General features: G+C 49.0%; 2 pseudogenes and 1 gene segment (V, D, J or C); all 3 read right to left on the bottom strand.

Moving 5' to 3' along the window:
- Positions 1-41,019: 41,019 nt before the first annotated feature.
- Positions 41,020-169,253, bottom strand: LOC147118717 (uncharacterized; annotated as a pseudogene).
- A 10,737-nt stretch (positions 169,254-179,990) lies between these two features.
- LOC147118716 (T cell receptor alpha variable 38-1 pseudogene) lies at positions 179,991-180,722 on the bottom strand (annotated as a pseudogene).
- Positions 180,723-225,258: 44,536 nt separating this feature from the next.
- Positions 225,259-225,725, bottom strand: LOC147118715 (T cell receptor alpha variable 18-like). The segment is given in 2 exon segments: positions 225,259-225,563; positions 225,680-225,725. Coding segments are annotated over 2 exon segments (351 nt in total).
- Between the last annotated feature and the right edge of the window lie 58,858 nt (positions 225,726-284,583).

Raw genomic sequence — 284,583 nt, 5'->3', positions numbered from 1 at the left:
AATTTAGTCGGGGTCTGGAGCTCAGCAGAGAAACGGGTTTTAGCAAATTCTGCTTTATCTTCAGCACCGCCCGAGTGTTTCCACAGTATATACACGGGCTGTGTGTCTGGGTGTTGCCGGTACCAGTATAAATAATAGCTGCTCTGTGTAGTATCATAGGTACAGTTTAAAGTCACCGCTTCTCCTTCTGACTTAACTCCTGAGGACAGCGGCTGAGTGACAGAATCTCCAAGACTCAGGTCTGAAAAACATGTTCAAACAGGAAAAGATCAGACCGACGGGTGTTTAAAATTCAGATTCAAAACATGTTAGAAATGAGAGAAAAGCTGAAATGTGTTTGGTCCACAATTACCTGTCAGAAATGCCCCCCACACAACCCAGATGCTGAGTAGCCGCATTGTCGCTGTCCGCTCTGTAAAAGAGAGTGTTGGATATTTGAAGACACCCGTTCGAGTCCCCGCCCTCAATAATCTGCTGTCGTGTCTCAGGATGCTCTCACCTCACTTCCTAGTGGCCCCAGTGGTGCTGTGAGACCGGTAGGTGGTGAGCTGGCTGTCAGTGAATGGAAACACCCCGAGCTACATAGCTACATGGTTCTGCTTTTAGAGACCGGTGGGATTGAACCCTTGTCTGTTTATTGTAACCGGGAAGCAGAGGGTTGCTAACGGGATTATTTTATTCCGGGGTCAATTCGTTCTCTAGAATTTGGTTCGCCTTACCTTCAGGATACTGGTAATCACGACTCCAGGGGGCTTTCCCTAACGATTCAGTGAAATAACGATTCCGTAATTTATTGGAGTGATTTATAGATGCGTGATATTAGAACGATGATATCTGCTGTTACTTAACAAACAATTGAACAGACTTAAAGAATAAACTCTCCCTGTAATTTAAACAGCGTTTCGAACACTGACCCCTTTTGTTGTTTGTATCTAAAATGTCTTTAAGTTCTATCTGTTGATTTCAGACCTTATTTCTGCCAGTAATTAATTCTTTAAAGATTCATAATCGTCAGATTTTGGATTTGCAATGAAGGAGAATGGAGGGAGCGGCGCATCGGCGCTTTTCAGCAAATTACCGCTCATTCGCTTAAAGTCCCCGGGAGCAGAGCGGGGGAGCGGGTTCAAAGCCTCCAGGGTGAGATGTAGGGCGGATCCTCGATAACAAGAGCTCAACACCAGCAGAGCGTGAAAAACTGTCCTTACAATTTTCACTCATAGTAGAAAAGGACGTGGCGCTGAAAAACAAACACAGCACGCCCCGTAAACATCGATCTCCACCATCGGTGCAGTTAATGGCTTCAGAAATCAGGCCTCATTCACATTTTAATATTCCTTTCCCCATCTTCTACACCCTTCCACTCTCTGGTCCTGCCTACTGTTTAGTGTCAGAATTCAATTCTTCAATATCATGAATGTCTTTTCGTGATGATTATTGCCCGACATACCAACACAGCTGTGGTAAACCACTGTTATTGTTTTCATTGTTGTTCACTGTGGTTCACTACTGTTATCGTTATTGGCACATTGTTACCTCTTGCTACTCACTGTGTACCAATGCATGCCTCAGCTGGCTCCGCTTACGTGACCTGGTATAAAGGTGGCTGCTCGGCAGCCCACTTCCTTCTTGGGACCAGTCGCCCACGAGAGGCATGCTCTGCTCTTTAGTTAATAAAAACCTTTTCATTACTATCCTAATTCATCGCCTTTTATGGAATAATTGATAAGCGTATCAATTTTATTAACTAAAATTAAAATGTCGGGACCTGAGCAGCAACAACAGCAACAGCAGCAGGCGTTGCTGTGAGCCCTCAGAGCAGCATGCCTGGACCTCGACCCTCAAGCGGCGGGTTCAGCTACCAATTTCGAACACTGGCTGAGCTGCTTTGAATCCTTCCTAGAAGCCTCTGCCGTGACATCGGAGGAGAACAAATTAAAAGTTCTGACCGCCCAGGTGAGCCCTCAAGTATATACACTCATCCGGGACGCTACTACGTACACGGCAGCTCTCGACCTGCTAAAAGGCAATACAAGTGCCCAGTGAATACGATTTACGCCAGACACCTCCTGGGATCCCGCAGGCAGCAACCGGGGGAATCGGTAGAGACATTTTTACGGGCGTTACAGACACTCTGCAGGGACTGCGACTGTAAGGCGGTAACGGCTGTTGCGCACGCAGAGGGACTTATCTGTGATGCCTTCGTTAAGGGCCTCCAGTCCGCCTACTCCCGGCAGAGACTGCTCGAAAGCAAGGAGCTCGACCTGAAGACGGCCGTAGCCCTCGCGCTCTCACTAGATGCGGCCCACCAAAACTTCAAAGCATACTCACGTAACGGTGCTGCGCCATGGCCATCGCGACCTTGGGACATGGGACTGCCGCCCCCGGTACCAACTACTGCAGCAATGTCCCGAAATCAACTGGGACCGCCGCCCCCGGTACCAACTACTGCAACGATGTCCCATAACCAGGCCCAAAAATGCTACTTCCGTGGCCTGTTAAAACACCCTAGAGCACGCTGCCTGGCGAAGACCGCTACCTGCTGTGGCTGTGGGAAGAAAGGCCATTACGCCAACGCCTGCAGAGGGAAACCCGTGAACGCCAGCAGCGCCGCGTGTGAACCGTGGGGGCAGCCATCTTCTCCACCATTTTGTGCACCTCCGGCCATGTGGGGATCGGAATCATGGCCGCCGCCATTTTGCCCACCGCACTCAACTGCCATTTTGTCTCCAGACTCGACCACCGTCTCGTCTGACGACCATATCGGCTCACTCAGCCATACACTGGCCTCCGTTACGCTGGATCAAGCTCTCCCTCATCATCTGTCCAGGTCCATGATGGACATTACGGTAAGTGGCCGCGCCACTACTTGCCTGTTTGACAGCGGGAGCACGGAGAGTTTTATTCACCCCGACACGGTGCGTAGCCACTCCCTCACCATCCTGCCAACGCGCCATCAGATTTCTATGGCGTCCAAGTCTCATTCAACGGACGTCGGCGGCTATGGTGTGGTGACCCTTTCGGTTAGGGGCACCGAATATAAAAATTTTAAACTTCTTGTCCTGCTCCGTCTTTGCGCTGCCGTTCTGCAAGGGTTGGATTTTCAGTGCCACCTCAAAAGTGTCACATTGGCATACGGTGGACCCCTCCCCCCACTCACAGTCTGCAACCAACAGTTTTTAAATCACCCGCCGCGCACCACTTGCAGTCTTTCCACACTCAAAGTCCCCCCCCTCCCCTGTTCGCTAACCTCACCCACGACTGTAAACCCATCGCTACCAAGAGCAGGCGGCACAGTGCCGGGGACAGAGCTTTTATTAGCGCTGAGGTGGAGCGGCTCCTGAAGGAGGGCATTATCGAAGGGAGCACCAGCCCCTGGCGAGCCCAGGTTGTAGTCGTTAAGACCGCCGATAAACGCCACCTGGTCATTGACTACAGCCAAACCATAAACCGGTACACCCAGCTGGACGCATACCCCCTTCCCCGCATATCTGATATGGTCAATCAGATTGCGCAATACAGGGTATTCTCCACCATTGACCTTAAGTCAGCATACCACCAACTCCCTATCCACCATGAGGACAGCCAGTATACTTCCTTCGAGGCAAACGGCCGCCTCTACCACTTCCTTAGGGTTCCTTTCGGCGTCACCAACGGGGTTTCGGTCTTCCAAAGGGAGATGGACCGGATGGTCGACCAGAACGCGCTGCAGGCCACCTTTCCCTATCTGGATAACGTCACCATCTGCGGCCACGACCAGCAGGACCATGACGTTAATCTAGCGAAATTCCTCCGTACGGCCCAGTGGCTGAATCTAACATACAATAAGGAGAAATGTATGTTTCACACGAAGCGCCTTGCCATCCTCGGCTGCGTAGTGGAGAATGGAGTCATTGGGCCCGACCCCGACAGAATGCGCCCCCTTATGGAGCTCCCCCTCCCCCACTGCCAAAAAGCACTGAAGAGATGCCTGGGGTTTTTCTCTTACTACGCTCAGTGGGTGCCCAACTATGCAGACAAAGCCAGACCCCTCATAAAGTCCACCTCCTTCCCCCTGACATCAGAGGTGGGTGCAGCCTTCACTCTTATCAAGAGTGATATTGCGAAGGCCACAATGCACGCAGTGGATGAGTCCATCCCTTTCCAAGTGGAGAGCGATGCGTCCGACTTCGCCCTAGCTGCAACCCTTAACCAGGCGGGGAGACCCATGGCCTTTTTCTCAAGGACCCTCCAGGGCCCCGAGATTCGACACTCCTCTGTCGAAAAGGAGGCCCAGGCTATTGTGGAAGCGGTGCGGTACTGGAGGCATTACCTGGCCGGAAAACGATTTACCCTTCTCACTGACCAGCGTTCTGTTGCTTTTATGTTCAATAATAAGCAGAGGGGCAAAATCAAGAACGACAAGATCTTGAGGTGGAGAATTGAACTCTCCACCTACAATTACGATAGCTTGTACCGGCCCGGGAAACTCAATGAGCCCCCAGATGCTCTATCACGAGGTACATGCGCCAATGTGCAGGTTGATAGACTGCGGACCCTCCACAATGACCTCTGCCACCCCGGGGCCACCAGATTCTGCCACTTCATTAAGGCCCGCAACCTGTCCTACTCCATCGAGGAGGTCAGGACTATGACCAGGAACTGCCAAACCTGTGCCGAATGCAAACCGCATTTTTATAGGCCAGACAGAGCACACCTGATCAAGGCTACCTGCCCCTTCGAGCGCTTGAGCATCGACTTTAAGGGGCCTCTCCCTTCCTCTGACCGCAACGTGTACTTCCTCAACATAGTTGATGAGTACTCCTGTTTTCCCTTTGCCATCCCTTGCCCAGACATGACCAGTACCACGGTCATCAAATGCCTGAATGACCTCTTCGCCTTGTTCGGGATCCCTAGCTATATACATAGCAACCGGGGCTCCTCTTTCATGAGCGACGAACTTCAGCAGTATCTGCTCACGAGAGGTATTGCTACGAGCAGGACCACCAGCTACAACCCCCGGGGGAACGGCCGGGTGGAAAGAGAGAAATCTAAGGGCCTTCCGACCTCTCGCTGGCAGGAGGTCCTCCCTGCGGCGCTCCACTCCATCTGGTCACTGCTTTGTACTGCCACTAATGCCACCCCTCATGAGCAAATGTTCGTTTTCCCCAGGAAGTCCACATCGGGAACCTCGCTACCGACATGGCTGACTTCTCCTGGGCCCGTCCTACTGCAGAGGCACGTGAGGACCCATAAAACGGACCCCCTGGTCGAGAGGGTGAACCTCCTACACGCCAACCCCCAGTATGCCTACGTGGCATACCCAGACGGGCGGGAGGACACGGTCTCCATACGAGACCTCGCACCCTCGGGCGCCCCTGAATCACCACCGTTATTCCCCACCACTTCTACCAACCCAACCCCTGTAGACGGCATGCCGGAGCCCCAGGACCCTTCGTTGACCACTCAGACACCAGATTCGACGTTGGATACTGCACCACCGCCGCCGCTGCTACGACGATCAGGATGGCATACAAGGCCTCCTGATAGACTTACCTACATGAACTTTTAGCACACTTCACCCCGCCGGACTCAATTTTAAACAAGGGGTGAATGTGGTAAACCACTGTTATTGTTTTCATTGTTGTTCACTGTGGTTCACTACTGTTATCGTTATTGGCACATTGTTACCTCTTGCTACTCACTGTGTACCAATGCATGCCTCAGCTGGCTCCGCCTACGTGACCTGGTATAAAGTTGGCTGCTCGGCAGCCCACTTCCTTCTTGGGACCAGTCGCCCACGAGAGGCATGCTCTGTTCTTTAGTTAATAAAAACCTTTTCATTACTATCCTAATTCATCACCTTTTATGGAATAATTGATAAGCGTATCAACAACGCATTGTGGATTTCAAATATTAATCTTCAATTCATTCCAAAATAGACACAACTTTTGGAGAAACAGCTTTTAACTCACTGCCCGGGGCCTGGGTCAAAAGAATAAATATTGTGACCTTCCGCCCTCTGGTGGATATTCTGAGAACTGTACAGATGTCTGTGAACAGGGTGAGAAATCCCGTGTTTACTCACTGACCTGTCTGCAGTTTCTGTTTATGGGAAATTGTGTTGGAGCGGTTCTGAATAAATGTACACAGAAGCAGCAAAGGTTTTACATCGTTAAACTAAAAACTGGTTGAAGGAAGTTCAGAGGATTACGGGTGAGGAGCAGAGACAAGGCATGAGAAGGGATAGGCAGGGAAAGGGCATCGAAAGACATGAGGGGAGGTAAGGCGCCACCGATGGATTTGTGAAGTTTTTTAAAATTATAAATGGGAGTTGAAATCACCAATATAATTACGCCAGTGGAGTTTACCTGGTGTTGTTGAGTATTGTGTTTTTTGCCCTTTTAAGAATGTCCCTGTGACTGTCACTGTGGAGGCTGAATTGTCGCTGCTGTTTATGGGTGTGAGAGCGCCCCCTGGTGAGCACTAACTGGAACTTTCAGTGTGGTTTTTTGTACGGGATCCGCAATATCTCTGCAGCAGTGTGGGGCTCATGGCACAGACATACACGGCGATGTTGAAGATCAGGGCTTTGCCGATCGTTTGCTCGGTAATCTTGGTAGTTCGATGGTACGTAGAAGAGAATCGGTCAGTGAAGTCGGGGTTCCAGTTTACTATCCCTTTCATAAGATGAATCACGTACTGTGGAGGCTGCCCGGGCTGCTGACTGTACCAGAACAGATAAGGGCTTCTGTCGCCTGTTTTCAAGGTGCAGGTGAGTGTGACATTACTTTCCTCTTCAACCGTCATTTCAGGGATCGGCTGTTCCACTGTGTCTTGGTGGCTCCATTCTAACATGCAATAATAGTAACAGTCATCATCATCAACTTCACCATTATCATCACCATCATCATCCTCAGGATCATCTAACCAATTATCACAGCTGGGTTACAGCAGTCAGGAGGAGAATGGATTTTCACTGGGGAGGAAATCCTTACTGAGAAGTGATGTAATGATGAGGAGCGGTGCGAGACGCTTCCGCATGATGCTCCCTGAGTCTGTAACGCTACAGTCCGGGAAATCCTCTGTCGGAGCAGAAATACAGATCACCGTCCCACTGCACAGCTGATCCAACCAATGACAAACAGGGAACAGAGGCAGCAATCTCTCCAATAACACAGGGCAGGCAAGGCGGGTCAGAGCGAGAGCAGCAAACCGAAGCTGTGGGCGGGGCTTCCGCGGGCGGTGTTGTCACACGTGAGATTCACCTGTGAGGAACTGAATTGAACAATAATGGCCCCTTCGCATATGATATAACTCTGCCTCTCTATAAGGGTTGCACCATTTGCACATTCGTTACAAATACGGGGCACGCAGGCTCGCGACATGAATTGCTGAATTATTATATTATTCAATAATTACCGAAATCTTCAACAGTGATGTGGGTTAAAACCAGGGGTTGAGACTAGCGCTGGGAAATAGAACACACTGCAAACGATCCCAAGGTTCTGCAGGCACACTGATCATTAACACTAAACTAACTTGTGAAATTAATAAACTGTAAGGGATTGCATGACATTAATGAGCATTAATATGATGTAAAAAAACAATTTCACGTTAATTTATGTTGAGAAAGTGTCAGTACGTATTGGTTGGTGTAAGGTGACCGGCGGTGGGAATCCGCGCTCTGTCAGCGCCATCTGGTGTCTGGGTTTAAAGTATCTCCTTTGAGCTGATCTCACAGAACGCGGTTTCTGTACGAGGTGTCCCGAGGCCCTTCTCACTGCGGGCCTCAGTGCACAGTAGCACACGGCGCTGTCAGCGAGCTGCAGCTCAGTCAGGGTGAAAACAGCGAAAGATTTCGACTTTTTCAGAATGACAGAGAAACGGCCGTTAACTTCCTCCTTTACAATGGCATGTATTCGAATTTTGACAGTGGGAGCCTTTTTCTGATTCTGACGATAAAGCTCCAGGTAATAGCTCGTTACAGAGGTTGAATAGTTACAATTAATGCTCATCGAGGTTCCTTCAAGATATTGGGATTCAGTTGGCCACTGATCGACGGAGTCTCCAGAACTCAGTCCTGCAGAAAACATTCCTGGTTACCCAAGGAAACAGAGTGAAGAACAGATTACGTGTTTCTCTTTCTTTAACAGTATATCTGTCTTTCCCGCTGTGTGCATACAGGGAGACAAAGATACAGAACGAGAAATCATCAAATTAATGGATAGATCTTAATCGGCGGATGGATAATCAGAGAGACCCACAGAGAGACATGGAGGCAGGCAGATTGACAGACAGACAGCGGGACAAGCAGAAAAGCAGGCAGATAGACAGACAGATAGTTTGACAGACAGGTGGAAAGAAAATTTGACCGACAGGTGGATAGAGCTAGGGATCGACGAATAGAAGACAGTTTTATCAATAATGGAATGGACAGACAGATACAGATAAACCAATCAAATAACAACGTTGTAAGGCTCCAAATAACGAAAAGTCCAAACTCCATAATGGCCGCAGTCTTCCCACACTGGAATTCCGCACTTCACCCGGTGCCTCCTCTCAGTTGCAGCTTTCACACTGAAGAGGAGAATTTGAAGTCTTTCTGTCAGCACAGAGTCCACCGTCATTTCCTGAATCAAACCAAGAGCCTGGTTTCAACGAGCTGCCGGTGATCATTGTCGCTGTCTGTGTTCATCATCACTGCCCGCGGCCCCGGCACACAGGCTCCGTGTGCTGTTCTGCTTTGTCCCGGACATCTGAGCACCCGATCCCGGGAATGGGTGAGGATTCTGTCTGACCATTACCGGCCTCACCCATAATATCATGGGTACATCCCTGAAATGCTCGGAAGGAGGGGGAAATAACCTTCAATTCAAGTTTATTTTTCAGAACGATTCCCATTTTAACCGTGTTTTGAAACCGATGTTCACGATTAATGAGGAATCGATTTGAAGATTTTCTTGTGCAAGAGAAAAGTTCAATTTGACAGAAATGAAAATCTGACACGATGTTGTCGCAATGTCACTAACTCAGAATTTCCCATTAACCACAGTTTACCCTTAAACGGTTTTGTCTGTGTGTCTCTCTGTATTTATTTGTCTGTATCTGAGTGTGAATGTATGTGTTGATGTGTGTGTTTATCTGTCTGCTGTGTTTGTCTGTCTGTGCTTGTCTGTGTGTGCTTATTTTTCTGTCTTTGAGAATGAACTTGTGTGCCTGTGTGTGTTTATCTGTCTATGTTTGTGAATGTGAATACGTGTGTCTGTGTGTGTTCATCCTTATGTCTGTGTTTATCTGTAAATGTTTGTCCGTATGTGTTTATCTGTGTGATGTTTGTGAATGTGTATGTTTGTGTGTATCTGTCTGTCTGTCTGTGTTTATGTGTACGTGTTTGTCTGTGTGTGTTTATCTGTCTCTGTTTCTGGGTGTGTCTGCGTGTGCTTTACTGTACCTCTGTCGGTGTTTAAGTGTACGTGTTTGTCTGTGTCTGTTTACCTGTCTCTCTCTGTTTGTCTGTGTGTGTTTATTCTGTGTGTGTTTATTTGTCTGAGTTTGTGTCGCTATGTGTGTGTCTCTGTGTTTGTGTTTCCAATCCTCTCGGTGAGGCTTGTAGGAACACAGCAGAGCGCTGTCTGTTCACTTCTTAAACATATTTCATCTTAAACAACTCAGCAGCAGTTAAATATATCTCCTCCACAACACATGAACCAGTTTTGTTTATCGGTTTATATTGCCTGCGTCTGTGCATGTGCCATTCTGTGTGTCTGTGTAAAGGTGTCTGTGTGCCTGTGTATGCGTGTGTTTGTGTCTGTGTGTGTTTATGGGTGTCTGTGTATCTGCGGGTATATGGGTGTCTGTGAAAGTGTGTCTGTGTATCTGTGTCTGTATGTATGTCAGTATCTATTTGTGTGTATGTGTGTCTGTCTGCATGTGTTTGTCTGTGTTTCCAATGCATTATGTCATGATTGTACTGTCCATAAGAGGGCGCGCTCTGATCACTTGCTAAAGATCATGGCCTAGAAATTCAGTTGGTTGCGCCAGCCGTTAGCGCCTTAGGAGGAGGAGATGTCGGGCGCTAGGCGGGTAGCGCCCGGGCACAGCGAGAACTGCGCCTCACCCCAACTTCACTAGAGATTTAGCGGCGGCGCAAAGTCTTTGTGTGCGCTCAGCTGCGCGCGCAGATCATGACGTCATTTCCTCATGCAACGCCCTTTGTGCGCCCCCAACCGGAACTTCAGTGGCAACGCCCCATTGTGCGCCTGGCGGCCCTAGCGACTGTTAAGTGGAACGGTGCTCAGCCGATGCGGGGCACGGGGGGTGCAAATTAAAGGGCACTCCTCCTGCAATATAAAAGGCTGCCATTTCGCAGCACTCCCTCTTGCGAAACGGATCTTTGGAGAGAGACCAAGGTAGATAGCTTTCTGCTTTGGCCCGACACTCGGACAGGTACTTCTGGCTTCAGGCCACAGATTTCCACTAGTCTTTGCCTTCATTGACATCTCATTGTTTGCCAGCATATTATGGGGGCTGCAATGGGTGTCAACGCAGGCTTTCTCAATTACATCCAAAGGGCTCACAGATGCCGTGAGAGAGTGGCAGCCCTGGCTAGACGGAGAGGGGGCAACAGGCGTCGGCAAAGGAGGCCTTACCCACCCAGGGTATACCGCCAGCAGTTCTCCTATCTCAACATGTCTGAGGAGCAGTGTGTTCGGAGGCTGCGATTCAGAAGGGACGTGGTCACAGAGATCTGCCAGCTGCTTGGCGGTGATCTGCAGCCACAGCTGAGGAGCAGGACGTCTCTGTCGGTGGCAGTGAAGGTGACGGTGGCTCTCAACTTCTATGCCACCGGCTCCTTCCAATCCGCTACTGGGGACATTGCCAACATCTCCCAGTTCGCCGTGCATTGCTGCATCCACCAGGTCACCAATGCCCTTTTCAAAAGGAGACGTCAGTTCATCTCCTACTCCATGGCCCTTGCCAAGCAACAACAGTGTGCAATGGGCTTTGCAGCATTCGCGGGCTTCCTCATGGTGCAGGGCGCCATTGACTGCACGCATGTGGCTTTGCGGGCACCTCTGGAGAATGCCGAGGATTACCGCAACCGGAAGGGCTACCGTTCGCTGAACGTCCAGCTGGTGTGTGACCACAGGCAGCTCATCCTAGCTGTCAATGCCCGCTTTCCAGGCAGCAGCCACGATGCCTTCATCCTGCGACAGACTTCGGTGGCAGACATGTTCCAGGCCCAGCCTCACCCACGCGGATGGCTTATCAGGGACAAAGGCTATCCTTTGTGCACCTGGCTGATGACCCCGCTCCGTGCGCCCAGCACCCCTGCTGAAGAGAGATACAACGAGAGCCATCAAGCAACCAGGAACATCATCGAACAAACAATCGGCGTCCTGAAGCAACGGTTCTGCTGTCTGGATCATTCCGATGGAGCCCTACAGTATTCGCCGGAGCGAGTCTCCCATTTCGTGGTCGTTTGCTGCATGCTGCACAACCTGGCTATCTGCAGGACTCAGCCACTGCCACCACAGATTGGAGGACCACCTGAGGAGGAGGAGGAGGAGGAGGACCAGCACAGGAGGGAGGCACAAAGTGCAAGGGCCGCCCGTCACCGGCTTATTGAATGTCGGTTCTAGGCCCCCTCTCAGGGACTGGCTTGTGCCAATGTCAGCAGATGAATGTAGCCGCTCCACAAGCCCTCAGCCGAGCAGGGCAACCAGAACTTAACCAAAAAACCATGCACACTGCAATTTAACCACAATAATTTATTGAAAACCTCTGCCCTTCCCACATTACATGCTCATGTGGAGAAGCCCCCTCCAAAAACACAAAACTACCAGTCTTGGCCTTACAAAAAGAAAGAAAGACACCAGTCTCGGCCTTACATAAAGAAAGAAAGACACCAGTCTCGGCCTTACATAAAGAAAGAAAGACACCAGTGTCGGCCTTACACAAAAACAACTGCACCACTGTCAGCCTTACAACAAGCACCAGGCATTTGTGCATGCCTCTACTTTTTGTCCTGCGAGGGCGATGCCTTGCACATCCTTGCCTGGCCCCTGCCCGGCCTGCTGCTCCTCCTCAATGGGAGCCCAGTGGCTGCAGCAAGGCTGGGGGAAGGCTGCTGAGGGGCAGATGGCGAGATGGCAGATGCCCTTGGGGGTCGGCCTGCACCAGCTCTGGCCTTGGAGTGGCCGGCTGCTGACTGCTCCAACTCTGGCTGGGCGGCAGCAGTCTGTCCAGCAGCTCGTGGTAGCTGCAATGGTGGAGTGGCAGTGTCGGCTGCAGGAATGGTGGCAACCTGGCAGATCGCAGGTGCTTGCTGGTCGCCTGACACATTGGCACTCGCACGGGCCAGCACTGCAGCATGCGCAGCAAACAGCTGAAGGACAGACTGCTGGGCTGCTGCTGCGCGACGAGTGCCCTGGCGATGCCTGGCTGATCCAGCGAGGGTGGCAGCAGTTAGTGCCCATGTGGCCCTGGTCTGTGTCCACATGGCACCAGCCAGTGAATGGATGGCACGACTGAGCACTTGGCTAGAAGCCGACTGTGCTGCCGCGAAGTCCTGCAGACTCCTGGCCTGTGCTGCCGCGATGTCCTGCAGACTCCTGGCCTGTGCTGCACTGAAGGGTTCCAGATTCCTGGCCTGTGCTGCACTGAATTGTTGCAGACTCCTGGCCTGTGCTGCCCCGAATTCCTGCACACTGCTTGCCAGTGACTCTATGGAGTCAGGCATCCTTGCCACTGCAGCCATGAACTCAGTGTGCCTGCGCTCAGCCTGGACGGCCATTTCCTCTAGGAGGCGCACCTCCTCTGCGCTCACCGTTGCAGGACTGGAGGCCGCACTCACCCTCTGGGGAGAAGTCCGCCGAGCTTCCCCACCCCTCCCACGTTGCTGCAGGCCGCTGGGCCCCGGAGCTTCACTCTCCTCTGACCCTTCCCACTGGATCCGCTCCAGGGAAGATGTGTCCCCTAAATCGCCATGGGCTGGCGCGGCTGAGGGTGGCACTGATGGGCTGGCTTCCTCTTCCTCCTCCTCGTCTTCCGAAGGGCTGACAGTGGCAGCTTGAGGGCCCGCCTCCTCACCTGGCGATTCACCATCTGAAAGCAGGAAGGCACAAGAGTAGCTTTAGAGTGAGGACAGGGCGGCAGCGAGGGAGGCATGAGTGGTGGCATTCACCGCATTGGTCGGACAGTGGCAAAGCATGCTGATTTGATGCACAAGTGGAACGAGAGAGGTCCAAAAGGTGATGCCCTTACCATTGGTGCCCAGAACAGGGTCGGCATCTCCACTGGCGACGGGGCCAATCAGCCGGCCTCCCATAATGCGCTCCACACGCTGGTCGAGGTCGGAGAGCTCTTTGAGGTCAGGACGGCTTCTGCCGGTGTCAGTTCGGTTGCGCCGGTTGTGCGCAACCTTGGCCTGCAAGAGAAAGGACGGCCTCTAAGTACAGTGTGTAGCCCTGATCTTGTCTGCACTGCCTCCTATGATCGAATAGCTTGGACAGTGTGTAGCCCTGATCTTGTCTGCACTGCCTCCCATAGTCGAATAGCTTGGACAGTGTGTAGCCCTGATCTTGTCTGCAATGCCTCCCATGGTCGAATAGCTTGGGCAGTGTGTAGCCCTGATCTTGTCTGCACTGCCTCCCATGGTCGAATAGCTTGGACAGTGTGTAGCCCTGATCTTGTCAGCAATGCCTCCCATGGTCGAATAGCTTGGACAGTGTGTAGCCCTGATCTTGTCTGCAATGCCTCCCATGGTCGAATAGCTTGAGCAGTGTGTAGCCCTGATCTTGTCTGCACTGCCTCCCATGGTCGAATAGCTTGGACAGTGTGTAGCCCTGATCTTGTCTGCACTGCCTCCCATAGTCGAATAGCTTGGACAGTGTGTAGCCCTGATCTTGTCTGCAATGCCTCCCATGGTCGAATAGCTTGGGCAGTGTGTAGCCCTGATCTTGTCTGCACTGCCTCCCATGGTCGAATAGCTTGGACAGTGTGTAGCCCTGATCTTGTCAGCAATGCCTCCCATGGTCGAATTGCTTGGACAGTGTGTAGCCCTGATCTTGTCTGCAATGCCTCCCATGGTCGACTAGCTTTGACAGTGTGTAGCCCTGATCTTGTCTGCAATGCCTCCCATGGTCGAATAGCTTGGACAGTGTGTAAAGTGCTGAATGTGCAATTGATTTTCATGCCAGTCCCATAGCTGCTGGATGAGGGCTGGCCATTAGGGCTTTCAGGTCCCTTTGCCCATAATGTGAGGTGCACATGCAAGGATGAGGAGGGCACTGGAAAGGGTACTCACCCTGACAACCCGAGTGAGGTCGTTCAACTTCTTCCGGCATTGCACAGGAGTCCTGGCAACCACGCTGTTGGAAAACACCCTGTTGGACACTTCCCTCCAGGCTTTCTGGTAGGCGCTGGGCAGCGGCCTCTTGCCACATTCTGGGAACAAAACATGGCGCCTGCGCTCCACTCCACCAACCAGCACCCTCAGGTCTCCGTCGCTGAAGCGCTGCGCTCTCTCCCTGGCCTTCTCCATAGTCCTGGGCGTTGTACAGGTGAAGCTGAAGTGGTCAGGCCTAGGTTGAGGGCTGCAGAGTGCAGGGCGTGGCAGGCAAACAAATCCACCCTCCCCCTTTAAGAGATGACCGGCGCCAGAGTGTCTGCCGTCAATCAAGAACTCACCGCACCTGCGCTGCGCCCGGCCTCGGGGGTATCGCTCAGCATTGCCGGCTTAGTGCCTAAAGATAGTCGTGCATCGCCTGCTTTAGCGCAGCAGCAACCTCTTGGGGCGATGCGACTGAATATCGGCGAAGGGGGCGCGACTTTGCGCCGGGCGCAAACTTTAGCGGCCGCCCGACTTTACCACCCCAAAAGTGGCTATACTGAATTTCTAGGCCCATGATCCCCATCTACAGGAAGAGGCTGTTTCGAGCGATACAAATGGCCGGGGAGAAGAAATCCAAACCGATCTGATGACATCTCTGTGCTGTTTTAGTTGCTCCCATTCCAGGCCCAGTATAGGCAGTCACCACAGTCTCTTGTTTCTGGAGTTAAGACTGCAACCATGAAGGTGAAACTCTGCCTGACTCTGGTTATTGTCCTGATCACAGGTCAGTGATATTGGAACATTCCTACAATATTCTCCAATCCCCAACTCCATCTCCGGGTGATTGTTCTCTTTCTGTTACTCCATCTAACCCGCTGTATGCCCGCTGTTTATTTTCAGAGATGAGTAACGGAGACTCGGTGTCCCAGTCAGAATGACGAATTGGGTCAAAACATGGTGCAGATTCAATAATACCCTGCAGTTACTGTGGTAAACCACTGTTATCGTTCACAACCGTTCACTATTGTTACACTGTTGTTATCACTGTTTACACTGTTGTTATCACTACACAAGGTTACCTCTTGCCACGCACGCTGTTATACCTAGGCATACCTCAGCTGACTCCGCCCATGGCTCCGCCTGCTTGCCCAGGTATAAAGGTGACTGCTTGGCTAGCATTCTTCCTTGTTGGAACCGATCACCCACGAGGGTGGGCTCTGTTATTTAGCCAATAAAAACCTATAGTTACTAACTTAACTCATCGCTTTTCATGGAATGAATTGATAGGTATATCAGTTACTCTGTATCGTGGTCAGCTACAAACTATGGCATCTTCCAGTCTCGCCAGTATGCCCACCAAGCCCCTCAGCATCTGGTCAGAGGCGATAGTTATGGAAATAACGAGACAGCTCAAGGTTTTGAACACTTCAGCGGAAAAATCAACCGGACACAAGGCAATTTTCACTGATGTCATAGAGTCATAGAGTCATAACGGCACAGAGGAGGCCATTCGACCCATCGAGCCCGTGCCTGCTCTCTGTAGAACAATCCAGTCAGTTCCATTGCTCCGCTCTATCCCCGTAGCCCTGCAAGTTTATTTCCCTCAAGCGACTATCCAGTCTCCCCGTGAAAACATTGAGTATCTCCACTTCTACCACTTCCGTTGGCAGCAAATTCCAGGTCATCACCACTCACTGCGTAAAAAAGTTTTTCCTCACATCCCCCCTACATCTCTTGCACAAAAACATAAATCTGTGTTCCCTAGCCCTTGTACCATCAACTAGTGGGAAGAGCTTTTACCCGTCTTGCTTATTCAAACCCGACATAATCCATGTAGACACCACATTCACTTTTTCAATCCTCTCTGTTACTTCATCAAAAAATTCAATTAGATTAGTCAAACATGATCTTCCTTTTACAAACCAGTGCTGGCTCTCCTTAATTAGGTTAAACCTCTCCATATGCCCGTTATTCTTTTCCTTGTTTATTGTTTCTTAAAATTTACCCACCACTGATGTTAAATTTACCGGCCTGCAGTTACTAGGATTGTCTATACACCCTTTCTTGAACAATTGTGTCATATTTGCCACTTTCCAATCCTCAGGCACCTCCCCCGCACCTAGGGAAAATTGGAAAATTATGGCAAGCACTTCCTCCCATAATTCCCTTAGCAACCTGGGATGCAATCCATCCGGACCAGGCGACTTGTCCACTCTAAGCATACCCAGCCTTTCTAGTACATCCTGTCTATCAATTTTCACCCCTTCCATTGATTCTACCTTTTCCACTTCTATCGATATTTTGTCAGCATCCACCTACTTAGTAAACACCGATACAAAGTACTCATTGTGTATTCTAGCCTTGCCCTGCACCTCTAAGTGTATATCACCTTCTTTGTCTTTAATAGTCCCCACCCCGCCTCTTACTACGTGCTTACTGTTTACATCCCTTTTATGTTAACTGCAATTCTACTCTCATATTCTCTCTTTGAAAATCTTATTTTCATCTTCACATCCCCTCACAAATATTGTATTTGTTCTGGTTCTCCCTTGAAGAATTCACCTGAGATGCATCATATATCCTCTTTTTTGTTTCATCATCTTCTCTATCTCCCACGTCTTCCAAGGAGCCCTTGCTGTGATTCCTTTACCCTTCCCTATTTTTGGAATGTACCTAGCCTATACTTGGAACATCTCCTTCTTAAAGATCACTCGGTTTTCCGTTACAGTTTTTCCTGTCAGCCTTTGGATCCATTTTACCTTGGCTAGATCCATTAGCATCCCATTGAAGTAAGCCCTATTCCAGTTTAGAAGTTCCACTCTAGATTTGTTCTTGCTTCTCTCCAGTGCTAATCTAAATCTTATGATCCGATGATCACTCGAACCCAAGTGTTCTCCCACAGACACATGGTCGACCTGGCCAACCTCATTCCCCAGCACCAGATCCAGCAATGCTTTCTTCCTATTGGGCCAAGAACGTACTGGTCAAGGAAATTCTTCTGAACACATTTCAGAAATTCCTCCCCATCCTTTCCCTATCCCCCATAGAAACAAGGAAACATAGAAGATAGGAGCAGGAGTAGGTCATTCGGCCCCTCGAGCCTGCTCCGCCATTCAATGAGATCATGGCTGATCATCCAAATTCATTACCCTGTCCCTGCTTTCTCCCCATATCCCTTGATCCCTTTAGCCTTAAGAAATATATCTAGCTCTTTCTTAAATATATTTAATGAATTGGCCTCAACTGCCTTTTGTGGTAGAGAATTCCACAGGTTCACCACTCTCTGGGTGAAGAAATTCCTCCTCATCTCTGTCCTAAATGACTTACTCCTTATCCTTAGACTGTGACCCCTGGTTCTGGACACCCCAGCCATCGGGAACATCCTTTCTGCATCTAGTCTGTCTAGTCCTGTTAGAATTTTATAAGTTTCAATGATATCCCTTCTCATTCTTCTACCTCCAGCGAATATAAGCCCAATCGACCCAATCTCTCCTCATACGTCATTCCTGCCATCCCAGGTATCAGGCTGGTGAATCTTCGCTGCACTCCCTCCATGGCAAGAACATCCTTCCTCAGATAATGCAACCAAAACTGCGCACAATATTCAAAGTTTGGTCTCACCAAGGCCCTGTACAAATGCAGCAAGACATCCTTGCTGCTGTACTCGAATCCTCTCGCTATGAGGGCCAACATACCATTTGCCTTCTGAACCGCAAGTTGCACCTGCATGCTTACCTTCAGCGACTGGTGCACAAGGACACCCAGATCTCGTTACGCTTCCCCTTCGCCCAATCTATTGCCGTTCAGATAATAATCTGCCTTCCTGTTTTTGCCACCAAAGTGGATAACCTCGCATTTATCCACATTATACTGCATCTGCCCAATCACCCAACCTGTCCAAATCATACTGGAATTTCTCGGCATCCTCCTCACAGCACACACGCCCACCCAACTTTTTGTCATCTGCAAACTTGGAGATAGTACATCTAGTTCCCTCATCTAGTTCATTAATATATATTGTGAATAGCTGGGGTCCTAGTACCGATCCCTGCGGTACCCCACTAGTCACTGCCTGCCGCTCGGGACTGCTCCTTTTAACTGCTCCGCTCTCGCTGTGCTCCGGCCAGCTCCGCTCCTTCCAGTCTCAGGCTCCTGCTGCTTGGGACTGCTCTGCTCTCGCTCTGCTCCCTCCAGGTCCGCTCCTTCCGGTCTCAGGCTCCTGCCACTCGGGACTGCTCCTTTTCACTGCTCCGCTCTCGCTGTGCTCCATCCAGGTCCGCTCCTTCCAGTCTCAGGCTCCTGCTGCTCGGGACTGCTCCTTTTCACTGCTCCGCTCTCGCTGTGCTCCATCCAGGTCCGCTCCTTCCAGTCTCAGGCTCCTGCCGCTCGGGACTGCTCCTTTTCACTGCTCCGGTCTCGCTGTGCTCCGTCCATGTCCGCTCCACTCTGTCTCCGTGAAAGGCTTGGAGATCACAGACAGCGCCGTGTATTATTGTGCCCTGAGACCCACAGTGAATAAGTGTCCCTCGGTCCTCATACAAAAACAAGGCACAGATCGACATCAAGTGTGAGCTCCAGGAAAATACCAGGGATTAAATCCCAAAGCGTTTCTTTAAAATGTAAATAGGAAACTAAAGCCTGATTCGAGAGGTTTTTTCTTGTTCTGGTCAGTGCAGTCCGCGTTGAGCGATGTGACTATGCTCAACCATTTTAATCCAGGGTCCAATTCAGCCCCCAGTGTTAGTACAAACTAGCAGATCTCTGGGATGAATAACAGTATCGATCTCTATAAGTAAAAGTCCTGGGTGTTGTGAAGATCCCTCAGGTAACATTTTAAAAGCCATCTCACTGGTGCAGAGGGCCGTCCACTTGTCATGTCGCTCGTGGTCTGAAGGCTATGACTTGCAATGGAGTTCATTGACTGTGGGGGAAGCTCAGTGATACCGGGAATTGGGACTGATTTATTTTATTTTTCGCCTTAACCTCACTGAGGCAGAGTGAAAGAGAGAGTGAGACAGACACCGAGTAAAGCACAGTCAGTGACAACGGGACAGAGGGAAATAGAGAGAGAGAGAGACAAAGAGAGGGGCAGACAGAGAGACAGAGGGAGCAAGAGACTCACGCACAGAGCTAGGCAAGGAAAGGGTTTGTCAGGAGACATCAGGAATTGTCCACAACTAACACTGATTGGTGCACAACTGTCGTAAGTTCTGAGAGACCAGCCAATCCTATCCCTGGGAAACGCCACTCAGTTACATGGCCACATTGTTACAGGGGCGCAGTCAGTCTGTTCATAAACCAGCAAAGGACTATGACCCCATCTCAATGGCTCAGATCTAGGACCTGGATTCTGATCTGATAATAGAACGGTAACCAAACTATTAATGTCAGTTTGCTCGAATGGCCTGTACTGATACTAAAATTATCCCGATGTAACCCCAGCGATGATCATGTGGAGATGTTCCAGAAACAGTCGGGGTAAAGCAAAAAATATTGGGAATCGCTTCACTTCTGAATGAAACAAATTATAAAAATTGTCTATTTTAACCATCACTGATCTCTAACTGAGTGACACGGCGATGTACATCTGTAGATTCGCCCCATCGCTCCGACACAAAGATATGGCCTAGTTCTCCACTCGTGCAAAACCTGCCTGCGGTCTGTTTTGGCGGAGGATGAGTTTCAGTGCGGTCAGATAGAGCTGCAGCACAGAGTGCAATTCCTGTAGGCTGAATCATTGAATCATACAGTACAGAAGGAGGCCTTTCAGCCATAGTGCCTGTGCCGGCTCTTTGAAAGAGCTATCCAATTATTGCTATTCCCCGTTTTTCTTCCCCATAGCCCTGCAAATTTTTCCTTTTCACGTATATATCCAATTCCATTCTGAAAGTTCCTATTGAATCTGCTCCCACCACCCTTTCAGGCAGTGCATTCCAGATCACAGCAATTCACTACATAAACACATTTATCCTCCTCTCCCCTTTTTTGCCAATTATCTTAAATCTGTGTCCTTCGGTAGACGACCCTCATGTCAGTGGAAACAATTTCTCTCTATCTACTCTATCAAAACTCCTCATAATTTTGAACACTTCTATGAAGTCTCTTCTCAACTTTCTCTGCTCTAATGAGAATAAACCCAGTTTCTGTAGTCTCTCCACGTAACTGAAGTCTGTCATCACTGACACCATAGAGATAAATGGGTTTGCTCTAATAGCCATTACAGAGACAAGGTCGCAAGGTGGCCAAGGTTGGGAACTAAATGTTCCAGGGTACTTGACGTTTTGAAAAAAAAGCAGAATGGAAAAGGAGGGGGAGCAGCCCTGATAATAAAGGATGACAAAAGGACAGTAGCGAGAAAGGATCTCGGTTTGAAAGATCAGGAAGTAGAATCTGTATGGGTGGAGATAAGGAATAACAAGGGGCAAAAACCACTCATAGGAGTAGTATGCAGGCCCCCTGACAGTAGCTATACCGTTGCACAGAATATTAATCAAGAAATAGTAGGAGCTTGCAACAAGGAAATGCAATACTCTTGGGGGACTTTAATCTTCATATAGACTGGACAAATCACATTGGCAAAGGTAGTTTGGAGGACGAGTTCATGGAATGCATTCGGGACAGTTTCCTAGAACAATATATCATGGTACCAATCAGGGAACAGTCTATTTTAGATCTTGTATTGAGACAGGGTTAATTAGCAATCCCATAGTAAAGGATCCTCTGGGGCAGAGTGATCATAATATGATAGAAATTTACATTAATTTTGAGAGTGACTTGCCTAAGTCCGAAACTAGAGTCTTAAACTTAAATAAAGCCAATAGTTATGAGGGGTGAGTTGGCTAAGGTAGATTGGAAATATAGATTAAAAGATATGGTGATAGATAAGCAGTGGCTAGCATTTAAAGAAATAGTTTAAAATTCTGAACAAAAATAAATTCCATTGCGAAACAAAAACTCCACGGGAAAAGTAATACAACCGTGGCTAAGTAAAGCATTTAAGTATAGCATTAGATTGAAAGACAAAGCTTATAATGTTGCAAAGAATAATAGTAAGCCTGAGATTTGGGAGAATTTCAGAAACCAGCAAAGGTTGACCAAAAAATTGTAAAAAGGAAAAACATAGAATATGAGTGAAAACTAGCACGAAATATAAAAGCAGACTGTAAGACCTTCTACAAGTGTGTAAAATGGAAAAGAGTAGCAAAAGTAAACGTTGGTCCCTTAGAGGCTGAGACAGGAGAAATTATTATGGGGAATAAGGAAATAGCAGAAACGTTAAACAAATATTTTGTATCTGTCTTCACAGTAGAAGACACAAAAGGCATACAAAAAATGATGGGGAACCAAGGGTCTAATGGGGCGAGGAACTTAACCTAATTAATATAAGTAGAGAAAAAGTACTAGGGAAACTAAAGGGATTAAAGCCAACAAATTCCCTGGACCCGATGGCCTACATCCTAGGGCTCTAAAAGAGGTGGCTGAAGGGATAGTGGACGCATTGATGCTGATCTTCCAAAATTCCCTAGATTCTGGAGAGGACTTAGTGGATTGGAAGGTCGCAAATGTAACACCGCTATTCAAGAAATGAGGGAGAGAAAAAACAGAAAACTACAGGCCAGTTAGCCTGACATCACTCGTCGGGAAAATGCTGGAGTCCATTGTTAAGGAAGTGGTATCAAGGCAATTAGAAAATCATAACATGGTTAGGCAGAGTCAACATGGTATTATGAAAGGGAAATAATGTTAAAAAAAATTTGCAATTTTTTGAGGATGTAGCTAGCAGGTTAAATAAAGGGGAACCAGTGGATGTAGTATATTTGGATTTCCAAAAGGCATTCGATAAGGTGCCACATAAAAGATTATTACACAAGATTAGGGCTCATGGGTTTGGGGTAATATAATAGCAAGATATAGAGGATTGGTTAAAGGACATAAAACAGAGTAGGGATAAACTGATATTTTTCAGGCTGGCAGTCTGTAACTAGTGGGGTGCCGCAAGGATCAGTGTTGGGGCCTCAGCTATTTACAATCTATATTAATGACCTAGATGAAGAGACCGAGTGTAATGTATTCAAGTTTGCTGATGATACAAAGCTAAGTGGGACAGTAAGCTGTGAGGAGAAGACAAAGATTCGGCAAAGGGATATAGATAGACTAAGTGAGTGGGCAGTAAAGTGGCATATGGAGAATAATGTAGGGAAATGTGAGGATATTCACCTTGGTAGGAAGAATAGAAAAGCAGAATATTTTTTAAATGGTGAGAAACTTTCAAATGCTGGTCTTCAGAGCGATCTGGGTGTCCTCGTGAAAGAAACACAGAAAGCTGGCATGCAGGTACAGCAAGCAATAAGGAAGGCAAATGGTATGTTGGCCTTTATTGCAAGTGGATTGGAGTCTAAGAGTAAGGAAGTCTTGCTACAATTGCACAGGGCCTTGTTGAGACCACACCTGGAGTACTGTGCACAGTTCCAGTCTCCTTATCTAAGGAAGGATATACTTGCCTTGGAGGCGTTTCAGCGAAGGCTCACTAGATTGATTCCTGGGATGAGAGGGCCTTCCTATGATGAGAGATTGTGCAGAATGGGCCTATACTCTCTGGAGTTTAGAAGAATGAGAGGTGATCTCATTGAAACATGCAAAATTCTGAAGGGGATTGGCTGGGTAGATGCTGAGAGTTTGCTTCCCCTGGCTGGAGAGTCTAGAACCAGGGGTCACAGTCTCAGGATAAGGGGTCGGCCATTTAAGACCGAGATGAGGAGGATTTTCTTCACTCAGAGGGTTGTGAATCTTTGGAATTCACTGCCCCAGACGGCTGTGAATGCTGAGTCCTCGAGTATATTCAAGGCTGAGATAGAGAGATTTTTGGACTCTTGGGGAATCAAAGGATATGGAGATTGGGCCTGAAAGTGGAGATGAGGTGGATGATCAGCCATGATCTTTTTGAATGGCGGAGTAGGCTCGATGGGCCACATGGCCTACTCCTGCTCTTATTTCCTGTGCTCTTATTCTAGTAAATCTCCGCTGCACCCTCTCTAATGCCTTGCCATCCTTCCTAAACTGTGGTACATAGAATTGGGCACAATACTCCAGCTGAGGCCTAAGCAATGATTTATAAAAGTTTACTGTAATTTCGTTACTTTTGCGCGCTATGCCTCTATTTATAAAGCCCAGAATGCCACATGCTTGTTTTTAGCAGCCTCTTCATCTTCAAAGACTTGTGGATGAAATAGCAAGAGGAGACCGCTAGATGGCGGGCGAACAGCTGAGTGCAAATTCTTCCCATGGGGCATCTCACCAAGTGGAGCTGGAGATTCTGGAGCAAAGACATCTGAAATGAGCAGCTCCGGGGAAGTTGCCTGACAATTACGACTTAAGAGAGAGGGACTTGATTTCTGCTCCAAAATATAGCGAGCTACCTTCAACTTTCCACTCTATCGACATGGAAGTACAGATAACACGGCGGTAAACCAGTGTCAAAAGATACCAAGGCTCCAGGAAACTGTATTCTGTCTTGTTGCATTCAATAGAACATAAACTTAAATTAATCTTTCGACTCCAACTTTCCGCCCCCCCCCATCAAAAATACAGAAGCGAAGTGAACCATTGATAATGTTTTGTTTTCTTTTCCCACCAGGCTTGTTGAAGAGCTCCACATTCTTTGCACACAAAAAGTCGCGGAAATCTGTAATTTTCAACCCAAAAGGCTGTGGATGCTGGGGGACCATTGGCGCCTCCAAGGCTGAGATAGATAGAGTTTTATTGGGCAAGTGTATCGAAGGATTTGGAGCAAATGCGAGTAAATGGGATTGAGATACAGATCAGCCTTGATTCAACTGAATGGCAGAACAAACTCCATGGGCGGAATTGCCAACTCATGATCCTATGGAAGGGTATCTAGGAATCTGAAGCAAAGCGAGTAGATGGAGTTGAAGTGGAGAATAACAGTAACGTTTTCCCTTAAAGGATGGGACTGGGGAATTAATAATGGGAATACAAGGCAATGGCAGACTTTGAACAAATATTTTGTATTTGTTTTCATGGTAGAAGACACTAAAAGCATCCCAATAATAGTGAAAAATCAAGGGGCAAAAGGGAGAGAGGACCTTAAAACAATCACTTTCACTAGAGAAAATGTACTAGGCAAACAACAACAACAACAACAGCCACATCTTGTATTTATATAGCGCATTTAACGTAGCAAAATGTCCCAATGCGCTGCACAGGACTATTTAAGACAAAAAAATTGACACCCACCCACAGCACATTCTCCCCGTGTTTGCGTGGGTTTCCTCCGGGTGCTCCGGTTTCCTCCCACAGTCCAAAAATGTGCGAGTTAGGTTGATTGGCTATGATAAATTGACCCTTAGTGTTAGGGGGATTAAATACGTGGGGTTACGGGGATAGGGTGGGATATGTGTTGGTGTAGGGATTACGGGGATCGGGTGGGATATGTGTCGGTGCAGGCTCGATGGGCCGAAATGGCCTCTATCTGCACTGTGGGGTTTCTGTGATTCTGTGATTCTGTGATAAGGCTAAATTAGGGCTGCTGAACAAAAACTTCGTCAAAGAGGGAGGTTTAAAGGACCGTCATAAAGGAGGAAAGAGAGGTAGCGAGGCGGACAGGTTTAGGCAGGGAATTTCAGAGCTTAGGGCCTTGTCAACAAAGTTGAGCGATTATAATATCAGGGATCCTCAAGACGGCAGAATTAGAGGAGCGCAGTCTACTCCGGGGACGGGGAGCTGGGGGCTGAAGGAGATTACAGAGATAGGAAGGGGCGAGGCCATGGAGGGGTTTGAAAATAAGGATGAGAATTTAGAAATTGAGGCATTGCTTAACCAGGAACCAATGTAGGTCAGCGAGCACCAGGGTGATGTGCGAACGGGACTTAGTGCGGGTTTGGACACGGGCAGCTGAGTTTTGGATGACCTCAAGTTTACGTAGGGTGGAATGTGGGAAGCCAGCCAGGAGTGCGTTGGTATAGTCAAGTCTAGAGGTAACAAAGGCATGGATGAGCGTTTCAGCAGCGGATGAGCTGAGGCAAGGACGGAGACAGGCGATGTTGTGGAGGTGGAAGTAGGCGGTCTTTTTATGCTGCTGCTATGTGGTCGGAAGCTAATTTCAGGGTCAAATATGACACCAAGGTTGCGGACAGTTTGGTTTAGCCTCGGACAGATGTCAGGGAGAGGGATGGAGTCAGTGGCTAGGGAACAGAGCTTGTGGGGGGGGACCAAAGGCAATGGCTTCGGTTTTCCCAATATTTAATTGGAAAAACTTTTTGCTCACCCAGAACTGTATGTCGGACAAGCAGTCTGGCAATTTAGACACCGTGGAGGGGTCGAGTGAAGAAGTAGTGAGGTAGAGCTGGGTGTCATCAGCGTACATATGGAAACTGACGCTGTGTTTTCAGATGATGTCGCCAAGGAGCAACATGTAGATGAGAACTAGGAGGGGACCAGGGATAGATCCTTGGGGGACACCAGAGGTAACGATGTGGGAGCGGGAAGAGAAGCTGCTGCAGGTGATTCTCTGGTTGTGATTAGATAGATAAAAATGGAACCATGCGAGTGCAGTCCCACCCAGCTGGACGACGGTGGAAAGGCGTTGGAGAAGGCTTATCCTTTCAGTTCCTGTGTGTCCCAAGACCGTCTCCTGATTACAAACTGGGGCTCCTTCTCTGGTTGGTGCCGGTACCAATATAAATAATAGCTGGCGGCTGTGGTACTGTAGGTACATCTTATAGTTAGCGCTTCACCTTCTCTGCTGCTGACTGAAGTCTGCGACTGGCGTAACAGAATCTCCATGACTCTGATCTGTAACCTGTGTTCAAGAGCAAGACAATACCGAGTATTAACAGGTGTCAGTGAAATAACATTAACACTTTAATTTGAACACGACATGATTGGATTCATCCTTACTAACAATAAACACCACAAACACAGGCGCTGAATAGCCGCATGGCCGCTGTCGTGCCCGAGCCTGTCCGTCCCGTTCAAATCCCAATACCGGACCGGAATACACCCCGTCAGTGGCTCCTGTCGCTTCAACGTCACTTCCTGGTCTCATTATTCCGCTCCAATGAAAGAAACTCCAATCCACCCACCATATATTGAAATAAGCTTCAAATTAGACTCTTGGCTCAGTTGAAGCCCTTTGAGCCACAGTATAAAGTATCTGAGGGTGCAGTCAGACACTCAGTAAGTTCTGTCTATGGTGTGAAGAAAGTTGCTGCTTTGTTGAGGTTTGGGGATTTAATTACTGGGCCCGAATCGGTCACACTGAGTGATTGTTGATTCTCTGTCGGTGTGTGACGGCTCACCGAGAGCATTAACTTCCTTCTCCTGTAACATTTTTGTTTACACTGAACTATCCGCTCTGTGCAGTAGATTTACTCTTGTCGCTATTTCTAACGACATAGTGAACACATTCTAAAATATTAAGCTTGCGATTTCGTTCAAGCAGCTTGTGGATGAGATTTCCAGAGAGAGACCAGAGGAAATCTTCCCACTATGGGTCCCCAGCAGGTTAATCAACCCCGACTGCCCGCCAACCACCTCAGTGGCAGTGATTGAAATAAACAACAGCTTCATCTACTTTCAAACTTTTATACATTTATTATTAATAAAGGTAATGTACTATAATGAACAGAACAAGGTCTAATCTACAAGTACGAGGGCGTCAGCCTTGACTCAGTTGGTAGCACTGCGAGATAATATCTTACCGCCATCACCCGAATGTGTTGGCAATAGCTCAGAGGGGAATATGAGTCCCTTCCCCAAATATCTGCTGAACCGTTAGATGAACGTCTGACTGAAACTAACAGGAGGCGCCATTCCACTGTGCTCAAATTAATCACATGGGAACGGAAATGGTGCTTATTGAAACGGGAAAAACTCCTCACCCGGGTTACAGTTCCGTCTCTCTGAGTGTGTCCTTCATTCCAGATTTTAATATGTAAGGTTTTTTTCAAACTGCAGCTGCCAAATATATCACTCGCAATCGCTTTAAGATATGCAGTATAAGGAAATCATTCATAAGCGTGGTACAGATTGTGACGATGAATAGCTGACAAAGTAAAAGAGGGGGGGGGGAACTTTGCTGAAATTCAGGAACACAAACGCAGTTACAAGTAGGCTTTGAAATTATGATGCGTTTGCACAAATCAGGAAGAACAATAGTTCGAGTCCCGAGGGAGCAGCGAGGACCATGGGACCACGGCGCCCTCTGGCGGATACGATGAGACCTTTTACATTGTTCGGATATTGGGTTAAAACAGACAATAAGTGTGTGTATGGGACAGTTCCCTGTGTCCACTTTTGGGGAGGTGTGTTGCGGTGATGCTGATGGCGAATGTCGAGCCTTATACATCAACACTTACAGGGACAATAACATTAATAAGATGAAGTGGAGCTTGGAAATTCACAGTTTCCGCTGGGAGATTTGACCCTTTCTGATCCGCACAATAAACAACAACAACCCGCAATCCGCATTCACAACAACTGACCCTCATTTCCTTTCAGTTCAACTGGCGCCGGGTGCCCGCGATCTTTGTGTGTGCACAGGCTCCAGTCAGTATGATTTCCCTCCCGCTTTTCCCGGTGTCCAGTGATTCCTTTCTCTATGTCTGCACTGGGGAAACCCTGATAAAAACTGCCCCCCGCCCCTGCTTGGGGAGAACAAGTAAGCGAGGCCCAGAGAGGCCGCTGTCCATCTGTCTGTCAGTCGTCAGCCAGGTTACCTCAATAAAGGCATTTCACTCAACCAGCTGCATTTGTATATAGACATTATACATCTAATATTAATAAAGCTACATATGCATTATAATGATCATGACAAGGTCTAATCTACAAGTACTAGGGGGTCAGCCTTGGCTCAGTTGGTAGCAGTCTCGCCTCTGAGTCAGAGCATTTTGGGTTCAATTCACACTCCAGAGACCTGAGCACAAAATCTAGGCGCACCCTCCCGATGTCTGTACTGAGGGAGTGCTGCACTGTCGGAGGTGTCGTCTTTCGGATGAGATGTTAAATCGCGGCCCTGTCTGACCATTCAGGAGGACGTAATGAATCCCAATATTTCGAAAAAGACCAAAGGATTTATATTGGTCAATATTTATCCCTCAAGCAACATTAGTAAAACAGATTATCTGGTCATTATCGTGTTGCTGCTTGTGGGAGCTTGCTGTGCGCAGATTGGCTGCCGCGTTTCCTACATTTAAACAGTGACAACGTTTAAAAAGTACTTCATTGGCTGTAAAGCGCTTTGGGACGTCCGGTGGTCGTGAACGGCGCTCTATAAATGCAAATCTTTCTTTCTTACAAAGGGCGGTGAGAATGTGGAATGTTCTGGAGAATTTGTTGCTGACTCAGATTCCTGTGGAAGATCAAAGGGATTTGGGAGTCCAGGGACTTTCCATATATATTCAGTCTGTGGTCAATAACGACAAAATCATCCTCCCACACAAAGCTCTGTCTGACTGTCTGTCTGTTTATGACACGTTGAAAACATATTGTGGGTGGAAGAATATTTGTCCTTCTCCGGCGGACTGCACAGTGACATTGGACCATGAAATACATGAACCAGAGAGTTCACTGTCACAGTCTGCCGCGCCGGAGCACCTGTAGTTTATTGTCGGCTCTTGCCCTAAATACAACACCGTGTGCGGTGTTATGACACAGAAGTATTTCCTGTAATCCGCAGCTCTCAGCTGTGAAACACTTAAACTGACGGCTCTGTAAGTTTTGGCCAAAGATGAGGTGAAGCGCCGTCTTGCAAAGTTCGACTCGTCACTGAACCGGTCGGTGCAGCGGATGAGGATATTCTCCGGGCCCACGGACCGACCCTCCCGGTACCAGGACAGGCAAACTCTCGTCACCTCTGTATAGGAGCAGGTTTTTGTCGCGATCTCTCCCTCCCGAGCGGCCACCTCTTCCATTGGCCAATGAGCAGTCCATCCAAGGACGCTGCCTAAAGGACAGAGAGGGAAACGTTTAGATAAAGTTCCAATAACTGTGAGTAATAAACCCCAATAGGCGGTGCGATTGTCGCTCACACAACAGCGGGATAGTATTTCAGAACAGGAGTTCTCAGAGTGACTGTATCCAAACAGAAATATATGAAGAGTTTTGATGAAGTAAATAAGGAGAAACTGTTTCCACTGGCAGGAGGGTTGGACCCAGAGGACAAACACATTGAAGCAAATTCAATGGTAACTTCCAAAGGGGAATTGGATAAATACTTAAAAAGAAACAAATTGCAGGAATAAAGACAGATGTATATTAGAATTAACAGCACAATGTCTAATCACAAACGCAGGGACCAGCTGACGCGCTGATCTGTTGAGTGACGCTCTGACAGTTTTTGTACAGGTCCAGCCCAGCTCCGTGTCTCTGTGGGGCTCAGTGCGCAGTAATACACCGCGGAGTCTGTCAGTTGTGTTTCAGACACTTTCAGCGGGACGGTTCGGCTCGAATCATTGAGCTTCGCTGAAAAGCGCTCCCCTGAAGCTGTCTCTTGGTGCTCGCCATATTTGCTTCTCTTCAGCAGATACTCTATGGATCCGCTGGGATACTGACGATACCAGAATAGGTAAAGATTGCCCGCGCTTGTAGCTGTATAATTGCAATTCAACTGGACATCGTCTCCTTCACTTACTGTGGTTGCAGCCGGAGTCTGTGAAACGGAATCTCCTCGACAATGTCCTGCAAGAGCCCAGAGCGATATTAAATTAAACAATGCCACTTCACTGTGTCTATCTGTCTGCCGTTCGCCTGTAATATAATCTCAACTCTTCCTCTTTCATTCATTGGGGGAGTTTGTCGAGTTTCCCTAAACAGTGTTCAGTGTTGAGTTAAGGTGGTTCCGGATGGTTTTCTTCACTTTGGATCAATCTATTGATATTCTTGTTAAGGGAACTGACCGATTAAATATAATGTATGATACAGATGTGAAACACAGTGTTGTGTAACTTGTGAACTTACCAGTGAAGAGAGCTGCAGCTGTGACGATTAAATAAAACGTAACTCCTAACATGTTCTCAGAGAGTTGATGGCGGATTTGTACAGAACGGTTTGAACCTGATTTTTTTTTAATCAAGTGTTGGGAATAATGTGAGTAATATCCCGCCTCTCTGCCGATTGGTTCATTCGTGAGAGAGTCCTTTGTTCTCCAAGTCAACCAATCATCTCACTGTTCCTTTGTTCACCAAGTCAACCAATCATCTCACAGTTCCTTTGTTCCCAATTCAACCAATCAGCTCCAAGTCATGGCGTCAGAGCGGAGAGCAACGAACGGGATGAAACTTTTTTTCTCACAGTGAGGGGATTAAACCCAAGGTTGGCTCTTTAACAGGGTCAAACTGTAAAGTGAGAGCAGTGAAGGGAAATAGTTAATGTTGTTCTGGCTGCAGTGCTGGAGCCTCCCATTAAAGAAGCTGCTCACTGACCATTAGAGCTAACAACAGCCGATATAAAGGGGGCAAGCGGGCCATGAAGGATTTGAACACAACGATGCAGTAAAGTAGACGAATGCCTCCTTTAACATGAATAAAATGGTGAGCGACTGGCAGGTTGGAGCAGAATGGGATGGTGCGAACACCAAGAGGTAAATCATAATGTGTCTGAAGAATTTCCTGATTTCAGTCCTAAGCTGACTACTTAGTAGTTTGAACCTGCATCCTCTGGTTCTACTTCCACAATTATATTCAGAGTTAACTTTTTTATACACTTCGCGATCTTAACAACCTCTCTGGTGTAATTGCAGTCCGGAACTCGGGTGATGGTTGGAGCAGCGCTAGTGTCCAACTATCTCATCATTCAGCTCCTAAACTAATAATAACAAACCCGTGCCTGAGCAGTGAAACACTCCCAGACGCTGCAGCCGGAATTCACAGGGGCTGAGTTTTGTCGCCATGGGATGGATATTTTCAAACAAAGGAGGAAGGGATCATTGGGAGAGGAAGTTAAGAGAGGGAGGCTGTGTATTCATATCTCTGCCGATCTATCTACTTAGTTATCTATTCACATGTTTTTTTATCCATTGTTTAATTATCATAGTTTGGTTCTGTTGTATTATCATAAACTAAATCGCAGATCTGATTCAGTGAGAGGAGGTGATAGTCCTTTGCTGGTTTTTGTACGGACTGACTGCGCCCCAGTAACAGTGTGGGGTTCAGCGCACAGAAATACACGGCAGAGTCAGAGACAAGAGCCCCGGAGATAATTAAAGGAACCGTTTTCTTGTCTTGGTCCAAATCAGCAGAGAACCGATCCGGGTAATCTGGAGACCTATCCCTTTGACCCTTGCCATATCTCTTCAGTAAATAACTCGGAGCTTCCCCGGGATACTGGATGTACCAGAAGAGGTAAGGAAGGGTATCGGATGTGGAGTAACTGCAATTCAGTATTATTATCTGTCCTTCTTTAACCTTTATCTCCGACGGATCCTGGGACACTGAGTCTTTGCCACTCGTTCCTGTAACAAAATAAAGACTGTGACAAAAGTCTGGGAGTAAATATAACCCATGGAACACACACTGACCCTGTAAACATAGACTCACCGGGCAGCATAACCATTATTATCAGTAAGGAACATGGGGAGCACATGGTATTTGGTTAGAGTTCGACAGGAAACAGCAGGATGTTTTGAACTGTTGTAGTCTGATACTAATCAGTAAACTCAACTCAGCGGCAGGCTTCACTTATTTGGAAACCGAGGGGCGTTTCTCAGGGCCCGGATTGGCTGGCCACACAGAACTGACATTAGCTGTGGACCAATCAGTGTTAGTTACGTACCAATTACTCCTGGTACTCTGCAAACTCTACCCTTTCCTGTCAGTGTCTGTGTGTCTTTCTCCCTGTCTCACTCTCTTGCCCTGTGTCTCTTTGTCAGTCTTTCTGTCTCTTTCTCGCTTTGTCCCTCTTTCTGTGGAACTCAATGTCTCTATCTATAGATCGATGGATCTCTAATTCAGGTGAAAAGTAAAATAATTCCAAATTATTCTCAAACCCTGCTATTAAATAATACCCTCCAATCCATCAACATCTTTAACAGTTACAGTCCTAAAGCCACGCGGGCATGATAAGTAGTCACACGGGATGTGATACCACTCAGGCTCAACTTGTAGCAGTAAAGTGCTGATTTCAGTCAGTCACTGTGTTTTACCATTGGAATCCCAGAAGTTTTGAAGTGTGACGCCCCCGAGGCCGACTCTGAGATAGTATCGTTTTTGAAAGATGTCACTTGGTATATGCACCATATACAGGACTCTTATTTGTACAGATTGATCCAGTTATTCATCCCAGAGATCTGCATGTCTGAACTAACAGGGGGCTGGAAATGTCTGAATTAGACGCTGCATTAAAATGATAGCGAAACGTCATTCATCCCAACACTGACAGCAATGAATTTAACGAGAGAAAACCGCTCGGATCAGGCAGTATATTTTCACATGTATTTCCTCGACCAACTCTCTGGGATTCAATCCCTGGTATTTTCCCGGAGCCCACCCTTGTTGCCGACCTGTGCCATGTTTTTATATGAGGGCTCAGGGAACGTTATTCACTGTGGCTCTCAGGCACAGTAATACACGGCACTGTCTGCGATCTTCAAGCCTTTCATGGATAAGTGAAAAGTGCCTTGTGTCCGGTTGACATTCCCACTGGAGTGTTCAAAGCCCGGAGTCGTCTCTTTATTCCCATAACTATCGGCTCTGACCAGATACTGAGGGGCTTGGTGGGGAAACTGGCGATACCAGAAGAGGTCATAGTTTGTAGCTGAACCCGATAGAGAATAACTGCAGGTTATTGTTGAATCTGCACCCTCTTCTGATCTGACACCTTGTTCTGACTGGGGCACCGAGTCTCCGTTACTCATCTCTGAAAATAAACAACGGACACACACCGGGTTATACAGAGTAACAGAAAGAGAATAATCACCCTGAGATGTAGATGGGGATTGGCGAATGTTCTAGGATGGTTCCAATATCACCGACCTGTGATCAGTACAATAACCAGAGTCACGCAGAGTTTCACCTCCATGGTTCCAGTCTGAACTCCAGAACCAAGAGACTGTGATCATTGCCTATACCGGGTCTGGAATGGGATGAACTGAAACAGCGCAGTGATCTCATCAGATCAGTATGGATTTCTTCTCCCGCCTCTTTTGTACAGCTCTAAACAGCCACTTCCTTTATGTTGGGATCATCATCTTTATAAAGTGATCACAGAGCGCCCTCCTGTGGGTAGTACAAGCATGGTATAGCGCATTCGCAACAAAGATAAATAGATATACATATACACATACACAAATGCACAGACAGCCACACACATATACACACAGACACCCATACACGTACAGACACGGGCACACACATGAAGACACACAATTCCTTCATATACACACTCACACACGCACAGACAGCATATAGATAGAGACACAGACACATATACACACGGCATAAACCGAGATGCAGACAACTAGTTGATATGTTGTGTCGGGTACTTATGTATATTCTGCTGTGTTGTTTAAGATGAAAGATCTTTAACAAATGATCAGAATGCGCCATCCTGTCTCCTGTACAAGCCTCACATAGAGCATTGTAAACATAAACACAGAGAATCATACATACCGACACACAGGCAAACATGCACAGATAAACAGAGACAGACAGATAAACACACAGGCACATACAGACACATCCAAAAATACAGGCGGAGAAACACAGACAAAAGGTTCGAGTTTAAACTCCGAGGTTGTGACATTGCCACAACATCGTGCCAGATTTTCATTTCTATCAAATGGAACATGTTACATCAACAAGAAAACCTTAAAATGGAATGAGCGTCGGTTTCAAAACAGCGTTAAAATGAGAATCATTTTGAAGAATAAGCTTCAGTCCGAAGGTTTTCCCCCTTTCCGAGCAGTTCCTGGATGTGTCCAGAATATTGTGGGTGAGGCCGGTAACAGTCAGACAGAATCTTTACCCACTCCCGGGATTGGATGATCAGATGTCCGGGAGCCTGTGTGCCGGGGCCGCGGGCAGTGTTGATGAACACAGACAGCGACAATGATCAGCGGCAGCTTATTGAAACCAGGCGCTTGGTTTGATTCAGGAAATGACGGGGCCTCCGTTTGCTGACAGAAACACTTCAAATTCTGCCCTTCAGTCGGAAATCTGCAACTGAGAGGAGGCACCGGGTGAAGTGTGGGCTTTTCGTTGTTTGGGGCTTAACAACGTTGTTGTTAGGTTGGTTTATTATTTACACAGCTGCGTCTGTTTGTGCATTCCACTATTGACACAACTGTCTGCTAGTCAGCGACCTCTAGGTCTGCCTCGTTTTCTCTCTCTCTGTCTCTCAGTCCCTCTGTCTCTCTCTCTCTGTTTGTCTCTTTCTCTCTCTGTGTCTCCCTTCCGCTCTTCTAATCATCAATCTCTATGTCTATCCATCTGTCTGTCTAATTGTTTGTCTGTCTGCCAAGTCATTAATGTAGATTGTAAATATTTGAGGCCCCAGCACCGATCCCTGTGGCACCCCACTAGTTACCGTTTGCCAACCGGAAAATGACCCATTTATCCCGACTCTCTGCTTTCTGTTAGTTAGCCAATTCTCTATCCATGCTAATATATTACCCCCAATTCCGTGAGCTCTTATCTTATGCAGTAACCTTTTATGTGGTTCCTTATCGAATGTCTTCTGGAAATCCAAATGCACCACATCTACTGATTCCCCTTTATCCACCCTGCTCGTTACCTCCTCAAAGAACTCCAGCAAGTTTGTTAAACATGATTTCCCTTTCATAAAACCATGCTGACTCTGCTTGACTATATTATGATTTTCCAAATGCCCTGCTACTGTTTCCTTAATGAAGGACTCCAGCAATTTCCCAACGACAGATGTTATGCTAACAGGTCTATAGATTCCTGCTTTCTGTCTCCCTCCTTTCTTAAGTGTTACATTTGCGGTTTTCTAATCCGCTGGGGCCTCTCCAGAGTCCAGGGAATTTTGGTATATTGCAACCAATGCAGCCACTTCTAAGACCCTGGGATGCAGGCCATCTGGTCCAGGGGATTTGTCATCTTTTAGTCCCATTATTTTACCAAGTACTATTTCTTTAGTGATAGTGATTGTCTTTAGTTCCCCCCTCCCTGTGGCCCCTGGATTATACATTATTGGGATGTTGTTAGTGTCTTCTACCGTGAAGACAGATACAAAATATTTGTTCAGAGTCTCTGCCATTTCCCCGTTCCCCATTATTAATTCCCAGTCTCATCCTCTAAGGGACCAACGTTTACCTTAGCTACCCGCTTCCTTTTATATGCCTGTAGAAGCTCTTACTATCTGTTTTAATATTTCTTGCCAGTTTACTCTCATAATTCATCTTCTCGCCGTTATTTTTTTAATCATCCTTTGCTGGTTTTTTAAAAATTCCCAATCCGCTGGTCTCCCACCAATCTTGGCAACATTGTATGCCTTCGTTTTCAATTTGATACCATCCTTTACTTCCTTAATTAGCCATGGATGGTGCTCCCTTCTCTTAAAACTACAGGATTGACCAATTTGAAGTAAAAAGAGGCATCTGCGTTTACAGGAAGATGGTGTAGCAATTGGGGGTAGGTATGTCAAGTTCAGCAACAGCAATGGGGGTTGCTGGGCTTTGGCAGCATGGAGTGGTGGTACTAGATATGGCAGTACCGTTGGGAAAGCTGAGCTTACAGCATTGTGGTGCAAGAGAGTGGAACATAGAACTTGTTTTACTGAGTGATTCTGGGGTCCGGCAGTATTGAAACCAAGTCCCATGTTTTGGTAGCTCTGGTTGAGAGTGGTGTGTCCCAGGGTTTGTGAACACTGCGGCAAATGGTCTTAGGTCCTGGCAGCTCTAGGGAGAGTTCTGTGGTCTGGGTGCACTGGAAAGAGGTTTTTGGGTGTGGTAGCAATGGTTAGGGAGGGGGGCAGGGAGGAGGGAAATATCAATGTCGGGGTGTTTTGTAGGGAAATATCAGTGCCTAGGATGTGGCAGCATTGGAGAATGAGGTGAAACAAGTGACAGTGCTGATAGCATTGGGTAGGAGTCATCGAAGTTAGGGGGCATTGAGGTGGTCACAGAGGTCTGGTAACATTGAGGGAAGAGGGCGCGGCCTTGTAACACTGAGGCAGGGTGTGCCCAGGCGAATGTGGCCTGGCCCACACCTAACCATTAGGCATCCCCCTTTCCTTGGGTTCACAACCATTAAGCCCTGGGTTTTAAATGCAAAATCCACTGTTTCACCCTGACTGAGCTGCAGCTCGCTGATAGCGCCGTGTACTACTGTGAGAAGGGTCTCTGGACATCTCGTACAGTAACCGTGTTCTGTGAGATCAGCTCAAAGGAGATACTTCAAACTCAACCACCAGGTGGCGGTGACAGAGCGCGGATTCCCACCGACGCGCACCTTACATTAATCAATACTAACATTTCTCAATATAAATTGAAGTGAAATTGCTTTTGAGCTCACATTTATGCTCATAATGTTTTACATTAATTTACAGTTTCATAATTTCAGAAGTTAGTTAAGTGGAAACGAGATGTGCATCTCCAGGACATTTGGATCAGTTGCCATTTTGTTCTACTTCTCTCCGCTAGTTTCAGCCCCTGGTTTTAACCCACATCACTGCCGAATATTTTGTTAACTATTGATTAATATAATAATACTGCAAATCCTATCGCGAGCCTGATTGCCCGAATTTGTAACGAATGCGAAAGTAAAGCAGCCCTTATGGAGAGGTACAGTTCTATAATTTCCGAAGGGGACATTATTATTGAGTTCAGATCCTTACAGGTGGATCCCAGCTGTGATAACACCGCCCACGGCAGCCCCGCCCACAGCTTCCTTTTGCTGCTCTCCCTCTGACCCGCCTTGCCTGCCCTGTCTTATTGGAGAGATTGCAGCAGTGTTCCTTGTTTGGCATTGGTTGGATCAGCAGTGCAGTGGGGCGGAGATCAGTATTTCTGCTCCGACAGTGAATTTCCCGGACTGCAGAGTTACAGACTCAGGGAGCATGATGTGTAACCGGCTCGCACCGCTCCTCATCATTATATCACTTCTCAGTAATTATTTCCTCCCCAGTAAAAATCCATTCTCCCCCTGACTGCTGTAATCCAGGTGTTATTATTGGTGAAATGATGATGGTGATGATGATAACTATGTTGATTGAGATGAGGATGATGATGATGAAGGTGATGGTGACTATGACTAGTATTTTATGTTAGAATGGAGCCACCAAGAAATAGTGGAACCGCTGGTCCCTGAAATGACGATTGAAGAGGAAAGTAATGTCACACTAACCTGTACCGTGAAAGCAAGCTACACTAACTCATGTGTTCTGGTACAGTCAGCACCCTGGGCAGCCTCCACAGTACGTGGTTTATATTATTGCAGGGAGTATTTACTGACCAATTCTCTTCTACGTTTAATAAAACTACCAAGATTACCGAGCTAACGATCAGCAACGCCCTGATCTCCGACACCGCCGTCTATTTCTGCGCCATGAGCCCCACACTGATGTAGAGAGAGTCTCTCGCACCAAAACCCACACTGAGAGTTCCAGTTTGTGCTCACCAGAGGGCGCTCTCACCCCGATAAGCAGAAGCAATGGCCCGTCGTTTCCCATGCCTACGGGTGTGGACGAGCTGTGTACATACCCGTAGGGACATCGGAAATGCCGGTTTCTGGCATACGAAGCGCATGCGCTTAAAACCGGCATTTTCGATCTGTCAAAAATGCCTTTGACAGATCGGATGCCTGCACTGGAAAAGGGCCTCAGCGGATGGAGCGTTCCGCTTTCTGCAGAACCTCCGCCCGCTGAAAACACTGGCATAAGAGTTGAAAAAGTAAAAAACAAATTCACTCATTTATAATTTTAAAATACTATATAAGGTAAGTTTATCTTTAGCCCCGTAAAAAACTTTGATTATTTTTTTCAAAAAATATATTTTTGTTTAAAATATTTAATGTAATGTAATTTTAACTGATTTTTAAAACGTGATGGGTTTTGTTTATTTATTTAATGTTTTCATGTGTTGTTTCATTGATCCCCATTCATACTTTTGACGGGTCTATCTGTCAACAGTATGAAGAGGGATTCCGGTCTTTCATTGGCTCACCTGGCCCACGTGATCCCAGGGACGCTTGCGAACTGCATGCGCCCCTGGGATACGTGCAACCTGCGCATTTCAACTGTCCCGGGCCCCAAACACTCCTTCCAGGTGAAACAGCGATTTACTTGTACTTCTTGAAATTTAGTCCACTGTATCCGCTGCTCACCATGCGGTCTCCTCTACATTGGGGAGATCAAACGCAGATTCGGTGACCGTTTTGCGCAACACCTCCGATTAGTCCGTAAGGATGACCCCGAGCTTCCCGTCGCCTGTCAGTTTAACTCTCCACCACACTCTCACTCTGACCTCTCCGTCCTCGGCCTCTTGCACTGTTCTAAAGAAGCTGAACATAAACTCGAGGATCAGCACCTCATCTTTCGATTAGGCACTTTACAGCCTTCTGGAGTCAACATCGGGTTCAACAATTTCAGGCCATAACCTCGGTCCCTGTTTCTTTTTTTTTTAATTCTCTCACATGATTGATGATTGTGTCATTGCCATTTACACCTCATCTAGTGTCATCTGAACTTGACCAATTACCATCTCATTTTGCCGTTCACATAATCCCTTTTGACTTTTAATCTCTCCTGCCTTCCATCCAATCATAGAGCTTCCTTTTTGTTCTTTCCTTCCCCCCCTTTCCCGCCCCAGCCCCTGGCTAAAATCTGTTAGATCGCTAATTGTTTCCAGTTCTGATGACGGGTCAGCGACCTGAAATGCTAACGCTGTTTCTCTCTGTACGGATGCGGCCTGACCTGCTGAGCTTTTCCAGCATTTTCTGTTTTTATACAATTTCTCACCCTTTGCACTGACATCTGAGTAGTTCTCATCATATCCAGCAGAGGGCGTCAGGCCACAATATTCATTTTCTAGCTGCGACCCCGGGCAGTGAGTTCATGACGTTTTTCCAACAGTTGTGTCAATTTTGGAATGAATTGAAGATTAATATTTGAAATGCGCTGGGACGGTACAACTGGCAGTAATCATCACAAAAGAAATCCATCACATCAACGGATTGACTTCTGATACTAACCAGTGGGCAGGAGAGGTGGAAGTGTGTGGTAGATGGGGAAAGGAACATTAAAACGGGAGTGAAAGACACAGCCTGAGACCTGATTTCTGAAGCCGTTAACTGTACCGATGGTGGAGATCGATGTTAAAGGGGCGAAAGACAAACCGAAACCGTCTGTATTTTGTGTCTTTTTCTGCGCCACATCCTTTTTTAATATGAGTGAAAGTTGTAAGGACAGTTTTTCATGTCCTGCTGGTGTTGAGCTCTTGTTAACTAGAATCCGCCCTGCACCTCACCCTGGGGGCTCTCAACAATCTCCCCCACCCCCGACTCCTCGGTTACGGTGCACTTTAAGCAGATGAGCTGTAAATTGCATAAAAACGTCAGTGCGCCGCCCCTCCATTCTTTCATTGCAAGTGCAAAATCTGAAGATAATGGATCAGTAAATAAATCATTACAGATGCAAATAAATCATCAGATAGAAATTAAACAGCATTTAAATGCAAGTCACATAAGGTGTGGGTGTCCCAAACGCTGTTTCAATTACATGGAGAGTTTATTCATTAAGTCTGTTCAATTGTTTGTTCAGTAATAGCAGACGTCATCGTTCCAATATCACATCTTCAGTGTGCCACTGCAGCCTTCGGTCGCCTGAGGAAGAGAGTGCTTGACGACCAGGGCCTCAAACCCGGCACTAAGCTCATGGTCTACAGAGCAGCAGTGACACCCGTCCTGCTGTATGCCTCAGAGACATGGACCATGTAGAGCCGGCATCTCAAAGCACTGGAGAGGTACCACCAACGCTGCCTCTGCAAGATCCTGCAAATCCACTGGCAGGATAGGCGCACCAACGTCAGTGTCCTTCCTCAGGCCAACATCCCCAACATCAAAGCTTTGTCCACGCTCAATCAGCTCCGATGGACGGGTCACAATGTCCGCATGACCAATACGAGACTCCCAAAACAAGCGCTCTACTTGAACCTCCGGCACAGCAAGAGAGCCCTAGGTGGACAGAGGAAACGCTTCAAGGACACCCTCAAAACCTTCTTGAAAAAGTGTAACACCCCCAAGACACCTAGGAATCCCTGGTCCAAGACCACACAAAGCGGGGGAGAAGCATCCAGGAAGGCGCCGAACACCTCGAGTTTCTTCGCCGGGAGCAAGCGGAAGCCAAGCGCAGGCAGCATAAAGAGTGCACGTCAACCCAAGCACCCCACCCACCCGCCCCTTCAACCATCGTCTGCCCCACCTGTGACAGAGACTGTCGGTCCTGCATTGGACTCATCAGTCACCTGCGAACTCATTGTTAGTGGAAGCGTCATCCTCGGTCCCCAGGGACTGCCTGAGAAGAAGTATATCACGGATCTATAAATCACTCCGACAACAGGCGGGATCATTGTTAGTTCGTTAGTTCACTGACCCGTGAGGGAAAACTCACTGGAGTCCGTAAAACTATCGTAGTTCTAGAGAAAGAATTGCCCCGGGAATAAAACAAACCCATTAGCAATCATGTGCTTTCCGGTCACAATAACCAGACATGGGTTTGATTCCCACCCCCGATCTCTAAAAGTGGATCCATTTCCGTATAAGGACACTGACTGTAGCCCAGCTCGGGGTGTTTGCATTCACTGGCAGCCAGATCACCACCTTCCGGTCTCACAGAACCACTGGGGTGAGAGCATCCTGAGACACGACAGCAGATTATTGAGGGCACGAATTAGAACGGGACTCTTCAAATATCCAACCCCCCTTTCAAATAGCGGACAGCGACAATGCGGCTACTCAGCATCTGGGCTGTGTGGGGGGCATGTCTCACAGGTAATTGTGGAGCAAACGCATTTCATCTTTTCTCTAATTTCTAACGTGGTTTGATTCTGAGTTTTAAACACCCGCCTGTCTGATCTTTTCCTGTTTGAACATGTTTTTCAGATCTGAGTCTTGGAGATTCTGTCACTCAGCCGCTGTCCTCAGGAGTTAAGGTGTGGAGATGCCGGAGTTGGACTGGGGTGGACAAATGTAAGAAGTCACACGACACCAGGTTATAGTCCAACAGCTTTATTTGAAATCACAAGCTTTCAGAGCGCTGCTCCTTCGTCAGGTGAAGTGGAGAAATGCATAAAGACACCGCTTATATAGTCAGAGAATCATGTCAGATGTTTACAGGTAACCTTTCCAACTGCCATTTATCACACCTCGGCAGAGAGATAATCACAGCAGTCAAAGGTGTGAATGGTGTCCAAACAGGTCAGTCAGGGAAACATTACATCAAAGAACAATGAGGTGGGGTCACAAGGGGTCAAATATTGCAGATGCTGGGGTCTGTATGAAAAACAAAGAAACAGACAAAAAACATTTTTTTTGGCTGGAAATCACAGCAGGTCCGGCCGCATCTGTGTAGAGAGAACAAGCCAATGTCGACTCGAGTCTGGATGACCCTGCGTCAGGTGGGGTTACATGTAGCGTGACATGAACACAAGATCTCGGTTGAGGCCGTCCTCATGGGTGCGGAACTTGGCTATCAGTTTCTGCTCGACGATTTTGCGTTGTCGTGTGTCTCGAAGGCCGCCTTGGAGAATGCTTACCCGAAGATCGGAGGCTGAATGTCCTTGACTGCTGAAGTGTTCCCCGACTGGGAGGGAACACTCCTGCCTGGTGATTGTTACGCGGTGTCCGTTCATCCGTTGTTGCAGTGTCTGCATGGTCTCGCCGATGTACCATGCTCCGGGGCATCCTTTCCTGCAACGTATGAGGTAGACAACGTTGGCCGAGTCACATGAGTATGTACCATGTACCTGGTGGGTGGTGTCCTCACGTGTGATGATGGTATCTGTGTTGCTGATCTGGCATGTCTTGCAGAGGTTGCTGTGGCAGGGTTTTGTGGTGTTGTGGTCGCTGTTCTCCTGAAAGCTGGGTAATTTGCTGCGAACGATAGTCTGTTTGAGGTTAGGCGGCTGTTTGAAAGCGAGTAGTGGAGGCGTGGGGATGGCCTTAGCGAGGTGTTCGTCATCATCGATGACATGTTGAAGGCTGCGAAGAACATGGCGTAGTTTCTCCGCTCTGGGGAAGTACTGGACGAGGAAGGGTACTCTGTTGGTTGTGTCCCGTGTTTGTCTTCTGAGGAGGTCTATGCGATTTTTCGCTTTGGCCCGTCGGAACTGTCGATCGATGAGTCGAACGTCATATCCCGTTCTTACAAGGGCGTCCTTCAGTGTCTGTAGGTGTCCATCGCGTTCCTCCTCGTCTGAGCAGATCCTGTGTATTCGCAGGGCTTCTCCATAGGAGATGGCTTCTTTAACGTGGTTAGGGTGGAAGCTGGAGAAGTGAAGCATCATGAGGTTGTCCGTGGGCTTGCGGTGGAGTGAAGTGCTGAGGTGTCTATCTTTGATGGAGATTCGTGTGTCCAGGAATGACACCGATTCTGAGGAGTAGTCCATGGTGAGTTTGATGGTGGGATGGAACTTGTTGATGTTATCGTGTAGTCTTTTCAGTGATTCTTCGCCGTGGGTCCATAGGAAGAAAATGTCGTCGATGTATCTGGTGTATAGCGTTGGTTGGCGATCCTGTGCAGCGAAGAAGTCTTGCTCGAACTTGTGCATGAAGATGTTTGCGTATTGGGGTGCGAATTTGGTCCCCATGGCTGTTCCGTGTGTTTGGGTAAAGAACTGGTTGTCGAAGGTGAAGACATTGTGGTCAAGGATGAAGTAGATGAGTTGTAGGATGGCGTCTGGAGATTGGCTGTTGTTGGTGTTGAGTACTGAGGCTGTCGCAGCGATGCCGTCATCGTGGGGGATACTGGTGTAGAGTGCCGAGACGTCCATCGTGGCGAGGAGTGTTCCTGGTTCAACTGGTCCTTGGGTGCTGAGTTTCTGTAAGAAGTCTGTAGTGTCGCGACAGAAGCTGGGGGTTCCCTGTACGATGGGTTTCAGGATGCCCTCGACATATCCAGAGAGGTTCTCACACAGGGTTCCGTTGCCTGATGCGATAGGACGTCCAGGTGTGTTGGCTTTTTGTATCTTTGGGAGGCAGTAGAAGTCTCCCACGCGGGGAGTACGTGGGATGAGAGCATGTAGGATGCTTTGAAGGTCTGGATCGAAGGTTTTGATCAGTCTGTTGAGTTGGCGGGTGTGTTCTTTGGTCGGATCTGCGGGTAACTGTCTGTAGTGTTCCTGGTTGTTCAGTTGTCGGTATACTTCTTTGCAATAGTCCGTTCTGTTCTGTATGACGATGGCACCTCCTTTGTCTGCTGGTTTGATGACGATGTTGCGGTTGGTCTTGAGAGCGTGGATGGTGTTGCGTTGTGCTCGGGTGACATTCTGGACTGTCTTGTGACTGCGGCTGATGAATCTGGCGTTGATGCATCTCCTGACAGCTTGAGCATACATGTCAAGCTTAGGGCAGCGACCCTCCGGTGGGGTCCAATTTGACTCTTTCTTCTTCGGTTGCTGCACTGCAGATCCCTCTGTCTGCTGTTCTGGATCATTGATTGTCTCATTGGGTTCGCTGCTGACATCTTGGGATTTGTGGAAGAATTCCCGGAGCCTCATTCTCCTGATGAATTCCTCTGTGTCTGCCGCGAGACCGATGGGGTCCACTTTGGTGGTGGGGCAGAAATTGAGCCCTCGGCTGAGAACTTAAATTTCGTCTGGTTGAAGGGTGTGGTCGGACAGGTTGACGATGGATTTCCCTGTGGTTTCAACCATGCTACCGGGGGAGGCTTGGTTGCTGCTGCTGGTGATGCCAAGTTTCTCAAGCTTCCTGTTCTTGGTGTGCATGTAGGTATCGTAGTTCCGTTGCCTTGTTTGTTTGGCGGCGTCTCGTAGCTGGTCTGCTGCGTCCTGAGCACAGGCTGAGAACATGGACTCCATCTCGGTTTCGAGGTTGCGGCGTCTGCTGTAGAGCTGGTGTACGAGATGGTTGAGGAGTGTGCGAGACGTACGACGGCAGAGTCTCTCAGCGTAGTCTGTGTTGTAGGTCGACTTGAGTGGGTTAGTGATCTGTAGTCCTTTCGGGATCTTGTCTGCTTTCTTGCATCTCTGTAGAAACTTGATGTCTGTGTCAATATGCGCGATCTTCTTGGAGATCCTCTCCACTTTGAGCCGGCAGTTTGTGGTGTCGATAGTAGCCATGGTGTGGAGATGCTGGAGTTGGACAGGGGTGGACAAATGTAAGAAATCACACAACACCAAGTTATAGTCCAACAGCTTTATTTGAAATCACAAGCTTTCGGAGCGCTGCTCCTTCTTCAGGTGAAGTGGAGAAATGCATAAAGACACAGCTTATACAGTCAGAGAATCATGTCAGATGTTTACAGGCAACCTTTCCAACTGCCATTTATCACACCTCGGCAGAGAGATAATCACAGCAGTCAAAGGTGTGAATGGTGTCCAAACAGGTCAGTCAGGGAAACATTACATCAAAGAACAATGAGGTGGGGTCACAAGGGGTCAAATATTGCAGATGCTGGGGTCTGTATGAAAAACAAAGAAACAGACAAAAAACATTTTTTTTGGCTGGAAATCACAGCAGGTCCGGCCGCATCTGTGTAGAGAGAACAAGCCAATGTCGACTCGAGTCTGGATGACCCTGCGTCAGGTGGGGTTACATGTAGCGTGACATGAACCCAAGATCTCGGTTGAGGCCGTTTTCATGGGTGCAGAACTTGGCTATCAGTTTCTGCTCGACGATTTTGCGTTGTCGTGTGTCTCGAAGGCCGCCTTGGAGAATGTTTACCTGAAGATCGGAGGCTGAATGTCCTTGACTGCTGAAGTGTTCCCCGACTGGGAGGGAACACTCCTGCCTGGTGATTGTTGCGCGGTGTCCGTTCATCCATTGTCGCAGTGTCTGCATGGTCTCGCCGATGTACCATGCTCCGGGGCATCCTTTCCTGCAACGTATGAGGTAGACAACGTTGGCCGAGTCACATGAGTATGTACCATGTACCTGGTGGGTGGTGTCCTCACGTGTGATGATGGTATCTGTGTTGATGATCTGGCATGTCTTGCAGAGGTTGCTGTGGCAGTGTTGTGTGGTGTCGTGGTCGCTGTTCTCCTGAAAGCTGGGTAATTTGCTGCGAACGATGGTCTGTTTGAGGTTAGGCGGCTGTTTGAAAGCGAGTAGTGGAGGCGTGGGGATGGCCTTAGCGAGGTGTTCGTCGTCATCGATGACATGTTGAAGGCTGCGAAGAACATGGCGTAGTTTCTCCGCTCCGGGGAAGTACTGGACGACGAAGGGTACTCTGTTGGTTGTGTCCCGTGTTTGTCTTCTGAGGAGGTCTATGCGATTTTTCGCTGTGGCCCGTCGGAACTGTCGATCGACGAGTCGAGCGTCATATCCCGTTCTTACAAGGGCGTCTTTCAGTGTCTGTAGGTGTCCATCGCGTTCCTCCTCGTCTGAGCAGATCCTGTGTATTCGCAGAGCTTGTCCATAGGGGATGGCTTCTTTAACGTGGTTAGGGTGGAAGCTGGAGAAGTGAAGCATCATGAGGTTGTCCGTGGGCTTGCGGTAGAGTGAAGTGCTGAGGTGTCCATCTTTGATGGAGATTCGTGTGTCCAGGAATGAGACCGATTCTGAGGAGTAGTCCATGGTGAGTTTGATGGTGGGATGGAACTTGTTGATGTTATCGTGTAGTCTTTTCAGTGATTCTTCGCCGTGGGTCCATAGGAAGAAAATGTCGTCGATGTATCTGGTGTATAGCGTTGGTTGGCGATCCTGTGCAGCGAAGAAGTCTTGCTCGAACTTGTGCATGAAGATGTTTGCGTATTGGGGTGCGAATTTGGTCCCCATGGCTGTTCCGTGTGTTTGGGTAAAGAACTGGTTGTCGAAGGTGAAGACATTGTGGTCAAGGATGAAGTAGATGAGTTGTAGGATGGCGTCTGGAGATTGGCTGTTGTTGGTGTTGAGTACTGAGGCTGTCGCAGCGATGCCGTCATCGTGGGGGATACTGGCGTAGAGTGCCGAGACGTCCATCGTGGCGAGGAGTGTTCCTGGTTCAACTGGTCCTTGGGTGCTGAGTTTCTGTAAGAAGTCTGTAGTGTCGCGACAGAAGCTGGGGGTTCCCTGTACGATGGGTTTCAGGATGCCCTCGACATATCCAGAGAGGTTCTCACACAGGGTTCCGTTGCCTGATGCGATAGGACGTCCAGGTGTGTTGGCTTTTTGTATCTTTGGGAGGCAGTAGAAGTCTCCCACGCGGGGAGTACGTGGGATGAGAGCATGTAGGATGCTTTGAAGGTCTGGATCGAAGGTTTTGATCAGTCTGTTGAGTTGGCGGGTGTGTTCTTTGGTCGGATCTGCGGGTAACTGTCTGTAGTGTTCCTGGTTGTCCAGTTGTCGATATACTTCTTTGCAATAGTCCGTTCTGTTCTGTATGACGATGGCACCTCCTTTGTCTACTGGTTTGATGACGATGTTGTGGTTGGTCTTGAGAGCGTGGATGGTGTTGCGTTGTGCTCGGGTGACATTCTGGACTGTCTTGTGAGTGCGGCCGATGAATCTGGCTTTGATGCATCTCCTGACAGCTTGAGCATACATGTCAAGCTTAGGGCAGCCACCTTCCGGAGGGGTCCAATTTGACTCTTTCTTCTTCGATTGCTGCACTGCGGATCCCTCTGTCTGCTGTTCCGGATCATTGATTGTCTCATTGGGTTCGCTGCTGACATCTTGGGATTTGTGGAAGAATTCCCGGAGCCTCATTCTCCTGATGAATTCCTCTGTGTCTGCCGCGAGACCGATGGGGTCCATTTTGGTGGTGGGGCAGAAATTGAGCCCTCGGCTGAGAACTTCAATTTCGTCTGGTTGAAGGGTGTGGTCGGACAGGTTGACGATGGATTTCCCTGTGGTTTCAACCGTGCTACCGGGGGAGGCTTGGTTGCTGCTGCTGGTGATGCCAAGTTTCTCAAGCTTCCTGTTCTTGGTGTGCATGTAGGTATCGTAGTTCCGTTGCCTTGTTTGTTTGGCGGCGTCTCGTAGCTGGTCTGCTGCGTCCTGAGCACAGGCTGAGAACATGGACTCCATCTCGGTTTCGAGGTTGCGGCGTCTGCTGTAGAGCTGGTGTACGAGATGGTTGAGGAGTGTGCGAGAGGTACGATGGCAGGGTCTCTCAGCGTAGTCTGTGTTGTAGGTCGACTTGAGTGGGTTAGTGATCTGTAGTCCTTTCGGGATCTTGTCTGCTTTCTTGCATCTCTGTAGAAACTTGATGTCTGTGTCAATATGCGCGATCTTCTTGGAGATCCTCTCCACTTTGAGCCGGCAGTTTGTGGTGTCGATAGTAGCCATGGTGTGGAGATGCTGGAGTTGGACTGGGGTGGACAAACGTAAGAAGTCACACAACGCCAAGTTATAGTCCAACAGCTTTATTTGAATTCACAAGCTTTCGGAGCGCTGCTCCTTCTTCAGGTGAAGTGGAGAAATGCATAAAGACAAAGCTTATATAGTCAGAGAATCATGTCAGATGTTTACAGATAACCTTTCCAACTGCCATTTATCACACCTCGGCAGAGAGATAATCACAGCAGTCAAAGGTGTGAATGGTGTCCAAACAGGTCAGTCAGGGAAACATTACATCAAAGAACAATGAGGTGGGGTCACAAGGGGTCAAATATTGCAGGTGCTGGGGTCTGTATGAAAAACAAAGAAACAGACAAAAAACATTTTTTTTGGCTGGAAATCACAGCAGGTCCGGCCGCATCTGTGTAGAGAGAACAAGCCAATGTCGACTCGAGTCTGGATGACCCTGCGTCAGGTGGGGTTACATGTAGCGTGACATGAACCCAAGATCTCGGTTGAGGCCGTTTTCATGGGTGCGGAACTTGGCTATCAGTTTCTGCTCGACGATTTTGCGTTGTCGTGTGTCTCGAAGGCCGCCTTGGAGAATGCTTACCTGAAGATCGGAGGCTGAATGTCCTTGACTGCTGAAGTGTTCCCCGACTGGGAGGGAACACTCCTGCCTGGTGATTGTTGCGTGGTGTCCGTTCATCCATTGTCGCAGTGTCTGCATGGTCTCGCCGATGTACCATGCTCCGGGGCATCCTTTCCTGCAACGTATGAGGTAGACAACGTTGGCCGAGTCACATGAGTATGTACCATGTACCTGGTGGGTGGTGTCCTCATGTGTGATGATGGTATCTGTGTTGATGATCTGGCATGTCTTGCAGAGGTTGCTGTGGCAGGGTTGTGTGGTGTCGTGGTCGCTGTTCTACTGAAAGCTGGGTAATTTGCTGCGAACGATGGTCTGTTTGAGGTTAGGCGGCTGTTTGAAAGCGAGTAGTGGAGGCGTGGGGATGGCCTTAGCGAGGTGTTCGTCATCATCGATGACATGTTGAAGGCTGCGAAGAACATGGCGTAGATTCTCCGCTCCGGGGAAGTACTGGACGACGAAGGGTACTCTGTTGGTTGTGTCCCGTGTTTGTCTTCTGAGGAGGTCTATGCGATTTTTCGCTGTGGCCAGTCGGAACTGTCGATCGACGAGTCGAGCGTCATATCTCGTTCTTACAAGGGCGTCTTTCAGTGTCTGTAGGTGTCCATCGCATTCCTCCTCGTCTGAGCAGATCCTGTGTATTCGCAGGGCTTGTCCATAGGGGATGGCTTCTTTAACGTGGTTAGGGTGGAAGCTGGAGAAGTGAAGCATCATGAGGTTGTCCGTGGGCTTGCGGTAGAGTGAAGTGCTGAGGTGTCCGTCTTTGATGGAGATTCGTGTGTCCAGGAATGAGACCGATTCTGAGGAGTAGTCCATGGTGAGTTTGATGGTGGGATGGAACTTGTTGATGTTATCGTGTAGTCTTTTCAGTGATTCTTCGCCGTGGGTCCATAGGAAGAAAATGTCGTCGATGTATCTGGTGTATAGCATTGGTTGGAGATCCTGTGCAGCGAAGAAGTCTTGCTCGAACTTGTGCATGAAGATGTTTGCGTATTGGGGTGCGAATTTGGTCCCCATGGCTGTTCCGTCACACAAACAAAGCCGATCATACGTCACACTGACATGCCAGCCACTGCATTGCCTGGCACTGGATGATGCCACAATCCTTTCAAAACGTCACAGCATTGTGATTGGTTGGTTTTCATATTAATTCAGGGTATCAGACCGTCTGCCCTTGGTGTCTTAAAGGGGCCCTGCACCACCCGAGAGTCCCCGAGTTCTGGGGATAGGACAGAGAGATGGCAGACACAGCGATGGTGGCTAGAAGTGTTTGTCGCTTAGAAGGAGAGAGATTGGGGCAGACGTATAGCTTTTTTACTACACCAACGCTATCCATTCCCAAACTACCTTTTAATTTTCCGTTCCTTAACCGAATCTGATATCCAACCACAGGAGACCTCGCGCCTGAACGCCAGGAGTTCAGAGGAAAAGCAGCGTCGCATCAGAAGGAAATTCCAGAAGATATTCGATTTGACCAGAAACCTATTGAGATGTTTCTGTGGCCGTGAGGCACCGAAAGAGTCCGAGGAACATGTGAAGGATGCGGAGCGACAGTTTAGTGAAACAGAGAGCAGAGAGCTGAAGTTCACTGCCGGATCCCTGGGGTGATGTTCACGGAGTTCACTTAGATGGTATCACAGGCAATGGAGCATAGCAGGATAAAAAGTAGCCAGGGATACAGGACACAGAATGTAAGGGTTAATGGGTGTTGCTGAGATTGGAAAAGGGTTGGAAGTGGTTGCCCCAGTGCCGGGCCGACCCTTTTATTGGTCTGTGTGAACCATTTGGACTCGGGACACCGGTGGCCGCAGCGAGAGCGGCCCAGACACACCGGCGGCAGCAGCGAGAGCGGCCCAGACACACCGGCGGCAGCAGCGAGAGCAGCCCAGACACACCGGCGGCAGCAGCTAGAGCGGCGCAGACACACCGGTGGCAGCAGCGAGAGTGGCCCAGACACACCGGCCACAGCAGCGAGAGCAGCCCAGAGACATCGGCCGCAGCAGCGAGAGCGGCCCAGACACACCGGTCGCAGCAGCGAGAGCGGCCCATACACACCGGCCGCAGCAGCGAGAGTGGCCCAGACACATCGGCCGCAGCAGCGAGAGCGGCCCAGACACATCGGCCGCAGCAGCGAGAGCGGCCCAGACACATTGGCCGCAGCAGTGAGAGTGGCCCAGGCACACAGGCCACAGCAGCAAGAGCGGCCCAGACACACCGGTCGCAGCAGCGACAGCGGCCCAGACACACTGGCCACAGCAGCGACAGCGGCCCAGACACACCAGCCGCAGCAGCGAGAGCGGCCCAGACACACCGGCCGCAGCAGCGAGAGCGGCCCAGACAGACCGGCCGCAGCAGCGACAGCGGCCCAGACACACTGGCCACAGCAGCGACAGCGGCCCAGACACACCGGCCGCAGCAGCGAGAGCGGCCCAGACAGAGCAGCCGCAGCAGCGAGAGCGGCCCAGACAGACCGGCCGCAGCAGCGAGAGTGGCCCAGACACACCGGTGGCAGCAGCGAGTGTGGCCCAGACACACCAGCGGAAGCAGCCCAGACACACCGGCGGCAGCAGCGAGAGCAGCCCAGACATATCAGCGAGAGCGGCCCAGACACACCGGCGGAAGCAGGGAGAGCGGCCCAGGCACACCGGCGGCAGCAGCGGGAGCGGCCCAGACACACTGGCGGCAGCAGCGGGAGCGGCCCAGACACACCGGTGGCAGCAGCGGGAGCGGCCCAGACACACCGGCGGCAGCAGCGAGAGCGGCCCAGACACACTGGCGGCAGCAGCAAGAGCGGCCCAGACTCACCGGTGGAAGCAGGGAGGGCGGCCCAGACATACCGGCGGCAGCACCGAGAGCGGCCCAGACATACCAGCGGGAGCGGCCCAGACACACCGGCGGAAGCAGGGAGAGCGGCCCAGACACACCGGCAGCAGCGGCCAGAGCGGCCCAGACACACCGGCGGCAGCAGCGAGAGTGGCCCAGACACACCGGCGGCAGCAGCGAGAGCGGCCCAGACACACCAGCGAGAGCGGCCCAGACACACCGGTGGCAGCAGTGAGAGCGGCCCAGACACACCCGTGGCAGCAGCGAGAGCCGCCCAGACACACCGGTGGCAGCAGCGGGAGCGGCCCAGGCACACCTATGGCAGCAGCGAGAGCGGCCCAGACACACCGGTGGCAGCAGCCAGAAGTAAAAAGTAATCGAAGTGTGACGTCACCAGAAAGCAGGTAAGTGATTGGTTGGTGAGTATTTCTCTCTTTCCAGCTTTTTTCCGAACTTAATTTTTGTGGTTTAAATTTTCTAGGGTCTCAGTTGTGTACACTAGATCCTGTCTCAGTTATTACTGCACTGGACCCTGTCGCTTTGTGCATTACACTAGACCCTGTCTTTGTTTATATTACACTAGACCCTGTCTCTGTTTATATTACACTAGACCCTGTCTCTTTTTATATTACACTAGGCCCTGTCTCTCTTTATATTACACTAGACCCTATCTCTGATTATATTAGAATTGGCTCAATCTCTGTTTATATTACATTGGACCCGTTCAATCTTTATATTATTCTAGGTCTTGTCTCTGTTTATATTACACTAGACCTTGCCGCAGTTATTTCTGCACTAGACCCTGTCACAATTGATATTAACCTAGACCCTGTCTCTGTTTATAGTACACTAGACCGTGTCTCGTTTTATATTAAACTAGAAACTGTCACTGTTTATATTACACTAGACCCTATCTCCGTTATTACTGCACGCGGCCCTGTCTCTGTTTATATAACACTAGACACTCTCTCTGTTTAAATTTCTCTGCACCCTGTGTCTGTTTATTTTACACCAGGCCCTGTCTCTGTTTATATTATTCTAGCCTCTGCCTCTGCTTATATTACACTACACCCTGTCTCTGTTTATTTCACAATAGACCCTTTCTCTGTTTATATTACACTAGACCCTGTCTCTGTTTAAATTACAGTAGACCCGGTCTCTGTTTATATTACACGACACCCTGTCTCATTTATATTACACTAGACCCTGTCTCGGTTTATATTACACTAGACTCTGTCTCTTTTGTATTACACTAGACTCTGTTTCTCCTTATATTACACTAGACTCTGTCTCTGTTTATATTACACTAGACCCTGTCTCTGTTTACATTACACTAGACCCTGTCTCGCTTTATATTACATTAGACCCTGTCTCTGTTTATATTACACTGGACCCTGTCTTTGTTTATATTACACTAGACCCTGTCTCTGTTTATATTACACTAGACCCTGTCTCAGTTTATAATACACTAGGCCCTGTCTCTGTTTATATTACACTAGACCCTGTCTCTGTTTATATTACATTAGACCCTGTCTCTGTTTGTATTACACTAGACCCTGTCTCTGTTTATATTACACTAGACCCTGTCTCTGTTTATATTACACTAGACACTGCCTCTGTTTAAATTACACTAGACCCTGTCCCTGTTTATATTACACTAGACCCTGTCACTTTATATTACTCTAGACCCTGTCTCTGTTTATATTACACTAGACACTGTCTCTGTTTTAATTACACTAAACCCTGTCTCTGTTTATATTACACTAGACACTGTCTCTGTTTAAATTACACTAGACCCTGTCTCTGTTTATATTACACTAGACCCTGTCCGTGTTTATATTACACTAGACCCTGTCTCTGTTTATATTACACTAGACCCTGTCTCTGTTTATATTACACTAGACCCTGTCTCTGTTTATATTATGCTTGACTCTGTTTCTCTTTATATTACACTAGACTCTGTTTCTCTTTATATTACACTAGACTCTCTCTCTCTGTATATTACACTGGACCCTGTCTCTGTTTATATTACACTAGACCCTGTCTCTGTTTATATTACACTAGACCCTGTCTCTGTTTATATTACACTCGGCCCTGTCTCGGTTTATATTACACTAGACCATGTCTCTGTTTATATTACACTAGACCCTGTCTCTGTTTATATTACACTAGACTCTGTTTCTCTTTATATTACACTAGTCTCTGTCTCTGTTTATTTTACACTAGACTCCGTCTCTGTTTATATTACACTAGACTCTGTCTCTCTGTATATTACACTGGACCCTGTCTCTTTTTATATTACACTAGACCCTGTCTCTGTTTATACTACACTAGACCCTGTCTCTGTTTATATTACACTGGACTCTGTCTCTCTTTATATTACACTAGACCCTGTCTCTGTTTATATTACACTAGGCCCTGTCTCTGTTTATATTACACTAGACCCTGTCTCTGTTTATATTACACTAGGCTCTGTCTCTCTTTATATTACACTAGACACTGTCTCTGTTTATATTACACTAGACCCTGTCTCGGTTTATATTACACTAGACCATGTCTCTGTTTATATTACGCTTGACTCCGTTTCTCTTTATATTACACTAGACTCTGTTTCTCTTTGTATTACACTAGACTCTGTCTCTCTGTATATTACACTGGACCCTGTCTCGGTTTATATTACACTAGACCCTGTCTCTCTTTATATTACACTAGACCCTGTCTCTGTTTATATTTCACTAGACCCTGTCTCGGTTTATATTACACTAGACCCTGTCTCTGTTTATATTACACTAGACTCTGTCTCTGTTTATTTTACACTAGACTCCGTCTCTGTTTATATTACACTAGACTCTGTCTCTGTTTATATTACACTAGGCCCTGTCTCTGTTTATATTACACTACACCCTGACTCTGTTTATATTACACTAGACCCTGTCTCTCTTTATATTATACTCGGCCCTTTCTCAGCTATCATTGTTCCAAACCATATCTGTGCTGGAGGAAAGATAGGTATTAATGTAAATAAACATATATGTGTGTGTGGGCGGGAGTTTGCAAACATTTATGGTTGGAAGCATTCCTTTACTGTTGTTAATAAGTAACAAGCCCTACTTAGTAGCAAAGTCCGTTGTGTTAAAGTTTTCGAATTCACACTTGTGTTGGAATGTGCCAATTGCTCACAAGTTTTTTAATGTTAAAGATTTTTTTCCTGCGTTATTTTCTATTTAGCTTTCACGTCACCCACTGATTGTGTGACAGTACCTGTAACCATAACCTTACAGCACGTCTGCATGGGCGGCTGCAGGGTCCTAATGTCCATCCAGGTTTTACATTCTGGTTAAGAGGAACAGCTGAAAAGGGCTCTAACAAAGTGTTTGCTATATGCGTGAGTTTGAGTGTGAGTGTACAAAATACATCATTTTTGATGTTTGCAAGTGCATTCTGCAATGATAAATGATTATCTTCACAATTATTTTTGAACATTTTATTTTATTCAAACTGTAATTGCAAATTGCTTAATATCTTCAACATTTATTAATAACTGATTCTCTGTCCGCAGTATTCAGTTGCAAAGGGAATTAAATCACACCGAGAATAAACAGCTGACACCCACCAGTCTCTGCGCTTTATTGTCCAGTGATCACCTCAGCATCACACAGAATCTCCTGATATACTCCTCGAGTGTGTGATGTTTGGAGCAAGTGATGGTAAAAATGAAACTGTACCTGTACCTGACATGAGGTTAATAAATTTGTAATTATCTGACTATTATTACACTAGACCCTGTCTCTATTTATATTACATTAGTCCCTGTCTCAGTTATTACTGCACTATCGCTGTCTCTGTTCATATTACACTAGACCCTGTCTCTGTTTATATTACATTAGACCCTGTCTCGGTTTATATTACACTAGACCCTGTCTCTGTTTATATTACACTCGGCCCTATCTCTGTTTATATTACACTGGACCCTGTCTCTGTTTATATTACACTAGGCCCTGTCTCTGTTTATATTACACTGGACCCTGTCTCTGTTTATATTACACTAGACCCTGTCTCTGTATATATTACACTAGACCCTGTCTCTGTTTATATTACACTAGGCCCTGTCTCTGTTTATATTACACTAGACCCTGTCTCTGTTTATATTACACTAGACCCTGTCTCTGTTTATATTACACTAGGCCCTGTCTCTGTTTATATTACACTAGGCCCTGTCTCTGTTTATATTACACTAGACCCTGTCTCTGTTTATATTACACTAGACCCTGTCTCTGTTTATATTACACTAGACCCTGTCTCTGTTTATATTACACTAGACCCTGTCTCTGTTTATATTACATTAGACCCTGTCTCTGTTTATATTACACTAGACCCTGTCTCTGTTTATATTACACTAGACCCTGTCTCTGTTTATATTACACTAGACCCTGTCTCTGTTTATATTGCACTAGGCCCTGTCTCAGGTATTACTGCACTAGACCCCGTCTTTGTTTATATTACAACAGACCCTGTCTCTGTTTATATTACACTAGACCCTGCCTCAATTTATATTACACTAGTCGCTGCAACAGTAATTATTGCACTAGGCCCTGCCTTATTTGTTACAGCTCATGCCGTTGTTTATATTATAATAGACCTTATCTCAGGTAACATAAGAACGTAACAAATAGTAGCAGGAGTACGCCATTCGGCCCCTCAAGCCAGCTCCGCATTCAATAAGACCATTACTGATCCGCCACCTCAACTCCACTTTCCTGCAATATCCGCATATACCTTGATTCCTTTAACATCCAAAAATCTATTGACCTCTACCTTAATGACTGAGCCTCCACAGGCCTCTGGGGTAGAAAATTCCAAAGATTCACCACCCTCTGTGTGAAGAACTTTCTCCTCATCCCTGTCCTAAATTGCCGACCCCTTATTCTGAGACTGTGACCCCTGGTTCTCGACTCCTCAGCCAGGGCAATCATCCTCCCTGCATCAACTCTGTCAAGCCGTGTTAGAATGTTGTATGTTTCAATGAGGTCACCTCTCATTCTTCTAAAATCTAGAGAATATAGGCCGAGTCTACTCATTCTCTCCTCATAGGACAATCCTCCCATCCCGTAAATCAGTCTTGTTAACTATCGTTGGACTCTCTCTATGGCAAGTATATCCTTCCTTAGGTAAGTAGATGAAAACTGTAGGATGCAGGGTGTCCTTGAAGCCTTTCCTCTATCCACCTGGGACTGCCTTGCCATGTAGGGATGAAAGACTTCAGTTACGTGGAGAGAGTAGAGAAACTGGTTTTGTTCTCAATGGACCAGAGAAAGTTCAGAGGATATTTAATAGAAGTGTTCAAAATTATGAGGAGTTTTGCTAGTGTTGATAGGGGGGAATTGTTTCCACTGACACAATGGTCGGTAACTAGAGGACACAGGTTTAAGAAAATTTGCAAAAACAACAGAAGGAGAGAAGGAGAGGAGGAGAAATTTGTTTAGGCACTCAGTCATTATGATCTGTGACGCACTGCCTGGAAGGATGGTGGAAGCAGATTCAATAATATGTTTCAAAAGAGAATTGGATATGTATTTGAAAAGCAAAGATGTGCAGGGCTATGGGTATAAAACCAGGGACTCGACTAACTGGATAGATCTTTCAAAGAGTCCACACAGGCACCAAGGTCGATTGGCCTCCTTCCGTGCTGTATGAGTCAATGATTCAGCCCACAGGAATTGCACTCGGTGCTGCAGCTCTATCTGACCGCACTGAAACTCATCCTCCGCCAAAACAGACCGCAGGCAGCTTTTGTACGAGAGGAGAATTAGGTCATATCTCGGTGTCGGAACGATGGGGCAAATCCACAGATGTACAGCGCCGTGTCACTCAGCTGGCGATCAGTGACGGTTAAAATAGACACTTCTGAGCATGTCTTTAATTCAGAAGTGAAGCGATTCGCAATATGTTTTGCTTTTCCCCAACTGGTGCTGGAACTTCTCCACACGATATTTCCAGAGGTGTATCGGGATACTTTCGATACTAGTACTGGTCGTACCAGCTTGCTGTTGTTGCGGAATAGTTACATTGCGTCCTGAAAGTCTGTCTCAATCTCAGGACTACAGCCGAACAATCCTGAGACACAGGAGCTCCCTGACCCAAATCTGTTGACAAGATTGAAAGTATTGATTGGAGGTTAATTGTGGGATTAATATGAAACTTTGTTTAACGTAGCTTTGTATTATAACATCCTTTAAAGACTTACTAAATGCTAAGCAGGTGAGTGTAGTCAAAAGGGTGAATTTGAAATGCTTGATCTCCGACAATCCCAGCCAGTGTGGGCCTCTCCGGGTCGAGCTGATTTCCAATACTCTCTCCGTTGCTGGGAAGCTGATCCGGTCTTTGCACTGAGCAGCTCGCGGCAATATTCTTCAATGACAAATCACTTGCTCAAGGTTTAACCAATCGGGACCGTTCGTCCACGATCCTTGCGATGACTGGACATATGAGAGAGGGAGGCCCAGTCTGATTGGATAAACAGAAGTGGAATGTTAATTCATTCTCGGGCTGGAGGTGTCGCTGGCGAGGCCGCCTTTATTCCCGTTTCCCCGTTGTCCTGAATTGGTGACTCCAGTCCAGTCCCAATGCAGTTGACTCTTAGTTGCCTTTTAAAGTGGCCCAGCAAGACCGTCAGTTGTAACAATGCAAGTAGAATATGGAAAGTACATGCCGGTCTTGCCACGAGGTCAACAAAAATTTAGAAAATGAATTATAATTGTTCCTGAACCAATTGAACAGGTGACCGACATCCCCTCACACTGATCATTGTATCCGCTCCCCTTCCTTCACCGTCAGTGGTCGTTCATTAAAGGGATATAGAATTCTCGGTGTCACCATCTTGCTTTTTAAACAAATATTGTGCCAAACTGGGGACTTTACGGGTCCTCTGTGTTTCAGATCTTCACATCAGGCGTTGGTTTCGATCGCACCCCTTCCCATTGCAATAATTTCCGGCAGCCAACTGGTTCCTCATATCCAGTTGACAAACTCCATCTGAAACTAAGGCGGGGACTTCACTGAGCGGAAAGGTGGAGTCCCGCCGCCCCCTAGTGGGGGGCCCAGACATTGCACGCGGTGCTCCGGGACAGACTCTTAAAAAAATGCCACACGACACGAAGAAAGGTGAATTTCCCCGTGTTCTGGCAATTAGAACATAAAGAAATAAACTGCCCTTGATAGAAAAGGTGATGCTAGTAACACGAATAAAACAAGTTTCAAAATGTAGATTAATGAAAATAATGATGATAGATGGTTTATTCAGAAACAAGTCAGTCTAGTTGTGTAACTCAGTGATTATTTGACCAGACACCAGAAGCGCTTTGGGTAATCTGAACACACTGGATAAGGTTTCATGTAAATACACAATTTCTGATCCTACTTCATGCGCACAATCAGCGCGTTCCCTCGATGTTATTGACCTGCCGCTGGGATTGCCTGGTTTGTACAGCTCGCTGAACGGCTGGAACACAACGTCAAATTGTTTGGGCAGTGTTTCTGCCGCAATATCTTTAATTTATGAACTGGTATAAATTCTCTAATCACATCTTTTCATTATGATCAGGAAGTGTTCAACCCAGAAGCACCAGGGGAAAGTTTCCCCAAAGCCTATCAGTTGCTCCCTGCTTGCTGTTTATTTGGGTATATTTTAAATCAGCACCTGCTAGTCACAAGTTTAGAAAATTCCCGTTTCTTCCCACACTGCCCACTATCCCGCTGAGCTTGTCATGTTCCAGCAGTGTGTTTGTACGAGGCTCCCTCTGGTTCCTGTCACTGTGTCTCTCAGCCCGCAGCCCGCAGTGATGCACCGCGCTGTCGGACAGCCGCAGGCCGCTGATGGTGAAATTACCCTCATTTTTCGAAGTGTCGAGATATGCTGAAAATCGAGTCCCCACAGCCTCTGCTTTGGAAACATCCCCACCAGAAGGGATGCAGATCAAGAATGTGGGGCCTTTGTCCCGGTCCTGACGGTACAGTTGTAAGGAATAGTAAGCAGCAGTGATCGAATAATTGTAATTAATAGTCACCGAGTCTCCTTCAAACTGCTTCACTGTAACCGGCCCTTGTGAGACCGAGTCCGCACCACTAACACCTGCAGGAATTTAGAAATACAGAACTGTAAGCTCTTACTGTCATTTCATTATAACTAACATAATCAAGGTGACGGAATACATTGCAAGTATAGAGAAACACAGTTCAAAGATTCTCTATGCTAGTGACACCTGCAAGAGGAAGTTTGTGTAACTTGTGGCTAAAGTAAATGTTGGTCCCTTAGAGGATGAGACCGGGAAATTAATGGTGGGAAAAATGGAGATGGCAAAAACGCTGAACAATTATTTTGTATCAGTCTTTACGGTAGAGGACACTAAGAATATCCCAACACTGGACAAACAGGGGGCTCTGACGGGGGGGGGAGCTAAATACGATTAAAATCACTAAGGAAGTGGTACTTGGTAAAATAATGGGACTCAAGGCGAATAAATCCCCTGGACCTGATGGCTTACATCCTAGGGTTTTGAGGGAAGTGGCGGTAGGGATTGTGGATGCATTGGTAATAATTTTCCAAAACTCCCTGGACTCAGCAAAGGTCCCGGCAGATTGGAAAACTGCAAATGTAACGCGCTTATTTAAAAACGGTAGTAGACAGAAGGCTGGAAACTATAGACCAGTTAGCCTAACATCTGTGGTTGGTAAAATGTTAGAGTCCATTATTAAGGAGATAGTAACGGGACATTTGGATAAACATAATTTAATAAGACAAAGTCAGCATGGTTTTATGAAGGGGAAGTCATGTTTGACAAATTTGCTTGAGTTCTTTGAGGAAGTACATACAGGGTGGATAAAGGGGAACCAGTGGACGGAGTGTATTTTGAATTCCAAAAGGCATTTGACAAGGTGCCACACAAAAGATTATTGCTCAAGATAAAAAATCATGGGATTGGGGGTAATATTCTGGCATGGGTGGAGGATTGGCTATCTAACAGAAAGCAGAGAGTTGGGATAAATGGTTCGTTCTCAGACTGGCAATCAGTAACTAGTGGTGTCCCGCAGGGGTCAGTGCTGGGTCCCCAACTCTTTACAATCTATATTAACGATTTGGAGGAGGGGACCGAGTGTAACATATCAAAGTTTGCAGATGATACAAAGATGGGAAGGAAAGTAGTGAGTGAGGAGGACATAAAAAACCTGCAAGGGGACATCGACAGGCTAAGTAAGTGGGCAGAGATTTGGCAGATGGAATACAATACTGGAAAGTGTGAGGTTATGCACTTTGGCAGGAAAAATCATAGAGCAAGTTATTATCTTAATCGCAAGAAACTGGAAAGTACTGTAGTGCAAAAGGCTCTGGGGGTCCTGGTGCACGAAACTCAAAAAGTTAGTATGCAGGTGCAGCAAGTGATCAAGAAGGCCAATGGAATGTTGGCTTTTATTGCTAGGGGGATAGAATATAAAAACAGGGAGGTATTGTTGCAGTTGTACAAGGTATTGGTGAGACCGCACCTGGAATACTGCATACAGTTTTGGTGTCCATACTGAAGAAAATACATACTTGCTCTCGAGTCAGTACAAAGAAGGTTCACTCGGTTAATCCCGGGGTTGAGGGGGTTTACGTATGAGGAGAGGTTGAGTAGATTGGGACTCTACTCATTGGAGTTCAGAAGAATGAGAGGCGATCTTATTGAAACATATAAGATTGTGAAGGGGCTTGATCGGGTGGATGTGGTGAGGATGTTCCCAATGATGGGTGAAACTAGAACTAGGGGGCATAATCTTAAAATAAGGGGCTGCTCTTTCAAAACTGAGATGAGGAGAAACTTCTTCACTCAGAGGTAGTAGGTCTGTGGAATTTGCTGCCCCAGAAAGCTGTGGAAGCTACATCATTAAATAAATTTAAAACAGAAATAGACAGTTTCTTAGAAGTAAAGGGAAGTAGGGGTTACGGGGAGCGGGCAGGAAATTGGACATGAGTCTATGTTCGGAACAGTCATGGCCCTGTGGGTAACGGAGCGGGCCCAGGGGCCGTGTAGCCTGGTTCTGCTCCTACTTCTTGTGTTCTAATTATGTGTTAGATTTCAGGAGATGGTTCTATTCCTGTTCCTGGCTGGGGTGGAGATCACCTTTTACAGAAGGTAAGTACTGTAGAAAATATAGGGACAGTGATCTCCTGGACGAGGTTCGATCGCCTGGATGGGTCGGAGAGGAATTTCCCAGATTTGTTTCTCCCAAATTGGCCATTGGGTTTTTTATCTGGTTTTTCGCCTCTCCCAGGAGATCACATGGGTTCGGGAGGGATGTAGAGTGATAGTAGATTTGGGGTTAGGATCAGATCAGCCATGATCTTATTGAATGGTGGAGCAGGCTCGAGGGGCCGATTGGCCTACTCCTGCTCCTATTTCTTATGTTCTTATGTTATGTTCTTGTGAGCGTACCAGTTAATAGAGCTGCAGCTGTGACGACTGAATAAAAAGTCATACCCCACATGTTTGCAGAGAGTTGATGGCGGATTTGAACAGAAGGGGTTGAACCTGTAATTGTTTTAGTCAAGAGTTGGGAAGATATGGAGTAATATCCGGTCTCTCTGCAATTGGTTCATTCCTGGCAGAGTCAGCAGGTGACATCCAATCAACTCAGGGGTCCTTTGTTCTCCAATTCATCCAATCAGCTCACAGCTCTTTTATTTTCCCAATCAACCAATCATATCGCAGCTCCTTTGTTCTCCATCTCCTGACGTCAGGGCGGGGAGCGGGGAACGGAGTGAAATTGTTCTCCTCACAACAGAGAACTGGAATGGGATTAAACCCAAGGTTCGCCCTTTAACAGGGTCAGTATGTGCGTTGGGGGCAGTGAATGGAAATGGTTATATTGTTTAGTATAAGTGTCGGAGGGTCCCGCTAAAAGAGCTGCTCACTGACCATGGGAACTACCCACAGCCGATATAAATGGGGATATTACATAGAATTACAGAGTGTACAGCACAGAAACAGGCCATTCGGCCAAACTCTTCGTTATAATTTGGTTTCCGTTCTATTATCTGAACATAATCCAGGTCACATGATTCAGTGAGAGGAGGTGAGAGCCCTTTGCTGGTTTATGTACTGACTGAATGCGCCCCAGTAACAGTGTGGGCGTTCGGCACACAGAGATACACGGCAGGTCAAAGGTTCATGATGTCAATGTGTCCCGTTAATAGTTGAAATCTTAAGAATATGATTTACATGACAGACACACCAACATTAACAAAAATACACAGAATGTTTGGTATCTTTGGAGGTGAATGACGTATATTCAGTTGTACTTTGCTTGAGATGCAAACTCTTTCACAAGTGATCTAACAGCGCACTCCTGTGTCAGATACAAGCCTCACACAGAGCATTGAAAACAAGCACATGACCACAGACACACACCCACACACCCACACACACACACTCAAACACACACACAGGCACACATACCAGAATAAACACAGACGGGCACACAATGATTGATATTTTGTGAACGTTATTGATGTATATTCAGTTGTAAATTTTTTGAGACGAATGAGAAACAGACTTGGTGCACACTATTCTAGAATTGGATTCATTCCCTCTCTGAGCAATGTACCAAAACGTTTCCCAACCAATTAGACAATTCCTGAATATCATGTGACAAGCTGCACCCGCTCATCCCTGAGTAAAGGGTTGTACATTTGTCCTTTCTGGTTTCTCTTCCTGAACACGAACAGCACAGCCGCGTCCCCGCGGTGCGATCTACCTGCTGCTGCCTTTAACTGATGAGTGCAGGTCCCTGAACGGATAAAGACATAAATGTCGCATTGTTTGCGCAGCAACACGTTCATATTCTGTTTTCAGTTGCAGTGGGATCTAAATTCACTAATCAGGTGCAATCTGTGCGGTGGGGATTGTAAAGGGAAATAGTTAATGTTGTTCTGGTATCAGTGCCGGAGGCTCCGATTAAAGAGCGGCTCACTGACCATTAGATCTACTCACTGCCTATATAAAGGGGAATATAGAGGGCCAGCGTGACCTAAGGGACATAAACACAATGATACGGTAAATTGTACAAACGCCACCTGTTATATGAATGAAATGGGGAATGACTTACATGTTTGAGCAGATTGGGAGGATGCGAGTAGCGGATAGGCTCAGTGATGCGATGGTGAGTTGGTCATTAAAGTATTTACAACAGGCCATTAACAATACATTAATAAATCACAATAACATTAAAATAAAACAATGCTTCCATTTGAAATTAATGCCTTTATTTCTGAATCCCTTTATTAAATAAAGGAACTGAATGGTGTTCTCCTTCTGTACCTCGCCCTCACACTGAAACCAAGTGAACACATCCGCCCACTGCCCTCTGGTGGCGACTACCTGTAACTACAAGTTACAAATCCCGCCGTGTTGCAATTCATTGAGAATGAGGGAGGCCATTCGGCTTGTCTTGTCTCATCCATCCAGAGAGATCCTAACTCCCGCCCTTCAGTGCAGCCTCAAACTTTTCCTTAAACGATTCCAGGGTATTTCCCTCCGCCACTCTATCCAGAAGTATATTCCACAAATTAATCACTCTGTGTGTGTGAAGAATTTCCTCGTACCAGCACTAAAATGAGCTTTTATACATGAACCCGTGTCCCGAGCTTTTACTTCCACAGTTCAGTTTACTTTAATATTGCGGGTTCGGTTTTAATGCTGATACTCCTCTTGGGTTCATTGTAGCCGGGCACTGGGATACGCTGCTTCTTAAATCATCTCCTGTGCCCACCCCCTTCATCATTCCGCTTCAGAAAAATGTTCATTGCGAGATAAAGTGAGAATCAGGCGAGTATTTCCTTCTTCTCACTCCCTCTTCCTCAGCCCCGCCCACAACTTCTGTTTGCTGCTCTCGGTCTGACCCGGCTTGCCTGCCCTGTGTTATTGAAGAGATCGCTGCTGCTCTTCCTGTTTGGCATTGCTTGTATCAGCAGTGCAGTGGGACGATGATCTGTATTTCTGCTCCGACAGAGGATTTCCTGGACTGCAGAGTTACAGACTCAGGGAGCGTCATGTGGAACCGTCTCGCACCGCTCCTCGTCATTATATCACTTCTCACTAAGTATTTCCTCCACAGTAAACATTCAGGATGACTGCTGTAAAACGGGTGTTATTGTTGGTGAAATGGTGATGATGATGGTGGATCAGCATACATTTAACCTTGTCTCTAATTTCCAACAAGATATGATTCTGATTTTTAAACACTCGCTGGTCTGTTCTTTTCCTGTTTGAACATGTTTTTTTCAGATCTGAATCATGGTAGTTCTGTCACTCATACGCTGTCTTCAACAGTTAAGAAAAAAGGAGAAGCGGTGACTTGTGGGGTGTTCTGTTTTCTCGCCCTTTTAAGAATATCCCTGTGACTCTCACTGGAGGCTGAATTGTCGCTTCTGTTTATCGGTGTGAGAGCGCCCTCTGGTGAGCACTAACGGGAACTCTTAGTGTGGGTTTTTGTACGGATCCGCAATATCTCTGCAGCAGTGTGGGGTCCATGGCACAGAAATACACGGCGGTGTCGGAGATCAGGGCTTTGCCGATCGTTAGCTCGGTAATCTTGGTAGTTTTATTAAACGTAGAATTGAACCGGTCAGTAACATCGGAGTTTCGGTTCACATTACCTCCGATAAGATGAAGCACGTACTGTGGAGGATTCCCGGGGCGCTGACTGTACCAGTACACAGAAGGGTCAGTATCGCTTGTTTTCAAGGAGCAGGTTAGTGTGACATTGCTTTCTTCTTCAACTGTCATTTCAGGGACCGGCTGTTCCACTGTGTCTTGGTGGCTCCAATCTAAAACAAAATAATAGTAATAGTCGTCATCATCATCATCATTACCACCACCATCACCATTAATGTCATCTCTAGCAACATAATCGTCATCATTTTAGCAAATGTAACACCAGGATTACAACAGTCACGGGGAGAATGAATGTTTACTGGGAAGGAAATCCTTACTGAGAAGTGATATAATGATGAGGAGCGGTACGAGACGTGTCCGCATGATGCTGCCTGAGGCTGTAACTCTGCAGTCCGGGAATTCTTCTGTCGAAGCAGAAATACAGATCCCCGCCACACTGCACTGCTGAAACAACCAATGTCAAACAGGGAACTGCGGCAGGCAGGAAAAGCGGGTCATAGCGAGAGCAGCAAACCGAAGCTGTGGGCGGGGCTTCCGCGGGCAGTGACACCGCGAAATGTGTCTCTATAATTTCCAGTTGATAACGGCGAGAAACATGTGACCACGGCGCCCTCTGCCGGTGAGCCTGAGAATGTTAAACTGTCAGGATAATGGACAGAGTAAAGTGTGAGTTTATCAATGGGGCAGTTTCCAGAGGCCTGTTATTGGGAGACAATGTGTATTGTTTCAGACAATTCAGCTTTGTAAATAGGGCGAGGGGAAATGTGAGCGAATTTAAACGAAAGGACATTTTACTTTATTTTTGAATCTCTTTATGTTTTTTTCTTACCTTTTAGCTTTGTGTTTCTCACTCGTCATTTCTCATTTTCTTTCATTTCTCTTTCCCTCTTTTCCTAATGTGCTGCCCTCTACACTCTCATCATTACACCGCTTCTTCTCTTTCTCTCTCTCATTCTCTTTGGTGCTTTCTCTTTCTTTTCCTCTGTCTATGTTTGCAATTCTCTTCATTTCTCACTTTCTTTCAATCATTCTCTTCAATATATCATCATTGTTCTGTGCTCATTCCCTCTGCCCTCCGATTAGTACAACCGGGCCCCTCTCAATCCCGTTAGTCCAAACACAGCAGAGCGGCGCTCCCCCTCGGGGCAGGTTTCTGTGCGGACTCTCCGCCTGTTTGTTTACACTGTGGGCTCACGGCGCAGAGATAGGTGGCGCTGTCTGTCACTCGCGCGTCTCTCACAGTCAGGGCACTGAGTTTATTGCCGCAAATAACAACAGGAAATGCTGGAAATATTCGCAGGTCACGTGGAGAGAGACACAGAGTTAAGGTTTCAGGTCGGAGACCATCCATCGATTGAAGCAGTGATCCTCCTGTGTTGATCGGCCCCGCTTGTGGCCATCACCAGGTGATGGATCTGATCCGGGTGCTGCCTGTAGCAGCGCAGGAAACAAAACACCAAGGTCGTGGTGCAGTTGGTGGATATAATTCCCTCTTCACTAACAACCACCCGCCGAGGGAGCTGCTTCACCTCATCCTCACCGCTCACATCCGTGCAGATAAAGGGTACAAATCAGCAGGAAAACTCTGTAAATCCGGAGCATTAACGGAGCAGATGAAAAAGAGACTGAAACAATTCTACCCAGAGGTCGGGTTGGAACCAGTACACGGATATTATAGTCAGGATATTAACAAGGAGCCAAAATCCCATTCATGTCCAACTCAGAGGTTTCTTCCTGTCGAACAAATGAAACAAGCTGCATCGTTCGGGGTTTACCAATCCCGGGCCGCCCACACTCAGTGTTTCTCACTGCCACCAGCTCACACTGTCTCTGAGCTCACACTGGGCCGCTCACACTCAGTGTTTCTCACTGACACCAGCTCACACTGTCTCTGAGCTCACACTGGGCCGTTCACACTCAGTGTTTCTCACTGACACCAGCTCACACTGACTCTGAGCTCACACTGGGCCGCCCACACTCAGTGTTTCTCACTGACACCAGCTCACACTGTCTCTGAGCTCACACTGGGCCGTTCACACTCAGTGTTTCTCACTGATACCAGCTCACACTGTCTCTGAGCTCACACCGGTCCGCCCACACTCAGTGTTTGTTTCTCACTGACACCAGCTCACACTATCTCTGAGCTCACACCGGGCCGCTCACACTCAGTGTTTCTCACTGACACCAGCTCACACTGTCTCTGTGCTCACACCGGGCCTCTCACACTCAGTGTTTCTCACTGACACCAGCACACACTGTCTCTCAGCTCACACCGGACCGCTCACACTCAGTGTTTCTCCCTGACACCAGCTCACACTGTCTCTCAGCTCACACCGGGCCGCTCACACTCAGTGTTTCTCACTAACACCAGCTCACACTGTCTCTGAGCTCACACCAGACTGCTCACACTCAGTGTTTCTCACTGACACCAGCTCACACTGTCCCTGAGCTCACACCGGGCCACTCACACTTAGTATTTCTGACTGACAGCAGCTCACACTTTCTCTGAGCTCACACCGGGCTGTTCACACACAGTGTTTCTAACTGACACCTGCTCACACTGTCTCTGAGCTCACACCGGCCGCTCACACGGTGTTTCTCACTGACAGCAGCTCACACTGTCTCTGAGCTCACACCAGGCCGCTCACACTCAGTGTTTCTCACTGACACCAGCTCACACTGTCTCTGAGCTCACACCGGAATGCTCACACTCAGTGTTTCTCACTGTCACCAGCTCACACTGTCTCTGAGCTCACACCGGACTGCTCACACTCAGTGTTTCTCACTGACACCAGCTCACACTGTACCTGAGCTCACACCGGGCCACTCACACTTAGTATTTCTCACTGACAGCAGCTCACACTTTCTCTGAGCTCACACCGGGCTGTTCACACTCAGTGGCCTAGAAATTCAGTCGCGTTTGCGCCCACTTATGGGCTATAGAGTGGTTTGCGCCGGAAGCTTTTTCGCGCCCGAAATTCAGTTGGTCCGTAACATCGACGTTAGCCGGTAGCGCTGCACCGGCACCGATGGTGTCATCGGTGTGCGCAGCGCCCCGGTTCCAATGCAATTCCGGTCCGACCGCCAAATTCAGTTGCTGCCGCCTCTCCCGTGGCGGTCGCAAACAGTGTTTGCAAAACGGTGCCTTGCAGCTCCGAGAGGCCGGCGCATAAAGGTGGAGGGGCAGCCGGCCGCATTCCCGGCGGCCGCCTGGCCGCACATCCCTCCACAGACCCCTGCACCACCCCGCCGCGGCATTGTTGTGTCACTCCCGCGAGCCCGGCAATTCTCCGTGGTGCCGGGCTCAATTGCCGGGGGAATCCAGCGGCAATCTCACGGCTGCAGGCAGCTCCTCCTTAAGAGAAGGAGGAGGCCTGCAGTACCCCAGCCTGCCGCACCGCATCGGGTGCCGCAGCGGCAGCTGGACGCCTGAAATTGACATTCTTCGCCCCAAACGAGGCGGCCAAACCCTCCGATAGCGCCCGCCTCCGTGTTGGGGCGGCGCAACTCAATTTCAGGCGGGCGCTACGGGAATCCGGCCGAGCGCTAAATTTCGGGCGCTAAAGACCTGGCGGGTCTATACCTAATTTCTAGGCCAGTGTTTCTAACTGACACCTGCTCACACTGTCACTGAGCTCACACCGGCCGCTCACACTCAGTGTTTCTCACTGACACCAGCTCACACTGTCTCTGAGCTCACACCGGGCCGCTCACACACCGTGTTTCTCACTGACACCAGATCACACTGTCTCTGAGCTCACACCGGGCCGCTCACACTCACCGTGTTTCTCACTGACACCAGCTCACACTGTCTCTGAGCTCACACCGGGCCGCTCACACGGTGTTTCTCACTGACCCCAGCTCACACTGTCTCTGAGCTCACACCGGGCTGCTAACACTCAGTCTTTCTCACTGACACCAGCACACAATGTCTCTGAGCTCACACCGGGCCGCTCACACTCAGTGTTTCTCACTGACACCAGTTCACACTGTCACTGAGCTCACACCGGGCCACTCACACACTGTGTTTCTCACTGACACCAGCTCACACTGTCTCTGAGCTCACACCGGGCCGCTCACACTCAGTGTTTCTCACTAACACCAGCTCACACTGTCTCTGAGCTCACACCGGCCGCTCACTCTCAGTGTTTCTCACTGACATCAGCTCACACTGTCTCTGAGCTCACACCGGGTCGCTCACATGCAGTGTTTCTCACTGACACCAGCACACACTATCTCTGAGCTCACACCGGGCCGCTCACACTTAGTATTTCTCACTGACACCAGCTCACACTGTCTCTGAGCTCACACCAGGTCGCACTCTCAGTGTTTCTCACTGTCACCAGCTCACACTGGCTCTGAGCACACACCGGGCTGCTCACACTCAGTGTTTCTCACTGACACCAGCTCACACCGGACCGCCCACACTCAGGCCTAGAAATTCACTTTGGGCCCGCCAGCTGGCGTGCGCCCAAAAGTTAGCGCTGAGCGCGGAGCCAGTTTCACCCGTCAGATATTCAGTATTTGCCCCCCAAGTCGGAACCGGGCGCTATTCCTGGGTGTGCCCGCCCCCGCTTGGGGTGCTGAATCTGAATTTCAGCGCTCTAGGCGCCGCTGCGCCACCCGCTGTGGAGCGGCAGGCTGCGGTACTGCAGGCCTCCTCATTCTCTTAAGGGGGAGGTGCCTGCAACGGCGAGATCGCCGCTGGATAGTGCCATCAAATGAGCCCGGCACCACGGAGAAGTGCCGGGTTCGTGGAAAGCAGCCGGCAATGCCGCGGGGGGGTGGTGGAGGAGGCCGGGGAAGGAGGTGCGGGCAGGCGGCCGCCGATAAAGCGGCCGGCCTCACCTCCACCTTAAAGCGCCCCACTAAGGCTACAGCACGGCCCCGTTTTCTGATCGCTGTTTGCGGCCAACTGCGGAAGAGGCGGCCGCAACTAAATATGGTGGTCGGGCCGGTAGCGGGGCGGTAGCGGGGCACTGCACACACCGATGACGTCATCGGTGGCGGCGCAGCGCTACTGGCTAACGCCGCCATTACCGTAGTGCTGAATATCGGCGAAAGCTCAGCAAGTGGCGCAAAAGCCCTCTTTGTGTGAAAACTGGGCGCAAAGCCTGCTGAATTTCTACCCCTCAGTGTTTCTCACTGATACCAGCTCACACTGTCACTGAGCTCAAACTGGGCCGCTCACACTCAGTGTTTCTCACTGACACCAGCTCACACTGTGTCTGAGCTCACACAGGGCCGCCCAAACTCAGTGTTTCTCACTGACACCAGCTCACACTGTGTCTGAGCTCACACCGGGTCGCTCACACTCAGTGTTTCTCACCGACACCAGCTCACACGGTCTCTCAGCTCACACGATGTCGCACACTCATTGTTTCTCAGTGACACCAGCTCACACTATCTCTAAGCTCACCCCGGGCTGCTCACACTAAGTGTTTCTCACTGACACCAGCTCACACTGTGTCTGAGCTCACACAGGGCTGCCCACACTCAGTGTTTCTCACTGACACCAGCTCACACTGTCTCTGAGCTCACACCGGGCCGCTCACACTCAGTGTGTCTCACTGACTCCAGCTCACACTGTGTCTGAGCTCACACAGGGCCGCCCACACTCAGTGTTTCTCACTGACACCAGCTCACACTGTGTCTGAGCTCACACCGGGCTGCTCACACTCAGTGTTTCTCACTGACACCAGCACACACTGTCTCTGAGCTCACACCGGGCCGCTCACACACTGTGTTTCTCACTGACACCAGCTCACACTGTCTCTCAGCTCACACGAGGTCGCACACTCATTGTTTCTCACTGACACCAGCTCACACTGTCTCTGACCTCAAACCGGGCCGCTCACACTCAGTGGCCTAGAAATTCAGTATAGCCACTTTTGGGGCGGTAAAGTTGGGCGGCCGCTAATGTTTGCGCCCGGCACAAAGTCGAGCCCGCTTTGCCGATATTCAGTCGCATCGCCCTAAGAGGTCGCTGCTGCGCTAAAGCGGGCGATGCACGACTATCATTAGGCTCTAAGCCGGCGGCCCGGGGCGAAACACTGGAAGTCGGGCGCAGGTCAGGTGCGGCGAGCTGCTGATTGACGGCAGACCCTCTGGCGCCGGTGACCTCTTAAAGGGGGAGGGTGCATTTGTGTTTTTGCAAGGCCGACATTAGCTTGTTATGTGGTACGGCTCCTCCTCCTCCTCCTCCTGTGTTGAGCCAAACCAGAAGACCCGTCTCACACAAAAAGGAGTGTTGCAACACAGCTGCCGTTTCTAGTGCAGGGGAAGTGCCCTTTAATTTGCGCTCCCCGTGGCCCGCATCAGCTGAGCAACGTTCCACTCAACAGTCGTTAGGGCCGCCCGGCGCACAATGGGCCGGCGCGACTGAAGATCCGGTTTGGGGCGCACAAAGGGCGTTGCACGAGGATATGATGTCATGATCTGCGCGCGCTGCTGAGCGCGCACAAAGACTTTGCGCCGGCGCTAAATATCTACTGAAGTTGGGGAGAGGTGCAGATCGCGCTGCGCCCGGGCGCTAAGCGCCCAGCGCTCGACATCTACTCCTCCTAATGCGCTAATGGCTGGCGCAACCAACTGAATTTCTAGCCCCGTGTGTCTCACTGACACCAGCTCACACTGTCTCGGAGCTACAACCGGACCGCTCACACTCAGTGTGTGTCACTGACACCAGCTCACACTGTCTCTGAGCTCACACCGGGCCACTCACACTCAGTGTGCATCACTGACACCAGCTCACACTCTATCTGAGCTCCCACCGGGCCGCTCACACTTCGTGTTTCTCACTGACACCAGCTCACACTGTGTCTGAGCTCACACCAGGCAGCTCACACTGTCTCTGAGCTCACACCGGGCAGCTCACACACAGTGTTTCGCACTGACACCTGCTCACACTGTCTCTAAGCTCACCCCGGGCCGCTCACACTTCGTGTTTCTCACTGACACCAGCTCACACTGTCTCTGAGCTCACACCGGGCCGCTCACACTCAGCGTTTCTCACTGATACCAGCTCACGCTGTCCTTCAGCTCACACCAGGTCGCACACTCAGTGTTTCTCACTGACACCAGCTCACACTGTGTCTGAGCTCACACCAGGCAGCTCACACTGTCTCTGAGCTCACACCGGGCCGCTCACACTTTGCGTTTCTCACTGACACCAGCTCACACTGTCTCTGAGCTCACGCCGGGCTGCTCATACTCAGTGTGAGCTGGTGTCTGTGCGAAACACTGTCATTGAGCTCAAACCGGGCCGCCCACACTCATTGTTTCTAACTTTCACCAGCTCACACTGTTTCTGAGCTCACACCGAGCCGCTCACACTCAGTGTTTCTGACTGACACCAGCTCACACGGTCTCTGATCTCACAACAGGCCGCCAACAGTCAGTGTTTCTCACTGACACCAGCTCACACTGTTTCTGAGCTCACACCGGGCCACTCACACTCAGTGTGCATCACTGACACCAGCTCACACACTATATGAGCTCCCACCGGGCCGCTCACACTTCGTGTTTCTCACTGACACCAGCTCACACTGTGTCTGAGCTCACACCAGGCAGCTCACACTGTCTCTGAGCTCACACCGGGCAGCTCACACACAGTGTTTCGCACTGACACCTGCTCACACTGTCTCTAAGCTCACCCCGGGCCGCTCACACTTCGTGTTTCTCACTGACACCAGCTCACACTGTCTCTGAGCTCACACCGGGCCGCTCACACTCAGTGTTTCTCACTGACACCAGCTCACACTGTCTCTGAGCTCACACCGGGCCGTCAACAATCAATGGTTCTCACTGACACCACCTCACACTGTCATTGAGCTCACACCGGGCCGCCCACAGTCATTGTTTCTAACTTTCACCAGCTCACACTGTATCTGAGCTCACACCGGGCCGCTCACACTCAGCGTTTCTCACTGACACCAGCTCACACTGTGTCTGAGCTCGCACCGGGCCACCACACTCAGTTTTTCTCACTGACACCCGTTCACACTGTCTCTGAGCTCACACCAGGCCGCTCACACTCAATGCTTCTCACTGACAGCAGCTCACACTGTCTCTGAGCTTACAACGGTCAGCTCACACTCAGTGTTTCTCACTGACACCAGCTCACACTGTCTCTGATGTCACACCGGGCTGCTCTCACTCAGTGTACGTCACTGACACATGCTCACACCGGGCCGCCCACACTCAGTGTTTCTCACTGTCACCATCTCACACTGTCTCTGAGCTCACACCAGGCAGCTCACACTGTCTCTAATGTCACACCGGGCTGCTGACACTCAGTGTTTCTCCCTGACACCAGCTCACACTGTCTCTGAGCTTACAACGGTCAGCTCACAGTCAGTGTTTCTCACTGACACCAGCTCACACGGTCTCTGATCTCACACCGAGCCGCTCACACTCAGTGTTTCTCACAGACATCAGCTCACACTGTCTCTGAGCTCACACCGAGCCGCTCACACTTAGTGATTCTCCCTGACACCAGCTCACACTGTCTCTGAGCTCGCACTCAGTGTTTCTCACTGACACCAGCTCCCCCTGTCTCAAAGCTCACCTGGGCCGCTCACACTCAGTACTTCTCACTGACACCAGCTCACACTGTTTCTGAGCTCACACCGAGCCGCTCACACTCAGTGTTTCTCACTGACACCAGCTCACACGGTCTCTGATCTCACCCGGGCCGCTCACACTCAGTACTTCTCACTGACACCAGCTCACACTTTCTCTGAGCTCACACCGGGCTGTTCACACACAGTGTTTCTAACTGACACCAGCTCACACTATCTCTGAGCTCACACCGGGCTGCTCACACTCAGTGTTTCTCACTGACACCAGCTCAAACTGTCTCTGAGATCACACCGGGCCTCTCACACTCAGTGTTTCTCACTGACACCAGCTCACACTGTCTCTCAGCTCACACCAGGTCGCACTCTCAGTGTTTCTCACTGACACCAGCTCACACTGTCTCTGAGCTCACACCGGGCCACTCACACTCAGTATTTCTCACTGACACCAGCTCACACTGTCTCTGAGCTCACACCGGGCTGCCCACACTCAGTGTTTCTCACTGACACCAGCTCACACTGTCTCTGAGCTCACACCGGACCGCTCACACTCAGTGTTTCCCACAGACACCAGCTCACACTATCTCTGAGCTCACACCAGGCCACTCACACTCAGTGTTTCTTACTGACACCAGCTCACACTGTCTCTGAGCTCACACCGGGCCGCTCACACAGTGTTTCTCACTGACACCAGCACACACTGTCTCTGAGCACACACCGGGTCATGCACACTCAGTGATTCTCACTGACACCAGCTCACACTATCTCTGAGATTACACCGGGCCCCTCACACTCAGTGTTTCTCACTGACACCAGCTCACACTGTCTCTGAGATTACACCGGTCCCCTCACACTCAGTGTTTCTCACTGACACCAGCACACACTGTCTCTGAGCACACACCGGGTCATGCACACTCAGTGATTCTCACTGACACCAGCTCACACTGTCTCTGAGCTCACACCGAGCCGCTCACACTTAGTGATTCTCCCTGACACCAGCTCACACTGTCTCTGAGCTCGCACTCAGTGTTTCACACTGACACCAGCTCCCCCTGTCTCAAAGCTCACCCGGGCCGCTCACACTCAGTACTTCTCACTGACACCAGCCCACACTGTTTCGGAGCTCACACCGAGCCGCTCACACTCAGTGTTTCTCACTGACACCAGCTCACACGGTCTCTGATCTCACACCGGGCGGCCCACACTCAGTGTTTCTCACTGACACCAGCTCACACTGTCTCTGAGCTCACACCGGACCACTCACACTCAGTGTTTCCCACAGACACCAGCTCACACTATCTCTGAGCTCACACGGGGTCGCGCACACTCAGTCTTTCTCACTGACAGCAGCTCACACCGGACCGCCCACACCCAGTGTTTCTCACTGTCACCAGCACACACTGTCTCTGAGCTCACACCGGGCCGCTCACACAGTGTTTCTCACTGACACCAGCACACACTGTCTCTGAGCACACACCGGGTCATGCACACTCACTGTTTCTCACTGACACCAGCTCACACTGTCTCTGAGCACACACCGGGCCCCTCACACTCAGTGTTTCTCACTGACACCAGCTCACACTGTCTCTGAGATTACACCGGGCCCCTCACACTCAGTGTTTCTCACTGACACCAGCTCACACTGTCTCTGAGCTAACATCGGGCCGCTCACACAGTGTTTCTCACTGACACCAGCTCACACTGTCTCTGAACTCACACCGGGCCGTCCACACTCAGTGTTCCTCACTGACCCCAGCACACACTGTCTCTGAGCACACACCGGGTCACGCACACTCAGTGTTTCTCACTGACACCAGCTCACACTGTCTCTCAGCTCACACTGGACCGCTCACACTCAGTGTTTCTCACTGACAACAGCTCACACTGTCTCTCAGCTCACACCGGGCCGCTCACACTCAGTGTTTCTCACTAACACCAGCTCACACTGTCTCTGAGCTCACACCGGACTGCTCACACTCAGCGTTTCTCACTGACACCAGCTCACACTGTCCCTGAGCTCACACCGGGCCACTCACACTTAGTATTTCTCACTGACAACAGCTCACACTTTCTCTGAGCTCACACCGGGCTGTTCACACTCAGTGTTTCTAACTGACACCTGCTCACACTGTCTCTGAGCTCACACCGGGCCGCTCACACTCAGTGTTTCTCACTGACACCAGCTCATACTGTCTCTCAGCTCACACCGGGCCGCTCACACTCAGTGTTTCTCACTAACACCAGCTCACACTGTCTCTCAGCTCACACCGGACCGCTCACACTCAGTGTTTCTCACTGACACCAGCTCACACTGTCTCTCAGCTCACACCGGGCCGCTCACACTCAGCGTTTCTCACTGACACCAGCTCACACTGTCCCTGAGCTCACACCGGGCCACTCACACTTAATATTTCTCACTGACAGCAGCTCACACTTACTCTGAGCTCACACCGGGCTGTTCACACTCAGTGTTTCTAACTGACACCTGCTCACACTGTCTCTGAGCTCACACCGGGCCACTCACACTCAGTGTTTCTCACTGACACCAGCTCATACTGTCTCTCAGCTCACACCGGGCCGCTCACACTCAGTGTTTCTCACTAACACCAGCTCACACTTTCTCTGAGCTCACACCGGACTGCTCACACTCAGTGTTTCTCACTGACACCAGCTCACACTGTCCCTGAGCTCACACCGGGCCACTCAGATTTAGTATTTCTCACTGACAGCAGCTCACACTTTCTCTGAGCTCACACCGGGCTGTTCACACTCAGTGTTTCTAACTGAAACCTGCTCACATTGTCTCTGAGCTCACACCGGCCGCTCACACGGTGTTTCTCACTGACAGCAGCTCACACTGTCTCTGAGCTCACACCGGGCCACTCACACTCAGCGTTTCTCACTGACACCAGCTCACACTGTCCCTGAGCTCACACTGGGCCACTCACACTTAGTATTTCTCACTGACAGCAGCTCACACTTTCTCTGAGCTCACACCGGGCCGCTCACACAGTGTTTCTCAGTGACACCAGCACACACTGTCTCTGAGCACACACCGGGTCATGCACACTCAGTGATTCTCACTGACACCAGCTCACACTATCTCTGAGATTACACCGGGCCCCTCACACTCAGTGTTTCTCACTGACACCAGCTCACACTGTCTCTGAGATTACACCGGGCCCCTCACACTCAGTGTTTCTCACTGACACCAGCACACACTGTCTCTGAGCACACACCGGGTCATGCACACACAGTGATTCTCACTGACACCAGCTCACACTGTCTCTGAGCTCACACCGAGCCGCTCACACTTAGTGATTCTCCCTGACACCAGCTCACACTGTCTCCGAGCTCGCACTCAGTGTTTCACACTGACACCAGCTCCCCCTGTCTCAAAGCTCACCCGGGCCGCTCACACTCAGTACTTCTCACTGACACCAGCTCACACTGTTTCTGATCTCACACCGGGCGGCCCACACTCAGTGTTTCTCACTGACACCAGCTCACACTGTCTCTGAGCTCACACCGGGCTGCCCACACTCAGTGTTTCTCACTGACACCAGCTCACACTGTCTCTGAGCTCACACCGGACCACTCACACTCAGTGTTTCCCACAGACACCAGCTCACACTATCTCTGAGCTCACACGGGGTCGCGCACACTCAGTCTTGCTCACTGACAGCAGCTCACACCGGACCGCCCACACCCAGTGTTTCTCACTGTCACCAGCACACACTGTCTCTGAGCTCACACCGGGCCGCTCACACAGTGTTTCTCACTGACACCAGCACACACTGTCTCTGAGCTCACACCGGGTCATGCACACTCACTGTTTCTCACTGACACCAGCTCACACTGTCTCTGAGCACACACCGGGCCCCTCACACTCAGTGTTTCTCACTGACATCAGCTCACACTGTCTCTGAGATTACACCGGGCCCCTCACACTCAGTGTTTCTCACTGACACCAGCTCATACTGTCTCTGAGCTAACATCGGGCCGCTGACACAGTGTTTCTCACTGACACCAGCTCACACTGTCTCTGAGCTCACACCGGGCCGTCCACACTCAGTGTTCCTCACTGAACCCAGCACACACTGTCTCTGAGCACACACCGGGTCACGCACACTCAGTGTTTCTCACTGACACCAGCTCACACTGTCTCTCAGCTCACACTGGACCGCTCACACTCAGTGTTTCTCACTGACACCAGCTCACACTGTCTCTCAGCTCACACCGGGCCGCTCACACTCAGTGTTTCTCACTAACACCAGCTCACACTGTCTCTGAGCTCACACCGGACTGCTCACACTCAGCGTTTCTCACTGACACCAGCTCACACTGTCCCTGAGCTCACACCGGGCCACTCACACTTAGTATTTCTCACTGACAGCAGCTCACACTTACTCTGAGCTCACACCGGGCTGTTCACACTCAGTGTTTCTAACTGACACCTGCTCACACTGTCTCTGAGCTCACACCGGGTCGCTCACACTCAGTGTTTCTCACTGACACCAGCTCATACTGTCTCTCAGCTCACACCGGGCCGCTCACACTCAGTGTTTCTCACTAACACCAGCTCACACTTTCTCTGAGCTCACACCGGACTGCTCACACTCAGTGTTTCTCACTGACACCAGCTCACACTGTCCCTGAGCTCACACCGGGCCACTCACACTTAGTATTTCTCACTGACAGCAGCTCACACTTTCTCTGAGCTCACACCGGGCTGTTCACACTCAGTGTTTCTAACTGAAACCTGCTCACACTGTCTCTGAGCTCACACCGGCCGCTCACACGGTTTTTCTCACTGACAGCAGCTCACACTGTCTCTGAGCTCACACCGGGCCACTCACACTCAGTGTTTCTCACTGACACCAGCTCATACTGTCTCTCAGCTCACACCGGGCCGCTCACACTCAGTGTTTCTCACTAACACCAGCTCACACTTTCTCTGAGCTCACACCGGACTGCTCACACTCAGTGTTTCTCACTGACACCAGCTCACACTGTCCCTGAGCTCACATCGGGCCACTCACACTTAGTATTTCTCACTGACAGCAGCTCACACTTTCTCTGAGCTCACACCGGGCTGTTCACACTCAATGTTTCTAACTGAAACCTGCTCACATTGTCTCTGAGCTCACACCGGCCGCTCACACGGTGTTTCTCACTGACAGCAGCTCACACTGTCTCTGAGCTCACACCGGGCCACTCACACTCAGCGTTTCTCACTGACACCAGCTCACACTGTCCCTGAGCTCACACCGGGCCACTCACACTTAGTATTTCCCACTGACAGCAGCTCACACTTTCTCTGAGCTCACACCGGGCTGTTCACACTCAGCGGCCTAGAAATTCAGTCGCGTTTGCGCCCACTTATGGGCTACAGAGTGGTTTGCGCCGGAAGTTTTTTCGCGCCCGAAATTCAGTTGGTCCGTAACATCGACGTTAGCCGGTAGTGCTGCACCGGCACCGATGACATCATCGGTGTGCACAGCGCCCCAGTTCCAATGCAATTCCGGTCCGACCGCCAAATTCAGTTGCGGCCGCCTCTCCCGTTGCGGTCGCAAACAGTGTTTGCAAAACGGTGCCTTGCAGCTCCGAGAGGCCGGCGCATAAAGGTGGAGGGGCAGCCGGCCGCTTTCCCGGCGGCCGCCTGGCCGCCCATCCCTCCCCGGACTCCTGCACCACCCCCCCGCGGCATTGGTGTGTCACTCCCGCGAGCCCGGCAATTCTCCGTGGTGCCGGGCTCATTTGCCGGGGGAATCCAGCGGCGATCTCACGGCTGCAGGCAGCTCCTCCTTAAGAGAAGGAAGAGGCCTGCAGTAACCCAGCCTGCCGCACCGCATCGGGTGCCGCAGCGGCAGCTGGACGCCTGAAACTGACATTCTTCGCCCAAACGAGGCGGCCAAACCCTCCAATAGCGCCCGCCTCCGTGTTGGGGCGGCGCATCTCAATTTCAGGCGGGTGCTACGCGAATCCGGCCGAGCGCTAAATTTCGGGCGCTAAAGACCTGGCGGGGCTATACCTAATTTCTAGGCCAGTGTTTCTAACTGACACCTGCTCACACTGTCACTGAGCTCACACCGGCCGCTCACTCTCAGTGTTTCTCACTGACATCAGCTCACACTGTCTCTGAGCTCACACCGGGCCGCTCACACTCAGTGTTTCTCACTGACACCAGCTCACACTGTCTCTGAGCTCACACCGGGCTGCCCACACTCAGTGTTTCTCACTGACACCAGCTCACACTGTCTCTGAGCTCACACCGGACCGCTCACACTCAGTGTTTCCCACAGACACCAGCTCACACTGTCTCTGAGCTCACACCGGGTCACGCACACTCAGTGTTTCTCACTGACACCAGCTCACACCGGACCGCCCACACCCAGTGTTTCTCAATGACACCAGCACACACTGTCTCTGAGCTCACACCGGGCCGCTCACACAGTGTTTCTCACTGACACCAGCACACACTGTCTCTGAGCACACACCGGGTCATGCACACTCAGTGATTCTCACTGACACCAGCTCACACTATCTCTGAGATTACACCGGGCCCCTCACACTCAGTGTTTCTCACTGACACCAGCTCACACTGTCTCTGAGATTACACCGGTCCCCTCACACTCAGTGTTTCTCACTGACACCAGCTCACACTGTCTCTGAGCTAACACCGGGCCGTCCACACTCAGTGTTCCTCACTGACCCCAGCACACACTGTCTCTGAGCACACACTGGGTCACGCACACTCAGGGCTAGATTTTCAGTCGCTTGCGCCAGCAGTTAGCGCCTTAAGAGAAGTGATTTCCGGGCGCTATGCGTGTAGCGCCCGGGCGCAGCGCAGTTTGCACCCCGCCCCAAATTAAGTTGCCCGTTAGCGCCGGCGCAAAGTTTAGCGCCCGCCCGGACGCGCGCGCAGAAAATGACGTCACATCCTCGTGCAACGCCCTTTGGCCGCCCCGATTGCAAACTTCAGTCGGACCGCCCCATTGTGCGGCGGGCGGCCGGAGCATTTGGAAAAAGGAACGCAACACAACCAGCGTGGGCCCCGGGGGGCGCGAATTAAAGGGAACGTCCTCTCCAGTATAAAGGCCATCCTTTTTTCAGAAAACAGTCTTGTGCAACGCATTTCTGGAGACACAACAAGGAGGATAGCTAACTGGTTTCAAGCAGCAAGAGCCCGGTATTTTTGGACTCAGGCAATAGCGCTGCAAGTGGCCATTTGGAAATTAGACTGTTTGCCAGGATTTGATGGGGGCTGCATGGGGTGCCAACGCGCAGCTGCAGCGCCATGTCCATAGGGCTCGCAGACGCATTGTGAGAGGGGCAGCCCTGGCTAGAGGCAGAGGGGGCTACAGGCGTCGGCCACGTAGGCCTTACCCAGTCAGGCTATACCGCCAGCAGCGCTCCTACCTGAACATGAGTGCCGCGCGATCTGTTAGAAAGCTCCGATTCCGAAAGGAGGTGATTGCAGAGATCTGCCACCTGCTTCGCCGAGATCTGCGGCCAAAGCTCAGGTGCAGGACGTCTCTGTCGGTGGAAGTGAAGGTGACGGTGGCATTGAAATTCTATGCCACCGGCTCCTTCCAATACGCTGCTGGGGACATAGCAAACATCTCCCAGTACGGCGCGCATCGCTGCTTCCGCCACGTGACCGAAGCACTGTTCAGAAGGAGAAGCCAATTCATCTCCTTCCCCATGGCCCTCGAGAGACAGCATCGGCGCGCATTGGGATTTGCCAGACTCGGGGAATTCCCCTTGGTGCAGGGCGCCATAGACTGTACGCATGTGGCTTTGCGGGCCCCTCTAGAGCATGGCGAGCAGTATCGCAACAGGAAGGGCTACCATTCTCTGAATGTGCAGCTGGTATGTGACCACAAGCAGCGCATCATGGCAGTCAATGCCAGCTTCCCAGGCAGCAGCCACGATGCCTTTATCCTGCGGCAGAGTACTGTGCATGACATGTTCCAGGCACAGCCTTCCCCAAGAGGATGGCTCATCGGGGACAAAGGCTATCCTTTGTGCACCTGGCTCATGACCCCGCTCCGCGCGCCCAGGACCGCTGCTGAAGAGGCCTACAACGAGAGCCATCAAACCACCCGCAACATCATCGAGCTAACTATTGGGGTCCTCAAGCAGCGGTTCCGCTGCCTTGATCGCTCCGGAGGAGCTCTCCAGTATTCGCCGGACCGGGTCTCCCAATTTGTGGTGGTTTGCTGCATGCTACACAACCTGGCTATCCGCAGGACTCAGGCACTGCCACCTGACGTTGGACCAGCACCTCAGGAGGAGGAGCAGGAGGAGCATGAGGAGGAGGAGGAGGAGCAGGAGTACGTTCCCAGGAGGGAGCGACCAGGGCCAAGGGCCGCACGACGCCACCTTATTACACGGTACTTCTAAGCCCCCTGTCAGGGAATGGCCAGGGGCCATGAGGGAAGATGAATGCAGCCGCTCCGCAAGCCCTCAGCCGGCGAAGCCAACAAACACTAAGAAGAACAACCATGGAGACTGCATGAATAAAGATAATTTTTTATTGCACAAAAATGAAAAGCCCTTCCCACATGAATCCCCAAAAACAATAAACGGGCCCCACATAAAGCCCAACAAACGACTCACTCCCACAAACTGGGGAGGAGCCACTCCACCTTTATTCAAACCGGGCCTCAACGTCGGCCTAACGCAAAAAATAAGCCCTCCAAAAGCACAACCATGGGCAAAATAAAGATGGCCACCACCATATTAAAGGAAAGCTGCCCACACCCTCTACTGAGTGGCCCGCGAGGGCAAGACCTTGGCCAGCATTTTGCCTCCCCTGCCCGGCCTGCTGCTCCTTCGCAAGCTCTGCCCAGTGGCTGCTGCGAGGCTGGGGGAAGGCGCCTGAGGCTCAGATGCCCTTCCGCCAGATGCCGCTGGGGGGCGGCCTACACGGCGTTTGGGCCTCGAGGGGCCGTCTGCTGAGTGGCGCACCTGAGCCTGGCCACCATCAGCTGCAGCCGCTTGCCGTTGACGCCCCAGAGGGGGAATGGCGGCGACGGATGGCGCAATGTGGGCCAGCTGGCGTCTGGGATGCGCTGGCTGGTGCTGTGGCACGGTGGCACTCGGCCGGGCCCACACTGCAGGATCCGCAGCAATCAGCCGACGGGCGGCTTGCTGGGATGGTCCAGCGCGGCGGCTGCCCTGGCGAAGCCTGCCTGAGACAGCGCGTGTGGCAGCAGTGAGTGCCCCTGTGGTCCTGGTGTGCGCGCGCATCACAGCCGCCAGGGTCTTGACGGCATCAGTCAGCATGCGGCCACTCGCGGCAGTTGCCGCCCCGAACTCGCGCACACTGGTCGCCAGCGCCTCGATGGCCTCAGGCATGCGCCCCACCACGCTCATGAGCTCCGTGTGGCGCCGGTCCGAGTCCTCGGCCATTTTATCCAGCTTCCGCACCTCCTCCGAAGTGAAGGTGTCCGGACTGGAGTCGCGACTCTCCCGCTGGGGAGGAGGGGGCCGAACTAGGGGACCCTTGCCGCGCTGGTGGCGGCGAGTGTGCCGAGCAGCAGCACTCCCCTCTGATCCTTCCCCCCTTTGGGGGGAAGGCCGCAGGCCACGCGCACGGCTGCTGGGTGGCTGGACGCCACTGGTCCCAGAAGCTGCATTGCCCTGCGACAGTTCCTCCAGGCACTCGTCCAGTGAGGAGGTATCAAGCATTTCCTCCTCTCCTGCGGGACGTGACTGTTCCCCCGAAGGTCCGGCTTGCTCCTCCTCCTCCTCCTGGTCAGAGGTGCTGTCACTGGCAGCTTCAGGGGCCTGGTCGTCACCAGCTGAAAGCAGGAATGCAAAAGCGTAGCTTCAGAGTGAGGAGACGGCGTCAGCGAGGGAGGTAGGACTGGTGGCATTCAGCGCATTGGTGGGACAGTGGCAAAGGAGGTAGCTCAGATGGGCCAGTGCGACGCGAGAGGGCCAAAAGGCGAGGTCCTTACCATTGCCGGGCAGTGGAGGGTCGGATACACCGCACGCTGTGGGGACAATCACACGGGCTCCCATGAGCACACACACGCGCTCCTCCAGTCGAGGGAGCTTCTGCAGCTTGGCATGGCCACCCCTGGCATGGGCCTGGCGATTAAACGCTACTTTAGCCTGCAAGAGAAAGGACGGGCTGTAAGTGCGCAGTGAAGCCCTGATGTAGTGTGCACTGCTTCCCATGGTGGAATAGCTTGGCCAAAGTGTAGAGTGCCGAATGGCCATTTGATGCTCATGACTGTCCCAATGCTGCTGGCTGAGGGCTGGCCAATAGGACTTCCAGCTCCCTTTGCCCATCATGTCAGGTGTACATGCAAGAATGAGGAGGAGACTGGAAAGGCTACTCACCTTCACAATCCTGGTCAGATCGTTGTATTTTTTACGACATTGTTTGTGGGTCCTGGGGGCATCGCCGGTGAACGTCACCCTCTGGGCGATCTGCTTCCAGGCTTTGGTGTAGTCATGGTGGGTTGGATTCCTCCCACTCTCTGGAAACAAGATCTTGCGCCTCACCTCCAGAGCTGTGACCATTATGTCCAGATCACCCTCTGAGAAGCGCAGGGCACGCTAACGGGCCTTCTCTGGCGTTGCCATGACTCCCTGGGGCTGAGCAGCAGTGTTGAGGCCTCTTTGCAAAGCTGCAGTGTGCAGGGCGTGGCAGCAGACCAATTCGTCCCTTCCCCCTTTAAGAGCTGGTCGGCACCACGGGGTCTGCTGTCAGTGCAAAAATGACCACACCCGCGCTGCGCCCCGCCTGGGCGCTATCCCTCTGGACCGCCGGCTTAGCGCCTAAAGGTAGGAGTTGAACGCCTCTTTTAGCGCTCCACCACTCTCTTAGGGCGAAGCCACTGAATTTCCGGCAACGGGGCGCTACTTCGGGGAGGGCGCTAACTTCGGGCGGGCGCTAAGGTTAGCGCCCCAAAACTGTCTATACTGAAAATCTAGCCCACAGTGTTTCTCACTGACACCTGCTCACACTGTCTCTGAGCTCACACCGGCCGCTCACACGGTGTTTCTCACTGACACCAGCTCATATTGTCTCTCAGCTCACACCGGGCCGCTCACACTCAGTGTTTCTCACTAACACCAGCTCACACTTTCTCTGAGCTCACACCGGACTGCTCACACTCAGTGTTTCTCACTGACACCAGCTCACACTGCCCCTGAGCTCACACCGGGCCACTCACACTTAGTATTTCTCACTGACAGCAGCTCACACTTTCTCTGAGCTCACACCAGGCTGTTCACACACAGTGGCCTAGAAATTCAGTCGCGTTTGCGCCCACTTATGGGCTATAGAGTGGTTTGCGCTGGATGTTTTTTCGCGCCCGAAATTCAGTTGGTCCGTAACATCGACGTTAGCCGGTAGTGCTGCACCGGCACCGATGACGTCATCGGTGTGCGCAGCGCCCCGGTTCCAATGCAATTCCGGTCCGACCGCCAAATTCAGTTGCGGCCGCCTCTCCCGTGGCGGTCGCAAACAGTGTTTGCAAAACAGTGCCTTGCAGCTCCGAGAGGCCGGCGCATGAAGGTGGAGGGGCAGCCGGCCGCTTTCCCGGTGGCCGCCTGGCTGCACATCCCTCCCCGGACTGCTGCACCACCCCCCCGCGGCATTGGTGTGTCACTCCCGCGAGCCCGGCAATTCTCCATGGTGCCGGGCTCATTTGCCGGGGGAATCCAGCGGCGATGTCACGGCTGCAGGCAGCTCCTCCTTAAGAGAAGGAGGAGGCCTGCAGTACCCCAGCCTGCCGCACCGCATCAGGTGCCGCAGCGGCAGCTGGACGCCTGAAACTGACATTCTTCGCCCAAACGAGGCGGCCAAACCCTCCAATAGCGCCCGCCTCCGTGTTGGGGGGGCGCAACTCAATTTCAGGCGGGTGCTACGTGAATCCGGCCGAGCGCCAAATTTCGGGCGCTAAAGACCTGCCGGGGCTATACCTAGGTTCTAGGCCAGTGTTTCTCACTGACACCAGATCACACTGTCTCTGAATTCACACCGGGCCGCTCACAAACCGTGTTTCTCACTGACACCAGATCACACTGTCTCTGAGCTCACACCGGGCCGCTCACCCTCACCGTGTTTCTCACTGACACCAGCTCACACTGTCTCTGAGCTCACACCGGGCCGCTCAGACGGTGTTTCTCACTGACACCAGCTCACACTGTCTCTGAGCTCACACCGGGCTGCTCACACTCAGTGTTTCTCACTGACACCAGCTCACAATGTCACTGAGCTCACACCGGGCCACTCACACCCTGTGTTTCTCACTGACACCAGCTCACACTGTCTCTGAGCTCACACCGGGCCGCTCACACACAGTGTTTCTCACTAACACCAGCTCACACTGTCTCTGAGCTCACACCGGCCGCTCACTCTCAGTGTTTCTCACTGACATCAGCTCACACTGTCTCTGAGCTCACACCGGGCCGCTCACACTCAGTGTTTCTCACTTACACCAGCTCACACTGTCTCTGAGCTCACACCGGGTCGCTCACATGCAGTGTTTCTCACTGACACCAGCACACACTATCTCTGAGCTCACACCGGGCCGCTCACACTTAGTATTTCTCACTGACAGCAGCTCACACTTTCTCTGAGCTCACACCGGGCTGTTCACACTCAGTGTTTCTAACTGACACCAGCTCACACTGTCTCTGAGCTCACACCGGGCTGCTCACACTCAGTGTTTCTCACTGACACCAGCTCAAACTGTCTCTGAGATCACACCGGGCCTCTCACACTCAGTGTTTCTCACTGACACCAGCTCCCACTGTCTCTCAGCTCACACCAGGTCGCACTCTCAGTGTTTCTCACTGACACCAGCTCACACAGTCTCTGAGCTCAGACCGGGCCACTCACACTCAGTGTTTCTCACTGACACCAGCTCACACTGTCTCTGAGCTCACACCGGGATGCTCACACTCAGGTTTTCTCACTGACACCTGCTCAAACTGTCTCTGTGCTCACACTGGACCGCCCACACCCAGTGTTTCTCACTGACACCAGCACACACTGTCTCTGAGCTCACACCGGGCCGCTCACACAGTGTTTCTCACTGACACCAGCTCACACTGTCTCTGAGCTCACACCGGGCCACCCACACTCAGTGTTCCTCACTGAGACCAGCTCACACTGTCACTGAGCTCACACCGGGCCGCTCACACTCAGTGTTTCTCATTGACACCAGCTCACACTGTCTCTGAGCTCACACCGGGCCGCTCACACTTAGTATTTCTCACTAACACCAGCTCACACTGGCTCTGAGCACACACCGGGCTGCTCACACTCAGTGTTTCTCACTGAAACCAGCTCACACTGTGTCTGAGCTCACACCGGGCCGCCCACACTCAGTGTTTCTCACTGACACCAGCTCACACCGGACCGCCCACACTCAGGCCTAGAAATTCACTTTGGGCCCGCCAGCTGGCGTGCACCCAAAAGTTAGCGCTGAGCGCGGAGCCAGTTGCGCCCGTCAGATATTCAATTTTTGCGCCCCAAGTCAGAACCGGGCGCTATTCCTGGGTGTGCCCGCCCCCGCTTGGGGTGCTGAAACTGAATTTCAGCGCTCTGGGCGCAGCTGCGCCACCCGCTGCGGAGCGGCAGGCTGCGGTACTGCAGGCCTCCTCATTCTCTTAAGGGGGAGGTGCCTGCAACGGGGAGATCGCCGCTGGATAGTGCCGGCAAATGAGCCCGGCACCACGGAGAAGTGCCGGGTTCGTGGAAAGCAGCCGGCAATGCCGCGGAGGGGGTGGTGGAGGAGGCCGGGGAAGGATGTGCGGGCAGGCGGCCGCCGATAAAGCGGCCGGCCTCACCTCCACCTTAAAGCGCCCCACTAAGGCTACAGCACGGCCCCGTTTTCTCATCGCTGTTTGCGGCCAACTGCGGAAGAGGCGGCCGCAACTAAATATGGTGGTCGGGCCGGTAGCGGGGCGGTAGCGGGGCACTGCACACTCCGAAGACGTCATCGGTGGTGGTGCAGCGCTACTGGCTAATGCCGCCATTACCGCAGTGCTGAATATCGGCCAAAGCTCAGCAAGTGGCGCAAAAGCCCTCTTTGGGTGAAAACTGGGCGCAAAGCCTGCTGAATTTCTACCCCTCAGTGTTTCTCACTGATACCAGCTCACACTGTCACTGAGCTCACACCGGACCGCTCACACTCAGTGTTTCTCACTGACACCAGCTCACACTGTGTCTGAGCTCACACAGGGCCGCCCAAACTCAGTGTTTCTCACTGACACCAGCTCACACTGTGTCTGAGCTCACACCGGGCCGCTCACACTCAGTGTTTCTCACTGACACCAGCTCACACTGTCTCTCAGCTCACACGGGGTCGCACACTCATTGTTTCTCAGTGACACCAGCTCACACTGTCTCTAAGCTCACCCCGGGCCGCTCACACTAAGTGTTTCTGTCTGACACCAGCTCACACTGTGTCTGAGCTCACACAGGGCTGCCCATGCTCAGTGTTTCTCACTGACACCAGCTCACACTGTCTCTGAGCTCACACCGGGCCGCTCACACTCAGTGTTTCTCACTAACACCAGCTCACACAGTCTCTGAGCTCACACCGGGCTGCTCACACTCAGGGTTTCTCACTGACACCAGCACACACTGTTTCTGAGCTCACACAGGGCCGCCCACACTCAGTTTTTCTCACTGACACCAGCTCACACTGTGTCTAAGCTCACACCGGGCCGCTCACACTCAGTGTTTCTCACTGACACCAGCACACACTGTCTCTGAGCTCACAACGGGCCGCTCACACACTGTGTTTCTCACTGACACCAGCTCATACTGTCTCTGAGCTCACACCGGGCTGCTCACACACTGTGTTTCTCACTGACACCAGCTCACACTGTCTCTCAGCTCACACGAGGTCGCACACTCATTGTTTCTCACTGACACCAGCTCATACTGTCTCTGAGCTCACACCGGGCTGCTCACACACTGTGTTTCTCACTGACACCAGCTCACACTGTCTCTCAGCTCACACGAGGTCGCACACTCATTGTTTCTCACTGACACCAGCTCACACTGTCTCTGAGCTCACACCGGGCCGCTCACACAGTGTTTCTCACTGACATCAGCTCACACTGTCTCTGAGCTCACACCGGGCCACCCACACTCAGTGTTTCTCACTGAGACCAGCTCACACTGTCACTGAGCTCACACCGGGCTGCTCACACTCAGTGTTTCTCATTGACACCAGCTCACACTGTCTCTGAGCTCACACCGGGCCGCTCACACTTAGTATTTCTCACTGAAACCAGCTCACACTGTGTCTGAGCTCACACCGGGCCGCCCACACTCAGTGTTTCTCACTGACACCAGCTCACACCGGACCGCCCACACTCAGGCCTAGAAATTCACTTTGGGCCCGCCAGCTGGCGTGCACCCAAAAGTTAGCGCTGAGCGCGGAGCCAGTTGCGCCCGTCAGATATTCAATTTTTGCGCCCCAATTCAGAACCGGGCGCTATTCCTGGGTGTGCCCGCCCCCGCTTGGGGTGCTGAAACTGAATTTCAGCGCTCTGGGCGCCGCTGCGCCACCCGCTGCGGAGCGGCAGGCTGCGGTACTGCAGGCCTCCTCATTCTCTTAAGGGGGAGGTGCCTGCAACGGGGAGATCGCCGCTGGATAGTGCCGGCAAATGAGCCCGGCACCACGGAGAAGTGCCGGGTTCGTGGAAAGCAGCCGGCAATGCCGCGGAGGGGGTGGTGGAGGAGGCCGGGGAAGGATGTGCGGGCAGGCGGCCGCCGATAAAGCGGCCGGCCTCACCTCCACCTTAAAGCGCCCCACTAAGGCTACAGCACGGCCCCGTTTTCTCATCGCTGTTTGCGGCCAACTGCGGAAGAGGCGGCCGCAACTAAATATGGTGGTCGGGCCGGTAGCGGGGCGGTAGCGGGGCACTGCACACTCCGATGACGTCATCGGTGGTGGTGCAGCGCTACTGGCTAATGCCGCCATTACCGCAGTGCTGAATATCGGCCAAAGCTCAGCAAGTGGCGCAAAAGCCCTCTTTGGGTGAAAACTGGGCGCAAAGCCTGCTGAATTTCTACCCCTCAGTGTTTCTCACTGATACCAGCTCACACTGTCACTGAGCTCACACCGGACCGCTCACACTCAGTGTTTCTCACTGACACCAGCTCACACTGTGTCTGAGCTCACACAGGGCCGCCCAAACTCAGTGTTTCTCACTGACACCAGCTCACACTGTGTCTGAGCTCACACTGGGCCGCTCACACTCAGTGTTTCTCACTGACACCAGCTCACACTGTCTCTCAGCTCACACGAGGTCGCACACTCATTGTTTCTCAGTGACACCAGCTCACACTGTCTCTAAGCTCACCCCGGGCCGCTCACACTAAGTGTTTCTCACTGACACCAGCTCACACTGTGTCTGAGCTCACACAGGGCTGCCCATGCTCAGTGTTTCTCACTGACACCAGCTCACACTGTCTCTGAGCTCACACCGGGCCGCTCACACTCAGTGTTTCTCACTAACACCAGCTCACACAGTCTCTGAGCTCACACCGGGCTGCTCACACTCAGCGTTTCTCACTGACACCAGCACACACTGTTTCTGAGCTCACACAGGGCCGCCCACACTCAGTTTTTCTCACTGACACCAGCTCACACTGTGTCTAAGCTCACACCGGGCCGCTCACACTCAGTGTTTCTCACTGACACCAGCACACACTGTCTCTGAGCTCACAACGGGCCGCTCACACACTGTGTTTCTCACTGACACCAGCTCATACTGTCTCTGAGCTCACACCGGGCTGCTCACACACTGTGTTTCTCACTGACACCAGCTCACACTGTCTCTCAGCTCACACGAGGTCGCACACTCATTGTTTCTCACTGACACCAGCTCATACTGTCTCTGAGCTCACACCGGGCTGCTCACACACTGTGTTTCTCACTGACACCAGCTCACACTGTCTCTCAGCTCACACGAGGTCACACACTCATTGTTTCTCACTGACACCAGCTCACACTGTCTCTGAGCTCACACCGGGCCACTCACACTCAGTGGCCTAGAAATTCAGTATAGCCACTTTTGGGGCGGTAAAGTCGGGCGGCCGCTAATGTTTGCGCCCGGCGCAAAGTCGAGCCCCCTTCACCGATATTCAGTCGCATCGCCCTAAGAGTTTGCTGCTGCACTAAAGCAGGCGATGCACGACTATCATTAGGCTCTAAGCCGGCGGCCCGGGGCGAAACACCGGAAGTCGGGCGCAGGTCAGGTGCGGCGAGCTGCTGTTTGATGGCAGACTCTCTGGCGCCGGTGACCTCTTAAAGGGGGAGGGTGCATTTGTGTTTTTGCAAGGCCGACATTAGCTTGTTATGTGTTACGGCTCCACCTCCTCCTCCTCCTCCTCCTCCTCCTCCTGTGTTGAGCCAAACCAGAAGATCCATCTCTCACAAAAAGGAGTGTTGCAACACAGCTGCCGTTTCTAGTGCAGGGGAAGTGCCCTTTAATTTGCGCTCCCCGTGGCCCGCTTCAGCTGAGCAACGTTCCACTCAACAGTCGTTAGGGCCGCCCGGCGCACAATGGGCCGGCGCGACTGAAGATCCGGTTTGGGGCGCACAAAGGGCGTTGCATGAGGATATGACGTCATGATCTTGCGCCGGCGCTAAATGTCTACTGAAGTTGGGGAGAGGTGCAGATCGCGCTGCGCCCGGGCGCTAAGCGCCCAGCGCTCGACATCTACTCCTCCTAATGCGCTAATGGCTGGCACAACCAACTGAATTTCTAGCCCAGTGTGTCTCACTGACACCAGCTCACACTGTCTCGGAGTTAAAGCCGAACCGCTCACACTCAGTGTGTGTCACTGACACCAGCTCACACTGTCTCTGAGCTCACTCCGGGCCACTCACACTCAGTGATTCTCACTGGCAACAGGTCACACTCTCCATGAGCTCACACCGGGCCGCTCACACTCAGTGTTTCTCACTGATACCAGCTCACGCTGTCCTTCAGCTCACACCAGGTCGCACACTCAGTGTTTCTCACTGACACCAGCTCACACTGTGTCTGAGCTCACACCAGGCAGCTCACACTGTCTCTGAGCTCACACCGGGCCACTCACACTTCGTGTTTCTCACTGACACCAGCTCACACTGTCTCTGAGCTCACGCCGGGCTGCTCACACTCAGTGTGAGCTGGTGTCAGTGCGAAACACTGTCATTGAGCTCAAACCGGGCCGCCCACACTCATTGTTTCTAACTTTCACCAGCTCACACTGTCTCTGAGCTCACACCGAGCCGCTCACACTCAGTGTTTCTGACTGACACCAGCTAACAGGGTCTCTGATCTCACACCGGGGCACTCACACTCAGTGTGCATCACTGACACCAGCTCACACTCTATCTGAGCTCACACCGGGCCGCTCACACTTCGTGATTCTCACTGACACCAGCTCACACTGTGTCTGATCTCACACCAGGCAGCTCACACTGTCTCTGAGCTCACACCGGGCTTCTCACACTCAGTGTTTCGCACTGACACCTGCTCACACTGTCTCTAAGCTCACCCCGGGCCGCTCACACTTCGTGTTTCTCACTGACACCAGCTCACACTGTCTCTGAGCTCACACCGGGCCGCCAACAATCAATGGTTCTCACTGACACCAGCTCACTCTGTCTCTGAGCTCACACCGGGCTGCCCACACTCATTGTTTCTAACTTACACCAGCTCACACTGTCTCTGAGCTCACACCGGGCCGCTCACACTCAGTGTTTCTCACTGACACCAGCTCACACTGTCATTGAGCTCACACCGGGCCCCCCACAGTCATTGTTTCTAACTTTCACCAGCTCACACTGTCTCTGAGCTCACACCGGGCCGCTCACACTCAGCGTTTCTCACTGACACCAGCTCACATTGTGTCTGAGCTCACACCGGGCCACCACACTCAGTTTTTCTCACTGACACCCGTTCACACTGTCTCTGAGCTCATACTGGGCCGCCCACACTCAATATTTCTCACTGACACCAGCTCACACTCTCTCTGAGCTGACATCGGGCCGCCCATACTCAGTGTTTCTCACTGACACCAGCTCACACTGTCTCTGAGCTCACATTAGGCCACTCACACTCAGTGTTTCTCACTGACACCAGCTCACACTGTCTCTGAGCTCACACCGGGCCGCTCACACTCAGTGTTTCTCACTGACACCAGCTCACACTGTCTCTGAGCTCACACCGGGCCGCTCACACTCAGTGTTTCTCACTGACACAAGCTCACTCTCTCTCTGAGCTCACATCGGGCTGCTGTGCAACAGCCCTTCCTCACGTTAATGCTGAGCCCTATTTTACACATAGTCTTCAGAAATTTTTAAACACAATCTCACAAATTGTTCAGCAGCAGTCTTGATTCACACTGCCCTCTTGTGGCTGTTGTCTGATTCACATTCAACTTCCGGTGCAATGAAAGTAACGCGTATTTGTCTTTCAGGACAGCGTGAGATTTATTTTGGATCGTTTCTACGTGTACAATAAAATACAGAATGGGGACACTCTTCAGCAATTCATTCTCAATGTATTTGATATATTGAAACACAAAAAAGGTGATTAAGCCCATCAAATCTTCATAGAAACATAGAAACAAAGAAGATAGGAGCAGGAGTAGGCCATTCGGCCCCTCGAATCTGCTCCGCCATTCAATGTGATCATGGCTGATCATCCAAACTCAGTACCCGGTCCCTGCTTTCTCCCCATATCCCTTGATCCCTTTAGCCTTAAGAAATATATCTAACTAATTTTTGAATATATTTAATGAACTGACCTCCACCGCCTTCTGTGGTAGTGATTTCCACAGGTTCACCACTCTCTGGGTGAAAAAATTCCTCTTCATTTCTGTCTTAAATGTCCTACCCCTTATCTTTTGACTGTAACCCCTGGTTCTGCACTCCCCGACCATCGGGAACATCCTTCCTGCATCTAGTCTGCCCAGTCCTGTCAGAATGTTATAAGTTTCAATTAGATCACCTCTCATTCTTCTAAACTCCAGCGAGTACAAGCCCAATCGACCCAATCTCTCCTCATACGTCATTCCTGCCATCCCAGGTATCAGGCTGGTGAATCTTCGCTGTACTCCTTCCATGGCAAGAACATCCTTCCTCAGATAAGGCGACCAAATACTGCACACAATACTCAAGATGTGGTCTCACCAAGGCCCTGTACAACTGCAGCAAGACATCCTTGTTCCTGTACTCAAACCCTCTCGCTACGAAGGCCAACATACCATTTGCCTTCAAAACCGCCTGCTGCACCTGCATGCTTACCTTTTGCGACTTGTGCAGAAAGACACCAAGGTCTCGTTGCACTTCTCCTTCTCCGAATCTATTGCCCTTTAGATAATAATCTGCCTTCCTGTTTTTGCCACCAAGGTGGATAACCTCACATTCATCCACGTTATATTGCATCTGCCATGTTTCTGCCAAATCACCCAACATGTCCAAATCATCCTGGAGTTTCTCGACATCCTCCTCACAGCACAGACGCCGCCCAGCTTTGTGTCGTCTGCAGACTTGGAGATATTACATCTAGTTCCCTTGTCTAGATCATTAATATATATTGTGAATAGCTGGAGTCCAAGGACTGATCCCTGCGGTACCCCACTAGTCACTGCCTGCCACTCGGAAAAAGACCCGTTTATTCCAACTCTTTGCTTTCTGTCTGCCAACCGGTTCTCTATCCAAGTCAATACCTTGCCCCCAATCCCATGTGCCTTAACTTTACACGCTAATCTCTTATGCGGGACCTTATCGAAGGCCTTCTGAAAGTCCAGAGACACCAGATCCACTGGTTCTCCCTTATCTATTTTACCAGTTACATCCTAAAAAAATTCCAGTAGATTAGTCAAGCACGATTTATCTTTTGTGAATCCATGTTGACTTTGTCCGATCCAGTCACTGTTTTCCAAGTGCTCTGCTATTACATCTTTTATAATGGACTCTAGCATTTTCCCCACTACCAATGTCAGGCTTACCGGTCTATAATTCCCCGTGTTCTCTCTACCACCCTTTTTGAATAGTGGGGTAACATTAGCTACCCTCCAAATCATGGGTACTGTTCCAGATTCCATCGACTGTTGGAAGATGATCAGCAATGCATCTACTATTTCTAGGGCCACTTCCTTAAGTACCCTAGGATGTAGATTATCAGGCCCTGGGGATTTATCGGCCTTCAGTCCCATCAATTTCCCGAACACAATTTCCCTCCAAATACTGAATTCTTTCAGTTCCACCCTTCCATCAGACCCTATGTTCCCCGGCATCTCTGGGAGGTTATTTATGTCCTCCTTTGTGAAGACAGAACCAAAATATGTATTTAGTTGGTCCGCCATTTCTTTGTTCCCCATTATAAATTCCCCTGATTCTGATTGCAAGGTACCTACGCTTGACTTCACCAATCTTTTTCTCTTCACATATCTATAAAAGCTTTTACAGTCTGTTTTTATGTTCCCTGAAAGTTTACTCTCATATTCTATTTTCCCCTTCTTAATTAATCCCTTTGTCCTCCTTTGTTGAATCCTAAAATGCTCCCAATCCTCAAGAGTATTGCTTTTTCTAGCCAATTTATATGTCCTCTCCTTGTATCTTATGGTATCCCTAATTTCCCTTGTTAGCCACACTTGAGTCACCTTTTTTGTTTTATTTTTGTGCCAAACTGGGATGAACAAATTCTGTAGTTCATCCATGCGGTCTTTGAATGTTTGCCATTGCCTATCCACAGTCAATCCTTTGAGTGACATTCCCCAATCAATCCTACCCAACTCGCACCTCAGACCATCGTAGTTTCCTTTATTTAAATTTAGGACCCTAGACTCTGAGTCAACTACGTCATTCTCCATCTTAATGAAGAATTCGATCATATTATGATCGCTCCGTCCCAAGGGGCCTCGTACAACAAGATTGCTAATTAATCCTTTCTCGTTACATAATACCCAGTCTATGATGGCCTGATCTCTGGTTGGTTCCTCGACATATTGGTCCAGGTAACCATCCCGTAAACACTCCAGGAATTCCTCCTCCACAGTAATGTTACTAATTTGGTTAGCCCAATCTATATGTAGATTAAAGTCACCCATGATGACTACTGAGCCCTTATTGCACGCTTCTTTAATTTCCCTTTTAATGCCATCCCCAACCTCCGCCTTACTGTTTGGAGGTCTATATACCACTCCTACTAACGTTTTCTGCCCCTTGGTATTTCTCAATTCTACCCATACAGATTCTACATCATCAGAGCTAATGTCCTTCCTTACAATTGTGTTAATCCCCTCTTTAACCAGTAATGCTACCCCTCCTCCCTTTCCTTTTTGCCTATCTTTCCTGAATATCGAATACCCCTGGATGTTGAGTTCCGAGTCTTGGCCATCCTTGAGCCACGTTTCCGTAATCCCAACCAAATCATATTTGTTTACCTCTATTTGCACAGCCAATTCATCCATCTTATTACGAATGCTCCTCGCATTAAGACACAAAGCATTTAGGCTTGTTTTTTTTAACGCTCTTAGACCTATTCGAATTATTGTTTACTTTGGCCACATTTGATTTAAACCGTTGATTTCTCTGACTGCCACTTTTGTTTTCCTCTTTCCTATCTTTTGCTTTTAACCTTGTTTCCCTTTGCTCTGCCTCCCTGCTCAGGTTCCCAACCCCCTGCCATTTTAGTTTAAACCCTCCCCTAGTGCACTAGCAAACACTCCCCCTAGGACATCGATCCCGGCCCTGCCCAGGTGCAAACCGTCTGGTTTGAACTGGTCCCACCTCCCCCAGATATGGTTCCTATTTCCCAGGAATTTGAATCCCTCCCCATTGCACCATTCCTCTAGCCAGGTATTCATCTGAAATATCCTTCTATTGCTCCTCTGACTAGCACGTGGCACTGGTAGCAATCCTGGGATTACTACCTTTGAGGTCCTATTTTTTGATTTACCTCCTAACTACCTATATTCAGCTTTTAGGACCTCATCCCGGTTTTTACCTATATCATTGGTACCTATATGCACCACGACAACTGGCTGTTCACCCTCCCCTTCCAAAATGTTCTGCAGCCGCTCAGAGACATCCTTGACCCTTGCACCAGGGAGGCAACACACCATCCTGGAGTCTTGTTTGCGGCTGCAGAAATGCCTATCTATACCCCTTACAATAGAATCCCCTATTTCTATAGCTCTCCCACTCTTTTTCCTCCCGTGCTGTGCAGCAGAGCCACCCCTGGTGCCAGGAAGTTGGCTGCTGCTGCTGTCCTCTGATAAGCCATCCCCCCCAACAGTACTCAAAGTGGTGTATCTGTTTAAGAGGGGGATGTCCACAGGGGACCCCTGCACTACCTGCCTGCACCTAGTACTCTGCCTGTTGGTCACCCCTTCCCTTTCTGCCTGTCCAACCTCTACCTGTGGTGTGTCCATAAGAACATAAGAAATAGGAGCAGGAGTAGGCCAATCGGCCCCTCGAGCCTGCTCCGCCATTCAATAAGATCATGGCTGATCTGATCCTAACTGCCAATCCACTATCACAGAACCATCTCCTGAATCTAACAGAATTAGACACACGAAATAGGAGCAGGATCAGGCTACACAGCCCCTGGGCCCGCTCCGCTACCCACAGGGCCATGACCGATCTGAACCTAGACTCACATCCAAATTCCTGCCCGCTCCCCGTAACCCTTAATTCCCTTTACTTCTAGGAAACTGTCTATTTCTTTTTTTAATTTATGTAATGATGTGGCTTATACAGCTTTTTGGGGCAGCATATTCCATGGACCTACCACCCTCTGAGTGAAGTAGTTCCTCCTCATCTCAGTTTTGAAAGAGCAGTCCCTTATTCTAAGACTATGCCCCCTAGTTCTAGTTTCACCCATCATCGGGAACATCTTCCCCGCATCCACCCAATCCAACCCCTTCACAATCTTATATGTTTCAATAAGATCGCCTCTCATTCTTCTGAACTCCAATGAGTAGAGTCCCAATCTACTCAACCTCTCCTCATATGTCCATCCCCTCATCCCCGGGATTAACCGAGTGAACCTTCTTTGTACTGACTCGAGAGCAAGTATGTCCTTTCTTAAGTATGGACACCAAAACTGTACGCAGTATTCCAGGTGCGGTCTCACCAATACCTTGTACAACTGAAGCAATACCTCCCTATTTTTATATTCTATCCCCCTAGCAATGAAAGCCAACATTCCATTGGCCTTCTTAATCACTTGCTGCACCTGCATACTAACCTTTTGTGTTTCGTGCACCAGGACCCCCAGATCCCTTTGTACTTCAATACTTTCCAGTTTCTTGCCATTAAGATAATAACTTGCTCTACGATTTTTCCTGCCAAAGTGCATAACCTCACACTTTCCAGTATTGTATTCCATCTGCCAAATCTCTGCCCACTTACTTAGCCTGTCGATGTCCCCTTGCAGGTTTTTTATGTCCTCCTCACTCACTACTTTCCCTCCCATCTTAGTATCATCTGCAAACTTTGATATGTTACACTCGGTCCCCTCCTCCAAATCGTTAATATAGATTGTAAAGAGTTGGGGACCCAGCACTGACCCCTGGGGAAGACCACTAGTTACTGATTGCCAGTCTGAGAATGAACCATTTATCCCAACCCTCTGCCTTCTGTTAGATAGCCAATCATCTATCCATGCCAGAATATTACCCCCAATCCCGTGATTTTTTATCTTAAGCAATAATCTTTTGTGTGGCGCCTTGTCAAATGCCTTTGGAAGTCTAAATACACTACGTCCACTGGTTCCCCTTTATCCACCCTATACGTTACTTCCTCAAAGATCTCCAGCAAATTTGTCAAACATGACTTCCCCTTCATAAAACCATGCTGACTTTGCCCTATTAAATTATGATTATCCAAATGTCCTGTTACTGTCTCCTTAATAATGGACTCCAAAATTTTACCTACCACAGATGTTAGGCTAACCAGTCTATAGTTTCCAGCCTTCTGTCTACTGCCCTTTTTAAATAAGGGTGTTACATGAGCAGTTTTCCAGTCTGCCGGGACCTTTGCCGAGTCCAGGGAGTTTTGGAAAATTATTACCAATGCATCCACAAGCCCTACCGCCACTTCCCTCAAGACCCTAGGATGTAAGCCATCAGGTCCAGGTGATTTATCCGCCTTGAGTCCCATTATTTTACCGAGTACCACTTCCTTAGTGATTTTGATCGTGTTTAGCTCCTCCCCCCCTTTAGCCCCCTGTTTGTCCAGTGTTGCGATATTCTTAGTGTCTTCTACTGTAAAGGCTGATGTAAAATATTCAAGACTGATGTAAAATATTCATAATGTCCAACTCCGTAAACATGCTATTCACGACGTCCCGAGCATCGCGAGCGCTCCAGTATGCATCCAATCGCAGCTCCAGTGCCACAATGCGGTCTGTCAGTAGCTGCAGCTGGATGCACTTCCTGCACACGTAGTTGTCAGGGACACAGGAAGTGTCCCTGAGTTCCCACATAGCACAGGAGGAGCATACCACGTGGCCGGGCTGTTCTGCCATGAATTACCCTTTAATTAATTGAAATTAATTTAAATCAATCAATCCCACCAATTACACTACAGTTAAATGGTTTACCAACAGTCCCCGCTGCACCAGAGAGACCTTAGTAACTACAACCCACAGAGTTTAAGTTTAAAAGAGAGAAATACTCACCAGCCAATCACCTACCTGCTTCCTGGTGAAGTCACACTTCAAGTACTTTGTCCTTCTCTTCCGCCCTCTGAGCCTGCAGATTAGTAAACCTACCTGGTCTCGGAGCCGCTTTGAACCGCCGCTGCTCAGCTGCCTCCTTCCCTCGCAGGTCCGCAGCGCGCCGCCTCCGTTCTCGCAACCTGCACTTTAATAATTCTCTCAGTACCCAATATGCTTCTTTATAAAACAATAATTGGTGGACTCTGTGTCACTAACAGTCTCTAGCAGAGAATTCCACCTTCTCACCTCCCTTAATAAGAATCTTTTTGAAGAATGAACTTCAGTCCGAAGGTTTTTTCCCCTTTCCGCGCATTTCTGAGATGTGTCCAGGGCATTGTGGGTGAGGCCTGTAACGGTCAGACAGAATCCTCACCCATTGCTGGGATCGGATGATCAGATGTCCGGGACAAAGCAGAACAGCTCACGAAGCCTGTGTGCCGGGGCCGCGGGCAGTCATGATGAACACAGGCAGCGGCAATGATCACCGGCAGCTCATTGAAACCAGGCTCTTGGTTTGATTCAGGAAATGACGGTGGACTCTGTGCTGACAGAAACACTTCAAATTCTCCCCATCAGTCCGAGAACTGCACCTGAGAGGAGGCACCGGGTGAAGTGTGTGTGGTCCCAGCGTGGGGAGACTGCAGACATTATGGAGATTGGGCTTTTAGTTATTTGGGGCCTAACAATGATGTTATTTGGTTGGTTTATTTATTTATACATCTGTGTCTGTCTGTCCATTCCTCTATTGACACAAGTGTCCTCTGTTCATCGAGCTCTAGTTCTGCCCACCTATCTGTCTAATTGTCTATCCACCTGTCTCTCAGCTTGTCTGTCTGTTTATGTGTGTATCTCTCACTATCTGTCTCTCGCTGTCCTTTGTCTGTCTGTCGGCCTGATTTTCTCTTTGTCCCCCTGCTGTCTGTCTGTCTCTCTGTCTCTCTCTCTGTCTTCCCCTCTGTAAATCTGTCTGGTAATCAACTTGTCTGTCTCGCTATCTCTAGCCATTTTTCTGATGCTTTCTCTTTCTTTCTCTTTGTCACCCTGTGCACAAACAGAGAGATAGTCAGATATATTGTTAAAGAAAGTGAAACGGTTGACCTGTTTTCTGTCTGCATGCATGGGTAACGGGAATGTGATCTGCAGGACTGAGTTCTGGAGACTCCATCGAACAGTGGCCAACGGAAGCCCAATATCCGGAAGGAACCTCAATGAGTATTAATTGCAACTATTCATCCTCCAAACCCAGCTATTACCTGGAGCTTTATCTTCAGAGCCAGAACAAGGCTCCCACTGTCGAAATTCGAATACATCCCATTGTAAAGAACGAAGTTAACGGCCCTTTCACTGTCATTCTGGAAAAGTCGAAAACTGTCGCAGTTTTCACTGTGACTGAGCTGCAGCTCGCTGACAGCGCCGTGTACTACTTTGCACTGAGGCCCGCAGTGAGAAGGGCCTCGGGACACCTCGGACAGAAACCGTGTTCTGTGAGATCAGCTCAAAGGAGATACTTTAAACCCGGCCACCAGGTGGCGCTGACAGAGCGCGGATTGACACCACCGGTCACTTTAAGTCAACCAATGCTGACCGACACTTCCTCAACTAAATTAACGTGAACATTATTTTTATTGTTAACCAATCCCTTACAATTTAATAATTTCACAAGTTAGTTAAGTGTAAATGAGATGGGCACCTGGTTTTAACCCACTTAACTGATGAAGATTTCTGTGTCTATTGAATAATATGATAATTCTGCAATTCCTGTCGCGAGCCTGCTTGTCCCGAATTTGTAATAAATGTGAAAGTAACACAGCCCTTATAGAGAAACAGAGTTATATAATTTCCGAACGGGACATTGTTATTGAATTCAGTCCCTCATAGGTGCATCCTTCTGATGGATTATTTCAAAGTAAGAAGGAAGGGATCAGTGTAAGAGAAAGTGAGGACAGGGCGACAATTCCTCACAGGTGGATCCCGTGTGACAACACCGCCCGCGGCAGCCCCGCCCACAGTATCCGTTTGCTGCTCTCGCTCTGACCCGCCTTGTCCGCCCTGTGTTATTGGAGGATTACTGCCTCTGTTCCCTGTTTGGCATTGGTTTGGTCAACAGCGCAGTGGGGCGGGGATCTCTATTCCTGCGCCGACAGAGGATTTCCCGGAATGCAGATTTACAGACTCAGGGAGCATCATACGGAACTGTCTCACACTGCTCCTCGTCATTATATCACTTCTCAGTAAGTATTTCCTTTCCTGTGAAAAGCCATTCTCCCCATGACTGCTGTAAATCAGATGTTAATGTGGCAAAATGCTGTTGAAGATGATGACTATTATTATTATTTTATGTTAGAATGGAGCCCCCAAGTCACAGCGGAGCGGCCGGTCCCTGAAATAACTGTTAAAGATGAAAGTTATATCACACTCGCCTGCACCTTGTAAACAAGCTATTCTAACCCTTCTATGTTCTGGAACAGTCAGCACCCCGGTCAACCTCCGCTGTACGTGGTTTATCACTATGTAGGGATAGTAAACCGGGTCCCCGGATTTACTGCCAGATTCTCTTCTACATTCAATCAAACAAAATACGAAATAATCCGATTAGGCGTCGAATAACGTCTGAGAGACAGGGTAGTTAAGTGAGTTATGGCCTGGTGTAATATAAGCAGTCATTATCCAGTGCAGTAATAATTCAGACAGGGCCTTGTGTAATATAAACAGAGACAAGGCTTAGTGTAATATAAACTGAGGCATGGCCTGGCGTATTAAAAATAGAGACAGGGCCCAGTGTAATATAAACAGAGACAGGGCCGAGTGTAATATAAACAGAGACAGGGCCGAGTGTAATATAAACAGAGACAGGGCCCAGTGTAATATAAACAGAGACAGAGTCTAGATTAATATAAACAGAGACAGGGCCTAGTGTAATATAAACAGAGACAGGGTCTAGGGTAATAGAAACAGAGACAGGGTCCAGTGTAATATAAACAGAGACATGGTCTAGGCTAATACAAACAGAGACAGGGTCTAGTGTAATATAAACAGAGATAGGGTCTAGTGTAATATAAACAGAGACAGGGTCTAAGGTAATACAAACAGAGACAGGGTCCAGTGTAATATAAACAGAGACAGGGTCCAGTGTAATATAAACAGAGACAGGGCCGAGTGTAATATAAACAGAGACAGGGCCGAGTGTAATATAAACAGAGACAGGGCCCAGTGTAATATAAACAGAGACAGGGTCTAGGGTAATACAAACAGAAACAGGGTCCAGTGCAGTAATAACTGAGACAGGGTTACTGTAATATAAACAGAGACATGGTCTAGTGCAGTAATAACTGACAAACTGTCCAGTGAAATATAAACAGATACATGGACTGGTTTAATATAAACAGAGCTAGGGCCAAGTTTAAAATAAACAGAACACGGTCTACTGTAATATAAACAGAGACATTGTCTAGTGCAGTAATTAAAGAGATAGGGTCGAGAGTAATATGAGAGACATGTTCGAGTGCAGTTTACAGAGACAGTGCCAAATCTAACATAAATATAGACAGGGTCTAGTATAATATAAACAGAGTCAGGGTCTAGTGTAATATAAACAGAGTCAGGGTCTAGTGCAGTAATAACAGAGACAGTGTCAAGTGTAATATTAACAAATCCAGGGTCTAGTGTAATATAAACAGAGAAAGGGACTAGTGTAATATAAACAGAGACAGGAACTAGTGTATTATATACAGAGACAGCGTCCAGTTTAATATAAGTACTAGACAGGGTCTAGTCTAATATAAACAGAGACAGGGGCCTAGAAATTGGGTATAGCCCCGCTTGGGGCGTTAGAATTGGTGCAGCGCAAAGTTTATAGCCGGATGCAACTTATCGCCACCTGGCACGATATTGGGTTGCATCGCCCCTAACGGTGATTGAGGCGCGAATTCAGGCATTACACGGGACTCCTAAGGCACTAACCTTCCGGCGCAACCCAATATCGGAGCGGATGGGTGCAATGCAGGTGCTCTCAATTACCGATGACCACGAGACTTCCAGGCGCCGGCCAGCTCTTAAAGGGATGGGTCAGTCAGCTTCAGCATCCACACTCTGGCCTAGAAATTCACTAGCCTTCGTGCCGCTTTTGAGGTGCTAGAGGGACTAGCGCCAGAGTTATGGCCAGTTTAAAAATTCCCTGGGGCCCTAAATCGGCGTTGCACCGGTAGCGCTGCGCCGGCACCGATGACGTCATCGGTGTGCGCAGCGTCCCGGTTGCCGTGGTAACCCGCCCGAACTCCGAAATTGAGTTGCGGCCGCCTCGCCCGTGGCAGCCGCAAGCAACGTTCTGGCAGAGGTGCCTTACTCCAGTTTGCGCCGGTGCATTAAAGGCCCCGCGGCGGCCGGCCACTTTCCCGCCGGCCGCCTGGCCGCAGCTCCCTCCCCGGACTTCTCCCCCCCCCCCCCCGGAACAGATGCAAGCCCGGCACTTGTCCGAGGTGCCGGGCTCATTTTTAAGCTGATTTGCGCGGGCCGCGGCCGGGTGCAGGCAGCTCCTCCTTAACGGGAGGAGAAGGCCTGCACGTCCCCAGCCTGCCGCACCGCATCGGGTGACGCAGCGCCGGAATTGCGGCGCGAAACGGCAGTTAGCGCCGATGTACCGCCGCAAAGACCCTTCAGTAGCGCCGGCAGCCGTTTGGGCGTGGCGCCACTGAACTTTTGGCGCGCGCAGGGGACTTAGCGCCGGCACTAACTTCCGGCGCTAATGCCCTGGCTAAGCCAAAACCCAATTTCTAGGCCTCTGTGCCTTGCAGGCCTCAGAATCGGCGCAGGCCCTTCTCTAGCGCTAAAAACTTGGACCAGATGGAGAAGGTGAGACAGAGAGCAGAGCGCTTCACCAATGAGGCTCTGGAGCAATTGGTGGCCGCAGTGGAGCGCCGGCGCGATGTTCTCTACCCAGACAATGGCAGGAGGCCGAATCATAAGGACTACTGACGAGCTTGGAGGGAAGTATGCCAGAGGGCCAACTCCAGCAGCATGCTGACCAGGAGCCCTGTCCAATGCAGAAAGAAATTTAACGACCTCACTCGGGTCGTGAGGGTGAGTGTTGTTTCTGCAAACTTCTGCATCCCTTCATTTGCACCTGACTTCATGGCTACAGGGTGTGTTGCGACCCATTGGCCATCTGCCAGCAAGCACCCATGGCCCTTTCTGGGCACACACATGCACATTTGACTCAAGGCGTCATGTAAGGGCTCTTGCACCATGGGAGGCATGAGATGATCACTCAGGGCATCATGTAAGGGCTCCTCCACCATGGGGGGCATGAGATGATCATTCAGGGCATCATATAACATAACTTGCCCTCCTTTCCCCTGCAGTCCAAGCTGGCGAGGATTGGCAAAGACCAGCTTCGCACCGATGGAGGAACTCCACAAGTGATCACTCTCACGGATCTCGAGGAGAGAGACCACCAGATTCTTGGAGGACATCTGAGTGGTCCTGCTACCACTGCAGCTGCCGGCTCCATTGTCGACAGTGATGGTAAGGTTCTCACCTTTTACAACTGTCTCCTTCCACTTGTTCCCCCCGCCAGCAAGCTTTCTCACTGTGGACCCATGTCATAGCCTTGCCGCAATCTGACATCCCTTGCTGCCAAGCTGTCCTTTTGCTAAAGCCACTCTTCCACCTCCCTGCTTTCAGATGCTGCATCACCAGCTCGGGAGCCGGGCCCTCAAGCTGCCAGTGCCAGTGCCTCCGAAGGCTCAATGAGAAAATTACTGTCCAACAGAAGGTCAGCAACTCTCTCCAGCAACGATCAGAATGGCCAGCCCAAATAGCTGCAGCTTATATACTAATGTTGTCCCGTTTAAATTGTGCCCCCCGAATCCGAGAAGGACCTGGGAACGCTCCATCCAACTATCATTAATAGCGCCAGGTGGGAAGGTTGCGGGCGCCACCGAATATCCGGTCTGGGGCGCGAAAAGGGCATTGCACACTGAAATGATGTCATGATCTGCCTGTGCCCGCGGGCCCGCGCAAAGAGTTAGCGCCGGCGTTAAAAGGATATGGGAGGTGGCGCGATATTCACTGCGCCCGCCCGAAAATTGAGTAATGCCCCAATTCTCAGGCTCTTTAGGCGCTAAATGCTGGCGCTACCAACCGAATTTCTAGGCCTGGGCCTAGTGTAACATAAACCAAGACAGGGACTAGTGTAATACAAACAGAGACAGAGTCTAGTGTAATATAAACAGAGACAGGGTCTAGTGTAGTATAAACCGAGACAGGAACGAGTGTAATATAAACAGAGACATGGTCTAGTGTAATATAAACAGAGACAGAGTCTAATGTAATATAAAGAGAGACAGGGCCTAGTGTAATATAAACAGAGACAGGGTCTAGTGTAATATAAACAGAGACAGGGTCTAGCATAATATAAACAGAGACAGGGCCTAGTGTAATATAAACAGTGACAGGACCGAGTGTAATATACACAGAGACAGGGTCTAGTGTAAAATAAACACAGACTGGGTCTAGTCTAATATAAACAGAGACAGGGTCTGGTGTAATATAAACAGAGACAGGGTCCAGTGTAATATAAACAGAGACAGCATCTAGTGTAATATAAACAGAAACAGGGCCTCGTGTAATATAAACAGAGACAGGGCGTAGTGTAATATAAAGAGAGACAGGGTCTAGTGTAACATAAACAGAGACAGCGTCCAGCGTAATATAAACAGGGACCGGGTCTAGTGTAATATAAACCGTGACAGGGTCTAGTGTAACATAAACAGAATCAGGATCTGGTGTAAAATAAACAGAGACAGGGTCTAGTGTAATATAAACAGAGACCGGGTCTAGAGCAATATAAACTGAGACAGGGCCGAGTGTAATAGAAAGAGAAAAGGGTCCAGTGCAATATAAACAGAGACAGGGCCCAGTGTAATATAAACAGAGACAGGGTCTAGGGTAATACAAACAGAAACAGGGTCCAGTGCAGTAATAACTGAGACAGGGTTACTGTAATATAAACAGAGACATGGTCTAGTGCAGTAATAACTGACAAACTGTCCAGTGAAATATAAACAGATACATGGACTGGTTTAATATAAACAGAGCTAGGGCCAAGTTTAAAATAAACAGAACACGGTCTACTGTAATATAAACAGAGACATTGTCTAGTGCAGTAATTAAAGAGATAGGGTCGAGAGTAATATGAGAGACATGTTCGAGTGCAGTTTACAGAGACAGTGCCAAATCTAACATAAATATAGACAGGGTCTAGTATAATATAAACAGAGTCAGGGTCTAGTGTAATATAAACAGAGTCAGGGTCTAGTGCAGTAATAACAGAGACAGTGTCAAGTGTAATATTAACAAATCCAGGGTCTAGTGTAATATAAACAGAGAAAGGGACTAGTGTAATATAAACAGAGACAGGAACTAGTGTATTATATACAGAGACAGCGTCCAGTTTAATATAAGTACTAGACAGGGTCTAGTCTAATATAAACAGAGACAGGGGCCTAGAAATTGGGTATAGCCCCGCTTGGGGCGTTAGAATTGGTGCAGCGCAAAGTTTATAGCCGGATGCAACTTATCGCCACCTGGCACGATATTGGGTTGCATCGCCCCTAACGGTGATTGAGGCGCGAATTCAGGCATTACACGGGACTCCTAAGGCACTAACCTTCCGGCGCAACCCAATATCGGAGCGGATGGGTGCAATGCAGGTGCTCTCAATTACCGATGACCACGAGACTTCCAGGCGCCGGCCAGCTCTTAAAGGGATGGGTCAGTCAGCTTCAGCATCCACACTCTGGCCTAGAAATTCACTAGCCTTCGTGCCGCTTTTGAGGTGCTAGAGGGACTAGCGCCAGAGTTATGGCCAGTTTAAAAATTCCCTGGGGCCCTAAATCGGCGTTGCACCGGTAGCGCTGCGCCGGCACCGATGACGTCATCGGTGTGCGCAGCGTCCCGGTTGCCGTGGTAACCCGCCCGAACTCCGAAATTGAGTTGCGGCCGCCTCGCCCGTGGCAGCCGCAAGCAACGTTCTGGCAGAGGTGCCTTACTCCAGTTTGCGCCGGTGCATTAAAGGCCCCGCGGCGGCCGGCCACTTTCCCGCCGGCCGCCTGGCCGCAGCTCCCTCCCCGGACTTCTCCCCCCCCCCCCCCCCGGAACAGATGCAAGCCCGGCACTTGTCCGAGGTGCCGGGCTCATTTTTAAGCTGATTTGCGCGGGCCGCGGCCGGGTGCAGGCAGCTCCTCCTTAACGGGAGGAGAAGGCCTGCACGTCCCCAGCCTGCCGCACCGCATCGGGTGACGCAGCGCCGGAATTGCGGCGCGAAACGGCAGTTAGCGCCGATGTACCGCCGCAAAGACCCTTCAGTAGCGCCGGCAGCCGTTTGGGCGTGGCGCCACTGAACTTTTGGCGCGCGCAGGGGACTTAGCGCCGGCACTAACTTCCGGCGCTAATGCCCTGGCTAAGCCAAAACCCAATTTCTAGGCCTCTGTGCCTTGCAGGCCTCAGAATCGGCGCAGGCCCTTCTCTAGCGCTAAAAACTTGGACCAGATGGAGAAGGTGAGACAGAGAGCAGAGCGCTTCACCAATGAGGCTCTGGAGCAATTGGTGGCCGCAGTGGAGCGCCGGCGCGATGTTCTCTACCCAGACAATGGCAGGAGGCCGAATCATAAGGACTACTGACGAGCTTGGAGGGAAGTATGCCAGAGGGCCAACTCCAGCAGCATGCTGACCAGGAGCCCTGTCCAATGCAGAAAGAAATTTAACGACCTCACTCGGGTCGTGAGGGTGAGTGTTGTTTCTGCAAACTTCTGCATCCCTTCATTTGCACCTGACTTCATGGCTACAGGGTGTGTTGCGACCCATTGGCCATCTGCCAGCAAGCACCCATGGCCCTTTCTGGGCACACACATGCACATTTGACTCAAGGCGTCATGTAAGGGCTCTTGCACCATGGGAGGCATGAGATGATCACTCAGGGCATCATGTAAGGGCTCCTCCACCATGGGGGGCATGAGATGATCATTCAGGGCATCATATAACATAACTTGCCCTCCTTTCCCCTGCAGTCCAAGCTGGCGAGGATTGGCAAAGACCAGCTTCGCACCGATGGAGGAACTCCACAAGTGATCACTCTCACGGATCTCGAGGAGAGAGACCACCAGATTCTTGGAGGACATCTGAGTGGTCCTGCTACCACTGCAGCTGCCGGCTCCATTGTCGACAGTGATGGTAAGGTTCTCACCTTTTACAACTGTCTCCTTCCACTTGTTCCCCCCGCCAGCAAGCTTTCTCACTGTGGACCCATGTCATAGCCTTGCCGCAATCTGACATCCCTTGCTGCCAAGCTGTCCTTTTGCTAAAGCCACTCTTCCACCTCCCTGCTTTCAGATGCTGCATCACCAGCTCGGGAGCCGGGCCCTCAAGCTGCCAGTGCCAGTGCCTCCGAAGGCTCAATGAGAAAATTACTGTCCAACAGAAGGTCAGCAACTCTCTCCAGCAACGATCAGAATGGCCAGCCCAAATAGCTGCAGCTTATATACTAATGTTGTCCCGTTTAAATTGTGCCCCCCGAATCCGAGAAGGACCTGGGAACGCTCCATCCAACTATCATTAATAGCGCCAGGTGGGAAGGTTGCGGGCGCCACCGAATATCCGGTCTGGGGCGCGAAAAGGGCATTGCACACTGAAATGATGTCATGATCTGCCTGTGCCCGCGGGCCCGCGCAAAGAGTTAGCGCCGGCGTTAAAAGGATATGGGAGGTGGCGCGATATTCACTGCGCCCGCCCGAAAATTGGGTAATGCCCCAATTCTCAGGCTCTTTAGGCGCTAAATGCTGGCGCTACCAACCGAATTTCTAGGCCTGGGCCTAGTGTAACATAATCCAAGACAGGGACTAGTGTAATACAAACAGAGACAGAGTCTAGTGTAATATAAACAGAGACAGGGTCTAGTGTAGTATAAACCGAGACAGGAACGAGTGTAATATAAACAGAGACAGGGTCAATGTAATATAAACAGAGACAGGGTCTAGTGTAATATAAACAGAGACAGAGTCTAATGTAATATAAAGAGAGACAGGGCCTAGTGTAATATAAACAGAGACAGGGTCTAGTGTAATATAAACAGAGACAGGGTCTAGCATAATATAAACAGAGACAGGGCCTAGTGTAATATAAACAGTGACAGGACCGAGTGTAATATACACAGAGACAGGGTCTAGTGTAAAATAAACACAGACTGGGTCTAGTCTAATATAAACAGAGACAGGGTCTGGTGTAATATAAACAGAGACAGGGTCCAGTGTAATATAAACAGAGACAGCATCTAGTGTAATATAAACAGAAACAGGGCCTCGTGTAATATAAACAGAGACAGGGCGTAGTGTAATATAAAGAGAGACAGGGTCTAGTGTAACATAAACAGAGACAGCGTCTAGCGTAATATAAACAGGGACCGGGTCTAGTGTAATATAAACCGTGACAGGGTCTAGTGTAACATAAACAGAATCAGGATCTGGTGTAAAATAAACAGAGACAGGGTCTAGTGTAATATAAACAGAGACCGGGTCTAGAGCAATATAAACTGAGACAGGGCCGAGTGTAATAGAAAGAGAAAAGGGTCCAGTGCAATATAAACAGAGACAGGGCCCAGTGTAATATAAACAGAGACAGGGTCTAGGGTAATACAAACAGAAACAGGGTCCAGTGCAGTAATAACTGAGACAGGGTTACTGTAATATAAACAGAGACATGGTCTAGTGCAGTAATAACTGACAAACTGTCCAGTGAAATATAAACAGATACATGGACTGGTTTAATATAAACAGAGCTAGGGCCAAGTTTAAAATAAACAGAACACGGTCTACTGTAATATAAACAGAGACATTGTCTAGTGCAGTAATTAAAGAGATAGGGTCGAGAGTAATATGAGAGACATGTTCGAGTGCAGTTTACAGAGACAGTGCCAAATCTAACATAAATATAGACAGGGTCTAGTATAATATAAACAGAGTCAGGGTCTAGTGTAATATAAACAGAGTCAGGGTCTAGTGCAGTAATAACAGAGACAGTGTCAAGTGTAATATTAACAAATCCAGGGTCTAGTGTAATATAAACAGAGAAAGGGACTAGTGTAATATAAACAGAGACAGGAACTAGTGTATTATATACAGAGACAGCGTCCAGTTTAATATAAGTACTAGACAGGGTCTAGTCTAATATAAACAGAGACAGGGGCCTAGAAATTGGGTATAGCCCCGCTTGGGGCGTTAGAATTGGTGCAGCGCAAAGTTTATAGCCGGATGCAACTTATCGCCACCTGGCACGATATTGGGTTGCATCGCCCCTAACGGTGATTGAGGCGCGAATTCAGGCATTACACGGGACTCCTAAGGCACTAACCTTCCGGCGCAACCCAATATCGGAGCGGATGGGTGCAATGCAGGTGCTCTCAATTACCGATGACCACGAGACTTCCAGGCGCCGGCCAGCTCTTAAAGGGATGGGTCAGTCAGCTTCAGCATCCACACTCTGGCCTAGAAATTCACTAGCCTTCGTGCCGCTTTTGAGGTGCTAGAGGGACTAGCGCCAGAGTTATGGCCAGTTTAAAAATTCCCTGGGGCCCTAAATCGGCGTTGCACCGGTAGCGCTGCGCCGGCACCGATGACGTCATCGGTGCGCGCAGCGTCCCGGTTGCCGTGGTAACCCGCCCGAACTCCGAAATTGAGTTGCGGCCGCCTCGCCCGTGGCAGCCGCAAGCAACGTTCTGGCAGAGGTGCCTTACTCCAGTTTGCGCCGGTGCATTAAAGGCCCCGCGGCGGCCGGCCACTTTCCCGCCGGCCGCCTGGCCGCAGCTCCCTCCCCGGACTTCTCCCCCCCCCCCCCCCCGGAACAGATGCAAGCCCGGCACTTGTCCGAGGTGCCGGGCTCATTTTTAAGCTGATTTGCGCGGGCCGCGGCCGGGTGCAGGCAGCTCCTCCTTAACGGGAGGAGAAGGCCTGCACGTCCCCAGCCTGCCGCACCGCATCGGGTGACGCAGCGCCGGAATTGCGGCGCGAAACGGCAGTTAGCGCCGATGTACCGCCGCAAAGACCCTTCAGTAGCGCCGGCAGCCGTTTGGGCGTGGCGCCACTGAACTTTTGGCGCGCGCAGGGGACTTAGCGCCGGCACTAACTTCCGGCGCTAATGCCCTGGCTAAGCCAAAACCCAATTTCTAGGCCTCTGTGCCTTGCAGGCCTCAGAATCGGCGCAGGCCCTTCTCTAGCGCTAAAAACTTGGACCAGATGGAGAAGGTGAGACAGAGAGCAGAGCGCTTCACCAATGAGGCTCTGGAGCAATTGGTGGCCGCAGTGGAGCGCCGGCGCGATGTTCTCTACCCAGACAATGGCAGGAGGCCGAATCATAAGGACTACTGACGAGCTTGGAGGGAAGTATGCCAGAGGGCCAACTCCAGCAGCATGCTGACCAGGAGCCCTGTCCAATGCAGAAAGAAATTTAACGACCTCACTCGGGTCGTGAGGGTGAGTGTTGTTTCTGCAAACTTCTGCATCCCTTCATTTGCACCTGACTTCATGGCTACAGGGTGTGTTGCGACCCATTGGCCATCTGCCAGCAAGCACCCATGGCCCTTTCTGGGCACACACATGCACATTTGACTCAAGGCGTCATGTAAGGGCTCTTGCACCATGGGAGGCATGAGATGATCACTCAGGGCATCATGTAAGGGCTCCTCCACCATGGGGGGCATGAGATGATCATTCAGGGCATCATATAACATAACTTGCCCTCCTTTCCCCTGCAGTCCAAGCTGGCGAGGATTGGCAAAGACCAGCTTCGCACCGATGGAGGAACTCCACAAGTGATCACTCTCACGGATCTCGAGGAGAGAGACCACCAGATTCTTGGAGGACATCTGAGTGGTCCTGCTACCACTGCAGCTGCCGGCTCCATTGTCGACAGTGATGGTAAGGTTCTCACCTTTTACAACTGTCTCCTTCCACTTGTTCCCCCCGCCAGCAAGCTTTCTCACTGTGGACCCATGTCATAGCCTTGCCGCAATCTGACATCCCTTGCTGCCAAGCTGTCCTTTTGCTAAAGCCACTCTTCCACCTCCCTGCTTTCAGATGCTGCATCACCAGCTCGGGAGCCGGGCCCTCAAGCTGCCAGTGCCAGTGCCTCCGAAGGCTCAATGAGAAAATTACTGTCCAACAGAAGGTCAGCAACTCTCTCCAGCAACGATCAGAATGGCCAGCCCAAATAGCTGCAGCTTATATACTAATGTTGTCCCGTTTAAATTGTGCCCCCCGAATCCGAGAAGGACCTGGGAACGCTCCATCCAACTATCATTAATAGCGCCAGGTGGGAAGGTTGCGGGCGCCACCGAATATCCGGTCTGGGGCGCGAAAAGGGCATTGCACACTGAAATGATGTCATGATCTGCCTGTGCCCGCGGGCCCGCGCAAAGAGTTAGCGCCGGCGTTAAAAGGATATGGGAGGTGGCGCGATATTCACTGCGCCCGCCCGAAAATTGGGTAATGCCCCAATTCTCAGGCTCTTTAGGCGCTAAATGCTGGCGCTACCAACCGAATTTCTAGGCCTGGGCCTAGTGTAACATAAACCAAGACAGGGACTAGTGTAATACAAACAGAGACAGAGTCTAGTGTAATATAAACAGAGACAGGGTCTAGTGTAGTATAAACCGAGACAGGAACGAGTGTAATATAAACAGAGACAGGGTCAATGTAATATAAACAGAGACAGGGTCTAGTGTAATATAAACAGAGACAGAGTCTAATGTAATATAAAGAGAGACAGGGCCTAGTGTAATATAAACAGAGACAGGGTCTAGTGTAATATAAACAGAGACAGGGTCTAGCATAATATAAACAGAGACAGGGCCTAGTGTAATATAAACAGTGACAGGACCGAGTGTAATATACACAGAGACAGGGTCTAGTGTAAAATAAACACAGACTGGGTCTAGTCTAATATAAACAGAGACAGGGTCTGGTGTAATATAAACAGAGACAGGGTCCAGTGTAATATAAACAGAGACAGCATCTAGTGTAATATAAACAGAAACAGGGCCTCGTGTAATATAAACAGAGACAGGGCGTAGTGTAATATAAAGAGAGACAGGGTCTAGTGTAACATAAACAGAGACAGCGTCTAGCGTAATATAAACAGGGACCGGGTCTAGTGTAATATAAACCGTGACAGGGTCTAGTGTAACATAAACAGAATCAGGATCTGGTGTAAAATAAACAGAGACAGGGTCTAGTGTAATATAAACAGAGACCGGGTCTAGAGCAATATAAACTGAGACAGGGCCGAGTGTAATAGAAAGAGAAAAGGGTCCAGTGCAATATAAACAGAGACAGGGCCCAGTGTAATATAAACAGAGACAGGGTCTAGGGTAATACAAACAGAAACAGGGTCCAGTGCAGTAATAACTGAGACAGGGTTACTGTAATACAAACAGAGACATGGTCTAGTGCAGTAATAACTGACAAACTGTCCAGTGAAATATAAACAGATACATGGACTGGTTTAATATAAACAGAGCTAGGGCCAAGTTTAAAATAAACAGAACACGGTCTACTGTAATATAAACAGAGACATTGTCTAGTGCAGTAATTAAAGAGATAGGGTCGAGAGTAATATGAGAGACATGTTCGAGTGCAGTTTACAGAGACAGTGCCAAATCTAACATAAATATAGACAGGGTCTAGTATAATATAAACAGAGTCAGGGTCTAGTGTAATATAAACAGAGTCAGGGTCTAGTGCAGTAATAACAGAGACAGTGTCTAGTGTAATATTAACAAATCCAGGGTCTAGTGTAATATAAACAGAGAAAGGGACTAGTGTAATATAAACAGAGACAGGAACTAGTGTATTATATACAGAGACAGCGTCCAGTTTAATATAAGTACTAGACAGGGTCTCGTCTAATATAAACAGAGACAGGGGCCTAGAAATTGGGTATAGCCCCGCTTGGGGCGTTAGAATTGGTGCAGCGCAAAGTTTATAGCCGGATGCAACTTATCGCCACCTGGCACGATATTGGGTTGCATCGCCCCTAACGGTGATTGAGGCGCGAATTCAGGCATTACACGGGACTCCTAAGGCACTAACCTTCCGGCGCAACCCAATATCGGAGCGGATGGGTGCAATGCAGGTGCTCTCAATTACCGATGACCACGAGACTTCCAGGCGCCGGCCAGCTCTTAAAGGGATGGGTCAGTCAGCTTCAGCATCCACACTCTGGCCTAGAAATTCACTAGCCTTCGCGCCGCTTTTGAGGCGCTAGAGGGACTAGCGCCAGAGTTATGGCCAGTTTAAAAATTCCCTGGGGCCCTAAATCGGCGTTGCACCGGTAGCGCTGCGCCGGCACCGATGACGTCATCGGTGTGCGCAGCGTCCCGGTTGCCGTGGTAACCCGCCCGAACTCCGAAATTGAGTTGCGGCCGCCTCGCCCGTGGCAGCCGCAAGCAACGTTCTGGCAGAGGTGCCTTACTCCAGTTTGCGCCGGCGCATTAAAGGCCCCGCGGCGGCCGGCCACTTTCCCGCCGGCCGCCTGGCCGCAGCTCCCTCCCCGGACTTCTCCCCCCCCCCCCGGAACAGATGCAAGCCCGGCACTTGTCCGAGGTGCCGGGCTCATTTTTAAGCTGATTTGCGCGGGCCGCGGCCGGGTGCAGGCAGCTCCTCCTTAACGGGGGGAGAAGGCCTGCACGTCCCCAGCCTGCCGCACCGCATCGGGTGACGCAGCGCCGGAATTGCGGCGCGAAACGGCAGTTAGCGCCGATGTACCGCCGCAAAGACCCTTCAGTAGCGCCGGCAGCCGTTTGGGCGTGGCGCCACTGAATTTTTGGCGCGCGCAGGGGACTTAGCGCCGGCACTAACTTCCGGCGCTAAAGCCCTGGCTAAGCCAAAACCCAATTTCTAGACCTCTGTGCCTTGCAGGCCTCAGAATCGGCGCAGGCCCTTCTCTAGCGCTAAAAACTTGGACCAGATGGAGAAGGTGAGACAGAGAGCAGAGCGCTTCACCAATGAGGCTCTGGAGCAATTGGTGGCCGCAGTGGAGCGCCGGCGCGATGTTCTCTACCCAGACAATGGCAGGAGGCCGAATCATAAGGACTACTGACGAGCTTGGAAGGAAGTATGCCAGAGGGCCAACTCCAGCAGCATGCTGACCAGGAGCCCTGTCCAATGCAGAAAGAAATTCAACGACCTCACTCGGGTCGTGAGGGTGAGTGTTGTTTCTGCAAACTTCTGCATCCCTTCATTTGCACCTGACTTCATGGCTACAGGGTGTGTTGTGACCCATTGGCCATCTGCCAGCAAGCACCCATGGCCCTTTCTGGGCACACACATGCACATTTGACTCAAGGCGTCATGTAAGGGCTCTTGCACCATGGGAGGCATGAGATGATCACTCAGGGCATCATGTAAGGGCTCCTCCACCATGGGGGGCATGAGATGATCATTCAGGGCATCATATAACATAACTTGCCCTCCTTTCCACTGCAGTCCAAGCTGGCGAGGATTGGCAAAGACCAGCTTCGCACCGATGGAGGAACTCCACAAGTGATCACTCTCACGGATCTCGAGGAGAGAGACCACCAGATTCTTGGAGGACATCTGAGTGGTCCTGCTACCACTGCAGCTGCCGGCTCCATTGTCGACAGCGATGGTAAGGTTCTCACCTTTTACGACTGTCTCCTTCCACTTGTTCCCCCCGCCAGCAAGCTTTCTCACTGTGGACCCATGTCATAGCCTTGCCGCAATCTGACATCCCTTGCTGCCAAGCTGTCCTTTTGCTAAAGCCACTCTTCCACCTCCCTGCTTTCAGATGCTGCATCACCAGCTCGGGAGCCGGGCCCTCAAGCTGCCAGTGCCAGTGCCTCCAAAGGCTCAATGAGAAAATTACTGTCCAACAGAAGGTCAGCAACTCTCTCCAGCAACGATCAGAATGGCCAGCCCAAATAGCTGCAGCTTATATACTAATGTTGTCCCGTTTAAATTGTGCCCCCCGAATCCGAGAAGGACCTGGGAACGCTCCATCCAACTGTCATTAATAGCGCCAGGCGGATAGATTGCGGGCGCCACCGAATATCCGGTCTGGGGCGCGAAAAGGGCATTGCACACTGAAATGATGTCATGATCTGCCTGTGCCCGCGGGCCCGCGCAAAGAGTTAGCGCCGGCGTTAAAAGGATATGGGAGGTGGCGCTATATTCACTGCGCCCGCCCTAAAATTGGGTAATGCCCCAATTCTCAGGCTCTTTAGGCACTAAATGCTGGCGCTACCAACCGAATTTCTAGGCCTGGGCCTAGTGTAACATAAACCAAGACAGGGACTAGTGTAATACAAACAGAGACAGAGTCTAGTGTAATATAAACAGAGACAGGGTCTAGTGTAGTATAAACCGAGACAGGAACGAGTGTAATATAAACAGAGACAGGGTCAATGTAATATAAGCAGAGACAGGGTCTAGTGTAATATAAACAGAGACAGAGTCTAATGTAATATAAAGAGAGACAGGGCCTAGTGTAATATAAACAGAGACAGGGTCTAGTGTAATATAAACAGAGACAGGGTCTAGCATAATATAAACAGAGACAGGGCCTAGTGTAATATAAACAGTGACAGGACCGAGTGTAATATACACAGAGACAGGGTCTAGTGTAAAATAAACACAGACTGGGTCTAGTCTAATATAAACAGAGACAGGGTCTGGTGTAATATAAACAGAGACAGGGTCCAGTGTAAAATAAACAGAGACAGGGTCTAGTCTAATATAAATAGAGACAGGGCCTAGTGTAATATATAATGAGACAGGATCTAGTGTAATATAACCAGAGACAGGGTCTAGAGTAATAGAAACAGAGACAGCGTCTAGTGTAATATAAACAGAGACAGCATCTAGTGTAATATAAACAGAAACAGGGCCTCGTGTAATATAAACAGAGACAGGGCGTAGTGTAATATAAAGAGAGACAGGGTCTAGTGTAACATAAACAGAGACAGCGTCTAGCGTAATATAAACAGAGACCGGGTCTAGTGTAATATAAACCGTGACAGGGTCTAGTGTAACATAAACAGAATCAGGATCTGGTGTAAAATAAACAGAGACAGGGTCTAGTGTAATATAAACAGAGACCGGGTCTAGAGCAATTTCAACTGAGACAGGGCCGAGTGTAATAGAAAGAGAAAAGGGTCCAGTGCAATATAAACAGAGACAGGGTCTAGTGTAATATAAACAGAGACAGGGACTAGTATATTATATACAGAGACAGCGTCCAGTTTAATATAAGTATTAGACAGGGTCTAGTCTAATATAAACAGAGACAGGGGCCTAGAAATTGGGTATAGCTCCGCTTGGGGCATTAGAATTGGTGCAGCGTAAAGTTTATAGCCAGACGCAACTTATCGCCATCTGGCGCGATATTGGGTTGCATCGCCCCTAAAGATGATTGAGGTGCGAATTCAGGCATTACACGGGACTCCTAAGGTGCTAAACTTCCGGCGCAACCCAATATCGGAGCGGACGGGTGCAGTGCAGCTGCTCTCAATTACCAATGACCACAAGACTTCCGGGCGCCGGCCAGTTCTAAAAGTGGTGGGTCAGTCAGCTTCAGCACCCACACTCTGTGCCGTGCAGGCCTCAGAATCGGCGCAGGCCATTCTCCAGCGCTAAAAACTTGGACCAGATGGAGAAGGTGAGACAGAGAGCAGAGCGCTTCACCCATGAGGCTCTGGAGCAATTGGTGGCCGCAGTGGAGCGCCGGCGAGATGTTCTCTACCTAGACAATGGCAGGAGGCCGAATCATGAGGACTACTGACGAGCTTGGAGGGATGTATGCCAGAGGGTCAACTCCGGCAGCATGCTGACCAGGAGCCCTGTCCAATGCAGAAAGTAATTCAACGACCTCACTCGGGTTGTGAGGGTGAGTGTTGTTTCTGCAAACTTCTGCATCCCTTCATTTGCACCTGACTTCATGGCTACAGGGTGTGCTGTGACACATTGGCCATCTCCCAGCAAGCACCCATGGCCCTTTCTGGGCACACACATGCACATTTGACTCAAGGCATCATGTAAGGGCTCTTGCACCATGGGGGAATGAGATGATCACTGAGGGCATCATGTAAGGGCTCCTCCACCATGGGGGGCATGGGATGATCACTCAGGGCATCATGTAACATAACTTCCCCTCCTTTCCCCTGCAGTCCAAGCTGGCGAGGATTGGCAAAGACCAGCTTCGCACTGGTGGAGGATCTCCACAAGTGGTCACTCTCACGGATCTTGAGGAGAGAGTCCACCAGATTCTTGGAGGATGCCTGAGTGGTCCTGTTACCACTGCAGCTACCGACCCCATTGTCGACAGCGATGGTAAGGTTCTCACCTTTTACAACTGTCTCCTTCCACTTGTTCCCCCCGCCAGCATGCTTTCTCACTGTGGACCCATGTCATAGCCTTGCCGCAATCTGGCATCCCTTGCTGCCAAGCTGTCCTTTCGTTAACGCCACTGTTCCACCTCCCTGCTTTCAGATGCTGCATCACCAGCTCGGGAGCCGGGCCCTCAAGCTGCCAGTGCCAGTGCCTCCGAAGGCTCAATGAGAAAATTACTGTCCAACAGAAGGTCAGCAACTCTCTCCAGCAACGATCAGAATGGCCAGCCCAAATGGCTGCAGCTTTTATACTAATCCTGTCCCCTTTAAATTGTGCCCCCCGAGTCCGAGAAGGACCTGGGAACGCTCCATCCAACTGTCACTAATAGCGCCAGGCGGGAAGGGTGCGGGCGCCACCGAATATCCGGTCCGGGGCGCCAAAAAGGCATTGCACACTGAAATGACGTCATGATCTACCTGTGCCCGTGGGCACGCGCAAAGAGTTAGCACCAGCGCTAAAAGGATACCCAATATGGGAGGTGGCGCTATATTCACTGCGCCTGCCTGAAAATTGGGTAAAGCCCCAATTCTCAGGCTCTTTAGGCGCTAATCGCTGGTGCTACCAACCAAATTTCTAGGCCTGGGCATAGTGTAATATAAACCGAGACAAGGACTAGTGTAATATAAACAGAGACAGGGTCTAGTGTAATATAAACAGAGATAGAGTCTAAGGTAATAACAATAGAGACAAGGCCCAGTGTAATATAAACAGAGCCAAGGTCTAGTGTAACACAAACAGAGACAGGGTCTAGTGAAATATAAACAGAGACAGGGTCTAGTGTAATATACACAGAGACAGGGTCTAGTGTAATATAAACAGAAACATGGCCTAGTGTAATATACACTGAGACAGGGTCTAGTATAATATAAACAGTGACAGGGACTAGTGTAATATAACCAGAGACAGGGTCTAGTCTAATATAAACAGAGACAGCGTCTAGTGTAATATAAACTGAGGTAGGTTCTAGTGTAATATAAGCAGATACAGGGCCTAGTGTAATATAAACAGAGACAGCGTCTGGTTTAATATAAGTATTAGAAAGTGTCTCGTCTAATATAAACAGAGACAGGGTCTAGGCTAACATAAACAGAGACAGTGCCTAGTGTAATATAAACCAAGACAGGGACTGACGTAATGGCCCAGAAATTCGAGTCGGGGGCTTGCCGCGTGTGTAAGCCCCCAATCTGCACTTACCCGACGTGCCGGCCGTTGAGCTTCAGGGACGCCTGGAATTGCTGTTTTAAAATGTTGACTCCCGGGCAGCATCTGACGTCACGCCGCCCAGAAGTGCAGCCAACGCGAAGCCTGCAGCGCACTGTGCAACTGAGACACGCCCCTTGAGGTCTCAGTTTAACAGGACACGCCCCAATGTTTCTGCCAAGCTGCTAAGCATTTTTAAATGCAAAGCAGCAGTTTAAATAGGTTTTTGAAAGTTTTTTGAAGCTTTTCGTAACTTTTATAAACTTTTAAAAACGTTTACATTATTTTGAAGAATCTGAAGTAGTTTTAAACAGAATTAAAGCAATTTAAAGACTTTTAAAAGCCCTAAAAGAATTTTTTAAATTCCATTTATTTATTTAGCAATGTCGTCGTCATACGTGTCTTCACACTGTTCCCTTTGGGGAACTGTATGAAGTGGTGGAAGGATTTATGGCCATGATTAACGCTCATTCCGTGACCGTAACCATCTTTGAACCAGCCATTAGGGCGGTTAGTCCTATGGCAGGAGGGTTTTACGGGCTCCCACAAGCTATACAAGGAGGGGGGGCCACCCACACCCACGGACGCAAATATCCCACTGGATATCAACCCAGAATTTAGAGCCGGAGCTCCAACTCCACTTGCTGGGACTGTCTGGAGCGGGGTTCGAAACCCTACACCTGATCTAGCCCAGCGGCGGGGATCCTACCGCTATGCCAAAGGCCCAATCCGATTAGCAACGTGAAATGGCTGGAATGAGCACAATTCACGGCATTAAAAGAACTCACAATTGAACTGATGATGACCTCAGCAATCTCCTCAAGGAGGTGGAGGCGCAGCGCCTGCTCATCATTGGTAATGAGAAGTCAAAGGCGCCGCAAAAAGGGCAGATGATATCTTGGTCTTTCAAGTGGCAGCATAGGGCTCCAGTCACGGGGAGGGAAAAGGTGCAGGAAACGTATGGGTGTCACCTTTTGTGCGGAGTGGGCCTTTTGCGTAGCAGTAAGCATCCCCGCCGCTGGGCCAGAAGGAGTAGGGTTTCGAACCCCACTCCAGACAGTCCCGGCAAGTGGAGCCGGAGCTCCAACTATAAATTCTGGGTGGACATCCAGCGGGATACTTGTGTCTGTGGGTGTGGGTGGCCCCCCCGCCTCAGATGGGTTGTGGGAGCCCGTAAAACACTCACACCATAGGACTAACCACCCTAATTGCTGATTCAAAGATGGTTACGGTCACGGAATGAGCGTTAATCACGGCCATAAATCCTTCCACCACTTCATACAGTTCCCGAAAGGGAACAGTGTGAGGATACGTACGACGATGACCTCTTGCGCAATGCACCTCCTTGGACCCTCAGTCGCAGATGCGAGGGGGCAAATCGTGCAATTGTTAAATTTTTCATTTTATTGACATGTAAAATGTTGGCCCAGTAATTCCCTTCCAAATGCGCGAGTACGGTCGGGGTACTTACGTGTCTGGCCAGAGGAAATGCCGGTTTTCAGCATGCACAGCGCATGCGGGGAAAACCGGCATTTCCTGTCCTCTGAATGAAGGGGTTCAGAGGCAGAACGCATGCGCAGTAAAATTCGCCGCTTTCATTCATGCTTTCAGTGAGGTCAAGTCCTTACAACTTACACATGAAAAAAGCATGGGTACAGTTGCTCCAGAGGCTGTGGAGGAAGATATTTCTTATCGTGGAGCTTCTGAAAGTATGTATGTCTGTATATATTCCTTTGCGTGTTATGTATATATTCCTTTACTTATGTGTATGAATGTATTATTTAATTATGAATTTCAGAGAAAGCAACTTATTGGAAAATCATAATTAAAAACATACATTCGTACACATAAGTAAAGGAATATAAAACATACATACATATACGTAAAGGAATATATGCGGACATACATGCATAATTACTTAGTACTGATGAAAAGTTTCTTTCTTAAAAGTGCTGGAAATGTTACATTACTCATTTTAGAACACTCATTTTCACATTCAATTCACACAGCCACAATTGCTCCTTCTACCTACCGTTCTGAAAACCCGTTTAAAAAAAAATTTAAACTTTAAAACTTACTTAAAATTTCTTAAAATAACTTCCCTCCCTTTCCCAAACAAAAATATTGCCTTTCAGAAGCTCCACGATAAAATATATCTTCCTCCGCAGCCTTGGAACAACTTTACACATGCTTTTTTCAAGTGTAACATGTAAGGACTTACCATCACTGAATCCATGAATGAAATCGACGAAGTTCACTGCGCAGGCGCTGCCTGTGCAGTCGCACGCGCTGTGCCTATGAACCCCTTCGTTCCGAAGACTGGAAATGCCGGCGTTCCCCGCATGCGCTGTGCATGCTGAACGCCGGCATTTCCAACGGCCAGATGCGTGAGTACCCAGACCGTACTCACGCATTTGGTCACGAATTTCTGGCCCAATATAAACAGAGACAGGGTCTAGTGTAACATAAACAGAGATAGGGTCTAGTGTAATAAAAATAGAGACAGGGCCCAGGGTAATATAAACAGAGACAGGGTCTAGTGTAATATAAACAGAGACAGGGTCTAGTGTAATTTAAACAGAGCCACGGTCTAGTGTAATATAAACAGAGACAGGTTCTAGTGTAATATAAACAGAGACAGGATCTAGTGTAACATAAACAGAGACAGGGCCTACTGTAATATAAACAGAGGGGGCCTAGTGTAATATAAACAGAGACCGGGTCCAGTGTAATAAAAACAGAGACAGGGTCTCGTGTAATATAAACAGAGACAGGGCCCAGTGTCCTATAAACAGAAACAGGTTCTAGTGTAATATAAACAGAGACAGAGTCTTGTGTAACATAAACAGATGCCGGGTCTAGTGTAATATAAACAGAGACATTGCCTAGCGTATTTTAAACGGAGACAGGGTCTAGTGTAATATAAACAGAGACAGGGTGTAGTGTAATATAAACTGAGACAGAGCCTGGTGTAAAATAAACAGAGACAGGGTCGATTGAAATATAAACAGACCCAGGGTGTAGTGTAATATAAACAGAGACATGGTCTAGTGCAGTAATAACTGAGACAGTGTGCAGTGAATATAAACAGAGACAGGGCCCAGTGTAATATAAACAGGGACAGAGCCCAGTGTAATATAAACGGAGACAGGTTCAAGTGTAGTATTAACAGAGACGGGGTCTAGTCTAATATAAACAGAGACAGTGTCCAGTGTAATATTAACAGAGACAGGGTCTAGTGTAATAAAAACAGAGACAGGGTCCAGTGTAATATAAACAGAGACAGGGACTAGTGTAATAAAAACAGAGTCTCGTGTAATCTAAACAGAGACAGGCTCTAGTGTAATATATACAGAGACAGGGTCGAGTGTAAGATAAACAGAGATGGGGTCTAGTCTAATATAAACAGAGACAGGGTCTAGTGTAATATAAACTGAGACAGGGACTAGTGTAATATAAAGAGAGACAGGGTCTAGTGTAATATAAACAGAGACAGGGTCGAGTCTATTATCAACAGAGACAGGGTCTAGTGTTATATAAACTGAGACAGTGTCTAGTGTAATATAAACAGAGACAGGGTCTAGAGTAATATAAACAGAGCCAGGGTCTAGTGTAATATAAACAGGGACAGGGCCCAGTGTAATATAAACAGAGACATGGTCTAGTGTAATATAAACAGAGACAGAGTCTAGTGTAATATAAACAGAGACAGGGTCTAGTGTAATATAAACAGGGACAGGGCCCAGTGTAATTTAAACAGAGACAGGGTCTAGTGTAATATCAACAGAGACAGTGTCTAATGTAATATATACAGAGACAGGGTCTAGTGTAATATAAACAGAGATGGGGTCTAGTGTAATATAAACAGAGACAGGGTCTAGTGTAATATAAACAGAGACAGGGTCTAGTGTAATCTAAAGAGAGAGAGGGTCTAGCGTAATATAAACAGAGACAGAACGTAGTGTAATATAAATCAGTGTGGCGGTACCATCGGTTGTACCTTACATAAAGACACATAATTTCCTTTAGCTTACCTTACTGTATGTTTAACTAACCTTTTGGGGCCGTTACCCTTTTAACTTACCTGTTGGGGCCATTGCCCCTTTAAGACGCGCCTTAGGGTGCTGACGTCACGTACGACGTGACGTGCGTGCGGCGGCTGACGGCCCGACGCGGCTTTCCTGGACGGCCGCTGGCAAAGCCCGGCCTAGCGTCTTCGACCGCATCGGCCAGCGAACGGGAGTGATGCGATCTTCCGCTCCCGCGGCAAGCACCAGCTCAGCCTGGCCTCCAGCTCCCGCTCCCCACTTCGGCGTCAACGGCCAGCGACGCAACGACGCGCATCACGCGACGCCCTTAGCACGGAAAACGCAAAAAACGTGATGACGTCACAAAATGAACGCGAGTACATCTTCATGCTCTCCACAGGACTGCGAACTCAGCCCTCGTGGAGTGCCCGCTGCGACAAGACCTATACCATGGTGCTCGTACAGTCAGCCATCTTACCTGATGTAATGAGTCTGTTCCTGTAAATAAACAACTTGTTAATAGTTCGTCGAACTCAAACTCCCTTAATTAGTGGCGATCTACACGAACCGCTACACCAGTGTATTAAAAACAAAGACATGATCTGGTTTAATATAAACAGAGACAGAGTCTAGTGTAATATAAACCTTGACAGGGTCGAGTGTAACATAAACAGAAACAGGATCTAGTGTAAAATAAAGAGAGACAGGGCCTAGAACAATATAAACACAGACAGGGCCGAGTGTAATATAAACAGAGACAGGGTCTAGTGTAATATAAACAGAGACAGGGTCTAGTGTAATATAAACAGAGACAGGGTCTAGTGTAATATAAACAGAGACAGGGTCGAGTGTAACGTAAACAGAAACAGGATCTAGTGTGATATTAATTACAGACAGAGAGTCTAGAGTAATACAAACAGAGACAGGGTCTAGTGTATTATAAACAGAGACAGGGTGTCGTGTAATATAAACAGATACAGGGTCTAGTGTAATACAAAGAGAGACAGGGTCTAGTGTAATATAAACAGTGACAGGGTCTAGTGTAATACAAACAGAGACAGGGTCTGGTGTAATATAAACAGAGACAGGGTCTAGTGTAATATAAACAGAGACAGGGTCTAGTGTAATATAAGCAGAGACAGAGTGTAGTGTAATATAAACAGAGGCAGGGTCTAGTGTAATATAAAGAGAGACAGGGTGTCGTGTAATATAAACAGATACAGGGTCTAGTGTAATACAAACAGAGAAAGGGTCTAGAGTAATACAAACAGAGACAGGGTCTAGTGTAATAGAAACACAGACAGGGTCTAGTGTAATATAAAAAGCGACAGGGTCGAGTGTAATATAAACAGTGACAGGGTCTAGTGTAATATAAACAGAGACAGGGTCTAGTGTAATATAAACAGAGACAGGATCTAGTGTAATATAAACAGATACAGGGTCTAGTGTAATATAAACAGAGACATGGTCTACTGTAATATAAACAGAGACAGGATCTAGTGTAATATAAACAGATACAGGGTCTAGTGTAATATAAATAGATTCAGGGTCCAGTGTAATTTAAACAGAGAAAGGGTCTAGAGTAATACAAACAGAGACAGGGTCTAGTGTAATAGAAACACAGACAGGGTCTAGTGTAATATAAAAAGCGACAGGGTCTAGTGTAATATAAACAGTGACAGGGTCTAGTGTAATATAAACAGAGACAGGGTCTAGTGTAATATAAACAGAGACAGGATCTAGTGTAATATAAACAGATACAGGGTCTAGTGTAATATAAATAGATTCAGGGTCCAGTGTAATTTAAACAGAGACAGGGTCTAGTGTAATATAAACAGAGACAATGCCTAGTGTAATACAAACAGAGACAGGGCCCAGTGTAATAAAAATAGGGACAGGGCACAGTGTAATATAAATAGAGATATGAACTAGTGTAATATAAACAGAGTCAGGGTCTAGTGTAATATAAACACAGACAGGGTCTCGTGTAATACAAACACAGACCGGGTCTACTGTAATATAAACATAGACAGGGTCTAGTGTAATATAAACACAGACAGGGCCTTGTGTAATATAAACAGATACAGGGTCTAGTGTAATATAAATAGATTCAGGGTCCAGTGTAATTTAAACAGAGACAGGGTCTAGTGTAATATAAACAGAGACAATGCCTAGTGTAATACAAACAGAGACAGGGCCCAGTGTAATAAAAATAGGGACAGGCCCCAGTGTAATATAAATAGAGACATGAACTAGTGTAATATAAACAGAGTCAGGGTCTAGTGTAATATAAACAGAGACAGGGTCTAGTGTAATATAAACAGAGACAGGGTCCAGTGTAATATAAATAGAGTCAGGGTCCAGTGTAATTAAAACAGAGACAGGGTCGAGTGTAATATAAACAGAGACAAGGCCTAGTGTAATACAAACAGAGACAGGGCCCAGTGTAATAAAAATAGGGACAGGGCCCAGTGTAATATAAATAGAGACATGAACTAGTGTAATATAAACAGAGACAGGGATTAGTGTAATATAAACAGTGACAGGGTCCAGTGTAATATAAATAGAGTCAGGGTTCAGTGTAATTTAAACAGAGACAGGGTCTAGTGTAATATAAACAGAGACAGGGTCTGGTCTTAGATAAACAGAGACAGGGTCTAGTTTAATATCAACAGAGACAGGATCTACTTTAATATAAACAGAGACAGGGTCCAGTGTAATATAAACAGAGACAGGGTCCAGTGTAATGTAAACAGAGACAAGTTCTAGTGTAATATGAACAGAGACAGTGTCTAGTGTAATATAAACAGAGACAGGGTCTTGTGTAACATAAACAGAGACAGGGCCTAGTGTAATATAAACAGAGACTGGGTCTAGTGTAATATAAACACAGACACGGTCTAGTGTAATACAAACACAGACCGGGTCTAGTGTATTATAAACAGAGACAGGGTCTACTGTAATATAAACAGAGACAGGGTCTAGTGTATTACAAAAAGAGACAGGGTGTAGTGTAATATAAAGAGAGACAGTGTGTAGTGTAATATAAACAGAGACAGGGCCCAGTGTAATTTAAACAGAGACAGGGTCTACTGTAATATAAACAGAGACAGGGTCTAGTGTATTACAAAAAGAGACAGGGTGTAGTGTAATATAAAGAGAGACAGTGTGTAGTGTAATATAAACAGAGACAGGGCCTTGTGTAATATAAACAGATACAGGGTCTAGTGTAATATAAATAGATTCAGGGTCCAGTGTAATTTAAACAGAGACAGGGTCTAGTGTAATATAAACAGAGACAATGCCTAGTGTAATACAAACAGAGACAGGGCCCAGTGTAATAAAAATAGGGACAGGCCCCAGTGTAATATAAATAGAGACATGAACTAGTGTAATATAAACAGAGTCAGGGTCTAGTGTAATATAAACAGAGACAGGGTCTAGTGTAATATAAACAGAGACAGGGTCCAGTGTAATATAAATAGAGTCAGGGTCCAGTGTAATTAAAACAGAGACAGGGTCGAGTGTAATATAAACAGAGACAAGGCCTAGTGTAATACAAACAGAGACAGGGCCCAGTGTAATAAAAATAGGGACATGGCCCAGTGTAATATAAATAGAGACATGAACTAGTGTAATATAAACAGAGACAGGGATTAGTGTAATATAAACAGTGACAGGGTCCAGTGTAATATAAATAGAGTCAGGGTTCAGTGTAATTTAAACAGAGACAGGGTCTAGTGTAATATAAACAGAGACAGGGTCTGGTCTTAGATAAACAGAGACAGGGTCTAGTTTAATATCAACAGAGACAGGATCTACTTTAATATAAACAGAGACAGGGTCCAGTGTAATATAAACAGAGACAGGGTCCAGTGTAATGTAAACAGAGACAGGTTCTAGTGTAATATGAACAGAGACAGTGTCTAGTGTAATATAAACAGAGACAGGGTCTTGTGTAACATAAACAGAGACAGGGCCTAGTGTAATATAAACAGAGACTGGGTCTAGTGTAATATAAACACAGACACGGTCTAGTGTAATACAAACACAGACCGGGTCTAGTGTATTATAAACAGAGACAGGGTCTACTGTAATATAAACAGAGACAGGCTCTAGTGTATTACAAAAAGAGACAGGGTGTAGTGTAATATAAAGAGAGACAGTGTGTAGTGTAATATAAACAGAGACAGGGTGTAGTGTAATATAAACAGAGGCAGGGTCTAGTGTAATATAAACAGAGACAGGGTGTAGTGTAATATAAACAGAGACAGGGTCAAGTGTAATATAAACAGAGACAGGGCCTAGTGTAATATAAACAGAGACAGGGCCAAGTGTAATATAAACAGAGACAGGGTCTAGTGTAATTTAAACAGAGACAGGGTCAAGTGTAATATAAACAGAGACAGGGCCCAGTGTAATTTAAACAGAGACAGGGTCTACTGTAATATAAACAGAGACAGGGTCTAGTGTATTATAAAGAGAGACAGTGTGTAGTGTAATATAAACAGAGACAGGGTGTAGTGTAATATAAACAGAGGCAGGGTCTAGTGTAATAAAAACAGAGACAGGGTGTCGTGTAATATAAACAGAGAGAGGGTCTAGTGTAATATAAAAAGATACAGGGTCTATTGCAATATAAACAGAGACAGGGCCCAGTATAATAAAAATAGTGACAGGGCCCAGTGTAATATAAACAGAGACAGGTTCTAGTGTAATATAAACAGAGACAGGGCCTAGTCTAATTTAAACAGAGACAGGGTATAGTGTAATATAAAAAGAGACAGGGCCTAGTGTAAATTAAACAGAGACAGGGTCTAGTCTAATTTAAACAGAGACAGCGCCTAGTGTAATATAAACAGAGACAGGGTCTAGTGTAATCTAAACAGAGACAGGGCCTAGTGTAATATAAACAGACACAGGGTCTAGTGTAATATAAACAGAGACAGGGTCTAGTGTAACATAAAGATTGACAGGATCAAGTGTAATATAAACAGAGACAGGGTCTAGTGTAATAAAAAGAGAGACAGGGCCCAGTGTAATATAAACAGAGACAGGGTCTAGTGTAACATAAACAGAGACAGGGTCTAGTGTAATATAAACAGAGACAGGGTCTGGTCTTAGATAAACAGAGACAGGGTCTAGTGGAATATATACAGAGACTGGTCTAGTGTAATATAAACAGAGACTGGGTCTAGTCTAATATAAACAGAGACAGGGCCTCCTGTAATACAAACAGAGACAGGGTCTGGTCTTAGATAAACAGGGACAGGGTCTAGTATAATATAAACAGAGACATGCATTAGTGTAATATAAACAGGGACAGGGCCTAGTGTAATATAAACAGAGACAGGGTCTGGTCTTAGATAAACAGAGACAGGGTCTAGTATAATATAAACAGAGACAGGGCCTAGTGTAATATAAACTGACAGGGTCTAGTGTAATATAAACAGAGACAGGATCTAGTGTAATATAAACAGAGACAGGGTCTAGTGTAATATAAACAGTGACAGGGTCTAGTGTAATATAAACAGAGACAGGGTCTAGAGTAATATAAACAGAGACAGGGTCTAGTGTAATATAAACAGAGAGAGGGTCTAGTGTAATATAGACAGATACAGGGTCTAGTGCAATTTAAACAGAGACAGGGCCCAGTATAATGAAAATAGTGACAGGGCCCAGTGTAATATAAACAGAGACAGGGCCTAGTGTAATATAAACAGACACAGGGTCTAGTGTAATATAAACAGAGACAGGGTCTAGTGTAACATAAACATTGACAGGGTCAAGTGTAATATAAACAGAGGCAGGGTCTAGTGTAATAAAAAGAGAGACAGGGCCCAGTGTAATATAAACAGAGACAGGGTCGAGTGTAATATAAACAGAGACAGGGTCTAGTGTAATATAAACAGAGACAGGGTCTGGTCTAAGATAAACAGAGACAGGGTCTAGTGTAATATAAAGAGAGACATGCGTTAGTGTAATATAATCAGAGACAGGGTCTGGTGTAATATAAACAGAGATAGGGTCTAGTGTAATAAAAATAGGTGACATGGTCTAGTGTAATATAAACAGAGACAGGGTCCAGTGTAATATAAACAGAGACAGGGTCTAGTGTAATATAAACAGAGAAAGGGTCAAGTGTAATATAAACAGAGACAGGGCCCAGTGTAATTTAAACAGAGACAGGGTCTACTGTAATATAAACAGAGACAGGGTCTAGTGTATTACAAAAAGAGACAGGGTGTAGTGTAATATAAAGAGAGACAGTGTGTAGTGTAATATAAACAGAGACAGGGTGTAGTGTAATATAAACAGAGGCAGGGTCTAGTGTAATAAAAACAGAGACAGGGTGTCGTGTAATATAAACAGAGAGAGGGTCTAGTGTAATATAAAAAGATACAGGGTCTATTGCAATATAAACAGAGACAGGGCCCAGTATAATAAAAATAGTGACAGGGCCCAGTGTAATATAAACAGAGACAGGTTCTAGTGTAATATAAACAGAGACAGGGCCTAGTCTAATTTAAACAGAGACAGGGTATAGTGTAATATAAAAAGAGACAGGGCCTAGTGTAAATTAAACAGAGACAGGGTCTAGTCTAATTTAAACAGAGACAGGGCCTAGTGTAATATAAACATAGACAGGGTCTAGTGTAATCTAAACAGAGACAGGGCCTAGTGTAATATAAACAGACACAGGGTCTAGTGTAATATAAACAGAGACAGGGTCTAGTGTAACATAAAGATTGACAGGATCAAGTGTAATATAAACAGAGACAGGGTCTAGTGTAATAAAAAGAGAGACAGGGCCCAGTGTAATATAAACAGAGACAGGGTCTAGTGTAATATAAACAGAGACAGGGTCTAGTGTAATATAAACAGAGACAGGGTCTGGTCTTAGATAAACAGAGACAGGGTCTAGTGGAATATATACAGAGACTGGTCTAGTGTAATATAAACAGAGACTGGGTCTAGTCTAATATAAACAGAGACAGGGCCTCGTGTAATACAAACAGAGACAGGGTCTGGTCTTAGATAAACAGGGACAGAGTCTAGTATAATATAAACAGAGACATGCATTAGTGTAATATAAACAGAGACAGGGCCTAGTGTAATATAAACAGAGACAGGGTCTGGTCTTAGATAAACAGAGACAGGGTCTAGTATAATATAAACAGAGACAGGGCCTAGTGTAATATAAACAGTGACAGGGTCTAGTGTAATATAAACAGAGACAGGATCTAGTGTAATATAAACAGAGACAGGGTCTAGTGTAATATAAACAGTGACAGGGTCTAGTGTAATATAAACAGTGACAGGGTCTAGAGTAATATAAACAGAGACAGGGTCTAGTGTAATATAAACAGAGAGAGGGTCTAGTGTAATATAGACAGATACAGGGTCTAGTGCAATTTAAACAGAGACAGGGCCCAGTATAATGAAAATAGTGACAGGGCCCAGTGTAATATAAACAGAGACAGGGCCTAGTGTAATATAAACAGACACAGGGTCTAGTGTAATATAAACAGAGACAGGGTCTAGTGTAACATAAACATTGACAGGGTCAAGTGTAATATAAACAGAGGCAGGGTCTAGTGTAATAAAAAGAGAGACAGGGCCCAGTGTAATATAAACAGAGACAGGGTCGAGTGTAATATAAACAGAGACAGGGTCTCGTGTAATATAAACAGAGACAGGGTCTAGTGTAATATAAACAGAGACAGGGTCTGGTCTAAGATAAACAGAGACAGGGTCTAGTGTAATATAAAGAGAGACATGCGTTAGTGTAATATAATCAGAGACAGGGTCTGGTGTAATATAAACAGAGATAGGGTCTAGTGTAATAAAAATAGGTGACATGGTCTAGTGTAATATAAACAGAGACAGGGTCCAGTGTAATATAAACAGAGACAGGGTCTAGTGTAATATAAACAGAGAAAGGGTCTATTGTAATATAAACAGAGACTGGGTCTAGTTAATATCAACAGAGACAGGGTCTAGTTTAATATAAACCGAGACAGGGTCCAGTGTAATATAATCAGAGACACGGTCCAGTGTAATATAAACAGAGACAGGGTCTAGTGTAATATAAACAGAGACAGGGTCTAGTGTAATATAAACAGAGACAGGGTCTTGTGTAATATAAACAGAGACAGGTCCAAGTGTAAGATAAACAGAGACTGGGTCTAGTGTAATATAAACACAGACAGGGTGTAATGTAATACAAACACAGACCGGGTCCAGTGTAATATAAACACAGACAGGGTCTAGTGTAATATAAACACAGACAGGGCCTTGTGTAATATAAACTGAGACAGGGTCTGGTGTAATATAAACACAGACAGGGTCTAGTGTAATATAAACAGAGACAGAGTCTAGTTTAATATAAACAGAGACAGGGCCTAGTGTAATATAAACAGACAGGGTCTAGTGCAATTTTAACAGAGACAGTGTCTAGTGCAATATAAACACAGACAGGGTCCAGTGTAATATAAAGAGAGACATGGCCTAGTGTAATATAAACAGAGACAGGGTCTAGTGTAAAATAAACAGACAGGATCTAGTGCAATTTTAACAGAGACAGGGCCCAGTGTAATATAAATAGAGACATGAACTAGTGTAATATAAACAGAGTCAGGGTCTAGTGTAATATAGACAGAGACAGGGTCTCGTGTAATATAAACAGAGACAGGGTCCAGTGTAATATAAATAGAGTCAGGGTCCAGTGTAATTTAAACAGAGACAGGGTCTAGTGTAATATAAACAGAGACAGGGCCTAGTGTAATATAAATAGAGACAGGGATTAGTGTAATATAAACAGAGACAGGGTCCAGTGTAATATAAATACAGTCAGGGTCCAGTGTAATTTAAACAGAGACAGGGTCTAGTGTAATATCAACAGAGACAGGGTCTAGTGTAACATAAACAGAGACAGGGATTAGTGTAACATAAACAGAGACAGCGCCTTGTGTAATATATACAGAGACAGGTCTAGTGTAATATAAACAGGGACTGGGTCTAGTCTAATATAAACAGGGACAGGGCCTAGTGTATTATAAACAGAGACAGGGACTAGTGTAATATAAACAGAGACAGGGTCGAGTGTAATATAAACAGAGACAGGGTCTAGTGTAATATAAACAGAGACAGGGTCTGGTCTTAGATAAACAGAGACAGGGTCTAGTGTAATATAAACAGAGACAGGGTCTAGTTTAATATCAACAGAGACCGGGTCTACTTTAATATAAACAGAGACAGGGTCCAGTGTAATATAAACAGAGACAGGGTCCAGTGTAATATAAACAGAGACAGGGTCTAGTGTAATATAAACAGAGACAGTGTCTAGTGTAATATAAACAGAGACAGGATCTTGTGTAACATAAACAGAGACAGGGCCTAGTGTAATATAAACAGAGACTGGGTCTCGTGTAATACAAACACAGACAGGGTCGAGTGTAATACAAACACAGACCGGGTCTAGTGTAATATAAACACAGACAGGGCCTAGTGTATTATAAACAGAGACAGGGTCTAGTGTAAGATAAACAGAGACAGGGTGTAGCGTGATATAAAGAGAGACAGGGTGTAGTGTAATATAAACAGGGACAGGGTGTAGTGTAATATAAACAGAGGCAGGGCCTAGTGTAATATAAACAGAGACAGGGTGTAGTGTAATATAAACAAAGACAGGGTCAAGTGTAATAAAAACAGGGACAGGGTGTAGTGTAATATAAATAGAGACAGGGTCAAGTGTAATATAAAAAGAGACAGGGCCTAGTGTAATATAAACAGAGACAGGGCCTAGTGTAATATAAACAGAGACAGGGTCAAGTGTAATATAAACAGAGACAGGGTCAAGTGTAATATAAACAGAGACAGGGTCTAGTGTAATTTAAACAGAGGCAGGGTCAAGTGTAATATAAACAGAGACAGGGCCCAGTTAATTTAAACAGAGACAGGGTCTAGTATAATATACAGAGAGACAGGGTGTAGTGTAATATAAACAGATACAGTGTCTAGTTTAATACAAACAGAGACGGGGTCTAGAGCAATACAATCAGAGACAGGGTCTAGTGTAATATAAACACAGACAGCATCGAGTGTAATATAAACAGAGAGAGGGCCTAGTGTAATATAAACAGTGACAGGGTCTAGTGTAATATAAACAGAGACAGGGTCTAGTGTAATATAAACAGTGACAGGGTCTAGTATAATATAAACAGAGACAGGGTCTAGTGTAATATAAACAGAGACAGGGTCTAGTGTAATATAAACAGAGAGAGAGTCTAGTGTAATATAAACAGAGACAGGGTCGAGTGTAATATAAACAGATACAGGGTCTAGTGCAATTTAAACAGAGACAGGGCCCAGTATAATGAAAATAGTGACAGGGCCCAGTGTAATATAAACAGAGACAGGGTCTAGTATAATCTAAACGGAGACAGGGCCTAGTGTATTATAAACAGACACAGGGTCTAGTGTAATATAAACAGAGACAGGGTCTAGTGTAATAACAAGAGAGACAGGGCCCAGTGTAATATAAACAGAGACAGGGTCTAGTGTAATATAATCAGAGACAGGGTCTCGTGTAATATAAACAGAGACAGGAATTAGTGTAATATAAACAGAGACAGAGCCTAGTGTAATATATACAGAGACTGGTCTAGTGTAATATAAACAGAGACTGGGTCTAGTCTAATATAAACAGAGACAGGGCCTAGTGTATTATAAACCGAGACAGGGACCAGTGTAACATAAACTGAGACAGGGTCGAGTGTAATATAAACAGAGACAGGGTCTAGTGTAATATAAACAGAGACAGGGTCTAGTGTAATATAAACAGAGACAGGGTCTGGTCTTAGATAAACAGAGACCGGGTCTAGTATAATATAAACAGAGACATGCGTTAGTGTAATATAAACAGAGACAGGGCCTAGTGTAATATAAACAGAGACAGGGTCTAGTGAAACATAATCAGAGACAGGGTCCAGTGTAATATAAACAGAGATATGGTCTAGTGTAATAAAAATAGGGGACATGGTCTAGTGTAATATAAACAGAGACAGGGTCCAGTGTAATATAAAGAGAGACAGGGTCTAGTGTAATATAAACTGAGAAAGGGTCTATTGTAATATAAACAGAGACTGGGTCTAGTTAATATCAACAGAGACAGGGTCTAGTTTAATATAAACCGAGACAGGGTCCAGTGTAATATAAACAGAGACAGGATCCAGTGTAGTATAAACAGAGACAGGGTCTAGTGTAATATAAACAGAGACAGGGTCTAGTGTAATAAAATACAGAGACAGGGTCTAGTGTAACATAAACAGAGACAGGTCCTAGTGTAATATAAACAGAGACTGGGTCTAGTGTAATATAAACACAGACAGGGTCTAGTGTAATACAAACACAGACCGGGTCTACTGTAATATAAACTGAGACAGGGTCTGGAGTAATATAAACACAGACAGGGTCTAGTGTAATATAAACAGAGACAGGGTCTAGTTTAATATAAACAGAGACAGGGCCTAGTGTAATATAAACAGAGACAGGTCCTCGTGTATTATAAACAAAGACAGGGTCTAGTGTAATACAAACAGAGACAGTGTCTAGTGCAATATAAACACAGACAGGGTCTAGTGTAATATAAAGAGAGACATGGCCTAGTGTAATACAAACAGAGACAGTGTCTAGTGTAATATAAACAGAGACAGGGTCTAGTGTAATATAAACAGACAGGGTCTAGTGCAATTTTAACAGAGACAGGGTCTAGTGTAATATAAACAGAGACAGGGTCTAGTGCAATTTTAACAGAGGCAGGGCCTAGTGTAATATAAACAGAGACGGGACCTAGTGTAATATAAACAGACACGGGACCTCGTGTAATATAAACAGGGACAGGGTCTAGTATAATATAAACAGAGAGAGGGTCTAGTGTAACATTAACAGAGACAGGCTCTAGTGTAATATAAACAGAGAGAGGGTCTAGTGAAATATAAGCAGAGACAGGGTCTGGTGTAATATAAACAGGTGCAGTGCCTCGTGTAATATGAGGTGTCACACAACACCAGGTTATAGTCCAACAGCTTTATTTGAAATCACAAGCTTTCTGAGCGCTGCTCATTCATCAGGTGACGTGAAGAGATGCATACAGACACAGTATATATAGTCAGAGAACACTGCCAGATGATTACAGATAATCTTTCTAACTGCCCTTTATCACACCTCGGCAGAGGGATAATCACAGCAATCAAAGGTGTGAATGGTGTCCCAACAGGTCAGTCAGGAAAACATTATATCAAAGAACAGTGAGGTGGGGTCACAAGGGGTCAAATGTTGCAGATGCTGGGGTCTGTATGAAAAACAAAAAACAAAGAAAAAACAATTAAAAATTTTTTTTTTTTTGCTGGAGATCACAGCAGGTCCGGCCGCATCTGTGTACAGAGAACAAGCCAACTACGACTCGAGTTTGGATGACCCTGCGTCAGGTGGGTTTACATGTACCGTGACATGAACCCAAGATCCCGGTTGAGGCCGTCCTCATGAGTGCCGAACTTGGCTATCAGTTTCTGCTCGATGATTTTGCGTTGCTGTGTGTCTCGAAGGCCGCCTTGGAGAATGCTTACCCAAAGATCGGAGGCTGAATGTCCTTGACTGCTGAAGTGTTCCCCAACTGGGAGGGAACACTCCTGCCTGGTGATTGTTGTGCAGTGTCCATTCATCCGTTGTCACAGTGTCTGCATGGTCTCGCCGATGTACCATACTCCGGGACATCCCTTCCTGCAATGTATGAGGTAGACAACGTTGGCCGAGTCACATGAGTATCTACCATGTACCTGGTGGATGGTGTCCTCATGTGTGATGATGGTATCTGTGTTGATGATCTGGCATGTCTTGCAGTGTTTGCCGTGGCAGGGTTGTGTGGTGTTGTGGTCGCTGTTCTCCTGAAAGCTGGGTAATTTGCTGTGAACGATGGTCTGTTTGAGTTAGGTGGCTGTTTGAAGGTGAGTAGTGGAGGCGTGGGGATGGCCTTAGCGAGGTGTTCATCATCATCGATGACATGTTGAAGGCTGCGAAGAACATGGCGTAGTTTCTCCGCTCCGTGGAAGTACTGGACGACGAAGGGTATTCTGTTGGTTGTGTCCCGTGTTCGTCTTCTGAGGGGGTCTATGCGATTTTTCGCTGTGGCCCATCGGAACTGTCAATCGACGAGTCGAGCATCATATCCCGTTCTTACGAGGGCGTCTTTTAGCATCTGTAGGTGTTCATCGCATTCCTCCTCGCCTGAGCAGATCCTGTGTATTCGGAGGGATTGTCCATAGGGGATGGCTTCTTTAACGTGGTTAGGGTGGAAGCCAGAGAAGTGGAGCATCGTGAGGTTGTCCGTGGGCCTGCGGTAGAGTGAAGTGCTGAGGTGTCCGTCTTTGATGGAGATTCGTGTGTCCAAGAATGAAACCAATTCTGAGGAGTAGTCCATGGCGAGTTTGATGGTGGGATGAAACTTGTTGATGTTATCGTGTAGTCTTTTGTAATATAGACAGTGACATGGTCTAGTACAGTAACAACTGACACAGGGTCTAGTGTAATGTAAACAGATACAGGGTCTAGTGCAGTAATAATGAAGACAGGGCCTAGTGTTATATAAACTGAGACAGGGTCTAGTGTAATATAAAAAGAGACAGGGTCTCGTGCAATATAAATAGAGATATGGTCTATTGTAATATAAACAGAGATTGTATCTTTTCAGTAATAGCTGAGACAGGGCCTAGTGTAATATAAACAGAGACAGTGTCTAGTTTAAGATAAATATTAGACAGGGTCTAGTCTAACATAAACGGAGACAGGGTCTAGTGTAATATAAACAGAGACACGGCCTTGTGTAATATAAACAGAAACAGGGTCAAGTGTAATATAAACAGAGACAGAGTGAATACAGTAAAAACTAAGACAGTGCTTCGTGTAATATAAAATAACACAGGGCCAAGTGCAGTATTGAGAGAGACAGGGCCGAGTGTAATATATACAGTGACAGGGTCTAGTGTAATATAAACACAGACAGGGTCTAGTGTAATATAAAGAGAGACAGGCCTAGAAATTCAGTTGTTTGCGCCAGCCGCTAGCGCCTTAGGAGGAGGAGAAGTGGGGTGCTAAGCGGCTAGCGCCCAGGCGCAGCCCGATCTGCGCCTCTCGTGACCTTCAATTAAGAATTAGCGGTGGCGCAAAACCTTTGCATGCGTCCAGCTGCGCGCGCAGATCCTGACGTCATTTCATGGTGCAACGCACTTCGTGCGCCCCAAACCGGAAATTCAGTGGCGCCGGCCTATTGTGCGCCTGGCGCCCCTAGCGACTGGTAGAGGGGAACAGTTCCCAGTTGCTGCGGGGTGCGGGGGGCGCTAATTAAAGGGGACTCCTCCTGCAGTATAAATGGCAGCCATTTTGCACCAATCCTTCTTTGTGAGAGACGGATCTTTGGAGAGAGACAAACGTAAAGAGCTTTCTGCTTTGGCTCAGCACTCGCACAGGTGCTTGTGGCTTCAGGCCACAGCTTTGCACTTGTCTTTAACTTCAGTGTCATAGCATTGATTGGAAACATATAATGGGGGCTGCAATGGGTGGAAACGTTGGGCTTCTCCATTGCATTCAAAGGGCTCAGAGACACCGTTAGAGAGTGCCAGTCATGGCCAGAGGGAGAAGGGCCAACAGGCGTCGGCAAAGGAGGCCTTACCCACCCAGAATATACCGCCAGCAGTTCTCAAAGCTGAATATGTCTGAGGAGCAGTGTGTTCGGAGGCTGCGATTCAGAAGGGCGGTGGTCACTGAGATCTGCCACCTGCTTCACGGAGATCTGCAGCCACAACTGAGGAGCAGGATGTCTCTGTCGGTGGCAATGAAGGTGATGGTGGCTCTCAACTTCTATGCCACCGGATCCTTCCAATCCGCTACTGGGGACATTTCCAACATCTCCCAATTTGCGGTACATTGCTGCATCTGCCAGGTGACCAATGCCCTTTTCAGAAGGAGACGTCAGTTCATCTCCTTCCCCATGACCATTGACAAACAGCAAGAGCGTGCAATGGGCTTTGCAGCATTAGCGGGCTTCCCCATGGTGCAGGGCGCCATTGACTACACGCATGTGGCTTTCCGGGCACCTCTAGAGAATGCCGAGGATTACTGCAACCGGAAGGGCTACCATTCACTCAACGTGCAGTTGGTGTGTGACCATAGGCAGCTCATCCTAGCTGTCAATGCCCGCTTTGCAGGCAGCAGCCACGATGCCTTCATCCTGTGCCAGACTTCTGTGGCAGATATGTTCGAGGCCCAGCCTCACCCACAAGGATGGCTTCTCGGGGACAAAGGCTATCCTTTGTGCACCTGGCTGAGGACCCCGCTCCGTGCGCCCAGCACCACTGCTGAAGAGAGATACAATGACAGCCATCAAGCAACCAGGAGCATCATTGAGCAAACAATCAGTGTGCTGAAGCAACGGTTCCACTGTCTCGATCGTTCCGGGGGAGCCCTGCAGTACTCACCTGAGCGAGTCCCCCATTTCGTTGTCGTGTGCAGCATGCTGCACAACTTGGCTATCCGCAGGACACAGCCACTGCAGACATTGGAGGACCACCAGAGGAGGAGGAGGAGGAGGAGGACCAGCACAGGAGGGAGGCAGAAAGTGCAAGGGCCGCCTGTCGGTGGCTTATTGCAAGTCTGTTCTAGGCCCCCTCAAAGGGAATGGCTTGTGCCAATGGCAGAAGATGAATGTAGCCACTCCACAAGCCCTCAGCCGAGCAGGGCAACCAGGACTTCCAAAAGAAAGCATGGACAGTGCGATTTAAGAATTTTTTTTACTGTGATACCTCTGTGCCCTTCCCACATGACAAACTAATGGAGAGAAACACCCCCAAAAACACAAACACACCAGTCTCAGCCTTTACAAGTAAAACAAATATACCAGTCTCGGCCTTTAAATATGAAACAAATATACCAGTCTCGGCCTTTATCTGTGAAACAAATACACCAGTCTCGGCCTTTATAAGTGATATACCTATCAATTCCTCCAATAAAAGGCGAAGAGTTACGAAGGTGACTAAAGGTTTTTATTGACTAAATAACAGAGCCCACTCTCGTGGGTGATCCGATCCAAGCAGGAGGAATACCAGTCAGTCGCTCACCTTTATACCTGGCCTGGTGGGTGGAGCCAAGGCGGAGTCGGCGGTGGTCATCCCAGGTATAGCAGTGTGGCAAGAGGCGACCTCGTACCGTGATACAATAGTGGTCAGTGATACAGTTATAACGAACAGTGGTGAACAGTGCTAACTACTAACAGTGATACGATAGTGAACGTGGTTTACCACATTCACCCCTTGTTTAGAATTAAGTCCGGCGGGGTGAAGTGTACTACCAATTCTGGTAGGTCAGTCTGTCCGGAGGCTTCGTAAGCCTCTCCGATCGCCGCAGCGGTGGTGTTGCCTTATCCGGTGCTGGTGCCTTATCCGGTGTTGATGCTGGTGTTTGCGTGGTCGGCGAGGGCTCGTGGGGTTCCGGCATGCCGTCTACCTGGGCTGGGGTTGGGGGGGGTGGTGGCGGTGTTTCCGGATCGGCTGAGGGTGCGAGGTCTCGTAGGGAGACAGTGTCCTCCCGCCCGTCTGGGTACGCCACGTAGGCGTACTGGGGGTTGGCGTGCAGGAGGTTCACCCTCTCGACCAGGGGGTCCGTTTTATGGGCCCTCACGTGTTTCCGCAGCCAGACCGGCCCCGGGGCGGTCAGCCAGGTTGGTAGAGTGGTTCCCGTAGTCGACTTCCTGGGGAAAACGAACATTCGTTCATGGGGGGTGGTGTTAGTGGCCGTGCAAAGTAATGACCGGATGGAGTGCAGCGCTGTCGGGAGGACTTCTTGCCAGCGGGAGGTTGGGAGGCCCTTAGACTTTAAGGCTAAGAGGACGGCCTTCCATACCGTCGCGTTCTCTCTTTCCACCTGACCGTTACCTCTGGGGTTGTAGCTGGTGGTCCTGCTTGCTGCAATACCTCTCTCTAGGAGGAATTGCCGGAGTTCCTCGCTCATGAAGGAGGAGCCCCGGTCGCTGTGTATATAGTTCGGGAACCCGAACAAGGCGAAGAGGGCATTCAGGCACTTGATGACCGTGCTACTGGTCATGTCGGGGCAGGGGAAGGCAAAGGGGAAACGGGAGTACTCATCAACGATGTTGAGGAAGTACACATTACGGTCAGAGGACGGGAGGGGCCCCTTAAAGTCGATGCTCAGGCGCTCGAAGGGGCGGGTGGCCTTGATCAGGCTTGCTCGGTCCGGCCTATAGAAGTGCGGTTTGCACTCCGCACAGGTCTGGCAGTTCCTGGTCATGGTCCTGACCTCCTCGATGGAGTAGGTCAGGTTGCGGGCCTTAATGAAATGGTAGAGTCTGGTGACTCCGGGGTGGCAGAGCTGGTCGTGGAGGGTCTGAAGCCTATCGATATGCGCGCTGGCGCATGTCATTCGTGAAAGGGCATCAGGGGATTCGTTCAGCTTGCCTGGCCGGTACAAGATCTCATAATCGTAGGTGGAGAGCTCGATTCTCCATCTCAAAATCTTGTCATTCTTGATTTTGCCCTTCAGCTTGTTATTAAACATGAAAGCCACCGAACGCTGGTCGGTGAGGAGGGTAAATCGTTTGCCTGCCAGGTAGTGCCTCCAGCGCCGTACTGCCTCCACGATCGCCTGGGCCTCTTTCTCGACCGACGAATGTCGGATCTCGGGGCCCTGTAGGGTCCTTGAGAAGAAGGCCACTGGCCTCCCCTCCTGGTTTAGGGTGGCGGCTAAGGCGAAGTCGGATGCGTCGCTCTCCACCTGGAAGGGGATGGACTCGTCCACTGCGTGCATCGTGGCCTTGGCTATGTCTCCCTTAATGAGGGAGAAGGCCGCGCACGCCTCCTCCGTGAGGGGGAAGGAAGTGGCTTTCAGGAGGGGTCTGGCTTTGTCCGCGTAATTGGGTACCCATTGGGCATAGTAGGCGAAAAGCCCCAGGGTTCTCCTAAGTGCTTTAGGGCAGTGGGGGAGGGGTAGCTCCATGAGGGGGCGCATTCTTTCTGGGTCGGGGCCGATGATTCCGTTCTCCACTACGCAGCCGAGGATGGCAAGGCGTGTGGTGTTAAACACGCATTTCTCCTTATTGTAGGTGAGGTTCAGCCGTTGGGCCGTACGGAGGAATTTCTCCAGATTCGCGTCATGTTCCTGCCGGTCGCGGCCGCAGATAGTGACGTTATCTAGGTAGGGGAATGTAGCCTGCAGTTCGTTCTGGTCAACCATCTGGTCCATCTCCCTTTGGAAGACCGAGACCCCATTAGTGACACCGAAGGGGACCCTAAGGAAGTGGTATAGGCGCCCATTCGCCTCGAAGGCGGTATACTGGCGGTCCTCAGGGTGGATAGGGAGTTGGTGGTAGGCCGACTTCAGGTCGATGGTCGAGAATACTTTATACTGTGCAATCTGATTGACCATGTCAGATATGCGGGGGAGGGGGTATGCGTCCAGCTGGGTATATCTGTTTATGGTCTGGCTGTAGTCGATGACCAGGCGGTTTTTATCGCCGGTCTTTACGACTACGACCTGGGCACGCCAGGGGCTGCTGCTCCCCTCGATAATGCCCTCTTTCAGGAGGCGCCGCACCTCAGAGCTAATGAAGGCTCTGTCCCCGGCGCTATACCGCCTGCTCTTGGTAGCGACGGGTTTGCAGTCAGGGGTAAGGTTAGCAAACAGAGAGGGTGGCGGGACCTTGAGGGTGGAGAGGCTGCAGGTGTTACGCGGTGGGCGGTTTAACGTTTGCTGGTTGTTGACTGTGAGTGGGGGGAGGGGTCCACCGTATGCTAGGGTTACGCTTTGGAGGTGGGATTGGAAGTCCAGCCCTAGTAGGACGGCAGCGCAGAGATGGGGGAGGACGAGGAGTTTAAAGTTTTTATACTCCGTGCCCTTAACCGACAGGGTCACGACACAGTAGCCGCTGATGTCCGTGGCGTGGGACCTCGATGCCATCGAGATTCGGCTGCGCGTTGGTAGGACAGAGAGGGAGTAGTGGCTCACCGTGTCTGGGTGGATGAAGCTCTCCGTGCTTCCGCTGTCGAACAGGCAGGTCGTGGCGTGGCCGTTCACTTTGATGTCCATCATTGACTTGGACAGATGGTGCGGGCGGGCTTGGTCCAGGGTGACGGAAGCTAGTGTGTAGCTGAGCGAGTCGTTGTCATCTGCGGGCGAGGCGGTCGGGCGTGGTGAGTAAAATGGCGTCTCCCACGAGGTAGGGCAAAATGACGGAGAAGATGGCTGCCCCCGTAGCTCACATGAGGCACTATTGGGGTCGGTTGCCTTAATCAAAGATGGCCGCCCCCATGACTCATGTGTGGGGATGCTGGCCTCAGTTGCCCTAAACAAAGATGGCCACCCCCATGACTCATGTGTGGGGATGCTGGCCTCAGTTGCCCTAAACGAAGATGGCCGCCCCCATAGTTCGCATGCGGCACTGCTGGCCTCTGAGGATCCGCTCCTGCAGGCCTTGGAGAAGTGGCCTTTCTTCAGGCAGGTTCTGCATGTGGAGTTCTTGGCTGGGCAGCGCGACCTCGGGTGCTTCTCCTGGCCACAAAAAAAACAGCCGGCGGCCCGATCGCGGATGCCCGATGTCGGGGCCGGTGCCGGGGGTGGCGGGGCCGGTCGGGTCCGGGACGCCGACGCAGAGGTAGGTCCCGGGGGCGGCGCTGGGAAGGGTGCTGTGGTAGGGGTCGGGCCCGAGTCCCAGGGTCGCGAGCAGTACCTGGTGAATGCTTCCTGATCTTGGTGGGCCACTTCCAGGGAGATAGCGAGGGCTTCAGCTTTTTCCATGCTGAGGTCTTTAGCTTCCAGCAGTCTTTGCCGTGAGTACTCGGACCGTAGGCCTTTCAGGAATGCGTCGCGGATATTATCTTCAGTATTTTCGGCTGCCGACACCGATTTAAAGTCACAGTTCCTGGCGAGTGCATATAGCGCCTGTGAGAATTCGGCTACTGATTCTCCTGGCTGTTGCGGCCGTGATCTTAGGAGGTGCCTAGCGTACATGTAGTTTACCGGGGTCCGGTACTTCTGTTTCAGCAGGTTGATGGCGGTCTCGTAGGTAGTCATGTCCTCGATGAGAGTGTATACTCTCGGGCTCAGTTGCGCCTGCAGGACACTTAGTTTGGATGCCTGAGGGACGCTGGATTCTCTCAGGTATGATTCGAAGCAGACCAGCCAGTGTTTAAAGTCTGCGGCTGAGTTTGCTGCTCGTGGGTTCAGGTCCAGGTACGGCGGTCTGAGGGCTCGCAGCCAAGCTGGCTGGTGTGGCTGTGCTCCTGGGAGCTGCGCTGGTGGCTCCTCCGCCGGTTGTGACTCGTTGTCGGACATCATTAAATTTAGTCAATAAAATTGATATACCTATCAATTCCTCCAATAAAAGGCGAAGAGTTACGAAGGTGACTAAAGGTTTTTATTGACTAAATAACAGAGCCCACTCTCGTGGGTGATCCGATCCAAGCAGGAGGAATACCAGTCAGTCGCTCACCTTTATACCTGGCCTGGTGGGTGGAGCCAAGGCGGAGTCGGCGGTGGTCATCCCAGGTATAGCAGTGTGGCAAGAGGCGACCTCGTACCGTGATACAATAGTGGTCAGTGATACAGTTATAACGAACAGTGGTGAACAGTGCTAACTACTAACAGTGATACGATAGTGAACGTGGTTTACCACAATAAGTAAAACAAGTATACCAGTCTCGGCCTTTAAATATGAAACAAATACACCAGTCTCGGCCTTTATAAATAAAACAAAACATTTGGCCACACCTTCTACTTTTTCCCCTGCGAGGGTGATCCGTTTCGCTTCCCTACCCGCCCTGCAGTTCCTCCTCAATGGGACCCCAGTGGCTGCAGCAAGGCTGGGGGAAGGCTGCTGAGGGTCAGATGGTGAGACAGCAGATGCCCTTGGGGGTCAGCCTGGACCAGCTCTGGGCCTGGAGGGGCCGGCTGCTGACTGCTCCAACTCTGCTTGGGCGGCAGCAGTCTGTCCAACAGCTGGTGGCAGCTGCAATGCAGGAGTGACAGTGTTGGCTGCAGGAATGCTGCCAACCTAACAGATCACAGGCACTCCCTGGTTGGCTGATACATTGGCACGCGCACGGGCCAGCACTGCAGCATGCGCAGCAATCTGCTGAGGCACAGACTGCTGGGCTGCTGTGGCACAGCGAGTGTCCCGGCGATGCCTGGCCGATCCAGTGAGTGTGGCAGCAGTTAGTGCCCATGTGGCCCTGGTCTGTGTCTGCATGACAGCAGCCAGTGAATGCATGGACGACTGAGCACTTGGCTAGAAGCCGCCTGTGAAGCAGTGATGTCCTGCTGACTCCTAGCCTGTGCTGCCACGATGTCCTGCAGACTCCTGGCCTGTGCTGCACTGAATTGTTGCAGACTCCTAGCCTGTGCTGCCGTGACGTCCTGCAGACTCCTGGCCTGTGCTGCCCCGAATTCCTGCACACTCCTTACCAGTGACTCTATGGAGTCAGGCATCCTTGCCACTGCAGCCATGAGCTCAGTGTGCCTGCGCTCAGCCTGGGCGTCCATTTCCGCTAGGAACCGCACGTCCTCTGCGCTCACCGTAGCAGGACTGGAGGCCGCACTCACCCTCCGGGGAGAAGGCCGCTGAGCTTCCCCACCCCTCCCGCGTTGCTGCAGCCCGCTGGTCCCCGGAGCTTCACTATCCTCTGACACTCCCCCCCTGCTCCCCTCCAGGGAAGATGTGTCACCATCATGGCCATGGGCTGCCTCGGCTGAGGGTGTCCCTGATGGGCTGGCTTCCTCTTCCTCCTCCTCTATGTCTGACTCGGACACAGTGCCAGCTTGAGGGGCCGCCTCCTCACCTGGCGAGTCACCATCTGAAAGCAGGGGGGCACAAGAGTTGCTTTAGAGTGAGGACAGGGCGGCAGCAAGGGAGGCATGAGTGCTGCTGTGCACTGCATTGGTTCGATAGTGGCAAAGGATGCTGGTGTGAGGCGCAAGTGGAAAGGGTGAGGTCAAAAAGGTGATGACCTTACCAATTGTGCCCAGAACAGGGTCAGCATCTCCAGTGGCGGCGGGGCCACTCAGCCGGCCTGCCATGATCCGCTCCACTCGCTGCTCGAGGTTGCTCAGCTGTTTCAGGTCAGGACAGCCTCCCCCGGTCTGTTGCTGCTGTCTTCTGTTATGTGCCAGCTGGGCCTGCAAGAGAAAGGACCGCCTCTAAGTACAGTGTCTAGCCCTGATCTTGCCCGCACTGCCTCCCATGTTCGATTAGCCCTGACAGTGTCTAAAGTCCGGGATGCGCAAGTGCTTTTCATGACAGTCCCATAGCTGCTGGATGAGGGCTGGCCATTAAGGCTTTCAGACCCATTTGGCCATAAAGTGAGGTGCACATGCAGGGATGAGGAGGATACTGGAAAGGGTCTTCACCCTGACAACCCGAGTGAGGTCATTGAAATTTTTACGGCACTGGGTTGGTGTCCTGCCAACCACGCTGTTGGACATGACCCTGTGTGCCACATCCCTCCATGCTTTCCGATAATCGGCGGGCAGCGGCCTCCTGCCACCCTCAGGGAAGAGGATATGGTGCCTGCAGTCCACTGCGCCAACCAGCAGCCTCAGGTCACCCTCGCCGAAGTGCTGCGCTCTATCCCTGGCCTTCTCCATTCTCCTGGGCGTGTAGCTGTTCCAGAAGCAGTGTTCAGGCCTTGCCTTAGGGCTGCAGTGTGCAGGGCGTGGCAGCCAAGCAATTCCACCCTCCCCCTTTAAGTGCTGACCGGCGCCTGACTGCCTGCCCTCAATGAGCAAATTGCCGCACCTGCGCTGAGCCCGCATTTGGTGTTTGCGCCCCGGATCGCCGGCTTAGCGCCTAATGATAGTCGTGCATCACCTGCGTTAGCACAGCAGCAACCTCTTGGGGCGATGCAACTGAATATCGGCGAAGGTGGTGCTAAGTTGCGCCGGGCACAAAAGTTAGTGAACGCCATGCTGTAGCACCCCAAACGTGGCTATACTGAATTTCTAGGCCACAGAGTCTAGTGTAATATAAACTGAGATAGGGTCTAGCGTAATATAAACAGAGACAGGGCCTAGTGTAATATAAACAGAGACAGGGCCTAACGTAATATAAACAGATACAGGGCCTAGTGTAATATAAACAGAGACAGGGCCTAACGTAATATAAACAGATACAGGGTCTAGTGTAATATAAACAGAGACATGGCTTAGTGTAATACAAAAAGGGACAGGGTCTAGTGTAATATAAACAGAGACAGGGACTAGTGTAATATAATCAGAGACAGGGACTAGTGTAATATAAACAGAGACAGGGACTAGTGTAATATAATCAGAGACAGGGTCTAGTGTAATATAATCAGAGACAGGGTCTAGTGTAATATAAACAGAGACAGGGTCTAGTGTAATATAAATAGAGATAGGGTCTAGTGTAATATAAACAGAGACAGAGTCTAGTGTAATATATACAGAGACAGGGTCGAGTGTAATATAAACAGAGACAGGGTCTAGTGTAATATAAACCAAGACAGGGCCTCGAGTAATATAAACAGAGACAGGGTCTAGTGCTTGAAACAGAAATGCATTTCCTCCTAAAATGCGAAAAATTCAACACATCAAGAAACATAGGGCTAGATTTTCAGTATAGGCAGTTTTGGGGCGCTAACCTTAGCGCCCGCCCGAAGTTAGCGCCCGCCCCAAAGTAGCGCCCCGCTGCCGGGAATTCAGTGGCTTCGCCCTAAGAGGTTGGTGGAGCGCTAAAAGAGGCGTTCCACTACTCTCTTTAGGCGCTAAGCCGGCGGTCCAGAGGGATAGCGCCCAGGCGGGGCGCAGCACGGGTGCGGTCATTTTTGCACTGACAGCAGACCCCGTGGTGCCGACCAGCTGTTAAAGGGGGAAGGGACGAATTGGTCTGCTGCCACGCCCTGCACACTGCAGCCTTGCAAAGAGGCCTCAACACTACTGCTCAGCCCCAGGGAGTCATGGCAACGCCAGAGAAGGCCCGTCAGCGTGCCCTGCGCTTCTCAGAGGGTGATCTGGACATCATGGTCACAGCTCTGGAGGTGAGGCGCAAGATCTTGTTTCCAGACAGTGGGAGGAATCCAACCCACCACGACTACACCAAAGCCTGGAAGCAGATCGCCCAGAGGGTGACGTTCACCGGCGAGGCCCCCAGGACCCACACACAATGCCGTAAGAAATACAACGATCTGACCAGGATTGTGAGGGTGAGTAGCCTTTCCAGTCTCCTCCTCATTCTTGCATGTACACCTGACATGATGGGCAAAGGGACCTGAAAGTCCTTTTGGCCAGCCCTCAGCCAGCAGCATTGGGACAGTCATGAGCATCAAATGGCCATTCGGCACTCTACACTTTGGCCAAGCTATTCCACCATGGGAGGCAGTGGACAGTACATCAGGGCTTCACTCTGTCCAAGCTATTCCACCATGGGAGGCAGTGGACAGTACATCAGAGCTTCACTCTGTCCAAGCTATTCCACCATGGGAGGCAGTGCACACTACATCAGGGCTTCACTGCGCACTTACAGCCCGTCCTTTCTCTTGCAGGCTAAAGTAGCGTTTAATCGCCAGGCCCGTGCCAGGGGTGGCCGCGCCAAGCTGCAGAAGCTCACTCAGCTGGAGGAGCGCGTGTGTGTGCTCATGGGAGCACGTGTGATTGTCCCCACAGCGTGCGGTGTATCCGACCCTCCACTGCCCGGCAATGGTAAGGACCTCGCCTTTTGGCCCTCTCGCGTCGCACTGGCCCATCCGAGCTACCTCCTTTGCCACTGTCCCAACAATGCGCTGAATCCCACCAGTCCTAACTCCCTCGCTGACGCCGTCTCCTCACTCTGAAGCTACTCTTGTGCATTCCTGCTTTCAGCTGGTGACGACCAGGACCCTGAGGCTGCCAGTGACAGCACCTCCAACCAGGAGGAGGAGGAGGAGCAAGCCGGACCTTCGGGGGAACAGTCACGTCCCGCAGGAGAGGAGGAAATGCTCGACACCTCCTCACTGGACGAGTGCCTGGAGGAACTGTCGCAGGGCAATGCAGCTTCTGGGACCAGTGGCGTCCAGCCACCCAGCAGCCGTGCGCGTGGCCCGCGGCCTTCCCCCCAAAGGGGGGAAGGATCAGAGGGGAGTGCTGCTGCTCGGCACACTCGCCGTCACCAACGCGGCAAGGGTCCCCTAGTTCGGCCCCCTCCTCCCCAGCGGAAGAGTCGCGACTCCAGTCCGGACACCTCCACTTCGGAGGAGGTGCGGAAGCTCGATCAGATGGCCGACGACTCGGACCGGCGCCACACGGAGCTCATGAGCGTGGTGGGGCGCATGCCTGAGGCCATCGAGTCGCTGGCGACCAGTGTGCGCGAGTTCGGGGCAGCAACTGCCGCGACTGGCCGCATGCTAACTGATGCCATCAAGACCCTGGCGGATGTGATGCGCGCGCACACCAGGACCACAGGGCCACTCACTGCTGCCACACGCGCTGTCTCAGGCAGGCATCGCCAGGGCAGGCGCCGCGCTGGACCATCCCAGCAAGCCGGCCGTCGGCTGATTGCTGCGGATCCTGCAGTGCGGGCCCGGCCGAGTGCCACCGCGCCACAGCACCAGCCAGCGCATCCCAGACGCCTGCTGGCCCACATTGCGCCATCCGTCGCCGCCATTCCCCCTCTGGGCCGTCAAGGGCAAGCGGCTGCAGCTGATGGTGGCCAGGCTCAGGTGCGCCACTCAGGAGACGGCCCCTCGAGGCCCAAACGCCGTGTAGGCCGCCCCCCAGCGGCATCTGGCGGAAGGGCATCTGAGCCTCAGGCGCCTTCCCCCAGCCTCGCAGCAGCCACTGGGCAGAGCTTGCGAAGGAGCAGCAGGCAGGGCAGGGGAGGCAAAATGCTGGCCAAGGTCTCGCCCTCGCGGGCCACTCAGTAGAGGGTGTGGCCAGCTTTCCTTTAATATGGCGGTGGCCATCTTTATTTTGCCCATGGTTGTGCTTTTGGAGGGCTTTTTTTTTGCGTTAGGCCGACGTTGAGGCCCGGTTTCAATAAAGGTGGAGTGGCTCCTCCCCAGTTTGTGGGAGTGAGTCGTTTGTTGGGCTTTTTGTGGGGCCCGTTTATTGTTTTTGGGGATTCATGTGGGAAGGGCTTTTCATTTTTGTTTAATAAAAAATTATCTTTATTCATGCAGTCTCCATGGTTGTTCTTCTTAGTGTTTGTTGGCTTCGCCGGCTGAGGGCTTGCGGAGCGGCTGCATTCATCTTCCCTCATGGCCCCTGGCCATTCCCTGACAGGGGGCTTAGAAGTACCGTGTAATAAGGTGGCGTCGTGCGGCCCTTGGCCCTGGTCGCTCCCTCCTGGGAACGTACTCCTGCTCCTCCTCCTCCTCCTCCTCCTCCTCCTCATGCTCCTCCTGCTCCTCCTCCTGAGGTGCTGGTCCAACGTCAGGTGGCAGTGCCTGAGTCCTGCGGATAGCCAGGTTGTGTAGCATGCAGCAAACCACCACAAATTGGGAGACCCGGTCCGGCGAATACTGGAGAGCTCCTCCGGAGCGATCAAGGCAGCGGAACCGCTGCTTGAGGACCCCAATAGTTAGCTCGATGATGTTGCGGGTGGTTTGATGGCTCTCGTTGTAGGCCTCTTCAGCAGCGGTCCTGGGCGCGCGGAGCGGGGTCATGAGCCAGGTGCACAAAGGATAGCCTTTGTCCCCGAGTAGCCATCCTCTTGGGGGAGGCTGTGCCTGGAACATGTCATGCACAGTACTCTGCCGCAGGATAAAGGCATCGTGGCTGCTGCCTGGGAAGCTGGCATTGACTGCCATGATGCGCTGCTTGTGGTCACAGACCAGCTGCACATTCAGAGAATGGTAGCCCTTCCTGTTGCGATACTGCTCGCCATGCTCCAGAGGGGCCCGCAAAGCCACATGCGTACAGTCAATGGCGCCCTGCACCAAGGGGAATTCCCCGAGTCTGGAAAATCCCAATGCGCGCTGATGCTGGCTCTCCAGGGCCATGGGGAAGGAGATGAATTGGCTTCTCCTTCTGAACAGTGCTTCGGTCACCTGGCGGATGCAGCGATGCGCGCCGTACTGGGAGATGTTTGCTATGTCCCCAGCAGCGTATTGGAAGGAGCCGGTGGCATAGAAGTTCAATGCCATTGTCACCTTCACTTCCACCGACAGAGACGTCCTGCACCTGAGCTTTGGCCGCAGATCTCGGCGAAGCAGGTGGCAGATCTCTGCAATCACCCCCTTCCGGAATCGGAGCCTTTTAACACATCGCGCGGCACTCATGTTTAGGTAGGAGCGCTGCTGGCGGTATAGCCTGACTGGGTAAGGCCTACGTGGCCGACGCCTGTAGCCCCCTCTGCCTCTAGCCAGGGCTGCCCCTCTCACAATGCGTCTGCGAGCCCTACGGACATGGAGCTGCAGCTCCGCGTTGGCACCCCATGCAACCCCCATCAAATCCTGGCAAACACTCTAATTTCCAAATGGCCACTTGCAGCGCTGTTGCCTGAGTCCAAAAATACCTGGCTCTTGCTGCTTGAAACCAGTTAGCTATCCTCCTTGTTGTGTCTCCAGAAATGCGTTGCACAAGACTGTTTTCTGAAATAATGGATGGCCTTTATACTGGAGAGGATGGTCCCTTTAATTAGCGCCCCCCGGGGCCCGCGCTGGTTGTGTTGCGTTCCTTTTTCCAAACGCTCCGGCCGCCCGCCGCACAATGGGGCGGTCCGACTGAAGTTTGCAATCGGGGCGGCCAAAGGGCGTTGCACGAGGATGTGACGTCATTTTCTGCGCGCGCATCCGGGCGGGCGCTAAACTTTGCGCCGGCGCTAACGGGCAACTTATTTTGGGGCGGGGCACAAACTGCGCTGCGCCCGGGCGCTACACGCATAGCGCCCGGAAATCACTTCTCTTAAGGCGCTAACTGCTGGCGCAAGCAACTGAAAATCTAGCCCATATTATTTAACAAGCTCAGCCAAACAACCCCAGATTTCAAGGATTTGGATGACCTGTCAAAATTAAGATTAGTCCTGGGAGAAGGAGACAGACCATACCTTGGTGCCAAATATGTAACAACATGTCACAATCTGAGGAATGTTTAAAATTAATACTGAATGTACCCAATGATGTACAAAGACTGTTTAAATTAATATTGTTTAAAAGTAATATTGTATGTACCCAACAAGGGTCAAAATTGTTTGACACCTACAGAATGTTGGAAAACTGTATTTTTTTGTTGTGTAAGCTTTGGCAATATGGTGCTCTGTAAACTTTCATGCCAATAAAGCATTTGAATTGTGAATTGTGAATTGTATAAACAGAAACAGGGTCTAGTGTAATATAAACAGAGACTGGGCCGAATGTAATAAAAACAGAGACAGGGTCTAGTGTAATATAAACAGAAACTGGGCCGAATGTAATACAAACAGAGACAGGGACTAGTGTATCATAAACAGAGACAGGGTCCAGTGCAGTAATATCTGGTGTCGTGCTTAGCATAACACAAAAAAAGACAGGGTATTTTGCAGTATTAACTGAGGCAGTGTCTAATGTAATACAAATACAGATATGGTCTAGTGCAGTAATAAAAGTGACAGGATTTAACCCTAACCCTAACCCTAATTTAAAGAGATACAGAGACCACTGCAGTATTAACTGAGATAGGGCCTAGTGTAATATAGACAGAGACATGGTCTCGTGTAATATCAACAGAGACAGGACCCAGTGTAATATAAACAGAGACAGGGTCTAGTGTAGTAATAACAGAGTCAGGGCCTAGTGTAATATAAACAAAGACAGGGACTAGTGTAATATAATCAGAGACAGGGCCTAGTGTAATATAAACAGAGACAGGGTCTAGTGTAATATAAACAGAGACAGGGTCTAGTGTAATATAAACAGAGACATGGTCTAGTGTAATATAAACAGAGACAGGGTCTAGTGTAATATAAACAGAGACAGGGTCTTGTGTAATATAAGCAGAGACAGGGTCTAGTGTAATATAAACAGAGACAGGGCCCAGTGTAATATAAATAGAGACAGGGTCTAGTGCAGTAATAATTGAGACATGGCCTAGTGTAACATAAAGAGAGATACGGTCTAGTGCAGAAATAAATGAGGCAGGGCCTAGTGTTATATACACAGAGACAGTGTCCAGTGCAGTGATAGCTGAGACATGGCCTAGTGTAATATAAAGGGGCATGCCCTGGTGCATTAATAATTGAAACAGGGCCTAGTGCAGCACAAACGGAGACAGGGTCTAGTGCAATAATAACTGAGGCCGGGGTCTAGTGTAATATAAACAGAGACAGGGCCTATTGAAATATAAGGCGACATGTCCTGTGCAGTAATAACTGTGACAATGCCTCGTTTAATATAAACAGAGACTGGGTCCATTGCAGTAATAAATGAGACAGGATCTAATGCAATATAAACAGCGACTGGAGCTTGTAGTAATAACTGAGACAGGGCCAATGTATTATAAACAGAGACAGGGTCTCGTGTAATAGAAACAGAGCCATGGTTTAATGCAGTAATAACTTAGATACGGCCTACTGTTATATAAATAGAGACTGGGACTTGTAGCAATAACTGAGGCGGGGCCAATGTAATTTAAACAGAGACATGGTCGAGTGCAGTAATAACTGAGACAGGGTCTAGTGTAATATTAATAGAGACAGGTTCTAGTGCAGTAATAACTGAGACAGGGCCCAGTGTAATATAAACAGAGACATAGTGTAGTGCAGTAGTAACTGAGAGAGGGCTTATTGCATGATCTACGCAATGTCTCTTTATGACACACTGATTAAACATTTTGTATTGAAACATTGTTATCTGTCAGTCTCCCGTGCCATAACAGCTGAAATTTATGAGTAGGCTCTTGCCCTGAATATAACGCCTAGTGCGGTGTTAAGACACAGAAGTATTTCCTGCTATCCCCAGCTGTCACCTGTGAAACCGTTAAGCAGACGGCTCTGCAAGTGTTGGCCAAAGATGAGGCGCTGTAGCGCCATCGAGTGGTGAAAGGAGGTAACTGAAATCCTTTCTGTGTAACATTTTTTCTCAATTTATTAATGAATACTGCTACGTGGTTATACAGGATTATTATTATGCCAGTTTATTATTGTAATTACTTTGTTATCATTACTGTGACTGCTGCCATTATATTGCTGCGCTTTTAACATCGATGCTATTTGACGTTAATTCTGAGTTTTCTTGTCTCAGTTTTCTGGTTCGCCCATGTCACTAACAAAATACCTGTTCATTTGCACAAACTAAATGAACGTCACGTTAATAATTCCACAATTGGTAATGTTAGATTGTTGACTTCTTAAAAATTGAAGTTTTTCTACATTTCTAATCATCCAACATGGAGCTCAATCACAATTCAGTAATTCAAAGATGATTCAAATTTTGCTGCGGAGGATTAATCTGAATGTTGAATCCAAACTATATATATTCCTCATCAAGGTAATTTTTAGCAATATTGCGCATCAAACACACCCAGTCAGGAACAAGACAGGTTAGATACAGAGTAAAGCTCCCTCTACACTGTCCCATCAAACACTCCCAGGGCAGGTACAACACGAGTTAGATACAGAGTAAAGCTCCCTCTACACTGTCCCGTCAAACACTCCCAGGGCAGGTGCAGCACGTGTTAGATACAGAGTAAAGCTCCCTCTATACTGTCCCATCAAACACTCCCAGGGCAGGTACAGCACGGGTTAGATACAGAATAAAGCTCCCTCTACACTGTCCCATCAAACACTCCCAGGGTAGGTACAGCACAGGTTAGATTCAAAGTAAAGCTCCCTCTACACTGTCCCATCAAAAACTCCCAGGGCAGGTACAGCCCGGGTTAGATACAAAGTAAAGCTCCATCTACACTGTCCCATCAAAAACTCCCAGCGCAGGTACAGCACGGGTTAGATACAGAGTAAAGCTCCCTCTACACTGTCCCATCAAACACTCCCAGGGCAGGTACAGCACGGGTTAGCTACAAAGTCAAGCTCCATCTACACTGTCCCATCAAACACTCCCAGGGCAGGTACAGCACGGGTTAGATACAGAGTAAAACTCCCTCTACACTGTTCCATCAAACACTCGCAGGACAGGTACAGCACGGGTTAGATACAGAGTAAAGCTCCCTCTACACTGCCCCATCAAACACTCCAGTGCAGGTACAGCACGAGTTAGATACAGAGTAAAGCTCCCTCTACACTGTCCCATTAAACACTCCCAGGGCAGGTACAGCACGGGTTAGATACAGAGTAAAGCTCCCTCTACACGGTTCCATCAAACACTCCTAGGGCAGAGACAGTACGGGTTAGATACAGGGTAAAGCTCCCTCTACACTGTCCCATCAAACACTCCCAGGGCAGGTACACCACGGGTTAGATACAGAGTAAAGCTCCCTCTACACTGTCCCATTAAACACTCCCAGGGCAGGTACAGTGTGGGTTAGATACAGAGTAAAGCTCCCTCTACACTGTTCCATCAAACACTCCCAGGGCAGGTACAGCATGGGTTAGATACAGAGTAAAGCTCCGTCCACACTGTCCCATCAAACATTCACAGGGCAGGTACAGCACGGGGTAGATTCAGAATAAAGCTCCCTCTACACTGTCCCATCAAACACTCCCAGGATAGGTACAGCACGGGTTAGATACAGAGTAAACCTCCCTCTGCACTGTCCCTTCAAACACTCCCAGGCCAGGTACAACACAGGTTAGATACAGAGTAAAGCTCCCTCTACAATGTCACATCAAACATTGCCAGTGCAGGTACAGCACGGGTTAGATACAGAGTAAAGCTCCCTCTACACTCTCTAATCAAACACTCCCAGGGCAGGTACAGCACGGGTTAGTTACAGAGTAAAGCTCCCTCTACACTGTCCCGTCAAACAGTCCCAGGGCAGGTACAGCTCGGGTTAGATACAGAGTAAAGCTCCCTCTGCACTGTCCCATCAAACAGTCCCAGGGCAGGTACAGCACAGGTTAGATACAGAGTAAAGCTCCCTCTACACTGTCCCATCAAACACTCCCAGGGCAGGTACAGCAGGGGTTAGATACAGAGTAAAGCTTCCTCTACACTGTCCCATCAAACACTCCCAGGGCAGGTACAGCGCGTGTTAGATACAGAGTAAAGCTCCTTCTACGCTGTCCCATCAAACACTCCCAGGGCAGGTACAGCACGGGTTAGATGCAAAGTCCAGCTCCATCTACACTGTCCCATCAAACACTCCCAGGACAGGTACAGCACGGGTTAGATACAGAGTAAAACTCCCTCTACACTGTCCCATCAAACACTCGCAGGACAGGTACAGCACGGGTTAGATACAGAGTATAGCTCCCTCTACACTGCCCCATCAAACACTCCAGTGCAGGTACAGCACGAGTTAGATACAGAGTAAAGCTCCCTCTACACTGTCCCATCAAACACTCCCAGGGCAGGTACACCACGGGTTAGATACAGAGTAAAGCTCCCTCTACACTGTCCCAGTAAACACTCCCAGGGCAGGTACAGTGTGGGTTAGATACAGAGTAAAGCTCCCTCTACACTGTCCCGTCAAACAGTCCCAGGGCAGGTACAGCTCGGGTTAGATACAGAGTAAAGCTCCCTCTACACTGTCCCATCAAACAGTCCCAGGGCAGGCACAGCACAGGCTAGATACAGAGTAAAGCTCCCTCTACACTGTCCCATCAAACACTCCCAGGGCAGGTACTGCACGGGTTAGATACAGAGTAAAGCTCCCTCTACAGTGTCCCATCAAACACTCCCAGGGCAGGTACAGCAGGGGTTAGATACAGAGTAGAGCTCCCTCTACACTGTCCCATCAAACACTCCCAGGGCAGGTACAGCATGGGTTAGACACAGAGTAAACCTCCCTCTACACTGTCCAATCAAACACTCGCAGGGCAAGTACAGCACGGGTTAGATACAGAGTAAAGCTCCCTCTACACTGTCCCATCAAACACTCCCAGGGCAGGTGCAGCACGGGTTAGATACAGAGTAAAGCTCCCTCTGCACTGTCCCATCAAACACTCCCAGGGCAGGTACAGCACGGGTTAGATACAGAGTAAAGCTCACTCTACACTATCAAACACTCCCAGGGCAGGTACAGCACGGGCTAGATACAGACTAAAGCTCCCTCTGCACTGTCCCATCAAACACTCCCAGGGCTGGTACAGCACGGGTTAGATACAGAGTAAAGCTCCCTCTACACTGTCCCATCAAACACTCCCAGGGCAGGTGCAGCACGGGTTAGATACAGAGTAAAGGTTCCTCTACACTGTCCCATCAAACACTCCCAGGGCAGGTACAGCACAGGTTAGATACAGAGTAAAGCTCCCCTACACTGTCCCATCACACACTCCCAGGGCAGGTACAGCACGGGTTAGATACAGAGTAAAGCTCACTCTACACTATCAAACACTCCCAGGGCAGGTACAGCACGGGTTAGATACAGAGTAAAGCTCCCTCTGCACTGTCCCGTCAAACTCTCCCAGGGCAGGTACAGCACGGGAGAGATAATCGAGGAGTTCCGGCAGGATCAGGGGCGATTATGGGTGAAATCGTGAAAAAATGAACTTCTATTACCAAACAAACAATAAATATTATTTTTATTCTATTAACTGACTCTGATGATGTATTTTGCTCATTTGAATTACTTTGTTACTGATTCTACTTTTGTCGCTCTGGCTTCTGAAACCTGTGGGCTTGGAGTGAGTGGATAAAGGCAGAATGATCGACGTTATCTATCTATCCATCCAAATATCCATCCATCCATCCATCCATCTATCTATGTGTCTGTCTGTCTGTATGCCTGTCTATCTATCTGTCTGTCTCTCTATCTATTTTTGTGTCTGTCTGTCTGTCTATCTGTCTGTCTAGACAGATATCGTTCTCTCTCTATCTATCTATCTATTTATCTATCTATGTGTGTGAGATGCAGAGATCTGTGTCTGTCCATCTATTTACTCTATATGTTGTACAACCAAACATAAAAAATCTTCGTTATATGTTTCGATTCACTGAATCTGTAGTTATAGCTAAAAGATGTTGTAACTTTATCCCGATGGAAGTTTGAACACGGGAAACTAACATTTCTGACTGTCACCGGCATTTCTAATGTGCTTGATTTGAGGAAAGGTTGAGGGTGCAGCGGAAACGCGGCAGCAAACAGGATATTGTGCAGCTGGAGCCGCTCTTTGCCTCACTGTGTCCCAATCGCACAGTGATACACTCCGGCGTCTCTGGCCGAGGTGCCGTCTACAGAGATGGTGTTGGACTTCTTCGCTCGGTCAAATGAGAGTTTGTAGCGTCCTGTAGTCTTATTCCCCTGGTATATGGAGCCGATAAATGTCGGCGCCCCCGTCAGTGCTTGTCTGTACCAGACTACGGTATCCGCAGTACCAACGGAGAGCCGGCAGTCCAGTTCAGCCCGTTCCCCTTCCCGAGACACCACATGCTCAGCGGGTGAGATCCGATCCTCACACCGAACGGCTGTGAACAAAACAAACTCACTCAACAACCACAAGCTATTGAGAGATTAATGAAACAAGGCGCCTGAGCTGATGAATGAACTCACACAATATCAACAGCACCAGGGCTCCAACTGGAAACAGGTCTTTGCGGAGGTTCCTGTTCATGACGATGAAGATGAACAGAAGGCGGATCAATCAGGGTCTGATTTCCAGACTGGACCTTGCTGCCGAGTCGCGGACTTTCAATGGTTGGGAGGAGGAGGAGAGGGGAGAGCTTCACTTTCACCCCGTACAGTGGGGACTGATGGGCGACATTCTCACCAATCCCCCTATGTTGTCCCCTGACGTCATTCACACTCCCACTCGGGGATTGGCTGTCTCTCAAACCAGAGACCCCTTGAATCGTCACTGGGAAGGAATTCCACTAGTAGCTGTGTGTAACGACAGATTAAATTGTTCAGGAAGATTTGATCTCTGTGTATTTCTATCTCAAATGGTCATCGTGGTCTTAGAATCATAGAATTTTACAGCATCACCATCTTCTTCCAAACTTTCTGTATCTGAACCCCGAACTCTTTCTCCTTCTTTACTCATTTAAATTCATATTTACCTCATATTTCCTTCTCTTATCCGTCCACTTTATAGTTACCGTGACGTCCGTACGTCCTTTGGTCTCGATGCTTTCGTTGTATAAGACACGCAGAAACGGAAATGTTTGATTGTCCTTTCAGTCCTAAATTAATGTGAAAGCTCCTGACAGGCGCGCCACCTGGTGGTGGTCTCGGGTAAATGCGTATTCGTCGAATTTGTCAAACTAAGTATTCACTCTCTGAATTATTTGTATTTTGTTCCTATTTATTGTCCTGTGAACAGGATGTTTACTGCAGGGAGAAATTAAACCACCACGGAGATAAATATTGTAGTAACTTATATTTTCATTTATTTCATTTGAAGGGACACTAAATAATAAAAATGAAAACGCCATAAAATGTTATATTGTAGGAATTCGAGTTCACCTCAGCAGGTATTGGACGAATGCCTACCAAAAATAGAGTTCGACTTCAGGATAAACAATCAAGAAGTTCTTTAATGCAGGAACAGATGAAATACAGCAGGTAAGTAAGATGGCTGCAGGCCAGCCACAGAGTAGGTCTTTCCCCAGCGAGGACGCCAAGAGGACTGAGTTCGCAGTCCCGTGGATAGCGTGATGACGTCATCGCGCTCGGCCGTGTTTTCCCGCGCTTCGGTGGTCACGTGACCTGCGTTGTGACGGTGGAGCGTTTACCCGGTACCGTGGCTGGCCGTTGCAGCCGTCGAGGGAGCGGATGGCCGAACTGGGCCGGCGGCCGACACGTCTAGGTGCGTCACGTGATGCGTGACTTGACGTCAGCGCGTTAGGATGCATCCTTAAAGGGGCAACGGCCCAAACAGGTAAGCTATAAACTTCTTAAAGGGCAATGCCCCGAACAGGTAAGTTATATACATACACAGTAAAGTTAAAGTGAATTATGTACATTATAAGTAAGGGACACCCGGTGGAACCGCCACATACGCCCCCCCAGAATTCGCTTTAACGCAAGTCCAAAGGTGAGGGGGTCTGACGAGCTGGTGGTCTCGGCGGTCATGCTGTCCCGACTTGGCAGGCGAGGTCCAAAGATGCTGGTCGTGAGCGGATCCTTACGCGCGTCACAGCGAATAAAACGTTTCCGTCATGCGAAGGACCGTGGAGACGTGCGACCTCCGCAACCCATGGTTTGAAGTGGGCGCCAGGGCAAAACAGCAGGCCGTGTCATAGGGACTGGCAAGCTGGGCAGATGCGGACCATGGCTCTGTTGATGTTGTATAAAGTCCTCAGTCTGACGAAATCTGTAGGAACGCCGAACGGGCGATCCAGGAGGACTTGGCAGGCGAGGTCGGTGAACTCGCCGACATGTGAGCGACTCTTCGGCAGACTGGAATGCGTGGAACGGTGCGTGCCTTAGTGCTATAATGGTAACACAGCAGAGAGTGAACGGTTGCTGCGGTGATCAGTGATTGGTGATGACAGCAACTTTCGCATGGCAGATCACGGCCGTGGACTGCCCTTTGGACCCATCCTTGATGCTTGCAGCGTCAGTAGATGTTTGCGTTTGTTGAGGGGAAAACTGTAGAAAGGGCGGCAATGCTCCAGGATGTTGTTGATTTCGGTAAGGAGAAAACTGCCGGGAGGTCGGCAACGCTTCCCCATCTCACTGAAAAGCATGGTAGGTAACACAACCAGCAGGCTGATGGGCTGGTGCGTCATCGGCGGGGAATGAGTCTTCATGTTTCACGAGGGATGGGTCCTCGTGGTTCGCGAGGGATGGGTCCTTGTGGTGCGCGAGGAGTGCAGTCTCGTGGTTCGTGAGGAGCGAGTCCTTGTGGTCCGTGAGGAGCGAGTCCTCGTGGCATCTCCGTGGGGGCGCACTCCGATCTTGTGGGCCCGAAAAACCGTGGAACTCGCGCTTGGAGGATTCATACTTGCTGTTGCGTTGGGAGATGTCGTAGAGGTGGACGATCCATGTAATGGTAGAAATGTCGAAAACGGAGACCGTAAGCAAGGGCGTGGTCTGCGCTGCATCGATGTTCTCGTTGAACAGGGCTTCTTCCTTTATAATGCACGAGGGCGGTTGTTGCTTCCTGTGTTGTGGTAGCGACAGCAAAACGGCTGATGCTTCCATGGCGTGCTTCGTTTGTGAAAATCGTTCACAAAACTCGGAGTCCGGCTGCGTTTCATCCATGGAAAACGGGATCACCTCCAGGCTGCACTTCCTTTGCGAATACGTTTGCAAAGACGGGGTCGGCAATGTATGAACTGGTGTTCATCGGCTGTTGTTCGTCGGTTGTTCGTCAGTCGTCTTCCGTGAAGACGAGGGTCAGGCTGCGCGTTTCTTCTGTGAAAAACGTTCATGGATACGGGGTCACCAATTTAGGTATTGATGAGCTCCCGTACTCATGTCATTGGGTCACCAATTGTAGGAATTCGAATTCACCTCAGCAGGTATTGGACGAATGCAAACTAAATAATTGAGTTCGACCTCAGGATAAACAATCAAGAAGTTCTTTAATGCAGGAACAGATGAAATACAGCAGGTAAGTAACATGGTTGCAGGAGAGCCGTAGAGTAGGTCTTTCCCCAGCGGGGACACCATGAGGACTGAGTTCGCAGTCCCGTGGATAGCGTGATGACGTCATCCCGCTTGGTCGTGTTTTCCCGCGCTTCGGTGCGTCACGTGACCCACGTCGTGACGTCAGCGCGTTAGGACGCATCCTTAAAGGGGCAACGGCCCAAACAGATAAGCTATAAACTTCTTAAAGGGGCAACGCCCAGAACAGGTAAGTTATATACATATATAGTAAAGTTAAAGTGAATTATGTACATTATAAGTAAGGGACACCCGGTGGAACCGCCACAATATAAAGTTTTTTAAAATTCATTCTGCGGATGTCGGCATTGCTGGCAAGGCCGGCATTTATTGGCCACCCCTAGTGGCCCTGACGACTGTCTGTAGCTTCCTAAATATGTAATAATATGACACCACCATATTTGATGTATCCCAGTGAAATCACGGTTATTGGGTAACCCAGACCCTCAGGGTTTCCTAAAAGTGCGTCCACTTAAAGTGGCGACACCATTAACGAGTTTTTTAACCCTGTAGACCTTTGTCAGGCGACACTAAATGACAATATTGCAATTCTGAATGTTTTTTTTCTAAAGGGGGACCCAAGATGGTGAAGATAATAGTCCTGACCTCGATGATTGTGATAGACGAGATTTATTGTACAGGATGTCTCACCGTTTGCCCCAATGTGCGTGTTCGCACAGTAATACACCCCGGAGCTGGAGCTGCGGTTGACCGCACACCGAAAATGTTATAACTCCTCCTTCTGTCAACAAACAAATCGAACCCTCCGCTCCCGTCGGCTGCATTACCCTGATAGGCGGAGATTGTAAATTTCGGTGCCCGGCCCGGTATTTGCCGGAAGCACGAAACCCTATCGCTGCTCCTGGTGGTCGCACCGCACTGGATTTGAACCGATTGTTCCTCCACCGCGGTCACCCGCTCGGTTTGGGAAATCCTTTCCTCACCACGGACCCCTGCTAATACAAGACAAACTGGCAACACGCTCAATAGGATTATTTTACAATCCAATCTTCTTCATTCAGAATAGTCACATGAAAATAAAAAGGTGTCAGACCCAATTCGATGCATCGTATTTCAGGATATTGTTTCTGAAATTCCCGCGATATCGATTATCCGAAAATCCATCTGTATCACTAATCAATTCGTTAACCGAATTTTTAATTTGCCAGTGACTGACAAAGGCGGCCGCCTCTTTTATCTTTGTTCCTCAGCATCCAATTATCAGACGGCTGACGTCTTTCTCACCGACACAGTCGATATTCGGGCTGTTTTGGACTTCGTACACGTCAAAAGCCATTGGTGTCTGTTTACTTTGATGGGGAATCGGGTCCTTGCAATGACTCCGAAGCCAACGTTTCACCCTCTGGGACTCTGTTATCAAATGCGGCCTAGACAATGGGGATGTAGGCTTCGGTTTCTGGTGGAGTGACTGGGGTGAGCAGGTTGTCAGACAGATTAAATGATAAGGTACCCGGGGCTATCGAATACAAGGGAGAACTGAACATTAGCGATCCCGTTGAATGGACTCACCCACCGAGAGAGAGAAAAATACAGACGATTATGGTCGATGAAACTTAATCTAGAAAACGTGTGAGCTATTGTACATGAGAAGGGACAATGAAGAACATACATACTTCATGTGTGTTGTTGAAATAGCTAAGGGTGTGTTGAACCTGCGGAATTCTCTACCACAGAAGGCAGTTCAGGCAAATTCATTAAATAGATTCAAGAAGGAGTTGGATATATTTCTTAAGCCTAAAGGGATCAAGGGGTATGGGGAGAAAGCAGGGACCGGGTACTGAATTTGGATGATCAGCCATGATCTCATTGAATGGCAGAACAGGCTCGAGGGGCCGAATGGCCTACTCCTGCTCCTATCTTCTATGTTTCTATGGGTGAATTTAAAAGGGTGCTGGGAGTCTAAAGGGCCCACGTGTACAGGGAATGCAGTGGAGAACACATGGAATACTCGCCAGGATCTAGAGTCACTTTACGAGGGCTGATCACTTTGACAGGGTGAAACGGATTTAATATCTGTTGACGCCGTTTGTTTAATTGCAGCCTTCAGCTGTACAACACACAGACAATACAGACATATGCCAGGAAATTACTTCAATAATAATGTACTCTTTGGAAATCATATAATTCTGCTTCTCTATAAGAACTGTGTTGCCCCCAGGCTCGCCAAAGGATTTGCAGTTATTATATTAGCTACAAGCATCTTCCTCACTGGGCTGGGATTAAACTATGGGGTTGCAAGCAGATGTTGAGTAACATAACAAAAATCCAACCAATTCCGAATTGTAATTAATAATGAGAAATGTACTTCATTCAAAACTTTCAACTGGAGGATGTGAAGTAATGCGTGAAATTATTACATTGTTAGTGACGATATAATATCAATGAACAGAAATCTAAGAGGTGAAAAGGAATTTCTCGTTAACTTATATGAAAACATATGTCAGGCAGCATTGGCTGATGCAACGAGACCGGCGGCGGGAAGCAGCGGTCTGTCAGCGCCACCTGGTGATCGGGTGTAAAGTATATTCTTTGATCTGACAGAACGTTGTTCATTTTTCGAATTCTCTCTGTTCCCTTTTCCGGGTCGGATTCAGGATGACGTGCCGATGCTCTGACGCATGCGCTCTCCTCACCTCAGTCTCCATCAAGGCTGAGCCCCAGGCTCTCCTCACAGGTTCACATTTTGAGTTCCAGAGACCGTGTGTGACGAGCACGGTGTCTTGGTGTCGGGCTCAGATTGACACACAACAGCGCTGATTTCTCCAGGAGCCTCTCTCGGCCTAGATCTGCCGACAGTCAATTTACACAGATCGATAGGATCCGACATTAAGCTGAGCTTCACTTTAGTGATTATCTCCCTGAATTTCTTAGTGGTGTGGTCACAATCGCTGTTTATCGGGAATATTTTACATCGTAGATACATAATATTTATTGATATATTATTATGTTATGTTAGATTATGTTATAGAGTCATAGTCATAGAGTTTTACAGCACAGAAAGAGGCCCTTCCGCCCATCGTGTCTGCGCCGCCCATCCATCCCTGTCCAGTCTAATCCCATTTTCCAGCATTTGGTCCATAGCCTTGTATGCAGTGGCATTTCAAGTGCTCATCCAAACGCTTCTTGAATGTTGTGAGGGTTCCTGCCTCTACCACCCTTTTGGGCATTGAGTTCCACATTCCAACCACCCTCTGGGTGAAAAAGTTCCTCCTCAAATCCCCTCTAAATCTCCTGCCCCTTACCCTGAATCTATGCCCCCTTGTTATTGACCCCCCTACCAAGGGGAAAAGTTCCTCTTTGTCTACCCTATCTATGCCCCTCATCATTTTGTATACCTCAATCAGGTCCCCCCTCAGCCTTCTTTGCTCCAAGGAAAACAACCCCAGCCTGTTTAGTCTTTCTTCATAGCTGAGGCGCTCCATCCCAGGTAACATCCTGGTGAATCTTCTCTGCACCCTCTCCAAAGCAATCACATCCTTCCTATAGTGAGGCGACCAGAACTGCACACAGTACTCCAGCTGTGGCCTCACCAGCGTTTTGTACAGCTCCATCATAACCTCCCTGCTCTTATATTCTATGCCTCGGCTAATGAAGGCAAGTATCCCATATGCCTTTTTAACCACCTTATCTACCTGTTCCGCTGCCTTCAAGGATCTATGTACATGTACACCAAGGTCCCTCTGACCCTTTGTACTTCCTAGGGTCCTACCACTCATTGTGTATTCCCTTGCCTTATTTGTCCGTCCAAAATGCATCACCTCGCACTTTTCAGGGTTAAATTCCATTTGCCACTTTTCCGCCCATGTTATGCTATATATTGTATTTTATTATACTGTATTATATTATATTATGTAATATTATATCATGTTATGTTATATTATATCATGTTATGTTATATTACATTGTATTGTGTTATATTGTATTGTATACTATATTCTACAGTATTGTATTATATTTTATTATGATATGTTATGTTATGTTATATTATATTGAATTGTATTGTATTAATTATAATCAACTGCACTGTATTAATTATATTTTATTAATATCTACATACTTTTCTCAGGTGCCACTGGCAGTGAAGAGGTGTCGCAGTCTCCCGAGTCAGTGGTTGTTCCCGAGGGAGACACTGCATCGTTGGCCTGTTCCACCACAGTCTTAGGACGGATCCTACAATGGTACAGACAATACCCGAGGCGAACCGTGCAGCACCTGACGGCCGGTACCAGCGATCAGAGCAGGATCACGGCTCGCTTCAGTTCAGTAGAGAAGCGCAGTGCTCTGACTGTTAGCGACGCTCGAGTGACAGACACCGCCACCTATTTCTGTGCGGTGGAGACACAGTGCAGCAAAGATCAGCACAAACCTTACAAAAACTGTAGTCTGTGCCATTATCAGAGCGCTCAGTGTTTTCTAACAATGGGAGCCACCACCAATCTCCCAATAAGTGAAGTCTGCTCCTGAATTCAGTTTTCTCTTTAATATCAGACGAGAAGGGTCAACATATTATAAAAATGCTTCTATTTTCTGTCGAACTCAAAACCAGGCACCATGTGCTCACATATTCCTTACTGATAATAATGGTCGTGCTGCCCAGTGAGTCTGTGTTTAAATGTTTCGTGGGCTATCTTTACTGCCAGACTGACAGTCTGTGTTTTGTTACGTGAACGAGTGGCGCAGACTCAGTGTCCCAGGATCCGTCTGAATGAACGGCTGTGGTAGAACAGACCCTGATACTCAGCTGTAGTTTCACCACATACGATAGGTTTCCCTACCTCCACTGGTCCATCTAGTATTCCTGGTAATCTCCGTGATATTTACTGACGAGATATTGCTCGGGACAGGGAGACAAGTCACCAGATTTCCCTGATCGGTTCTCCGCTGATTTGGTCAAAGACAAAGACAACCATATCATCTTTGATACAGAAACCTGAAAGTCTTTGGTCTCTGTGGGCTTGAGGTCAAAGTAAACCACAGATACAAACACAAAGAACATTTAATGGAGCTGTAAATACTCGCTGAGGTTTGTGTACGGGGCCTTTGCTTGTATCTGACGCTATGCCTCACTGCACAGTAATAGACCGCCCCGTACTCCACACTCAAGCCACTGATATTGAAGCAACCGTACTTTCTACATGTGTTAGAATCCGCTAGATATTCTCCTGAGACTTCTTCACCCTTATGTGCTACTAGTTTGCTAATTATCCAGCTTGGAGGCTGTGCCGGTTTCTGTCGGTACCATTGCATAGTGTAAATATTCGGGGCTGTATATTCGGAATCTAACTGCACCGAACTCTCTTCTGACACGGCGATCGTCACCAGAGACTGTGTTGCTGGACCTGCACATAGTCCGCCTGTGAAGATAGGGAACAAAACAGCAGACGGTTAAACTGGATCGATCTAAACTTGTGTCTCTAGCCTCCCATCTACCCAGCTGCCCATCATGTGGGTATTTCTCATGAGTAATTGCATTAAATCCTTGCACAAGATCTTTGCATCAATCGGTTAACGTGTGTTATTTTATATCATCCAGTACTTACTGTCGAACACAGCCGCAAGTATTATTAGCAATATGAGTGACTCGATCCGTCGCAGTGAATTGGGCTGGAATGAGGCAGAGATTGAGGAGAGCGGTAATCCGGGCTGTTCAGCTCATTGTTCCACCCACACACCACAGGGGGCTGACTTCGTTATGACGTCACTCAGACTACCGATTGGCTTTGGCGTTTGCATCACGTGACTTTCTAAGCCCGCTGCTTCAGTTTGGTTCCCTCTGTTGGCGGATTCTGTTATATCGATTTAGTATGAGGTGATTGAGGGGAATTCGCGTTTGTTGATCACATATAAAAACACGTGAGTCAGATATTGTGTCTCAAAAACCTATATTATAGCTGATTAAACACTGTATTTCTTATACTTCCTTCATTTCCCTCTCACTCTATTTGGTCCCAGTCACTTTCTCAGTGAGCAGTAGCAGGTTTACCACAGGCTTCTCGAGACCCAACTATCGCCCTTTCCGTTCCATCAGCTCCGAGTGCAGCTGAGCGACACCGCGCACTTTCTGCGGTTACACAGAGCCCTGAATTCGCAGCCCCACCCACAGCTTCCGTTTGCTGCTCTCGCTCTGACCCGCCTTGCCAGCCCCGTGTTATTGGAGAGATAGCGGCCTCTGTTCCTTGTTTGGCATTGGTTGGATCAGCAGTGCAGTTGGTGGGGTTCTTTATTTCTGCTCCGACAAAGTCTTTTCCGGACTGCAGAGTTACAGACTCAGGGAAATCATGCAGAACCGAATCGCACCGCTCCTCATCATTATATCACTTCACAGTAAGTATTTCTTTCCCAGTACAAATGAATTCTCCCCCTGGCTCCTGTAACCCCGATGTTATTATTGGTGAAATGACGATGAATATGTTGATTGAGATGATGATGATGGTGGTGAGTATTGCTATTATTTCATGCTAGAATGGAGCCACCAAGACACAGTGGAACAGCCGGTCCCTGAAATGACGGTTGAAGAGGAAAATAATGTCACTCTAACCTGCACCTTGAAATCAAGCGACAGTAGAACTTATGTGTTCTGGTACAGTCAGCACCCCGGGCAGGCCGCACAGTACCTGGTTCGTATTATCGGAGTAAATGTAAAAAGAAACCCAGACATCACTGGGAAGTGACCTTGAACCAGTAGGAGCCACTGACGAGGTCTATTCCGGTCCGGGATCGGGCTTTTAACGGGAGCGACTGGTTCGGACTCCGCAGCGGCCATGCGGCTATTCAGTGCCTGGGTTGTGTTTGGGGTGCTTATTGTCGGTAAGGATTAGTCCAATCATGTCGTGTTCAAACTAAAGTGTTAATATTGTTTAACTGACACCTTTTAGTACTCGATCCATAACTTTAAGGGAAAACAGCTGATCAGAAGCAGAAAGGACAGTTTAACCGGTCGGTTCATTCTGTGATCGATCTTTCGGGCCGATTGGATTCTGCAGTTTGTTTTCTCGGCCGCTCCTGGAAACAGTTGGGTGACAGTTTGATCTGAGGTTAATCTGGTTTCCTCTCGGTGTGTGTTTGAGCGCCTGACAGCGCGCTGCACATTGTGGCTGCATCTGCCCGTGATTCTACACAACCCCAACAGACAGGAGCTCCGCCCTACAGCCCAATGGCAGTTTTTGTACAGGGCTGAGACTGCTTTCCATCACTGTGAGCTCCAGGGCGCAGTAATACACGGCAGCGTCAGTCAGCTGCAGCCCCGAGATGGTTAAACTGGTGAATTTAGTCGGGGTCTGGAGCTCAGCAGAGAAACGGGTTTCAGCAAAATCTGCTTTACTTTCACCACCGCTCGAGGATTTCCACAGTATAAACTGGGGCTGTGTGTCTGTGTGTTGCCGGTACCAGTTTAAATAATAGCTGCTCTGTGTAGCCTCATAGGTACAGTTTAAAGTCACCGCTTCTCCTTCTGTCTTAACTCCTGAGGACAGCGGCTGAGTGACAGAATCTCCAAGACTCAGGTCTGAAAAACATGTTTAAACAGGAAAAGATCAGACCGGCGGGTGTTTACAATTCAGATTCAAGCCATGTTAGAAATGAGAGAAAAGATTAAATGTGTTTGGTCCACAATTACCTGTCAGAAATGCCCCCAACACAACCCAGATGCTGAGTAGCCCCATTGTCGCTGTCCGCTCTGTAAAAGAGAGTGTTGGATATTTGAAGACTCCCGTTCTAACCCCCGCCCTCAAAAACCTGCTCTCGTGTCTCAGGATGCTCTCACCTCACTTCCCGGTGTCCCCAGTGCTGCTGTGAGACTGGTAGGTGGTGAGCTGGCTGTCAGTGAATGGAAACACCCCGAGCTACATAGCTACATGCTTCTGCTTTTAGAGACCGGTGGGATTGAATCCTTGTCTGTTTATTGTAACCGGGAAGCAGAGGGTTGCTAATGGGATTGTTTTATTCCGGGGTCAATTCGTTCTCTAGAATTTGGTTCGCCTTACCTTCAGGATACTGGTAATCACGACTCCAGTGAGCTTTCCCGAACGATTCAGTGAAATAACAACGATTCCGTAATTTATTGGAGTGATTTATAGATGCGTGATATTAGAACGATGATATCTGCTGTTACTGAACAAACAATTGAACAGACTTAAAGAATAAACTCTCCCTGTAATTTAAACAGCGTTTCGAACACCGACACCTTTTGCGGTTTGTATCTAAAATGTCTTTAAGTTCTATCTGGTGATTTCAGACCTTATTTCTGCCAGTAATTAATTCTTTAAAGATTCATAATGTTCAGATTTTGGATTTGCAATGAGGGAGAATGGAGGGAGCGGCGCATCGGCGCTTTTCAGCAATTTACCGCTCATTCGCTTAAAGTCCCCGGGAGCAGAGCGGGGGGGGGGGTGGTTCAAAGCCTCCAGGGTGAGATGCAGGGCGGATCCTCGATAACAAGAGCTCAACACCAGCAGAGCGTGAAAAAACTGTCCTTACAACTTTCACTCATAGTAGAAAAGGACGTGGTGCAGAATAACAAACACAGCACGCCCCGTAAACATCGATCGCCACCATTGGTACAGTTAATGGCTTCAGAAATCAGAACTCAGGCTGTGTCTTTCATTCACATTTTAATATTCCTTTCCCCATCTTCTAGACCCTTCCACTCACTGGTCCTGCCCACTGTTTAGTGTCAGAATTCAATCCTTCAATATCATGGATATCTTTTCGTGATGATTATTGCCCGACATACCAACACAGCTGTGGTAAACCACTGTTATTGTTTTCATTGTTGTTCACTGTGGTTCACTACTGTTATCGTTATTGGCACATTGTTACCTCTTGCTACTCACTGTGTACCAATGCATGCCTCAGCTGGCTCCGCCTACGTGACCTGGTATAAAGGTGGCTGCTCGGCAGCCCACTTCCTTCTTGGGACCAGTCGCCCACGAGAGGCATGCTCTGTTCTTTAGTTAATAAAAACCTTTTCATTACTATCCTAATTCATCGCCTTTTATGGAATAATTGATAAGCGTATCAATTTTATTAACTAAAATTAAAATGTCGGGACCTGAGCAGCAACAACAGCAACAACAGCAGGCGTTGCTGCGAGCCCTCAGACCAGCATGCCTGGACCTCGACCCTCAAGCGGCGGGTTCAGCTACCAATTTCGAACACTGGCTGAGCTGCTTTGAATCCTTCCTAGAAGCCTCTGCCGTGACATCGGAGGAGAACAAATTAAACGTTCTGACCGCCCAGGTGAGCCCTCAAGTATATACACTCATCCGGGACGCTACTACGTACACGGCAGCTCTCGACCTGCTAAAAGGCAATACAAGCGCCCAGTGAATACGATTTACGCCAGACACCTCCTGGGATCCCGCAGGCAGCAACCGGGGGAATCGGTAGAGACATTTTTACGGGCGTTACAGACACTCTGCAGGGACTGCGACTGTAAGGAGGTAACGGCTGTTGCGCACGCGGGGGGACTTATCTGTGATGCCTTCGTTAAGGGCCTCCAGTCCGACTACTCCCGGCAGAGACTGCTCGAAAGCAAGGAGCTCGTCCTGAAGACGGCCGTAGCCCTCACACTCTCACTAGATGCAGCCCACCAAAACCTCGAAGCATACTCACGTAACGGTGCTGCGCCATGGCCATCGCGACCTTGGGACATGGGACTGCCGCCCCCGGTACCAACTACTGCAGCAATGTCCCGAAATCAACTGGGACCGCCGCCCCCGGTACCAACTACTGCAACGATGTCCCGTAACCAGGCCCAAAAATGCTACTTCCGTGGCCTGTTAAAACACCCTAGAGCGCGCTGCCTGGCGAAGACCGCTACCTGCTGTGGCTGTGGGAAGAAAGGCCATTACGCCAACGCCTGCAGAGGGAAACCCGCGAAAGCCAGCAGCGCCGCGTGTGAACCGTGGGGGCAGCCATCTTCTCCACCATTTTGTGCACCTCCGGCCATGTGGGGATCGGAATCATGGCCGCCGCCATTTTGCCCAACGCACTCAACTGCCATTTTGTCTCCAGACTCGACCACCGTCTCGTCTGACGACCATATCGGCTCACTCAGCCATACACTGGCCTCCGTTACGTTGGATCAAGCTCTCCCTCATCATCTGTCCAGGTCCATGATGGACATTACGGTAAATGGCCGCGCCACTACTTGCCTGTTTGACAGCGGGAGCACGGAGAGTTTTATTCACCCCGACACGGTGCGTAGCCACTCCCTCACCGTCCTGCCAATGCGCCATCAGATTTCTATGGCGTCCAAGTCTCATTCAACGGACGTCGGCGGCTACGGTGTGGTGACCCTTTCGGTTAGGGGCACCGAATATAAAAATTTTAAACTTCTTGTCCTGCCCCGTCTTTGCGCTGCCGTTCTGCTAGGGTTGGATTTTCAGTGCCACCTCAAAAGTGTCACATTGGCATACGGTGGACCCCTCCCCCCACTCACAGTCTGCAACCAACAGTTTTTAAATCACCCGCCGCGCACCACTTGCAGTCTTTCCACACTCAAAGACACCCCCTCCCCTGTTCGCTAACCTCACCCACGACTGTAAACCCATCGCTACCAAGAGCAGGCGGTACAGTGCCGGGGACAGAGCTTTTATTAGCGCTGAGGTGGAGCGGCTCCTGAAGGAGGGCATTATCGAAGGGAGCACCAGCCCCTGGCGAGCCCAGGTTGTAGTCGTTAAGACCGCCGATAAACGCCACCTGGTCATTGACTACAGCCAAACCATACACCGGTACACCCAGCTGGACGCATACCCCCTTCCCCGCATATCTGATATGGTCAATCAGATCGCACAATACAGGGTACTCTCCACCATTGACCTTAAGTCAGCATACCACCAACTCCCTATCCACCATGAGGACAGCCAGTATACTGCCTTCGAGGCAAACGGCCGCCTCTACCACTTCCTTAGGGTTCCTTTCGGCGTCACCAACGGGGTTTCGGTCTTCCAAAGGGAGATGGACCGGATGGTCGACCAGAACGCGCTGCAGGCCACCTTTCCCTATCTGGATAAGGTCACCATCTGCGGCCACGACCAGCAGGACCATGACGTTAATCTAGCGAAATTCCTCCGTACGGCCCAGTGGCTGAATCTAACATACAATAAGGAGAAATGTATGTTTCACACCAAGCGCCTTGCCATCCTCGGCTGCGTAGTGGAGAATGGAGTCATTGGGCCCGACCCTGACAGAATGCACCCCCTTATGGAGCTCACCCTCCCCCACTGCCAAAAAGCACTGAAGAGATGCCTGGGGTTTTTCTCTTACTACGCTCAGTGGGTGCCCAACTATGCAGACAAAGCCAGACCCCTCATCAAGTCCACCTCCTTCCCCCTGACATCAGAGGTGGGTGCAGCCTTCACTCTTATCAAGAGTGATATTGCGAAGGCCACAATGCACGCAGTGGATGAGTCCATCCCTTTCCAAGTGGAGAGCGATGCGTCCGACTTCGCCCTAGCTGCAACCCTTAACCAGGCGGGGAGACCCATGGCCTTTTTCTCAAGGACCCTCCAGGGCCCCGAGATTCGACACTCCTCTGTCGAAAAGGAGGCCCAGGCTATTGTGGAAGTGGTGCGGCACTGGAGGCATTACCTGGCCGGAAAACGATTTACCCTTCTCACTGACCAGCGTTCTGTTGCTTTTATGTCCAATAATAAGCAGAGGGGCAAAATCAAGAACGACAAGATCTTGAGGTGGAGAATTGAGCTCTCCACCTACAATTACGATAGCTTGTACCGGCCTGGGAAACTCAATGAGCCCCCAGATGCTCTATCACGAGGTACATGCGCCAATGTGCAGGTTGATAGACTGCGGACCCTCCACAATGACCTCTGCCACCCCGGGGCCACCAGATTCTGCCACTTCATTAAGGCCCACAACCTGTCCTACTCCATCGAGGAGGTCAGGACTATGACCAGGAACTGCCAAACCTGTGCCGAATGCAAACCGCATTTTTATAGGCCAGACAGAGCACACCTGATCAAGGCTACCTGCCCCTTCGAGCGCTTGAGCATCGACTTTAAGGGGCCTCTCCCTTCCTCTGACCGCAACGTGTACTTCCTCAACATAGTTGATGAGTGCTCCTGTTTTCCCTTTGCCATCCCTTGCCCAGACATGACCAGTACCACGGTCATCAAATGCCTGAATGACCTCTTCGCCTTGTTCGGGTTCCCTAGCTATATACATAGCGACCGGGGCTCCTCTTTCATGAGCGACGAACTTCAGCAGTATCTGCTCACGAGAGGTATTGCTACGAGCAGGACCACCAGCTACAACCCCCGGGGGAACGGCCAGGTGGAAAGAGAGAAATCTAAGGGCCTTCCGACCTCTCGCTGGCAGGAGGTCCTCCCTGCGGCGCTCCACTCCATCCGGTCACTGCTTTGTACTGCCACTAATGCAACCCCTCATGAGCAAATGTTCGTTTTCCCCAGGAAGTCCACATCGGGAACCTCGCTACCGACATGGCTGACTTCTCCTGGGCCCGTCCTACTGCAGAGGCACGTGAGGACCCATAAAACGGACCCCCTGGTCGAGAGGGTGAACCTCCTACATGCCAACCCCCAGTATGCCTACGTGGCATACCCAGACGGGCGGGAGGACACGGTCTCCATACGAGACCTCGCACCCTCGGGCGCCCCTGAATCACCACCGTTATTCCCCACCATTTCTCCCAACCCAACCCCTGTAGACGGCATGCCGGAGCCCCAGGACCCTTCGTTGACCACTCAGACACCAGATTCGACGTTGGATACTGCACCACCGCCGCCGCTGCTACGACGATCTGGATGGCATACAAGGCCTCCTGATAGACTTACCTACATGAACTTTTAGCACACTTCACCCGGCCGGACTCAATTTTAAACAAGGGGTGAATGTGGTAAACCACTGTTATTGTTTTCATTGTTTTTCACTGTGGTTCACTACTGTTATCGTTATTGGCACATTGTTACCTCTTGCTACTCACTGTGTACCAATGCATGCCTCAGCTGGCTCCGCCTACGTGACCTGGTATAAAGTTGGCTGCTCGGCAGCCCACTTCCTTCTTGGGACCAGTCGCCCACGAGAGGCATGCTCTGTTCTTTAGTTAATAAAAACCTTTTCATTACTATCCTAATTCATCACCTTTTATGGAATAATTGATAAGCGTATCAACAGCGCATTGTGGATTTCAAATATTAATCTTCAATTCATTCCAAAATAGACACAACTTTTGGAGAAACAGCTTTTAACTCACTGCCCGGGGCCTGGGTCAAAAGAATAAATATTGTGACCTTCCGCCCTCTGGTGGATATTCTGAGAACTGTACAGATGTCTGTGAACAGGGTGAGAAATCCCGTGTTTGCTCACTGACCTGTCTGCAGTTTCTGTTTATGGGAAGTTATGTTGGAGCGGTTCTGAATAAATGTACAGAGAAGCAGCAAAGGTTTTACATCGTTAAACTAAAGACTGGTTGAAGGAAGTTCAGAGGATTACGGGTGAGGAGCAGAGACAAGACATGAGAAGGGACAGGCAGGGAAAGGGCATCGAAAGACATGAGGGGAGGTAAGGCGCCACCGATGGATTTGTGAAGTTTTTTAAAATTATAAATGGGAGTTGAAATCACCAATATAATTACGCCAGTGGAGTTCACCTGGTGTTGTTGAGTATTGTGTGTTTTGCCCTTTTAAGAATGTCCCTGTGACTGTCACTGTGGAGGCTGAATTGTCGCTGCTGTTTATGGGTGTGAGAGCGCCCCCTGGTGAGCACTAACTGGAACTTTCAGTGTGGTTTTTTGTACGGGATCCGCAATATCTCTGCAGCAGTGTGGGGCTCATGGCACAGACATACACGGCGATGTTGGAGATCAGGGCTTTGCCGATCGTTTGCTCGGTAATCTTGGTAGTTCGATGGTACGTAGAAGAGAATCGGTCAGTGAAGTCGGGGTTCCAGTTTACTATCCCTTTCATAAGATGAATCACGTACTGTGGAGGCTGCCCGGGCTGCTGACTGTACCAGAACAGATAAGGGCTTCTGTCGCCTGTTTTCAAGGTGCAGGTGAGTGTGACATTACTTTCCTCTTCAACCGTCATTTCAGGGACCGGCTGTTCCACTGTGTCTTGGTGGCTCCATTCTAACATAGAATAATAGTAACAGTCATATCATCAACATCACCATTATCATCACCATCATCATCCTCAGGATCATCTAACCAATTATCACAGCTGGGTTACAGCAGTCAGGAGGAGAATGGATTTTCACTGGGGAGGAAATCCTTACTGAGAAGTGATGTAATGATGAGGAGCGGTGCGAGACGCTTCCGCATGATGCTCCCTGAGTCTGTAACGCTGCAGTCCGGGAAATCCTCTGTCGGAGCAGAAATACAGATCACCGTCCCACTGCACAGCTGATTCAACCAATGACAAACAGGGAACAGAGGCAGCAATCTCGCCAATAACACATGGCAGGCAAGGCGGGTCAGAGCGAGAGCAGCAAACCGAAGCTGTGGGCGGGGCTTCCGCGGGCGGTGTTGTCACACGTGAGATCCACCTGTGAGGAACTGAATTGAACAATAATGGCCCCTTCGCATATGATATAACTCTGCCTCTCTATAAGGGTTGCGCCATTTGCACATTCGTTACAAATACGGGGCACGCAGGCTCGCGACATGAATTGCTGAATTATTATATTATTCAATAATTACCGAAATCTTCAACAGTGATGTGGGTTAAAACCAGGGGTTGAGACTAGCGCTGGGAAATAGAACACACTGCAAACGATCCCAAGGTTCTGCAGGCACACTGATCATTAACACTAAACTAACTTGTGAAATTAATAAACTGTAAGGGATTGCATGACATTAATGAGCATTAATATGATGTAAAAAAACAATTTCACGTTAATTTATGTTGAGAAAGTGTCAGTACGTATTGGTTGGTGTAAGGTGACCGGCGGTGGGAATCCGCGCTCTGTCAGCGCCATCTGGTGTCTGGGTTTAAAGTATCTCCTTTGAGCTGATCTCACAGAACGCGGTTTCTGCACAAGGTGTCCCGAGGCCCTTCTCACTGCGGGCCTCAGTGCACAGTAGTACACGGCGCTGTCAGCGAGCTGCAGCTCAGTCAGGGGCCTCTCTCGGCCTAGATCTGCCGACAGTCAATTTACACAGATCGATAGGATCCGACATTAAGCGGAGCTTCACTTTATTGATTATCTCCCTGAATTTCTTAGTGGTGTGGTCACAATCGCTGTTTATCGGGAATATTTTACATCGTAGATACATAATATTTATTGATATATTATTATGTTATGTTAGATTATGTTATGCTACATATTGTATTTTATTACATTGTATTATATTATATTATGTAATATTATATCATGTTATGTTATATTACATTGTATTGTGTTATATTGTATTGTATACTATATTCTAGAGTATTGTATTATATTTTATTATGGTATGTTATGTTATGTTATATTATATTGAATTGTATTGTATTAATTATAATCAACTGCGCTGTATTAATTAGATTAGATTATATCTACATACTCTTCTCAGGTGCCACTGGCAGTGAAGAGGTATGGCAGTCTCCCGAGTCAGTGGTTGTTCCCGAGGGAGACACTGCATCGTTGACCTGTTCCACCACAATCTTAGGACGGATCCTACAATGGTACAGAGAATACCCGAGGCGAACCGTGCAGCACCTGGCGACCGCTACCAGCGATCAGAGCAGGATCCCGGCTCGGTTCAGTTCAGTAGAGAAGCGCAGTGCTCTGACTGTTAGCGACGCTCGAGTGACAGACACCACCACCTATTTTTGTGCGGTGGAGACACAATGCAGCAAAGATCAGCACAAACTTTACAACAACTGCAGGCTGTGCCATTATCAGAGCGCTCAGAGTTTTCTAACAATGGGAACCACCACCAATCTCCCAGTAAGTGGAGCCTGCTCCTGAATTCAGTTTTCTCTTTAATATCAGACGAGAAGGGTCAACATATTATAAAAATGCTTCTATTTTCTGTCGAACTCAAAACCAGGCATCATGTGCTCACATATTCCTTACTGATAATAATGGTCGTGCTGCCCAGTGAGTCTGTGTTTAAATGTTTCGTGGGTTATCTTTACTGCCAGACTGACAGTCTGTGTTTTGTTACATGAACGAGTGGCGCAGACTCAGTGTCCCAGGATCCGTCTGAATGAACGGTTGTGGAAGAACAGACCCTGATACTCAGCTGTAGTTTCACCACATACGATAGGTTTCCCTAACTCCACTGGTCCATCTAGTATTCCTGGTAATCTCCGTGATATTTACTGACGAGATATTGCTCGGGACAGGGAGACAAGTCACCAGATTTCCCTGATCAGTTCTCCGCTGATTTGGTCAAAGACAAAGACAACCATATCATCTTTGATACAGAAACCTGACAGTCTTTGGTCTCTGTGGGCTTGAGGTCAAAGTAAACCACAGATACAAACACAAAAAACATTTAATGGAGCTGTAAATACTCGCTGAGGTTTGTGTACGGGGCCTTTGCTTGTATCTGACGCTATGCCTCACTGCACAGTAATAGACCGCCCCGTCCTCCACACTCAAGCCACTTATATTGAAGTAACCGTGCTTTCTAGATGTGTTAGAATCCGCCAGATATTCTCCTGAGACTTCTTCACCCTTATGTGCTACTAGTTTGCTAATTATCCAGCTTGGACGCTGTGCCGGTTTCTGTCGGTACCATTGCATAGTGTAAATATTCGGGGCTGTATATTCGGAATCTAACTGCACCGAACTCTCTTCTGACACGGCGATTGTCACCAGAGACTGGGTTGCTGGATCTGCACATAGTCCGCCTGTGAAGATAGGGAACAAAACAGCAGACGGTTAAACTGGATCGATCTAAACTTGTGTCTCTAGCCTCCCATCTACCCAGCTGCCCATCATGTGGGTATTTCTCATGAGTAATTGCATTAAATCCTTGCACAAGATCTTTGCATCAATCGGTTAACGTGTGTTATTTTATATCATCCAGTACTTACTGTCGAACACAGCCGCAAGTATTATTAGCAATATGAGTGACTCGATCCGTCGCAGTGAATTGGGCTGGAATGAGGCAGAGATTGAGGAGAGCGGTAATCCGGGCTGTTCAGATCATTGTTCCACCCGCACACCGCAGGGGGCTGACTTCGTTATGACGTCACTCAGACTACCGATTGGTTTTGGCGTTTGCATCACGTGACTTTCTAAGCCCGCTGCTTCAGTTTGGTTCCCTCTGTTGGCGGATTCTGTTATATCGATTTAGTATGAGGTGATTGAGGGGAATTAGCGTTTGTTGATCAAAAATAAAAACACGTGAGTCAGATATTGTGTCTCAAAAACCTATATTATAGCTGATTAAACACTGTATTTCTTATACTTCCTTCATTTCCGTCTCACTCTATTTGGTCCCAGTCACTGTCTCAGTGAGCAGTAGCAGGTTTACCACAGGCTTCTCGAGACCCAACCATCGCCCTTTCCGTTCCATCAGCTCCGAGTACAGCTGAGCGACACCGCGCACTTTCTGCGGTTACACAGAGCCCTGAATTCGCAGCCCCACTCACAGCTACCGTTTGCTGCTCTCGCTCTGACCCACCTTGCCAGCCCCGTGTTATTGGAGAGATTGCGGCATCTGTTCCTTGTTTGGCATTAGTTGGATCAGCAGTACAGTTGGTGGGGTTCTTTATTTCTGCTCCGACAAAGTCTTTTCCGGACTGCAGAGTTACAGACTCAGGGAAATCATGCAGAACCGAGTCGCACCGCTCCTCATCATTATATCACTTCTCAGTAAGTATTTCTTTCCCAGTAAAAATGAATTCTCCCCCTGACTCCTGTAACCCCGATGTTATTATTGGTGAAATGACGATGAATATGTTGATTGAGATGATGATGATGGTGGTGAGTATTGCTATTATTTCATGCTAGAATGGAGCCACCAAGACACAGTGGAACAGCCGGTCCCTGAAATGACGGTTGAAGTGGAAAATAATGTCACTCTAACCTGCACCTTGAAATCAAGCGACAGTAGAACTTATGTGTTCTGGTACAGTGAGCACCCCGGGCAGACCGCACAGTACCTGGTTCGTATTATCGGAGTGAATGTAAAAAGAAACCCAGACATCACTGGGGAGTGACCTTGAACCAGTAGGAGCCACTGACGAGGTCTATTCCGGTCCGGGATCGGGCTTTTAACGGGAGCGACTGGTTCGGACTCCGCAGCGGCCATGCGGCTATTCAGTGCCTGGTTTGTGTTAAGGGTGCTTATTGTCGGTAAGGATTAGTCCAATCATGTCGTGTTCAAACTAAAGTGTTAATATTATTTAACTGACACCTTTTAGTACTCGATCCATAACTTTAAGGGAAAACAGCTGATCAGAAGCAGAAAGGGCAGTTTAACCGGTCGGTTCATTCTGTGATCGATCTTTCGGGCCGATTGGATTCTGCAGTTTGTTTTCTCGGCCGCTCCTGGAAACAGTTGGGTGACAGTTTGATCTGAGGTTAATCTGGTTTCCTCTCGGTGTGTGTTTGAGCGCCTGACAGCGCGCTGCACATTGTGGCTGCATCTGCCCGTGATTCTACACAACCCCAACAGACAGGAGCTCCGCCCTGCAGTCCAATGGCAGTTTTTGTACAGGGCTGAGACTGCTTTCCATCACTGTGAGCTCCAGGGCGCAGTAATACACGGCAGAGTCAGTCAGCTGCAGCCCCGAGATGGTTAAACTGGTGAATTTAGTCGGGGCCTGGAGCTCAGCAGAGAAACGGGTTTCAGCAAAATCTGCTTTACTTTCACCACCGCTCGAGTATTTCCACAGTATAAACACGGGCTGTGTGTCTGGGTGTTGCCGGTACCAGTATAAATAATAGCTGCTCTGTGTAGTATCATAGGTACAGCTTAAAGTCACCGCTTCTCCTTCTGTCTTAACTCCTGACGACAGCGGCTGAGTGACAGAATCTCCAAGACTCAGATCTGAAAAACATGTTTAAACAGGAAAAGATCAGACCGGCGGGTGTTTACAATTCAGATTCAAGCCATGTTAGAAATGAGAGAAAAGCTGAAATGTGTTTGGTCCACAATTACCTGTCAGAAATGCCCCCCACACAACCCAGATGCTGAGTAGCCGCATTGTCGCTGTCCGCTCTGTAAAAGAGAGTGTTGGATATTTGAAGACTCCCGTTCTAACCCCCGCCCTCAAAAACCTGCTGTCGTGTCTCAGGATGCTCTCACCTCACTTCCCGGTGTCCCCAGTGGTGCTGTGAGACTGGTAGGTGGTGAGCTGGCTGTCAGTGAATGGAAACACCCCGAGCTACATCGCTACATGGTTCTGCTTTTAGAGACCGGTGGGATTGAATCCTTGTCTGTTTATTGTAACCGGGAAGCAGAGGGTTGCTAATGGGATTGTTTTATTCCGGGGTCAATTCGTTCTCTAGAATTTGGTTCGCCTTACCTTCAGGATACTGGTAATCACGACTCCAGTGAGCTTTCCCTAACGATTCAGTGAAATAACAACGATTCCGTAATTTATTGGAGTGATTTATAGATGCGTGATATTAGAACGATGATATCTGCTGTTACTGAACAAACAATTGAACAGATTTAAAGAATAAACTCTCCCTGTAATTTAAACAGCGTTTCGAACACCGACACCTTTTGCGGTTTGTATCTAAAATGTCTTTGAGTTCTATCTGGTGATTTCAGACCATATTTCTGCCAGTAATTAATTCTTTAAAGATTCATAATCTTCAGATTTTGGATTTGCAATGAGGGAGAATGGAGGGAGCGGCGCATCGGCGCTTTTCAGCAATTTACCGCTCATTCGCTTAAAGTCCCCGGGAGCAGAGCGGGGGGGGGGAGTGCTTCAAAGCCTCCAGGGTGAGATGTAGGGCGGATCCTCGATAACAAGAGCTCAACACCAGCAGAGCGTGAAAAAACTGTCCTTACAACTTTCACTCATAGTAGAAAAGGACGTGGTGCAGAATAACAAACACAGCACGCCCCGTAAACATCGATCGCCACCATTGGTACAGTTAATGGCTTCAGAAATCAGAACTCAGGCTGTGTCTTTCATTCACATTTTAATATTCCTTTCCCCATCTTCTAGACCCTTCCACTCACTGGTCCTGCCCACTGATTCGTGTCAGAATTCAATCCTTCCATATCATGGATATCTTTTCGTGATGATTATTGCCCGACATACCAACCCAGCGCATTGTGGATTTCAAATATTAATCTTCAATTCACTCCAAAATAGACACAACTTTGGAGAAACAGCTTTTAACTCACTGCCCGGGGCCTCAGCCAAATAATAAATATTGTGACCTTCCGCCCTCTGGTGGATATTCTGAGAACTGTACAGATGTCTGTGAACAGGGTGAGAAATCCCGTGTTTACTCACTGACCTGTCTGCAGTTTCTGTTTATGGGAAGTTGTGTTGGAGCGGTTCTGAATAAATGTACAGAGAAGCAGCAAAGGTTTTACATCGTTGAACTAAAGACTGGATGAAGGAAGTTCAGAGAATTACGGGTGAGGAGCAGAGACCAGGCATGAGAAGGGACAGGCAGGCAGGGAAAGGGCATCGAAAGACATGAGGGGAGGTAAGGCGCCACCGATGGATTTGTGAAGTTTTTTTTAATTATAAATGGGAGTTGAAATCGCCAAGTAATATAATTACGCCAGTGGAGTTCACCTGGTGTTGTTGAGTATTGTGTTTTTTGCCCTTTTAAGAATGTCCCTGTGACTGTCACTGTGGAGGCTGAATTGTCGCTGCTGTTTATGGGTGTGAGAGCGCCCCCTGGTGAGCACTAACTGGAACTTTCAGTGTGGTTTTTTGTACGGGATCCGCAATATCTCTGCAGCAGTGTGGGGCTCATGGCACAGACATACACGGCGATGTTGGAGATCAGGGCTTTGCCGATCGTTTGCTCGGTAATCTTGGTAGTTCGATGGTACGTAGAAGAGAATCGGTCAGTGAAGTCGGGGTTCCAGTTTACTATCCCTTTCATAAGATGAATCACGTACTGTGGAGGCTGCCCGGGCTGCTGACTGTACCAGAACAGATAAGGGCTTCTGTCGCCTGTTTTCAAGGTGCAGGTGAGTGTGACATTACTTTCCTCTTCAACCGTCATTTCAGGGATCGGCTGTTCCACTGTGTCTTGGTGGCTCCATTCTAACATAGAATAATAGTAACAGTCATATCATCAACATCACCATTATCATCACCATCATCATCCTCAGGATCATCTAACCAGTTATCACAGCTGGGTTACAGCAGTCAGGAGGAGAATGGATGTTCACTGGGGAGGAAATCCTTACTGAGAAGTGATGTAATGATGAGGAGCGGTGCGAGACGGTTCCACATGATGCTCCCTGAGTCTGTAACGCTGCAGTCCGGGAAATCCTCTGTCGGAGCAGAAATACAGATCACCGTCCCACTGCACAGATGATTCAGCCAATGACAAACAGGGAACAGAGGCAGCAATCTCTCCAATAACACAGGGCAGGCAAGGCGGGTCAGAGCGAGAGCAGCAAGCCGAAGCTGTGGGCGGGGCTTCCGCGGGCGGTGTTGTCACACGTGAGATCCACCTGTGAGGAACTGAATTGAACAATAATGGCCCCTTCGCATATGATATAACTCTGCCTCTCTATAAGGGTTGCGCCATTTGCACATTCGTTACAAATACGGGGCACGCAGGCTCGCGACATGAATTGCTGAATTATTATATTATTCAATAATTACCGAAATCTTCAACAGTGATGTGGGTTAAAACCAGGGGTTGAGACTAGCGCTGGGAAATAGAACACACTGCAAACGATCCCAAGGTTCTGCAGGCACACTGATCATTAACACTCAACTAACTTGTGAAATTAATAAACTGTAAGGGATTGCATGACATTAATGAGCATTAATATGATGTAAAAAAACAATTTCACGTTAATTTATGTTGAGAAAGTGTCAGTACGTATTGGTTGGTGTAAGGTGACCGGCGGTGGGAATCCGCGCTCTGTCAGCGCCATCTGGTGTCTGGGTTTAAAGCATCTCCTTTGAGCTGTTCCCACAGAACGCGGTTTCTGCACAAGGTGTCCCGAGGCCCTTCTCACTGCGGGCCTCAGTGCACAGTAGTACACGGCGCTGTCAGCGAGCTGCAGCTCAGTCAGGGGCCTCTCTCGGCCTAGATCTGCCGACAGCCAATTTACACAGATCGATAGGATCCGACATTAAGCGGAGCTTCACTTTAGTGATTATCTCCCTGAATTTCTTAGTGGTGTGGTCGCAATCGCTGTTTATCGGGAATATTTTACATCGTAGATACATAATATTTATTGATATATTATTATGTTATGTTAGATTATGTTATGCTACATATTGTATTTTATTACATTGTATTATATTATATTATGTAATATTATATCATGTTATGTTATATTACATTGTATTGTGTTATATTGTATTGTATACTATATTCTAGAGTATTGTATTATATTTTATTATGATATGTTATGTTATGTTATATTATATTGAATTGTATTGTATTAATTATAATCAACCGCGCTGTATTAATTAGATTAGATTATATCTACATACTCTTCTCAGGTGCCACTGGCAGTGAAGAGGTATGGCAGTCTCCCGAGTCAGTGGTTGTTCCCGAGGGAGACACTGCATCGTTGACCTGTTCCACCACAATCTTAGGACGGATCCTACAATGGTACAGACAATACCCGAGGCGAACCGTGCAGCACCTGGCGACCGCTACCAGCGATCAGAGCAGGATCCCGGCTCGGTTCAGTTCAGTAGAGAAGCGCAGTGCTCTGACTGTTAGCGACGCTCGAGTGACAGACACCACCACCTATTTCTGTGCGATGGAGACACAATGCAGCAAAGATCAGCACAAACTTTACAACAACTGCAGGCTGTGCCATTATCAGAGCGCTCAGTGTTTTCTAACAATGGGAGCCACCACCAATCTCCCAATAAGTGAAGTCTGCTCCTGAATTCAGTTTTCTCTTTAATATCAGACGAGAAGGGTCAACATATTATAAAAATGCTTCTATTTTCTGTCGAACTCAAAACCAGGCATCATGTGCTCACATATTCCTTACTGATAATAATGGTCGTGCTGCCCAGTGAGTCTGTGTTTAAATGTTTCGTGGGTTATCTTTACTGCCAGGCTGACAGTCTGTGTTTTGTTACATGAACGAGTGGTGCAGACTCAGTGTCCCAGGATCCGTCTGAATGAACGGTTGTGGAAGAACAGACCCTGATACTCAGCTGTAGTTTCACCACATACGATAGGTTTCCCTACCTCCACTGGTCCATCTAGTATTCCTGGTAATCTCCGTGATATTTACTGACGAGATATTGCTCGGGACAGGGAGACAAGTCACCAGATTTCCCTGATCAGTTCTCCGCTGATTTGGTCAAAGACAAAGACAACCATATCATCTTTGATACAGAAACCTGACAGTCTTTGGTCTCTGTGGGCTTGAGGTCAAAGTAAACCACAGATACAAACACAAAGAACATTTAATGGAGCTGTAAATACTCGCTGAGGTTTGTGTACGGGGCCTTTGCTTGTATCTGACGCTATGCCTCACTGCACAGTAATAGACCGCCCCGTCCTCCACACTCAAGCCACTTATATTGAAGTAACCGTGCTTTCTAGATGTGTTGGAATCCGCCAGATATTCTCCTGAGACTTCTTCACCCTTATGTGCTACTAGTTTGCTAATTATCCAGCTTGGATGCTGTGCCGGTTTCTGTCGGTACCATTGCATAGTGTAAATATTCGGGGCTGTATATTCGGAATCTAACTGCACCGAACTCTCTTCTGACACGGCGATTGTCACCAGAGACTGTGTTGCTGGATCTGCACATAGTCCGCCTGTGAAGATAGGGAACAAAACAGCAGACGGTTAAACTGGATCGATCTAAACTTGTGTCTCTAGCCTCCCATCTACCCAGCTGCCCATCATGTGGATATTTCTCATGAGTAATTGCATTAAATCCTTACACAAGATCTTTGCATCAATCGGTTAACGTGTGTTATTTTATATCATCCAGTACTTACTGTCGAACACAGCCGCAAGTATTATTAGCAACACGAGTGACTCGATCCGTCGCAAAGAATTGGACTGGAATGAGGCAGAGATTGAGGAGAGCGATAATCCGGGCTGTTCAGCTCATTGTTCCACCCGCACACCGCAGGGGGCTGACTTCGTTATGACGTCACTCAGACTACCGATTGGCTTTGGCGTTTGCATCACGTGACTTTCTAAGCCCGCTGCTTCAGTTTGGTTCCCTCTGCTGGCGGATTCTGTTATATCGATTTAGTATGAGGTGATTGAGGGGAATTAGCGTTTGTTGATCATATATAAAAGCACGTGAGTCGGATATTGTGTCTCAAAAACCTACATTATAGCTGATTAAACACTGTATTTCTTATACTTCCTTCATTTCCGTCTCACTCTATTTGGTCCCAGTCACTGTCTCAGTGAGCAGTAGCAGGTTTACCACAGGCTTCTCGAGACCCAACCATCGCCCTTTCCGTTCCATCAGCTCCGAGTGCAGCTGAGCGACACCGCGCACTTTCTGCGGTTACACAGAGCCCTGAATTCGCAGCCCCACCCACAGCTTCCGTTTGCTGCTCTCGCTCTGACCCGCCTTGCCAGCCCCGTGTTATTGGAGAGATTGCGGCCTCTGTTCCTTGTTTGGCATTGGTTGGATCAGCAGTGCAGTTGGTGGGGTTCTTTATTTCTGCTCCGACAAAGTCTTTTCCGGACTGCAGAGTTACAGACTCAGGGAAATCATGCAGAACCGTATCGCACCGCTCCTCATCATTATATCACTTCTCAGTAAGTATTTCTTTCCCAGTAAAAATGAATTCTCCCCCTGACTCCTGTAACCCCGATGTTATTATTGGTGAAATGACGATGAATATGTTGATTGAGATGATGATGATGGTGGTGAGTATTGCTATTATTTCATGCTAGAATGGAGCCAGCAAGACACAGTGGAACAGCCGGTCCCTGAAATGACGGTTGAAGAGGAAAGTAATGTCACTCTAACCTGCACCTTGAAATCAAGCGACAGTAGAACTTATGTGTTCTGGTACAGTCAGCACCCCGGGCAGACCGCACAATACCTGGTTCGTATTATCGGAGTGAATGTAAAAAGAAACCCAGACATCACTGGGGAGTGACCTTGAACCAATAGGAACCACTGACGAGGTCTATTCCGGTCCGGGATCGGGCTTTTAACGGGAGCGACTGGTTCGGACACAAATCAAAAAAAATCAAATCAAATCAACTTTTATTGTCATTGTTAGTGCACAAGTGCAGTACAACGAAATGTAGGCTTGCGGCTCCCGAGAGTGTACAATTTGGATTAGGACACTTAACATCTCAACATACATTTGTACATATATATTAGCATAAATATGACCATAATAAAGTGCATCGGCAGATGTGCAGGCTTTAGTGTTTATTTGTGGAGTTCAGTAGGATGACAGCCCTGGGAAAGAAGCTGTTCCTAAATCTGGTCGTACGTGTGCGAATGCATCTGTAGCGTCTTCCAGATGGTAGGAGGGCGAACAGACGGTGACTGGGGTGGGTAGGGTCTTTGATGATGGACCATGCCCTCCGTAGGCAGCGTTTCTGATATATATGTTCTATGGTCGGTAGCCGGGTGCCGGTAATGCGTTGGGCAGTTTTGACTACCCGCTGCAGGGCTTTCCGTTCATGGGAGCTACAGCTGCCATACCATACCGTGATACAGTTTGTCAGGATGCTCTCTATAGTGCAGCGGTAGAAGTTAGAGAGGATCGGGGGTGACAGATTACATCCCTTCAGCCTCCTCAAGAAATATAGGCGCTGCTGGGCCTTCTTCACCAGAGAGGAGGTGTTGAGGGACCAGGAGAGGTCTTCCGTGATGTGGACTCCGAGGAACTTAAAGCTGGCCACCCTTTCCACTTCCGCCCCATTGATGTGGATGCGGCTATTCAGTGCCTGGGTTGTGTTTGGGGTGCTTATTGTCGGTAAGGATTAGTCCAATCATGTCGTGTTCAAACTAAAGTGTTAATATTATTTAACTGACACCTTTTAGTACTCGATCCATAACTTTAAGGGAAAACAGCTGATCAGAAGCAGAAAGGACAGTTTAACCGATCGGTTCATTCTGTGATCGATCTTTCGGGCCGATTGGATTCTGCAGTTTGTTTTCTCGGCCGCTCCTGGAAACAGTTGTGTGACAGTTTGAACTGAGGTTAATCTGGTTTCCTCTCGGCGTGTGTTTGAGCGCCTGAAAGCGCGCTGCTCATTGTGGCTGCATCTGCCCGTGATTCTACACAACCCCTACAGACAGGAGCTCCGCCCTACAGTCCAATGGCAGTTTTTGTGCAGGGCTGTGACTGCTTTCCATCACTGTGAGTCTCAGGGCGCAGTAATACACGGCAGCGTCAGTCAGCTGTAGCCCCGAGATGGTTAAACTGATGAATTTAGTCGGGGTCTGGAGCTCAGCAGAGAAACGGGTTTTAGCAAATTCTGCTTTATCTTCAGCACCGCCCGAGTATTTGCTCAGTATATACACGGGCTGTGTGTCTGGGTGTTGCCGGTACCAGTATAAATAATAGCTGCTCTGTGTAGTATCATAGGTACAGCTTAAAGTCACCGCTTCTCCTTCTGTCTTAACTCCTGAGGACAGCGGCTGAGTGACAGAATCTCCAAAACTCAGGTCTGAAAAACATGTTCAAACAGGAAAAGATCAGACCGGCGGGTGTTTAAAATTCAGATTCAAAACATGTTAGAAATGAGAGAAAAGCTGAAATGTGTTTGGTCCACAATTACCTGTCAGAAATGCCCCCCACACAACCCACATGCTGAGTAGCCGCATTGTCGCTGTCCGCTCTGTAAAAGAGAGTGTTGGATATTTGAAGACTCCCGTTCTAATCCCCGCCCTCAATAAACTGCTGTCGTGTCTCAGGATGCTCTCCCCTCACTTCCTAATGGCCCCAGTGGTGCTGTGAGACCGGTAGGTGGTGAGCTGGCTGTCAGTGAATGGAAACACCCCGAGCTACATAGCTACATGGTTCTGCTTTTAGAGACCGGTGGGATTGAACCCTTGTCTGTTTATTGTAACCGGGAAGCAGAGGGTTGCTAACGGGATTATTTTATTCCGGGGTCAACTCGTTCTCTAGAATTTGGTTCGCCTTACCTTCAGGATACTGGTAATCACGACTCCAGTGAGCTTTCCCTAACGATTCAGTGAAATAACGATTCCGTAATTTATTGGAGTGATTTATAGATGCGTGATATTAGAACGATGATATCTGCTGTTACTGAACAAACAATTGAACAGACTTAAAGAATAAACTCTCCCTGTAATTTAAACAGCGTTTCGAACACTGACCCCTTTTATTGTTTGTATCTAAAATGTCTTTAAGTTCTATCTGTTGATTTCAGACCTTATTTCTGCCAGTAATTAATTCTTTAAAGATTCATAATCTTCAGATTTTGGATTTGCAATGAAGGAGAATGGAGGGAGCGGCGCATCGGCGCTTTTCAGCAATTTACCGCTCATTCGCTTAAAGTCCCCGGGAGCAGAGCGGGGGAGCGGGTTCAAAGCCTCCAGGGTGAGATGTGGGGCGGATCCTCGATAACAAGAGCTCAACACCAGCAGAGCGTGAAAAACTGTCCTTACAATTTTCACTCATAGTAGAAAAGGACGTGGCGCTGAAAAACAAACACAGCACGCCCCGTAAACATCGATCTCCACCATCGGTGCAGTTAATGGCTTCAGAAATCAGGCCTCATTCACATTTTAATATTCCTTTCCCCATCTTCTACACCCTTCCACTCTCTGGTCCTGCCTACTGTTTAGTGTCAGAATTCAATTCTTCAATATCACGAATGTCTTTTCGTGATGATTATTGCCCGACATACCAACACAGCTGTGGTAAACCACTGTTATTGTTTTCATTGTTGTTCACTGTGGTTCACTACTGTTATCGTTATTGGCACATTGTTACCTCTTGCTACTCACTGTGTACCAATGCATGCCTCAGCTGGCTCCGCTTACGTGACCTGGTATAAAGGTGGCTGCTCGGCAGCCCACTTCCTTCTTGGGACCAGTCGCCCACGAGAGGCATGCTCTGTTCTTTAGTTAATAAAAACCTTTTCATTACTATCCTAATTCATCGCCTTTTATGGAATAATTGATAAGCGTATCAATTTTATTAACTAAAATTAAAATGTCGGGACCTGAGCAGCAACAACAGCAACAGCAGCAGGCGTTGCTGCGAGCCCTCAGACCAGCATGCCTGGACCTCGACCCTCAAGCGGCGGGTTCAGCTACCAATTTCGAACACTGGCTGAGCTGCTTTGAATCCTTCCTAGAAGCCTCTGCCGTGACATCGGAGGAGAACAAATTAAAAGTTCTGACCGCCCAGGTGAGCCCTCAAGTATATACACTCATCCGGGACGCTACTACGTACACGGCAGCTCTCGACCTGCTAAAAGGCAATACAAGCGCCCAGTGAATACGATTTACGCCAGACACCTCCTGGGATCCCGCAGGCAGCAACCGGGGGAATCGGTAGAGACATTTTTACGGGCGTTACAGACACTCTGCAGGGACTGCGACTGTAAGGCGGTAACGGCTGTTGCGCACGCGGAGGGACTTATCTGTGATGCCTTCGTTAAGGGCCTCCAGTCCGACTACTCCCGGCAGAGACTGCTCGAAAGCAAGGAGCTCGACCTGAAGACGGCCGTAGCCCTCGCGCTCTCACTAGATGCGGCCCACCAAAACCTCAAAGCATACTCACGTAACGGTGCTGCGCCGTGGCCATCGCGACCTTGGGGCATGGGACTGCCGCCCCCGGTACCAACTACTGCAGCAATGTCCCGAAATCAACTGGGACCGCCGCCCCCGGTACCAACTACTGCAACGATGTCCCATAACCAGGCCCAAAAATGCTACTTCCGTGGCCTGTTAAAATACCCTAGAGCACGCTGCCTGGCGAAGACCGCTACCTGCTGTGGCTGCGGGAAGAAAGGCCATTACGCCAACGCCTGCAGAGGGATACCCGTGAATGCCAGCAGCGCCACGTGTGAACCGTGGGGGCAGCCATCTTCTCCACCATTTTGTGCACCTCCGGCCATGTGGGGATCGGAATCATGGCCGCCGCCATTTTGCCCACCGCACTCAACTGCCATTTTGTCTCCAGACTCGACCACCGTCTCGTCTGACGACCATATCGGCTCACTCAGCCATACACTGGCCTCCGTTACGCTGGATCAAGCTCTCCCTCATCATCTGTCCAGGTCCATGATGGACATTACGGTAAGTGGCCGCGCCACTACTTGCCTGTTTGACAGCGGGAGCACGGAGAGTTTTATTCACCCCGACACGGTGCGTAGCCATTCCCTCACCATCCTGCCAACGCGCCATCAGATTTCTATGGCGTCCAAGTCTCATTCAACGGACGTCGGCGGCTATGGTGTGGTGACCCTTTCGGTTAGGGGCACCGAATATAAAAATTTTAAACTTCTTGTCCTGCTCCGTCTTTGCGCTGCCGTTCTGCTAGGGTTGGATTTTCAGTGCCACCTCAAAAGTGTCACATTGGCATACGGTGGACCCCTCCCCCCACTCACAGTCTGCAACCAACAGTTTTTAAATCACCCGGCGCACCACTTGCAGTCTTTCCACACTCAAAGTCCCCCCCCTCCCCTGTTCGCTAACCTCACCCACGACTGTAAACCCATCGCTACCAAGAGCAGGCGGTACAGTGCCGGGGACAGAGCTTTTATTAGCGCTGAGGTGGAGCGGCTCCTGAAGGAGGGCATTATCGAAGGGAGCACCAGCCCCTGGCGAGCCCAGGTTGTAGTCGTTAAGACCGCCGATAAACGCCACCTGGTCATTGACTACAGCCAAACCATAAACCGGTACACCCAGCTGGACGCATACCCCCTTCCCCGCATATCTGATATGGTCAATCAGATTGCGCAATACAGGGTATTCTCCACCATTGACCTTAAGTCAGCATACCACCAACTCCCTATCCACCATGAGGACAGCCAGTATACTGCCTTCGAGGCAAACGGCCGCCTCTACCACTTCCTTAGGTTTCCTTTCGGCGTCACCAACGGGGTTTCAGTCTTCCAAAGGGAGATGGACCGGATGGTCGACCAGAACGCGCTGCAGGCCACCTTTCCCTATCTGGATAACGTCACCATCTGCGGCCACGACCAGCAGGACCATGACGTTAATCTAGCGAAATTCCTCCGGACGGCCCAGTGGCTGAATCTAACATACAATAAGGAGAAATGTATGTTTCACACCAAGCGCCTTGCCATCCTCGGCTGCGTAGTGGAGAATGGAGTCATTGGGCCCGACCCCGACAGAATGCGCCCCCTTATGGAGCTCCCCCTCCCCCACTGCCAAAAAGCACTGAAGAGATGCCTGGGGTTTTTCTCTTACTACGCTCAGTGGGTGCCCAACTATGCAGACAAAGCCAGACCCCTCATCAAGTCCACCTCCTTCCCCCTGACATCAGAGGTGGGTGCAGCCTTCACTCTTATCAAGAGTGATATTGCGAAGGCCACAATGCACGCAGTGGATGAGTCCATCCCTTTCCAAGTGGAGAGCGATGCGTCCGACTTCGCCCTAGCTGCAACCCTTAACCAGGCGGGGAGACCCATGGCCTTTTTCTCAAGGACCCTCCAGGGCCCCGAGATTCGACACTCCTCTGTCGAAAAGGAGGCCCAGGCTATTGTGGAAGTGGTGCGGCACTGGAGGCATTACCTGGCCGGAAAACGATTTACCCTTCTCACTGACCAGCGTTCTGTTGCTTTTATGTCCAATAATAAGCAGAGGGGCAAAATCAAGAACGACAAGATCTTGAGGTGGAGAATTGAACTCTCCACCTACAATTACGATAGCTTGTACCGGCCCGGGAAACTCAATGAGCCCCCAGATGCTCTATCACGAGGTACATGCGCCAGTGTGCAGGTTGATAGACTGCGGACCCTCCACAATGACCTCTGCCACCCCGGGGCCACCAGATTCTGCCACTTCATTAAGGCCCACAACCTGTCCTACTCCATCGAGGAGGTCAGGACTATGACCAGGAACTGCCAAACCTGTGCCGAATGCAAACCGCATTTTTATAGGCCAGACAGAGCACACCTGATCAAGGCTACCTGCCCCTTCGAGCGCTTGAGCATCGACTTTAAGGGGCCTCTCCCTTCCTCTGACCGCAACGTGTACTTCCTCAACATAGTTGATTAGTACTCCTGTTTTCCCTTTGCCATCCCTTGCCCAGACATGACCAGTACCACGGTCATCAAATGCCTGAATGACCTCTTCGCCTTGTTCGGGATCCCTAGCTATATACATAGCAACCGGGGCTCCTCTTTCATGAGCGACGAACTTCAGCAGTATCTGCTCACGAGAGGTATTGCTACGAGCAGGACCACCAGCTACAACCCCCGGGGGAACGGCCGGGTGGAAAGAGAGAAATCTAAGGGCCTTCCGACCTCTCGCTGGCAGGAGGTCCTCCCTGCGGCGCTCCACTCCATCTGGTCACTGCTTTGTACTGCCACTAATGCCACCCCTCATGAGCAAATGTTCGTTTTCCCCAGGAAGTCCACATCGGGAACCTCGCTACCGACATGGCTGACTTCTCCTGGGCCCGTCCTACTGCAGAGGCACGTGAGGACCCATAAAACGGACCCCCTGGTCGAGAGGGTGAACCTCCTACACGCCAACCCCCAGTATGCCTACGTGGCATACCCAGACGGGCGGGAGGACACGGTCTCCATACGAGACCTCGCACCCTCGGGCGCCCCTGAATCACCACCGTTATTCCCCACCACTTCTCCCAACCCAACCCCTGTAGACGGCATGCCGGAGCCCCAGGACCCTTCGTTGACCACTCAGACACCAGATTCGACGTTGGATACTGCACCACCGCCGCCGCTGCTACGACGATCAGGATGGCATACAAGGCCTCCTGATAGACTTACCTACATGAACTTTTAGCACACTTCACCCCGCCGGACTCAATTTTAAACAAGGGGTGAATGTGGTAAACCACTGTTATTGTTTTCATTGTTGTTCACTGTGGTTCACTACTGTTATCGTTATTGGCACATTGTTACCTCTTGCTACTCACTGTGTACCAATGCATGCCTCAGCTGGCTCCGCCTACGTGACCTGGTATAAAGTTGGCTGCTCGGCAGCCCACTTCCTTCTTGGGACCAGTCGCCCACTAGAGGCATGCTCTGTTCTTTAGTTAATAAAAACCTTTTCATTACTATCCTAATTCATCACCTTTTATGGAATAATTGATAAGCGTATCAACAACGCATTGTGGATTTCAAATATTAATCTTCAATTCATTCCAAAATAGACACAACTTTTGGAGAAACAGCTTTTAACTCACTGCCCGGGGCCTGGGTCAAAAGAATAAATATTGTGACCTTCCGCCCTCTGGTGGATATTCTGAGAACTGTACAGATGTCTGTGAACAGGGTGAGAAATCCCGTGTTTACTCACTGACCTGTCTGCAGTTTCTGTTTATGGGAAATTGTGTTGGAGCGGTTCTGAATAAATGTACAGAGAAGCAGCAAAGGTTTTACATCGTTAAACTAAAGACTGGTTGAAGGAAGTTCAGAGGATTACGGGTGAGGAGCAGAGACAAGGCATGAGAAGGGACAGGCAAGGAAAGGGCATCGAAAGACATGAGGGGAGGTAAGGCGCCACCGATGGATTTGTGAAGTTTTTTAAAATTATAAATGGGAGTTGAAATCACCAATATAATTACGCCAGTGGAGTTTACCTGGTGTTGTTGAGTATTGTGTTTTTTGCCCTTTTAAGAATGTCCCTGTGACTGTCACTGTGGAGGCTGAATTGTCGCTGCTGTTTATGGGTGTGAGAGCGCCCCCTGGTGAGCACTAACTGGAACTTTCAGTGTGGTTTTTTGTACGGGATCCGCAATATCTCTGCAGCAGTGTGGGGCTCATGGCACAGACATACACGACGATGTTGGAGATCAGGGCTTTGCCGATCGTTTGCTCGGTAATCTTGGTAGATCGATGGTACGTAGAAGAGAATCGGTCAGTGAAGTCGGGGTTCCAGTTTACTATCCCTTTCATAAGATGAATCACGTACTGTGGAGGCTGCCCGGGCTGCTGACTGTACCAGAACAGATAAGGGCTTCTGTCGCCTGTTTTCAAGGTGCAGGTGAGTGTGACATTACTTTCCTCTTCAACCGTCATTTCAGGGATCGGCTGTTCCACTGTGTCTTGGTGGCTCCATTCTAACATAGAATAATAGTAACAGTCATATCATCAACATCACCATTATCATCACCATCATCATCCGCAGGATCATCTAACCAATTATCACAGCTGGGTTACAGCAGTCAGGAGGAGAATGGATTTTCACTGGGGAGGAAATCCTTACTGAGAAGTGATGTAATGATGAGGAGCGGTGCGAGACGCTTCCGCATGATGCTCCCTGAGTCTGTAACGCTACAGTCCGGGAAATCCTCTGTCGGAGCAGAAATACAGATCACCGTCCCACTGCACAGCTGATCCAACCAATGACAAACAGGGAACAGAGGCAGCAATCTCTCCAATAACACAGGGCAGGCAAGGCGGGTCAGAGCGAGAGCAGCAAACCGAAGCTGTGGGCGGGGCTTCCGCGGGCGGTGTTGTCACACGTGAGATTCACCTGTGAGGAACTGAATTGAACAATAATGGCCCCTTCGCATATGATATAACTCTGCCTCTCTATAAGGGTTGCACCATTTGCACATTCGTTACAAATACGGGGCACGCAGGCTCGCGACATGAATTGCTGAATTATTATATTATTCAATAATTACCGAAATCTTCAACAGTGATGTGGGTTAAAACCAGGGGTTGAGACTAGCGCTGGGAAATAGAACACACTGCAAACGATCCCAAGGTTCTGCAGGCACACTGATCATTAACACTAAACTAACTTGTGAAATTAATAAACTGTAAGGGATTGCATGACATTAATGAGCATTAATATGATGTAAAAAAACAATTTCACGTTAATTTATGTTGAGAAAGTGTCAGTACGTATTGGTTGGTGTAAGGTGACCGGCGGTGGGAATCCGCGCTCTGTCAGCGCCATCTGGTGTCTGGGTTTAAAGTATCTCCTTTGAGCTGATCTCACAGAACGCGGTTTCTGTACGAGGTGTCCCGAGGCCCTTCTCACTGCGGGCCTCAGTGCACAGTAGCACACGGCGCTGTCAGCGAGCTGCAGCTCAGTCAGGGTGAAAACAGCGAAAGATTTCGACTTTTTCAGAATGACAGAGAAACGGCCGTTAACTTCCTCCTTTACAATGGCATGTATTCGAATTTTGACAGTGGGAGCCTTTTTCTGATTCTGACGATAAAGCTCCAGGTAATAGCTCGTTACAGAGGTTGAATAGTTACAATTAATGCTCATCGAGGTTCCTTCAAGATATTGGGATTCAGTTGGCCACTGATCGACGGAGTCTCCAGAACTCAGTCCTGCAGAAAACATTCCTGGTTACCCAAGGAAACAGAGTGAAGAACAGATTACGTGTTTCTCTTTCTTTAACAGTATATCTGTCTTTCCCGCTGTGTGCATACAGGGAGACAAAGATACAGAACGAGAAATCATCAGATTAATGGATAGATCTTAATCGGCGGATGGATAATCAGAGAGACCCACAGAGAGACATGGAGGCAGGCAGATTGACAGACAGACAGCGGGACAAGCAGAAAAGCAGGCAGATAGACAGACAGATAGTTTGACAGACAGGTGGAAAGAAAATTTGACCGACAGGTGGATAGAGCTAGGGATCGACGAATAGAAGACAGTTTTATCAATAATGGAATGGACAGACAGATACAGATAAACCAATCAAATAACAACGTTGTAAGGCTCCAAATAACGAAAAGTCCAAACTCCATAATGGCCGCAGTCTTCCCACACTGGAATCCCGCACTTCACCCGGTGCCTCCTCTCAGTTGCAGCTTTCACACTGAAGAGGAGAATTTGAAGTCTTTCTGTCAGCACAGAGTCCACCGTCATTTCCTGAATCAAACCAAGAGCCTGGTTTCAACGAGCTGCCGGTGATCATTGTCGCTGTCTGTGTTCATCATCACTGCCCGCGGCCCCGGCACACAGGCTCCGTGTGCTGTTCTGCTTTGTCCCGGACATCTGAGCACCCGATCCCGGGAATGGGTGAGGATTCTGTCTGACCATTACCGGCCTCACCCATAATATCATGGGTACATCCCTGAAATGCTCGGAAGGAGGGGGAAATAACCTTCAATTCAAGTTTATTTTTCAGAACGATTCCCATTTTAACCGTGTTTTGAAACCGATGCTCACGATTAATGAGGAATCGATTTGAAGATTTTCTTGTGCAAGAGAAAAGTTCAATTTGACAGAAATGAAAATCTGACACGATGTTGTCGCAATGTCACTAACTCAGAATTTCCCATTAACCACAGTTTACCCTTAAACGGTTTTGTCTGTGTGTCTCTCTGTATTTATTTGTCTGTATCTGAGTGTGAATGTATGTGTTGATGTGTGTGTTTATCTGTCTGCTGTGTTTGTCTGTCTGTGCTTGTCTGTGTGTGCTTATTTTTCTGTCTTTGAGAATGAACTTGTGTGCCTGTGTGTGTTTATCTGTCTATGTTTGTGAATGTGAATACGTGTGTCTGTGTGTGTTCATCCTTATGTCTGTGTTTATCTGTAAATGTTTGTCCGTATGTGTTTATCTGTGTGATGTTTGTGAATGTGTATGTTTGTGTGTATCTGTCTGTCTGTCTGTGTTTATGTGTACGTGTTTGTCTGTGTGTGTTTATCTGTCTCTGTTTCTGGGTGTGTCTGCGTGTGCTTTACTGTACCTCTGTCGGTGTTTAAGTGTACGTGTTTGTCTGTGTCTGTTTACCTGTCTCTCTCTGTTTGTCTGTGTGTGTTTATTCTGTGTGTGTTTATTTGTCTGAGTTTGTGTCGCTATGTGTGTGTCTCTGTGTTTGTGTTTCCAATCCTCTCGGTGAGGCTTGTAGGAACACAGCAGAGCGCTGTCTGTTCACTTCTTAAACATATTTCATCTTAAACAACTCAGCAGCAGTTAAATATATCTCCTCCACAACACATGAACCAGTTTTGTTTATCGGTTTATATTGCCTGCGTCTGTGCATGTGCCATTCTGTGTGTCTGTGTAAAGGTGTCTGTGTGCCTGTGTATGCGTGTGTTTGTGTCTGTGTGTGTTTATGGGTGTCTGTGTATCTGTGGGTATATGGGTGTCTGTGAAAGTGTGTCTGTGTATCTGTGTCTGTATGTATGTCAGTATCTATTTGTGTGTATGTGTGTCTGTCTGCATGTGTTTGTCTGTGTTTCCAATGCATTATGTCATGATTGTACTGTCCATAAGAGGGCGCGCTCTGATCACTTGCTAAAGATCATGGCCTAGAAATTCAGTTGGTTGCGCCAGCCGTTAGCGCCTTAGGAGGAGGAGATGTCGGGCGCTAGGCGGGTAGCGCCCGGGCGCAGCGAGAACTGCGCCTCACCCCAACTTCACTAGAGATTTAGCGGCGGCGCAAAGTCTTTGTGTGCGCTCAGCTGCGCGCGCAGATCATGACGTCATTTCCTCATGCAACGCCCTTTGTGCGCCCCCAACCGGAACTTCAGTGGCAACGCCCCATTGTGCGCCTGGCGGCCCTAGCGACTGTTAAGTGGAACGGTGCTCAGCCGATGCGGGGCACGGGGGGTGCAAATTAAAGGGCACTCCTCCTGCAATATAAAAGGCTGCCATTTCGCAGCACTCCCTCTTGCGAAACGGATCTTTGGAGAGAGAACAAGGTAGATAGCTTTCTGCTTTGGCCCGACACTCGGACAGGTACTTCTGGCTTCAGGCCACAGATTTCCACTAGTCTTTGCCTTCATTGACATCTCATTGTTTGCCAGCATATTATGGGGGCTGCAATGGGTGTCAACGCAGGCTTTCTCAATTACATCCAAAGGGCTCACAGATGCCGTGAGAGAGTGGCAGCCCTGGCTAGACGGAGAGGGGGCAACAGGCGTCGGCAAAGGAGGCCTTACCCACCCAGGGTATACCGCCAGCAGTTCTCCTATCTCAACATGTCTGAGGAGCAGTGTGTTCGGAGGCTGCGATTCAGAAGGGACGTGGTCACAGAGATCTGCCAGCTGCTTGGCGGTGATCTGCAGCCACAGCTGAGGAGCAGGACGTCTCTGTCGGTGGCAGTGAAGGTGACGGTGGCTCTCAACTTCTATGCCACCGGCTCCTTCCAATCCGCTACTGGGGACATTGCCAACATCTCCCAGTTCGCCGTGCATTGCTGCATCCACCAGGTCACCAATGCCCTTTTCAAAAGGAGACGTCAGTTCATCTCCTACTCCATGGCCCTTGCCAAGCAACAACAGTGTGCAATGGGCTTTGCAGCATTCGCGGGCTTCCTCATGGTGCAGGGCGCCATTGACTGCACGCATGTGGCTTTGCGGGCACCTCTGGAGAATGCCGAGGATTACCGCAACCGGAAGGGCTACCATTCGCTGAACGTCCAGCTGGTGTGTGACCACAGGCAGCTCATCCTAGCTGTCAATGCCCGCTTTCCAGGCAGCAGCCACGATGCCTTCATCCTGCGACAGACTTCTGTGGCAGACATGTTCCAGGCCCAGCCTCACCCACGCGGATGGCTTATCAGGGACAAAGTCTATCCTTTGTGCACCTGGCTGATGACCCCGCTCCGTGCGCCCAGCACCCCTGCTGAAGAGAGATACAACGAGAGCCATCAAGCAACCAGGAACATCATCGAACAAACAATCGGCGTCCTGAAGCAACGGTTCCGCTGTCTGGATCATTCCGGTGGAGCCCTACAGTATTCGCCGGAGCGAGTCTCCCATTTCGTGGTCGTTTGCTGCATGCTGCACAACCTGGCTATCTGCAGGACTCAGCCACTGCCACCACAGATTGGAGGACCACCTGAGGAGGAGGAGGAGGAGGAGGACCAGCACAGGAGGGAGGCACAAAGTGCAAGGGCCGCCCGTCACCGGCTTATTGAATGTCGGTTCTAGGCCCCCTCTCAGGGACTGGCTTGTGCCAATGTCAGCAGATGAATGTAGCCGCTCCACAAGCCCTCAGCCGAGCAGGGCAACCAGAACTTAACCAAAAAACCATGCACACTGCAATTTAACCACAATAATTTATTGAAAACCTCTGCCCTTCCCACATTACATGCTCATGTGGAGAAGCCCCCTCCAAAAACACAAAACTACCAGTCTTGGCCTTACAAAAAGAAAGAAAGACACCAGTCTCGGCCTTACATAAAGAAAGAAAGACACCAGTCTCGGCCTTACATAAAGAAAGAAAGACACCAGTGTCGGCCTTACACAAAAACAACTGCACCACTGTCAGCCTTACAACAAGCACCAGGCATTTGTGCATGCCTCTACTTTTTGTCCTGCGAGGGCGATGCCTTGCACATCCTTGCCTGGCCCCTGCCCGGCCTGCTGCTCCTCCTCAATGGGAGCCCAGTGGCTGCAGCAAGGCTGGGGGAAGGCTGCTGAGGGGCAGATGGCGAGATGGCAGATGCCCTTGGGGGTCGGCCTGCACCAGCTCTGGCCTTGGAGTGGCCGGCTGCTGACTGCTCCAACTCTGGCTGGGCGGCAGCAGTCTGTCCAGCAGCTCGTGGTAGCTGCAATGGTGGAGTGGCAGTGTCGGCTGCAGGAATGGTGGCAACCTGGCAGATCGCAGGTGCTTGCTGGTCGCCTGACACATTGGCACTCGCACGGGCCAGCACTGCAGCATGCGCAGCAAACAGCTGAAGGACAGACTGCTGGGCTGCTGCTGCGCGACGAGTGCCCTGGCGATGCCTGGCTGATCCAGCGAGGGTGGCAGCAGTTAGTGCCCATGTGGCCCTGGTCTGTGTCCACATGGCACCAGCCAGTGAATGGATGGCACGACTGAGCACTTGGCTAGAAGCCGACTGTGCTGCCGCGAAGTCCTGCAGACTCCTGGCCTGTGCTGCCGCGATGTCCTGCAGACTCCTGGCCTGTGCTGCACTGAAGGGTTCCAGATTCCTGGCCTGTGCTGCACTGAATTGTTGCAGACTCCTGGCCTGTGCTGCCCCGAATTCCTGCACACTGCTTGCCAGTGACTCTATGGAGTCAGGCATCCTTGCCACTGCAGCCATGAACTCAGTGTGCCTGCGCTCAGCCTGGACGGCCATTTCCTCTAGGAGGCGCACCTCCTCTGCGCTCACCGTTGCAGGACTGGAGGCCGCACTCACCCTCTGGGGAGAAGTCCGCCGAGCTTCCCCACCCCTCCCACGTTGCTGCAGGCCGCTGGGCCCCGGAGCTTCACTCTCCTCTGATCCTTCCCACTGGATCCGCTCCAGGGAAGACGTGTCCCCTAAATCGCCATGGGCTGGCGCGGCTGAGGGTGGCACTGATGGGCTGGCTTCCTCTTCCTCCTCCTCGTCTTCCGAAGGGCTGACAGTGGCAGCTTGAGGGCCCGCCTCCTCACCTGGCGATTCACCATCTGAAAGCAGGAAGGCACAAGAGTAGCTTTAGAGTGAGGACAGGGCGGCAGCGAGGGAGGCATGAGTGGTGGCATTCACCGCATTGGTCGGACAGTGGCAAAGCATGCTGATTTGATGCACAAGTGGAACGAGAGAGGTCCAAAAGGTGATGCCCTTACCATTGGTGCCCAGAACAGGGTCGGCATCTCCACTGGCGATGGGGCCAATCAGCCGGCCTCCCATAATGCGCTCCACACGCTGGTCGAGGTCGGAGGGCTCTTTGAGGTCAGGACGGCTTCTGCCGGTGTCAGTTCGGTTGCGCCGGTTGTGCGCAACCTTGGCCTGCAAGAGAAAGGACGGCCTCTAAGTACAGTGTGTAGCCCTGATCTTGTCTGCACTGCCTCCTATGATCGAATAGCTTGGACAGTGTGTAGCCCTGATCTTGTCTGCACTGCCTCCCATAGTCGAATAGCTTGGACAGTGTGTAGCCCTGATCTTGTCTGCAATGCCTCCCATGGTCGAATAGCTTGGGCAGTGTGTAGCCCTGATCTTGTCTGCACTGCCTCCCATGGTCGAATAGCATGGACAGTGTGTAGCCCTGATCTTGTCAGCAATGCCTCCCATGGTCGAATAGCTTGGACAGTGTGTAGCCCTGATCTTGTCTGCAATGCCTCCCATGGTCGAATAGCTTGAGCAGTGTGTAGCCCTGATCTTGTCTGCACTGCCTCCCATGGTCGAATAGCTTGGACAGTGTGTAGCCCTGATCTTGTCTGCACTGCCTCCCATAGTCGAATAGCTTGGACAGTGTGTAGCCCTGATCTTGTCTGCAATGCCTCCCATGGTCGAATAGCTTGGGCAGTGTGTAGCCCTGATCTTGTCTGCACTGCCTCCCATGGTCGAATAGCTTGGACAGTGTGTAGCCCTGATCTTGTCAGCAATGCCTCCCATGGTCGAATTGCTTGGACAGTGTGTAGCCCTGATCTTGTCTGCAATGCCTCCCATGGTCGACTAGCTTTGACAGTGTGTAGCCCTGATCTTGTCTGCAATGCCTCCCATGGTCGAATAGCTTGGACAGTGTGTAAAGTGCTGAATGTGCAATTGATTTTCATGCCAGTCCCATAGCTGCTGGATGAGGGCTGGCCATTAGGGCTTTCAGGTCCCTTTGCCCATAATGTGAGGTGCAAATGCAAGGATGAGGAGGGCACTGGAAAGGGTACTCACCCTGACAACCCGAGTGAGGTCGTTCAACTTCTTCCGGCATTGCACAGGAGTCCTGGCAACCACGCTGTTGGAAGACACCCTGTTGGACACTTCCCTCCAGGCTTTCTGGTAGGCGCTGGGCAGCGGCCTCTTGCCACCTTCTGGGAACAAAACATGGCGCCTGCGCTCCACTCCACCAACCAGCACCCTCAGGTCTCCGTCGCTGAAGCGCTGCGCTCTCTCCCTGGCCTTCTCCATAGTCCTGGGCGTTGTACAGGTGAAGCTGAAGTGGTCAGGCCTAGGTTGAGGGCTGCAGAGTGCAGGGCGTGGCAGGCAAACAAATCCACCCTCCCCCTTTAAGAGATGACCGGCGCCAGAGTGTCTGCCGTCAATCAAGAACTCACCACACCTGCGCTGCGCCCGGCCTCGGGGGTATCGCTCAGCATTGCCGGCTTAGTGCCTAAAGATAGTCGTGCATCGCCTGCTTTAGCGCAGCAGCAACCTCTTGGGGCGATGCGACTGAATATCGGCGAAGGGGGCGCGATTTTGCGCCGGGCGCAAACTTTAGCGGCCGCCCGACTTTACCACCCCAAAAGTGGCTATACTGAATTTCTAGGCCCATGATCCCCATCTACAGGAAGAGGCTGTTTCGAGCGATACAAATGGGCGGGGAGAAGAAATCCAAACCGATCTGATGACATCTCTGTGCTGTTTTAGTTGCTCCCATTCCAGGCCCAGTATAGGCAGTCACCACAGTCTCTTGTTTCTGGAGTTAAGACTGCAACCATGAAGGTGAAACTCTGCCTGACTCTGGTTATTGTCCTGATCACAGGTCAGTGATATTGGAACATTCCTACAATATTCTCCAATCCCCAACTCCATCTCCGGGTGATTGTTCTCTTTCTGTTACTCCATCTAACCCGCTGTATGCCCGCTGTTTATTTTCAGAGATGAGTAACGGAGACTCGGTGTCCCAGTCAGAATGACGAATTGGGTCAAAACATGGTGCAGATTCAATAATACCCTGCAGTTACTGTGGTAAACCACTGTTATCGTTCACAACCGTTCACTATTGTTACACTGTTGTTATCACTGTTTACACTGTTGTTATCACTACACAAGGTTACCTCTTGCCACGCACGTTGTTATACCTAGGCATACCTCAGCTGACTCCGCCCATGGCTCCGCCTGCTTGCCCAGGTATAAAGGTGACCGCTTGGCTAGTATTCTTCCTTGTTGGAACCGATCACCCACGAGGGTGGGCTCTGTTATTTAGCCAATAAAAACCTATAGTTACTATCTTAACTCGTCGCTTTTCATGGAATGAATTGATAGGTATATCAATTTTATTGGCTAAATTTTGAAATGAATGGACTGGAGCAGCCAAACGACCAGCCAAACGGCCAGCTACAACAGCCCCAGCTGCCGACTTGGCTGCGAGCCCTCCGACCGCCGTACCTGGATCTAAATCCACAGGCAGCGAATTCAGCCCTCGACTTCAATCACTGGCTGAGCTGCTTTGAATCCTACCTGGTAGCCTCCGGCGTGCCATCGGAAGCCGACAAACTAAGAGTTCTGACCGCCCAGGTGAGCCCTAAAGTATTTGCACTCATCCGTGACCTTGCTACATACGAGGAGGCAGGCCCTCAACCTGCTAAAAGAGCAGTACCGGAGCCCAGTAAATTCAATGTATGCCAGACATCTCCTAAGATCCCGCTCGCAACAGCCAGGAGAGTCTGTAGATGAATTTTTACGGGTGCTACAAACACTCGGCAGGGACTGTGACTTTAAAGCTGTATCAGCTGCACAACATGCTGAAGGAAATATCCGTGATGCCTTCGTGAAAGGCCTTCGGTCCGACGACTCATGGCAAAGACTGCTCAAATCAAAGGACTTCGGCTTGAAAGCAGCTGCAGCCCTCGCTCGCTCCCTGGAAGTGGCCCATCGGGACCTCGAGGCGTACTCCGGGTACAGTGCTGTGTGACCCTGGGACTCGGGCCCGACTTCGGCCGCAATACCCCTCGCACCGCCGCCCCTGGGACCTACTATGGCATCGGCGTCCCGGAATCGATCGGGACCGCCACCCTCGGGACCTGCTGCGGCAGCGGAGCCCCGCGATCGGGCCGCCAGCTGCTATTTCTGTGGCCAGGCAAGACATTAAAGGGCGCACTGCCCTGCAAGGAACGTGACCTGCTCCGGATGTGAAAAAAAAGGCCACTTCGCAAACGCCTGCAGGGGGAATGCCACAGGCGCCAGCAGTGCCTCATGTGAGTCGTGGGGGTGGCCATCTTTGATCAAGGCCACAGACGCCAGCAGTGCCTCATGTGAGTCGTGGGGGCGGCCATCTTCTCCGCCATTTTGTTCAACTTCGACCTCGTGGGAATCCACGTCATGGGCGCCGCCATTTTGTTCGCCGCAATCGGCCGCCATTTTGTCTCCAGACCCGACCACCGCCTCACCTTCCGACTACAGCAGCTCACTCAGCCATACACTGGCCTCCGTCACGCTTGACCAAGCTCTCCCGCATCATCTGTCCAGGTCCATGATGGACATCGAAGCAAACGGCCATGCCACGACCTGCCTGTCGACAGCGGGAGCACGGAGAGTTTTATTCACCCAGACACGGTGCGCTGCTACTCCCTCACTGTCTGGCCAACGTGCCATCGGATCTCGATGGCGTCGAAGTCCCATTCAACAGACGTCAGTGGCTACTGTGTGGTGACCCTGTCGGCTAGGGGCACGGAATGCATAAACTTTAAACTTCTCGTCCTGCCCCAGCTCTGTGCTGCCATCCTACTAGGGCTGGATTTCCAATGCCACCTTCAAAGTGTCACTTTGGCATACGGTGGACCCCTCCCCCCACTCACAGTCTACAACCAGCAGTTTTTAAACCGCCCGCCGCGTACCACCTGCGGCCTCTCCACTCTCAAAGTCCCGCCCCCCTCCTTGTTCACTAACCTTACCCACGACTGTAAACAAGTCGCTACCAAGAGCAGGCGGTACAGCACCGGGGACAGAGCTTTTATTAGCTCTGAGGTGCAGCGACTCCTGAAGGAGGGCATCATCGAGGGGAGCACTGGCCCCTGGCGTGCCCAGGTCGTAGTCATTAAGACCGGCAATAAACACCGCCTGGTCATCGACTACAGCCAAACCATAAACTGGTACACCCAGCTGGACGCATACCCCCTTCCCCGCATATCTGATATGGTCAACCAGATTGCACAGTACCGGGTATTCTCCACCATCGACCTTAAGTCGGCCTATCACCAACTCCCTATCCGCCCTGAGGACTGCCAGTATACTGCCTTCGAGGCGAATGGCCGCCTCTACCACTTCCTTAGGGTTCCCTTCGGCGTCACCAACGGGGTTTCGGTCTTCCAAAGGGAGATGGACCGGATGGTTGACCAGAACGCGCTGCAGGCCACGTTTCCTTATCTAGATAACGTCACCATCTGCGGCCACGACCAGCAGGACCATGATGTTAATCTGGAGAAATTCCTCCGTACGGCCCAACGGCTGAATCTCACTTACAATAAGGAGAAATGTATGTTTAACACCTCGCGCCTTGCCATCCTCGGCTGCGTAGTAGAGAACGGAGTCATCGGCCCTGACCCCGAAAGAATGCACCCCTTCATGGAGCTGCCCCTTCCCCACTGTCAAAAGGCACTGAAGAGAACCCTGGGGCTCTTCGCTTACTATGCCCAATGGGTGCCCAATTATGCGGACAAAGCCAGACCCCTCATGAAGTCTACCTCCTTCCCCCTGACAGCAGAAGCATGCGCAGCCTTCTCCCTCATAAAAGGAGACATTGCGAAGGCCACAATGCACGCAGTGGATGAGTCCATCCCTTTCCAAGTGGAGAGCGATGCATCCGACTTCGCCCTAGCTGCAACCCTTAACCAGGCGGGGAGACCTATGGCCTTCTTCTCAAGGACCCTCCAGAGCCCTGAGATCCGACACTCTTCTGTCGAGAAGGAGGCCCAGGCGATTGTGGAAGCGGTACGACGCTGGAGGCATTACCTGGCAGGCAAACGATTTATCCTCCTCACCGACCAGCGTTCGGTTGTTTTTATGTTTAATAACAAGCTGAGGGGCAAAATCAAGAACGACAAGATCTTGAGGTGGAGAATTGAGCTCTCCACCTACGATTACGATATCTTGTACTGGCCTGGTAAACTCAACGAGCCCCCAGATGCTCTATCACGAGGTACATGCACCAACGCGCAAGTTGATAGACTGCGGACGCTCCACAACGACCTCTGCCACCCCAGGGTCACTAGACTTTACCATTTCATTAAGGCCCGCAACCTGCGCTACTCCATTGAGGAGGTCAGGACCATGACCAGGAACTGCCAAGCCTGTGCCGAATGCAAACCGCATTTCTATAGGCCGGACAGAGCAAGCCTGATCAAGGCCACCCGCCCCTTCGAGCGCTTGAGTATCGATTTTAAGGGGCCCCTCCCGTCCTCTGACCGTAATGTGTACTTCCTCAACATTATTGACGAGTACTCCCGTTTGCCCTTTGCCATCCCCTGCCCAGACATGACCAGTACCATGGTCATCAAATGCCTGAACGACCTCTTCGCCTTGTTCGGGTTCCCGAACTATATACATAGTGACCGGGGCTCATCCTTCATGAGCGAGGAACTTCGCCAGTTCCTGCTCGTGAGAGGTATTGCTGCGAGCAGGACCACCAGCTATAACCCCCGGGGGAACGGCCAGGTGGAAAGAGAGAACGCGTCAGTTTGGAAGGCCGTCCTCTTAGCCCTAAAGTCTAAGGGCCTCCCAACCTCTCGCTGGCAGGAAGTCCTCCCGGCAGTGCTCCATTCCATCCGGTCACTGCTTTGTACTGCCATTAATGCCATCCCTCATGAGCAAATGTTTGTTTCCCCCAGGAAGTTGACTACGGGAACCTCGCTACCAACATGGCTGACTTCTCCTGGGCCCGTCCTGCTGCGGAAGCACGTGAGGACCCATAAAACGGACCCCCTGGTCGAGAGGGTGAACCTCCTGCACGCCAACCCCCAGTATGCCTATGTGGCATACCCAGACGGGCGGGAGGACACAGTCTCCTTGCAAGACCTCGCACCCTCGGGCACCCCTGAGATACCACCATTATCCCCCACCACTCCCCCAAGTCCAGCTCCTGTAGGCGGCATGCCAGAACCCCAGGAGCCTTCGTCGACCACGCAGACACCAGCATTAACATCGGATACTGCACCACCGCCGCCGCTGCTGCGCCGATCAGAAAGGCTTACGAGGCCTCCTGATAGACTGACATACACGAACTGGTAGTACACTTCACCCCACCGGACTCAATTTTAAACAAGGGGTGAATGTGGTAAACCACTGTTATCGTTCACAACCGTTCACTATTGTTACACTGTTGTTATCACTGTTTACACTGTTGTTATCACTACACAAGGTTACCTCTTGCCACGCACGCTGTTATACCTAGGCATACCTCAGCTGACTCCGCCCATGGCTCCGCCTGCTTGCCCAGGTATAAAGGTGACTGCTTGGCTAGCATTCTTCCTTGTTGGAACCGATCACCCACGAGGGTGGGCTCTGTTATTTAGCCAATAAAAACCTATAGTTACTAACTTAACTCATCGCTTTTCATGGAATGAATTGATAGGTATATCAGTTACTCTGTATCGTGGTCAGCTACAAACTATGGCATCTTCCAGTCTCGCCAGTATGCCCACCAAGCCCCTCAGCATCTGGTCAGAGGCGATAGTTATGGAAATAATGAGACAGCTCAAGGTTTTGAACACTTCAGCGGAAAAATCAACCGGACACAAGGCAATTTTCACTGATGTCATAGAGTCATAGAGTCATAACGGCACAGAGGAGGCCATTCGACCCATCGAGCCCGTGCCTGCTCTCTGTAGAACAATCCAGTCAGTTCCATTGCTCCGCTCTATCCCCGTAGCCCTGCAAGTTTATTTCCCTCAAGCGACTATCCAGTCTCCCCGTGAAAACATTGAGTATCTCCACTTCTACCACTTCCGTTGGCAGCAAATTCCAGGTCATCACCACTCACTGCGTAAAAAAGTTTTTCCTCACATCCCCCCTACATCTCTTGCACAAAAACATAAATCTGTGTTCCCTAGCCCTTGTACCATCAACTAGTGGGAAGAGCTTTTACCCGTCTTGCTTATTCAAACCCGACATAATCCATGTAGACACCACATTCACTTTTTCAATCCTCTCTGTTACTTCATCAAAAAATTCAATTAGATTAGTCAAACATGATCTTCCTTTTACAAACCAGTGCTGGCTCTCCTTAATTAGGTTAAACCTCTCCATATGCCCGTTATTCTTTTCCTTGTTTATTGTTTCTTAAAATTTACCCACCACTGATGTTAAATTTACCGGCCTGCAGTTACTAGGATTGTCTGTACACCCTTTCTTGAACAATAGTGTCATATTTGCCACTTTCCAATCCTCAGGCACCTCCCCCGCACCTAGGGAAAATTGGAAAATTATGGCAAGCACTTCCTCCCATAATTCCCTTAGCAACCTGGGATGCAATCCATCCGGACCAGGCGACTTGTCCACTCTAAGCATACCCAGCCTTTCTAGTACATCCTGTCTATCAATTTTCACCCCTTCCATTGATTCTACCTTTTCCACTTCTATCGATATTTTGTCAGCATCCACCTACTTAGTAAACACCGATACAAAGTACTCATTGTGTATTCTAGCCTTGCCCTGCACCTCTAAGTGTATATCACCTTCTTTGTCTTTAATAGTCCCCACCCCGCCTCTTACTACGTGCTTACTGTTTACATCCCTTTTATGTTAACTGCAATTCTACTCTCATATTCTCTCTTTGAAAATCTTATTTTCATCTTCACATCCCCTCACAAATATTGTATTTGTTCTGGTTCTCCCTTGAAGAATTCACCTGAGATGCATCATATATCCTCTTTTTTGTTTCATCATCTTCTCTATCTCCCACGTCTTCCAAGGAGCCCTTGCTGTGATTCCTTTACCCTTCCCTATTTTTGGAATGTACCTAGCCTATACTTGGAACATCTCCTTCTTAAAGATCACTCGGTTTTCCGTTACAGTTTTTCCTGTCAGCCTTTGGATCCATTTTACCTTGGCTAGATCCATTAGCATCCCATTGAAGTAAGCCCTATTCCAGTTTAGAAGTTCCACTCTAGATTTGTTCTTGCTTCTCTCCAGTGCTAATCTAAATCTTATGATCCGATGATCACTCGAACCCAAGTGTTCTCCCACAGACACATGGTCGACCTGGCCAACCTCATTCCCCAGCACCAGATCCAGCAATGCTTTCTTCCTATTGGGCCAAGAACGTACTGGTCAAGGAAATTCTTCTGAACACATTTCAGAAATTCCTCCCCATCCTTTCCCTATCCCCCATAGAAACAAGGAAACATAGAAGATAGGAGCAGGAGTAGGTCATTCGGCCCCTCGAGCCTGCTCCGCCATTCAATGAGATCATGGCTGATCATCCAAATTCATTACCCTGTCCCTGCTTTCTCCCCATATCCCTTGATCCCTTTAGCCTTAAGAAATATATCTAGCTCTTTCTTAAATATATTTAATGAATTGGCCTCAACTGCCTTTTGTGGTAGAGAATTCCACAGGTTCACCACTCTCTGGGTGAAGAAATTCCTCCTCATCTCTGTCCTAAATGACTTACTCCTTATCCTTAGACTGTGACCCCTGGTTCTGGACACCCCAGCCATCGGGAACATCCTTTCTGCATCTAGTCTGTCTAGTCCTGTTAGAATTTTATAAGTTTCAATGATATCCCTTCTCATTCTTCTACCTCCAGCGAATATAAGCCCAATCGACCCAATCTCTCCTCATACGTCATTCCTGCCATCCCAGGTATCAGGCTGGTGAATCTTCGCTGCACTCCCTCCATGGCAAGAACATCCTTCCTCAGATAATGCAACCAAAACTGCGCACAATATTCAAAGTTTGGTCTCACCAAGGCCCTGTACAAATGCAGCAAGACATCCTTGCTGCTGTACTCGAATCCTCTCGCTATGAGGGCCAACATACCATTTGCCTTCTGAACCGCAAGTTGCACCTGCATGCTTACCTTCAGCGACTGGTGCACAAGGACACCCAGATCTCGTTACGCTTCCCCTTCGCCCAATCTATTGCCGTTCAGATAATAATCTGCCTTCCTGTTTTTGCCACCAAAGTGGATAACCTCGCATTTATCCACATTATACTGCATCTGCCCAATCACCCAACCTGTCCAAATCATACTGGAATTTCTCGGCATCCTCCTCACAGCACACACGCCCACCCAGCTTTTTGTCATCTGCAAACTTGGAGATAGTACATCTAGTTCCCTCATCTAGTTCATTAATATATATTGTGAATAGCTGGGGTCCTAGTACCGATCCCTGCGGTACCCCACTAGTCACTGCCTGCCGCTCGGGACTGCTCCTTTTAACTGCTCCGCTCTCGCTGTGCTCCGGCCAGCTCCGCTCCTTCCAGTCTCAGGCTCCTGCTGCTTGGGACTGCTCTGCTCTCGCTCTGCTCCCTCCAGGTCCGCTCCTTCCGGTCTCAGGCTCCTGCCACTCGGGACTGCTCCTTTTCACTGCTCCGCTCTCGCTGTGCTCCATCCAGGTCCGCTCCTTCCAGTCTCAGGCTCCTGCTGCTCGGGACTGCTCCTTTTCACTGCTCCGCTCTCGCTGTGCTCCATCCAGGTCCGCTCCTTCCAGTCTCAGGCTCCTGCCGCTCGGGACTGCTCCTTTTCACTGCTCCGGTCTCGCTGTGCTCCGTCCATGTCCGCTCCACTCTGTCTCCGTGAAAGGCTTGGAGATCACAGACAGCGCCGTGTATTATTGTGCCCTGAGACCCACAGTGAATAAGTGTCCCTCGGTCCTCATACAAAAACAAGGCACAGATCGACATCAAGTGTGAGCTCCAGGAAAATACCAGGGATTAAATCCCAAAGCGTTTCTTTAAAATGTAAATAGGAAACTAAAGCCTGATTCGAGAGGTTTTTTCTTGTTCTGGTCAGTGCAGTCCGCGTTGAGCGATGTGACTATGCTCAACCATTTTAATCCAGGGTCCAATTCAGCCCCCAGTGTTAGTACAAACTAGCAGATCTCTGGGATGAATAACAGTATCGATCTCTATAAGTAAAAGTCCTGGGTGTTGTGAAGATCCCTCAGGTAACATTTTAAAAGCCATCTCACTGGTGCAGAGGGCCGTCCACTTGTCATGTCGCTCGTGGTCTGAAGGCTATGACTTGCAATGGAGTTCATTGACTGTGGGGGAAGCTCAGTGATACCGGGAATTGGGACTGATTTATTTTATTTTTCGCCTTAACCTCACTGAGGCAGAGTGAAAGAGAGAGTGAGACAGACACCGAGTAAAGCACAGTCAGTGACAACGGGACAGAGGGAAATAGAGAGAGAGAGAGACAAAGAGAGGGGCAGACAGAGAGACAGAGGGAGCAAGAGACTCACGCACAGAGCTAGGCAAGGAAAGGGTTTGTCAGGAGACATCAGGAATTGTCCACAACTAACACTGATTGGTGCACAACTGTCGTAAGTTCTGAGAGACCAGCCAATCCTATCCCTGGGAAACGCCACTCAGTTACATGGCCACATTGTTACAGGGGCGCAGTCAGTCTGTTCATAAACCAGCAAAGGACTATGACCCCATCTCAATGGCTCAGATCTAGGACCTGGATTCTGATCTGATAATAGAACGGTAACCAAACTATTAATGTCAGTTTGCTCGAATGGCCTGTACTGATACTAAAATTATCCCGATGTAACCCCAGCGATGATCATGTGGAGATGTTCCAGAAACAGTCGGGGTAAAGCAAAAAATATTGGGAATCGCTTCACTTCTGAATGAAACAAATTATAAAAATTGTCTATTTTAACCATCACTGATCTCTAACTGAGTGACACGGCGATGTACATCTGTAGATTCGCCCCATCGCTCCGACACAAAGATATGGCCTAGTTCTCCACTCGTGCAAAACCTGCCTGCGGTCTGTTTTGGCGGAGGATGAGTTTCAGTGCGGTCAGATAGAGCTGCAGCACAGAGTGCAATTCCTGTAGGCTGAATCATTGAATCATACAGTACAGAAGGAGGCCTTTCAGCCATAGTGCCTGTGCCGGCTCTTTGAAAGAGCTATCCAATTATTGCTATTCCCCGTTTTTCTTCCCCATAGCCCTGCAAATTTTTCCTTTTCACGTATATATCGAATTCCATTCTGAAAGTTCCTATTGAATCTGCTCCCACCACCCTTTCAGGCAGTGCATTCCAGATCACAGCAATTCACTACATAAACACATTTATCCTCCTCTCCCCTTTTTTGCCAATTATCTTAAATCTGTGTCCTTCGGTAGACGACCCTCATGTCAGTGGAAACAATTTCTCTCTATCTACTCTATCAAAACTCCTCATAATTTTGAACACTTCTATGAAGTCTCTTCTCAACTTTCTCTGCTCTAATGAGAATAAACCCAGTTTCTGTAGTCTCTCCACGTAACTGAAGTCTGTCATCACTGACACCATAGAGATAAATGGGTTTGCTCTAATAGCCATTACAGAGACAAGGTCGCAAGGTGGCCAAGGTTGGGAACTAAATGTTCCAGGGTACTTGACGTTTTGAAAAAAAAGCAGAATGGAAAAGGAGGGGGAGCAGCCCTGATAATAAAGGATGACAAAAGGACAGTAGCGAGAAAGGATCTCGGTTTGAAAGATCAGGAAGTAGAATCTGTATGGGTGGAGATAAGGAATAACAAGGGGCAAAAACCACTCATAGGAGTAGTATGCAGGCCCCCTGACAGTAGCTATACCGTTGCACAGAATATTAATCAAGAAATAGTAGGAGCTTGCAACAAGGAAATGCAATACTCTTGGGGGACTTTAATCTTCATATAGACTGGACAAATCACATTGGCAAAGGTAGTTTGGAGGACGAGTTCATGGAATGCATTCGGGACAGTTTCCTAGAACAATATGTCATGGTACCAATCAGGGAACAGTCTATTTTAGATCTTGTATTGAGACAGGGTTAATTAGCAATCCCATAGTAAAGGATCCTCTGGGGCAGAGTGATCATAATATGATAGAATTTTACATTAATTTTGAGAGTGACTTGCCTAAGTCCGAAACTAGAGTCTTAAACTTAAATAAAGCCAATAGTTATGAGGGGTGAGTTGGCTAAGGTAGATTAGAAATATAGATTAAAAGATATGGTGATAGATAAGCAGTGGCTAGCATTTAAAGAAATAGTTTAAAATTCTGAACAAAAATAAATTCCATTGCGAAACAAAAACTCCACGGGAAAAGTAATACAACCGTGGCTAAGTAAAGCATTTAAGTATAGCATTAGATTGAAAGACAAAGCTTATAATGTTGCAAAGAATAATAGTAAGCCTGAGATTTGGGAGAATTTCAGAAACCAGCAAAGGTTGACCAAAAAATTGTAAAAAGGAAAAACATAGAATATGAGTGAAAACTAGCACGAAATATAAAAGCAGACTGTAAGACCTTCTACAAGTGTGTAAAATGGAAAAGAGTAGCAAAAGTAAACGTTGGTCCCTTAGAGGCTGAGACAGGAGAAATTATTATGGGGAATAAGGAAATAGCAGAAACGTTAAACAAATATTTTGTATCTGTCTTCACAGTAGAAGACACAAAAGGCATACAAAAAATGGTGGGGAACCAAGGGTCTAATGGGGCGAGGAACTTAACCTAATTAATATAAGTAGAGAAAAAGTACTAGGGAAACTAAAGGGATTAAAGCCAACAAATTCCCTGGACCCGATGGCCTACATCCTAGGGCTCTAAAAGAGGTGGCTGAAGGGATAGTGGACGCATTGATGCTGATCTTCCAAAATTCCCTAGATTCTGGAGAGGACTTAGTGGATTGGAAGGTCGCAAATGTAACACCGCTATTCAAGAAATGAGGGAGAGAAAAAACAGAAAACTACAGGCCAGTTAGCCTGACATCACTCGTCGGGAAAATGCTGGAGTCCATTGTTAAGGAAGTGGTATCAAGGCAATTAGAAAATCATAACATGGTTAGGCAGAGTCAACATGGTATTATGAAAGGGAAATAATGTTAAAAAAAATTTGCAATTTTTTGAGGATGTAGCTAGCAGGTTAAATAAAGGGGAACCAGTGGATGTAGTATATTTGGATTTCCAAAAGGCATTCGATAAGGTGCCACATAAAAGATTATTACACAAGATTAGGGCTCATGGGTTTGGGGTAATATAATAGCAAGATATAGAGGATTGGTTAAAGGACATAAAACAGAGTAGGGATAAACTGATATTTTTCAGGCTGGCAGTCTGTAACTAGTGGGGTGCCGCAAGGATCAGTGTTGGGGCCTCAGCTATTTACAATCTATATTAATGACCTAGATGAAGAGACCGAGTGTAATGTATTCAAGTTTGCTGATGATACAAAGCTAAGTGGGACAGTAAGCTGTGAGGAGAAGACAAAGATTCGGCAAAGGGATATAGATAGACTAAGTGAGTGGGCAGTAAAGTGGCATATGGAGAATAATGTAGGGAAATGTGAGGATATTCACCTTGGTAGGAAGAATAGAAAAGCAGAATATTTTTTAAATGGTGAGAAACTTTCAAATGCTGGTCTTCAGAGCGATCTGGGTGTCCTCGTGAAAGAAACACAGAAAGCTGGCATGCAGGTACAGCAAGCAATAAGGAAGGCAAATGGTATGTTGGCCTTTATTGCAAGTGGATTGGAGTCTAAGAGTAAGGAAGTCTTGCTACAATTGCACAGGGCCTTGTTGAGACCACACCTGGAGTACTGTGCACAGTTCCAGTCTCCTTATCTAAGGAAGGATATACTTGCCTTGGAGGCGTTTCAGCGAAGGCTCACTAGATTGATTCCTGGGATGAGAGGGCCTTCCTATGATGAGAGATTGTGCAGAATGGGCCTATACTCTCTGGAGTTTAGAAGAATGAGAGGTGATCTCATTGAAACATGCAAAATTCTGAAGGGGATTGGCTGGGTAGATGCTGAGAGTTTGCTTCCCCTGGCTGGAGAGTCTAGAACCAGGGGTCACAGTCTCAGGATAAGGGGTCGGCCATTTAAGACCGAGATGAGGAGGATTTTCTTCACTCAGAGGGTTGTGAATCTTTGGAATTCACTGCCCCAGACGGCTGTGAATGCTGAGTCCTCGAGTATATTCAAGGCTGAGATAGAGAGATTTTTGGACTCTTGGGGAATCAAAGGATATGGAGATTGGGCCTGAAAGTGGAGATGAGGTGGATGATCAGCCATGATCTTTTTGAATGGCGGAGTAGGCTCGATGGGCCACATGGCCTACTCCTGCTCTTATTTCCTGTGCTCTTATTCTAGTAAATCTCCGCTGCACCCTCTCTAATGCCTTGCCATCCTTCCTAAACTGTGGTACATAGAATTGGGCACAATACTCCAGCTGAGGCCTAAGCAATGATTTATAAAAGTTTACTGTAATTTCGTTACTTTTGCGCGCTATGCCTCTATTTATAAAGCCCAGAATGCCACATGCTTGTTTTTAGCAGCCTCTTCATCTTCAAAGACTTGTGGATGAAATAGCAAGAGGAGACCGCTAGATGGCGGGCGAACAGCTGAGTGCAAATTCTTCCCATGGGGCATCTCACCAAGTGGAGCTGGAGATTCTGGAGCAAAGACATCTGAAATGAGCAGCTCCGGGGAAGTTGCCTGACAATTACGACTTAAGAGAGAGGGACTTGATTTCTGCTCCAAAATATAGCGAGCTACCTTCAACTTTCCACTCTATCGACATGGAAGTACAGATAACACGGCGGTAAACCAGTGTCAAAAGATACCAAGGCTCCAGGAAACTGTATTCTGTCTTGTTGCATTCAATAGAACATAAACTTAAATTAATCTTTCGACTCCAACTTTCCGCCCCCCCCATCAAAAATACAGAAGCGAAGTGAACCATTGATAATGTTTTGTTTTCTTTTCCCACCAGGCTTGTTGAAGAGCTCCACATTCTTTGCACACAAAAAGTCGCGGAAATCTGTAATTTTCAACCCAAAAGGCTGTGGATGCTGGGGGACCATTGGCGCCTCCAAGGCTGAGATAGATAGAGTTTTATTGGGCAAGTGTATCGAAGGATTTGGAGCAAATGCGAGTAAATGGGATTGAGATACAGATCAGCCTTGATTCAATTGAATGGCAGAACAAACTCCATGGGCGGAATTGCCAACTCATGATCCTATGGAAGGGTATCTAGGAATCTGAAGCAAAGCGAGTAGATGGAGTTGAAGTGGAGAATAACAGTAACGTTTTCCCTTAAAGGATGGGACTGGGGAATTAATAATGGGAATACAAGGCAATGGCAGACTTTGAACAAATATTTTGTATTTGTTTTCATGGTAGAAGACACTAAAAGCATCCCAATAATAGTGAAAAATCAAGGGGCAAAAGGGAGAGAGGACCTTAAAACAATCACTTTCACTAGAGAAAATGTACTAGGCAAAAAACAACAACAACAACAGCCACATCTTGTATTTATATAGCGCATTTAACGTAGCAAAATGTCCCAATGCGCTGCACAGGACTATTTAAGACAAAAAAATTGACACCCACCCACAGCACATTCTCTCCGTGTTTGCGTGGGTTTCCTCCGGGTGCTCCGGTTTCCTCCCACAGTCCAAAAATGTGCGAGTTAGGTTGATTGGCTATGATAAATTGACCCTTAGTGTTAGGGGGATTAAATACGTGGGGTTACGGGGATAGGGTGGGATATGTGTTGGTGTAGGGATTACGGGGATCGGGTGGGATATGTGTCGGTGCAGGCTCGATGGGCCGAAATGGCCTCTATCTGCACTGTGGGGTTTCTGTGATTCTGTGATTCTGTGATAAGGCTACTGCTGAACAAAAACTTCGTCAAAGAGGGAGGTTTAAAGGACCGTCATAAAGGAGGAAAGAGAGGTAGCGAGGCGGACAGGTTTAGGCAGGGAATTTCAGAGCTTAGGGCCTTGTCAACAAAGTTGAGCGATTATAATATCAGGGATCCTCAAGACGGCAGAATTAGAGGAGCGCAGTCTACTCCGGGGACGGGGAGCTGGGGGCTGAAGGAGATTACAGAGATAGGAAGGGGCGAGGCCATGGAGGGGTTTGAAAATAAGGATGAGAATTTAGAAATTGAGGCATTGCTTAACCAGGAACCAATGTAGGTCAGCGAGCACCAGGGTGATGTGCGAACGGGACTTAGTGCGGGTTTGGACACGGGCAGCTGAGTTTTGGATGACCTCAAGTTTACGTAGGGTGGAATGTGGGAAGCCAGCCAGGAGTGCGTTGGTATAGTCAAGTCTAGAGGTAACAAAGGCATGGATGAGCGTTTCAGCAGCGGATGAGCTGAGGCAAGGACGGAGACAGGCGATGTTGTGGAGGTGGAAGTAGGCGGTCTTTTTATGCTGCTGCTATGTGGTCGGAAGCTAATTTCAGGGTCAAATATGACACCAAGGTTGCGGACAGTTTGGTTTAGCCTCGGACAGATGTCAGGGAGAGGGATGGAGTCAGTGGCTAGGGAACAGAGCTTGTGGGGGGGGACCAAAGGCAATGGCTTCGGTTTTCCCAATATTTAATTGGAAAAACTTTTTGCTCACCCAGAACTGTATGTCGGACAAGCAGTCTGGCAATTTAGACACCGTGGAGGGGTCGAGTGAAGAAGTAGTGAGGTAGAGCTGGGTGTCATCAGCGTACATATGGAAACTGACGCTGTGTTTTCAGATGATGTCGCCAAGGAGCAACATGTAGATGAGAACTAGGAGGGGACCAGGGATAGATCCTTGGGGGACACCAGAGGTAACGATGTGGGAGCGGGAAGAGAAGCTGCTGCAGGTGATTCTCTGGTTGTGATTAGATAGATAAAAATGGAACCATGCGAGTGCAGTCCCACCCAGCTGGACGACGGTGGAAAGGCGTTGGAGAAGGCTTATCCTTTCAGTTCCTGTGTGTCCCAAGACCGTCTCCTGATTACAAACTGGGGCTCCTTCTCTGGTTGGTGCCGGTACCAATATAAATAATAGCTGGCGGCTGTGGTACTGTAGGTACATCTTATAGTCAGCGCTTCACCTTCTCTGCTGCTGACTGAAGTCTGCGACTGGCGTAACAGAATCTCCATGACTCTGATCTGTAACCTGTGTTCAAGAGCAAGACAATACCGAGTATTAACAGGTGTCAGTGAAATAACATTAACACTTTAATTTGAACACGACATGATTGGATTCATCCTTACTAACAATAAACACCACAAACACAGGCGCTGAATAGCCGCATGGCCGCTGTCGTGCCCGAGCCTGTCCGTCCCGTTCAAATCCCAATACCGGACCGGAATACACCCCGTCAGTGGCTCCTGTCGCTTCAACGTCACTTCCTGGTCTCATTATTCCGCTCCAATGAAAGAAACTCCAATCCACCCACCATATATTGAAATAAGCTTCAAATTAGACTCTTGGCTCAGTTGAAGCCCTTTGAGCCACAGTATAAAGTATCTGAGGGTGCAGTCAGACACTCAGTAAGTTCTGTCTATGGTGTGAAGAAAGTTGCTGCTTTGTTGAGGTTTGGGGATTTAATTACTGGGCCCGAATCGGTCACACTGAGTGATTGTTGATTCTCTGTCGGTGTGTGACGGCTCACCGAGAGCATTAACTTCCTTCTCCTGTAACATTTTTGTTTACACTGAACTATCCGCTCTGTGCAGTAGATTTACTCTTGTCGCTATTTCTAACGACATAGTGAACACATTCTAAAATATTAAGCTTGCGATTTCGTTCAAGCAGCTTGTGGATGAGATTTCCAGAGAGAGACCAGAGGAAATCTTCCCACTATGGGTCCCCAGCAGGTTAATCAACCCCGACTGCCCGCCAACCACCTCAGTGGCAGTGATTGAAATAAACAACAGCTTCATCTACTTTCAAACGTTTATACATTTATTATTAATAAAGGTAATGTACTATAATGAACAGAACAAGGTCTAATCTACAAGTACGAGGGCGTCAGCCTTGACTCAGTTGGTAGCACTGCGAGATAATATCTTACCGCCATCACCCGAATGTGTTGGCAATAGCTCAGAGGGGAATATGAGTCCCTTCCCCAAATATCTGCTGAACCGTTAGATGAACGTCTGACTGAAACTAACAGGAGGCGCCATTCCACTGTGCTCAAATTAATCACATGGGAACGGAAATGGTGCTTATTGAAACGGGAAAAACTCCTCACCCGGGTTACAGTTCCGTCTCTCTGAGTGTGTCCTTCATTCCAGATTTTAATATGTAAGGTTTTTTTCAAACTGCAGTTGCCAAATATATCACTCGCAATCGCTTTAAGATATGCAGTATAAGGAAATCATTCATAAGCGTGGTACAGATTGTGACGATGAATAGCTGACAAAGTAAAAGAGGGGGGGGGGAACTTTGCTGAAATTCAGGAACACAAACGCAGTTACAAGTAGGCTTTGAAATTATGATGCGTTTGCACAAATCAGGAAGAACAATAGTTCGAGTCCCGAGGGAGCAGCGAGGACCATGGGACCACGGCGCCCTCTGGCGGATACGATGAGACCTTTTACATTGTTCGGATATTGGGTTAAAACAGACAATAAGTGTGTGTATGGGACAGTTCCCTGTGTCCACTTTTGGGGAGGTGTGTTGCGGTGATGCTGATGGCGAATGTCGAGCCTCATACATCAACACTTACAGGGACAATAACATTAATAAGATGAAGTGGAGCTTGGAAATTCACAGTTTCCGCTGGGAGATTTGACCCTTTCTGATCCGCACAATAAACAACAACAACCCGCAATCCGCATTCACAACAACTGACCCTCATTTCCTTTCAGTTCAACTGGCGCCGGGTGCCCGCGATCTTTGTGTGTGCACAGGCTCCAGTCAGTATGATTTCCCTCCCGCTTTTCCCGGTGTCCAGTGATTCCTTTCTCTATGTCTGCACTGGGGAAACCCTGATAAAAACTGCCCCCCGCCCCTGCTTGGGGAGAACAAGTAAGCGAGGCCCAGAGAGGCCGCTGTCCATCTGTCTGTCAGTCGTCAGCCAGGTTACCTCAATAAAGGCATTTCACTCAACCAGCTGCATTTGTATATAGACATTATACATTTAATATTAATAAAGCTACATATGCATTATAATGATCATGACAAGGTCTAATCTACAAGTACTAGGGGGCCAGCCTTGGCTTAGTTGGTAGCAGTCTCGCCTCTGAGTCAGAACATTTTGGGTTCAATTCACACTCCAGAGACCTGAGCACAAAATCTAGGCGCACCCTCCCGATGTCTGTACTGAGGGAGTGCTGCACTGTCGGAGGTGTCGTCTTTCGGATGAGATGTTAAATCGCGGCCCTGTCTGACCATTCAGGAGGACGTAATGAATCCCAATATTTCGAAAAAGACCAAAGGATTTATATTGGTCAATATTTATCCCTCAAGCAACATTAGTAAAACAGATTATCTGGTCATTATCGTGTTGCTGCTTGTGGGAGCTTGCTGTGCGCAGATTGGCTGCCGCGTTTCCTACATTTAAACAGTGACAACGTTTAAAAAGTACTTCATTGGCTGTAAAGCGCTTTGGGACGTCCGGTGGTCGTGAACGGCGCTCTATAAATGCAAATCTTTCTTTCTTACAAAGGGCGGTGAGAATGTGGAATGTTCTGGAGAATTTGTTGCTGACTCAGATTCCTGTGGAAGATCAAAGGGATTTGGGAGTCCAGGGACTTTCCATATATATTCAGTCTGTGGTCAATAACGACAAAATCATCCTCCCACACAAAGCTCTGTCTGACTGTCTGTCTGTTTATGACACGTTGAAAACATATTGTGGGTGGAAGAATATTTGTCCTTCTCCGGCGGACTGCACAGTGACATTGGACCATGAAATACATGAACCAGAGAGTTCACTGTCACAGTCTGCCGCGCCGGAGCACCTGTAGTTTATTGTCGGCTCTTGCCCTAAATACAACACCGTGTGCGGTGTTATGACACAGAAGTATTTCCTGTAATCCGCAGCTCTCAGCTGTGAAACACTTAAACTGACGGCTCTGTAAGTTTTGGCCAAAGATGAGGTGAAGCGCCGTCTTGCAAAGTTCGACTCGTCACTGAACCGGTCGGTGCAGCGGATGAGGATATTCTCCGGGCCCACGGACCGACCCTCTCGGTACCAGGACAGGCAAACTCTCGTCACCTCTGTATAGGAGCAGGTTTTTGTCGCGATCTCTCCCTCCCGAGCGGCCACCTCTTCCATTGGCCAATGAGCAGTCCATCCAAGGACGCTGCCTAAAGGACAGAGAGGGAAACGTTTAGATAAAGTTCCAATAACTGTGAGTAATAAACCCCAATAGGCGGTGCGATTGTCGCTCACACAACAGCGGGATAGTATTTCAGAACAGGAGTTCTCAGAGTGACTGTATCCAAACAGAAATATATGAAGAGTTTTGATGAAGTAAATAAGGAGAAACTGTTTCCACTGGCAGGAGGGTTGGACCCAGAGGACAAACACATTGAAGCAAATTCAATGGTAACTTCCAAAGGGGAATTGGATAAATACTTAAAAAGAAACAAATTGCAGGAATAAAGACAGATGTATATTAGAATTAACAGCACAATGTCTAATCACAAACGCAGGGACCAGCTGACGCGCTGATCTGTTGAGTGACGCTCTGACAGTTTTTGTACAGGTCCAGCCCAGCTCCGTGTCTCTGTGGGGCTCAGTGCGCAGTAATACACCGCGGAGTCTGTCAGTTGTGTTTCAGACACTTTCAGCGGGACGGTTCGGCTCGAATCATTGAGCTTCGCTGAAAAGCGCTCCCCTGAAGCTGTCTCTTGGTGCTCGCCATATTTGCTTCTCTTCAGCAGATACTCTATGGATCCGCTGGGATACTGACGATACCAGAATAGGTAAAGATTGCCCGCGCTTGTAGCTGTATAATTGCAATTCAACTGGACATCGTCTCCTTCACTTACTGTGGTTGCAGCCGGAGTCTGTGAAACGGAATCTCCTCGACAATGTCCTGCAAGAGCCCAGAGCGATATTAAATTAAACAATGCCACTTCACTGTGTCTATCTGTCTGCCGTTCGCCTGTAATATAATCTCAACTCTTCCTCTTTCATTCATTGGGGGAGTTTGTCGAGTTTCCCTAAACAGTGTTCAGTGTTGAGTTAAGGTGGTTCCGGATGGTTTTCTTCACTTTGGATCAATCTATTGATATTCTTGTTAAGGGAACTGACCGATTAAATATAATGTATGATACAGATGTGAAACACAGTGTTGTGTAACTTGTGAACTTACCAGTGAAGAGAGCTGCAGCTGTGACGATTAAATAAAACGTAACTCCTAACATGTTCTCAGAGAGTTGATGGCGGATTTGTACAGAACGGTTTGAACCTGATTTTTTTTTAATCAAGTGTTGGGAATAATGTGAGTAATATCCCGCCTCTCTGCCGATTGGTTCATTCGTGAGAGAGTCCTTTGTTCTCCAAGTCAACCAATCATCTCACTGTTCCTTTGTTCACCAAGTCAACCAATCATCTCACAGTTCCTTTGTTCCCAATTCAACCAATCAGCTCCAAGTCATGGCGTCAGAGCGGAGAGCAACGAACGGGATGAAACTTTTTTTCTCACAAAGAGGGGATTAAACCCAAGGTTGGCTCTTTAACAGGGTCAAACTGTAAAGTGAGAGCAGTGAAGGAAAATAGTTAATGTTGTTCTGGCTGCAGTGCTGGAGCCTCCCATTAAAGAAGCTGCTCACTGACCATTAGAGCTAACAACAGCCGATATAAAGGGGGCAAGCGGGCCATGAAGGATTTGAACACAACGATGCAGTAAAGTAGACGAATGCCTCCTTTAACATGAATAAAATGGTGAGCGACTGGCAGGTTGGAGCAGAATGGGATGGTGCGAACACCAAGAGGTAAATCATAATGTGTCTGAAGAATTTCCTGATTTCAGTCCTAAGCTGACTACTTAGTAGTTTGAACCTGCATCCTCTGGTTCTACTTCCACAATTATATTCAGAGTTAACTTTTTTATACACTTCGCGATCTTAACAACCTCTCTGGTGTAATTGCAGTCCGGAACTCGGGTGATGGTTGGAGCAGCGCTAGTGTCCAACTATCTCATCATTCAGCTCCTAAACTAATAATAACAAACCCGTGACTGAGCAGTGAAACACTCCCAGACGCCGCAGCCGGAATTCACAGGGGCTGAGTTTTGTCGCCATGGGATGGATACTTTCAAACAAAGGAGGAAGGGATCATTGGGAGAGGAAGTTAGGAGAGGGAGACTGTGTATTCATATCTCTGCCGATCTATCTACTTAGTTATCTATTCACATGTTTTTTTATCCATTGTTTAATTATCATAGTTTGGTTCTGTTGTATTATCATAATCTAAATCCCAGATCTGATTCAGTGAGAGGAGGTGATAGTCCTTTGCTGGTTTTTGTACGGACTGACTGCGCCCCAGTAACAGTGTGGGGTTCAGCGCACAGAAATACACGGCAGAGTCAGAGACAAGAGCCCCGGAGATAATTAAAGGAACCGTTTTCTTGTCTTGGTCCAAATCAGCAGAGAACCGATCCGGGTAATCTGGAGACCTATCCCTTTGACCCTTGCCATATGTCTTCAGTAAATAACTCGGAGCTTCCCCGGGATACTGGATGTACCAGAAGAGGTAAGGAAGGGTATCGGATGTGGAGTAACTGCAATTCAGTATTATTATCTGTCCTTCTTTAACCTTTATCTCCGACGGATCCTGGGACACTGAGTCTTTGCCACTCGTTCCTGTAACAAAATAAAGACTGTGACAAAAGTCTGGGAGTAAATATAACCCATGGAACACACACTGACCCTGTAAACATAGACTCACCGGGCAGCATAACCATTATTATCAGTAAGGAACATGGGGAGCACATGGTATTTGGTTAGAGTTCGACAGGAAACAGCAGGATGTTTTGAACTGTTGTCGTCTGATACTAATCAGTAAACTCAACTCAGCGGCAGGCTTCACTTATTTGGAAACCGAGGGGCGTTTCTCAGGGCCCGGATTGGCTGGCCACACAGAACTGACATTAGCTGTGGACCAATCAGTGTTAGTTACGTACCAATTACTCCTGGTACTCTGCAAACTCTACCCTTTCCTGTCAGTGTCTGTGTGTCTTTCTCCCTGTCTCACTCTCTTGCCCTGTGTCTCTTTGTCAGTCTTTCTGTCTCTTTCTCGCGTTGTCCCTCTTTCTGTGGAACTCAATGTCTCTATCTATAGATAGATGGATCTCTCTCTAATTCAGGCGAAAAGTAAAATAATTCCAAATTATTCTCAAGCCCTGCTATTAAATAATACCCTCCAATCCATCAACATCTTTAACAGTTACAGTCCTAAAGCCACGCGGGCATGATAAGTAGTCACACGGGATGTGATACCACTCAGGCTCAACTTGTAGCAGTAAAGTGCTGATTTCAGTCAGTCACTATGTTTTACCATTGGAATCCCAGAAGTTTTGAAGTGTGACGCCCCCGAGGCCGACTCTGAGATTAGATCGCGTTTGAAAGATGTCACTTGACAGATATGCAACATATCCAGGACTCTTATTTGTACAGATTGATCCAGTTATTCATCCCAGAGATCTGCATGTCTGAACTAACAGGGGGGTGGAAATGTCTGAATTAGACGCTGCATTAAAATGATAGCGAAACGTCATTCATCCCAACACTGACAGCAATGAATTTAACGAGAGAAAACCGCTCGGATCAGGCAGTATATTTTCACATGTATTTCCTCGACCAACTCTCTGGGATTCAATCCCTGGTATTTTCCCGGAGCCCACCCTTGTTGCCGACCTGTGCCATGTTTTTATATGAGGGCTCAGGGAACGTTATTCACTGTGGCTCTCAGGCACAGTAATACACGGCACTGTCTGCGATCTTCAAGCCTTTCATGGATAAGTGAAAAGCGCCTTGTGTCCGGTTGACATTCCCACTGGAGTGTTCAAAGCCCGGAGTCGTCTCTTTATTCCCATAACTATCGGCTCTGACCAGATACTGAGGGGCTTGGTGGGGAAACTGGCGATACCAGAAGAGGTCATAGTTTGTAGCTGAACCCGATAGAGAATAACTGCAGGTTATTGTTGAATCTGCACCCTCTTCTGATCCGACACCTTGTTCTGACTGGGGCACCGAGTCTCCGTTACTCATCTCTGAAAATAAACAACGGACACACACCGGGTTATACAGAGTAACAGAAAGAGAATAATCACCCTGAGATGTAGATGGGGATTGGCGAATGTTCTAGGATGGTTCCAATATCACCGACCTGTGATCAGTACAATAACCAGAGTCACGCAGAGTTTCACCTCCATGGTTCCAGTCTGAACTCCAGAACCAAGAGACTGTGATCATTGCCTATACCGGGTCTGGAATGGGATGAACTGAAACAGCGCAGTGATCTCATCAGATCAGTATGGATTTCTTCTCCCGCCTCTTTTGTACAGCTCTAAACAGCCACTTCCTTTATGTTGGGATCATCATCTTTATAAAGTGATCACAGAGCGCCCTCCTGTGGGTAGTACAAGCATGGTATAGCGCATTCGCAACAAAGACAAATAGATATACATATACACATACACAAATGCACAGACAGCCACACACATATACACACAGACACCCATACACGTATAGACACGGGCACACACATGAAGACACACAATTCCTTCATATACACACTCACACACGCACAGACAGCATATAGATAGAGACACAGACACATATACACACGGCATAAACCGAGATGCAGACAACTAGTTGATATGTTGTGTCGGGTACTTATGTATATTCTGCTGTGTTGTTTAAGATGAAAGATCTTTAACAAATGATCAGAATGCGCCATCCTGTCTCCTGTACAAGCCTCACATAGAGCATTGTAAACATAAACACAGAGAATCACACATACCGACACACAGGCAAACATGCACAGATAAACAGAGACAGACAGATAAACACACAGGCACATACAGACACATCCAAAAATACAGGCGGAGAAACACAGACAAAAGGTTCGAGTTTAAACTCCGAGGTTGTGACATTGCCACAACATCGTGCCAGATTTTCATTTCTATCAAATGGAACATGTTACATCAACAAGAAAACCTTAAAATCGAATGAGCGTCGGTTTCAAAACAGCGTTAAAATGAGAATCATTTTGAAGAATAAGCTTCAGTCCGAAGGTTTTCCCCCTTTCCGAGCAGTTCCTGGATGTGTCCAGAATATTGTGGGTGAGGCCGGTAACAGTCAGACAGAATCTTTACCCACTCCCGGGATTGGATGATCAGATGTCCGGGAGCCTGTGTGCCGGGGCCGCGGGCAGTGTTGATGAACACAGACAGCGACAATGATCAGCGGCAGCTTATTGAAACCAGGCGCTTGGTTTGATTCAGGAAATGACGGGGCCTCCGTTTGCTGACAGAAACACTTCAAATTCTGCCCTTCAGTCGGAAATCTGCAACTGAGAGGAGGCACCGGGTGAAGTGTGGGCTTTTCGTTGTTTGGGGCTTAACAACGTTGTTGTTAGGTTGGTTTATTATTTACACAGCTGCGTCTGTTTGTGCATTCCACTATTGACACAACTGTCTGCTAGTCAGCGACCTCTAGGTCTGCCTCGTTTTCTCTCTCTCTGTCTCTCAGTCCCTCTGTCTCTCTCTCTCTGTTTGTCTCTTTCTCTCTCTGTGTCTCCCTTCCGCTCTTCTAATCATCAATCTCTATGTCTATCCATCTGTCTGTCTAATTGTTTGTCTGTCTGCCAAGTCATTAATGTAGATTGTAAATATTTGAGGCCCCAGCACCGATCCCTGTGGCACCCCACTAGTTACCGTTTGCCAACCGGAAAATGACCCATTTATCCCGACTCTCTGCTTTCTGTTAGTTAGCCAATTCTCTATCCATGCTAATATATTACCCCCAATTCCGTGAGCTCTTATCTTATGCAGTAACCTTTTATGTGGTTCCTCATCGAATGTCTTCTGGAAATCCAAATACACCACATCTACTGATTCCCCTTTATCCACCCTGCTCGTTACCTCCTCAAAGAACTCCAGCAAGTTTGTTAAACATGATTTCCCTTTCATAAAACCATGCTGACTCTGCTTGACTATATTATGATTTTCCAAATGCCCTGCTACTGCTTCCTTAATGAAGGACTCCAGCAATTTCCCAACGACAGATGTTATGCTAACAGGTCAATAGATTCCTGCTTTCTGTCTCCCTCCTTTCTTAAGTGTTACATTTGCGGTTTTCTAATCCGCTGGGGCCTCTCCAGAGTCCAGGGAATTTTGGTATATTGCAACCAATGCAGCCACTCCTAAGACCCTGGGATGCAGGCCATCTGGTCCAGGGGATTTGTCATCTTTTAGTCCCATTATTTTACCAAGTACTATTTCTTTAGTGATAGTGATTGTCTTTAGTTCCCCCCTCCCTGTGGCCCCTGGATTATACATTATTGGGATGTTGTGAGTGTCTTCTACCGTGAAGACAGATACAAAATATTTGTTCAGAGTCCCTGCCATTTCCCCGTTCCCCATTATTAATTCCCAGTCTCATCCTCTAAGGGACCAACGTTTACCTTAGCTACCCGCTTCCTTTTATATGCCTGTAGAAGCTCTTACTATCTGTTTTAATATTTCTTGCCAGTTTACTCTCATAATTCATCTTCTCGCTGTTATTTTTTTAATCATCCTTTGCTGTTTTTTTAAAAATTCCCAATCCGCTGGTCTCCCACCAATCTTGGCAACATTGTATGCCTTCGTTTTCAATTTGATACCATCCTTTACTTCCTTAATTAGCCATGGATGGTGCTCCCTTCTCTTAAAACTACAGGATTGACCAATTTGAAGTGAAAAGAGGCATCTGCGTTTACAGGAAGATGGTGTAGCAATTGGGGGTAGGTATGTCAAGTTCAGCAACAGCAATGGGGGTTGCTGGGCTTTGGCAGCATGGAGTGGTGGTACTAGATATGGCAGTACCGTTGGGAAAGCTGAGCTTACAGCATTGTGGTGCAAGAGAGTGGAACATAGAACTTGTTTTACTGAGTGATTCTGGGGTCCGGCAGTATTGAAACCAAGTCCCATGTTTTGGTAGCTCTGGTTGAGAGTGGTGTGTCCCAGGGTTTGTGAACACTGGGGCAAATGGTCTTAGGTCCTACCAGCTCTAGGGAGAGTTCTGTGGTCTGGGTGCACTGGAAAGAGGTTTTTGGGTGTGGTAGCAATGGTTAGGGGGGGGGGCAGGGAGGAGGGAAATATCAATGTCGGGGTGTTTTGTAGGGAAATATCAGTGCCTAGGATGTGGCAGCATTGGAGAATGAGGTGAAACAAGTGAGAGTGCTGATAGCATTGGGTAGGAGTCATCGAAGTTAGGGGGCATTGAGGTGGTCACAGAGGTCTGGTAACATTGAGGGAAGAGGGCGCGGCCTTGTAACACTGAGGCAGGGTGTGCCCAGGCGAATGTGGCCTGGCCCACACCTAACCATTAGGCATCCCCCTTTCCTTGGGTTCACAACCATTAAGCCCTGGGTTTTAAATGCAAAATCCACTGTTTCACCCTGACTGAGCTGCAGCTCGCTGATAGCGCCGTGTACTACTGTGAGAAGGGTCTCTGGACATCTCGTACAGTAACCGTGTTCTGTGAGATCAGCTCAAAGGAGATACTTCAAACTCAACCACCAGGTGGCGGTGACAGAGCGCGGATTCCCACCGACGCGCACCTTACATTAATCAATACTGACTAACATTTCTCAATATAAATTAAAGTGAAATTGCTTTTGAGCTCACATTTATGCTCATAATGTTTTACATTAATTTACAGTTTCATAATTTCAGAAGTTAGTTAAGTGGAAACGAGATGTGCATCTCCAGGACATTTGGATCAGTTGCCATTTTGTTCTACTTCTCTCCGCTAGTTTCAGCCCCTGGTTTTAACCCACATCACTGCCGAATATTTTGTTAACTATTGATTAATATAATAATACTGCAAATCCTATCGCGAGCCTGATTGCCCGAATTTGTAACGAATGCGAAAGTAAAGCAGCCCTTATGGAGAGGTACAGTTCTATAATTTCCGAAGGGGACATTATTATTGAGTTCAGATCCTTAGTGATAACACCGCCCACGGCAGCCCCGCCCACAGCTTCCTTTTGCTGCTCTCCCTCTGACCCGCCTTGCCTGCCCTGTCTTATTGGAGAGATTGCAGCAGTGTTCCTTGTTTGGCATTGGTTGGATCAGCAGTGCAGTGGGGCGGAGATCAGTATTTCTGCTCCGACAGTGAATTTCCCGGACTGCAGAGTTACAGACTCAGGGAGCATCATGTGTAACCGTCTCGCACCGCTCCTCATCATTATATCACTTCTCAGTAATTATTTCCTCCCCAGTAAAAATCCATTCTCCCCCTGACTGCTGTAACCCAGGTGTTATGATTGGTGAAATGATGATGGTGATGATGATAACTATGTTGATTGAGATGAGGATGATGAAGGTGATGGTGACTATGACTAGTATTTTATGTTAGAATGGAGCCACCAAGAAATAGTGGAACCGCTGGTCCCTGAAATGACGATTGAAGAGGAAAGTAATGTCACACTAACCTGTACCGTGAAAGCAAGCTACACTAACTCATGTGTTCTGGTACAGTCAGCACCCTGGGCAGCCTCCACAGTACGTGGTTTATATTATTGCAGGGAGTATTTACTGACCAATTCTCTTCTACGTTTAATAAAACTACCAAGATTACCGAGCTAACGATCAGCAACGCCCTGATCTCCGACACCGCCGTCTATTTCTGCGCCATGAGCCCCACACTGCTGTAGAGAGAGTCTCTCGCACCAAAACCCACACTGAGAGTTCCAGTTTGTGCTCACCAGAGGGCGCTCTCACCCCGATAAGCAGAAGCAATGGCCCGTCGTTTCCCATGCCTACGGGTGTGGACGAGCTGTGTACATACCCGTAGGGACATCGGAAATGCCGGTTTCTGGCATACGAAGCGCATGCGCTTAAAACCGGCATTTTCGATCTGTCAAAAATGCCTTTGACAGATCGGATGCCTGCACTGGAAAAGGGCCTCAGCGGATGGAGCGTTCCGCTTTCTGCAGAACCTCCGCCCGCTGAAAACACTGGCATAAGAGTTGAAAAAGTAAAAAACAAATTCACTCATTTATAATTTTAAAATACTATATAAGGTAAGTTTATCTTTAGCCCCGTAAAAAACTTTGATTATTTTTTTCAAAAAATATATTTTTGTTTAAAATATTTAATGTAATGTAATTTTAACTGATTTTTAAAACGTGATGGGTTTTGTTTATTTATTTAATGTTTTCATGTGTTGTTTCATTGATCCCCATTCATAATTTTGACGGGTCCATCTGTCAACAGTATGAAGAGGGATTCCGGTCTTTCATTGGCTCACCCGGCCCACGTGATCCCAGGGACGCTTGCGAACTGCATGCGCCCCTGGGATACGTGCAACCTGCGCATTTCAACTGTCCCGGGCCCCAAACACTCCTTCCAGGTGAAACAGCGATTTACTTGTACTTCTTGAAATTTAGTCCACTGTATCCGCTGCTCACCATGCGGTCTCCTCTACATTGGGGAGATCAAACGCAGATTCGGTGACCGTTTTGCGCAACACCTCCGATTAGTCCGTAAGGATGACCCCGAGCTTCCCGTCGCCTGTCAGTTTAACTCTCCACCCCACTCTCACTCTGATCTCTCCGTCCTCGGCCTCTTGCATTGTTCTAAAGAAGCTGAACATAAACTCGAGGATCAGCACCTCATCTTTCGATTAGGCACTTTACAGCCTTCTGGAGTCAACATCGGGTTCAACAATTTCAGGCCATAACCTCGGTCCCTGTTTCTTTTTTTTTTAATTCTCTCACATGATTGATGATTGTGTCATTGCCATTTACACCTCATCTAGAGTCATCTGAACTTGACCAATTACCATCTCATTTTGCCGTTCACATAATCCCTTTTGACTTTTAATCTCTCCTGCCTTCCATCCAATCATAGAGCTTCCTTTTTGTTCTTTCCTTCCCCCCCTTTCCCGCCCCAGCCCCTGGCTAAAATCTGTTAGATCGCTAATTGTTTCCAGTTCTGATGACGGGTCAGCGACCTGAAATGCTAACGCTGTTTCTCTCTGTACGGATGCGGCCTGACCTGCTGAGTTTTTCCAGCATTTTCTGTTTTTATACAATTTCTCACCCTTTGCACTGACATCTGAGTAGTTCTCATCATATCCAGCAGAGGGCGTCAGGCCACAATATTCATTTTCGAGCTGCGACCCCGGGCAGTGAGTTCATGACGTTTTTCCAACAGTTGTGTCAATTTTGGAATGAATTGAAGATTAATATTTGAAATGCGCTGGGACGGTACAACTGGCAGTAATCATCACAAAAGAAATCCATCACATCAACGGATTGACTTCTGATACTAACCAGTGGGCAGGAGAGGTGGAAGTGTGTGGTAGATGGGGAAAGGAACATTAAAACGGGAGTGAAAGACACAGCCTGAGACCTGATTTCTGAAGCCGTTAACTGTACCGATGGTGGAGATCGATGTTAAAGGGGCGAAAGACAAACCGAAACCGTCTGTATTTTGTGTCTTTTTCTGCGCCACATCCTTTTTTAATATGAGTGAAAGTTGTAAGGACAGTTTTTCATGTCCTGCTGGTGTTGAGCTCTTGTTAACTAGAATCCGCCCTGCACCTCACCCTGGGGGCTCTCAACAATCTCCCCCACCCCCGACTCCTCGGTTACGGTGCACTTTAAGCAGATGAGCTGTAAATTGCATAAAAACGTCAGTGCGCCGCCCCTCCATTCTTTCATTGCAAGTGCAAAATCTGAAGATAATGGATCAGTAAATAAATCATTACAGATGCAAATAAATCATCAGATAGAAATTAAACAGCATTTAAATGCAAGCCACATAAGGTGTGGGTGTCCCAAACGCTGTTTCAATTACATGGAGAGTTTATTCATTAAGTCTGTTCAATTGTTTGTTCAGTAATAGCAGACGTCATCGTTCTAATATCACATCTTCAGTGTGCCACTGCAGCCTTCGGTCGCCTGAGGAAGAGAGTGCTTGACGACCAGGGCCTCAAACCCGGCACTAAGCTCATGGTCTACAGAGCAGCAGTGACACCCGTCCTGCTGTATGCCTCAGAGACATGGACCATGTAGAGCCGGCATCTCAAAGCACTGGAGAGGTACCACCAACGCTGCCTCTGCAAGATCCTGCAAATCCACTGGCAGGATAGGCGCACCAACGTCAGTGTCCTTCCTCAGGCCAACATCCCCAACATCAAAGCTTTGTCCACGCTCAATCAGCTCCGATGGACGGGTCACAATGTCCGCATGACCAATACGAGACTCCCAAAACAAGCGCTCTACTTGAACCTCCGGCACAGCAAGAGAGCCCTAGGTGGACAGAGGAAACGCTTCAAGGACACCCTCAAAACCTTCTTGAAAAAGTGTAACACCCCCAAGACACCTGGGAATCCCTGGTCCAAGACCACACAAAGCGGGGGAGAAGCATCCAGGAAGGCGCCGAACACCTCGAGTCTCTTCGCCGGGAGCAAGCGGAAGCCAAGCGCAGGCAGCATAAAGAGTGCACGTCAACCCAAGCACCCCACCCACCCGCCCCTTCAACCATCGTCTGCCCCACCTGTGACAGAGACTGTCGGTCCTGCATTGGACTCATCAGTCACCTGCGAACTCATTGTTAGTGGAAGCGTCATCCTCGGTCCCCAGGGACTGCCTGAGAAGAAGTATATCACGGATCTATAAATCACTCCGACAACAGGCGGGATCATTGTTAGTTCGTTAGTTCACTGACCCGTGAGGGAAAACTCACTGGAGTCCGTAAAACTATCGTAGTTCTAGAGAAAGAATTGCCCCGGGAATAAAACAAACCCATTAGCAATCACGTGCTTTCCGGTCACAATAACCAGACATGGGTTTGATTCCCACCCCCGATCTCTAAAAGCGGATCCATTTCCGTATAAGGACACTGACTGTAGCCCAGCTCGGGGTGTTTCCATTCACTGGCAGCCAGATCACCACCTTCCGGTCTCACAGCACCACTGGGGACACCAGGAAGTGAGCTGAGAGCATCCTGAGACACGACAGCAGATTATTGAGGGCGGGAATTAGAACGGGACTCTTCAAATATCCAACCCCCCTTTTAAATAGCGGACAGCGACAATGCGGCTACTCAGCATCTGGGCTGTGTGGGGGGCATTTCTCACAGGTAATTGTGGAGCAAACGCATTTCATCTTTTCTCTAATTTCTAACGTGGTTTGATTCTGAGTTTTAAACACCCGCCTGTCTGATCTTTTCCTGTTTGAACATGTTTTTCAGATCTGAGTCTTGGAGATTCTGTCACTCAGCCGCTGTCCTCAGGAGTTAAGACAGAAGGAGAAGCGGTGACTTTAAGCTGTACCTATGATACTACACAGAGCGGCTATGATTTATACTGGTACCGGCAAGACACAGACACACAGCCCGAGTTTGCTCCGGTGTATTAAGAAAGGGTGACCGTTTCGTTTGAGAGAATAGAAGTCACACGTCACACCGCACGTCACACAAACAAAGCGGATCATACGTCACACTGACACGCCAGCCACTGCATTGCCCGGCACTGGATGACGCCACAATCCTTTCAAAACGTCACAGCATTGTGATTGGTTGTTTTTCATATTAATTCAGGGTATCAGACCGTCTGCCCTTGGTGTCTTAAAGGGGCCCTGCACCACCCGAGAGTCCCCGAGTTCTGGGGATAGGACAGAGAGACGGCAGACACAGCGACGGTGGCTAGAAGTGTTTGTCGCTTAGACGGAGAGAGATTGGGGCAGACGTATAGCTTTTTTACTACACCAACGCTATCCATTCCCAAACTACCTTTTAATTTTCCGTTCCTTAACCCAATCTGATATCCAACCACAGGAGGCCTCGCGCCTGAACGCCAGGAGTTCAGAGGAAAAGCAGCGTCGCATCAGAAGGAAATTCCAGAAGATATTCGATCTGACCAGAAACCTGTCGAAATGTTTCCGTGGCCGTGAGGCACCGAAAGAGTCCGAGGAACATGTGAAGGATGCGGAGCGACAGTTTAGTGAAACAGAGAGCAGAGAGCTGAAGTTCACTGCCGGATCCCTGGGGTGATGTTCACCGAGTTCACTTAGATGGTATCACAGGCAATGGAGCATAGCAGGATAAAAAGTGACCAGGGATACAGGACACAGAATGTAAGGGTTAATGGGTGTTGCTGAGATTGGAAAAGGGTTGGAAGTGGTTACCCCAGTGTCGGGCAGACCCTTTTATTGGTCTGTGTGAACCATTTCGAATCGGGACACCGGTGGCAGCAGCGAGAGCGGCCCAGACATACCAGCGGCAGCAGCGAGAGCGGCCCAGACACACCGGCGGCAGCAGCGAGAGCGGCCCAGACACACCGGCGGCAGCAGCGAGAGCGGCCCAAACACACCGGCCGCAGCAGCAAGAGCGGACCAGACACAGGGGCCGCAGCAGCGAGAGCGGCCCATACACACCGGTCGCAGCAGCGAGAGCGGCCCAGACACACCGGTCGCAGCAGCGACAGCGGCCCAGACACACTGGTCGCAGCAGCGACAGCGGCCCAGACACCGGCCGCAGCAGCGAGAGCAGCCCAGACACACCGGCCGCAGTAGCGACAGGGGCCCAGACACACCGGCCGCAGCAGCGAGAGCGGCCCAGACAGAGCAGCCGCAGCAGCGAGAGCGGCCCAGACAGACCGGCTGCAGCAGCGAGAATGGCCCAGACACACCGGCGGCAGCAGCGAGAGCGGCCCAGACACACCGGCGGCAGCAGCGAGACCGGCCCAGATGCACCGGCGGCAGCAGCGAGTGCAGCCCAGACACACCAGTGGAAGCGGCCCAGATACACCGGCGGCAGCAGCGAGAGCGGCCCAGACACACCAGCGAGAGCGGCCCAGACACACCGGCGGAAGCAGGGAGAGCGGCCCAGACTTACCGGCGGCAGCAGCGAGAGTGGCCCAGACACACCGGCGGCAGCAGTGAGAGTGGCCCAGACACACCGGCGGCAGCAGTGGGAGTGGCCCAGACACACCGGCGGCAGCAGCGGGAGCGGCCCAGACACACCGGTGGCAGCAGCGGGAGTGACCCAGACAGAGTAGCCGCAGCAGCGAGGGCGGCCCAGACAGAACGGCCGCAGCAGCGAGACTGGCCCAGGCTCACCGGCGGCAGCAGCGAGAGCAGCCCAGACACACCGGCGGCAGCAGCGAGTGCGGCCCAGACACACCATAGGAAGCGCCCCAGACACACTGGCGGCAGCAGCGGGAGCGGCCCAGACACACCGGTGGCAGTAGCGTGAGCAGTACAGACACACTGGCGGCAGCAGCGGGAGCGGCCCAGACACAACGGCGGCAGCAGCGAGAGTGGCCCAGGCACACCGGCGGCAGCAGCAAGAGCGGACCAGACACAGCAGCCGCAGCAGCGAGAGCGGCCCAGACACACCGGCCGCAGCAGCGAGAGCGCCCCATACACACTGGCCACAGCAGTGAGAGCGGCCCAGACACACCGGTTGCAGCAGCGACACCGGCCCAGACACACTGGTCACAGCAGCGACAGTGGCCCAGACACACCGGCCGCAGCAGCGAGAGCGGCCCAGACACACCGGCCGCAGTAGCAACAGGGGCCCAGACACACCGGCCGCAGCAGCGAGAATGGCCCAGACACACCGGCGGCAGCAGCGAGAGCGGCCCAGACACACCGGCGGCAGCAGTGAGACCGGCCCAGACACACCAGCGGCAGCAGCGAGTGCGGCCCAGACACACCAGCGGAAGCGGCCCAGACACACCGGCGGCAGCAGCGAGAGCGGCCCAGACACACCAGCGAGAGCGGCCCAGACACACCGGCGGAAGCAGGGAGAGCAGCCCAGACATACCGGCGGCAGCAGCGAGAGTGGCCCAGACACACCGGCGGCAGCAGCGGGAGCGGCCCAGACACACCGGCGGCAGCAGTGGGAGCGGCCAAGACACACCGGCGGCAGCAGCGGGAGCGGCCCAGACACACCGGTGGCAGCAGCGGGAGCGGCCCAGACACAATGGCGGCAGCAGCGAGAGTGGCCCAGACACACCGGCGGCAGCAGCGAGAGCGACGCAGACACACCTGTGGCAACAGCAAGAGCGGCCCAGACACACCGGCGGCAACAGCGAGAGCGGCCCAGACATACCGGCGGAAGTGGCCCAGACACACCGGCCGCAGCAGCGAGAGCGACGCAGACACACCTGTGGCAACAGCGAGAGCGATGCAGACACACCTGTGGCAGCAGCGAGAGCGGCACAGACACACCGGCAGAAGCGGCCCAGACACACCAGCCGCAGCAGCGAGAGTGGCCCAGACACACCGGCCGCAGCAGCAAGTGCAGCCCAGACACACCATAGGAAGCAACCCAGACACACCGGCGGCAGCAGCGGGAGCGGCCCAGACACACCGGTGGCAGCAGCGTGAGCGGCACAGACACACCGGCGGCAGCAGCGGGAGAGGCCCAGACACAACGGCGGCAGCAGCGAGAGTGGCCCAGGCACACCGGCGGCAGCAGCAAGAGCGGACCAGACACAGCGGCCGCAGCAGCGAGAGCGGCCCAGACACACCGGCTGCAGCAGTGAGAGTGGCCCATACACACTGGCCACAGCAGCGAGAGCGGCCCAGACACACCGGTCGCAGCAGCGACAGCGGCCCAGACACACTGGTCGCAGCAGCGACAGTGGCCCAGACACACCGGCCGCAGCAGCAAGAGCGGCCCAGACACACTGGCCGCAGTAGCGACAGGGGCCCAGACACACCAGCCGCAGCAGTGAGAGCGGCCCAGTCAGAGCAGCCGCAGCAGCAAGAGCGGTCCAGACACACCGGTGGCAGCAGCGAGACCGGCCCAGACACACCAGCGGAAGTGGCCCAGACACACCGGCGGCAGCAGCGAGAGAGGCCCAGACACACCAGCGAGAGCGGCCCAGACACACCAGCGGAAGCAGGGAGAGCGGCCCAGACATACCGGCGGCAGCAGCGAGAGTGGACCAGACACACCAGCGGCAGCAGCGACAGCGGCCCAGACACACCAGCAGCAGCAGTGGGAGCAGCCCAGACACACCGGCGGCAGCAGCGGGAGCGGCCCAGACACACTGGTGGCAGCAGCAGGAGCGACCCAGACACACCGGCGGCAGCAGCGTGAGTGGCCCAGACACGCCGGCGGCAGCAGCGAGAGTGATGCAGACACACCTGCGGCAACAGCTAGAGCGTCCCAGACACACTGGCGGCAGCAGCGAGAGTGGCCCAGACACACCGGCAGCAGCAGCGACAGCTGCCCAGACACACCGGCGGAAGTGGCCCAGACACACCAGCCGCAGCAGCGAGAGTGGCCCAGACACACCAGCCACAGCAGCGAGAGCGGCCCAGACACACCGGCCGCAGTAGCGACAGGGGCCCAGACAAACCGGCCGCAGCAGCGAGAGCGGCCCAGACAGAGCAGCCGCAGCAGCAAGAGCGGCCCAGACAGACCGGCCGCAGCAGCGAGAGTGGCCCAGGCACACCGGCGGAAGCAGCGAGAGCAGCCCAGACACACCGGCGGCAGCAGCAAGAGCGGCCCAGTCATACCGGCGGCAGCAGCGTGTGCGGCCCAGACACACCAGCGGAAGCGGCCCAGACACACCGTCCGCAGCAGCAAGAGGGGCCCAGACACACCGACCGCAGCAGCGAGAGCGGCCCTGACACACCAGCTGCAGTAGCGACAGGGGCCCAGACAAACCGGCCGCAGCAGCGAGAGCGGCCCAGACAGACCGGCCACAGCAGTGAGAGTGGCCCAGACACACCGGCTGCAGCAGCGAAAGCGGCCCAGACACACCGGCGGCAGCAGCGAGAGCAGCCCAGACACACTGGCGGCAGCAGCGAGAGCGGCCAAGTCATACCAGCGGCAGCGGCGAGTGCAGCCCAGACACACCAGCGGAAGCAGCCCAGAAACACCGGCGGCAGCAGCGAGAGTAGCCCAGACACACTAGCGAGAGCGGCCCAGACACACCGGCGGAAGCAGGGAGAGCGGCCCAGACACACCAGCCGCAGTAGCGACAGGGGCCCAGACAAACCGGCCGCAGCAGCGAGAGCAGCCCAGACAGAGCAGCCGCAGCAGCGAGAGCGGCCCAGACACACCGGCGGCAGCAGCGAGACCGGCCCAGACAAACCGGCATCAGCAGCGGGATCAGCCCAGACACACTGGCGGCAGCAGCGAAAGCGGCCAAGTCATACCAGCGGCAGCGGCGAGTGCAGCCCAGACACACCAGCGGAAGCGGCCCAGACACACCGGCGGCAGCAGCGAGAGCAGCCCAGACACACCGGCGGCAGCAGCGAGAGCGGCCCAGACACACCAGCGAGAGCGGCCCAGACACACCGGTGGAAGCAGGGAGAGTGGCCCAGACATACCGGCGTCAGCAGCGAGAGCGGCCCAGACACACCGGTGGCAGCAGCGGGAGCGGCCCAGACACACCGGCGGCAGCAGCAGGAGCGGCCCAGACACACCGGTGGCAGCAGCGGGAGCGGCACAGACACACTGGCAGCAGCAGCGGGAGCAGCCCAGACACACCGGCGGCAGCAGCAAGAGCGACGCAGACACACCGGCGGCAGCAGCGAGAGCGGCCCAGACACACCGGCGGCAGCAGCCCAGACACACCGGCCACAGCAGCGAGAGCGGCCCACACACACCGGCCGCAGTAATGACTGGGGCCCAGACACACCGGCCGCAGCAGCAAGAGTGACCCAGACACACCGGCGGCAGCAGTGAGAGTGGCATAGACACACAGGCAGCAGCAGCGAGACCGGCCCAGACACACCGGCGGCAGCTGCGAGAGCGGCCCAGGCATACCGGCGGCAGCAGTGAGTGCAGCCCAGACACACCAGTGGAAGCGGCCCAGACACACCGGCGGCAGCAGCAAGAGCGGCCCAGACACACCGGCAGATGCAGGGAGAGCGGCCCAGACATACCGGCGGCAGCAGCGGGAGCGGACCAGGTACACCGGCGGCAGCAGGGGAGTGGCCCAGACACACCGGTGGCAGCAGCGGGAGCGGCACAGACACACCGGCGGCAGCAGCGAGAGTGGCCCAGACAAACCGGCGGCAGCAGCGAGAGTGGCCCAGACACACCGGCGGCAGCAGCGGGAGCAGCCCAGACGCACCAGTGGCAGCAGCGGGAGCGGCACAGACACACGTGCGGCAGCAGCGGGAGCGGCTCAGACACAACAGTGGCAGCAGCGAGAGCGGCCCAGACACACCGGCGGCAGCAGCAGGAGCGACACAGACACACCGGCGGCAGCAGCGAGAGCAACGCAGACACACCGGCGGCAGCAGCGAGAGCGGCCCAGACACACCGGCGGCAGCAGCGAGAGCAACGCAGACACACCGGCAGCAGCAGCGAGAGTGGCCCAGACACACTGGCGGCAGCAGCGAGCGTGGCCCAGACATACCGGCGGCAGCAGCGAGAGCGGCCCAGACACACCGGCGGAAGCGGCCCAGACACACCGGCGGCAGCAGCGAGAGCGGCCAAGACACACCAGCCGCAGCAGCGAGAGTGGCCCAGACACACCGGCGGAAGCAGGGAGAGTGGCCCAGACATACCGGCGGCAGCACCGAGAGCGGCCCAGACACACCAGCGGGAGCGACCCAGACACACCGGTGGCAGCAGCGAGAGCGGCCCAGGCACACCGGGGGCAGCAGTGAGAGCGGCCCAGACACAACGGTGGCAGGAGCCAGAAGTAAAAAGTAACCGAAGTGTGACATCACCAGAAAGCAGGTAAGTGATTGGTTGGTGAGTATTTCTCTCTTTCCAGCTTTTTCCGAACTTAATTTTTGTGGATTAAATTATCTAGGGTCTCAATTGTGTACACTCGATCCTGTCTCAGTTATTACTGCACTAGACCCTGCCTCTTTGTGTATTACACTCGACCCTGTCTCTGTTTATATTACACTAGACCCTGTCGCTGTTTATATTACACTGGGCCCTGTCTCTTATTTTTTTACACTAGGCCCTGTCTCTCTTTATATTGCACTAGCCCCTTTCTCTGATTATATTAGAATTGGCCCAATCTCTGTTTATATTACATTTGACCCGTTCAATATTTATATTACTCTAGGTCTTGCCTCTGTTTATATTACACTAGACCTTGCCGCAGTTATTTCTGCACTAGACCCTGTCACTATTGATATTACCCTAGACCCTGTCTCTGTTTATAGTACACTAGACCGTGTCTCTTTTTATATTACACTAGATCCTGTCACTGTTTATATTACACTAGACACTGTCTCCATTATTACTGCACGCGACCCTGTCTCTGTTTATATAACACTAGACACTCTCTCTGTTTAAATTACTCGACACCCTGTGTCTGTTTATTTTACACCAGGCACTGTCTCTGTTTATATTATTCTAGCCTCTGTCTCTGCTTATATTACACTACACCCTGTCTCTGTTTATTTCACAATAGACCCTGTCTCTGTTTATATTACACTAGACCCTGTCTCTGTTTAAATTACAGTAGTCCCGGTCTCTGTTTATATTACACTAGGCCCTGTCTCGGTTTATATTACACTAGACCATGTCTCTGTTTATAATACACTAGACCCTGTCTCGGTTTATATTACAGTAGACCCTGTCTCTGTTTATATTGCAGTAGACCCTGTCTCTGTTTATATTACACTAGACCCTGTCTTGGTTTATATTACACTAGACTCTGTCTCTTTTATATTACACTAGACTCTGTTTCTCTTTATATTACACTTGACTCTGTCTCTGTTTATATTACACGAGACCCTGTCTCTGTTTACATTACACTAGACCCTGTCTCGCTTTATATTACACTAGACACTGTCTCTGTTTATATTACATTAGACCCTGTCCCTGTTTATATTACACTAGACCCTGTCTCTTTTTATATTACACTAGACCCTGTCACGGTTTAGATTACAATAGGGCCTGTCTCTGTTTATATTACACTAGACCCTGTCTCTGTTTGTATTACACTAGACCCTGTCTCTGTTTATATTACACTAGACCCTGTCTCGGTTTACATTACACTAGACCCTGTCTCGCTTTATATTACACTATACCCTGTCTCTATTTATATTACCCTAGACCCTGGCTCTGTTTGTATTATACTAGACCCTGTCTCTGTTTAAATTACACTAAACCCTGTCTCTGTTTATATTACACTAGACCCATTCTCTGTTTATATTACACTAGACCCTGTCTCTGTTTGTATTATACTAGAACCTGACTCTGTTTATATTACACTGGACCCTGTCTCTGTTTATATTACTCTGTACCCTGTCTCTGTTTATTTTACACTAGACCCTGTCTCTGTTTATATTACTCTAGACCCTGTCCCTTTTATATTACACTAGACCCTGTCTCTGTTTATATTACACTAGTCCCTGTCTCTGTTTATTTTACACTAGAACCTGTCTCTGTTAAAATTACACTAGACCCTGTGTCTGTTTATATTAAAATAGACCGTGTCTCTGTTTATATTACATTAGACCCTGTCTCTGTTTTTATTACACTAGACACTGTCTCTGTTTAAATTACACTGGACCCTGTCTCTGTTTATATTACACTAGACCCTGCCTATGTTTATATTACACGAGATCCTGTCACTGTTTATATTACACTAGACCCTGTCTCTGTTTATATTACACTAGACCCTGTCTCTGTTTATATTACAGTAGACCCGGTCTCTGTTTATATTACACTAGACCCTGTCTCGGTTTATATTACACTAGTCCCTGTCTCGGTTTATATTACACCAGATCCTTTCTCTCTTTATATTGCACTAGACTCTGTTTCTCTTTATATTACACTAGACCCTGTCGCTGTTTATATTACACTAGACCCTGTCTCTGATTATATTACACTAGACCCTGTCTCTGTTTATATTACACTAGACCCTTTCTCTGTTTATACGACACTAGACCCTGTCTCTGTTTATATTACACTAGGCCCTGTATCTGTTTATTTCACAATAGACCCAGTCTCTGTTTATATAACACGAGACACTCTCTCTGTTTAAATTACTCTACACCCTGTCCCTGTTTATTTTACACTAGATCCTATCTCTCTTTATATTACACTAGACTGTTTCTCTTTATATTACACTAGACCCTGTCACTGTTTAAATTACACTAGACCCTTTCTCTGTTTATATTACACTAGACCCTGTCCCTGTTTATATTACACCAGACCCTGTCTCTGTTTATATTACACGAGAACCTGTCTCTGTTTATATTACACTAGACCCTGTCTCTGTTTATATTACACTAGACTCTGTTTCTCTTTATATTACAGTAGACTCTGTTTCTCGTTATATTACACTAGATTCTGTCTCTCTGTATATTACACTGGACCCTGTCTCGGTTTATATTACACTAGACCCTGTCTCTGTTTATATTACACTAGACCCTGTCTCTGTTTATATTACACTAGACCCTGTCTCTGTTTATATTACACTCGACACTATCTCGGTTTATATTACACTAGACCATGTCTCAGTTTATATTACACTAGACCCTGTCTCTGTTTATATTACACTCGACCCTGTTTCTCTTTATATTACACTAGACTCTGTCTCTGTTTATTTTACACTCGTCTCCGTCTCTGTTTATATTACACTAGACTCTGCCTCTCTGTATATTACACTGGACCCTGTCTCTTTTTATATTACACTAGACCCTGTCTCTGTTTATATTACACTAGGCCCTGTCTCTGTTTATATTACACTAGATCCTGTCCCTGTTTATATTACAGTAGACCCTGTCTCTGTTTATATTACACTAGACCCTGTCTCGGTTTAGATTACACTAGGCCCTGTCTCTGTTTATATTACGCTCGACCCTGTCTCTGTTTATCTTTCACTAGACCCTGTATCTGTTTATATTACACTAGACCGTGTCTCTGTTTATATTACTCTAGACTCTGTCACTGATTATATTACACTAGACCCTGTCTCTGTTTATATTACACGAGACCCTGGCTCTGTTTGTATTATACTAGACCCTGTCTCTGTTTATATTACACCAGACCCTGTCTCGGTTTACATTACACTAGACCCTGCCTCGCTTTATATTACACTAGACCCTGTCTCTGTTTATATTACACTAGACCCTGTCTCTGTTTATATTACACTAGACCCTGTCTCTGTTTGTATTATACTAGACCCTGTCTCTGTTTATATTACGCTGGCGGGCAGCACGGTGCCATAGTGTTTAGCACTGTTGCCTCACAGCGCCAGGGACCCGGTTTCGAATCCGGCCTCGGGTGACTGTCTGTGTGGAGTTTGCACGTTTTCCCCGTGTTTGCGTGGGTTTCCTCCGGGTGCTCCGGTTTCCTCCCACAGTCCAAAGATGTGCGGGTTAGGTTGATTGTCTGTGATAAATTGACCCTTAGTGTTAGGGGGATTAAATACGTGGGGTTACCGGGATAGGGTGGGCTATGTGTTGGTATAGGGGTTACGGGGATTGGGTGGGATATGTGTCGGTGCAGGCTTGATGGGCCGAAATGGCCTCTATCTGCACTGTGGGGTTTCTGTGATTTCTGTGATTACACTGGACCCTGTCTCTGTTTATATAACTCTACACCCTGTCTCTGTTTATTTTACACTAGACCCTGTCTCTGTTTATATTACTCTAGACCCTGTCCCTTTTTATATTACACCAGACCCTGTCTCTGTTTATATTACAGTAGACCCTGTCTCTGTTTTTTTTACACTCGTCCCTGTCTCTGTTTATTTTACACTTGACCCTGTCTCTGTTTATATTACACTAGACCCTGTCACTTTATATTACTCTAGACCCTGTCTCTGTTTATATTACACTAGACACTGTCTCTGTTTAAATTACACTAAACTATGTCTCTGTTTATATTACACTAGACACTGTCTCTGTTTAATTTACACTAGACCCTGTCTCTGTTTATATTACGCTAGACACTGTCTCTGTTTAAATTACACTAAACCCTGTCTCTGTTTAAATTACACGAGACCCTGTCTCTGTTTATATTACACTAGATCCTGTCACGTTATATTACACTAGACCCTCCCTCTGTTTATATTACACGATATCCTGTCACTCTTTATATTGCACTAGTACGCTGTCTCTGTTTATATTACACAAGACCCTGTCTCTGTTTATATTACACTAGACCCTGTCTCTATTTATATTACACAAGGCCCTGTCTCGGTTTACATTACACTAGACCCTGTCTCGGTTTATATTACACCAGACCCTATATCTCTTTATATTACACTAGACTCTGTTTCTCTTTATAGTACACTAGAACCTGTCTCTGTTTATATTACACTAGACCGTGTCTCTGTTTATATTACTCTAGACTCTGTCACTGATTATATTACACTAGACCCTGTCTCTGTTTATATCACACGAGACCTTGTCTCTGTTTATATTACACTAGACCCTGTCTCTGCTTGTATTACACTAGACCCTGTCTCTGTTTATATTACACTAGACCCTGTCTCGGTTTACATTACACTAGACCCTGTCTCGCTTTATATTACACTAGACCCTGTCTCTGTTTATATTACACTAGACCCTGGCTCTGTTTGTATTATACTAGACCCTGTCTCTGTTTATATTACGCTGGCGGGCAGCACGGTGCCATAGTGTTTAGCACTGTTGCCTCACAGCGCCAGGGACCAGGGTTCGAATCCGGCCTCGGGTGACTGTCTGTGTGGAGTTTGCACGTTTTCCCCGTGTTTGCGTGGGTTTCCTCCGGGTGCTCCGGTTTCCTCCCACAGTCCAAAGATGTGCGGGTTAGGTTGATTGGCTGTGATAAATTGACCCTTAGTGTTAGGGGGATTAAATACGTGGGGTTACCGGGATAGGGTGGGCTATGTGTTGGTGTAGGGGTTACGGGGATTGGGTGGGATATGTGTCGGTGCAGGCTTGATGGGCCGAAATGGCCTCTATCTGCACTGTGGGGTTTCTGTGATTTCTGTGATTACACTGGACCCTGTCTCTGTTTATATTACTCTACACCCTGTCTCTGTTTATTTTACACTAGACCCTGTCTCTGTTTATATTACTCTAGACCCTGTCCCTTTTTATATTACACTAGACCCTGTCTCTGTTTATATTACAGTAGACACTGTCTCTGTTTTTTTTACACTAGTCCCTGTCTCGGTTTATATTACACTAGACCCTATCTCTCTTTATATTACACTAGACTCTGTTTCTCTTTATATTACACTAGACCCTGTCTCTGTTTATATTACACTAGGCCCTGTATCTGTTTATTTCACAATAGACCCAGCCTCTGTTTATATAACACTAGACACTCTCTCTGTTTAAATTACTCTACACCCTGCCTCTGTTTATTTTACACTGGACCCTGTCTCTGCTTATATTACACTAGACCCTGTCTCTGTTTATTTCACAATAGACCCTGTCTCTGTTTATATTACTCTGGACCCTGTCCCTGTTTATATTACACTAGACCCTGTCTCTGCTTATATTACAGTAGACCCTGTCTCTCTTTTTATTACACTAGACACTGTCTCTGTTTAAATTACACTAGACACTGTCTCTGTTTATATTACACTAGACACTGTCTCTGTTTAAATTACACTAGACACTGTCTCTGTTTATATTACACTAGACACTGTCTCTGTTTATATTACACTAGACCCTGTCACTTTATATTACTCTAGACCCTGTCTCTGTTTATATTACACTAGGCACTGTCTGTGTTTAAATTACACTAAACCCTGTCTCTGTTTATATTACACTAGACACTGTCTCTGTTTAAATGACACTAGACCCTGTCTCTGTTTATATTACACTAGACCCTGTCCCTGTTTATATTACACTCGACCCTGTCTCTGTTTATATTACACTAGACTCTGTTTCTCTTTATATTACACTAGACTCTGTTTCTCTTTATATTACACTAGACTCTGTCTCTCTGTATATTACACTGGACCCTGTCTCGGTTTATATTACACTAGACCCTGTCTCTGTTTATATTACACTAGACCCTGTCTCTGCTTATATTACACTAGACCCTGTCTCTGTTTATATTACACTAGACCCTGTCTCGGTTTATATTACACTAGACCATGTCTCTGTTTATATTACACTAGACCCTGTCTCTGTTTATATTACACTAGACTCTGTTTCTCTTTATATTACACTAGACTCTGTCTCTGTTTATTTTACACTGGTCTCCGTCTCTGTTTATATTACACTAGACTCTGTCTCTCTGTATATTACACTGGACCCTGTTTCTTTTTATATTACACTAGACCCTGTCTCTGTTTATATTACACTAGGCCCTGTCTCTGTTTATATTACACTAGACTCTGTCTCTCTTTATATTACACTAGCCCATGTCTCTGTTTATTTTACACTAGGCCCTGTCTCTGTTTATATTACAATAGACCCTGTCTCTGTTTATATTACACTAGGCCCTGTCTCTCTTTATATTACACTAGACACTGTCTCTCTTTATATTACACTAGACCCTGTCTCTCTTTATATTATACTCGGCCCTTTCTCAGCTATCATTGTTCCAAACCATATCTGTGCTGGAGGAAAGATAGGTATTAATGTAAATAAACATATATGTGTGAGTGGGCGGGAGTTTGCAAACATTTATGGTTGGAAGCATTCCTTTACTGTTGTTGATAAGTATTAAGCCCTACTTAGTAGCAAAGTCCGTTGTGTTAAAGTTTACGAATTCACACTTGTGTTGGAATGTGCCAATTGCTCACAAGTTTTTTAATGTTAAAGATTTTTTTCCTGCGTTATTTTCTATTTAGCTTTCACGTCACCCACTGATTGTGTGACAGTACCTGTAACCATAACCTTACAGCACGTCCGCATGGGCGGCTGCAGAGTCCTAATGTCCATCCAGTTTTTACATTCTGCTTAAGAGGAACAGCTGAAAAGAGCTCTAACAAAGTGTTTGCTATATGCGTAAGTTTGAGTGTGAGTGTACAAAATACATCATTTTTGATGTTTGCAAGTGCATTCTGCAATGATAAATGATTATCTTCACAATTATTTTTGAACATTTTATTTTATTCAAACTGTAATTGCAAATTGCTTAATATCTTTGACATTTATTAATAACTGATTCTCTGTCCGCAGTATTCAGTTGCAAAGGGAATTATATCACACCGAGAATAAACAGCTGACACACCACCAGTCTCTGCACTTTATTGTCCAGTGATCACCTCAGCATCACACAGAATCTCCTGATATACTCCTCGAGTGTGTGATGTTTGGAGCAAGTGATGGTAAAAATGAAACTGTACCTGTACCTGACATGAGGTTAATAAATTTGTAATTATCTGACTATTATTACACTGGACCCTGTCTCTATTTATATTACATTAGTCCCTGTCTCAGTTATTACTGCACTAAACGCTGTCTCTGTTCATATTACACTAGACCCTGTCTCTGCTTATATTACATTAGACCCTGTCTCGGTTTATATTACACTAGACCCTGTCTCTGTTTATATTACACTCGGCGCTGTCTCTGTTTATATTACACTGGACCCTGTCTCTGTTTATATTACACTAGGCCCTGTCTCTGTTTATATTACACTGGACCCTGTCTCTGTTTATATCACACTAGTCCCTGCCTCTGTTTATATTACACTAGGCCATGTCTCTGTTTATATTACAGTAGACACTGTCTCTGTTTTTTTTACACTAGACCTTGTCTCTGTTTATATTACACTAGACCCTGTCTCTGTTTATATTACACTAGACCCTGTCTCTGTTTATATTACACTAGACCCTGTCTCAGGTATTACTGCACTAGACCCCGTCTTTGTTTATATTACAACAGACCCTGTCTCTGTTTATATTACACTCGACCCTGCCTCAATTTATATTACACTAGTCGCTGTAACAGTAATTATTGCACTAGGCCCTGCCTTATTTGTTACAGCTCATGCCTTTGTTTATATTATAATAGACCTTATCTCAGGTAACATAAGAACGTAACAAATAGGAGCAGGAGTAGGCCATTCGGCCCCTCAAGCCAGCTCCGCATTCAATAAGACCATTACTGATCCGCCTCCTCAACTCCACTTTCCTGCAATATCCGCATATACCTTGATTCCTTAACATCCAAAAATCTATTGACCTCTACCTTAATGACTGAGCCTCCACAGCCCTCTGGGGTAGAGAATTCCAACGATTCACCACCCTCTGTGTGAAGAACTTTCTCCTCATCCTTGTCCTAAATTGCCGACTACTTATTCTGAGACTGTGACCCCCCTGGCTCTCGACTCCCCAGCCAGGGGAAACATCCTCCCTGCATCAACCCTGTCAAGCCCTGTAATAATGTTGTATGTTTCAATGAGATCACCTCTCATTCTTCTAAAATCTAGAGAATATAGGCCTAGTCTACTCATTCTCTCCTCATAGGACAATCCTTCCATTCCCGTAAATCAGTCTGGTGAACTATCGTTGGACTCTCTCTATGGCAAGTATATCCTTCCTTAGGTAAGTAGATCAAAACTGTAGGATGCAGGGTGTCCTTGAAGCGTTTCCTCTGTCCACCTGGGGCTCTTTTGCCATGTAGGGATGAAAGACTTCAGTTACGTGGAGAGAGTACAGAAACTGGTTTTGTTCTCAATAGAGCAGAGAAAGTTCAGAGGACATTTAATAGAAGTGTTCAAAATTACGAGGAGTTTTGCTAGAGTTGATAGGGAGAAATTGTTTCCACTGACACAATGGTCGGTAACTAGAGGACACAGATTTAAGATAATTTGCAAAAACAACAGAGGGAGAGGAGGAGAGGAGGAGAAATTTGTTTAGGCACTCAGTCATTATGATCTGTAACGCACTGCCTGGAAGGATGGTGGAAGCAGATTCAATAATATCTTTCAAAAGAGAATTGGATATGTATTTGAAAAGCAAAGATATGCAGGGCTATGGGTATAAAACCAGGGACTGGACTAACTGGATAGATCGTTCAAAGAGCCGACACAGGCACCAAGGTCGATTGGCCTCCTTCTGTGCTGTATGATTCAATGATTCAGCCCACAGGAATTGCACTCGGTGCTGCAGTTCTATCTGACCGCACTGAAACTCATCCTCCGCCAAAACAGACCGCAGGCAGCTTTTATACGAGAGGAGAATGAGGTCATATCTCTGTGTCGGAACGATGGGGCAAATCCACAGATGTACAGCGCCGTGTCACTCAGCTGGCGATCAGTGACGGTTAAATAGACACTTCTGAGCATGTCTTTAATTCAGAAGCGAAGCGATTCGCAATATGTTTTGCTTTTCCCCAACTGGTGCTGGAACTTCTCCACACGATATTTCCAGAAGTGTATCGGGATACTTTCGATACTAGTACAGGTCGTACCAGCTGGCTGTTGTTGCGGAATAGCTACATTGCGTCCTGAAAGTCTGTCCCAATCTCAGGACTACAGCCGAACAATCCTGAGACACAGGAGCTCCCTGGCCCAAATCTGTTGACAAGATTGAAAGTATTGATTGGAGGTTAATTGTGGGTTTAATATGAAACTTTGTTTAACGTAGCTTTGTATTATAACATCCTTTAAAGACTTACTAAATGCTAATCAGGTGAGTGTAGTCTAAAGGGTGAATTTGAAGTGCATGATCTCCGACAATCCCAGCCAGTGTGGGCCTCTCCGGGTCGAGCTGATTTCCAATAGTCTCTCCGTTGCTGGGAAGCTGATCCGGTCTTTGCACTGAGCAGCTCGCGGCAATATTCTTCAATGACAACTCACGTGCTCAAGGTTTAACCAATCGGGACCGTTCGTCAACGATCCTTGCGATGACTGGACATATGAGAGAGGGAAGCCCAGTCTGATTGGATAAACAGAAGTGGACTGTTAATTCATTCTCGGGCTGGAGGTGTCGCTGGCGAGGCTGCCTTTATTCCCGTTTCCCCGTTGTCCTGAATTGGCGACTCCAGTCCAGTCCCAATGCAGTTGACTCTTAGTTGCCTTTTAAAGTGGCCCAGCAAGACCGTCAGTTGTAACAATGCAAGTAGAATATGGAAAGTACATGCCGGTTTTGCCACGAGGTCAACATAAATTTAGAAAATGAATTAAAATTGTTCCTGAACCAATTGAACAGGTGACCGACATCCCCTCACACTGATCATTGTATCCGCTCCCCTTCCTTCACCGTCAGTGGTCGCTCATTAAAGGGATATAGAATTCTCGGTGTCACCATCTTGCTTTTTAAACAAATATTGTGCCAAACTGGGGACTTTACGGGTCCTCTGTGTTTCAGATCTTCACATAAGGAGTTGGTTTCAATCGCACCCCTTCCCATTGCAATAACTTCCGGCAGCCAACTGGTTCCTCATATCCAGTTGACAAACTCCATCTGAAACTAAGGCGGGGACTTCACTGAGCGGAAGGGTGGAGTCCCGCCGCTCCCTAGTGGGGGGCCCAGACATTGCACGCGGTGCTCCGGGACAGACACTTCAGAAAATGCCACACGACACGAAGAAAGGTGAATTTCGCCGTGTCCTGGCAATTAGAGCTTAAAGAAATAAACTGCCCTTGATAGAAAAGGTGATGCTAGTAACACGAATAAAACAAGTTTCAAAATTTAGATTAATCAAAATAACGATGATAGATGGTTTATTCAGAAACAAGTCAGTCTAATTGTGTAACTCAGTGATTATTTGACCAGACACCAGAAGCGCTTTGGGGAATCTGAACACACTGGATAAGGCTTTATGTAAATACACAGTTTCTGATCCTACTTCATGCGCACAATCAGCGCGTTCCCTCGGTGTTATAGACCTGCCGCTGGGATTGCCTGGTTTGTACAGCTCCTTGAACGGCTGGAACACAACGTCAAATTGTTTGGGCAGTGTTTCTGCCGCAATATCTTTAATTTATGAACTGGTATACATTCTCTAATCACATCTTTTCATTATGATCAGGATGTGTTCAACCCAGAAGCACCAGGGGAAAGTTTCCCCAAAGCCTACCAGTTGCTCCCTGCTTGCTGTTTATTTGGGTGTATTTTAAATCAGCACCTGCTAGTCACAAGTTTAGAAAATTCCCGTTTCTCCCCACACTGCCCACTATCCCGCTGAGCTTGTCATGTTCCAGCAGTGTGTTTGTACGAGGCTCCCTCTGGTTCCTGTCACTGTGTCTCTCAGCCCGCAGCCCGCAGTGATACACCGCGCTGTCGGACAGCCGCAGGCCGCTGTTGGTGAAATTACCCTCATTTTTCGAAGTGTCGAGATATGCTGAAAATCGAGTCCCCACAGCCTCTGCTTTGGAAACATCCCCACCAGAAGGGATGTAGATCAAGAATGTGCGGCCTTTGTCCCGGTCCTGACGGTACAGTTGTAAGGAATAGTAAGCAGCAGTGATCGAATAATTGTAATTAATGGTCACCGAGTCTCCTTCAAACTGCTTCACTGTAACCGGCCCTTGTGAGACCGAGTCCGCACCACTAACACCTGCAGGAATTTAGAAATACAGAACTGTAAGCTCTTACTATCATTTCATTATAACTAATATAATCAAGGTGACGCAATACATTGCAAGTATAGAGAAACACAGTTAAAAGATTCTCTATGCTAGTGACACCTGCAAGAGGAAGTTTGTGTAACTTGTGGCTAAAGTAAATGTTGGTCCCTTAGAGGATGAGACCGGGAAATTAATGGTGGGAAACATGGAGATGGCAAAAACGCTGAACAATTATTTTGTATCAGTCTTTACGGTAGAGGACACTAAGAATATCCCAACACTGGACAAACAGGGGGCTCTGGGGGGGGGGGGGCGGAGGAGCTAAATACGATTACAATCACTAAGGAAGTGGTACTTGGTAAAATAATGGGACTCAAGGCGGATAAATCCCCTGGACCTGATGGCTTACACCCTAGGGTTTTGAGGGAAGTGGCGGTAGGGATTGTGGATGCATTGGTAATAATTTTCCAAAACTCCCTGGAATCAGCAAAGGTCCTGGCAGATTGGAAAACTGCAAATGTAACACCCTTATTTAAAAAGGGTAGTAGGCAGAAGGCTGGAAACTATAGACCTGTTAGCCTAACATCTGTGGTTGGTAAAATGTTAGAGTCCATTATTAATGAGACAGTAACAGGACATTTGGATAAACATAATTTAATAGGACAAAGTCAGCATGGTTTCATGAAGGGGAAGTCATGTTTGACAAATTTGCTTGAGTTCTTTGAGGAAGTAACATACAGGGTGGATAAAGGGGAACCAGTGGACGTTGTGCATTTAGAATTCCAAAAGGCATTTGACAAGGTGCCACACAAAAGATTATTGCTCAAGATAAATAATCATGGGATTGGGAGTAATATTCTGGCATGGGTGGAGGATTGGCTATCTAACAGAAAGCAGAGAGTTGGGATAAATGGTTCGTTCTCAGACTGGCAATCAGTAACTAGTGGTGTTCCGCAGGGGTCAGTGCTGGGTCCCCAACTCTTTACAATCTATATTAACGATTTGGAGGAGGGGACCGAGTGTAACATATCAAAGTTTGCAGATGATACAAAGATGGGAAGGAAAGTAGTGAGTGAGGAGGACATAAAAAACCTGCAAAGGGACATAGACAGGCTAAGTAAGTGAGCAGAGAATTGGCAGATGGAATACAATACTGGAAAGTGTGAGGTTATGCACTTTGGCAGGAAAAATCATAGAGCAAGTTATTATCTTAATGGCAAGAAACTGGAAAGTACTGTAGTACAAAGGGGTCTGTGGGTCCTGGTGCACGAAACTCAAAAAGTTAGTATGCAGGTGCAGTAGGTGATCAAGAAGGCCAATGGAATGTTGGCTTTTATTGCTAGGGGGATAGAATATAAAAACAGGGAGGTATTGTTGCAGTTGTACATGGTATTGGTGAGACCGCGCCTGGAATACTGCATACAGTTTTGGTGTTCATACTGAAGAAAATACATACTTGCTCTCGAGTCAGTACAAAGAAGGTTCACTCGGTTAATCCCGGGGATGAGGGGGTGGACGTATGAGGAGAGGTTGAGTAGATTGGGACTCTGCTCATTGGAGTTCAGAAGAATGAGAGGCGATCTTATTGAAACATATAAGATTGTGAAGGGGCTTAATCGGGTGGATGTGGTCAGGATGTTCCCAATGATGGGTGAAACTAGAACTAGGGGGCATAATCTTAGAATAAGGGGCTGCTCTTTCAAAACTGAGATGAGGAGAAACTTCTTCACTCAGAGGGTAGTAGGTCTGTGGAATTTGCTGCCCCAGAAAGCTGTGGAAGCTACATCATTAAATAAATTTAAATCAGAAATAGACAGTTTCTTTGAAGTAAAGGGAATTAGGGGTTACAGGGAGTGGGCAGGAAATTGGACATGAGTCTATGTTCGGAACAGTCATGGCCCTGTGGGTAGCGGTGCAGGCCCAGGGGCCGTGTAGACTGGTTCTGCTCCTAATTCTTGTGTTCTAATTATGTGTTAGATTTCAGGAGATGGTTCTATTCCTGTTCCTGGCTGGGGTGGAGATCACCTTTTACAGAAGGTAAGTACTGTAGAAAATATAAGGACAGTGATCTCCTGGACGAGGTTCGATCGCCTAGATGGTTCGGAGAGGAATTTCCCAGATTTGTTTCTCCCAAATTGGCCACTGGGTTTTTTATCTGGTTTTTCGCCTCTCCCAGGAGATCACATGGGTTCGGGAGGGATGTAGAGTGATAGTAGATTTGAGGTTAGGATCAGATCAGCCATGATCTTATTGAATGGTGGAGCAGGCTCGAGGGGCCGATTGGCCTACTCCTGCTCCTATTTCTTATGTTCTTATGTTATGTTCTTGTGAACGTACCAGTTAATAGAGCTGCAGCTGTGACGACTGAATAAAAAGTCAAACTAGTTTGCAGAGAGTTCATGGCGGATTTGAACAGAAGGGGTTGAACTTGTAATTGTTTTAGTCAAGAGTTGGGAAGATAATGAGTAATATCCGGTCTCTCTGCAATTGGTTCATTCCTGGCAGAGTCATCAGGTGACATCCAATCCACTCAGGGGTCCTTTGTTCTCCAATTCATCCAATCAGCTCACAGCTCTTTTATTTTCCCAATCATCCAATCATCTCGCAGCTCCTTTGTTCTCCGTCTCCTGACGTCAGGGCGGGGAGCGGGGAACGGAGTGAAATTGTTCTCCTCACAACAGAGAACTGGAATGGGATTAAACCCAAGGTTCGGCCTTTAACAGGGTCAGTATGTGCGTTGGGGGCAGTGAATGGAAATGGTTATTTTGTTTAGTATAAGTGTCGGAGGGTCCCGCTAAAAGAGCTGCTCACTGACCATGGGAACTACCCACAGCCGATATAAATGGGGATATTACATAGAATTACAGAGTGTACAGCACAGAAACAGGCCATTCGGCCAAACTCTTCTTTATAATTTGGTTTCCGTTCTATTAGCTGAACATAATCCAGGTCACATGATTCAGTGAGAGGAGGTGAGAGTCCTTTGCTGGTTTTTGTACTGACTGAATGCGCCCCAGTAACAGTGTGGGCGCGCAGCGCACAGAGATACACGGCAGGTCAAAGGTTCATGATGTCAATGTGTCCCGTTAATAGTTGAAATCTTAAGAATATGATTTACATGACAGACACACCAACATTAACAGAAATACACAGAATGTTTGGTATCTTTGGAGGTGAATGACGTATATTCAGTTGTACTTTGCTTGAGATGCAAACTCTTTACAAGTGATCAGAGAGCGCACTCCTGTGTCAGATACAAGCCTCACACAGAGCATTGAAAACAAGCACATGACCACAGACACCCGCACACAGACACACACACACACACTCAAACACACACACATACCAGAATAAACACAGACGGGCAAACAATGATTGATATTTTGTGAACGTTATTGATGTATATTCAGTTGTAAATTTTTTGAGACGAATGAGAATCAGACTTGGTGCAAACTATTCTAGAATTCGATTCATTCCCTCTCTGAGCAATGTACCAAAACGTTTCCCAACCAATTAGACAATTCCTGAATATCATGTGACAAGCTGCACCCGCTCATCCCTGAGTCAAGGGTTGTATATTTGTCCTTTCTCGCTTCTCTTCCTGGATACAATCAGCACAGCCCCGTCCCCGCGGTGCGATCTACCTGCTGCTGCCTTTAACTGATGAGTGCAGGTCCCTGAACGGATAAAGACATAAACGCATTGTTTGCGCAGCAACTCGTTCACATTCTGTTTTCAGTTGCAGTGGGATCTAAATTCACCAATCAGGTGCAACCTGTGCGGTGGGGAATGTAAAGGGAAATAGTTAATGTTGTTCTAGTATCAGTGCCGGAGGCTCCGATTAAAGAGCGGCTCACTAACCATTAGATCTACTCACTGCCGATATAAAGGGGAATATAGACAGCCAGCGGGTCCTGAGGGGCTTGAACACAACGATACGGTAAATTGTACAAACGCCACCTGTTATATGAATGAAATGGGGAATGAATTACATGTTTGAGCAGATTGGGAGGATGCGAGTAGCGGATAGGCTCAGTGATACTACGGTGAGCTGGTCATTAAAATATTTACAACAGGCCATTAACAATACATTAATAAATCACAATAACATTAAAATAAAACAATGCTTCCATTTGAAATTAATGCCTTTATTTCTGAATCCCTTTATTAAATAAAGGAACTGAATGGTGTTCTCTTTCTGTAACTCGCCCTCACACTGAAACCAACAGTGAAAACATCCGCCCACTGCCCTCTGGTGGCGACTACCTGTAACTACAAGTTACAAATCCCGCCGTGTTGCAGTTCATTGAGAATGAGGGAGGCCATTCGGCTTGTCTTGTCTCATCCATCCAGAGAGATCCTAACTCCCGCCCTTCAGTGCAGCCTCAAACTTTTCCTTAAACGATTCCAGGGTATTTCCCTCCGCCACTCTATCCAGAAGTATATTCCACAAATTAATCACTGTGTGTGTGAAGAATTTCCTCGTACCAGCCCTAAAATGAGCTTTTATACATGAACCCGTGTCCCGAGCTTTTACTTCCACAGTTCAGTTTACTTTAATATTGCGGGTTCGGTTTTAATGCTGACACTCCTCTTGGGTTCATTGTAGCCGGGCACTGGGATACGCTGCTTCTTAAATCATCTCCTGTGCCCATCCCCATCATCATTCCGCTTCAGAAAAATGCTCATTGCGAGATAAAGTGAGAATCAGTCGAGTATTTCCTTCTTCTCACTCCCTCTTCCTCAGCCCCGCCCACAACTTCTGTTTGCTGCTCTCGGTCTGACCCGCCTAGCCTGCCCTGTGTTATTGAAGAGATCGCTGCTGCTCTTCCCTGTTTGGCATTGCTTGTATCAGCAGTGCAGTGGGGCGGTGATCTGTATTTCTGCTCCGACAGAGGATTTCCTGGGCTGCAGAGTTACAGACTCAGGGAGAGTCATGTGGAACCGTCTCGCACCGCTCCTCGTCATTATATCACTTCTCACTAAGTATTTCCTCCACAGTAAACATTCAGGATGACTGCTGTAAAACGGGTGTTATTGTTGGTGAAATGGTGATGATGATGGTGGATCAGCATACATTTAATCTTGTCTCTAATTTCCAACAAGATATGATTCTGATTTTTAAACACTCGCTGGTCTGTTCTTTTCCTGTTTGAACATGTTTTTTTCAGATCTGAATCATGGTAGTTCTGTCACTCATACGCTGTCTTCAACAGTTAAGAAAAAAGGAGAAGCGGTGACTTGTGGGGTGTTCTGTTTTCTCGCCCTTTTAAGAATATCCCTGTGACTCTCACTGGAGGCTGAATTGTCGCTTCTGTTTATCGGTGTGAGAGCGCCCTCTGGTGAACACTAACGGGAACTCTTAGTGTGGGTTTTTGTACGGATCCGCAATATCTCTGCAGCAGTGTGGGGTCCATGGCACAGAAATACACGGCGGTGTCGGAGATCAGGGCTTTGCCGATCTTTAGCTCGGTAATCTTGGTAGTTTTATTAAACGTAGAATTGAATCGGTCAGTAACATCGGAGTTTCGGTTCACAGCACGTACTGTGGAGGATTCCCGGGGCGCTGACTGTACCAGTACACAGGAGGGTCAGTATCGCTTGTTTTCAAGGTGCAGGTTAGTGTGACATTGCTTTCTTCTTCAACTGTCATTTCAGGGACCGGCTGTTCCACTGTGTCTTGGTGGCTCCATTCTAAAACAAAATAATAGTAATAGTCGTCATCATCATCACCATTACCACCACCATCACCATTAATGTCATCTCTAGCAACATAATCGTCATCATTTTAGCAAATGTAACACCAGGATTACAACAGTCACGGGGAGAATGGATGTTTACTGGGAAGGAAATCCTTACTGAGAAGTGATATACTGATGAGGAGCGGTACGAGACGTGTCCGCATGATGCTGCCTGAGGCTGTAACTCTGCAGTCCGGGAATTCTTCTGTCGAAGCAGAAATACAGATCCCCGCCACACTGCACTGCTGAAACAACCAATGTCAAACAGGGAACTGCGGCAGGCAGGCAAAGCGGGTCACAGCGAGAGCAGCAAACCGAAGCTGTGGGCGGGGCTTCCGCGGGCAGTGACACCGCGAAATGTGTCTCTATAGTTTCCAGTTGATAACGGCGAGAAACATGTGACCACGGCGCCCTCTGCCGGTGAGCCTGAGAATGTTAAACTGTCAGGATAATGGACAGAGTAAAGTGTGAGTTTATCAATGGGGCAGTTTCCAGAGGCCTGTTATTGGGAGACAATGTGTATTGTTTCAGACAATTCAGCTTTGTAAATAGGGCGAGGGGAAATGTGAGCGAATTTAAACGAAAGGACATTTTACTTTATTTTTGAATCTCTTTATGTTTTTTTCTTACCTTTTAGCTTTGTGTTTCTCACTCGTCATTTCTCATTTTCTTTCATTTCTCTTTCCCTCTTTTCCTAATGTGCTGTCCTCTACACTCTCATCATTACACCGCTTCTTCTCTTTCTCTCTCTCATTCTCTTTGGTGCTTTCTCTTTCTTTTCCTCTGTCTATGTTTGCAATTCTCTTCATTTCTCACTTTCTTTCAATCATTCTCTTCAATATATCATCATTGTTCTGTGCTCATTCCCTCTGCCCTCCGATTAGTATAACCGGGCCCCTCTCAATCCCGTTAGTCCAAACACAGCAGAGCGGCGCTCCCCCTCGGGGCAGGTTTCTGTGCGGACTCTCCGCCTGTTTGTTTACACTGTGGGCTCACGGCGCAGAGATAGGTGGCGCTGTCTGTCACTCGCGCGTCTCTCACAGTCAGGACACTGAGTTTATTGCCGCAAATAACAGCAGGAAATGCTGGAAATATTCGCAGGTCACGTGGAGAGAGACACAGAGTTAAGGTTTCAGGTCGGAGACCATCCATCGATTGAAGCAGTGATCCTCCTGTGTTGATCGGCCCCGCTTGTGGCCATCACCAGGTGATGGATCTGATCCGGGTGCTGCCTGTAGCAGCGCAGGAAACAAAACACCAAGGTCGTGGTGCAGTTGGTGGATATAATTCCCTCTTCACTAACAACCACCCGCCGAGGGAGCTGCTTCACCTCATCCTCACCGCTCACATCCGTGCAGATAAAGGGTACAAATCAGCAGGAAAACTCTGTAAATCCGGAGCATTAACGGAGCAGATGAAAAAGAGACTGAAACAATTCTACCCAGAGGTCGGGTTGGAACCAGTACACGGATATTATAGTCAGGATATTAACAAGGAGCCAAAATCCCATTCATGTCCAACTCAGAGGTTTCTTCCTGTCGAACAAACGAAACAAGCTGCATCGTTCGGGGTTTACCAATCCCGGGCCGCCCACACTCAGTGTTTCTCACTGACACCAGCTCACACTGACTCTGAGCTCACACTGGGCCGCCCACACTCAGTGTTTCTCACTGACACCAGCTCACACTGTCTCTGAGCTCACACTGGGCCGTTCACACTCAGTGTTTCTCACTGACACCAGCTCACACTGTCTCTGAGCTCACACCGGTCCGCCCACACTCAGTGTTTGTTTCTCACTGACACCAGCTCACACTATCTCTGAGCTCACACCGGGCCGCTCACACTCAGTGTTTCTCACTGACACCAGCTCACACTGTCTCTGTGCTCACACCGGGCCTCTCACACTCAGTGTTTCTCACTGACACCAGCACACACTGTCTCTCAGCTCACACCGGACCGCTCACACTCAGTGTTTCTCACTAACACCAGCTCACACTGTCACTGAGCTCACACCAGACTGCTCACACTCAGTGTTTCTCACTGACACCAGCTCACACTGTCCCTGAGCTCACACCGGGCCACTCACACTTAGTATTTCTGACTGACAGCAGCTCACACTTTCTCTGAGCTCACACCGGGCTGTTCACACTCAGTGTTTCTAACTGACACCTGCTCACTCTGTCTCTGAGCTCACACCGGCCGCTCACACGGTGTTTCTCACTGACAGCAGCTCACACTGTCTCTGAGCTCACACCAGGCCGCTCACACTCAGTGTTTCTCACTGACACCAGCTCACACTGTCTCTGAGCTCACACCGGGCTGCTCACACTCAGTGTTTCTCACTGTCACCAGCTCACACTGTCTCTGAGCTCACACCGGACTGCTCACACTCAGTGTTTCTCACTGACACCAGCTCACACTGTACCTGAGCTCACACCGGGCCACTCACACTTAGTATTTCTCACTGACAGCAGCTCACACTTTCTCTGAGCTCACACCGGGCTCTTCACACTCAGTGGCCTAGAAATTCAGTCGCGTTTGCGCCCACTTATGGGCTCTAGAGTGGTTTGCGCCGCAAGCTTTTTCGCGCCCGAAATTCAGTTGGTCCGTAACATCGACGTTAGCCGGTAGCGCTGCACCGGCACCGATGACGTCATCGGTGTGCGCAGCGCCCCGGTTCCAATGCAATTACGGTCCGACCGCCAAATTCAGTTGCGGCCGCCTCTCCCATGGCGGTCGCAAACAGTGTTTGCAAAACGGTGCCTTGCAGCTCCGAGAGGCCGGCGCATAAAGGTGGAGGGGCAGCCGGCCGCTTTCCCGGCGGCCGCCTGGCCACACATCCCTCCCCGGACCCCTGCACCACCCCCCCACGGCATTGTTGTGTCACTCCCGCGAGCCCGGCAATTCTCCGTGGTGCCGGGCTCAATTGCCGGGGGAATCCAGCGGCAATCTCACGGCTGCAGGCAGCTCCTCCTTAAGAGAAGGAGGAGGCCTGCAGTACCCCAGCCTGCCGCACCGCATCGGGTGCCGCAGAGGCAGCTGGACGCCTGAAACTGACATTCTTCGCCCCAAACGAGGCGGCCAAACCCTCCGATAGCGCCCGCCTCCGTGTTGGGGCGGCGCAACTCAATTTCAGGCGGGCGCTACGGGAATCCGGCCGAGCGCTAAATTTCGGGCGCTAAAGACCTGGCGGGTCTATACCTAATTTCTAGGCCAGTGTTTCTAACTGACACCTGCTCACACTGTCACTGAGCTCACACCGGCCGCTCACACTCAGTGATTCTCACTGACACCTGCTCACACTGTCTCTGAGCTCACACCGGGCCGCTCACACACCGTGTTTCTCACTGACACCAGATCACACTGTCTCTGAGCTCACACCGGGCCGCTCACACTCACCGTGTTTCTCACTGACACCAGCTCACACTGTCTCTGAGCTCACACCGGGCCGCTCAGACGGTGTTTCTCACTGACACCAGCTCACAATGTCTCGGAGCTCACACCGGGATGCTCACACTCAGTCTTTCTCACTGACACCAGCACACAATGTCTCTGAGCTCACACCGGGCCGCTCACACTCAGTGTTTCTCACTGACACCAGTTAACACTGTCTCTGAGCTCACACCGGGCCGCTCACACACAGTGTTTCTCACTAACACCAGCTCACACTGTCTCTGAGCTCACACCGGCCGCTCACTCTCAGTGTTTCTCACTGACACCAGCTCACACTGTCTCTGAGCTCACACCGGGACACTCATACTCAGTTTTACTCACTGACACCAGCTCACACTGTCTCTGTGCTCACACCGGACCGCCCACACCCAGTGTTTCTCACTGACACCAGCACACACTGTCTCTGAGCTCACACCGGGCCGCTCACACAGTGTTTCTCACTGACACCAGCTCACACTGTCTCTGAGCTCACACCGGGCCGCCCACACTCAGTGTTTCTCACTGAGACCAGCTCACACTGCCACTGAGCTCTCACCGGGCCGCTCACACTCTGTGTTTCTCATTGACACCAGCTCACACTGTCTCTGAGCTCACACCGGGCCGCTCACACTTAGTATTTCTCACTAACACCAGCTCACACTGGCTCTGAGCACACACCGGGCTGCTCACACTCAGTGTTTCTCACTGACACCAGCTCACACCGGACCGCCCACACTCAGGCCTAGAAATTCAATTTGGGCCCGCCAGCTGGCGCGCGCCCAAAAGTTAGCGCTGAGCGTGGAGCCAGTTTCGCCCGTCAGATATTCAGTATTTGCGCCCCAAGTCGGAACTGGGCGCTATTCCTGGGTGTGCCCGCCCCCGCTTGGGCTGCTGAAACTGAATTTCAGCGCTCTAGGCGCCGCTGCGCCACCCGCTGTGGAGCGGCAGGCTGCGGTACTGCAGGCCTCCTCATTCTCTTAACGGGGAGGTGCCTGCAACGGGGAGATCGCCGCTGGATAGTGCCGTCAAATGAGCCCGGCACCACGGGGGGGTGGTGGAGGAGGCCGGGGAAGGAGGTGCGGGCAGGCGGCCGCCGATAAAGCGGCCGGCCTCACCTCCACCTTAAAGCGCCCCACTAAGGCTACAGCACGGCCCCGTTTTCTGATCGCTGTTTGCGGCCAACTGCGGAAGAGGCGGCCGCAACTAAATATGCTGGTCGGGCCGGTAGCGGGGCGGTAGCGGGGCACTGCACACACCGATGACGTCATCGGTGGCGGTGCAGCGCTACTGGCTAACGCCGCCATTACCGTAGTGCTGAATATCGGCGAAAGCTCAGCAAGTGGCGCAAAAGCCCTCTTTGGGTGAAAACTGGGCGCAAAGCCTGCTGAATTTCTACCCCTCAGTGTTTCTCACTGATACCAGCTCACACTGTCACTGAGCTCACACCGGGCCGCTCACACTCAGTGTTTCTCACTGACACCAGCTCACACTGTGTCTGAGCTCACACAGGGCCGCCCAAACTCAGTGTTTCTCACTGACACCAGCTCACACTGTGTCTGAGCTCACACCGGGTCGCTCACACTCAGTGTTTCTCACTGACACCAGCTCACACTGTCTCTCAGCTCACACGAGGTCGCACACTCATTGTTTCTCAGTGACACCAGCTCACACTGTCTCTAAGCTCACCCCGGGCCGCTCACACTAAGTGTTTCTCACTGACACCAGCTCACACTGTGTCTGAGCTCACACAGGGCTGCCCACACTCAGTGTTTCTCACTGACACCAGCTCACACTGTCTCTGAGCTCACACCGGGCCGCTCACACTCAGTTTTTCTCACTGACACCAGCTCACACTGTGTCTGAGCTCACACCGGGCTGCTCACACTCAGTGTTTCTCACTGACACCAGCACACACTGTCTCTGAGCTCACACCGGGCCGCTCACACACTGTGTTTCTCACTGACACCAGCTCACACTGTCTCTGAGTTCACACCGGGCTGCTCAAACACTGTGTTTCTCACTGACACCAGCTCACACTGTCTCTCAGCTCACACGAGGTCGCACACTCATTGTTTCTCACTGACAGCAGCTCACACTGTCTCTGACCTCACACCGGGCCGCTCACACTCAGTGGCCTAGAAATTCAGTATAGCCACTTTTGGGGCGGTAAAGTCGGGCGGCCGCTAATGTTTGCGCCCGGCACAAAGTCGAGCCCGCTTTGCCGATATTCAGTCGCATCGCCCTAAGAGGTCGCTGCTGCGCTAAAGCGGGCGATGCACGACTATCATTAGGCTCTAAGCCGGCGGCCCGGGGCGAAACACCGGAAGTCGGGCGCAGGTCAGGTGCGGCGAGCTGCTGATTGACGGCAGACCCTCTGGCGCCGGTGACCTCTTAAAGGGGGAGGGTGCATTTGTGTTTTTGCAAGGCCGACATTAGCTTGTTATGTGGTACGGCTCCTCCTCCTCCTCCTCCTCCTCCTGTGTTGAGCCAAACCAGAAGATCCGTCTCACACAAAAAGGAGTGTTGCAACACAGCTGCCGTTTCTAGTGCAGGGGAAGTGCCCTTTAATTTGCGCTCCCCGTGGCCCGCATTGGCTGACCAACGTTCCACTCAACAGTCGTTAGGGCCGCCCGGCGCACAATGGGCCGGCGCAACTGAAGATCCGGTTTGGGGCGCACAAAGGGCGTTGCACGAGGATATGATGTCATGATCTGCGCGCGCTGCTGAGCGCGCGCAAAGACATTGCGCCGGCGCTAAATATCTACTGAAGTTGGGGAGAGGTGCAGATCGCGCTGCGCCCGGGCGCTAAGCGCCCAGCGCTCGACATCTACTCCTCCTAATGCGCTAATGGCTGGCGCAACCAACTGAATTTCTAGCCCAGTGTGTCTCACTGACACCAGCTCACACTGTCTCGGAGCTAAAACCGGACCGCTCACTCTCAGTGTGCGTCACTGACACCAGCTCACACTGTCTCTGAGCTCACTCCGGGCCGCTCACACTCAGTGTTTCTCACTGATACCAGCTCACGCTGTCCTTCAGCTCACACCATGTCGCACACTCAGTGTTTCTCACTGACACCAGCTCACACTGTGTCTGAGCTCACACCAGGCAGCTCACACTGTCTCTGAGCTCACACCGGGCCGCTCACACTTTGTGTTTCTCACTGACACCAGCTCACACTGTCTCTGAGCTCACGCCGGGCTGCTCATACTCAGTGTGAGCTGGTGTCAGTGCGAAACACTGTCATTGAGCTCAAACCGGGCCGCCCACACTCATTGTTTCTAACTTTCACCAGCTCACACTGTCTCTGAGCTCACACCGAGCCGCTCACACTCAGTGTTTCTGACTGACACCAGCTCACACGGTCTCTGATCTCACAACAGGCCGCCAACAGTCAGTGTTTCTCACTGACACCAGCTCCCACTGTTTCTGAGCTCACAGCGGGCCACTCACACTCAGTGTGCATCACTGACACCAGCTCACACTCTATCTGAGCTCCCACCGGGCCGCTCACACTTCGTGTTTCTCACTGACACCAGCTCACACTGTGTCTGAGCTCACACCAGGCAGCTCACACTGTCTCTGAGCTCACACCGAGCCGCTCACACTCAGTGTTTCTGACTGACACCAGCTAACAGGGTCTCTGATCTCACACCGGGCCACTCACACTCAGTGTGCATCACTGACACCAGCTCACACTCTATCTGAGCTCACACCGGGCCGCTCACACTTCGTGATTCTCACTGACACCAGCTCACATTGTGTCTGATCTCACACCAGGCAGCTCACACTGTCTCTGAGCTCACACCGGGCTTCTCACACTCAGTGTTTCTCACTGACACCAGCTCACACTGTATCTGAGCTCACACCGGGCAGCTCACACACAGTGTTTCGCACTGACACCTGCTCACACTGTCTCTAAGCTCACCCCGGGCCGCTCACACTTCGTGTTTCTCACTGACACCAGCTCACACTGTCTCTGAGCTCACACCGGGCCGCCAACAATCAATGGTTCTCACTGACACCAGCTCACACTGTCTCTGAGCTCACACCGGGCTGCCCACACTCATTGTTTCTCACTGACACCAGCTCACACTGTCATTGAGCTCACACCGGGCCGCCCACAGTCATTGTTTCTAACTTTCACCAGCTCACACTGTCTCTGAGCTCACACCGGGCCGCTCACACTCAGCGTTTCTCACTGACACCAGCTCACACTGTGTCTGAGCTCACACCGGGCCACCACACTCAGTTTTTCTCACTGACACCCGTTCACACTGTCTCTGAGCTCACACTGGGCCGCTCACACTCAATGCTTCTCACTGACACCAGCTCACACTGTCTCTGAGCTTACAACGGTTAGCTCACACTCAGTGTTTCTCACTGACACCAGCTCACACTGTCTCTGATGTCACACCGGGCTGCTCACACTCAATGTGCGTCACTGACACCAGCTCACACCGGGCCGCTCACACTCAGTGTTTCTCACTGTCACCATCTCACACTGTCTCTGAGCTCACACCAGGCAGCTCACACTGTCTCTGATGTTACACCGGGCTGCTCACACTCAGTGTTTCTCATTGACACCAGCTCACACTGTCACTGAGCTCATACCGGGCCGCTCACACTCAGTGTTTCTCACTGACACCAGCTCACACTGTCTCTGAGCTGACATCGGGCCGCCCACACTCAATATTTCTCACTTTTATCAGCTCACACTCTCTCTGAGCTGACATCGGGCCGCCCATACTCAGTGTTTCTCACTGACACCAGCTCACACTGTCTCTGAGCTGACACCGGGCCTCTCACACTCATGTTTTTCACTGACACCAGCTCACACTGTCTCTGAGCTCACATCAGGCCACTCACACTCAGTGTTTCTCACTGACACCAGCTCACACTGTCTCTGAGCTCACACCGGGCCGCTCACACTCAGTGTTTCTCACTGACACAAGCTCACTCTCTCTCTGAGCTCACATCGGGCTGCTGTACAACAGCCCTTCCTCACGTTAATGCTGAGCCCTATTTTACACATAGTCTTCAGAAATTTTTAAACACAATCTCACAAATTGTTCGGCAGCAGTGTTGGTTCACACTGCCCTCTTGTGGCTGTTGTCTGATTCACATTCAACTTCCGGTGCAATGAAAGTAACGCGTATTTGTCTTTCAGGACAGCGTGAGATTTATTTTGTATCGTTTCTACGTGTACAATAAAATACAGAATGGGGACACTCTTCAGGAATTCATTCTCAATGTATTTGATATATTGAAACACAAAAAAGGTGATTAAGCCCATCACACCTTCATAGAAACATAGAAACAAAGAAGATAGGAGCAGGAGTAGGCCATTCGGCCGCTCGAACCTTCTCCGCCATTCAATGTGATCATGGCTGATCATCCAAACTCAGTACCCGGTCCCTGCTTTCTCCCCATATCCCTTGATCCCTTTAGCCTTAAGAAATATATCTAACTAATTTTTGAATATATTTAATGAACTGACCTCCACCGCCTTCTGTGGTAGTGATTTCCACAGGTTCACCACTCTCTGGGTGAAAAAATTCCTCTTCATTTCTGTCTTAAATGGCTTACCCCTTATCTTTTGACTGTAACCCCTGGTTCTGGACTCCCCGACCATCGGGAACATCCTTCCTGCATCTAGTCTGCCCAGTCCTGTCAGAATGTTATAAGTTTCAATTAGATCACCTCTCATTCTTCTAAACTCCAGCGAGTACAAGCCCAATCGACCCAATCTCTCCTCATACGTCATTCCTGCCATCCCAGGTATCAGGCTGGTGAATCTTCGCTGAACTCCTTCCATGGCAAGAACATCCTTCCTCAGATAAGGCGACCAAATACTGCACACAATACTCAAGATGTGGTCTCACCAAGGCCCTGTCCAACTGCAGGAAGACATCCTTGTTCCTGTACTCAAACCCTCTGGCTACGAAGGCCAACATACCATTTGCCTTCAAAACCGCCTGCTGCACCTGCATGCTTACCTTTTGCGACTTGTGCAGAAAGACACCAAGGTCTCGTTGCACTTCTCCTTCTCCGAATCTATTGCCCTTTAGATAATAATCTGCCTTCCTGTTTTTGCCACCAAGGTGGATAACCTCACATTCATCCACGTTATATTGCATCTGCCATGTTTCTGCCAAATCACCCAACATGTCCAAATCATCCTGGAGTTTCTCGACATCCTCCTCACAGCACAGACGCCACCCAGCTTTGTGTCGTCTGCAAACTTGGAGATATTACATCTAGTTCCCTTGTCTAGATCCTTAATATATATTGTGAATAGCTGGGGTCCAAGGACTGATCCCTGCGGTACCCCACTAGTCACTGCCTGCCACTCGGAAAAAGACCCGTTTATTCCAACTCTTTGCTTTCTGTCTGCCAACCGGTTCTCTATCCAAGTCAATACCTTGCCCCCAATCCCATGTGCCTTAACTTTACACGCTAATCTCTTATGCGGGACCTTATCGAAGGCCTTCTGAAAGTCCAGAGACACCAGATCCACTGGTTCTCCCTTATCTATTTTACCAGTTACATCCTAAAAAAATTCCAGTAGATTAGTCAAGCACGATTTATCTTTTGTGAATCCATGTTGACTTTGTCCGATCCAGTCACTGTTTTCCAAGTGCTCTGCTATTACATCTTTTATAATGGACTCTAGCATTTTCCCCACTACCAATGTCAGGCTTACCGGTCTATAATTCCCCGTCTTCTCTCTACCACCCTTTTTGAATCGTGGGGTAACATTAGCTACCCTCCAAATCATGGGCACTGTTCCAGATTCCATCGACTGTTGGAAGATGATCAGCAATGCATCTACTATTTCTAGGGCCACTTCCTTAAGTACCCTAGGATGTAGATTATCAGGCCCTGGGGATTTATCGGCCTTCAGTCCCATCAATTTCCCGAACACAATTTCCCTACAAATACTGAATTTTTTCAGTTCCACCCTTCCATCAGACCCTATGTTCCCCGGCATCTCTGGGAGGTTATTTGTGTCCTCCTTTGTGAAGACAGAACCAAAATATGTATTTAGTTGGTCCGCCATTTCTTTGTTCCCCATTATAAATTCCCCTGATTCTGATTGCAAGGTACCTACGCTTGACTTCACCAATCTTTTTCTCTTCACATATCTATAAAAGCTTTTACAGTCTGTTTTTATGTTCCCTGAAAGCTTACTCTCATATTCTATTTTCCCCTTCTTAATTAATCCCTTTGTCCTCCTTTGTTGAATCCTAAATTGCTCCCAATCCTCAAGAGTATTGCTTTTTCTAGCCAATTTATATGTCCTCTCCTTGTATCTTATGCTATCCCTAATTTCCCTTGTTAGCCACACTTGAGTCACCTTTTTTGTTTTATTTTTGTGCCAAACTGGGATGAACAAATTCTGTAGTTCATCCATGCGGTCTTTGAATGTTTGCCATTGCCTATCCACAGTCAATCCTTTGAGTGACATTCCCCAATCAATCCTACCCAACTCGCACCTCAGACCATCGTAGTTTCCTTTATTGAAATTTAGGACCCTAGACTCTGAGTCAACTACGTCATTCTCCATCTTAATGAAGAATTCGATCATATTATGATCGCTCCGTCCCAAGGGGCCTCGTACAACAAGATTGCTAATTAATCCTTTCTCGTTACATAATACCCAGTCTATGATGGCCTGATCTCTGGTTGGTTCCTCGACATATTGGTCCAGGTAACCATCCCGTAAACACTCCAGGAATTCCTCCTCCACAGTAATGTTACTAATTTGGTTAGCCCAATCTATATGTAGATTAAAGTCACCCATGATGACTACTGAGCCCTTATTGCACGCTTCTTTAATTTCCCTTTTAATGCCATCCCCAACCTCCGCCTTACTGTTTGGAGGTCTATATACCACTCCTACTAACGTTTTCTGCCCCTTGGTATTTCTCAATTCTACCCATACAGATTCTACATCATCAGAGCTAATGTCCTTCCTTACAATTGTGTTAATCCCCTCTTTAACCAGTAATGCTACCCCTCCTCCCTTTCCTTTTTGCCTATCTTTCCTGAATATCGAATACCCCTGGATGTTGATATCCCAGTCTTGGCCATCCTTGAGCCACGTTTCCGTAATCCCAACCAAATCATATTTGTTTACCTCTATTTGCACAGCCAATTCATCCATCTTATTACGAATGCTCCTCGCATTAAGACACAAAGCATTTAGGCTTGTTTTTTTTTAACGCTCTTAGACCTATTAGAATTATTGTTTACTTTGGCCACATTTGATTTAAACCGTTGATTTCTCTGACTGCCACTTTTGTTTTCCTCTTTCCTATCTTTTGCTTTTAACCTTGTTTCCCTTTGCTCTGCCTCCCTGCTCAGGTTCCCAACCCCCTGCCATTTTAGTTTAAACCCTCCCCTAGTGCACTAGCAAACACTCCCCCTAGGACATCGATCCCGGCCCTGCCCAGGTGCAAACCGTCTGGTTTGAACTGGTCCCACCTCCCCCAGATATGGTTCCTATTTCCCAGGAATTTGAATCCCTCCCCATTGCACCATTCCTCTAGCCAGGTATTCATCTGAAATATCCTTCTATTGCTCCTCTGACTAGCACGTGGCACTGGTAGCAATCCTGGGATTACTACCTTTGAGGTCCTATTTTTTGATTTACCTCCTAACTCCCTATATTCAGCTTTTAGGACCTCATCCCGGTTTTTACCTATATCGTTGGTACCTACATGCACCACGACAACTGGCTGTTCACCCTCCCCTTCCAAAATGTTCTGCAGCCGCTCAGAGACATCCTTGACCCTTGCACCAGGGAGGCAACACACCATCCTGGAGTCTTGTTTGCGGCTGCAGAAATGCCTATCTATACCCCTTACAATAGAATCCCCTATTTCTATAGCTCTCCCACTCTTTTTCCTCCCGTGCTGTGCAGCAGAGCCACCCCTGGTGCCAGGAAGTTGGCTGCTGCTGCTGTCCTCTGATAAGCCATCCCCCCCAACAGTACTCAAAGTGGTGTATCTGTTTAAGAGGGGGATGTCCACAGGGGACCCCTGCACTACCTGCCTGCACCTAGTACTCTGCCTGTTGGTCACCCCTTCCCTTTCTGCCTGTCCAACCTCTACCTGTGGTGTGTCCATAAGAACATAAGAAATAGGAGCAGGAGTAGGCCAATCGGCCCCTCGAGCCTGCTCCGCCATTCAATAAGATCATGGCTGATCTGATCCTAACTGCCAATCCACTATCACAGAACCATCTCCTGAATCTAACAGAATTAGACACACGAAATAGGAGCAGGATCAGGCTACACAGCCCCTGGGCCCGCTCCGCTACCCACAGGGCCATGACCGATCTGAACCTAGACTCACATCCAAATTCCTGCCTGCTCCCCGTAACCCTTAATTCCCTTTACTTCTAGGAAACTGTCTATTTCTTTTTTAAATTTATGTAATGATGTGGCTTATACAGCTTTTTGGGGCAGCATATTCCATGGACCTACCACCCTCTGAGTGAAGTAGTTCCTCCTCATCTCAGTTTTGAAAGAGCAGCCCCTTATTCTAAGACTATGCCCCCTAGTTCTAGTTTCACCCATCATCGGGAACATCTTCCCCGCATCCACCCAATCCAACCCCTTCACAATCTTATATGTTTCAATAAGATCGCCTCTCATTCTTCTGAACTCCAATGAGTAGAGTCCCAATCTACTCAACCTCTCCTCATATGTCCATCCCCTCATCCCCGGGATTAACCGAGTGAACCTTCTTTGTACTGACTCGAGAGCAAGTATGTCCTTTCTTAAGTATGGACACCAAAACTGTACGCAGTATTCCAGGTGCGGTCTCACCAATACCTTGTACAACTGAAGCAATACCTCCCTATTTTTATATTCTATCCCCCTAGCAATGAAAGCCAACATTCCATTGGCCTTCTTAATCACTTGCTGCACCTGCATACTAACCTTTTGTGTTTCGTGCACCAGGACCCCCAGATCCCTTTGTACTTCAATACTTTCCAGTTTCTTGCCATTAAGATAATAACTTGCTCTACGATTTTTCCTGCCAAAGTGCATAACCTCACACTTTCCAGTATTGTATTCCATCTGCCAAATCTCTGCCCACTTACTTAGCCTGTCGATGTCCCCTTGCAGGTTTTTTATGTCCTCCTCACTCACTACTTTCCCTCCCATCTTAGTATCATCTGCAAACTTTGATATGTTACACTCGGTCCCCTCCTCCAAATCGTTAATATAGATTGTAAAGATTTGGGGACCCAGCACTGACCCCTGTGGAACACCACTAGTTACTGATTGCCAGTCTGAGAATGAACCATTTATCCCAACCCTCTGCCTTCTGTTAGATAGCCAATCCTCTATCCATGCCAGAATATTACCCCCAATCCCGTGATTTTTTATCTTAAGCAATAATCTTTTGTGTGGCACCTTGTCAAATGCCTTTTGGAAGTCTAAATACACTACGTCCACTGGTTCCCCTTTATCCACCCTATACGTTACTTCCTCAAAGAACTCCAGCAAATTTGTCAAACATGACTTCCCCTTCACAAAACCATGCTGACTTTGCCCTATTAAATTATGATTATCCAAATGTCCTGTTACTGTCTCCTTAATAATGGACTCCAAAATTTTACCTACCACAGATGTTAGGCTAACCGGTCTATAGTTTCCAGCCTTCTGTCTACTGCCCTTTTTAAATAAGGGTGTTACATGAGCAGTTTTCCAGTCTGCCGGGACCTTTGCCGAGTCCAGGGAGTTTTGGAAAATTATTACCAATGCATCCACAAGCCCTACCGCCACTTCCCTCAAGACCCTAGGATGTAAGCCATCAGGTCCAGGTGATTTATCCGCCTTGAGTCCCATTATTTTACCGAGTACCACTTCCTTAGTGATTTTGATCGTGTTTAGCTCCTCCTCCCCTTTAGCCCCCTGTTTGTCCAGTGTTGCGATATTCTTAGTGTCTTCTACTGTAAAGACTGATGTAAAATATTCAAGACTGATGTAAAATATTCATCATGTCCAACTCCGTAAACGTGCTATTCACGACGTCCCGAGCATCGCGAGCGCTCCAGTATGCATCCAATCGCAGCTCCAGTGCCACAATGCGGTCTGTCAGTAGCTGCAGCTGGGTGCACTTCCTGCACACGTAGTTGTCAGGGACACAGGAAGTGTCCCTGAGTTCCCACATAGCACAGGAGGAGCATACCACGTGGCCAGGCTGTTCTGCCATGAATTACCCTTTAATTAATTGAAATTAATTTAAATCAATCAATCCCACCAATTACACTACAGTTAAATGGTTTACCAACAGTCCCCGCTGCACCAGAGAGACCTTCGTAACTACAACCCACAGAGTTTAAGTTTAAAAGAGAGAAATACTCACCAGCCAATCACCTACCTGCTTCCTGGTGAAGTCACACTTCAAGTACTTTGTCCTTCTCTTCCACCCTCTGAGCCTGCAGATTAGTAAACCTATCTGGTCTCGGAGCCACTTTGAACCGCCGCCGCTCAGCTGCCTCCTTCCCTCGCAGGTCCGCAGCGCGCTGCCTCCGTTCTCGCAACCTGCACTTTAATAATTCTCTCAGTACCCAATATGCTTCTTTATAAAACAATAGTTGGTGGACTCTGTGTCACTAACAGTCTCTAGCAGAGAATTCCACCTTCTCACCTCCCTTAATAAGAATCTTTTTGAAGAATGAACTTCAGTCCGAAGGTTTTTTCCCCTTTCCGCGCATTTCTGAGATGTGTCCAGGGCATTGTGGGTGAGGCCTGTAACGGTCAGACAGAATCCTCACCCATTGCTGGGATCGGATGATCAGATGTCCGGGACAAAGCAGAACAGCTCACGAAGCCTGTGTGCCGGGGCCGCGGGCAGTCATGATGAACACAGGCAGCGGCAATGATCACCGGCAGCTCATTGAAACCAGGCTCTTGGTTTGATTCAGGAAATGACGGTGGACTCTGTGCTGACAGAAACACTTCAAATTCTCCCCATCAGTCCGAGAACTGCACCTGAGAGGAGGCACCGGGTGAAGTGTGTGTGGTCCCAGCGTGGGGAGACTGCAGACATTATGGAGATTGGGCTTTTAGTTATTTGGGGCCTAACAATGATGTTATTTGGTTGGTTTATTTATTTATACATCTGTGTCTGTCTGTCCATTCCTCTATTGACACAAGTGTCCTCTGTTCATCGAGCTCTAGTTCTGCCCACCTATCTGTCTAATTGTCTATCCACCTGTCTCTCAGCTTGTCTGTCTGTTTATGTGTGTATCTCTCACTATCTGTCTCTCGCTGTCCTTTGTCTGTCTGTCGGCCTGATTTTCTCTTTGTCCCCCTGCTGTCTGTCTGTCTCTCTGTCTCTCTCTCTGTCTTCCCCTCTGTAAATCTGTCTGGTAATCAACTTGTCTGTCTCGCTATCTCTAGCCATTTTTCTGATGCTTTCTCTTTCTTTCTCTTTGTCACCCTGTGCACAAACAGAGAGATAGTCAGATATATTGTTAAAGAAAGTGAAACGGTTGACCTGTTTTCTGTCTGCATGCATGGGTAACGGGAATGTGATCTGCAGGACTGAGTTCTGGAGACTCCATCGAACAGTGGCCAACGGAAGCCCAATATCCGGAAGGAACCTCAATGAGTATTAATTGCAACTATTCAACCTCCAAACCCAGCTATTACCTGGAGCTTTATCTTCAGAGCCAGAACAAGGCTCCCACTGTCGAAATTCGAATACATCCCATTGTAAAGAACGAAGTTAACGGCCCTTTCACTGTCATTCTGGAAAAGTCGAAAACTGTCGCAGTTTTCACTGTGACTGAGCTGCAGCTCGCTGACAGCGCCGTGTACTACTGTGCACTGAGGCCCGCAGTGAGAAGGGCCTCGGGACACCTCGTACAGAAACCGTGTTCTGTGAGATCAGCTCAAAGGAGATACCTTAAACCCGGCCACCAGGTGGCGCTGACAGAGCGCGGATTGACACCACCGGTCACTTTAAGTCAACCAATACTGACCGACACTTCCTCAAATAAATTAACGTGAACATTATTTTTATTGTTAAACAATCCCTTACAATTTAATAATTTCACAAGTTAGTTAAGTGTAAATGAGATGGGCACCTGGTTTTAACCCACTTAACTGATGAAGATTTCTGTGTCTATTGAATAATATGATAATTCTGCAATTCCTGTCGCGAGCCTGCTTGTCCCGAATTTGTAATAAATGTGAAAGTAACACAGCCCTTATAGAGAAACAGAGTTATATAATTTCCGAACGGGACATTGTTATTGAATTCAGTCCCTCATAGGTGCATCCTTCTGATGGATTATTTCAAAGTAAGAAGGAAGGGATCAGTATGAGAGAAAGTGAGGACAGGGCGACAATTCCTCACAGGTGGATCCCGTGTGACAACACCGCCCGCGGCAGCCCCGCCCACAGTATCCGTTTGCTGCTCTCGCTCTGACCCGCCTTGTCCGCCCTGTGTTATTGGAGGATTACTGCCTCTGTTCCCTGTTTGGCATTGGTTTGGTCAACAGTGCAGTGGGGCGGGGATCTCTATTCCTGCGCCGACAGAGGATTTCCCGGAATGCAGATTTACAGACTCAGGGAGCATCATACGGAACTGTCTCACACCGCTCCTCGTCATTATATCACTTCTCAGTAAGTATTTCCTTTCCTGTGAAAAGCCATTCTCCCCATGACTGCTGTAAATCAGATGTTAATGTGGCAAAATGCTGTTGAAGATGATGACTATTACTATTATTTTATGTTAGAATGGAGCCTCCAAGTCACAGCGGAACGGCCGGTCCCTGAAATGGCTGTTAAAGATGAAAGTAATATCACACTCGCCTGCACCTTGTAAACAAGCTATTCTAACGCTTCTATGTTCTGGAACAGTCAGCACCCCGATCAACCTCCGCTGTACGTGGTTTATCACTATGTAGGGATAGTAAACCGGGTCCCTGGATTTACTGCCAGATTCTCTTCTACATTCAATCAAACAAAATACGAAATAGTCCGATTAGGCGTCGAATAACGTCTGAGAGACAGGGTAGTTAAGTGAGTTATGGCCTGGTGTAATATAAGCAGTCATTATCCAGTGCAGTAATAATTCAGGCAGGGCCTTGTGTAATATAAACAGAGAGAAGGCTCAGTGTAATATAAACTGAGGCATGGCCTGGTGTATTCAAAATAGAGACGGGGCCCAGTGTAATATAAACAGAGACAGGGCCGAGTGTAATGTAAACAGAGACAGGGCCGAGTGTAATATAAACAGAGACAGGGCCCAGTGTAATATAAACAGAGACAGAGTCTAGTTTAATATAAACAGAGACAGGGCCTAGTGTAATATAAACAGAGAAAGGGTCTAGGGTAATAGAAACAGAGACAGGGCCTGGTGTAATATAAACAGAGACAGGGTCCAGTGTAATATAAACAGAGACAGGGTCTAGTGTAATATAAACAGAGACAGGGTCCAGTGTAACATAAACAGAGACAGGGTCTAGTGTAATATAAACAGAGACAGGGTCCAGTGTAATATAAACAGAGACAGGGTCTAGGGTAATACAAACAGAGACAGGGTCCAGTGCAGTAATAACTGAGACAGGGTTACTGTAATATAAACAGAGACATGGTCAAGTGCAGTAATAACTGAGAAACTGTCCAGTGAAATATAAACAGATACATGGACTGGTTTAATATAAACAGAGCTAGGGCCAAGTTTAAAATAAACCGAACACGGTCTACTGTAATATAAACAGAGACATTGTCTAGTGCAGTAATTAAAGAGATAGGGTCGAGAGTAATATGAGAGACATGTTCGAGTGCAGTTTACAGAGACAGTGCCAAATCTAACATAAATATAGACAGGGTCTAGTATAATCTAAACAGAGTCAGGGTCTAGTGTAATATAAACAGAGTCAGGGTCTAGTGCAACAATAACTGAGACAGTGTCTAGTGTAATATTAACAAATCCAGGGTCTAGTGTAATATAAACAGAGACAGGGACTAGTGTATTATATACAGAGACAGCGTCCAGTTTAATATAAGTATTAGACAGGGTCTAGTCTAATATAAACAGAGACAGGGGCCTAGAAATTGTGTATAGCCCCGCTTGGGGCGTTAGAATTGGTGCAGCGCAAAGTTTATAGCCGGATGCAACTTATCGCCACCTGGCACGATATTGGGTTGCATCGCCCCTAACGGTGATTGAGGCGTGAATTCAGGCATTACACGGGACTCCTAAGGCGCTAAACTTCCGGCGCAACCCAATATCGGAGCGGACGGGTGCAATGCAGGTGCTCTCAATTACCGATGACCACGAGACTTCCAGGCGCCGTCAGCTCTTAAAGGGATGTGTCAGTCAGCTTCAGCATCCACACTCTGTGCCTTGCAGGCCTCAGAATCGGCGCAGGCCCTTCTCTGATGCTAAAAACTTGGACCAGATGGAGAAGGTGAGACAGAGAGCAGAGCGCTTCACCAATGAGGTTCTGGAGCAATTGGTGGCCGCAGTGGAGCGCCGGCGCGATGTTCTCTACCCAGACAATGGCAGGAGGCCGAATCATGAGGACTACTGACGAGCTTGGAGGGATGTATGCCAGAGGGTCAACTCCAGCAGCATGCTGACCCGGAGCCCTGTCCAATGCAGAAAGAAATTCAACGACCTCACTCGGGTCGTGAGGGTGAGTGTTGTTTCTGCAAACTTCTGCACCCCTTCATTTGCACCTGACTTCATGGCTCCAGGGTGTGTTGTGACCCATTGGCCATCTGCCAGCAAGCACCCATGGCTCTTTCTGGGCACACCCATGCACATTTGACTCAAGGCGTCATGTAAGGGCTCTTGCACCATGGGAGGCATGAGATGATCACTCAGGGCATCATGTAAGGGCTCCTCCACCATGGGGGGCATGAGATGATCATTCAGGGCATCATATAACATAACTTCCCCTCCTTTCCCCTGCAGTCCAAGCTGGCGAGGATTGGCAAAGACCAGCTTCACACCGATGGAGGAACTCCACAAGTGATCACTCTCACGGATCTCGAGGAGAGAGTCCACCAGATTCTTGGAGGACGTCTGAGTGGGCCTGCTACCAGTGCAGCTGCCGACTCCATTGTCGACAGCGATGGTAAGGTTCTCACCTTTTACAGCTGTCTCCTTCCACTTGTTCCCCCCGCCAGCATGCTTTCTCACTGTGGACCCATGTCATTGCCTTGCCGCAATCTGACATCCCTTGCTGCCAAGCTGTCCTTTTGCTAAAGCCACTCTTCCACCTCCCTGCTTTCAGATGCTGCATCACCAGCTCAGGAGCCGGGCCCTCAAGCTGCCAGTGCCAGTGCCTCCGAAGGCTCAATGAGAAAATTACTGTCCAACAGAAGGTCAGCAACTCTCTCCAGCAACGATCAGAATGGCCAGCCCAAATGGCTGCAGCTTTTATACCAATGCTGTCCCGTTTAAATTGTGCCCCCCGAATCCGAGATGGACCTGGGAACGCTCCATCCAACTATCATTAATAGCGCCAGGTGGGAAGGTTGCGGGCGCCACCGAATATCCGGTCCAGGGCGCCAAAAGGGCATTGCACACTGAAATGATGTCATGATCTGCCTGTGCCCGCGGGCCCGCGCAAAGAGTTAGCGCTGGCGTTAAAAGGATATGGGAGGTGGCACGATATTCACTGTGCCCGCCCGAAAATTGGGTAATGCCCCAATTCTCAGGCTCTTTAGGCACTAAACGCTGGCACTACCAACCGAATTTCTAGGCCTGGGCCTAGTGTTATATAAACCAAGACAGGGACTAGTGTAATACAAACAGAGACAGAGTCTAGTGTAATATAAACAGAGACAGGGTCTAGTGTAATATAAACAGAGACAGGGTCTAGTGTAATATAAAGAGAGACAGGGCCTAGTGTAATATAAACAGAGACAGGGTCTAGTGTAATATAAACAGTGACAGGACCGAGTGTAATATACACAGAGACAGGGTCTCGTGTAAAATAAACACAGACTGGGTCTAGTCGAATATAAACAGAGACAGGGTCTAGTGTAATATAAACAGAGACAGGGTCTAGTCTAATATAAATAGAGACAGGGCGTAGTGTAATATATAATGAGACAGGATCTAGTGTAATATAACCAGAGACAGGGTCTAGAGTAATATAAACAGAGACAGCGTCCAGTGTAATATAAAGAGAGACAGCATCTAGTGTAATATAAACAGAAACAGGGTCTCGTGTAATATAAACAGAGACAGGGCGTAGTGTAATATAAAGAGAGACAGGGTCTAGTGTAACATAAACAGAGACAGCGTCTAGCGTAATATAAACAGAGACAGGGTCTAGTGTAATATAAACCGTGACAGGGTTGAGTGTAACATAAACAGAAACAGGATCTAGTGTAAAATAAACAGAGACCGGGTCTAGTGTAATATAAACAGAGACCGGGTCTAGAGCAATATAAACTGAGACAGGGCCTAGTGTAATAGAAAGAGAAAAGGGTCCAGTGCAATATAAACAGAGACAGGGTCTAGTCTAATATAAACAGAGACAGGGGCCTAGAAATTGGGTATAGCCCCGCTTGGGGCATTAGAATTGGTACAGCGCAAAATTTATAGCCAGACGCAACTTATCGCCACCTGGCGCGATATTGGGTTGCATCACCCCTAAAGATGATTGAGGTGCGAATTCAGGCATTACACGGGACTCCTAAGGAGATAAACGTCCGGCGCAACCCAATATCGGAGCGGACGGGCGCAGTGCAGCTGCTCTCAATTACCGATGACCACAAGACTTCCAGGCGCCGGCCAGTTCTTAAAGGGATGGGTCAGTCAGCTTCAGCTTCCACACTCTGTGCCGTGCAGGCCTCAGAATCGGCGCAGGCCGTTCTCCGGCGCTGAAAACTTGGACCAGATGGAGAAGGTGAGACAGAGAGCAGAGCGCTTCACCCATGAGGCTCTGGAGCAATTGGTGGCCGCAGTGGTGCGCCGGCGAGATGTTCTCTACCTAGACAATGGCAGGAGGCCGAATCATGAGGACTACCGATGAGCTTGGAGGGATGTATGCCAGAGGGTCAACTCCGGCAGCATGCTGACCAGGAGCCCTGTCCAATGCAGAAAGTAATTCAACGACCTCACTCGGGTCGTGAGGGTGAGTGTTGTTTCTGCAAACTTCTGCATCCCTTCATTTGCACCTGACTTCATGGCTACAGGTTGTGCTGTGGACCATTGGCCATCTCCCAGCAAGCACCCATGGCCCTTTCTGGGCACACACATGTACATTTGAATCAAGGCGTCATGTAAGGGCTCTTGCACCATGGGGGAATGAGATGATCACTGAGGGCATCATGTAAGGGCTCCTCCACCATGGGGGGCATGGGATGATCACTCAGGGCATCATGTAACATAACTTCCCCTCCTTTCCCCTGCAGTCCAAGCTGGCGAAGATTGGCAAAGACCAGCTTCGCACCGGTGGAGGATCTCCACAAGTGGTCACTCTCACAGATCTCGAGGAGAGAGTCCACCAGATTCTTGGAGGACGCCTGAGTGGTCCTGTTACCACTGCAGCTACCGACCCCATTGTCGACAGCGATGGTAAGTTTCTTACATTTTACAACTGTCTCCTTCCACTTGTTCCCCCCGCCAGCATGCTTTCTCACTGTGGACCCATGTCATAGCCTTGCCACAATCTGGCATCCCTTGCTGCCAAGCTGTCCTTTCGTTAAAGCCACTCTTCCACCTCCCTGCTTTCAGATGCTGCATCACCAGCTTGGGAGCCGGGCCCTCAAGCTGACAGTGCCAGTGCCTCCGAAGAATCAATGAGAAAATTACTGTCCAACAGAAGGTCAGCAACTCTCTCCAGCAACGATCAGAATGGCCAGCCCAAATGGCTGCAGCTTTTATACTAATCCTGTCCCCTTTAAATTGTGCCCCCCGAGTCCGAGAAGGACCTGGGAACGCTCCATCCAACTGTCACTAATAGCGCCAGGCGGGAAGGGTGCGGGCGCCACCGAATATCCGGTCCGGGGTGCCAAAAAGGCATTGCACACTGAAATGATGTCATGATCTGCCTGTGCCCGTGGGCACGCTCAAAGAGTTAGCACCGGCGCTAAAATGATACCCAATATGGGAGGTGGCGCTATATTCACTGCGCCTGCCTCAAAATTGGGTAACGCCCCAATTCTCAGGCTCTTTAGGCGCTAATCGCTGGTGCTACCAACCAAATTTCTAGGCCTGGGCATAGTTTAATATAAACCGAGACAAGGACGAGTGTAATATAAACAGAGACAGGGTCTAGTGTAATAACAATAGAGACAAGGCCCAGTGTAATATAAACAGAGCCAGGGTCTAGTGTAACACAAACAGAGACAGGGTCTAGTGAAATATAAACAGAGACAGGGTCTAGTGTAATATAATACAGAGACAGGGTCTAGTGTAATATAATACAGAGACAGGGTCTAGTGTAATATAAACAGAGACAGTGCCTAGTGTAATATACACAGAGACAGGGCCTAGTGTAATATAAACAGACACATGGCCTAGTGTAATATAAACAGAAACAGGGTCTAGTGTAATATAAACAGAGACAGGGTCTAGTCTAATATAAAGAGAGACAGCGTCTAGTGTAACATAAACTGAGGTAGGTTCTAGTGTAATATAAGCAGAGACAGGGCCCAGTGTAATATAAACAGAGACAGCGTCTAGTTTAATATAAGTATTAGAAAGGGTCTAGTCTAATACAAACAGAGACACGGCCTAGTGTAATATAAACAGAGACAGGGTCTAGTGTAATATAAACAGAGACAGGGTCTAGTGTAATATAAACAGAGATAGGGTCTCGTGTAATAAAAATAAAGACAGGGCCCAGGGTAATATAAACAGAGACAGGGTCTAGTATAATATAAACTGAGGGGGCCTAGTGTAATAAAAACAGAGACCGGGTCTAGTGTAATAAAAACAGAGACAGAGTCATGTGTAATATAAACAGAGACAGGGCCCAGTGTAATATAAACAGAGACAGGGTCTAGTGTAATATAAACAGAGACAGGGTCTAGTGTAATATAAACAGAGATAGGGTCTAGTGTAATAAAAATAGAGACAGGGCCCAGGGTAATATAAACAGAGACAGGGTCTAGTGCAATATAAACAGAGACAGGGTCTAGTGTAATATAAACTGAGGGGGCCTAGTGTAATAAAAACAGAGACCGGGTCTAGTGTAATAAAAACAGAGACAGAGTCTAGTGTAATATAAACAGAGACAGGGCCCAGTGTAATATAAACAGAGACAGGGTCTAGTGTAATATAAACAGAGACAGGGTCTAGTCTAATATAAACAGAGACAGGGCCCAGTGTACTATAAACAGAGACAGGGTCTAGTGTAATATAAACAGAGACAGGGGCCTAGAAATTCAGCTGTTTGCGCCAGCCGTTAGCGCCAGATTTCCGGCGCTATCCACTTAGCGCCCGGGCACCGCCGGATCTGCGCCTACACCGAAATTCAGCTGGGCTTTAGCGCCGGTGCAAAGAGTTAGCGCCCGCTCAGCTGCGCGCGCATCTTATGACGTCATTCCGTCGTGCAACGCCGTTTGTGCGCCCCAAACCGGAAATTCAGTGGCGCCCGGCCGATGTGGCCGTGGCGCTGCTAAGAACTGTGAAATGGAACTCAACAGAGGCCCTGTGGGATTCGGGGAGCGCTAATTAAAGGGCACATCCACTCACCCATAAAAGCCAGCAATTTCGCTGCAATGACTTGACTGGTTTGGATTTCTGCACAGAGAGCAAGGCACAGAGATTACTGATTTCGGACACCATAGGAGAGGTATTTTTGGCTTCTAGCCAGTGCTTTGACATTTGCATCCTTGTGATTTTGCTGTTTGGAACTTTGTAATGGGGGCTGCATGGGGGGCCAACCCTCAGTTCCTACATTTTGTGCGAAGGGCGTGCAGACGCTTTGAGAGAGGGCCAGGCATGCCTAGACGCAGAGGGGCCATTAGGCGTCGCCAACGTAGGCCTTACCCAGTCAGGCAATACCGGGAGCAGGTCTCATATCTCACCATGACTGCGGCGCATTGTGTTAAGAGGCTGCGCTTCAGAAGGGAGGTGGTTGAAGAGATCTGCCAGCTGCTTCATGCAGATTTGCAGCCACAGCTCATGTCCAGGGCGTCTCTCTCGGTGGAAGTGAAGGTCACGGTGGCTCTCAGCTTTTATGCAAGCGGCTCCTTCCAAGCCGCTGCTGGGGACATCGCGAACATCTCCCAGTTCGCCGCGCATCGCTGCATCCGACAGGTCACCGAAGCACTTTTCGCGAGGAGGCACCAATTCATCTCCTTCCCCATGACCCAACACAAGCAGGAGCAGCGTGCATTCGGATTTGCCAGGATCGCGGCCTTCCCCATGGTGCAGGGCGCCATTGACTGCACGCATGTGGCTATGCGGGCACCTATCCACAATGCCGAGCAATACCGCAACCGGAAGGGCTACCATTCCCTAAATGTGCAGCTGGTGTGTGACCACAGGCAGCGCATCCTAGCTGTCAATGCCCGCTTCCCAGGAAGCAGCCACGATGCCTTTATCCTGCGCCAGACTACTGTGGCTGACATGTTCCAGGCACAGCCTCCACCAAGGGGATGGCTTATCGGGGACAAGGGCTACCCTTTGTGCAGATGGCTCATGACCCCGCTCCGCGCGCCCAGGACCCCAGCGGAGCTGGCATACAACGAAAGCCATCAAGCCACAAGGAACCTAATAGAGCAAACGATAGGCGTCCTCAAGCAACGGTTCCGTTGCCTGGATCGTTCGGGCGGGTCTCTTCAGTATTCGCCAGATAGAGTCTCCCAGTTCATCGTGGTGTGCTGCATGCTCCACAACCTGGCTATCCGCAGGACTCAGGCACTGCCACCTGACATTGCCCCACCACCTCAGGAGGACGAGCAGGAGGACCCTGAGGAGGAGGAGCACCAGGCCAGGAGGGAGCGACAAGGTCCAAGGGCCGTCCGCCGGGGGCTTATTGCTCGACACTTCTAGGCCCCCTGTCAGGGAATGGCCTGGCCCACTGAACGCAGCCGCTTCGCAAGCCCTCAGCCGGTTAACCCAACAACCACTTGAAACATGACACCTGCACATGGTGAATAAATAAAGATGTTTATTTCAAAAACTCAGGGCCCTTCCCACATGGAAGAGCAAAACAGAGAAGACCCCCAAAAAACAGTAACAAACTTCTGTCACTCCCAAAACCTGGGGAGGACTAACATAACATCACCATCCAAATGGCCTTCGTCACTGGCCTAACAAAAACAAGCCCCCCCCACAACACAAAGACCCCCATAAAACCAAACCACATAATGCCCCCCAGAACAGAAGCCCCCGCATCACCCAAACCCTCGCTCAACACACTCTATTCGGTGTGGCGAGAGGGCGAGTCTGTCGACAGCCGTCTTTTGCCCCGGCCCGTCCTGCTGCTGCGCCTCAAGCTGGGCCATGAGGCTGTGGTGAGGCTGGGGGAAGGATCCTCAGGGCGACAAGGCGTCTCGCCAGATGCCCTTGGGGGTCGGCCTACACGAGGGCGGGCCCGGGAGGGGCCAGCTGGTGGCTGCTGCAGCTGTGGGTGGCCCTCTTCACTGGCTGCAGTAGCTCCTTGCACCCTGGCTGGGGGAGTCGCAGGCTCGCCTGCACCAATGGGGACAAGGTGGGTGATGCCAGGCGCGCGCTGGGCGCCAGACACACGTGCACTCGGCCGGCCTGGCCGGGGAGCAAGCGCGCCAAACTGTTGGTTGCCAGACCGGTGTGCGGCAGCAGGGCGGCGGCTGGCCTGGCGACGCCTCCGCGCCAGTGCAAGGGTGGCAGAAATCAGTGCCCCAATTGCGCCGGCATGTCCCCGCATCTGCAGTGCCATTGTCTGCACAGCACCTCTCAGCTGGCGACTGGCGTGCTGCGCTGCCTCGAGTTGTTCGACCCCCCTCTCATGCGCTGCCACAAGGAGCTCCACCCCCCTGGCGTGCGCTGCTGCGAATAGCTCTAGGCCCCTGGCCTGGGATTGGCCGAAAGCCACCACACTTTGAGCGAGGCTTTCGATGGCGTGAGGCATCTGTGCCACCACCTCCATGATTTCGACGTGCCGGCGCTCTGATGCCGCCGACATCTCGTCCAGGAGGCGCTCCTCCTGGGCGACGTCCGAGTCCGGACTGGAGGGCGCCTCCACCCTCTGGCCAGAAGGCTGGCGTGCCGCCGGAGCGTTGCCGCGTGCGGCCACGCCACTGGGACCAGGTTCTGCCCTCCCCTCCACCGCCTCCCCCCTCTGGGCAGAAGGCTGGTGTGCCGCCGGAGCCTTGCCGCGTGCGTCCATGCCACTGGGACCAGATTCGGGGCTCCACTCCCCCGCCTCCCCCTGGCTCTCCGGCACGCCAGACGTCTCCCCTTCATTGCCATCTCCTGGAGCGGAGGAGGGTTCCCCCGAGGTGGCGCCTTCCTGCTGCTCCTCGACGTCCTCCTCCTCCGAGG

Source organism: Somniosus microcephalus, chromosome 4, assembly GCF_052327205.1.
Source record: "Somniosus microcephalus isolate GS21.2 chromosome 4, FLI_Smic_1.0, whole genome shotgun sequence".
Taxonomy (NCBI): domain Eukaryota; kingdom Metazoa; phylum Chordata; class Chondrichthyes; order Squaliformes; family Somniosidae; genus Somniosus; species Somniosus microcephalus.
The sequence above is the reverse complement of the archived record's forward strand: the minus strand, read 5'-3'. Positions and strand labels throughout refer to the sequence as shown.